This window comes from Homalodisca vitripennis, chromosome 4 (genome assembly GCF_021130785.1).
Source record: "Homalodisca vitripennis isolate AUS2020 chromosome 4, UT_GWSS_2.1, whole genome shotgun sequence".
NCBI classification, from domain to species: Eukaryota; Metazoa; Arthropoda; class Insecta; order Hemiptera; family Cicadellidae; genus Homalodisca; species Homalodisca vitripennis.
In genome coordinates, this window is record NC_060210.1 from 151,548,208 (window position 1) to 151,836,565 (window position 288,358).

Genomic DNA, 288,358 nt, shown 5'->3' on the forward strand with positions numbered 1-288,358 from the left:
GAATAGTGAAGGGAAAATAAACGTACGATGTTATACGAGAAAATGTAAAAGTGCGTAAAGCTTAAGTTGCCAACATGTACACTCTTTGGATTACGAATATTTTTTTAAATAATCTTTGCAGTGTGTTTATTTACCGTACCAACATTGTTATCTTCTCCCACAGTCGCTTGGAATTCGATCAAGGCATCAATTTCCGAGTTATTATGATACAGTTTATCCTTTTTACGAATAAAAATATTGAAAATAATAAGGTATACTACTAACAGCTATTAATTCTAAAAATGTTCCTTTAACGATTTCTGAACAAATTTCTTTTTTTCTTTTCTTTCAACAAGAAGTTTATAAATAAATAATATTGTAGTAATAATATATAGCCTATTAGAAAAGGCTTCTTTTACGGTTTTATATTGTATCTCGAATGTATTACGCAAAAAAGTCTACTCAAACTGGTTTTTCACAGATTAAAATTAGTATTTATAGTTTGAAAGTTTCAAAGGTATTCTTACTTAAAACCCCTCTTTTTCAATAACTGTAAAGTTTTGTACATTTTGTTATTATTTTGAGCTGCTTTACAACAATATTGAAAGAGGCACTAGAAGTGCTAGAATAATATTAATTAATCGTTGTATCCTATCAATGGATCATGTCTAGTTAAAAAAATATTACCTAATATATCAATACAAAGTTAATAAGTATAAGTTAAGAAGTTAGTTTTACAAGTACACTTTTCTTGACATTAGAAAAGTAATTACTAGTTAGAGCCGTGGTCAAGAGTGTAAATCCCGGTATATTTACTGCGGCTGTGAATCTGCAGCTTTATAACCTTCTCACCTTGTTACTTATAGATAACAAGAGCGTTAACTTTTGTGGCCTGTTTGTTTGACCTGGTCCGTAGGGCTTGTACAGATTTGGTAGAGTATATAAATACATATAAAACTACTTGATATGTGTATAATTGTAAACATCTTAGAATTCTGCACAATATAATGTTGTTTACTGATATAACACGTATATCATGAATGCATCTTTACAGATACCACAAGTAAACTCCATCTTGTATTGCACTATTATATGTGTATGCTCGTATTTTACGTTATTAAGTGTTCAGCCAATTTTATTTTGCTATGTGTTTTCGGTATTTGTAATAATCAAACTATGTATTGTTTTCATCGCCTGAGTTTCAAAATGCATAAAACTTCAGATCTGGAGAAACATCAGTTTTCATCGCTCATATTTACATTACAAGTAACGGATCTGTGGTGTAATGGTAGCACATTCACCCGGAAAGTGAGATATCCGGGTTCGAGTCCCGGCGGAGCAAGTACTTTTTGTGATTCAACGTTAATTGAGAAATTAAATAAGTACGTTCGATAGAGTGATTATATCAGTCAGTCAGATAGCTTAAAAGGCTTCACCACATTGAGCGTTGGGAGAAACGAAATTGAAAAAACATTAACAACCTTCAAACACATACACATATATTGTAAAAGGACTAAGCCATTAAAGTCGGTAAGTAGTTATATGAACTTAAATCAATTAAATGTTTAACCCCTTTTCAACATGACATTTTAACTGCATCTTAAATGTATGATAAGCAAATCAAATTTGTTTGACATTAGTGACAACAAACGAGCCGCGGACTCTAGTGGGCCAATAATCCTCGTAAATTGACAGCTGTTAGTGACGTCAACTTGTAACTGATGTGTACGGATTGTCCTCAATTATTCCAGTACATACAATTAACTCTATACACACTCTTCTACGGCTCGTAATTGTAACACAATCATTGTTTTGTAACATACCCTTTCCTTCATTTGGTAGGTATGCATTTTATGTATTTCATTATATTTATGTAATTTATAAATAGTATTTTTATTTGCTAATTTAACATGAAAAATTATCACACAACCGCGGTTTCATATGCAATTCATCCTGTGTATTTGATTGAATGGGTCCCACGATAAGTAACGCTTGAACTATTTTTAACCAACGTGGAGGACTTCCAAATTCAAAGTACATAATAATGCATCAGGCTTCCTTTCTTCATTGTTCATAGTTAGAGGATTAAAGGTTAATCATAAATGCGAGTAATTCTTAATTTAGGATTTTAGCTTCAGTTAAAATTAATATACATTTTGAACGCCAAATTTGAGTTTGCTATTTTGTCCCGACAAACAATATATACATATACTGACCTACATTTAATTTGGTAGTGAGGTTGAATTAAAAATAATTCTTTTTAATGTTATAAATATAGAGATTGTTATTGACAATTTAAAATAAAAACTATAATAAACATCAATAATACTAACACATTTCAATACTTGCATTTTGGCAGTTGTCATCCATCCCATACTACGATGGATCCATGTTATTGTTTCAAAAAGTGTCAATATTCAAGTTTAAGAGAAACAATAATAATAATAATAAATGAATTGGTATCATAAACATTAAATATGTCACCATTAAATAAATCAGCTGTTATATAGAATATTTTTAAGTGTGCAATAATTATAATTATTAAAGGAGGAATACATTCTTTATTTTATTTTGCCGTCTGGTTGCCTTGATTTTAAAATTAGATTACAATGACAACATTATTTAAATTTACTAAATTTACTTGAAGTTATAAATTAAATATTCCTTTTTGACTAAAATTTCGAAATCATTTTGGGTACATTGAATAGCTTGTGTAGATATTTGATAATGGTCTCCCAGAATATCGGTGATCTTTATTTAATCACCGAATAGTTATTCTTACTCGTAATAGATGAGTAATTTTTTGTAATAGATTATTTTTCAACATAATCATTGGGCCAAATTTATAGGCACGAAGTCTGTTCAAAAATATCGCAACTTTTTAATTTCTGCAGGTTACTTAATATGATTTTTTGGTGTTATGTTGGTAAACACGTCTCTAACGTATTCCAACAAGTTCGTCCATTTTTAATGCTCAGTTAGTTGTTAACAACAGATTTGCTTGCACGTATTGTGTATCGTTTTTGTGCCTATTCGAAAAAATGGATCATACAATCTGTATCAAATTGGGTTAAAAATGAAATTAAGTGCGCGGACCCATTCCGAATGTTGACTGTAGCTTATGGAGAAGCTACATTAAACCGAAGCAGCATTTATCGGTGGTAAAAATTGTTCTAAGAGGGCCGAGAAGATGTAAACGACGAACAGCTTGCCGGACGCCCGAGCACGTCAAGAACAAACGAAAACATTGATGAAGTGAAGAAAATACTATTAGGCTTGAGATTGGTCACCTCGAAATTCGTATCAAAATTGTGACCAAAAACATCAGCGCATTACCATTGATAATTGCCTGTTGGACTCTCTCCGCGAAGACTAAAATTTGCCCCAGAGTGTCATAACCAGTGCCAAATCGTGGGTTAATGGTTATGACGTAGAATCCAAAGCTCAATCATCCCAATGGGAGCTGCCGCATGAGGTAAGACCGAAAAAAAAACGCGCCAAGTTCAGTCGAATGTGAAAGTTTTGCTTAGTATTTTCGATTGCAGGAGAGTGGTGCATTATTAGTTCCACAGGGCAGAACGGTAAAAAAAGGAATATTTTATGCAGTTATCCGCAATTCGTGTTACGCAATCAGCCTGAAACGTCCGGATTTGTGGAAGAACAAAAATAGGCTTTTGCATCACGATAACGCCCTTCAGACATCGTTACTTGTGCGCAATATTTTGGCCAAAACAAACACACTAAAGATGTCGCAGTCTCCGTAATCCACAGATGCGACTCTTTCTTGTTCCTGAAACTGAAGAGGTTCAGGAAAGGACGACGCTACGCTACGATTGACAAGATAAAGATTGCATACAAGTTTTTTTTCTCTTTACAGCGCACACACACACACACACACACACACACACACACACACACACACACACACACACACACACACGCACGCACGCACGCACGCACGCACGCACACACACACACACACACACACACACACACACAGTAGTTATTTTGAACTGAGAAGCCCACTACAGTAGAAATATGTCCAATTCTCAGCTTGTATTCCACTTCGGGTAAAGCGGTAGAGTGAAAAATCTAAATTTTCCGCTGAACTATACTCTTGGATAGGCATCACATTGGTGCTAAAGCTTTTGACTATGCGCCATACGCCTTTCGAAATAAAGTATGAGCAAACCGAGATAAAAATACACGCAAAGACCTAAACTTTTCAAACCGGCCCGATTTATTAGTAATATTTCCAAACATTGTAATTTCCTAAAAGGAAATTTATGCATCATTTGCGCGGGCCACCCAGCTTGCTGCTTTTGTTTGTACCCACAGTTTTTTTTCGTAATATGAATATCTGTATACCTGATATTGTAAAGTACATGTTGTTGCTTTCCAATCTATGTTAGCTATATCATACCATTTTCTTGGTCTAGTCTACAAATTAAGACTTTGTCTGCCTAAGAAAGAAATGATCTCTATTAGACGTATATATCTCTTATATTGTGAGAATTACTCATAACTCTTCTGGAATTATTCCGTTTGGTTGATGAGTTAGAGTAAAACATTTAAGAACATACCAGGAAACGTCTGCTTTGAGAACAGTAAACTTTCACAAACTTAGGTAATGATAAACTTGTAAGTGCGGGAGAGCGGTTTATTAACAACGTTAAGCTCTCAGAGTCTACTTTGTTGTAATATTTACCTTAGAGGTATGAAAGAAGATTTTATAAACTAGATTTTAAAATATCTAAGAAGATTTATTATTCAAGATATTAAAGTGAAGTAATTTTAAAAGTGATGAATAGTGAATAGTGTATCATATGTGTACATACCAACTTCGTCGTTTTTCTCACCAAGTGATATAGCTAATCTCCAATTATTCTACGCTTTTCAGTGAAAATAGTTTTTGAGTTTTAGGTTAATAAAAGAAATTTTTATAAAAACTGTTTCTTTGAATAAATGCAGCCGTGTGAAATACTCTCTATCAACTATATTAACATTAAGTATAATGAAAGTGGGGCTTGCATTTGTAAGAAGTCCACTAATTTACAACTTCCGACATATCTGATCCTTGCTGAACACTCTTAGTTTTTTTGTCTTTTATGATTAGATTTTTTATCCTAAAACGTAGTGGCTTCCCCCAATGAATCCATAGTTACAATTGATTCATTCCAGAATTCAAAGAAACCTAGCTCTGAGACGGCCTTGCGATCCCATGCATGATGACAAATACGTAATCATATCGATTGTTGATCCCGTCTTTCAATTCAGTTACATGTAGGAACTCTTCGCCCCTTGAACACATTATACAAGAATCAGAGAATCCCTTACCTGTTCCATTTGTAAAAATTGCTGCCCCTGTTGTGGATGACGTAAAACACACACACACACACACTACACCCGAATCAGTGTACTCCTCACCCGCTCCTGTCTCGTAATTACACTAACATCCGTGAACATTGCTGCCACAGGCCACTATTTTGGCGATGACGTACAACGCACTCGAATAAGATAAGTGTGTAAGATAAGTTTTTAAAGACAAAATGAAAAATTATTTATCACACGAGAATTTATATAAACATTTAAATTAGTAATATAGTAATTACTTTACGGAAGGATATGATTCTAATTATTTATAACTTATTGAGTTTTATAAAGAATTTTATCTTAGGAAAATTATATTATAATGTTCTTTTTTAAACTTGATTAAAATATACCCTCTAATACTATTGTAAATGTCTACAATTCCTTATGGAATAACAACAAACTTTTTGGTATTTTTGTGTCCACGAAAAGTATTTCAGGCAGCTGTGATTTTTACCGTGAAATAAGGTTGGAGATCTCCGAGGTTGTAGTAATAAATGCTCTATATTACAAATTCTACTTATAAGTGTAATCATAGTTAATAAAACTTACAAGCACCGCTATGAAATGTTAAATAACAATAAGACTTTGCCACGTTACTGCCAAAAATGGAGTAGTAATGAAATAAAGCTATATCTAGAGGGAGGAGAGCTAGTTAGTTGTTCTAATGTTCTTTGCAATTTTGCTAATGTAAAATTGACTTTCCTTTACGTTGATGTCGACTGTCTTGCGTGGTGTCAGCATCTTGGCTGCACATATCAGCTGTAGCCGCAAGATGGAAGATGGGAATCAAAGTAGGAGAAGAACCATTGTTTTTGAAGTAGTACTATATGTGGGAAATAAAATACTAGAAATTGGCGTATTACTAGAACCCGCTTTAAAAATTCGCCACAGGATTAGCCATTTATTGAAACACCTTATAATTACAACATGGTTCCATCACCGCAATTTAGATCCCTTTCAATTTGTCAAATAAAACATCATAACAGGTCATTTACTTTCCTATTTATAAATTTACTTCATAATAGATTTAAAATAGTATTGTATAGTATGAAAGGGTTAATATATAACACAAAAAATGTAAATTTGACTTACGGACAATCCGCGCGAAGTCAATCAAATCAAATCAAATCGTTTAATTGCAGTTGACAATATACATTGCATAGCAAATGTCACTTTTCATGTCTAAATTTTTTCCATTCATCCCACATCAAGGCCACATTTAAACTTACAACATTCAAACATTCACTCCCCATTCATTCCATGCCAATTACGCCCACTTTCGGCGCTGGAGTCAGTTTCCTCATCGCGTGTTCTCCCAGTTGAATGCCAGAAACTCATCAACACTGTAGAAAGCGTTTGACGCCAGGCAGAGTTTGATACGAGTTTTTAACACCTTGGGCGTTGAGGTATTTTTAATTTTGTTTGCCAATCTGTTTATAAAATGAACACCTGCCTGCGAAGGCAAATGTTCATAAACCACCGTTCTGTGCATTCCCGAACGTTATCTCTGCCTCTTGTCTCATATTCATGTATGTCTCGTCCTCTGGTTAAGGCACATGTAGACAAGCAATATAAGGTTGTTTCTAAGATGTAGAGACATGGCAAAGTTAACAGTTGCACATTTTTAAACTCTGTCCTGCACGACTCTCTGAAGTTTAAATTAGCGATAATGCGAATTGCTTTTTTTTAAATTTGAAAACTCTCATAAAATGGTTGTTTGCACAGGCTCCCCACAAAACGATTCCATACGAAAGGTGGGGATAAATTAGCCCGTAGTACGCCGTAATCAGTACCTGACTTGGGCAGTATTTTGCCAAAGATCTTAAGACATAAACTCCTGAGGAAAATTTGGCACAAACATAATCAATGTGATTTTTCCATGTCAACCCTCGATCAAGGTGTATTCCAAGGAACTTTGAAGAATAGACTTCTTCCAATAATGTATCTGCAACCATAACAGCAGGACCTCTTTCAATATCTATAGAGCGCATTGAAAAGTTTGATAAAGAAAGAAAAGAACTGATAACCGGTGAGTTGTGATCGGCTACGAGTTCATGATCACTACTCGTGCGAATTAGATTATTATGCCGCCAAGAATTTACTTCCAAGAACATCGGATAAAATAATGCTAGGCAGAAACGAGCGACAGGCTTGCGAAAATATATTGTTATATACACAACTAAATAACGGTACTGATATAAACATTGTTACATTACCTATCTAAATGGACTTTGGAAGTAAACTGTATTAAGCGTTGACAAACTGAACATCATTTCGACACTGGAATAGAATAATCATATTTTATCAGTCTAAATGCCGAAGTTATCAGCTAAATCTAAATATTCTACTTTAAATTGGTTTTTCTCACTAAAATTGTGTTTGTGTAAAATTTTCCAGGAGTATAAATTTGTACACTTTATTTTTTCCCAAAAAAAACTTCGCTTCTTTTAAAAACTCTTAAGTATAATTTCTTTTACTATGGCATTCATATATGTTAATGTTTTGCGAATGGATTTTTCGAATACGTTTCTAAACACCTGTTTCTACAGATATAGAATAGAACGTATTGTTTTTTCATTGTAAGCATTGGTGCCCACAATAAACTGGCTTATTATCTAACAGCACCCTCGAATTCTGTTAGAAATTGCATTTCGTTTGGTATTCAAGTCCGATTCAGTGTAGGTGTAAGTTTGTTCATTGTACGTATAGTCTCGAAATATTTCAAATAAACAAATAAAACTAACACACAAAAAATTAAAAAATACAAAACAAAACTAATTTTACATTATTCCATATTGACTTTTCAATTTGTTTTGTTTGTGTATTTTTATATGGTTTCCAAATATTTTGAATAAACAACAATCAACACATTTGGTTTAAACAAATTACGTTCAATTCAGTGTTCTACTTAATAGTATTTTAATACATTTTTTTACTGTCCAAAAATAATCTATACGAATATCTTTAAAAATATCTGAATCTTTTAATTCCTTTTTTTATTAATTCCACGTTGTAATTTTGGTCTTAAATTTCAAGATTGTTACCTTTATACACGTAACGATGTTCGTTTATATTCAAATTTTGTTTTCGGATGCTAAACGAACCACTTTATAAGATTTTTACTATAAAGTATTTTCCTCTTTAATACAAAAAAATAATTAAACAAAACACTTTCACAAATTTAAACTTTCTGGGTCTTTGAAAAAATTTGTAATTTGCATCGATTTTATTTTTATTTTCAGTGAGTTACTGATCACGTCTAGTTCTGCAATACAAGGCTCGGTTCAAGAGATAAGTATCGGTTCAACGCCTGTTTGTTCAAATTGTGAATATAGGCTGTAAATACTTTATATTTGTTTTAATGAATTAATTTAAGATTACAGCCATATATTAGTAATTTCCTTTACACGGTAAATATAAGAAAAATAATGTAACAAATGTTCCAAAGAGGTAAAAAAATGAAAAATTATAATTTTGGCAGAGAAAATCATTAAACTGACAAAAACTAAGATACCTTACGATGAGACAACACATTTAGTATTTAAAGTTTAGTAACAACCAATGTAATTAATTTTTAGTTCTTTTTCTAATAATATTGGCTATGAAGCTTTTAATGTATTTATAACTATTATGCTGTATACGTTTTAAAAACGTGTAAAACTAATTACCTAAATCCCCTAAAATCTGAACTAATAATTGTCTTTGTCAAGGCACAATGACTTTTAGTGATGTAACGAGTCCAGTTGAGTTTTCAGCAAACACACTGGAGTACATCACTACTCAAGTGGAAGACTTGGCTCTGACGAGTAGGTCTACTATATTTTATCACGGGTTGTGTCTTGTGAAATTTGCAATACTTTTATTAGTGGGAGAGAATACACAACACGTAAAATATAAATAGTATAGAATGCAACTGTAAAGTGAAATAATAGTATTCGTAGTAAATTTCATTGTTAGACAAGAGTGTTTTCGAGGTAAAACCAAGATTAATATTTCGGGTCGTTGACAAAACAAATTAGCCTTCGAGAGCTGTAAACTTTTACAAACTTGGATAGCGATGAACTTGTAAGGCAGGAAGAGCTTTTAGCAAAATTATCTTATAATAAGTATTGCTATTGAGTTCTCTCTTTATCTATTTCATTCTCTGCATTACAGTTCAACTTCAGTTTTACTTATGTGATCGACTATGAATGATCGCATCATTCCTGCATGCCTGTAAATATGTTTCATATTTCGAAGATGTTTCAGAAGTCTTTTATAAATTCTGAAAATATAATTCTTTTAACATTTTTCTAGATATTTGGTTCAATACTCCATATATAATAAATACAACAAACACGGTGCGCGCCGTTTCAACATTTTCTCTTAATATAATCGTGCCTTTATTAAGATGCCGACTATATACGTCTAAAAAGTTTTGATATTGTGTCCCAAAAACACGAAGGGGTCCAATACCTAAAAATAGAATAACATAAATAATTAAAATTTAGGCCCCTAAGATACTTTTCTGTTTATATTTTTATTTGCTGAGCGCTTCAAAACTGTAATAATATCTATGTTCCTTTCTAGTAAACCTTATTAAAGTAACCAGATTCGGCAAAAGAATATCCTCATAGGCTTGTGCATATGTCACTTGTCAGCTTGCTAAGTTTGCAATAGTTTGAAGTACTAAGTGAATATTTAACTGATGTAGATTTGTCATGTCATTGTGGGGATCAATAGACTGTAGATACGTAAATATAGTTTTCCTGATAATAGTAATAATGTTTTGGGAATGGCGGTCACCTCTGTTTAGTTAAAATGTCTTGTACTAGAACGTGATAAGTTATTACCTAATATTTAGATTATATCGAGATAATATTTTATACTCTATAATGATGTAAGATTACAGCAACTCATGGAAACCTGTTACTAGAAAGTATTTGATTTATAACCATATTTGCAATCTTTAACACAATTATTATAATAAATTATTATTACAAAGTTTACAAATTATTATATTAAATAAGATTACTGTTAGTTTTTTGTTGTTTAGTATTATTTCTAATGCGTTTGTCGAGTAATTAATTATATTTAATAGCGAATAAAGATTTAGGTTTTACAACACGAATATTTTCAAACCATGGTGTATAATGGTGTATAAAAACAAAAGTTCCAAGGTAAACAAATCCTGTCTCGGCTATTAACAAGCATAAATGTTTAGAACTGCCATTATTGTTAACGTAATGGCATGTTTCTTATATATACCATTACGGTGTCACGCATGATAAATATTCGATCACGCGAGTTATAGATTATTATATTAGTTTGGGGACTATAACTGCTTTGGAAATATAGCATCTAGAAAACGATTGAGATCAAACAATGAACAGGAACAAAAAAGTATAAAAAAATTCAACATTAAAATTGAATCAATACTTCCTACCATTATTGGATTAAACGTAGCTAACATGTATAGAAAACGCGGTTGCTCCACCCTGCAACTGATGAGATAGTAAAACTACTGCCACTTCACCTATTTATAGGTATCTACGATGTCTAAACGATGTTAAGCTTTGTTTTGACCTTCTTTCTTTGGTTCTCCTTACGAACATGACTCCAGATTCCAGTACTCAAAGCTGAGACATCGTCAGATATCAGATGCTGCAATAAAAAGAAGGTGAATTGGAGCTAAATTCAACCAGTTCGGCGATAGAAAAATACTTTTTGGATTTGCAAGGAACTGATATTTTCCAATGGGTTCAAGATGCAAAGAATTTAGTAAATGTTATAAGCATTTATGAACACTTTCACTACTAATACTAGGTTAAAAAATAATGAATCCGTGATTTTGTAAGTATAAACAGCATCCGTATTAAAACTAATATTGTATCGCACTGGGAAATAAATTTAGCCGAGACTGTATGATAAATTTTTGAACCAAGGTTTAACTTATTTAGACTTTTTGGGACAGTTGTTTCCACTTGGAAAATATATAAATATTAGTATTACCAATGGGGTGATTGAAATACGCTGTTATTTTATACAGTAAGTCTACCTATACGCAATCGGTATTAATATTCATAATTCTTTACCTTTCGTCTAAAATTGTTTAATAACAATATTTAATAACTTACAAGAATAGTAACAGTACAAACTTATTCTTATGTATATTCTGAGGTCATGTATAGTATGCGTAATACATAATGTGTGAGATGAATTTTTGTTTATAATTCTCGTATTTGTGCCTGAAATATTTCATTGAATTGCATAAGATAAAACTTGAACAAATTAAATTTCTCCAATATTTGCATGCAGTCCTTTGAACTAAGTCATTAACCTATCTTTCACATTAAATTTAGTAAACATAAATTTAATTAGAATCAACGTTCTCTAAAAAAATATAGTATAAAACTATGTTTTGTAGTAATGCGCTTAGTGATTGACAAGAAAATTACTCGTAACATTTTTACGATAGACCCGTTAGTCAGTACAGTTTCTTTAATGATTACGTTTAAAGAGACGTTTACGGATTTGTAATACAAGACACTACTATGATTTTTAAGTATTTGTCTTATTTTTATTCTCTCCCCCCCCCCCTCTCTCTCTCTCTCTCTCTCGCTTGCTCGCTCGTTTGCTCGCTCGCTCACTCACTCACATACTCACACACTTACTCACTCACTCGCTCGCTCGCACGCTCGTTTTATGAAATTCCTGTCTGAGACCTTTCCCTTCTTCAATCCCCTTCTAGGAACAATCCGTATTGTAATTCATTAACGTTCCGTCGAGTCACCTACATAACGCTTTACGAAAAGGTGACGAGGAAAACCACATCCAATTTAAACGAATGTGGTTTCAGACTCATAAAACCCAATTTTCACGTTTCATTTTGACACAATTTTGTAAGCGCACATCCAGCATTCTACCTCCACAGTGAATATGACATCCAATAACAGGTAATATCACCACTGATCTTTTTTGTGATAGTAAACGCACAAACAAAAATGATGCGTTTACCAATCATATCCAAATCATATCTCTCGTGGATTGTGTGATCTGCTTGGGATGTATCTTTTCTAGTATACGTCATTGTGTAATAAATATTTAACATAAGGTGGTTTCAGCGTACAGCAACGTGATTTTTCCTCAGATATGTTATTCTTACTATATATGCGTACAAAATCATTAAAAAAATGAAAGAATTAGCTTTTTGATTACTTAAAATACTGTTTATTTTTCAGCGTGCCCACTTCCTTTTTAGGTTACGGAAGTCATGGCTTAGGCAATATACTCTTGGAATACATTTTTACAAAGTCAACTGGTATTTTCTGGTGAAAAGATATAATTTATGTTGAGTAATTTGTTCAACATTGTAGGTCAATTTATTTGACCATTTGTGTTTCATAAAAGAATAATTATATCCTAACAAACACGTTCCTGTTTAATTTTAGTATAATTTGCAGCCGATTTTCAATACTCAATAGTCCCTTTTAGTCTCGTAGATACGATACTAATAATAGATAGTAATTAGCATTTGATTGTTACAGAGTTATTATAAACTAAAGTCTAAGGTAATACGTTTTAAACCCAAAATCCGTAATATTTCTTACAAGAAATAGACTGAGAGGGTTTAAAAATTTGTAAACCTTTTAGAACATTAAACTAATATTACAAAATCATTTTGTAGAAACTGTAGAAATAAATGCGTGGTTAAAATAAACAAATTAAAATGTATAAATTAAAATAACTAACGTATAAATTAAACTTATATGGTTTTAAACAGTCCGTTAAATTTTAATCTAGAAACAACATATTCAATATTAAGATAAATACTTATAGTTGTTTTTAATGATAAATAATGAATTTGACCTTGGTAATTCAATTTGATTACTTTTAGGCCTACTATTGCAAATTTACAGTGTGTTAACGGCTTGTTTTATACAACACTGACAAAATATACATGTTACAGTTTCTTGTATAAGTTTTAAGAAGTGTATCATGTACTATAACTGTAAAATCACGGTGTCTTAAATTATTATGAAACATTACACGTGAAAATCATCTGATTCCTCTTTTTCGCACCAGAATCGCGTGCTTACTGAATTAAAACCCTCCTGTAAAAGAAAGTTTCAGTTATAAATAATGATATTTTTTGCCAATATTAATTTCAAGTCATGCAAACATTTAATTTACTTTATCGCTTGGTAAAAAACGCTAGTTTTTGCGTAGTTCTAAAGTTGTCTCTTTAACTTTGGAAACTGTATAATCATTTTGAAACTCATTAATAACAACTTCAGTTATTTGTATCACCAATTACTAAAGTATATTGAATATGCTCCATTCTATAGAAATTGAAAGCGGGGACGAGACCTCATAACATTCTGTTTAGTAAGAGACAATATTGCCTTTCATATCGTTTTAAATTTCATTGAGTTTTAGCTTTATTAAGTGGAGATTCACCAAACCACTCAGGTTGTTTACTTCCCTCTTAAGTAGAGAATTAGGTTTTGATTTTTGATTTAAGTTCGTCATGAATTAGTTAATAGTTTGTTATTCCTGTGTTTCCACCTTATATATAACATCGATTTGTGTATGCTTTGTTGAGAGCTATGAACTTACAATACTTAGCTTGTTAACAAAAGTTCATTATTACTTTAAAATGTTAAATAGAATTTTAATGTAATCTCTTCTAGAACACGAAGATTTCAAAATACAAATGTCCTTATTGAAGCGAACCAAATAAATCGGACCGATCATAAAGGTTCTAGTCAGTGTATAAGTAGTAGTCAATAGTCAATAGTCAATTTTTTATTGCGGAGACAAAATACATTTGTATAGCAAACGTCAAATATGTTAAAATTTGGACATACATACCACATCGAGCTCTCATTCAAACATACATTTGATCACTCATTCCACGTTCATCCATCGCCAATAATTCCCACTTCGTTCTAGAGTCAGTCTTGTTATTGTGTGGTCTCCCAGTCATACTCCAGAAACTCTTTTATATTGTAAAAGGCATTTGACGCTAAACAGCGTTTTAAACGAGTTTTTAACGCCTTGAGCGTCGAGGCTTTTCTTAATTCATTAGGCAATCTGTTAATAAAATGAACCCCTGCCTGTGAAGGCAAGCGTTCATAAACCACCGTCCTGTGTCTCCCAGTTCGGTAGTTGTCTCTGCCTCTAGTCCCGTACGAGTGAATGTCTCGGCCCGTAATCAAGGCACATTTAGACATACAATACAACGTTGTTTGTAAAATGTAGAGGCTAGGCAGAGTTAACAGTTGCAACCTTTTGAAAGTTGACCTGCACGACTCTCTAAACTTTAATTTTGCAATGGTGCGGCTCGCTCGCTTCTGTAATTTAAACACTCTTGAAAATTGGTTCCTTGCACATAAGTGAATGTATGTGTGTATATCCGCACGGGAAGACCTCTCTAACGTAGGTATATATATTTTTTCTTAATGGCGCAACAAGGAAAATGTTTGGAAATATAATTATGGCACCTGAAATAAAATTCATTCCGTTCGGAATTGTTCGTACCTGCACAAAAACTAAAACAATTTGGGGATGTTTTTCCACTACATAAACACCAATATAGTTACTAAGCACATATTGTTTCTACATAAAAACTCTTATTTAGCACTCCTTAGAGTCTTAATATTTTTAACCACTGAAACATAGTGATTTATATTATATTATATTTATATTGTGTTCAAGTTCAAGTATTGGTGTAATAAAATTATGGTTTAGTAAATACGTTTTCTATGCATTTTACTATCATACATTTCAAAAAGTTTTTATTTATTGCTGAATTTGAGATTGTCCATTTAATTGTGATATTTCATAAATTTCGTTGAATAAAGTAGAATTATTATCAATACAATTATATTTTCATTACATAATAGTATAGAGTTAAAACATACAATAAACCAAATAATGTATTAATATTCATCACAATGAGTAGTAATATATATATATATATATATATATATATATATATATATATATATATATATGTATATATATATATATGAATCGTGTTCCATATACAGTAATTTATATATATATATATATATATATATATATATATATATATAAATTACTGTATATGGAACACGATTCATTACTTTTAAGAGCGAACCTATTGAAATTAATTGTATTCCTATTTAGTATGGTACTAAATTGATAAATTATATAATTACTATACTTTTGTGGTATATAATCACTATCGATATTCACTTAAGTATAGGAAACTAGAAACATTTTATAGTGTAAAACAAAATCTTTCTTATAATCCAGCGAAGTTTGTTTTTTACAAAGGCAGTAACTAAGACAATGGTAACTTTTCTCCAGATGCGAGTATCTAGGCCAGCAAGTCGCTGTAAAATGGCGATATAAGCATCAGCTCCAGCTGCAAGGATGTGGCAATGGCTTTTGTCACAAAAATTGTCGTCTCTTACTCTCTATTCTTTATGTTTCAGCAAACTAATAACAGTTAATTAGCTCTTTTGGCTCACTAGAAAACTTTTATAACGAGCGTTTTCTTTGATCTGCTTAAAGCTATGTTGATGAATATATTTTTAATTTGGTTGGTTTAAATATTACGTAAAAACAATAGTCAATAATTACAAAAGCATTCCTGATATTTACTCAAATTTCTCGTTTGCCGAGCAAAGCCTATCCCTATAGGGGATTGAACAATTTGACGGTGATAACCATTATAGCAATGATAAAATCGTGAAAGATGTTACATGCAACTTGTAACTGTATACGTAGACAACAATGATAATCCATGTCCATGAATTTGAACCAGTATTGTCAAACTTTAACAAAATAAATTTAAAGAAGAGACAGTATTGTTGAGGCTTTATTAAAATCAAGAATGCTGGGAACAAGATTAAACAACCCAGCATTGTTGTTGGTAATTATGAGTATCAATCGATCAATGACATTCATGACTAATTGTAGAACTTAGAAAAAACTTATTGTACCTTAAATTTAATTACAGTGTTTCACTAAAACAAGTAAGATTCAACCTGTTTTCAATTTCTGTATTTGGATTTAATCATATACAAAAAACTGTTCAGTAGTTTGAGGAGTTAAATTTCGATAATTTTCCTGTCAAAATCAATGCAACTTTGAAGGTGAAAAAAGATCAAATCCTTCCATTCTTGGTTATGCATTATTGGCCATCGGATTAAGAGTAAGTATGTAATAATAGCCATATAATTTATTTGTTATATCTACGTTTTATGCGTTATATTCTTTAAGGAAAATATTTTAGGTGGCCCCGCGGTTATAGTACCGTACTGACTCTCTGTAAGCTGCTTGATAAATCCTTGCACAGGTCAGTGGGCCACGACAACGGGCAAGTAAGATTAAAAAGTGGTTTGTTCTCTTAATTTGTTTATCAAACAATTTGTTCCATGAGTCATGTACCTCAATTAGCAATAAGATAATAAAACTCTTAAAAAATTTGTATATATCTCGTGTGATTGATGTAATGCTTTGAAAACATTACTAAGTATATAGTATTCAAATTAGACAGCTCGTAATTTCAGTAAGAAGGTATATCATGTATAGCACATAGCAAGTTAAGGAACTTGGATCATTTGTAAATGCTGGTGCGATCTGAGTTATATATTCATTTTAATAGTTAACTATTCTGAAGACAATGTTACACAAGAAGCTCACCACATTTCACTAAAGTTTCCGTTGTCGGTTAACCACCAAGTATCTTGTACATGCTAATGTCACATTGTTACTCAAATCCTCGTCTTGTACGTTTAAAATAACTGTGTAGTCTATTGGGTTTATTGTAGTGTATATAAAGAAATATTTATTTTGACACATTCTCTTAAACATTCGCATAAGTTTTTTCACGTACAACAGTGCGTCGTCACACATTAACTAACTTTAATTTTCGTGTATAGGTAGCCTTATCCTTTAAATTGTATTTACATAAAAAGAGCATACACTTTAATCCTGGAAATGTTAATTTTCTAATTTTATAACATAAGCATTGGCAAATATTTGTAAACCTGTTATCGGTTATAATTTCAGGCATTTATTGCATTAAATACAGGTAAAATTTGAGATAATATTCTTCGTAAGCTGTACAACATTCACCCATCTCTAACGCATGACAACAACAGCACCGGGTAGGGATTTGTGAGTTACGGCGCACAGGAAGAATCCCGGCGGGAACGGTGGTACGGAAGAGATACTGCTCACAGGTTTACAGGAGACAATGGAGGCGGCCTAGCGTACCGCGGCAGATAACCGATAAACCATATCCTACATAAATACGTTTCGTTACTGGAACATCATTTTTGTCAACGTTATTGTATTTAAATTAAACAACAGAAATCAAGTCTCTTGTAGTATTTATTGCAGAACTGGGATATACCGTACTTACACACACTTTGTTATTAAAATATGTTGGTATTTAAACTTGATTTAGACATTTATAAATTTTAAAAATTGTTCTGGTTGTAAATATAGCACGTGTTGTTATAAATTTAGACTTTATATTTACTTCTGGTTCTATTACTGAACTTTATATAATAAATTATATATATAATTTAATTTCAATAAGCCTTGAATCACAAAAAGTACTTGCTCCACTGGGACTCGAACCCGGATCTCCCACTTGCCGGGTGAATGTGCTACCATTACACTACAGAGCCCTTACTTTTTACGAATCAATTATTTTGTATTTGGCCTTTTCTTTCACATATCTGTTTAAATAACCAAACTAACATATGATCGGAAGACCAAATACCTTATATATATATATATATATATATATATATATATATATATATATATATGTGTGTGTGTGTGTGTGTGTGTGTGTGTGTGTGTGTGTGTGTATGTATATATGCCATGCCATGCCATTTTATAGTGTTTTTATATACAGTTTTTTATTACTAGTTTCTAACCGATGTTACGCTTGCATTTCTTTTACTGTTTGATTAGTGATAACCCGTGAGATCTAATATGATCGCCAGATTACCACAATCACTATATCTATCTCTTTAATGAACATACCACGGATTTTCATTCTAATCAGAAAGTTCCATGGAACTGCGGAATTTAAACAAGCATCCCTGAAGAAATGATCATCTTAGTACGTAATCGACCTGGAATGGAAGTCAAAGAAAACCATTAAAATATAGTTAGATTTACGATTTTACATTGTACAACGCAGAAGTTTCGGATGACGCAGCCTTATTGGTACATTAACTATTCTTATGGCAGTAATGCTATAGTAATAATTTTATCCTCAAATATACATAAAAGCATATTAATTTTATTTAAGTATTCAGATCAAACCGGTTTAAATTAATTAATTAATTTTTTATTGGTAACGAAAAACTGGGATCTCATGTCTTCATATATTATCTTGGTCTCTGTGTTCTACTGGGCAACCGGACTTTGTAACTTCAGTCGTTTGACTGAGCAAGTCTACAGTTATAGGTAAATGTCGCTTTGTCACACAAGCCAATATGCTAAATAACGTCCGAGTTAGTAGGCGAGTGTTTCTTGAGGGTATATTCCTGTAATTTATTTGGCTGGGAAATTACAGCTCGTATTTTACCCACTTTGTGTTAGTATTAGGTTTTAATTAGCTTATTACCTCGTTATACTAATGGGTTAAAATTAGTACAAGTGCGGTGATCCTGTTTTGCTATGTTCAACAAGCGATGCTAGCTCGACCCAATTGTACCCACCAAATGCATGGTTATCCTGTATTACATTACCACATTGAAATTCCTGCCGCATAATTTATGCAAATACCCGTAATAGTACTTTACAGCATAATTTGTGTATGGAAGCTTAAGCTAAGAGGTTTGTGTCATTATGGAATATATCATTTGGGACTTTAACAGTCCCAAATCTGCAAATCTCCAATCTTAGTTTCAAAATATAAAAAATCTACGCATTTGTTATGTTTAGGTCCCTAAAGTGAATACAGATTAAAGTTAAAAGAGTACTGTCACATTTTTATTGATTTTTCCTTCTCTCCACATATTCCATCCAATCTTTACTAAATTCGGTGACGAATTAGAACGGAATAATGAACAATGTTACAAAGAAGATGGAAGAATTATTTGCTTAAACAACTGTGCCGTCCACCCAACCGATACTTGTGAGTTACATAGTGCACTAATAGGGGTCATTATTATGGGTACAATTGTCCTTCTGCAATCCTTTCCTCTTCGGTTACGACTTCTCCCTCTTTTTAAGTTTACGTAATTGGAAATTCTTTTTTCAAGGTTAATTTAACGGGTCTTAGGATTGTGAAGGAAACAGTATTTTCTGGACATTTGCCATTGTTTAGTGAAACAAGAAATCAGTAATTTTACATTTCGAGATCTGCAATCTGATCTCTTCTTCAGGTAAAGAACTAACCTATCACATAATTACAAACTAAGTTAAAATAAACAAATCATACCAAAGCGTTGTGGCACGCCTAGGGCAGGAATCACAACCACCATGTTGTTTGTCAACTTCACTAACTCTATAACCATGTACTTAATAAAAAACTATACACAACACTAATCATTAAAACTGAACTACATAATACAGGTCATACGTCTACATACGCCTACTAACCACCTACGGCTGACCAGAGGGCACTAGCCAATGGCAATCGTCACGGCAGGCAAAAACAATATGGCGGAAATAAAAAGAAAGGGGGACAGGAATTGTCTCTTTTTTATTATTGGTTCATGCTAGATGAACTTCTTAAAACCATATTGTGACTCCGCATTCGTTTATTACAAATATCTAATCCGTTTTCTTTTTAGTCCATATTTTAGAATTGGCAACCAAAGCGGCCTAATCTCGACTGACGGTTGACTGACTGATTGGTTGGTCTGCCAATTTAATTTATGTTGCCTCATTTAATTTCCTTTTGAAGAAATGTGGTTCCCGATGTATTATGTGTTATTGGAAATATCAAACAACTTTGGTAACACTTACGTTTGTAAGGAAATAGTTGTGTATATATAAGTAATGCAATTTGGATCTTACTTCTGGAGATATCGTTAATAAATATAGTCGTCTGAAATTCTCCATTAAACTCAATGAAAAATATGTAAGGTGCCCACGAATAAAAGTGTTCTAAATGGGATATCCACGAGTTGTGTGAAAACTTGTGAATGGTATATTCATTAAATAGAATAATTCAGGATATTATAATGCAGTGTTGTATTATCTCAGTTAGTAAAGAATGAAATCTCTAAATTTCAAATTTAAATCATTTTAATTTTATGCTAAAGAAATTACTTATATATAATATGATAAAAGAAACTGAGAATAACTCTTAATCGGGCACTGAGGAATAAATGTAATTAAGTTGTAAATCCGTGAAAAAGTATTAGTTAATACCTACAAAGAAAGTTGTTGGTCAAAGGAAATAGGCTCGGTCTGAAAAGGTCTTGTCTGTGAGTTTGTGTGTGCCTGCGTAGGATTGTCCGCACACTATCTGGAGAGCTGGGTGACATACATAGCGGAGAGATTTAGCACTAAAGTTGGTCTATTGAATATTAGGGCACAGCTGGAAGTCGGGACTTGTGACTCCACCCTCCCTATACAGGAAGTGTGATGACAGTGCGCGTTTGTTCCTACTTTATTTCGAGAACGGTTTAGCTTATATAGAAATTATTTAGCTCCAAAGTTAGGCTCTAAGTTTCATTTACTAGACACAGTCGCAATTCATTATATTTCGTTTTATCCCTCATAACAAAAGATGATGTTATGAGTAAGAAGCGTTTAATAATTTTTCTTTTCAATTTGACGTGAGTATATATTTTGTTGATTAGGTCAACTAGGCACACTTTTTTATGGCTTCAGAATAATCTCTGACCGAAAGTAAAACATGAAAGCCAGAAATAGATGCTTTTTCATAGGAATCGCCTTTTCAGACTTAGGCTGTATATGTTATCGGAAATACATTAGACCGAATGTCGATTACAAAAGCCAAAAATAGACGCTTTTTAATCGGAATTGGCTTTTAAAACCTAGTAAATAGTATATGTTATCGGGAATATCTTAGACAGAATGTCATTTACAAAATCCAATAATAGAAAATTCTTCGTCGGCATTGGCTTAACATACAAAGCTAGTATTTTTATGTTATTTGAAATACCTTAGACCGAATGTCAATTAAAAAGCCAAAAATATACGCTTTTCCGTCGGAATTTGGAATATCGGTATATGGAATCGGAATATTGGACTAAATTCACAATATGTTTTATAAACATACGTTAGAGATGCTTCTTACAAGGAGAATCACGTATACCGAACACGGTGAAAATTAACCAAATAATGTTATTATTTTTCTAATCACCACATTGTTAATTTTATACCCACTAAATTTTCCTAACTTTACAATTAGTACATTGAAAACGAGCAATGGTGCGTCACGATGAATAGCAAATATAAATTCTGCGAAGCCTTGGAAGTTAGTTGTACTAGAGTGTTTGAAGTGAGTCTACTGTTTCAAGTTCACAAGTGACCGCAAGCTTCTTGGTGGCTACCGGCAAATACTTGTAGAGAACTTGCCGTCTCAACTTCTTCATCAGTGACGAGTCTTGTGGGTATAGGTATGTCTCAACTTGTGAGATTCCCAGGACACTCACCCTCTATATGAAGGTTGGTGAATTCCAATTTGTAGAATAGCTGGTCCGTTACATCGAATCGAAGACATGGCTTTTATCGTGTTCACAAATGGTGGTATAAAAATCAGTCTTTTAATATATGTTTAAGGATATATATTTCTGGACGTATCTGAATAATCCGACCGTTAAGATGTGTTAAATGGCCACCTAGACTCTAGAGAAAGGCTCCAGATATGAAGGGTGCAATTGACGTTGTAACAATAAGAAATCAAGTAGGTCCTCAAATGAAGATACAATTGGGTATACTACGAAATGTCATAAAAACTAATTAAGTATAGAACTTTGTATAGGACTAAAAACGTGATTTGCTAAAAAATAGATTTATGGCGACAAATTAAAATAGTAAACGTATGATCAATATCATTTCAAGTTGAATTCTGACCCATATTGTAATGCATTTTAAGTTAAAATTTAAAATATCTATTTTCACACAAGCTCTGTTTATTTTATTAGCAGTAGTGTTTTTATTCTTAATTTTAGTTTTTGGGGATTCACAATTTTCAAGCGTTAATAAAAATATTTAATATTGTTACACCGGCTTATTATTAAATCCGATGAAGGAATTTGAAAGTGCAAATAACGTTTTAAGTGCTACTCAAATAATATTATTACGTGCACTACTGTATGCTTACAACGTAATTTATAATTTAATATGATATTATTATAATTTATATCATATATTTCCAATCTATCTCAATATATTCCTGTCGATATTGTTATCTACTCAATCCTCAATTTGAAAAAATTTGCTGTTCGATATGTAATTTTATCATTGTTTTACACCTGCGTTATTTTGTACATTTTGTATTGTACATCAGGATATTTAGTAATAATTTTCATCTGATCATTTTGTATTATTTAGTTATTTATTAGTTGTTAATAAGATTAGTACTCATAAATATTTGTTATTCTTTAAACTATTGACGTAAGTGATTTTTTTCTTCACTAGTTAATTGTAAAAATCTATATTGTAAGCATTTGAAATTAATTTCCTTCATATATTTGAACTTTTTTATAACTAACTCGTGTTGTGTTTTCCAGATAGGCAGTTGTTTGAAATGTAAGTACGCTATGATGATCTTTGATGCATTAGATTATATTCCTTGTTTTGTGGTAGTAAAATATCCATTAAGCCATATGCCGGCTACCAAACAACATAGTATTTTAAATTCATCTTAGAACAATGAATATATTTTTGTAGTAAATATTCTTTTTAATTTATGCATGTAACAGAGCATGATATACTGTTATTATTAATGTAACAAGGCAACTTTTTTAATCGTTTGGAAAATGTAAAAAGTATTTGAAAGTGCAGAACAGCTAGAAATTGTATTCTTAATATCCTTGATGTTAATGCTACCACTTATTATAGACAATAGACTTTCACTCTCTCAAAGTTATTATTAACATGCCCGTTTGATGATTCTGTACCATCACAGTTTAAAGTTAGTTTTAAATTAATAAAAAAATAACCTTTGTTTATTAAATGAACAACCTATTTTTTCACAGATATAATTAAAAAAATATTATGAATATTATTAATGTGTAATATTTACACGTAGTAAACCAGGTAAACCTCTTTTATTACCTGATTGTACAGTTTTCTGGTTTCCACAGGTGATCCAAAAATCATGTTGCAACAGGTTACTGCAGTCGCATTTTCCGTTCTCTCTCTCTCTCCCTCCCTCCCTCCCTCCTCCCTCTCTATACAATGTCTGTATAATTTAATAAAGATAACAATATTACATGGTTTCGCAGTTTTGGTTTCATTTCACACGATCCGTTACACGACATGTGATGGAAATATTTACAAACTTCTGCTTAAACTTAAGAATATCTGTTTAATTTTAATGAAATTTTGATTTATATATCATTTCCTATTTAGTTAAGGTGCTAAATGATTGGCTGCTTGGATTTACAACATTCCACTTTTTTTATATCTTCATTTATTAACTACTTATGAATGTGTTTGCAAAATCGTGTTAGTTCCAGTAGTTTTGGTTTTAGTAAAATATCTATTCTGCCAAAGATTCTAGATTGAAAGACTTTTAAGACTTACTATGTGCTTTCAATTCTCTAAATAGAAAGAAATTTAAAATGGTACCTAAGCTAATGAATTATATAGTAAAATTATACAAAACACATTTACTATTTCCGGTTAATCCAAAAATGGAGTTTTCAAGATCGGTGGAGTGTAGCCTGGAGATGTTTTCGAAATATATATTAACCAGAGACCCTAACAATGCCTATGTCAAATTTAAATATAATGGGCCAGAAGTTTTTACGTGATTGCGTAAGAGACACGAACCATATACATACACAATTCCAAAGAAGTTTTAAATGTAAATTTTTTTTGTAATAGTGTAGGTAACCATAAGCTGAACGTTAAAAATGTTATGTCTACAACTTAATATTATTTAAAACTTTAAAACTGACTTCCCATCACGTTGATGTCGACTCACAATTTGATGCGGGCGTCAGCATCTTGGTTCGACGTTGCAGCTAATTCGGAAAAAGTGAAAATTAGTACACTATAAATTTAAAAATCGAAGTTGAAATAAGAGACTCGGTTGAAGTTAAACTCGCCTAAAATAAAATCACGACGGTATTGGCCATTTATCTAGACAACTTAAGATTAATGTCAACTTGGTATCGTCCGGACATAACCACACTATTATCAACATTAATCTGCCAAATGAAACATTAACCAAGGTAAGTTACTTTATTATTTACAACTTTACTTTATATTCCATTCAAAATTAAATGTCTCGCATGGAAGCGATAATTTGTAATACGAAAGTATAAATTTTACTTACGGACAAAGCGCGTGAGATGTTGCTCGGCAGCTACAAAGTCCATGAGAGAACAATTAATACGTGTGCTAATTAGATTATTATTAATCCGCCAAGATTTTTGTTCCATGAACATCGGATGTAACTCATATTAACCAATAAGAAGTAACAGGGTTGTGAAATATATATTATATAAAATACAACTAAATAACGGTACAATATTACAAAAGATATGAACAGTCGTGTTACGGAATCAAGTAAAAATTTGCCCTAAGGAGAATGTTTCTCGGAAACAGAGGAAGTCTCTTGGTAAAAATAGTTCTTTTCTTCCCTTGACCGTCTACAAACTCTCAAGGGAGTAATATATGTCGGCGGATACAGCGGGAACACCATTGAGCTTGCCCTGTCTTTCCTTTATTTACAGCTTTACTAAATAAGTCTCTCCTCCGACACAAATTACCTAATCTTGGTAACTTTACTTGTTTTATGTTGCTTTTTCATTATATAGTGACCTAAGTTTAATGTTATTGAAGGGTAGTTTACCTTTAATGTGATATTTTTAAACCAATTAACAACTATTATATATATTAAACTTATTATAGGAGCAACTTTTTGATTACATTTACTAGGAACGTTATAACGGCTGTAATTTAATAAACTATAATGGGAACATTTACTCGTAGCTTACTAGTCCAAGACTAATTAAATACAGTTGCACAAAGTGCATAACTAAGTATAGAATTATTTGATTCAAGTAAAAATGGTTACCCCTCAAAATGTACACAGATAAATATGACGAATTCTCTTGTTGATTTCCCTTATGCCAGCTATTTACATAATGAATGGGGAATACATATTTGAATTTTTTTTTCATGACAGTATTATTATATGTTGTTTTATCTTTATTAAAAGCATTTGCTGTAAAAGTTAACAATGTTACTACAGGATTGGTCAGTTTTCAACTACGAGGTACACGTTATCAATATTCTTTACATCATTTATGCATTGACTCAGTTATACTGTTATAAAACTGTGACGGCAACTTTAGACATTTATTTTCTTACTCATCGCGACTTTATTAAAAGCCAAGACTAAAGCTGAAATAACACGATTACATTTTTATTCGATTATAATAATTAACTTTGTGTGAACATCGCGCCGCCTCAAGATTATGCGTTTAATTTATGCATTAATTCCTAATCAGTCTTTAATGTGACAAACTTAATATTTTGTCTCTATTGTCAAAACATCCCCTTAGTAATACAATTTCTCACTTTCCGTGGATATCATTGAATGAATTGTGGGTTTATACTAACCTAACAATATGTGGGATGTGTGGGTTGTATACTAACAGTTTACTAAAATTTATATTTTGTAAGTTCTGAATTATAACGCAGTTCCACAGGCTTGTTGGTACTGAACTGTAATTTATGAACTTTATATTTTATTAGTTTCTTAAGATCTTGTAATACGTACTTTAGTGCTAATTGTATTAAGATAAATTTAAATTAGTTATGCACCTCTAAATACTAATTATAATGGTACATTTTTAAGTACTTTCCATTTAGACATGTATTCCTCTTTGAAATTTGTTATCATAAACAAAAACCAATAATTATACGAATAAAAAGTACGTCCACAGAATTTATATTTATTTTAACAAAGGAATATCCATAACATTAGAAAACTAGTTCTGTTTATAAAAATTGGTAAGTAATGTTCAAAATAATAACAATAAAGTTTCACGTACAATAACAGATACATACCTATACAATAATGAACAGCCATATATGTTCTATTCTTAGTATATTTAGATAATGGAATATACCTATATACTGTAATATGGAGTGAACCTTAAACTAAATTGGTTGAAGCTTTTAGCAATATTTGTTTCAATGTATTTAACACTTTGTTTATTGTAAATCATATGTACCAATGAATTGCCATTATAAATCGTGAATAAATAAAATAACGTTCAATTATTTTCGATTATTGTTAATATATTCAGGTTTTTATTTAATGACAACAGTATATATGAAATACAATAAAACCTTTGCATATCGGAATTATTTTCCCTACAGTTGTGTAGTGACAACCTTATAAGTTTAATTATTTACTTATCATCCTCCCGGCATGGTACGCCTTTAAGTGGTTTTTTTATATTATTTCAATTCCTTTATTTTAGACGGATTTTGAGAGAAAACTCTGTCATATACAAAACCCTTGAAAAAGTGCGCTGTATTGCAGTTAGTTCGATCTGCTTTTTCATTTCCTCATGTGAGACTGTGGCCGATACCCCTTATGTAATCTTCTTTAAGTTTATTACTCTTATCATTACTCTTATTATACTCTTATTATTACTCTTAAGTCAACTATCTGTTCAATTTTAAATATTGTAATCCTCCGAATGTAAAATGTCGATGTTAAACGGAGTATTTAGCCATTCGTACATTTAACATATTCCTCTGCATGGATTCCAGTGTAATTAAATATCCATTACTCTTTCTTACAAGTTGATAGGGGCAAAATAAGATAACTATACAAGACTCATGTTATTGAATGAGGTAGTGTAGTTAGCTCAATCACTGCTTCTGTCAAATAGTTGCATTATTTTGAACTTATTTAAAGAACTGCATCCCGAACGTCTGTACAATTACTCCTGTACAGTTGTTAGCTCACTTAGTCGTTCGTCGCAATATTACTAAAGTGTAACATAATCTGTAGTTTACGGAAACACATGTTGTCCAGAAAGATCAGCAGTAGCTAATTTTTTGCTCGATTAGTAACCAGGATAATCCTCTCTTGCAAAGCAGAACATAAATGAATGATTTTGGATCGTCGTGTGCAGAATGGAATTGTTTTGGTGGTGGGGGGGATGGAAGGGGAGTTCTTCTGTAGCAACTTGTCCGTGCATTAATTGTCAGTGGCCCGTACCGTCTCTGCCTCTGACGTAGACTAAATCCGTTTAACCCCTGATTTCTGAATCCGTTAACATGAATAGGATAATGTATTCAGAGACATGGAATATCTTTGAAATCGTGTATATCAATATAAACTTGATATATATCCGGAATCGTGTAGTTTCCAAAAAGCACTATCTTATACCTAACATTGAATCCGATGGTTCTTTTCGTAGTGATCCAAAAGCGGTATGAATCATTTAAACATTTGAGCTTTGATAAATTTAAAGCCACATATTTTACATAGTTTTTTAAAGGTTAATATAGTGTCCTCAATCACAAATACATTACACCTCAATTGTTAAAACCTAATGGAAAACGAGGAAACAAAACTAATTAAACTTATTAAAACATTGAACTAAAACAATAAAACACTATTATAAATAAATAATAATTTAATAGTACTTAGTCAATCTCGCTAAAATGGAGTGTTATTTAACAGTTAATGTGTTTTATGACTTATATGTAATCTGATGTTAGTGAAATTAGTGGATGTGTGGCTTTTATTATTTTTTTTTTATAGCATTTTAATGTAAGCTACTATTTTTCATTGTAAATAAAGTACCATTCTAAATGTCTATTTATATTTATTCTTCATCATTATATGTAACTGGTTTTGTTGTTGTTTTCCTTTGGTTTCCATCATCCAAATTAGGTCACAACTTTTAGTTGTATCTATTTACTCAATTTTAAAGGCTGATGTCATGGGTGAAATTTATACTACTTTAGAATTTTTTTTCTTTTCAAATTTTGCTAACATGTAAACATGACTAAGAAACACAAGATGAATTGAAAGAAAACTAATCAGATTGTTATGTTTATTAAAAAGGAATGTTTTTTTTTATTTAGATGTTTTAGCTAATATGATAGTGTAATCGTTTATTCCAAACAATAAACGAGGAAAAACAAACATGATGTTGTACAAGAAAGTGCGCAAGGGCGTAAAGCTCAAGTCGCTAACTCTTACATTCTTTGAATTACGTAAATATTTGTAAAAAATAATCTTCAATATGTTTATAAACCGTAGCAAAATTGTCTTCTCTTCGCGCGGTTGCTTGATATTCTATCAAGGCAACAGTTACCCAGTTATTACTATACATTTTATTCTATTAACGTTTAAACAAAAACTAACAAAACTTAGAAATAAAAACTAATATTCAAAACACCTATTGATTGTATAGAATGTTTTCTTTTTTTTAAATATTGGAGGTGCAAAAGCTATCAAATAAGTAATTTATCTATAAGTGCACACACAGAACGTAGTCAGCCATTTAAGCTATTAAAAAAATGCTTATTTGAGTAATAAAATTAGTTTTCACAAAGTAATAACGGATTGTTTGAATATGTATATAAGTTTTAACATAAAAAAGTAATATATTTAATATGACTGCTGAAAGCAGATCTACTACAACGAAAAATTAATATTTATATTTTGAAATTAAATACCAAAAATACTCATACTTCAAAAACCCCTCTTTATATCACTGTCGAGTCTTGTAAATTTTGTTGTTATTTTCAAGCTGACATAAATCAATATTAAAATTGGTCAAAAATGGTAAAAAAGCTGGAATAATATTAAAAAAACTTTGGACCATATCAATCAATCATACTTAATTAAAAATATTACGTAATTATATTCATAAAAGGGAAGTTTAGTACTTCATGTACGCTATTACCCACATTAGAAGAGTAATGACTAGTTGTAGCCCTGGCCAACAGCGTAAATCCCAGTTTACGGCGGTTGTGAATCTCCACCTTTATATGCTTCTCACCTTGTTACTTATAGATAACGAGAGCGTTAACTTTGTGACCTGTTTGTTTGACCTGTACCTTAGGGCTTGTACAGATTTAGTACGGGATTTAAATCTGTAAAAATTATTTGAAATATGTATGGTTCTAAACCTGCATAAAATAACATTCTCTAGTAATATTAAATATATATATTAAAATATTATAAATTTACATAATCGTAAACAAATCGACCCATAAATGTTCGTAACATATCTTGTGTTATATTTCACGATGACATGCATATGTACGTATTTAACGTTATTAAGTGCTTATTCCATTTATGTTACCATAATATGTTTTAGACATGTATAATAATAAAATAATATATTTTGCTCATCACCCGAATTTCAAAACGTCAGATCCAGAAAACAACCCAATTTGCTCTACTGTATGTACATATTACAGATCGCTAAAGTGGGTGTAAATATTATAATATAATTATTATATATGCACAATAAACATATTGTAAATGGTTTGAAAAAGCTGTTTTTTAAGTTATATACAATTTATGAACTGTAATCTAACTTAATAGGAATAGTATTAATGTGTTCACTTATAACAACAGGTGAAAGGTTAATACACATTAAAAATTAGGAGGTAAAAGAGTGGTTCATATTTTCGTACAGAGAACATAATCCAGAAGGGTGTAATGTTCACAGTTAACGAGTTTGGACACATAACTGTTTCACTATACTGGCTGTCTTGCAAATTGATTTTTTTTCTGGATCTGACGTTTTGAAACTCGGGTGATGCGAAAAATATATTATTTTATCATAGAAAGTACCCCACCTATTAACTTTCCTATGATTGGAGATGGAGTGATTTCCTTTGGGTTGTATATGTGACGAACTAAAGAGTATGTTATGTATGAAAACTTTTTACTCCCTCCCCCCAAATGGGGAATTTGGAGGTTAGTCCTATTAAAAATAGGAACCTCTAGCAAGTGATACTTCATTTTTAAGGTATTATAAAAAGAAGAAGAATTGTGTAAACTAGAGGTCTCTAATGTTGTTAATCTATCAAATTTGGTGGCCAATTAAAGTTTGAATTTTTATCAAACCTCTACAGTTTAAGTTACATTTAAAGTTATTGTAAGGCAGATATAACTTTTACTCACTACTTTTTTTCAGAACTTACGACACGAAATCATAAAAAGATTATTACAAGAATCAACAAACATCAACAACCATGATTAACATAACATTTTAGGGTTTGTTTTGCCTGACCCTAGCCCATTAGTAAATCCTGGGAATACCAAAAGTTTTGCCCTGTCGTGTCTTACTAGTCACTATAATATTTGAGACACAGTCAGCGCAAGTGCATACAGAATAACACATTTAAATAAAATGTAGAGTAAAACATTTCAGAAAATACTAGAACTCTTCTTCTTTGAGAGCAGTAAACTTCCACAAACTTAGGTAATGATAAACTTGTAAGTGCGGGAGGGCGGTTTATTAACAACGTTGAGCTCTCAGAGTGTACTTTGTTGTAATATTCAACTTAGAGGTATGCTAAAGAAGAGGTTATAAACCAGAATCTTAAATATTCAAGAATATTTATTATTCAAGATCGTGAAGTAAAATAATTTAAAAATAATGTATATTGAATAGTGTACGATGTATGTATACAAACCAACTACGTAATTTTCCTCACCAATTGGTGTAGCAGATTTAAAACTTGTGTACCCTTTTTCAGTGAAAATTAGTAAAGAGTTTTGGATTAATAATGGAGGTGTTTATTAATATTTTTGTTTTGAAAAAAATTAACTTTGTAAAACATTTTTCACCAACCAATTAAACAACACGTACGATAAAAAGAAGGGCTGGTGTTGGTAGCCCACTAGATATATTTTCCACTTCCGACGTTTGCGATTTCTCCTGAATACGCTAAACTTTTGTCTCTATTCTAAGTAATTTATTTCAATTCGAAAAGCAGTGGAAGCCATTATGAATCATAGTAATGATTGATTTTTTATATATTTCCAATGGTTAAAAACAAATTACTGCAAATTAGTTAATAAGTTAACATTGCTAAATAATGTGGTGTCAAGGACTCGTAGAAAAAGTCTATGTGGTGCAGTAATATACAATCTTGTATTTGTCAATCATTGCTGTATCATTGGGCTGTTACATATGTAGGAAGTGGATACCATCGTCCTCGCAAAGAGAGTCCTTGATCGCGCGCCGAAAGAATTTTAAATCTGATTTTCTCAAAAAGAGATGGGCAATCAAGGATTCAGTTTACAAGCTGATGCAAGAACAGGATATTATACTGTAGATGAATCGTCTTGATTCATGGCATGGTAAGTTTAGTAGTGAAGAAATCTCATATAGTGGAGCTTAAAGTTACTTAAATCCGAGGCGCACCCACACGAGTCTCAGAACCTTCTCTGGACTCCTTAGATAGTATCCCTCAAGTACTGCCGATGATTGGGCCATGCCAACACTCCAAATGGCGCCTGACCAGACAAACATAAATTGTCCTCAAGGCACGTTCGTCTAAAAACATCCTCAGAAACTCTAAAAAAGAAAGCAATTAATTTGAATATTTTGTGAACCATGGGCTTGGAGATGGTTATACAATCACAGTCTATCGTGCATGCTGACAAAGACTATGTGAATCATCCTCATTGATTAATCACATCTGTGGTAGGTCACGTTTGTGCGATTCAGTCACACAGATGCACTCTGTTGTCGATGACAATTCATCACCAACACACTGGAATCAGTGTTCCAATTATCCATACACAGACATTCGGTCCTCGTTGACATACATATGTCACCGTTTAGAAACACCACACCTCAATAATGTTATCCCTCACTCGTTCCTGTTTCACAGTTGGATTTTGATTCATCAGTCTTGCCGACACTGTGCTATTCATTCATACACAGGCACTCGGTTGTCGATGACATAACTCGTCACCACTTCCACATTACCACACTCAAGTCAGAATATCCCTCACCCGCTCTGGTCACTCGAACCACCATATCTCAAAGTTGCTGCCACCGTGTCGGATACGGGATAAAGCCGCTTGGTGCGGCCGCTTAAAGCTATATATTAGTTTGTATTGGCAATTAAAGGTAGTTTAAGACCATCTCCAGCGTATACTTAGACCTGAGTAAGGCATTTGATTGCCTTGGTCACGATCTCATTTTGGTTAAATTAAAAAGCCTAGGCATTATAAAAACAGCCCTAAAATGGTTCGAAAGCTACCTGAAAGGACGGACCCAAGTAGTAGAGGTGAAGAAAAATGAACATGGGCAAACAAGTACTGTGCGATCAGATCCAATACCAACAAGAAGAGGCGTACCACAAGGATCAGTCTTAGGGCCAGTACTATTTATTTTATTTACAAATGACCTACCAAAGTACATGACACCATACAGTGAAACAATTATGTATGCTGATGACACTGTGCTCTTATTAGCCAGTAATAATAACGAACATTTGGAAATTGACACATACATATCTGTCAACATGGCACAACAATACTGCATGAGTAATGACCTTGTTTTTAATCAAAATAAAACTAAACAGATGTATTTTGGAAGAAATAGAAAGGACTCAACAGCACTCCCTGATCTTCAGAATGTAAACATGCTGAAACACCTAGGTGTAACACTTGATAGTGATTTATCATGGAAAAATCATGTAGACAATCTGTGCAAAAAACTAAGCTCTGCCATATTTGCCATAAAAAGAACCTCAGCAGTCAGTTCACCAGAAGCTTCAAAAATAGCATACCATGCCCTTTTCCAAAGCCACTTACAATATGGAATAGTTGTTTGGGGGGGAACTTCAAATGCCAACCTGCAGCGCCTACTGAAATTGCAAAAGAGGGCTCTCAGAATAATGACTGGTCAAGGCCCAAGAGAAAGTTGTAGAAATACATTCAAGGATTTGAAGATTCTTACAGTTATTTCCATTTACATATTGGAAACTGTTCTCTTTTGTGTTACTAGAGACCTAACAAGGCATAGAGATCTGCATGGACACAACACAAGACATGCAGGCAACTTCCACCTTCCGGCACACAGAACAGCCACCTATGCAAAAAAACCATCTTATGCTGGAATCAAGATATATAACACACTGCCTGAAGACTTGAAGACCAACAGCCCACAGAACCTGAAGAAGGAACTCCGGACCTGGCTCCAGGAAAGACCCTTCTACAGCATGGAAGAGTTCTTCAATTGGAGGGACAATGCATGAAGACCCAACTCATGAGGAAGAAGATATTTTTTGTCTTTAAACTTGACATGTATTCTAATCTTGATGATTATGAATAAAGAATTTCTGATTTCTGATTTCTGATTTAAAACAGTTTTTGTTGGTGAATTGGTTTTCAGTTATCGAGTCAAATCGTAAGATAACTATTATGAACTCAGAAATGAATTAATATATTAACCACATTAAGAGAATGTATATCGACATTTAAATTAGTAATTATATAATCAGGCCGTATGATCCACGATATGTCTATTTTAATTTAGTACAACGGTTAAATATTTTTAACTCCAAAAAAATTATTATAAACGTAGTTATTTCCTGCAGTAATTATTTATTAAACATACTTCAAATATTGTACATTCTCCGCGTAAAGTGTTTTTCTATGTAACTGAAATATACACCTAGTACTACTGTAAATTTCTACAATTCCCCACAGAAAACCAACAGAATTTTGTTTTTTTGTGTGTTGTGTAGTGTTTCACAGTAAGTATTTAAAAAAAGCGACATATAAGAATTGTTTTTGTCAGCTAACTTTACACAGCTTGTACAACTCAAGCAGAAATGTCTACAAAGGTGCGAACACAATTCCCACACGTGAAATAGATTAATCATGTTTTATCAGTCAATCCAAACCGATTGACTGACTATTTGCAGGGATTTTCCTTTCCTCAGCAAATCACTGTGGTAAATATAAGAACAATAATGTAACGAGTGTTCTCAAGAGGTATCAAAATGTAAAAGTTTAATTATGGAAAAAGCGAGATCATTAAACGGGCAAAAAATGAAGATATCTTACGATTAGACACCACATTTATTATTTGTCGTTTAGTAATAACCCATGCAATGTTTTTGTTTTTAAATGCTCTAATTCTATTGGCTATACGGCTTATACGAGTTTGTATTTATAACTAATAGGCCTTATACGTCACAAAAGCGTGAAAAATTATTGATCTAAATCCCCCAAAATCTGAACGAATAGTTGTCTTTGTACAATTACGTTTAGTGATGTAAGAAGTCCAGTTGAGTTTTAAGCAAACACAGTAGAGAGCAGCACTACTCAAGTGGAAGACTTGGCTCTGACGAGTAGGTCTACTATATATTACCACGGTCTGTGTCTTATAAAACTAACAATATTTTTATTAATGGAAGAGGAAACACAAAACAATAAAATATAAATATGTATAGAATGCAACTATAAAGTGAAATAACAGGATTCGTAGTAAGTTTCATTGATAGACAAGAGTTTTGTTCAGGGTAAAACCAAGATTAATATTTCGGGGCTTAAACAAAACAAATTAGGCTTCGAGAGCTGTACACTTTTACAAACTTGGATAACGATGGACTTGTAATGCAGGAAGAGCTTTTAGTGAATTTTCTTATAAGAAATTTTGCTATCTAGTTCTCTCTATATCTATCTCAGGCTCTGCAATAAAGTTCAACTTCAGTTTGTTTACTGTGATCAACTAGGAATGATCGCAGTATTCCTGCGTACCAGTCAAGGTATTACATATTACTAAATTGTTTCTGAAGTCTTCTGGCAATTAACAAAGTTTCAATTCTAACATTTTTCTACGTGTGCGATACATTATTACAAGCAATGTAAGTACGAGAAACACGTTGAGCGCAGTTTCGGAAATTCGTCTTAATTTAATTGTCTTTATTTATATGCAGCTGTTTTGCAAATGTTTATTTATCAAGTTTATTTTGCTATTTTGTCCCTAAAAGGCAAAAAGGTCCTCTACCTCAAAATGGAATGAGATACATAATGAAACTAAAGGACCTAAGATACGTATTGGTATATTTTATTTTTTGGATACTTCGTAGTTGTAGTAATGTCTACATTTTCCTTTCTAGTAAAGCTCATAAACATAAAGCTCCTGTTTCGGGAACAGGTAATCTTTAAAGGTTTGTTAAATATTTCCTTTGTCATTTTGCTAAGTTTGCAATACATTAAAGTACAAAGTAAATAGTTTACCATCAACTAGTCATTTAATCTGAGGACCTTTTCCAATAGAATGTTTGTTAACACTATAGCTTTAATTTTTGATGTTGATGTTTAGCTTTTACTCTTCCAATGAACTTCTACACCAATTTTCATGAATCTCTTTCAGAACATAGTATTTCGTTGTTTCCAGTATCATTGTTATCGTAGTGATGTCATCTGTTTTTGTCTTAGACACTTGTGGCTGTTTTTAATTGTACGTCAAGATAAATAATTAAGATATTCTCATAATTTTTTAAAAATCTGTACAAAAGGCCCACTGGCGTAAACAATGTCTCTACAGACCGATAAGATAGAAAGTATTTCAAATTCACCATCATGTAACATAGCAGCACATAAAGAATGAATGGACTGTAGATCACCGAATAATAGTTTTGCTTGGCCCAAATAATAACGTTTTGTAAATAATGGTCTCCTCTTCTTATCAGAAATGTCTTGTATTGGAACATAATACGTTATAATATAATATTAAGATTATATTTTATACTCTATAATTAAGTAAGTTTACAACAACTCTTGGAAACCTGTTACTAGAAAGTATCTTATTTATAGTCGTATTTGCAATCATTACCACACTTTATAAATTAAAAATTATTGTTATTTTGTAAAATTGAAACTGTTACTTTTTAGTTGTTTAACATTATTTGTATCACAATTGTCTGGCGATTAATTATATTTCATAGCGTATAAAGATTTGAGTTTTACAACATGAATATTTTCAAATCAGGAATGGTGTATATAAACAAGTTCCAGGTAAACAAATCCAGTCTCGGCTATCAACAAGCATCAATGTTTAGCACTGCCGTGTTTGTTCACGTAATGGCATCTTTCTTATATCTACCATTACGATATCACGTATGATAAAGAATCTAACACGCGAGTTATAGATTATTATATTAGTTTGGGGACTATAACTGCTTTGGATATATTACAGTACAATTATAAAACTATTGAGATCAAATAGTAAAAATACACTGTACACGCAAATTGAGGTGTAATTCATTAACTTATTTTAAAGTGTATACATAAAAAATACCCTCTCGTATTATGACACTTTTCTATTATGACCTTTATAAAAAATTGAGATTTTATTTAAAGAAGGTATCGACTAAAAATGAGTACCATACATTATGATATCTCTTTTATCTTTTACTCTAACAAATAATGTGGTATAGTTTGAACGATAAATTGAATTTTCAAAATTAGTTAAATTTTGGATGTTAGGATTATTTTTGGCAATAATGTGAATAAGTTTCAAGACATTTTGTTATCCCGATTTTTGCAATTGACAGTTTTTTACCGCATCTATAGATCAAAAGTAGTTTAGTTCAAAAATTGGCCGCCCAGAAAAATAATTTGATATTGCGTACCTTCACTTCCCTATTTGGTGCAACAGTCAATACGTGGCTCTGAGTAATCTATTGAATAATATTTATGTTAAGATAAGACTGAATTATTTTTATATTCTTGTATTATATAAGGTTTGGATACACTAGCCGATTTTACTTAAAATAATTCAGTTTTTAACCATAATGGGGTTAAAAAAATATATTGTTATTTAAATAATAGAATTTTTAAAATTATTAAGTGCAATTAAATTATTAGCTGTCCTATGAATTTCAGGCTACGATATATCAAATTTTGGAGTTGTTATACATTTGATTAGACTATTTCTACATCTATGTGGAATATTGTAAGCACAATCTCTCAGAGGTATATTACAAATATGGCATTATTAAAAACAGTAACAATAAATCTAAATACTGTGGTCAAGAAAGCGAAGAGTTTGATTCACTTGCTTTATGTAGTACATCTGGAAGGTATAATTCAAATGGCTTTGAAAGGGTTGAGGTAATCTCTGACGGAAGACTTAATACATTTATTCATGAATTCATTGGCGTTTTAATGAAAGTTTGCAGCCAGTCTCAGGCTTATGTATAATGCGGTTTGCAGTCAGCTTAGTTTCAGGGTGAACCTTGTAACTTGTACATAGCCTCTATACATCTTAGGTGTTACGAAATAAGTTATTTTGTATGTGTAGTCCTTAATACCTGAGTGACATAGCAAATAACTTATTGCGTAATTAATATCGGTATAATGAAAAAATATATATAAATCAGCTACCATCAAAGAATGCTTCATGTATAATTTATTTTACTTTAACTATTACACATTATATTTTAACATAATTATATTAAAATAATATTCACGTACAGCTGTAAAGAATGAAGTAAAAAATAAATTGAAGTAAAGATGTCTTTACCAGGCGAAGAGTGTCTCGCATATTACTCATTAGAATAAGTTATACGGTTATGGATACTAAGAGACGACAATTCCATAATGTTGAGAGATGTATGCTTTCAAGTTCCCTGCTTCAATTACTCAGAACATGCTCCCTTCGTCACGGCAAATCTAATGGAACTTATATTGCTAAACTTTTCATAATTACATAATAACTTGCATGATGACTGAATCATTCCTCTACAATGTTTTCCATTGTCCTAAGCATGTAAACTGATGTATGCTACATTCTGCGTTTGTTTGTTATTTGCGATGGTAGTTTTGAAAGAATGATAGGATTTCGGACATTTGGCATCGTTGTACGAGTATTTAACTAAAAGCATAACACCATGTTTCAAGGATTGAAATCCATCCACTTCCTCTGGTGTAAAACTTAACACATAAACATACACTTAAAGACTAAATAAATGTGACAATGGAATGCCACTTAAAATAATTTGTATCATACCTGACTGGCACACCAACATCCTGGTCCGGTCTGGAGAAAGAGAACCCATGCGTTGTCTCTTCACAGAAGTCAGGAGCACAAATAACCCGTCACACACACACCAGCGAAAGTGGAACACTATGCAGTTAATTTAATCGTCTTTGGCTATCGTATAACGTATTATTATCCGTTTTGTAATGCTACTACTTATGTTTTTAAATAAACAAATGCCATCTAAAATCAATGTTTTGATTGCAACATTACCGGAAACGAACAGGAAGAGGTAATAACTGTCGAGCAAGGAGTGATATTAAGGATCCTGATTCCCGCAACACTGTCCGATTTTAATTAATCAAACTCCCACACAAGGCTTGGCTGAACCCACATCTCCGCAGCTCTACGATCACCCAAACTGTAATCAGGCTGTTGATGTAAAAAGTACATGTTATGTTTCATAAATGAAAAATATAAGGGGTATCTTTTTTAAATGCTCATATGCGTTGTTGTAAACTAATGTTGGTCTAGGAGCAGATAGCCAATTTTCATTACACGCACATTAAAAATTTTAAGTCGACAGAGTAAAAGTTCCTAAGAAATAAATGGATTGTAAGCAGAATTTGTTTAGGCTTAAACATATAAAATAATAAGAATGAAATGTTCTGAAATCTGACATACTTCTTATTTTCTATGATAAAGGTAAATAACGGTAAAATACTAACATGTTAACACATGCACGTGCTTATATTTTTCAATTTATTTCTATTCGTATATATATTTTAATAAACATTAATTTCAATGTTTATTGAAATTAAATAAGGCTATGGCCATTTATACAATTTAACGTAAATAAAAGTCGTTTTACAGGTATTTGGTCTTCCGATCATATTTTAGTTTGATTATTAAAACGCATATGTGACAGATAAGGCCAAATACAAAATAATTGAATCGGAAAAAGTAAGCGCTCTGTGGTGTAATGGTAGCACATTCACCCGGCAAGTGAGAGATCCGGGTTCGACTCCCGGCGGAGCAAGTACTTTTTGTGATTCAGTGTTTATTAAAATTAAATAAGGCTATTGCCATTCATACAATTTAATGTAAATAAAAGCCGTTTGACAGGTATTTGGTCTTCCGATCATATGTTAGTTTTCTTATTTAAACGCATATGTGACAGATACGTCCAAATACAAAATAATTCAATCGGAAAAAGTAAGCGCTCTGTGGTGTAATGGTAGCACATTCACCCGGCAAGTGAGAGATCCGGGTTCGACTCCCGGCGGAGGAAGTACTTTTTGTGACTCAGTGTTTATTGAAATTAAATAAGGCTATTGCCATTTATACAATTTAATATATATGTACATATTAGTAGAATTTAAAATTCATTATTATTTGTATACTTACCAAATATGAGAATGTGGGTAATATTTATTACGGCATAACTTTTTAGATTTGTACATATAACTGATATATGAACTGCTTTGATATGACAAGGAAGACAGCAACTCTGTTGGAAGTACGTACTTTATCTTGAACTATTGATGAAGGGGTTGGAACAACTGGACAAGTTGAACAGCTGGCAGGTATTTGTCAATCAACCGCAGTACGGGAAAGTTCAGTAGAGTTCAAAGTCAACACTAGAGACTGCAAAGGTCCTTTCACAGTTTAATGTTTCATAGCCTCCCTTTGGCTACTTGTGTAACTAGATACGAACAGGAAGGTTGTGCAGAACAAAAATATTGTACAATATTGTATAGCAATGTAAATAGCATAGGAATAACAATATATAAGCTTCTATATCACATGTCTAGAATATTATATTTATGTTGTTCGGATATTTATATATATCAACCTAAGCTTACCCCAACTTCCAGTAATAGGGCCTGCCCTTGTACCTTAAACAAGATCCAAGATCTGCCTAATACTAGCGAATTCATCAACTGGATGTGAGGTTCCAAACAGAATTTTTCTCATAGCCTCAAACAATAATTCAAAATAATATTTGGTGGTTTCCTCCGGCTCATTACATATTCGACACTAAAGAATTTCACTAGTGAGTTCTAAGGTGTGCAAGTGTTTCCTGAATCTACCGTGACCAGTAATAAGGGAAATTACCTGTATCAAAAGTTCTTTGTTTAGTTCCATCAGACAGTTGTGATGTGAACTAGATATGGGTGCTTCCAATCAACTTTTTATCACATCGTACCCATAGACACTCTGCAATTGATGACAGTGCTTATCTCTAAATTCTTTCCTAATAGCTTGGTGGGCGACTTGCTTATTATACCACAAAATTTTACAGTTCCAAGAAAATATTTTTTAGCCATATTTCACTAATTTTGCTTCGCAAGTTCATTGGCCCTAAACTCGGTATGTTTAGGAAGTCAGCTGAGATATATTGAATTATAATTAGGTAGAACGGATAGTATTTCCATACCAGCCTTGAAGTAAATTCTGTCGAGTCCAGGGCCGTTATATAGTACTATTATTTGTTTATTGACATAATTCACAGTCAATACTATATTACCTTAAGCATTTATTTCAGTTTAAAATACTGTTCATGCTATCCCAGACATTTGTTGAGAGCTGTTTAGGAAAATGAAATTCATACCCAATAGTCACATCTGTTCCTTACCAAGGAACCATCCGTGTACCAAACTACTAGATCACCTTCTTTATTACACTTTATTCCCTCCTTCATTCTTCAGTCCTCCCGGTATCGGATGGTTACGACAAAGGGTTTGTTACATACAGACTCTTTTGTCATAGTGCCTGATGTCATACATAATAGTGCATCGCTTTGGCAATAGGCCAGTGGCCGGTAATAATCGAGCTTGCCCTCCAGTGAACTGTAGCTTTCATGCGAGACACATTGACTAACAATCAAAAACCATCAATTCGTATATCTAGTACTTACTATTGTATTACTATACTTATTATTATAGAATGGTTAAGAGATTCAAAAGTTAAATAATATTTTTACTGGTTTATATGTCAGGATTTTCCTTGTAGGAGAGTAGATTTTGGTGCGAAAAAATAAAATTTCTGATATTACAATTGGGTATTCCGTCTCCATGCACCGGTTAAGAAAACATATACGAACCCATAAATCTCTATGGAGAACTTTTTTGTTAAACCCGTATACTTTCAGCCTTTGTAATTATCTTCCCGTCTAAAGTATATCTATTGTCGTCAAAATGAATTTGCCTTTACTACATGAAGATAATATATGTACATACAAAACAGTCATTTTGATATACTCCTACAAACTTTTTATCAACGGGCGGTCTGATACTGTTTATTCCGACCGAAGAAATTACACTTCAAATCTAATTTATTTACGGTCCCACAGTAAAATTTGCCTAGTTAACCTGATATAGAAAATACATACCCGTATACATGTTGGGGACTGAAACTCTATTTCGGTACATACAGTGCCTACTTTGATACCTTGCAATCTACTTGCAGTCTAGTATATCTTCACTGCCATAAGATTAGTTTAATTTGTTGCATCAAATAAGAAAATAAATACATAGTATATAAGTTGGCCTCGGAAACCAACTTAGATTAAAAAACGTGTACTTCCAGTGTATGATATTGCTGGTGCTATAATAATTTTTTTGAGTAACGTTCCTATCACAGAATGTATGTACACGTAAGTTTACAAAGACTTCTTCGGTCAAAAATCATATGCTTCTATTGCCGGTGTTCTGTTGCCGGTATAAAGGTATACAATCTTTAAAAAGAATTTGGAGATAATCGTGAACACATAAAAGAACGTGCTTGTTTTATACTAATATGAATTTTTGTATTGCCTGCATGAAATTAATAAAAAATGTTCTTCCTTAAACAAAATTGAAAAACTTGGAATAACTACGACAAAATGTAAATTAGTGGAATCTGACTTTTCTTGCTCTGGTAATCATGTGGGTAATCTTACGTATAAGCGAGATAACCGAAGATCACATGACAAAGGCGTTGCTACTGCAAGTGACTACGGTGATATCACTGTGTGTTGGCGACATCCTCTTTGTATCATCACACATGAGAGATTACCTCTAAGACAGAACTGACACCCTTTTCATTGTGCTGCGACTGGTCTCTGCATAAGTTACTTAGCTCCTCAGGTGCTTTGGGTAGGGGAAATTCCTTCCATACAGCATACTACACATTTTTAATTATAGTATTTAAATTGGAATGTATTACCCTCTTTGGACCTACTTTTGCATTTAAATAACGTTTTTACTAAAATCGATATAAACTTTTTCTCGGAAAGAAGTAGATCGTCAGCAATAATATTTCAGTAGAGGTTACAATAGAAGACTACTTAAAGTACGAAACTTTAGTTTTTCTATTATTATATTTTTGTTTGTGCTATCCACTTAAAACTGACCATCGCACACACAGTACATAATAGTTATATCATTATGATAAATCGAGATAAAGACCGAAAGTCGCCATTTTAAGATCCTGTATATGGATATCTTACGCTAATTCAACAATTCTGTATGTGTCTAACAGTTGGTTTAAAGTGTACAATCAAAGAAATATATGATCTGAGAAAAATTATCATTTCATATGCTTAAACATTTTTTTTCCCTCGCCCTTCACAAAAACTAGCTTGGCCGTCAGCTGCGGTATATGTCTTTTTCAGGGTAAATTTCTGTATGGATTAAAAAAAACTCGTGTACTTATACAATGAATTTCGACTCTCGGTCCTGGACTAAGAGATCAAAATCTTTCTAATTGGTTAGGCATGAAGTAAAAAATGTTATTCTATGATTTCGTCGAGAAAATTGTGAGGTGTTATTAATAATACATTTATAAAATTTTAATTTATAAGGCAGCGGCCCAATTTCAATAGCATTTTTTAGTATTTTCTTCAATGTAATTAGATTTGGTCAAGGAAGGCTGTACAGAAGCTTAGTGTACAACATGTTGTAAGTAACAACTTACTGTTTGCATGAATTTTTGTGAAATTTTGTAGTTCAGCAAGTTTACTAATATTTAAAATGTGAGTACTTCATGCCGTCAGGAAGTGGGTGGTTTAGTGATGAAAAACTAGGCATTTTAATAATTATAGATTGACATGCATATGTTTTTAAAATGATATTTGGGTGACCGTTTTCTCTTATAAAATATTTGGTTAGGCTAATGTTTTTAAGGCCCCTGGACGGAGAACTGAGGTAAGATAGCAGTTCATTATAAGTAAAAACTTCTTGGTATTATTTTCAATAGTTTCAGTATTCTATTAGATTTTATACTGCTTCTATTACATAATATTACTCTAAATTTCTAAAATAAGTCTTTAATAAAGGGATAAAATCGTTTTGTAAATACATAGGTAGACTAATATGAGACCTAATAATTAATTTTATGTTGTCAACTAAAAAGGTGCTTAGTTTTCTACAACGCTTGGCGGTTTCACTGCCTTTAAAGGAGTATTTAAACTTCTGAAGGAGTTTTCAAACACTTGTTGCCCAAGTGTATATAATACGTTTCAATCCTTATTACCCAATATTTAAAGATATTTCGCGATAAGACGAGTACAATTTTAAGTTTTCCGCGAATTGTTCTGCCTGGTTAAAATTTATGCCAAAAAGAATTTCCAAAAATATCCTCTCTATTATATATGTTGGACTAAATTGCTAAAATATATTGTTTTAACACATAATGAGGTGATAATTGGATATATACTAGTGTATTGTGGGTTTCCCACTTAGGCTGGAAGGTTTAAATTTTCTTAGATAGCACCTAAGGATAAACTATACTCGACGTTTCAAGCTTGAACTCGCGGTAACTACAAAAGTTGTATGAATTACTATATGAACAATTTCGCGGATCTCCATGAGATACTGTGAGTAGTTCTGAAACTTTAAAAACATCGTGTCGAGGCCATCTATATAACTGTACAGAAAATAATTAATCAAACCAAACATCAATTTTATTGAGATCATAGCTTTTGGAAAAAGTAAATATTGTAAATTATAAAGATTCTCAATGGTTAGCAATTAATACTACTCTTTGTTTTTTAAGTTCACGTGACTCTTGGAATATTTCGGCTTTGTTACGGAGGACTGTCTCGAGCCAAAATATTGTGATAATATTCCGGTTAAAAATGTTTTTGTTTAAAAAAAACCCTCCCCAATGAGCCAAAATATATCAAAATATTTGATTTTGTAAACAATGTGTCGATGTGGTCACAAAGCTACGGGGATTGCCGTTAAAACTTCAAGTATGGCAGTTATTGTGTTCTAGGGATCTAATATTTAAACCGGTTTCAAATTAATTCCTTAAACCAAAGTTTTATTCTAATTACAAATTTACGCGTATGGATAACGTTATGTAACGATTGATTAAATTTGTCTTGTTACAATTACGAAAATGAGTCGGAAAGTTGTGTGTAGAACAATAAGGAAAGCTAGCAGCACACTCGTTATCTAGTTGTGTATCGAATATATGTTATTTTTATGTTAAAGTGGAAAGAGTATTATGACTGTAAGGACTCACTGTTTGTTAGCATGGGTATTGTGCCGCCTAGTTACATATTGACTGCATGCAAATTGCAGCGTTACCTAATGTACGCTCACCCTGCAAAGAGAACTTTGTTTACAGCGATATGAGCTTCTGTTGACTTTCAACTTCACTCACAATGGAGTTGATCGTTTGGAAACGGCATCGGCTCTTAGAAGTATTGTTGTCTTTTATAGTGTCAATTTGTAGAACCGAGGATAAAATGACTTGTTTTGTTTACATTTTTAGTTCTAAATATCTTGTTTTATCAAAAATATAAATTAGAAACATGTTTTATTAATCCTCCTAATTTCTATATTAAATAGTGGAAATTTGTATAGCACAAATATATCTACAGAATGCAATTTATGGATGTTAACAACTGTCCACATTTGGTTTTCTTAGGCCCTGTAAAATAGACTAGTGAATTTATTTTGTTTCATAAATGGTTTAAACGGGGAGTGGAAGAAACTTTAACAAATACAACATTTTCAATTGTTGAAAAAACTTGGTCTGGTTTTTGACCTGTTCAACTGTTGTCTATGTGCATAAGTTATTACAAAGGTTTTAGTATTACAGCTTACACCATAACACACGGAAAGTATATTTTATTCGAACATCGATCATTTCGAGCACAGTGATCTTAAAAAGGGGTCAATACAACATTTTTATTTCATAGTTTGTAGTTTTATATGAAGTTTAAAAACTATCAGTCCGGTGTGAGAGAATAGGCGAGGATAAAGTATTTATATTCCACCAGCCATTTTATATGTTTACAGTTATAAGTATCATTTGAATGGTCACATATCTCTATGGACTTATGTTAGTTTTGACTTGGCCAAATGTCATGGAATAACACGCATCATCATTAAACTCGATACATCCTAAATAGAAATAAAGGTTCGTGCAAAGTTTCATATTTCTAGGTCAGTTCGTTCACGAGGAATCGTACATGCGAACGGACAAGCTGAGACATGAAATTTTGAGTGGCTACGCTAACGTTCAGCTAATAATTTAAACTTACATTTAAATTTAAGTTAAACGTTACATTTATCTTTACTATTCGGGAAATAAAATATGAGGGATATTACTCTCATTGTTGTGGTTGATTATTGTCTTTAAACACAAATAGCTGGATTCGGTATTTAACATTATTACATTATTTATGGAATGAAAGTACTTTCTTTCATTAGATTCGTCCTGATTTGATGGCACACAAAGCTGAGGTCAACATAATAAATATTCATCCCAAAGTTTCCTGATAAACCTTGGCAACGGTTGCGTGGAGCTATTCTGGCACGCCCTCGAGATTGCACTTAAGAGATAATAAGTTTCAAACTATTACTTCTTTAGCAACACTAATTTTATGATAAATTATTCCCTGAAGTGTACGCTTACGACAACTTGAGTTGCCCGCAGGTTATATCTTCAGGTGGATCTTTCTTAATTTATTTTCAATCTCCTAACAGGTTGAATAAAAAGTTGCCAATAACTTATTTACTCTTATTTTCCACTTTTTAAAAAGGCTGTTTAAAGCTTATACAAGTTTCCAGTAATAAATAGACTTTTTACATACGTTATAAACCAAAAACACCGTATTTATCAAGTAACAATATCTAAATGGTTGTTTAAGTTTATGTTTACTTAAGTGGATGTATATTCACGTATAACATTTTTTTTTTTAATTTTTATACTTTGTACTTTACAAAGTAAAATTATGAATTATGTTTAACAAGTTTTACTGCGAGTTTGTGAATTTAAAAATTATATACACCTGCTCTGCAAAAACACATGTTTGATTTTAAATGATAATAAATAGCAAAAAGCATAAGTAACAATATGATGATGGCTATTCCTCAAATTTTAATTCTGTATTGTTATGTATTTTTTTTATTTTTTACTGCACTGCCTGATCTTTAATATTCCTTTAGCATGGTATAATCCTAGGACTATTCACTAGGTACCGCATAATGTATTCTAAACCCTTTTCTGTCATAATCTTGTATTACATCGACTAACCTAAAACTTGCTGTCGTACAACATGTATGGCGATTTGTGACTTTAATACATCGACGGATCCAAAATTCTGCCTTACCTCGTGGCATAGTATAATGTTAAAAGTATAATGTGCTAGTACAGTAGGTACAAGTTTACGTGCTTTTCACTTGTTATTGACTGATTTTAAATCCTGTTGTACCATGCCACTTACCTCGTGGCATAGTAAAGTGTTACAAGTTTATACTGCTAGTACAGTAGTACAATGCCACCTAAAGTGTGGATCAAATATGTCTACTTACCTCGTATATCGTTACATATATGTGTTGTGCTGGTTTTTATTTACTTTTTAGATTATGTCGCATCAACTAGTTTTTGGTGTTGCAAAGGTGTGACGCGGTGAAGTGAGAGATTGCCTCTGATACCCGTCACCGCAGTCCGGTGTTAGATCCGCGCATTGCTGTCACTGGATTATATCACACAGACCCTTAAACTGTTTTTGTATCGTTCTTTTATAATTTATTTAGATGTGTATATCTAAATAAACATAAAATCTCTCACCTTTAAATCTTTTTTGTGTTGTAGTGATTAGCGACTATTTACTTTGGAATCTTGCTCAATTTTTATCAGTTTTTATAATTGATGTATTGAATAATCTTTTCAAAATATATAATATGTTGTACCCAACCGTTTGAAACAATCTTGTGTATATCTTTAATGATTGAAAATCGAACAATAACTAATACTAATTGGGCCATTGAAGTGCAATAATTAGTACTATGGGATATGGATTTGAATTTGTATAAACTTCCAACGACAATTTCAGCTAAAATCAGAGTTTGTTTATTAACAAAGTGTAGATTTGTAATTCAAAATTGTTCACATTTTACTTAAGTAATACTCGTAGTAATCTTCAAACTGTAACTTCATTAGCAGTACAGTAATTGTTTTATTATGATAATTCCTTGAAGTGTTTCCTTTGTACAACGTGAGTTCCCGCACGTCAATTTCAAGTACACGTTCTCTTATTTATTTCATGACTTGTTGCAGCAAAGAAAGAAAACCTTATTCGAATTACAAACATAATCCGACGAAACACGTGTACGAGATTTAATTTTATTCATATTAGCAAACCACAATAAGTGGACGAAGAGTTATTTAAACTAAATAACATATCAGGTGGGATGAATTTTCTTGTTACATCTCGTAGCGCTCGTTAAAGAGCTTATTATTAAGTGTGCTTTAATGTTCCACATCCAGGGCTAATTTAATTATCCCATCCTTAATATAAACCAAGGTTTAATTCATGTACTAATTGCGAAATTAATCAAATGGAATTTGTTTGTAACCAGATCGTGGCTACAATTTTCTCCTTATTTACTACAAACTCAATCAACTGGGTCTACATTCTACTCTGTCATGACAGTTGTGCTTGTGTATATTACATCAAATTGCCCTATAACGTGCTTTATTATGACTGTTCTATAATTTTTCCGAATTATACTACATCTAATGTTAATAATTCCTGCTTTTGTTAACTGTTTCCATATTGTCTACTTCGTATTCATACTTCAAAAAATCGTGTTTAAATTGATTGTATATTTTCTTTTCTTTAATTTAATCCAATCAATAATGTCTTTAAGTTAATTGTATAAGCAATAATGCGAATATTGAACGTAAATAGGTTTTGACTGCAGGTAAATTAGGAGGATTTACATGCAATTATTTTAAGGATTACGTTAATCTTTAAATACTTAAATAATTTTGCCAGCTGCAAGGTTTACAGCTTACCTATTTTAAACTTCTGACAACTTCATTATACATTTATAGTCGTTTTAATTAAACTTTTCTGTCGGGCTCGTTTAAGTGTAATCCATCGCTCCTACGTAATCCAGGAACAATTAGAAGGCTGCCAACCACTCCACCTCCGTCGAGGTAATTCATCTGCTATGATCTGTATTTCAGTACTTAGTTCTCTACTTTAAACGTAATTCAGTCAGTAGTCTTAATATATTATTCTGATTTAAATATAGGGATTGTGAATATTGTATTCCTTTTATTTTACTACTAAACAATAAACCATGTTTAAAAACTCCACAGAATGTTTCAACAAGTTTTCTTAATAATGTTTAAAAATATTATTCTTGCTAAAAAATTACCGTCCATAAACCTATCTGGTTGTATTCCATTGCAGTCATACAATCTGTTGATAGAACATGATTTTTGTAATATGAATATGAAACGTTGTACATTAATTCCGCTGAAGTTACTTGTAAAGGATTGGACGCAGTGGAGTGACAAATTACCACCGACGCTGATGACCGCAGTCCAGTGTTGGGTCCCTGTATTATACCACACTTGTTATATTTTATCGTTCTTTTACGATACGTTCATATTTTGTTATGGGGTATAACATTTTAATTTAATTGTAAAAGTTACATGTAATGTGAATGTGCCATCATACGTTCTTTCTGATTCTGTAATACGAATACGCAATGTACCGTTGTAGTTCGAAATTGTTCCAATTCTTTTTTGTTAAGTTACATTATTAAGTCAAAGCATTTTGTTATCTGTTATAATTTCTGACATTTATCGTCAGAAATTAATGCTGTATTTTTTTTTAAATATTCATCGTAAGTTTTAAATCATTAAATCCATCTCCAAAACATAGATAACAACAGCAATCGTGTAGGGATTTGTGAGTTACGGTGCACAGGAAGAATCCCGGCGGGAACGGTGGTACGGGAGAGATACCGCTCACAGGTTTACAGGAGACAATGGAGGCGGCCAAGCGTTCCGCGATAGATAACCGACAAACAATATCCTATATAAATATGTTTAGTTTCTGGAACATCATTTTTTTCAACGTTATTGCATTTAAATGAAACAACAGAAATCAAGTCTCTTGCAGGGAAATCGTGTAATATTTAATTACAGAATTGGGATATATTGTACTTATACGCACTTATTTATTAAAGTATGTTGATATTTAAACTTTATTTAGAAATTTATAAATCTAAAAAAATTGTTCTGTTTTTAAATCTAGCACGTTCTGTTATCAATTCATTTCACATACTTACTTTTGCTTCTATTAGTTAAATATATATATATATATATATATATATATATATATATATATATATATATATATATATATATATATAAATTGACAAAAGTATAGATGACTGCTGTTACGCTTGCATTTCTTCTGCCGTTTGATCAGTGATTTACTCGTGAGGTCTAATATGATCGCAAGATAACCACAATCAATATATCTTTTTAATGACTATATCACGGATTTTCATCATAACTGTAATGATCAATCGAACTGCGAAATTTCAAAAAGCATCCCTAAAGAAATAATCATGATTGTTTGTATGTAAATGAAACATTGTACATCACTGGAGTTTCAGATGACACAGCCGTATTGGTACAATAATTATTCCTATGACAGTAAAACTGATACTATAATAATAATTTCTTTTTCCTAAAATATACATAAAAACATATTCTTATTATATCAATTTAAGTATTCAGATCAAATCTGTTGAAATTCATTATTTTTAATTGGTAGCGAAATACTGGGATCTCATATTTTAACATATTCTTAACTTGGTTTTTGTGTTCTACTAAAGGCAACAAGACTGCGTAACTTCAGTCGGTTGACTGAGTAAGTCTACAGTTATAATTATGTAAATGTCGCTTTGTCACACAAGCCAATATGTTAAATAACGTCCGAGTTAGGCGAGTGTATCTTGAGGGATATTCCTGTAACTTATCTGGTTGAGATATTACAGCTTGTATTTTACCACCTTTGTGTTAGTATTAAGTTTGAATTAGCGAATTATAAGTAAACAGTGACAAAAGTTCATTTTTCTGGTTTGTGGATGAAAGAGCACTTGTAGTTCGAGTGAATTGCATTTATATAAAAACATATACAATCTAGGTCTAAGAAGCCAACTTCGATGAAAAAGTGTACATTTTTGCCTTTTGTAAATTGATATTCGGTCTAGGATGTCTATTTCCTATAGCCATACTAGGTTTGAGAAGCCAAATTCTGATGGAAAAGCGTCTATTTTTTGGCTTTTGTAATTGACATTCGGTCTAAGGTATTTCAAATAACGTAAAAAATACTAGCTTTGTATATTAAGCCAATTCCGATGAAGAATATTCATTCTGTATAAGATATTCCCGATAACATATATACTATGTACTAGGTTTGAAAAGCCAATTCCGATTTAGAAGCGTCTATTTTTGGCTTCCATGTTTTACTTTCGGTCAAAGGTAATTCCGATGCCATAAAAAAAGTGTGCCTAGTTGACCTAATCAACAAAATATATACTCACATCGAATTGAAAAGACTACCTTATTATCCGCTTCTTACCCATAATATCATCTTTTGTTATAAGGGATAGAGTGAAATATAATGAATTGCGACTGTGTCTGGTAAATTAAAACTTAAGAGCCTAACTTTGGAGCTAAATAATTCCTATATAAGCTAAACCGGTCTCGAAATAAAGTAGGAACAAACGCACACTGTCATCACACACTTCCTGTATAGGGAGGGTGGAGTCACAAGTCCCGACTTCCAGCTGTGCCCTAATATTCAATAGACCAACTTTAGTGCTAAATCTCTCCGCTATATACGTCAGACCCGCTCTCCAGATAGTGTGCGGACAATCCTACGCAGGCACACACAAACTCACCGACAAGACCTTTTCGGACCGAGCTTATTTCCTTTGACCGACAATTTTTGTTTGTAGTTACTAACTTATAATTCTTTAACGGATTTACAATATAATTACATTTATTGCTAAGTGTCTGATTAAGAGTTATTCTCACTTTATTTTCTCATATATATATATATATATTATATATATATATATATATTATATATATATATACGTAACTGCTTTAGCGTAAAATAAACTTTGGAATTTATAATTCTTTTACTAACTAGAATAATAAAAACACTACCATTATAATACTTTAAAATTAATCCAAGAGTAAGTTCCAAATTGCATTCAATTTATACACAGCTTGGTTTTCTTGAAATAAATTGTATCCATACAAACGTATGTTTTACCAAATTTGTTTAACATTTTCCAATAACGTAAACTTAAAAAGAGGGAAAAGTCGTTAATAGAAGAGGAAAGGATTGCAGAAGGGCAATTGTACCCATAATAATGACCCCCATTAGTGCACCGTCTCGATTATGTGGACAGCACAGTGGTTTAAGCAAATAATTGTCCATCTACATTTTTCTTTATTCCGTTCTAATTAATCAACCAAATTTAGTGAGGATGAAATAAGATAGAATATGTGGAGAGAACGAAGCATTAATACAAATTTGACAGTTCTATTTTAATTCTAATCTGTACTAACTTTAGAGACCTAAACATAACGAATGCATACATTTTTAATATTTTGAAACTAATATTTGCAAATTTGATACTCTTAACGTATCAAATGACATATTCCATGATGAAACAAAACCTCTTAGTTTAAGCTTCCATACACAAATTATGCTGTAAGGTACTAATTACGGGTATTGGCATAAATTATGCGGCAGGGATTTCAATGTAGTCATGTAATGCAGAGTAACCATGCATTTGGTGGCAACAATTGGGTCGAGCTAGCTTTGCTTTCTTGAACATAACAAAGCAGGATTACTGCACTTGTACTAGTTTTAACCCATTATTATAATGAGGTAGTAAGGAATAGTAAGCTAATTTAAACTTAATACTAACACAAAGGTGGTAAAATACAAGCTGTAATATCTCAACCAGATAAGTTACAGGAATATCCCTCAAGATACACTCGCCTAACTCGGACGTTATTTAACATATTGGCTTGTGTGACAAAGCGACATTTACATAATTATAACTGTAGACTTACTCAGTCAACCGACTGAAGTTACGCAGTCCTTGTTGCCTTTAGTAGAACACAAAAACCAAGTTAAGAAATATGTTAAAATATGAGATCCCAGTATTTCGCTACCAATTAAAAATAACGAATTTCAACAGATTTTGATCTGAATACTTAAATTGATATAATAAGAATATGTTTTTATGTATGTTTTAGGAAAAAGAAATTATTATTATAGTATTAGTTTTACTGTCATAGGAATAATTATTGTACCCATAACGCTGTGTCATCTGAAACTCCAGTGATGTACAATGTTTTCATTTACATACAAACAATCATGATTATTTCTTTAGGGATGCTTTTTGAAATTTCGCAGTTCGATTGATCATTACAGTTATGATGAAAATCCGTGATATAGTCATTAAAAGATATATCCAGAGCATAACTGTCAAATAGTAAAAATCAAATAATGATTTTTTAGCGTTTTTATACGTCAATAACACACTACACAATATTACAATTTCCAAAAATAAACGAATTCGTAAGATTGAAATAACTAGCTTGTAGTGTATATAACGTAGTCCAAAGAAAATATAATATGTCAAGCAGTTTTCCTTACTAATATGTTATTACATATGTATAAACATAATTTTAATTTTGCGACAAATATACATTTACTGACACATGATGAAAATTAAATAAAGCACGTAATGGTAAGAGGTAAGATTTCAGATTACGAAAGTAAGATTCATAAATCTGAGTAATCCGTAGTACATGAAACGCAAAAAATACAGATCCTAATAATATAAATGTGATTTTGATGTCAAACACAAGAGATACTAATAAATTAAAATCGTAAATAAAACTCTCATGTGAGTTAATATAATAAGCTGGAAAGATTAGTAAATTAACGGTTAATTCTTTAAGCAAAAATACTAAAATTTAATTAGAAATTCTCATTATAATTCTTGAATTTACGACTGAAATTAATATAAGATTTCTTATTATAATTGTTTGAACAATTATACCCGTCATAACATTAAATAACAAATCAAATAGTAATAGTTAAGAGTACGCACTTCTTTCCATACGCAGACTAGCATGGCGCACACTGCAGACGCGCCGCGCCGCGCCGAACCGCGCCGCCTTTTGGAAAATTCCGCTGACCGTCGCACATACTGGGCGCGCTGAGCGCGCCGAACTCCTTCCCTCACCACAGCTGCAGTGCTATCAATTAGTGTGCAGTCGTATGGTTATGTTGTGTCGTTTTGTTTAATAATTTACACGATGAGCAGCTCTGAAGATGAAGATCTGTTTTTATTTTGTCTTCTTCAATCAGAGGAGGAGAAGAGACAAAAAACAATGTGGGTTCATCCTATAAATGAGAAAAGGAAAAAAATACGGGGAATTTCACCACCTTTTCCCCCCGATTTATTAAAGGACAAACGTAAATTTTTTCCAATATTTTAGAATGTCCCCCGAAAAAGTTTTATGAGCTATTGAACATGCTTAGGGCCTTTCATTGAAAAAACAAGACACATATTTTAGACCAGTACAAACAAGAACCAGTTTCACCTGAAGAAAGGCTTGCGGTTTGTTTAAGGTAAGTTATTAACTAAGTCTTTATTAAATACAAAAATATGGATAAACTTACAATTAAGTCGTTTTTATTAAATATATGCAAATAATGTTTTGTAAATTTTAATATTTTCTGAAACCACAATTTACTCATTAATTTTTTTTTCTTCTTCGGTTAGAAAACATAACATCGAATTTGTTTTCAGCAATAAATTATTATTTAACAATGTATCGCTGGTCAGGGCTTTTTTAATAAGGAATAGGCTATTTGTTTCAAAAATGTAATGTATTTTATCTGTAAGAAAGCATAGTTTTTCAAAAATAACACACAAATTATGCATACAGTACTTCCTACATATTACAATAAGTTTTATCATGTGATGTTGTATCACTTGACCCTGCTGAGTTTGAGGTGTATGGACAGTTACTGGATCCATCAGGTGAAACAGCAAACCGTCCCTCTTGTGCCCCCTGGGTATTGTCCCCATCTGACCAATAGGAGTTGGTAGTTGCGGCATATATTGGGTAGTCTGAAAGGAACTAGTGCTGTGGGTGTAGGATCTGAGCGTAGAAATGAATGAGCGGTGTTATATGACCCAGAAATGGCCTCTAGCTTTGCATCATGAATTATTCTGGAAATGTTAGATTTTTACGTCGACTGCTATACCTCACCGACGATGGCCGAGGTAGTACGAAGACACCCGAAGGTAACCGCGGCTAAGAAAACGGTTCCGCTGCCTACGCACACTGTAGACGCGCCGCGCCGCGCCGCCCCAGCGGAACAAATTCCGCTCGACTTCTCCCAAGAGTTCTGGCAGCGGAATAATTCCGCGGCGGACGCGGCTGCGCGGCGTGGCGCGGCGCGGCGCGCTCTAGTGTGCGCACTCCCATTTGAACACATGCAAACTATTAAGCCGGAATTATTTCCAAAAGGCGGCGCGGTTCGGCGCGGCGCGGCGCGTCTACAGTGTTGCGTAGGCAGCGGAACCGTTTCTTAGCCGCGGTTACCTTCGGGTGTCTTCGTACTACCTCGGCCATCGTCGGTGAGGTTAAAGCAGTCGACGTAAAAATCTAACATTTCCAGCAGAATAATTCATGTTGCAAAGCTAGAGGCCATTTTTGGGTCATATAACACCGCTCATTCATTTCTACGCTCAGATCCTACACCCACAGCACTAGTTCCTTTCAGACTACCCAATATATGCCGCAACTACCAACTCCTATTGGTCAGATGGGAACAATACCCAGGGGCACAAGAGGGACGGTTTGCTGTTTCACCTGATGGATCCAGTAACTGTCCATACACTCAAACTCAGCAGGGTCAAGTGAATACAACATCACATGATAAAACTTATTGTAATATGTAGGAAGTACTGTATGCATAATTTGTGTGTTATTTTTGAAACTATGCTTTCTTACAGATAAAATACATTACATTTTTTGAAACAAATTAGCCTATTCCTTATTAAAAAAGCCCTGACCAGCGATACATTGTTAAATAATAATTTATTGCTGAAAACAAATTCGATGTTATGTTTTCTAACCGAAGAAGAAAAAAAAATTAATGAGTAAATTGTGGTTTCAGAAAATATTAAAATTTACAAAACATTATTTGCATATATTTAATAAAAACGACTTAATTGTAAGTTTATCCATATTTTTGTATTTATAAAGACTTAGTTAATAACTTACCTTAAACAAACCGCAAGCCTTTCTTCAGGTGATAACTGGTCTTGTTTGTACTGGTCTAAAATTATGTGTCTTGTTTTTCAATGAAAGGCCTAAGCATGTTCAATAGCTCATAAAACTTTTCGGGGGACATTCTAAAATATTGGAAAAATTTACGTTTGTCCTTTAATAAATCGGGGGAAAAGGTGGTGAAATTCCCCGTATTTTTTTTCCTTTTCTCATTTATAGGATGAACCCACATTGTTTTTTGTCTCTCTTCTCCTCCTCTGATTGAAGAAGAAACAAAATAAAAACAGATCTTCATCTTCAGAGCTGCTCATCGTGTAAATTATTAAACAAAACGACACAACATAACCATACGACTGCACACTAATTGATAGCACTGCAGCTGTGGTGAGGGAAGGAGTTCGGCGCGCTCAGCGCGCCCAGTATGTGCGACGGTCAGCGGAATTTTCCAAAAGGCGGCGCGGTTCGGCGCGGCGCGGCGCGTCTGCAGTGTGCGCCATGCTATAGTCTGCGTATGGAAAGAAGTGCGTACTCTTAACTATTACTATTTTGATTTGTTATTTAATGTTATGACGGGTATAATTGTTCAAACAATTATAATAAGAAATCTTATATTAATTTCAGTCGTAAATTCAAGAATTATAATGAGAATTTCTAATTAAATTTTAGTATTTTTGCTTAAAGAATTAACCGTTAATTTACTAATCTTTCCAGCTTATTATATTAACTCACATGAGAGTTTTATTTACGATTTTAATTTATTAGTATCTCTTGTGTTTGACATCAAAATCACATTTATATATTAGGATCTGTATTTTTTGCGTTTCATGTACTACGGATTACTCAGATTTGTGAATCTTACTTTCGTAATCTGAAATCTTACCTCTTACCATTACGTGCTTTATTTAATTTTCATCATGTGTCAGTAAATGTATATTTGTCTCAAAATTAAAATTATGTTATACATATGTAATAACTTATTAGTAAGGAAAACAGCTTGACATATTATATTTTGTTTGGACTACGTTATATACACTACAAGCTAGTTATTTCAATCTTACGAATTCGTTTATTTTGGAAATTGTAATATTGTGTAGTGTGTTATTGACGTATAAAAACGCTAAAAAAATCATTATTTGATTTTTACTATTTGACAGTTATGCTCTGGGTATTATAGTACTGATTAGATTTAATATTTATCATTTCTCTGAACGTATTGTTTTGATTATAAGTAGAAGTTTAAATTAATTTAACAATACCGATGCTGTGCTCTATGTATACTTAAGAATGTGTATTTAGTTCTTTCTGCTATTCATAATTGTTGCACTAAATTTACAATAGTTTTTATAAACATCCGGTAGATATACTTCTTACAAAGAGAATAGTTACTTATACTGAACGCGCTGCCAATTTACCAAATAAGGTTATTTTATTTTCATCACATTGTTAATTTTATACCTACGAAATTGTTCTAACTTCACAATTAGTGCACTCAAAGTGATCAATGGTGCGTCACGATACATCGCGTGCAAATTTTCCGAAGCCGTATAAGCTAGTTGTACTAGAGTGTTTGAAGTGAGTCTACTGTTTCAAGTTCACAAGTGACGGCAAGATTCTCGGTGGCTACCGGCAAATACTTGTAGAAAACTTGCTGTCCCAACTTCTACATCAGTGACGAGTCTTGTGTATATAGGTATGTCTCAACTTGTGAGGTTCCCAGCAAACTCACTCCCTATATGAAGGTTGGCGAATTCCAATTTTGTAGAAAATCTGGTCCGTTACGTCGACTCGAAGGCATGGCTTGTATCGTGTTCACAAAAATGGTGGTAGAAAATCAGTCTATTAATATATGTTGAAGGATTTGTATTGTACCGCTTAACCACATGAACGTATTTCTGGACATATCTGAATAATCCGACCGCTGATGTGTTAAATGGCCACCGAGAAGAAAGCTCCAGATATGAAGGGCGCAATTGATGTTGTAATGATAAGAAACCAAATAGATCCTCAAATGGAAATACAATTGGGTATACTGCAACATGTGATTAAAAAGGATTAAGTATATAAATTTGTATAGGACTAAAATCGTGATTTAAGAAAAAGTAGGTTTAACGCGACAAAAATGAAATAGTAAACGTATAATCAATATCATTTTACTTTGAATTCTGACACATAGTGTTATGTTTTTCAAGTTAAAATTTGAAGTATCTATTTCTTACACAAGTTCTGTTTATTTTATTAACATTAGTGTTTTATTCTTAATTTTAGTTTATGGGGGGATTTATAATTTTTCAAGCGTTAATAAAAAAGATTGATTTAATATGGTTAAACCGGCTTAATATATTAATCCCAAAAAGAGTTTGAAAATGCAAATTACATTTTAAGTGATGCTGAAATAATGTTATTACGTGTACTACTGTATGATTAAAACTTATCTATTACAATTTATATGATATTTTCCAATCTATTTCAGTATAATCCTGTCGATAATGTAATTTACTCAATCCTCCATTTGAGACAATTTTGCTGTTCAGTATGTCATTTTATCATTGCTTTACACCTGCGTTATACTTCTATTGTTTTGTATTGTACATCAGGATCTTAACTTTTCATCTGATCACTTTATCTTATGTAGTTACTTCCTAATTGGTAATAATATGAGCAGTCATTAGTACTCATAAATGTTTGTTATTCTTTAAACTATTGTCGTAAGTGCTTTGTTTTCTTCACTAGTGAATTGTAACCAGAGTATTTTGATTCAAACTATATTTTAATCATGTGAAATTGATTTCTTTCATATATTTAAATTACTATTTTATAACTAATTCGTGTTGTATTTTCCAGATAGGCAGTTGCTTGAAATGTAAGTATGCTATGATGATGATTGATGCTTTACTGTATATTGCACTCCTTGTTTTAGTTGTAAAATATTCATTAAACCGTATGCTAGCTACAAAAGTAAGGTAGTATTTTAATTTCATCTTAGAACAATAAATATATTTCTAGCATATATTGTGTTTATTTTAATTTATGTGTGTAACAGAGCACGAAATACCCTTATTATTAACGCAATAAGACAACTTACAATCCTTTGGAAATTGTTTAAGAATAAACCTCTGTTTATTAAATTAACAGTCTATTTATTCACAGATATAATAAAATATGTAAGTTGTATTGAATTATAATATTTTCACGTAGTAAACAAGGTAAATATTTCATATTACCTGATTGTACAGTTTTCTGGTTTCCACAGGTTACCCAAAAATTATGTAACAACGGGTTACTGCATTCACAGTTCCCGTCCTTTCTCTCTTCCTCCCTCCCTCGCACCCTGTCTCTCTCGCTCCATAGAATGCACCTATATCGATTGTCGCGGTTGCGTGTATTAAATAACTGTTGCGTGTTTGTATATTTTAATAAAGATAACAATATTACGTGGTTTCGCAGTTTCGGGTTCATGATTTCACACGATCCGTTACACGACATCTGATGGAAATATTTACAAACTTCTGCTTAAAATTAAGAATCTCTGTTTAATAGTAATGTAATGGTGATTATTATAATGTCTTATTTAATTGTGGTGCTAATTAGTTGGCTGCGTAGATTCACACCCATCAACCATTTCCATTCGTACTCTACTTTTATTGACTACTCATGAAGGTATATGCAAAATTAGTTCCAATAGTTTTGATTGTAATAAAATATCTGTTGAACCAAAGACTAGATTGAAAGACTTTTAATCTTACTCTATGCTTTTAATTTTGTAAATAGAAAGAAATTAAAATGGTACCTAAGCTAATGACATATATGATTATATAGTAAAATTTAACAAAACACATTTATTATTTCCGGTTAAGCCATCAATGGAGTTTTCAAAATCCGTGGGGTGTAGCCCGGAGATATTTTCCAAATATATTATGTTAACCAGGAACTCTAATAATGCCTATGTCAAATTTAAATATAATGAGCCAGAAGTTCTTACGTGATTGCGCAAGAGACACAAACACATACGTAGACATATACCGTTACAAAAAAGTTTTAAATGTAGATTATTTTGTAATAGTATAGGTAACCATTAGCTGAATGTTTTGTATTTCTATCCCGTCAAAGTAATGTTGGATGCCTTACTAATAGACTACATCCACACTAAATGTACTAATATCAACTATTTTCATATACTGTTAGTTGGAAATTGTAATCGAGAGGGTCAAGTAGTCAAGGTTCTCGCTGTGTGTGTGTGTGTGTGTGTGTGTGTGTGTGTGTGTGTGTGTGTGCGTGCGCGTGCGTGCGTGCGCGCGCGTGTGTGTATGTGTACATTATAAAACACACATTATAAAATACAGTGAAAACACGTAAAATATTGTACCGAGTGGACGAAACACATGGGGTTGGATACAGCTGAGGTCGTTGTAATGAATACTTGATTTTCAAACTTGACTTATATGTTTAACTGTGGCAAATAAACACAAAAGAACTACTTCTAGATGTTCAAAATAAATAATGTATTACCACATTGCTGCCGAATAGAGTGATAATGAACTAAATTATTTCATGGGTGTGGGTCCTACGATTCCAATGTTCCATGGAAATTTCGCTTACGAACTTAATAATTATTTCAATCTTTAAAATTGACTTCCCTTTACGTTGATTTCGAGTCACAAGCGCGGGCGTCAGCATCTTGGTTCAAAATTGCAGATGTAGTCGGAAAAAGTGCAGATTAGTAAAGTAGAAGTCTAAAAATCGAAGTTGAAATAAGATTCAGTGACTCGAAGTTGAAAAAGAGATTTGGTTGAAGTTGAACTCGCATAAAACATAAAAATCATATCAACTTGGTCTCGTCAGAAAGAAATCACCACACTATTATTAACATTAATCTGCCAAATAAAATATCAACCAAAGTTAAATTACTTTACTGTTTACAACTTTACTTTCTATTACATTCATAATCAGATGTCTCGCATGAAAGGGCTAATTTGTAATACGAAAGTATAAGTTTTACTTATGAACAAAGCGTGCGAGATGTTACTCGGCAGCAGGAACGGCAGCTACAAAGTTCACGAGAGAAAATACGCCAAAAATTTAGTTCCAAGAACATCGGATGTAACCTATATTAACCAATAACGAGTAACAGGGTTGCGAAATATGTATTATATAAAAGACAACTAAATATCGGTACAATATTTCATAAGATGTCGTGTAAAAATTTGGCCTAAGGAGAAATGTTTCTCGGAAACAGAGGAAGTCTCTTGGTAAAAATAGCACTTTTCTTCCCTTGACCGTCTACAAACTCTCAAGGGAGTAATATATCTCGGCGGATACAGCGGGAACACCATTGAGCTTGCCCTGTCTTTACTTTATTTACAGCTTCGCCAAATAAGTCTTTCCTTGGACACAAATTACCTAATCTTGTTAACTTTACTTTTTTCATATTGGTTTTTCGTTAACATTGTAGCGGCCACAGCTTCATGTTATTGAAATATAGTTCACTTTTAATGTGCTATTTAGAAACCGGGAGTAACAACTATTACGTAATTAACATATTATAGGAGCATGAACGTTATGATTACATTTATTATGGACAATGTAACGGCTGTAATTTAATAAACTATAATGGAAACATTTACTCGTAGCTTACTATTCCAAGACTAATTAAATACAGTTGCACAAATTGCATAACTAAGTATAAAATTATTTGATTGAACTTAAAATGGTTACCCCTTAAAATATACACAGATAAATATTATAAATATTTATAACAGTATTAGTATATGTAGTTGTATCTTTATTAAAAGCATGTTCTGTAGAAGTTAACAAAGTTACTACAGGATTAATAGGTTTTATGGTACACGTTATCAATATATTTTATTAATTATACATTCAGACTCAGTTAGACTGCTATAAAACTGTGACATCAACTTTAAACCTTTATTTTCTTACCCATAGCGCCTTCATTAAAAGCCAAGACTAAAGCTGAAATAACGAGATACATTTTTATTCGATTATAATAATTAACTTTGGGTGAACATCGCACCGCCTCAAGATTATGCGTTTAATGTATGCATTAATTCCTAACCAGTCTTTAATCTGATAAACTTAATATTTTGTCTTGATTGTCAAAACAACCCCCTTGTAATACAACGATTTCTCACTTTCCGTGGATATTATTGAATTAATTTTGGGCTTCAGTTAGTATACAACCCCACAATTTGTGGGTTTTGTGGGTTGTATACTAACTGAAACCAATAGATATAACATTTACATATTGTTCTGTATTGTACTGTACATATTGTATTGTAAGTTCTGAATTATAACGCAGTTTCACAGTCTTGTTGGTAAGGAACTGACTTTTATGAACTTTATATTTTAGTACTTCCTTAAGATCATGCAATAGATTAGTGCCAATTGTATTACGATAAATAAAAATTAGTTATGCTCCTCCAAATTCTATTTATATTGGTATTTTTTAAATATTTTCTATTAAGACATTTATTCCTCTTTTAAATTTGTTACCATAAACAAAAACCATTATATTACGAATAAAAAGTACGTCAGCAGAATTTATTTTAGTGTTCACAATTGAATTTCAAACAAATTCGAAAACTAATCATGTTTATAAAAATATCAAGTAATATCCTATATCCTGAACCTTACACTACATCGGGTTGAAGCGTTTATGAATAATTTCTTTCAATGTACGTAACTATGTATGTTTACTGTAAATCATATCTACCAATGATATGCGATTAAAACTAGGGAATAAATAGTATGATATTGAATTACTTTAGATTATTATTAATATATCCAGGTTTTTATTTGATGACAGCAGTATAAATGTAATACAATACAAACTTTGCATATCGGAATTATTCCTCCTACAGTTGTGTAGTGACCACCATATAAGTTTAATTATTTAGTCACCATCCTCCCGGACTGGTATGCTGAAGAAAGCCTTTAATTGTTTTGTTCTTTTATATTATTTAAATTCCTTTATTTTTTATTGATTTTGAGAGTAAACTCTGCCATACACAAAACTCGTGAAAAAGTGCGCTGTATTGCAGTTAGTTCGATCTGCTTTTTTATTTCCTCATGTGAGATTGTGGCTGATACCCATTATGTAATCTTCTTTAAGCCTATTATAATTATTATCTAGCATATATTGACAAATACGATGAACCGGAGGTTTCAAATAAGTCAACTATCTGTTCAATTTTAAATACTGTAATCCGCGGAATGCTAAATGTCGATGTTAAACGAAGTGTTTAGCCATTCGTACATTACCTATTCCTCTCCATAGATTCCAGTGTAAATAAATATCCATGACTCTTTCTTACTAGTTTGTAGGTACGAAGTAAGATAAATATACAAGATTTATGTTATTGGAAGAAGCACTGTAGTTGGCTCAATCACGCCTGTGCCAAATTTGAACGTATGTACAAAATTGCTTCAAAAACATCTATGCAATTACTCCTGTACAGTTGCTTGCTCACTTAGCCAGAAACAGTTTCGCTCGTTACAATATTACTAAAGTGTAATATAATCTGTTGCTTACGGAAACACACGTTGTCCAGAAAGATCAGCATTAACCAATTTTATGCTCGATTAGTAACCGGGATAATCCTCTCTTGCAAACCAGAACATACACAACTGATTTTCAATCGTCGTGTGTGGAATGGAATTGGGGGTTGGGAAGGGGGAGTTCTTCTTTAGCAACTTGTCCGTGCATTAATTGTCAGTGGCCCGTACCGTCTCTGCCTCTGACGTAGACTAAATCCGTTTAACCCCTGATTTCTGAATCCGTTAACATGAATAGGATATTGTATTCGTAGACACGGAATATCTTTGAAATCGTGTATACCAAAATAAACTGGACATATATCCCGAATCGTGTAGTTTCCAAAAAACACTATCATATATCTAACATTGAATCCGATAGTTCTTGTCATGGTGATTCAAAAGCGTGATGAATCATTTAAACATTTGAGCATTGATAAATGTAAGGCCACAGATTTTATATAGTATTTTAAAGGTTAATATAGCGTCCTCAATCACAAATACATTACACCTCAATTTTTAAAACCTAATGGAAAACGTGGAAACAAAACTGTCTTATTAAAACTAAACTAAAACAATAAAACACTATTATAGAAAATAATAAAATAATAATTTTATAATGCTTAGTTAATCTCACTAAAATAGAGTGTTATTTAACAGGTTAATGTGTTTTATAACTTCTATGTAATCTGATGTTAGTGAAATTAGTGGATGTTATAGCATTTTAATGTGAGCTTCTATTTTTCATTGTAAATAAAATATCATATTAAATTTCAATCGATATTTATTGTTCATCATTATAAGTAACTGTTTTTTATGTTTTTGGGCTTTTATCATCTAACGTTTAGGTCACAACTTTTATTTTTTTCTATTTACTCAATTTTAAAGGCTGGTGTTGTCATAGGTCAAATTTGTACTTTGGGATTTTATCGTTTAAAATTATGTTAACATGTAAAAATGACAGAGACAGAAAAAACTAGATGAAATGAAAGAAAACTAATCATGTTTATTAAAAAGGAATATATTTTTTATTTAGATGTCGCAGCTGATATGAAAATGTAATCGTTTATTCCATAGAATGGACAAGGAAAAACAAACATGATGTTGTACGAGAATATGAGCAAGGATGTAAAGTCGCCAACCCTTACATTCTTTGGATTACGTAAATATTTATAAAAATAATCTGCAATATGTTTAAAAACCGTAGCAACATTGTTTTATCTTCGCGCGGTTGCTTGATATTCCATCAAGGCATCAGTTGCCCAGTTATTACGATACCTCTTATTATATCAATGATTAAAAAGAAATGAAATAAAAACTAACGTTCCAAACAGCTATTGATTGTATAGAATGTTTTATTTTAGTCTAACGTAGAAGCAAAAGCTGTAAAATAAGTTATTAATCTCACATTTGCACACAAACAACTTAGTCATTGATTCAAATAACATAATCAGTGTTTAAGCTATTTTAAATCTACTAGAAAATGTTTCTTTTAGTGGTAACATTTGGTTTTACAAAGTAATGAAAACGGATCGTCTCAGTATGTATATACGTTTTTACGCAACAAATAAATAATATGTTTTATTTAACTGCTTGAAGATGATCTACCACGACGAAAAATTAGTATCTAGATTTTGAAATTAAATACCAAAAAGTATTCTTACTTCAAAAACCTCTCTTTGAATCACTGTAGAGTTCTGTAAATTTTGTTGTTATTTTAAAGCTGACTTAAATCAGTATTGAAGTAGGTCAAAAATAGCAGGAAATTTGGAATAATATTAAATTAACTTTGGACCCAATCAATGAATCATACCTAATTTAAAATATTACGTAATTATATCCATAAAAAGGAAGTGTAGAATTTCATATACACTATTACCCACATTAGAAGAGTAATGACTAGTTGTAGTTCTGGTCAACAGCGTAAATCCCAGTTTACGGCGGTTGTGAATCTCCAGCTTTATATCCTTCTCACCTTGTTACTTATAGATAACAAGACCGTTAACTTTTGTGGCGTGTTTGTTTGACCTGTAACGTAGGGTTTGTACAGATTTAGTATGGGATTTAAATCTGTTAAAACTATTCTTTAAAAATAAATATATCGTTATAAATTAAAATTATCGTAAATTGATTATAATACACAGCGTAAGTATTATAATCTTGTCTCTTATTTTATGATTATATACATATGTACGTATTTTACGTTATTAACTACTTAGTCTATTTTATCTTGCTATTATATGTTGTAGACATGTGTAATAAATAATAAAATATTATTTATTTCTCATCGTCATATTTTCAAACACCTATCCGCTGTACCATCTATAGATATTACAGATCGCTAAAGTGGTTATAAAGATTATAACAAAATTATTATATATATATATATATATATATATATATATATATATATATATATACACATTAACATATTGTAGTTGAATATTTTGAAAAAGCTGTTCTTTAAAGTTGCATTCAATTTATTAACTGTATTCTAACTTAATAGGAATAGTATTAATGTGTTCACTTTTAACAACAGGTGAAAGGTTAATACACATTAAAAATTAGGAGGTGAAAGAGTGGTTCATATTTCCTTACAGAGAACATAAGCCACCAGTGTGTAATGTTCACAGTTCTCGAGTTTGGACACAGAACGGTTTCACTATACTGGCTGTCTTAGAAAGTACCCCCCCCCCCCCCATTACATTTCTTATGTTTCGAGATGGAGTGATTTACTTTAGGTGGTTTATGTGACCAAGTAAAGAGTATTTTATGTATGATAACTTTTACTCCCTCCCCCTAAATGGGGTATTTAGAGGGTTAGTCCTGTTATAAATAGGAACCTCTAGCAAGTGATACTTCATTTTAAAGTTATTATCAAAAAGAAGAATTGTGTAAACTAGAGGTCTCTAATATTAATCTATCAAATTTGGTGGCCAATTAAAGTTTGAATTTTTATCAAACCCCTACAGTTTGTTACATTTAAAGTTATTGTAAGGCAGATATAACATTTACTCGCTACTAATTTTCAGAACTTACGACACGAAATCATAAAAAAGGTTATGACAAGAATCAACAAACATCAACAACCATGATTAACATAGCATTTATTAGGTTTTGTTTTGTCTAACCGAAGTCCACTAGTAAATCCCGAGAATACCAATAGCTGGTTTTGCCATGACATCTCTTATTAATTACCAAATGCTATGTGACAGTAACACATTTAAATAAAATGACGAGTAAATCATTCTAGAAAATTTCAAAACTCTTCTTCTTTGAGAACAGTAAACTTTTACAATCTTAGGTAATGATTAACTTGTAAGTGCGATAGAGCGGTTTATTAACAACGTTGAGCTCTTAGAGTATACTTTGTTGTAATATTCAACTTAGAGGTATTCTAAAGAAGAGTTTATAAACCTGAATTTTTAATATTAAAGAAGATTTATTATTCAAGATCGTGAAGTAAAATAATTGTAAAAATAATGAATATTGAATAGTGTACGACATATGTATACAATCCAGCTACGTAATTTTCCTTACCAATTCTTGTAGCAAATTTAAAACTTTTGTACGCTTTTTTAGTGAAAATAAGTTGTGAGTTTTTATTAAATCGTGGAAGTTTTTTTTAATACTTTTGTTTTGAAAAAATTTAACTTTATGAAACATTCTCCATCAACCGTGTAAACAACACGTACGAAAAAAACGTCTTGTGGAAAGAAGGTCCTTGATCTTGTGCCGCAAGGAACTTTTAATTTTTTTTTAAAAGATACTCCCTAGATAACATCCCTTAAGTTCTCCTGGTGATGGGCCATGCCACACAACAACACTCTAAATGATGCCTGATCAGGCAAACATAAATTGTCCTCAAGGCACGTACGTCTAAGAACATCCTTAGAAACTTAAAAAAGAAGACCTATTTATTTCAATATTTTGTGAACATTGGGCTTGGAGATGGTTATACCACCACAGTCAATAGTGCAGGCTGACAAAGACTATGTGAAAATACCTCATTGATTATTATTATCTATGGTAGATCATGTTTGAGCGATTCACTCACGATTCACTGTTGTCGTTGACAATTCGTCACCAATTACACACAAAACACTGGAATCAGGGTATACCCTATCCTTTGTTATAGTTGAACCACCATATATAAGAATTGCTGCCAGTGTTACAATTACCCATACACATGCACTCGGTCGTCGATGATACATCCATCATCGTTTATAAACACCAATCTTTAATTATGTTGTCCTTTACCCGTTCATGTTTCTCAGTTGGATCTTGATTCGTCAATCTGGCTGCCCCTGTGGTATTCATTCATACACAGGCACTCGGTTGTCGATGACACAACTCGTCACCATTTCCACACTGCACACCTCAATCAGAGTATCCCTCACCCGCTCTTGTCAGTTGAACCTCCATCTCTCAAAGTTACTGCATCTGTGTCGGATACGGGTTAATGAGGCTGCGTGCGCCACTTAGAGTCCCATATAAATTTGTATTGGCAATTTAAGGTTGTTTAAACAATTTTTAGTTAGTTAGTTCGTGTATTTTCAGCTATCGAGTCAAATCGTAAGATAACTATTATGAACTCAGAAGGCAATTGATGTATTCACCACACCGACTGAATTTATATCGCCATTAAAATTAGTTTGTGTAATCAGGCCGAAAGAAAACTACTGAACAAGAAGATATTTTTTACGATATGTCTATGAGTTATTACTTCAATAAAGTACAATGGTTCAAGATTTGTAACTAAAAAAAGAAATCTTTATTTAACCGTTTCCTGCTATCATCTTTCACAAACATACTCTAATTATTGTACATTCTCATCGTAAAGTATTTTCAATATAACTGATTGAAATATACACCTAGTACCACTGTGAATTTATATAATTCCTCAGAGAAACAACAGAGTTTTGGTATTTTTTGTGTTTACGAAATGTATTTAAAAAAAGCTGACGTTTAAAAATTATTTTCGTCATCTAACACTACACAGTTTGTCTCTAGCAAAAATGTCTACCAGCGCGAACACAATTCCGACACGTGAAATAGCATAATCATATTTTATTAGTCAATTCCGATTGAATCACTATTTGCTGGGAATTTTGTTTTCTTCAGGAAATGACTGTGGTAAATATAAGAACAATAATGTAACGAGTGTTCTGAAGAAGTGTAAAAATGTAAAAGTTTAATCATGGAAGAAGCAAGATCATTAAACTGACAAAAATGTTGGAAGAAAAGAGATCATTAAACTAATAAAAATGTAGAAATCTTACGATGTTCTTTTCTGAAATCTTAAGATGAAATTAATACCCTAAATCTCCTAAACTCTGAAATAATAGTTAGTTGTCTTTGTCAAAGCACAATTACGTTTAGTGATGTAACAAGTCCAGTTGAGTTTTAAGCAAACACAGTGGAGAGCAGCACTACTCAAGTGGAAGACTTGGCTCTGACGAGTAGGTCTACTATATATTACCACGGGTTGTGTCTTATAAAATTGGCAACATTGTTATTAATGGGAGAGAAACACAAAACGATAAAATATAAATGGTATGGAGTGCAACTGTTAAGTGAAATAATAGGATTCGTAGTAAGTTTCCTTGTTAGACAAGGTCTTGTTCAGGGCAAATTCAAAATTAATATTTCGGGGCTTAAACAAAACAAATTAGGCTTCGAGAGCTGTAAACTTGTACAAACTTGGATAACGATGAACTTGTAATGCAGGAAGAGCTTTTAGCGAATTTTCTTATACGAAGTTTTGCTATTCAGTTCTCTCTTTATCTATCTCAGGCTCTGCAATAAAGTTCAACTCCAGTTTGTTTAGTGTAATCAACTATGAATGATGGCAGTATTCCTGCGTACCTGTCAAGGTATTACATATTGCTAAATTGTTTCTGAAGTCTTTTGGCATTTAGTTTCAATTCTAACATTGGTGTACATGTGCGATACATTATTAAAAGTAATGTAAATACTAGAAACACGTTGAGCGCATTTTCGGAAATTTGTCTTCATTTAATTAATTCTTAAGTTAGATGCAGATTTTTGTACCAATTTTTATTTATCAAGTTTATTTTGATATTTTGTCCCCAAAAGACAAAGGGGTCCTCTACCTAAAAATGTAATGAGATAAATAACTAAAATAAATCCCTAAGATACTTAATGGTGTGTTTTATTTTTATAATACTTTGTAGTGGTAAAAATGTGTACATTTTCCTTTCTAGTAAAGCTCATAAAAATAACCAGATTCGGGAAAAAGATCATCTTTACAGGTTTGTAGAAATATTTCCTTTGTCATTTTGCTAAGTTTGCAATAATTTAAAGTACAGAGTGAATATTCTAAAATCAACTTGTCATTTCATATGAGGACGTTTCCAAATAGAAATTTGGTTAACACACTAGCTTTAATTGTTGAAGTTGATGTTTAGTTTTTACTCTTCCAATGAACTTCTACACCAATTTTCATGAATCTCTTTCAGAACATAGTATTTCGTTGTTTCCATTATCATTGTTGTCGTAGTGATGCCCTCTGTTTTTTGTCTTAGACACTTGTGTCTGTTTTTAATTTTACGTCAAGATAAATAAATACGATATTCTCATAATTTTGTAAAAATCTGTACAAAAGGCCCACTGGCATAAACAATGTCTCTACAGACCGATAAGATACCAAATATTTCAAGTTCACCATCAAGTAACGTAGCAGGACATAAAGAATGAATAGACTGTAGATATCGAATAATAGTTTTGCTTGGCCCAAGTAATAACGTTTTTTGAATAATGGTCACCTCTTTTTATCAGAAATGTCTTGTATTGGAACATAATACGTTATAATATAATATTAAGATTATATTTTATACTCTATAATTAAGTAAGTTTACAACAACTCTTGGAAACCTGTTACTAGAAAGTATCTTACTTAGAGTCGTACTATTTGCAATCATTACCACAATTTGTAATTTAAAAATTATTATTATTTTGTAAAATTTAAACTGTTAGTTTTTAGTTGTTTAACATTATTTGTATCATGTTTGTTTGGCGATTAATTTATATTTAACAGCGTATAAAGATTTGAGTTTTACAACATGAATACTTTCAAACCAATAGTGGTGTATAAAAGCAAAAGTTCCAGGTAAACAAATCCTGTCTCGGCTATTAACAAGCATCAATGTTTAGCGCTGCCGTGTTTGTTCACGTAATGGCATCTTTCTTATATCTACCATTACGATATCACGTATGATAAAGAATCTAACACGCAAGTTATAGCTTATTATATTAGTTTGGGGACTATAACTGCTTCGGATATATTATAGTGCAATTATACAACTATTGAGATAAAATAGTAAAAATACACTGTACACGCAAATTGAGGGATAATTAATTATCTTATTTTAAAACGTATACATAAAAAATACCCTTTGTTATTGTGATAATTTTTTATTATGACCTTTATAAAAATTTGAGATTTTATTTAAAGAAGGTATCTTCACCAAAGACGAGTACCATGCATTATGAAATCTCTTTTATCTTGTAGTCTATCAATTAATCTGGTATAGTTTGAACGATAAATTGAATTTTCAAAATTGGTTAATTTTGGGATGTTAGGATTATTTTTGGCAATAATGTGAATAAGTTTCAAGACATTTCGTTATACCGATTTTTTAAATTGGCAGTTTTTTACCACATCTATAGATCAAAAGTAGTTTAGTTCAAAAATTGGCCGCCCAGAAAAATAATTTGTTATTGCGTACCTTGACTTCCCTATTTGGTGCAACAGTCATTACGTGGCTCTGAGTAATCTATTGAATAATATTTAAGTTAAGGTAAGACTGCATTATTTTTATATTCTTTTGTTATATCAGTTTTGGATACACTAGCCGATTTTACTTAAAATAATTCTGTTTTTAACCATAATGGGGTAGAAAAAATATATTGTTATTTAAATAATAGAATTTTTAAAATTATTAAGTTTAATTAAATTATTATTATCTGACCTATGAATTTCAGGCCACGATATATCAAATTTTGGAGTTGTTATACATTTGATTAGACTATTTATACATGTATGTGGAATATTGTAAGCACAATCTCTCAGAGGTATATTACAAATATGGCATTATTAAAAACAATAAAAATAAATCTAAATACTGTGGTCAAGAAATCCAATAGTTTGATTCACCTCCTTTGCGTAGTACATCTGGAAGGTATAATTCAAATGGCTTTCAAAGGGTTGAGGTAATCTCTGACGGAAGACTTAATACATTTATTCATGAATTCATTGGCGTTTTAATGAAAGTTTGCAGCCAGTCTCAGGCTTATGTATAATGCGGTTTGCAGTCAGCTTAGTTTCAGGGTGAACCTTGTAACTTGTACATAGACTCTATACATCTTAGGTGTTACGAAATAAGTTATTTTGTATGTGTAGTCCTTAATACCTGAGTGACATAGTAAATAACTTATTGCGTAATTAATATCGGTATAATGTAAAACATATACAAACCGCCTACCATAAAGGAATGCTTAATGTAAAATTTATTTTACTTTAACTATTACACATTATATTTGAGCATAATTAGATTAAAATAATATTCATGTACATCTGTAAAGAATAAAGTAAAAAATACATTGAAGTAAAGATATCTTTATTTTACCAGGCGAAGAGTGTCTCGTATATTAGTCATTAGAAGAATTTATACGGTTATGGATACTAAGTGACGACAGTTCCATAATTTTGAGAGATGTATGCTTTCAAGTTCCCTGCTTTAATTACTCAGAACATGCTCCCATTGTCACGGCAAATCTATTGGAATTTATATTGCTAAATTTTTCATAATTACATAATAACTTGCATGATGACTGAATCATTCCTCTACAATGTTTTCCATTGTCCTAAGCATGTAAACTGATATAGGCTACATTCTGCGTTTGTTTGTTATTGACGATGGATGTTTTGAAAGAATGATAGGATTTCGGACATTTGGCATCGTTGTATGAGTATTTAACAAAATGCATAACACAACGTTTCAAGGATTGAAATCCATCCACTTCCTCTGGTTTAAAACCATAACACATAAACATACACTTAAAGACTAAATAAATGCGACAATGGATTGCCACTTAAAAGAATTTAACATACCTGACTGGCACATTAACAACCTGAAGTCCGGTCTGGAGAAAGAGAACCCATGCGTTGTCTCTTCACAGAAGTCAGGAGCACAAATAACACGTCTCACATACACCAGCGAAAGTGGAACAGTGTATCCAGTTAATTTAATCGCCGTTGGCTATCGTATAACGTATTATCATCCGTTTGTTAATGCTACTACTTATGTGGTTAAATGAACGAACCGCATCTAAAATCAATGTTTTGATTGCAACGTTACCGGAAACGAAAAGGAAGAGGTAATAACTGGCGAGCAAGGAGTGATATTAAGGATCCTGATTCCCGCAACACTGTCCGATTTTAATTAATCAAACTCCCACACAAGGCTTAGCTGAACCCACATCTCCGCAGCTCTACGATCACCCAAACTGTAATGAGGCTGATGATTTAAAAAGTACATGTTATGTTTCATAAATGAAAAATATAAGGGGTATCTTTTTTAAATTCTCATATGCGTTGTTGTAAACTAATGTTGGTCTAGGAGCAGATAGCCAATTTTCATTTTACACGCAATTAAAATTTTACATCGACAGATTAAATTTTCATAAGGAATAAATCGATTGTAAGCGTTTATTGAAGAATTTGTTTAAGCTTAAACATATAAAATAATAAAAATGAAATGTTCTGAAATCTGACATACTTCTTATTTTCTACGATAAAGGTAAAATAACGGTAAAATACTAACATGTTACACATGCACGTGCTTATACTTTTCAATTTATTTATATTCGTATATATACTAATATATATATATACCCCTTCATCAATAGTTCCAGATGAAGTACGTACTTCCAACAGAGTTGCTGTCTTCCTTGTCATATCAAAGCAGTTCATACAGTTACTTGTACTGGTTGTATGTATAAATCTAATAAGTTATGCCGTAATAATTATTACACACATTCTCGTATTTGTATACAAAGTATACAAATAATAATTAATTTTAAATTCTACAAATAAATATATATATATATATATATATATATATATATACATATATATACTTATTAGATTTATACATACAACCAGTACAAGTAACTATGAACTGCTTTGATATGACAAGGAACTCTGTTGGAAGTACGTACTTCATCTGGAACTATTGATGAAGGGGTTGGAACAACTGGACAAGTTGAACAGCTAGCAGGTATTTGTCAATCAACCGCAGTTCGGGAAAGTTCAGTAGAGTTCAAAGTCAACACTAGAGATTGCAAAGGTCCGTTCACAGTTTAATGTTGCATAGCCTCCCTTTGGCTACTTGTGTAACTAGATACGAACAGGAAGTTTGTCCAGAACAAAAAAATTGTACAATATTTTATTGCAATGTGAATAGAATAGTAACAACAGTATATAAGATTTTATAGCACATATATAGATTATATTTATGTGTTCAGATATATAAGCTTACTCCTAACTTCCGGTAGTAGGGCCTGCCTACCCTTGTACCTTCAACGAGATCTAAGATCTTCTGCCCTTACTGGCGAATTCAACTGGCTGTGAGGTTCCAAATAGAATTCGTCTCCTAACCTCAAACCACAATTCAAAATAATGTGTTTAGCAGTTTCCTCTGGCTGATTAAATAGTCGACACTAAAGAATTTCACATTTCACTAGTGAGTTCTAATGTTTGCAAGTGTTTCCTGAATTGACTATCGATGACAGTGCTTATCTCTGAACCTTTTCCGAACAGCTTTGTAGGCAGTTGACATGCTTATACCATAAGATGTTACAGTTCCAAGAAAAATTTTGTTTAGCCATATTTCGCTAATTTGCCTCGCAAGTTTGTTTGTGCCTAATAACCAGAATGTTTAGGAACCCAGCTGAGATATATGTAATTATGATTAGCTATAACGGATAGTGTTAAAGTATTTCCATACCAACCCTGAAGTCATTTCTGTCGAGTTCAGGACCGTAAGACAGTACTACTATTTGTGTATTGATATAATTCTAGTCAATACTATATTAGCGTAAGCTAGTTCAGCATTTGTTTCAGTTTAAAAGACTGTTCAATGCTCTCCCAGACATTTGTTAAGAGATGTTATGGGAACTGAACTTTACACCCCATAGTCAGATCTGTCCTCGATTAAGAAATCATCTTTATACCAAACTACTAGATCACCTTCTCTCTTTCACTTTATTCCCTCCTTCTTTCTTCAGTCCTCCCGGTATCGGATGGTTACGACAAAGGGTTTGTTACATACAGACTCTTTTATCATAGTGCCTCATGTCATACGTAATAGTAGTTTGCTTTGGCAATACTGCAGTGGCCGGCACAAATCGAGCTTGCCCTTCAGTGACCCGTTCCTTTTATGCTAGACACATTGACTAACAAAACCATCAACACATATATCTGGTACTTATTATTGTAGGGTCCATGGTTAAGAGATTCGAAAGTTAAATAATATTTTTATTAGTTTATATATCAGGATTTTCGCATGTAGAAGAGTACATTTGGGTCCAAAAAAATACTGATGCCATAATTGCCTGTCTCAATGCTCCGGTTAAGATAACATATATGAACGCATGAATCTGTACGAAGAACTTTTTTTAAACTGGTATAAAACCAGTATAATTTTAGCCTTTGTAATTATCTTCCCGTCAAGGTTTTTAAGTGCCATCATAAGTCGAATTTGCCTTTTCCAGATTAAAAAATATATTCGTACATACATAAAAGTCGTGCTGATATACTCCTGCGACGTTTTTATCAACGGATGGTCTAATAGTGTTTATTCCGACCATAGAAATTACATTTCAAGTCTAATGTATTTACTTCAAGTCCCGTAGTATAATTATTTTTAATTTACGTTCCAGTAAAAGAGATATATGCACACGTAAGCTTACAAAGACTATTTCGGTCAAAAATCATATGCTTCCATTGCTTGTGTTCTGATTACGGTAAAAGATTAATGAAATCTTCAAAAATGTTGAAAGTGATTTTTTAGATAAGTGTGAACAGATACCAAACTTGCTTGTTTTATACTATTATAAATTTTTTTTAATTCCTGCATTAAATAAATCATAAATGTTCTTCCTTAAACAAAATTCATAAACTTGGACTAATTACGACAAAATGTAAATGAGTGGAACCTGTGGGTTTTCTTGCTCGGGTAATCTTACGTATAAGCGAGATAACCGAAGATCACATGACAAAGGCATTGCTACTGCAAGTGACTACGGTGATATCTCTGTGTGTTGGCGACATCCTCTTTGTATCATCACACATGGGAGATTACCTCTAAGACAGAACTGACACCCTTTTCATTGTGCGGCGACTGGTCTCTGCATAAGTTACTTAGCTCCTCAGGTGCTTTGGGTAGGGGAAATTCTTTACAAACGGCTTACTACACATTTGTAGTTATGGTATTTAAATTGGAATGTATTACCGTCTTTGGACCGACCTTTGCATTTAAATAAGGTTTGTATTAAAATCTATATAGAATTTTCCTTCGTAAATAAGTCGATTGTCAGCAATAATATTTCAGTGCAGGTTACAAAAGGAGACTACTAAAAGTACGAAACTGTGGATTTTCCATTATTATATTTTTGTTCGTGCTATCCACTTAAAACTGACCATCGGACATACAGTACATAACAGTTATATCATTATGATAAAGTGAGATAAAGACCGAAAGTCGCCATTTTAAGAGCCTGTATATGGATATCTTACGCTAATTCGACAATTCTTCTTGTGTCTGACAGTTGGTTTAAAGTGTACAATCTAAGAAATATATGATCTGAGAAAAATTATCATTTTATATGCTTAAAAATTTTTATACCCTCGCCCTTTACAAAAACTAGCTTGGCCGTCAGCTGCGGTATAACTCTTTGTCAGGAAAATTTCTGTATGGATTAAAAAAAACTCGTGTACTTATACAATGAATTTCGACTCTCGGTCCTGAACTAAGAGATCAAAATCTTTCTAATTGGTTAAGCATGAAGTAACAAATGTTATTCTATGATTTCGTCGAGAAAATTCTGAGGTGTTATTAATAATACATTTATAAAATTTTAATTTATAAGGCAGCGGCCCAATTTCAATAGCATTTTTTAGTATTTTCTTCAATGTAATTAGATTTGGACAAAGAAGGCTGTACAGAAGCTCAGTGTACAACATGTTGTAAGTAACAACTTACTGTTTGCATGAGTTTTTGTGAAATTTCGTAGTTAAGCAATTTTACTAATATTTAAAATGTGAGTACTTCATGCCGTCAGGAAGTGGGTGGTTAAGTGATGAAAAACTAGGCATTTTAATAATTATAGATTGACATGCATATGTTTTTAAAATGGTATTTGGGTGACCGGTTTCTCTTATAAAATGTATTGGTTAGGATAATGTTTTTAAGGCCCGTGGACGGACAACTGAGGTAAGATAGCAGTTCATTATAAGTAAAAACTTCTTGGTATTATTTTCAATAGTTTCAGTATTCTATTAGATTTTATACTGCTTCTATTACATAATATTACTCTAAATTTCTAAAATAAGTCTTTAATAAAGGGATAAAATCGTTTTGTATATAAGCCGAAACCTTTTTCAGAGTCAGTGCAAGAACATGAGATGTTTTATGAATGTTTATCCGATTGCCTCCAAAAAATTATAAATCCAGCAGTTAGAACTGTTGTTGTGGGTGATTTCAATGTTAATCTCTCTGTTGCTGACATAAAAGTAGATAGTCTTTTATCCATGATGGCATCTCACGATTTAAGCAATAAAGTAACTTCATTTACGAGGGAATTTAAAAACTCCCGGTCCCTAATTGATCACGTATATACTGATCTTTCTGAAGACATTTTCAGTTGCTCTGTCGTGATAAATGCTCTGTCCGATCACCATGCACAAATCTCACATGTCAGGTATTTATCTAGTCCTGATTGCCCTAAGTTTATGCTTAAGCGATCATTTGTAGAATATAATGTTCGTATTTTTAGACATCTTCTGGGTGGGGAAACATGGCATGATGTTTACGCAGCTAGAACAATGGATGATAAGATGAGCTTGTTTATGTCCTTTATAGAGTTTTATTTCATTCAGGCTTTTCCTGAGAAAAAAGTTGTCCTGCCAAAGTGTCTTTAACCCAGGAGCAAATTGAGCTACGTGATTTGGTTGCGCATTGGTATTATAAAACTAAAGACCTGAGTTCTTTCTGATGAGAGAAGAAAACAATACCTTTCTTTGAAGAGGCAATATAGGGCTAGTGTGAGGGAAGCTAAGTCATCTAAAGTTAAACATTTACTGCAGACTTCCTCAAATAAAGTTAAGACTGTGTGGGACGTAGCGAACGAGCATAGAGGTAAGGCAAGAGTTTTGGCAGATATCCCTCGAACCATCAAGGATAGTAAAGGAGTCATTATTAGGGATCCGAAGGACGTTTCCAACTTGTTCAATGATTTCTTCATTAATGTGTCGAATGCAAGTTCATCTTCCATATCGTTGTCTCTTCTTCAACAACAATCATGTGCAGGGGTGTCTTCATTTTTCTTTTCACCTGTTTCTGAAGTGGAAGTATCTGACATCATCAGATCTATAAAAGCAAAGGCTTCTTCTGGCTTCGACAATATATCATCGAAGCTTCTTAAATCATGTACGGAGTATTTTGTTAGGCCACTTGCTCATTTGATAAATTTTTCGTTCGAAAATGGCGTGTTTCCTGACATTTTAAAGTTGTCTATAGTGAAGACGTTACATAAAAGGGGACTGGTTGAGGAACTTGATAATTTCAGGCCTATTTCGATTGGATCGACATTTTCTAAGGTGTTTGAGAAGGCAGTTTTGATAAGGTTAACGGCTTTCCTGGAGAGTAATAACGTTTTGTTTGACAAGCAGTTTGGCTTTGTCAAGGGAGGCTCAACTGTGAAGGCAATGTTTGCTCTCTTGGATAAAGTTGTTAAATCTCTTGATGAAGGACAGTTTTCTGCTGGTATCTTTTTTGATTTGAGAAAAGCATTTGACATGGTTTCCCATGAACTTCTTTTGCAAAAGCTTGACAGAGTGGGTGTGCGTGGCTTGGCAAATCAATGGCTGTCATCTTTTTTGAGTCAGCGCAGACAAGTTGTGGAAATTCCATACGTTGACGTAAATACTAGTAAAAGATGCTTTTCTGACGAGCAGATTGTCAAGACGGGTGTGCCACAGGGCTCCATACTTGGGCCCTTCCTCTTTATTTTGTATGTGAATGACCTCAGCAGTTGTGTTTCGAGGGGCTTGTTGTGTTTGTTTGCTGACGACACATCACTTGTAATTGATGAGTCTTGTCGTTTCAATATGGAGATAAATACGTTTGTTCAGTGTAATTCAATAGTCCAGTGGTTTCAGAGTAATGGTTTCGCCGTGAATACTGATAAAACTACATTGCTAGACTTTTCAATTTCATCAAGACGCAATGACTCTTTGAGTGTTTGGGTTGGCGATACAGAGGTTTGTTCTGAGCAAATGGTCAAGTTTTTAGGCCTAATTGTCGATAGGAATCTTAGCTTCTCCTTTCATGTAAATCATGTCGCACGTAAAGGCTGTGCTGGTATTTTTGTTCTTCGTAGACTTTCATCTTTCACGGGCACCGATGTGCTTCTGACTTCATATTTTGCATTACTTTATCCCTACCTTTCATACGCTGTTGAAATTTGGGGTTTTGAAAATTGCAGAACAAACCATGTCTTTCTTTTGCAGAAGAAAGCGGTGAGAGCTATTGCTGGCATCCGTCAATCAGAATCCTGCAAATCACACTTTAAGAAGTTCAATCTGCTTACTTTTCCAGGTATATATATATATATATATATATATATATATATATATATATATTTACCACACATTGGTCTTTTTTAAGCAAAACCAGGGCATTTTCGAGTCACTAATTCCGCAGTCCGGACACTATCTCAGGAATAGCAACAAATTAAATATCCCCCCCCATGTATGATGTAAAATTAATTAGTTTTAATAATTGATTAATTATAATATATAAATATTAATAATTGATTAATAATAATTTTATAGATATAAAAACTGTACATGTATTTTTTTTAATATTTATGACGCAATCCAATGCATGTTACATGTCTGATGGAAATAAAGGATATTTGATTTGATTTGATTTGATATACAATGAATTTCGACTCTCGGTCCTGAACTAAGAGATCAAAATCTTTCTAATTGGTCAATAGCATTATTTGGTATTTTCTTCAATTTAATTAGATTTGGACAAGGAAGGCTGTACATAAGCGCAGTGTACAACATGTTGTAAGTAACAACTTACTGTTTGCATGAATTTTTGTGAATTTTCGTAGTTCAGCAATTTTACTAATTTTTAAAATGTGAGTACTTCATGCCGTCAGGAAGTGGGTGGTTAAGTAATGAAAAACTTGGCATTTTAATAATTATAGATTAACATGCATATGTTTTTAAAATGGTATTTGGGTGACCGTTTTCTCTTATAAAATATTTGGTTAGGCTAATGTTTTTAAGGCCCGTGGCCGGAGAACTTAGGTGAAGTAGCAGTTCATTATAGGTAAGAACTTCTTGGTATTACGTTCAATAGTTTCAGTATGCTATTAGATTTTATGCTGCTTCTATTTAGGTTTTACATAATATTACTCTAAATTTCTAAAATGAGTCTTTTAATAAGGGATCAAATCGTTTTGTAAATACATAAGTAGACTAATATGAGACCTATTATTATTTTATGATGTCAACAAAGGTGCTTAGTTTTCTACAACGTTTGGCGGTTTCACTGCCTTTATAAGGAGTATTAAAACTTGTGAAGGAGTTTTCGAGCACTTGTTACCCAAGTTTATATAAGTTTCAATCCTTATTACCCAATATTTCTAGATACTTCACGATAAGACGAGTACAATTTTAAGTTTTCCGCGAATTGTTCTGGCTGGTAAGAATTGATGCAAAAAAATAATATCCAAGAATATCCTCTCCATTATATATGTTGGGCGAAATTGCTAAATTTTATTGGTAATTGGATATATACTAGTGTATTGCGGGTTACCCATGTTGGGCTAAATGGTTTAAATTTTTTTCAGATAGCACCTAAGGATAAACTATACTCGACGTTTCAAGCTTGAACACCCGGTAACTACAAGGGTTGTATGAGTTACTATATGAATAATTTCGCGGATCTCCATGAGATACTTCGATTAGTTATTTTAAAAACATCGTGTCGAGGCCACCTATATAACTGTACAGAAAATAATTAATCAAACCAAACATCGATTTTATTGTGATCATAGCTTTTGGAAAAAGCAAATATAGTAAATTATAAAGATTTTAAATGGTTAGAAATTAATACTAGCCTACTCTTTGTATTTTAACTTAACGTGACTCTTGGAGTATTTCGGCTTTGTTACGGAAGACTGTCTTGAGCCAAAATATTGTGATAATGTTCCGGTTAAAAATGTTTTGGTTTAAAAAGAACCCTCCCCAATGAGCCAAAATATATCAAAATATTTGATTTTGTAAACAATGTGTCGGTGTGGGTACAAAGCTACAGCGATTGCCGTTAAAACTTCAAGTATGAGTTCGCTCAGCAATAAATTCATATTCACAATACACTTTCAGGAAGAGCTTTGATACAGTTTCTCTGTGGGAAGTAGAAGTATTTAAAGCGGACAGTTATTGTGTTCTAGGGATCTAATATTTAAACCGGTTTAAAAATTAATTCCTTAAACCAAAGTTTTATTCTAATTACAAATTTAAGCGTATGGATAACGTTATATAACGATTGATTTAATTTGTCTTGATACAGTTACGAAAATAAGTCGGAAAGTTCTGTGTAGAATACTAAGCGTAAGCTAGCAGCACACTCGTTATCTAGTATTGTATAAAAGATATGTTATTTATATGTGCCTGCGTGATTATTTTCAAAATATAGAAATAGATCCAGGTAAAAGAGAAAAAGTGGAAAGAGTATTATGACTGTAAGGACTCACTGTTTGTTAGCAGGGGTATTGTGCCGCCTAGTTACATATTGACTGCATGCAAATGGCAGCGTTACCTACTGTACGCTCACCCTGCAAAGAGAACTTTGTTTACAGCGTTATGAGCTTCTGTTGACTTTCAACTTCACTCACAATGGAGTTGATCGTTTGAAAACGGCATCGGCTCTTAGAAGTATTGTTGTCCTTTATAGTGTCAATTTGTAGAACCTAGGACAAAATGACTAGTTTTGTTTACATTTTAAATTCTAAATATTATGTTTTATCAAAATTATACAGTAGAAAAATGTCTTATGAATTCTCCTAATTTCTATATTAAATGATGGAAATCTGAATGGCACAACGTATCTACAGAACGCAATGTATATATGTTAAAAAACAGTTTACATTTGTTTTTTTTTACCCTTTAAAATAGACTAGTGGACTAGTGGTATTTTGTTTAGTAAATTATTTAATCCTGGATTGGGAGAAACTTCAACAAATACATTTTGAATTGTAGGAAAACTTGGCTTGGGTTTTGACCTGTTTAACTGTTGTCTATGTGTATAAGTTATTTCAAAGGTTTTAGTATTAGAGCTTACACCATAACACACTGAAAGTATATATTATTTGAACATTAATTATTTGGAGCACAGTGATCATAAGAATGGGTCAATACAACATTTCTATTTCATAGTTTTATATGTTTATAGTTTTATAAGTTTTTAAACTAACTATCAAAAGGTATTAGGTGTCGTTGGAAATGTGTCCGGTTTGAGAAAACAGAGCAGGGAATAGAGTGTTTTTATCCCACCACCCTGTTTAAATGTTTACAATTGTAAGTATTATTTAAATGGTCACTTATCTGTATGATCTTATGTAAAGATATTAGTTTTGGCTTAGCTAAATTTCATGGAATAACACCCAATATCATCGAACTTGATACTGCCTATATAGAAATAAAGGTTCCTACAAAAAATTGTATATTTTTAGGTCAGTTCGTTCACGAGGAAACGTACACGCAGGTAGACAGACTGACAAATCAATGTTTCTTAGCCTCTTGAGTAATAGACTACGCTAACGCTCAGCTAATAATCTAAATTTACATTTAATTTTACTAGGTACTCGAAAAATAAAATATGAAGGAATTATTTCTTTTGTTGTTGTTGATTATTATTTTCCTTTAAATACAAATAGCTGGATTTTGTATTAACATTATTATATTATTTATGGGAACAAAGTAATTTGTTTGATTAGATTTGTCCTGTTTTGATGGCACACAAAGTTGAGGTCAACATAGTAAATATTCATCCCAAAGTTTCCTGATAAACCTTGGCAACGGTTGCGTGGAGCTATTCTGGCACGCCCTCGAGATTGTACTTAAGAGATAATAAGTTTCAAACTATTACTTCATTAGCAACACTAATTTTATGATAAATTATTCCCTGGAGTGTACGCTTCCGACAACTTGAGTTGCCCGCAGGTTATATCTTCAGGTAGATCTTTCTTAATTTATTTGCAAACTGCTAACAGGTTGAATACAAAGTTGCCAATAGCTTATTTACTCTTATTTTCTGACTTTTTAAACAGACTTTTTAAAGCTTATAGAAGTCTCCAGTAATAAATAGACTTTCTAAATACGTTATAAACCAACAAAGCCGTATTAATCAAGTAACAACATCTAGATGGTTCTGTAAATTAATTTGTACTTAAGTTGTTGTATTTTTACATATAAAATATGTTTTAAAGTTTTTTACACTTTGTAGTTTACACATGAAAATTATGTTTGACAAGTTTTACTATAAATTTGTGAATTTAAACATTGTATACATCTGCTCTTCAAAAACATACGCTTGCATTTAAATGATATTTAATAGCATAGATCATAAAGTAAAAATAAAGATGATTACTATTGCTGAAATGATTAATTCTTTTTTATTCTGTACTCTGTTCCATTTTTTACTGCACTGACTAACCTTTTATCTTGCTTTGGCGTGATATATTTCTAGGACTATTCACTTGGTACCACATAATTTACTCTATACCCTGTTCTGTCATAATCTTGTATTGCATCGACTAACCTAAAACTTACTATCTTACAACATGTTTGGTGATTTGTAAATTTAATACATCGACTGATCCAAAATTCTGCCTTACCTCGTGGCATAGTATAATGTAAGTATAATTTGCTAGTACAGTAGGTACAAGTGTAAGTGCTCTTCACTTATAATTGACTGATCCTAAATCCTGTTGTACCATGCTACTTACTTCATGGCATGGTAAAGTGTTACAAGTTTATAGTGCTGGTACAGTAGGTACAAGTGTAAGTGCTCTTCACTTATAATTGATTGATCCTAAATCCTGTTGTACCATGCTACTTACTTCGTGGCATGGTAAAGTGTTACAAGTTTATAGTGCTGGTACAGTAGGTACAAGTGTAAGTGTGCTCTTCACTTATAATTGACTGATCCTAAATCCTGTTGTACCATGCTACTTACTTCGTGGCATGGTAAAGTGTTACAAGTTTATAGTGCTGGTACAGTAGGTACAAGTGTAAGTGCTCTTCACTTATAATTGATTGATCCTAAATCCTGTTGTACCATGCTACTTACTTCGTGGCATGGTAAAGTGTTACAAGTTTATAGTGCTGGTACAGTAGGTACAAGTGTAAGTGTGCTCTTCACTTATAATTGACTGATCCTAAATCCTGTTGTACCATGCTACTTACTTCGTGGCATGGTAAAGTGTTACAAGTTTATAGTGCTGGTACAGTAGGTACAAGTGTAAGTGCTCTTCACTTATAATTGATTGATCCTAAATCCTGTTGTACCATGCTACTTACTTCGTGGCATGGTAAAGTGTTACAAGTTTATAGTGCTGGTACAGTAGGTACAAGTGTAAGTGCTCTTCACTTATAATTGATTGATCCTAAATCCTGTTGTACCATGCCACTTACTTCGTGGCATGGTAAAGTGTTACAAGTTTATAGTGCTGGTACAGTAGGTACAAGTGTAAGTGTGCTCTTCACTTATAATTGACTGATCCTAAATCCTGTTGTACCATGCTACTTACTTCGTGGCATGGTAAAGTGTTACAAGTTTATAGTGCTGGTACAGTAGGTACAAGTGTAAGTGCTCTTCACTTATAATTGATTGATCCTAAATCCTCTTGTACCATGCTACTTACTTCGTGGCATGGTAAAGTGTTACAAGTTTATAGTGCTGGTACAGTAGGTACAAGTGTAAGTGTGCTCTTCACTTATAATTGACTGATCCTAAATCCTGTTGTACCATGCCACTTACTTCGTGGCATGGTAAAGTGTTACAAGTTTATAGTGCTGGTACAGTAGGTACAAGTGCAAGTGCTCTTCACTTATAATTGACTGATCCTAAATCCTGCTGTACCATGCCACTTACGTGTAGATCAAATTCGTCTACTTACCTCGTATAGTGTGTTACAAATGTATTGTGCTGTTTTTTTTTTCTTTTTAGATTATGTCGCGTCAACTAGTTTTTGGGATTGCAAAGGTGTGACGCGGTGAAGTGAGAGATTGCCTCCGATACCCGTGACCGCAGTCCGGTGTTATATTCGCGCATTGTCAGTCACTGAATTATATCACACAGACACCTAAACTGTTATATGTTTCGTTATTTTTTAATGTATTTAGATTTTTATATCTTAAGAAACATAAAACATTTCGCTTTTAAATCTTTTTTGGGTTGTAGTTATAAGTGGCTATTTACTTTGGAATCTTGCTCAAATTATATCAGTTTTTTTAAATTTAAAGTATACATTAAAATATATTAAAATACTCTTATTAAAATACATAATATGTTGTACCCAACCGTTTGAAACAATCTTGTGTATATCTCTAATGATTGAAAATTTAGAATAATAACTAATACTAATTGGCCTCTTAAGGTCCAATAATTAGTACTTGGATATGGAATTGAATTTGTATAAACTTGCCACGTGCATTTTAGCTACAATCAGAGTTTTGTTGATTAACAAAGTAGATTTGTAATTCAAAATTGTGCAAATTTTACATTTTACTTAAGTAATACTCATAGTAATCTTCAAACCGTAACTTCATTAGCAATGCAGTACTTGTTTTATTATGATAATTCCTTGAAGTATTTCCTTTGTACAACGTGAGTTCCCGCAAGTCAATTTCAAATACACGTTCTCTTCGTTCTCTTATTTATTTCATGATTTGTTGCAGCAAAGAAAGAAAACCTTATTCGAATTACAAACATAATCCGACAAAACACGTGTACGAGATTTAATTTTATTCATATTAGCAAATCACAATAAGTGGACGAAGAGTTACTTAAACTAAATAGCATATCAGATAGGATGAATTTTCTTGTTACATCTCGTAGCGCTCGTTAAAGAGCTTATTATAAAGTGTGCTTTAATGTTCCGCATCCAGGGCTAATTTAACTGTCCCATCGTTAATAATAAACCAAGGTTTAATTGCGAAATTAATCAAATGGAATTTATTTGTAACCAGATCGTGGCTAAAATTTTCTCTTTATGTACTATAAACTCCATCAACTGGTTCTACGTACTACTCTACCATGACAGTTGTGTTTTACTGTCAACTTTTAATTTCATCAAATGGCCCTACGACGAGCTTTGTTATGACTGTTTTATCATTTTTCCTCTTTTCACTACACACACACACACACACACGCACACACACACACGCACACACACACACACACACACACACACACACACACACACGCACACACACACACACACACACACACACACACATATATATATTTACATTAAATTGTATAAATGGCAATTAATAGCCGAATTTACTTTTTGCGATTTAATGTTTATTGAAATATATATATATATATATATATATATATATATATATATATATATATACATATATATATATATATATTTAAATTTTATTCAATTAATAAGTTTATTTTACATCCAATAATGCGAATATTGAACGTAAATGGGTTTTGAATGCAGGTAAATGGCAAGGATTTGCATGCAATTATTTTCAGGATTACGTTAATCTGTAAATACTTAAATCATTTTGCAGCTGCAAGGATTACAGCTTACCTATTTAGAACTTCTGACATCTACATTATACATTTATAGTAGTTTTAATTAAACTTTTCTGTCGGGCTTGTTTAAGTGTAACCCATCGCTCCTACGTAATCCAGGAACAATTAGAAGGCTGCCAACCACTCCACCTCCGTCGAGGTAATTAATCTGCTATGATCTGTTTTTCCGTTCTTAGTTCTCTACTTTAAACGTAATTCAGTCAGTAGTCTTAATATATTATTTAGATTTAAATATAGGGTTTGTGAATACCGTATTCTTTTAATTTTACTACTAAACAATATACCATTTTTTTTTTAAAGTTGGACAGAATGTTTCAACAAGTTTTCATAATAATGTTTTAAAATATTATTGTTGCTAAAAAAATTACTGTCCATAAACCTATCTGGTTGTATTCCATTGTAGTTATACAATCTGTTGATAGAACATGATTTTTGTAATATGAATATGAAACGTTGTACATTAATTCCGCTGAAGTTACTGGTAAAGGATTGGACGCAGTGGAGTGACAAATTACCACCGACGCTGATGACCGCAGTCCAGTGTTGGGTCCCTGTATTATATGTCACTGGATTATACCACACTTGTTATATTTTATCGTTCTTTTACGATACGTTCATATTCTGTTATGGGGTATAACATTATAATTTAATTGTCAAAGTTACATGTAATGTGAACATGCCATCATACGTTCTTTCTGATTCTGTTATTCGAATACGCAATGTACCGTTGTTGTTCGAAATTGTTCTAAATCGTTTTTATTAAGTTACATTAAAATATCGAAGCACTTTGTATTAATCAATAAAGAATACCCTCACCAGCGTTAACCTACAATGTCCCACGCGCCGTAGCCACCGTAATTAGATCGGTAACTGGTGGAATATATGGAAATTCAAAGGATCTCAGGACCAACCAAAGGAAGATCATGGTTTATTAAATAATTTTACTCTGTTTAGATTAAGTCTGATCGCTTGTGGTCCTAGCTCTTCACTGCATAACAGGTGTTTAATTACCACAGTATACAGAGTAGTAAAAGGGGTTCTGGTAGGTCATGACGCGTAGATAACCGACAAATCCATTCTACTAGCTGCACAATCCCTTCAGGCTCGTGTCAGTACCGCTTATACCCCTACTTAATGTAAGCTTTGTGGCTAAGCGTTAGTGAGGGCTATCACTGAGGGGCTGAAATATTCAAATATTTCAATTATACCTTCTCTGTTTGTCCGCATGATAACTCGAGAACTAACTGACCTATAGACATTTTACATGAAACTTTATTTCTGTGTTAAGCAACATGAAGACTGATGATGGTGCATGCCACTTCATGGGGATTGGCTGTTCGTTTACAATTTTTGTTTATATTGGTTTAGTTTGTAGCTATGATGGTGACGTTAAAATGGCAGAATAAATTAATGTAAGAAATGACAAATATGTCAATTTAAACGTCTAAAATAGTAATACCTGTTGCCAAATGAAATGAGTTGTAGACTAGAAATTTTGCCTTTGAATGGCGTACTCCTGCCTTGTTATATTACCACAGCATAAAAAATGGAGGAGAGGAAAGGAATAGTGGGAAGGGCCTTGGTACTCTCAATACCAGCAGTTTTAATTCACTACAATTTCTCGCTGGAATAGGTCACAAACTGCCAGCTCCACAAATTCCCTCACATGTTGTGGCTATATATCATCGTAATAACGATATGGCTAGCTTAGAGAACCCTAGTTGCGATGTACCAAATCAACCAATAAATAATAGGTAATAATGTGCTAACTGTGCTATTAAATGAAAATAAAAATATCTTGCTTTTGAAAAATGAATTAAAATTCCTTTCCTTTTGGGGTGGAGTTAGGCTGTTTTAATTTTCTCCCCATTCAACCTCAAATAGTATGGATACAATAAGTCCATGGACATTGTCCCGAATAGGCACGGTTCTTGATGATACTGATATTGTAAGGTAATGCTTCATAAACGCAACATTACCTTAACAATATCTTTCTAGAGATAATATATGAATAACCTTTTATCGACATTCCAAATCACCATGTTGGCGAGTCTTTAAATAGAATCTAACAAGTTATTGTGCTCATGCTTGTTTCACAAAGCAATAATGTTCGGAAAAAAATCAACGACGCGTGTTACCTTTGATAGTTACACAAGAGATACTCGTATGTCATCTATACGGACACGGTGTGCTAAGGTACGGATGATTTGTTCCAGTTAGTTCTAAAGGCCCGGCGCTAGAGCTGCGCCTCGTAACTTTGTTTTCGTTCTAATATTTGGTACCTGATCACTTACTCGACAGAGTGCATTCCAAGCGCTTTCACTTTTACCGTGCCTCAATTTATGGCATTGCATTAGTTATCTCTTGTTTAACTAATACTATGAAAGATGTAGCCCACACAACCTAAAACCCAATGACAATTCGATCCTAGACTTCTCGCTAAGATTAGTAACTAGGACAGTCAAGAGAATTCGCTAGTGGTGCTGGGTCCCGTCTATGTCAATCTGCATAATATGCGCTTTAAAACTGACTACCTCTTGGGGATCCTGTTCCGCCATTATAGTCAAGTTTTTAAAAGCTTATTTATTAGCAGCCAGTAAAAGGTAATATCTTTACGCCTTAACAAAGTGTGATGTGCCACAATCCGTATACACTACTGGTATACTCTCTCTCAGCCGGAGTTACGGCTAGGTACTCAGTATCGCCAGAAGTATGTGTGAAAACCCAAGATGTGGTTAAATGGCTTAATCTGGAATGCAACATAACACATTGGGAATTCGTGAAACCAGTGTTGTGGTAGTTGTAAAACTGTTCTATTCTTTTCGTTAGCTCAGGTATCCAGAAAATCATCACTCTTCTGTTGTTTCAAAATTAATATTAAGAGACCATTGAAATTATTTAAACATTTTCACTATGCTTCTGGATATGCAATCAACTGTTAATCCAAGATCGTGCCATTCTTGTAGGGTCGTAAATCTTAGAATGATTTTAATACCTTTAACTTGGATATCTAAATGAACTTTGAAATGCCGCATTTGGGTTATCGAGCGAGGAAAGGAACTTCAGGATTGTTCCCTAGTATACATTATTCGGGTATTTAGACAAGAGACCAGTACAGCGAACATTATATCAAATATATCTTACTTTACGATACTGGCGTTTCTTCCTTACTCCCTACACGTGCTTGATCATAAAGCACGGTGGAGCAAGCAAGTATTCTACCCACATAACATAGCAAGTTTTTACCATTGCCAGATTTCAGGCGCTGCACATAGCAGAAGGTGAATGGGACATAAACTAAACACTCGCACTGAATCGTTACCTTCCCAACAAACATAGCTGTCTTGTAGAATAGTCGGTTGCTCCATATTGCTCTGGGATCGTGTCTAAAACGTCGCATTCTTCGTCGTAAAACTTTTTTGGATCTGTCTAGGCGGACGTGATCTTCAGATTGTAGTAGTGTAGTCCGTGACAGTATCATATTCCAGACGTTGATATAAGCGGAGGTGGAGTGGAAGTAAGCTCAACAGTAGCAATAAATGTACCCTTCCGCTGAACTTAGATACGTGTTGTGTGTGTATAAATAAATAAAATTTATTTAATAACAGAGCCCTTGGTGTAAAAAGTAAGTCCCGGTGGAGCAAGTACCTTTTACGATTCAATGTTTATTGAAAAAATTCAATTCGGCTATTGCCACTTCTTAAAATTTAATTAATGTAAATAAAAGTCGATTGACAGGTATTTAGTCTTCCGATCATATATTAGTTTGGTTATTTACACGCACATGTGACAGATACGACCAAATACAAAATAATTATATATATATATATATATATATATATATATATATATATATATATATATATATATATATATAAACTTTAATAAATGTTAAACCAAATATATTTTTTTTTATATATACGTTTATATACTTACTTAGAATGTTAGATAAAGCTATTGTGACTTGCAGCAAAGTGTAATTTTTTACTTTAATTTCAAGTATGAGACGAGGTAGTAATGAAAAAATAAGAATAAAAAAAACAGGTCGTAACAGAATTATTATTTCGGCCACCGTAGAGTGGTTGGCAGCTATTTAATTGTTGCTGGATTACGCCGGGGCGCAGGATTACAAGCAATCCCGACAGGAAAGTTTAATTAAAACGATTATAAATTCATGCTGTAATTGCCAGTATTTCAGCAGGTACGTTGTAAAACCACCCGCAATGATTTACGGGCACAAATTTGATCACAAATCCCATAAATCAGCGAAATGAAGCAACTACTTTTATAAATCCTCGTCTTTTATGGATCTGCTTGATTAGTCACATCAATTGCAAGCTGGACAATAATCATGGTTTAGGGTTAAATTAGCGATGCTCATATATTAGGAATACAATCGGATTGTTTATTCTTGTTTGTGTTAATATCCATTGAGTATTTATAATGCACTATTCGTTTTATAATTTAAAGAAAGAGTCTAAATTTAAACGTTAAATGTTTAACTCATACAATTACTCTATAAAAGTAAAGCCGATCAGATAATATCCATTTGAACATGTCGTACAAATGCATGATTTAATGCCATCAGCCCCTGTGTGGCAAGTATATAATACAGAAAACTTATATTGGTAATATATGTATATCGCGCTGTCCGTGTTTAAAGTGCCTGCTGTAAATTGCAGCGATACAGATAACAAACACAATTTATGATGGTTTCAAACATATTTCCGATGTTAATTTAGTGTTCACTAGTTTGCCCACCCGTACAGTGTTCTACCACAGCTTGATACGAAATCCAGTGGCGCTAGTTTTGTTCAAATAAGGTTTCTAATCACATCCGTTGTGCGGGGCAAGTCTCCCGAGTGCCATGGGTACATACAGCACGAGGTCGGTGTCACACAAAGTGAGTAGCGGTAATGAACTACGTATATAACCGATCTATTGAATCTGATGGAGTTCTCTTTGCCGGTTCTGTCGAGCGTTACGGAGACACGAGTATAAGCGGTTGGTGGAATCACAGACCTACCGTGTTCATGTTTCTCATTGATGTTTTACCAATTCTTCCAGTCCAATTAAAGATGCATTTAAGAATATTTAAAGATTACTAAGACATTCATAGCCCACATTGAGAGCTGCCTTTTATTCAGTTTTTATATTGTTGGATTTTCGCTATGAATCTCAATGTGGGTCATGTCTTGTCACAGTAAATTTGCTCTAAATAAGTTATTTATTATTCAGTTTAATAATGTTGGTGTCATTAGATTTGTGATACTATCCACCAAAAACTGTTATTCATGATCTTAAGAAAACTGCTGGTTTTTAAGATATTCAAAGTTAAACGTTGTAATAGCCGTCATTTTGAAAATACTAAAGATAATTTTATAATAGTTCTTTCGGTAATTGGCATTGTTATTATAAACATTTGAACCAAATTTGGTATAGTTGAACTTATTATCTTTTTATAATATTAATTTTTATATACAAAGACGTACAGACAGACAGATATGAAACTAAGCATCAGGGACCCATGTTTATATTGTGAAATATGTTAATCTTGACTAGAGAAATAACGAGGTATACCCTTGTCCAGAGGGTTACGGGACACTCTTTATAACTTCTTTAAACAGGCACGGCGTAGTCTTGATGGTGTCTCAGGTTAATACATACTTCGAGTGAGTTAAGATCTCTGTTGGAGAAGCCATACTAGTATTCACATTTCCTTTGAATTATCAATTTGAGGTCGTTTGAGCTTAGCTTTCTTGTGGAGGTATAGATCAAACGTTGAGGTGTAAATGCATACATTATATCTAGTCTTATATGATCTATCAGAATGGAATACAGATAACTTCAGACACAAGGATACTACTGTAAAATTTTTAGATCTTTAAATGCCATACGGCATGTACCGTTTGCATCTGGACGTGATAGCGTTCTTACTGCTTTCTTTTGTTGGACTAGTACTCGTTTAAGATTTCTATTAGAAGAGTTTCCCGATATTACTAGCTCATATCTCAAGTATTACTAAAAATTAAGGGATAAGTTATTATTGCTGGCATTATATTACTGATTTCTTTTATTGTTTTTAACATAGAGGCTACTCCTATACTTATGTCATAGGTATTCGATTTTTGGAGCCCATTTGAGATGCCGTAAAAGATGATCCTTTGGTAGTTTGCTTCATTTTGTGACTCACTATCTGATAGTCCAAAGAATTTTATGCTCGCTCTGCAGAGTTCTCTTGTTCTTTGAGCTCCAGGTTTGTTGGCATTATTGCTTGGTCATCTTGAGTGTAATATAGATGATATTTCGAGGTATGTTGTTTGTTGCCCATAACCCATACCGTCTGGTAGCAGCTCATGGACTCTGACTCAATCTCGAGTGGTATATACCTCAATTTTATAGATGATATTATGCCCATAGGCATTTCTGGGATTAGTAATTTTTATTTGGAAAGATGGTTTGTAAATCCGAGAATTTCGGAATATCCTATTTAGGCGATCCTATCCCTAAATTTTGGTATTTTGGTTTCACTTATACAGTATGTATTACACTTCGTGTAAGGGCTAAGGGAAACACATGTACCAAGGTGTTTATTGCCATCTTGTTGAAAAAGATTGATATTCCTACACAAATATATTACACATCACCTGTGATTACAAAATCGTGTCCGTTGTTAAGTGCAAGTACGACTAAATTTCGTGTCTCTATTATCCCTATTTCACGAAGTAAATTTAAATAGGATTTAAATATCATAAATACATATTATTTTACATTTATTTTCATCAGTATACTACACGTGTTATTATATTGTATGGACGTACCAATTGCACAATATTGATTGCCCTTTTTATCATTGTCCAAATTTATTTTTCTTACATCAAGATTTATAGGTTTTCAATTGCTTACAGTACTTATGTTAAACTACGCACATTTTACACAATTTTTAAGTAATTTCCACGAGCTTTAATTAAGTACTTCTCAGTCCCCTGTACCTTATTAGTAATTTTACGATACGGTGTAAGCCAATAAAGAAGAAGAATTTACGGTTATATCAATCTGAAATAAATAACCCTATCCCAGATGTAAACTGAAACTAATAAGTAGATTCTTTATGTGGCGTTAGTTTCGTCAATAGTAAAACTAGGCCTGGATGTAGAGTAACGCTGTTAATAGTTTCTTCAACTAGTTCTTTATCCTTTTACCTGGGGTGTAAACTTTTAAACGTAAATAAAGTAAATATTATTTACGTTTAACTTTTGTTAACCCTGCCCGACATTTATATTTGTTAAGACCAAAGTTTTGTCTCGTAGATTTCCTTAATTTTAACAAAAATTATCATTATGGTTTATAATTTGTAATAACATATATAGTTGAAAAACAGTTCTTGATTTATAATACTGAAATACCCGAATAACTATTATTTACAGGTTGTTGGATTTAATATTGAAACATTCTGTTTAAAGTTTCGTGGACTTATATAATGTCTGGATGAAAATAGGCGGTGCTTATTTTGAGAGACATAATTAACAGAACAACATTTTAATTTGTTGTAGTTAATATCCTATTTAACATATAACATATCCAATATCCCGCTGTTAATTAAATTATTCGTTCATGGTTTTTTCTATTCCTACATAGAAACAAATTCAAAGTAAACAGTAAAATCCTGCACATTATATTTACCATATTGTAATAGCATTGCAGGTGTAAAAACACACGTACAGTTGTACAAAATAGTAGAAAGAGTGTGAAAAATAAGGGCTGTTTTGATGAATTAAATACATTCAGATTAAAACTAAAACAAATAACTTTTCCGATACTCAAAAGTAACTTCAATTACTAAAATTGTTTTTTAGCAGCGTTTTTATTCAATCATAATATTATTTAATTTTAATCCAACTCTTATAAAGATCTGATCTACTTTAACGGTCTTAGCGTTGCATGTAGATGTAATTTTTTAAATAAAAATAGCATTGAATCCAGTATTGTAGATGAATATTTCCCCATGGATGTACAGTCTCCTCCACAGTGTTATGAAGATTCCCTAATCGAACACTTCCCAGACCTTCTTTGAATCCAGTTCCAAATCCTCTTAAATGTATCTCTTTGAATTAGTCTGAATTACATGGGCTTTCCATTTCTCGGAGCAAATATAAACGTTAATAGTTCTTCTTGTATATGGAAATCTGACGCATTTGGCTGAAACCATGAAACTTTATACATACCTGGTCAAATGACAATAGTGTCCAATCGTTGTAAGATAAATGCTCTGACAATAACTTATAATAAGTTATATAAGTAATAAGTATATATAACCTATAATAATAAGTTCAAGAATAAAAGAAATGATTTTATTTTTTTATATAATTTTGTTCTCTTATTTCTTTGACTTGAAGATATTAAGCTACGCCATCATGTATGACATTGTGAAGTTTATCGTACATTTTTAATATTGATCTAAAGAAATTTAGGTTCTAGCTTAAGGATTTTTGCTATCAAAAGAAGGACGGACTTAATTTACATCTCTCTTACTCCTCACGTCCTCTATTCGATATTCTCCTGAGACGTAATACTTACATGAGTAATGCAGGAGCAGTACGACTGCTTGATGGGCGATAAAACGTCACATCTAGGCTCGCCCACTAGCACGCATCACTCTCTTACTCCTCATATCCTCTACTCGATATTCTCCTGAGACGCAATACTTACATGAGTAATGCAGGAGCAGTACGACTGCTTGATGGGCGATAAAACATCACATCTATGCTCACCCACTGGCACACATCACTATCTTACTCCTCATATCCTCTACTCGATATTCTCCTGAGACGCAATACTTACATGAGTAATGCAGGAACAGTACGACTGCTTGATGGGCGATAAAACATCACATCTATGCTCACCCATTGGCACACATCACTCTCTTACTCCTCATATCCTCTACTCGATATTCTCCTGAGACGCAATACTTACATGAGTAATGCAGGAGCAGTACGACTGCTTGATGGGTGATAAAACATCACATCTATGCTCACCCACTGGCACACATCACTCTCTTACTCCTCATATCCTCTACTCGATATTCTCCTGAGACGCAATACTTACATGAGTAATGCAGGAGCAGTACGACTGCTTGATGGGTGATAAAACATCACATCTATGCTCACCCATTGGCACACATCATTCTCTTACTCCTCATATCCTCTACTCGATATTCTCCTGAGACGCAATACTTACATGAGTAATGCAGGAGCAGTACGACTGCTTGATGGGCGATAAAACATCACATCTATGCTCACCCACTGGCACACATCACTCTCTTACTCCTCACATCCTCTACTCGATATTCTCCTGAGACGGAATACTTACATGAGTAATGCACGAGAAGTACGACTGCTTGATGGGTGATAAAACGTCACATCTAGGCTCATCAACTGGCACACATCACTCTCTTACTCCTCATATCCTCTACTCGATATTCTCCTGAGACGGAATACTTACATGAGTAATGCACGAGCAGTACGACTGCTTGATGGGCGATAAAACGTCACATCTAGGCTCACCCACTGGCACGCATCAATTTTCCATTTGTTCCGCACCGCCTCTCTATACACGAGCGGAATGGAACCTTTATCTCGCGCCAAAGTGGGTTTTCTCCGTTTTCGAATGCATCAATAAATGGACCGGATTGAATGCAGATCCGTGTTTAGCAAATATATTGGGGGAAGTGTGATGCGGCCTCATCGATTGTGTCGGTGCGGCTGCGCCACCACCCCCGTGCCACCCCCGACCCTCCGCCTCACACTGAGTACAGTCGTGTGTCTGGTCGCCGTGAGTGACGCGTGTATGTCTCACAGTACAGTCTCTGACACACTTTACGAGGTCAGTTTATTGTCCTGTTTCAGTCCGGAACTGCCAATACGGGTTTGCGAGTGAATGTGAGTGTGTTGTTCGACGACTTCCGCAGAATATTGCTACATTAGCCGTACAGGTTATGTTTCATTTTGAGTGCTACTCTTTTTGTTTAAGAGAATTTTTACTACTTTCCAATACATGTTTTTATCAGAACATAGGTTGTGTTGTTTGGGTACACTAAAATATTCGTCCCGAACGTTTTATGGAACATTATTATTCGTGCACTGATAAGGGTTGTTTATAAGATAAAATTCATAGTGCTTTGTAATTAATAATGATAAACGTTTAAATATTTTTTTATATGGAAAACGTTAGGTAGAATTGATTAATAATAATGTTGTTTATATATTGTGGGGAATTAGTGAAACAATTAAACAATTAAATTGTGATGGGTTAGGGTACTTTTGCTCTGATTGGTTCTCTGATAGTGACGATCTATGGGGTGTGAGATAGACATGTCGGTCGCTGGGATGTGGAACAATTAATGAATGACCAAAACTCTCGACTCCTCGCCGCTTGTACACTAGACGCTGTTGTCCTCCTTTGATACTCTTCTCTACTCTTGTGTTTAATAACACGACTTCTGTTGCTCGCTATAAACAAACGAAATATACTAAACTAAATATTTATCTTTATCACTGCCATCGTCATAAGTCACGCCTTTTATCAACCAAAGCACATAAATTTGCATTTTTATTTCATATATTTTCATAATAATACCTAACAAATTTAATTCTACATAAATTATCATCCAATGATTAGACTATACATTTCTGTAAAATTAAATCATATAAAATACCTACTAATCGTAAACTAAAATATAAATGTATGCACAATTTTTAAAATATTCTTAAATCATAGTTAGACATAAATAAGGATATTTTTTGTTAATCAAAAACCAGAAAATCACGATACAGTCTCGTTATAAACGATGTTTAATGTGAAATTAATTATACTTAAACGTTCCATTGTTGTCTCTTGCTTTTACACAACCTTTTGTGTGTTGTAGAATGGATGACTTCTAATTACTGTATTGGTGTTATTTTAAGTACAGTGTATACCAATGTGTGCTGTGATTTTTGTTATTCTTTCCACTGTGTGTTACGCTACATGCTATTTCAACTGACTATTTCACGTGCATGTGTGTAAACGGTAGTTAGTTTCCTATTGATATATACTCACTTATATGTAGTCTGATACAAGTTTTAAAACGTGAATTACTAAAAATCCTTGTGTTTATAATTTAACAAGTGCACTTGGTAGTAATAAGTAAGTAAGTGTAAAAGAAAATTAGGCGTTATCATTATTATATAGTTTAAAGAATATTGTGGTTTTAAAGTATCAATACGACTAAATTGTTGAAAGTAAAATGGTAATATATAGACTATCGTTACGTCGGAGTGAATTCTAATCATCACAATTCCAATTTAGAGGATCTCGTATTCTTCTCTTATTAAGAAAATTATAAATTCATTATACCTTGAATAGTGTTACCTCAGTTGTAATATTGCCTAACGTTTTATATTCGTCTGGAAAATGCTTGTAGACGTATCATAATTGGCTAGTGTAAAGCTGCTTACTGTAGAAAACATGAAACTTTATTTTAGGTTTTTCACTTAGGGACAGAGATGTTTATTTGATACGAGTATGTATGTATATACATATATTTTAATAATAATAAATTAAGCAGAATTTTGATTATGACTATAAGCATACATTCTAATTCTAGCTAATACATTTGTAACTAACTGATCACGCAGTTTAACCTTTTCTCAGGCCCAAAAGTAATATGTAACTTATTCTGTTCCATCTTGGAGGCGTAATAACACTTACAACAAATAAATAAATGGTAAGTCTATAGCAAAATATTGTTCTACTGTTGTTGCTGCCATGAAAATGAACATCCGCGTCAAGTATTGAGTATGTTGTGCTCAGTTTTTGGCTTTATCAGATTCACTATAGGCAAAACACAAATAGGCACTAAACCTATCTATAATGCGCTGTACTGATACTTCAGACTTATGCGATTTCGATAGGGACGGTATCGAATGTACTGATGTCAAACCAACTGATTATCGCCCATACATTCCCATTAGTTGTCTTACAGTCAATCCATATCGAGTTTCCGTTAATGATATTTGTACATTGTAACCTGTAAACTGTATTCTTAATCACGTTATTTTAACCAGTAAATTGTATTCTTTTATTGCCTGTAATAGTTTTGCATATACGTAACAATAAACGAGATTGTGTGTAGGAAATGTCATATTTGGAAGGCCTAAATATTCTCGATGAGCTGGCTGAGGTGAAATACATAATTCAAAACTACTTCAACTAACTCTTGATTTTCATCCAGTCAGCTAACTTTCGAATCATGAACGTCGAAGTCGTTAGTCAACCTCAGACATTTCCATTAACTCAGGAGACCGAGTTTATTTTAACTCATGGCCTTTAAGAGGCGGATATATTCGATTCTAGCTGTCTTAGTCTATAATTTGAACGTTTGGGCTGAATTAGACGAGCCAATTATTTGAAGTTGTAATCTACGAGGAGAATTGGACAGTATTTTAAGTGAAAGGCAAAAGACATAGCTGGTTTATAGCAACTCACAGGTGTCCAAGAAAGAGGAAGTTGTGTAACCAGGCCTATGGTATTTATTCAATCCGAACGTAAATAAAAATTGTTAAAAATATTTTACATAGAAATTAATAGGTAATGTGTTGCTAAGCGCTCATCTTAAAAACTGCTGGACTATGTGGCCTATAAAAATAAAATGATTTTTATTTTTAATTCGTTGATGTCCAAGGAATGTTTTTATGAATATAAAGATATTGAAAAAGTTTCCGAAGACTTTAGTATTAAAAAGATTGTGATCATTTTTATGTTTTGCAAACCAAATTTTAACTGATTTTGACACTTTAAAACTTTCTTTGATGATCTTCGATGTATCTTAAAAGATACTGAAGTATTTGTTTGCATCTTAACTTTATAAGATATTAAGTAAACAGTACTTTATCAGTAGTGTAACGCAGATAACAAAGACAAAGTGACCCTATAACTCTTATTACAAATCGCTCCAATATTTAAAATACTTTAATTTTTTCTTTTTTTTAATAGTACTAAAACTCTCTTCTAAAACCCACCTTAATAGGCAAATATGTGAATGTTCGCTTATAAGGTACTCAAAAGTGTTTGGTTTCTTTGACATTATGATATGGTCTATTTAACGTGGCTTAAGGAAACACAGGAATGAACACTAACATGACTCAACTACAGTCCGAAAACAATAAGACTTCTATACCCCAAACCTATTATAAGCGATTATTTTTAAATCTTGCATGAACATTTATGTAGAAAGGACTCTTTCCTTATTCCCGGAACAAGGAAAACTCAGCTATGGCATCGGAAATGAGCCTGCCCCTTAACTCCTGATCGTCTTAACCATAAACACTGAAATAAGATGTACCTGATGTATGCCTAAGTACGTTTGAAAAATATCATAGGCCACCTTTGTATTGAGTCATAATTACTTTAATTAAACTACGGATTTTTAAACTTACATGCAAACAGTCAGAAATAATAGAAACAATTTGTTACTTCTGTGCTATATTTAGATTATTTTTCCATAAGACAACACCAGAGAATTGTGTATTTCCTGAACTCTAAGTTGATATTACCTACCCCTACCTATTTACTCTCTTTTTTTATAAGAAAAATATTTTAATTGGTGATACTCTCTGGGAAGTATTCTAAATCTGTGTTTGTATATATTATTTTATTAAACATTCTTAAAAAGCTATTATTGTAATGCATTACTTCGTTACGCATTCAACAGACAATCATTTCGAACTAGCCACTGAGCTGGGGTTTCTTTTTTGATCTTCGGGCTGGAATGAACTAAGTAATACAAATTCATAATCTGTAAGTTTTTTTTTGAGGGAGGTTGGGTTTTATGTGAACTTGAATAGATTTAGTTTTATTATACCTTTACAAGAGGATTTCCCTCCTATTGTATAACATATTAATGTTATAGGAAAAAAGACAGATTTATAGCGCTGTACAAAAAGAGAATAGTTCTTGATGACAGTATTCTTTTTTTACTTCAACATAAACAGATCCACTGCATGCTGTAACTATTACCTTGCATAATGTAGTTAAATGTGTCCTGGTCTAATTTAATTGAGAAGCAAAGTGCTTCTTATACTCTCAGTAAGTGAGTATTGCAGGGAGGTTTCAATATGCAAAATCACTTCCTAAACGAGCAATGATGGTCTCTCATTTCTTTGAACTAAGTTATGTTCACATTGTTGGCATAACCTGTGTCCAATAGTAATGTCTGTATCGTGCAGGAGGTAGTCTATTTTGTTTAACACATGAATATCCAGTGCTAACATGCGATTTAGTGCCAATGTATGGACTTTTGGTCACAAAACTCAAATTTGATACAGAACTATACGCCTCTGAAGCTTTATGCGATGCTTGCACAGAAGCAATTGTTGTCCACTTAGTGCTGTCCTTAGTGTCTGAGTTAAATTGTTTACACGCTGCGAAAACGGCTTAATTTTCATAGAAATAGTCACTAAAGCGGATTCCGTTTCAAGAGTGCACAGTTACTTTGATAAGGTTTAGTCTTACTATTGGCGAAATGTGACCCTTATATTTCGGTTTTATTTCTGTTTGCTCCGTTTGTATCTAGTTCAATGTTTTTCATAGAACAAAAACCTGTAGATAAGCTAATACTAATAAGCCAATACGTATAGTTGGCAAAAATACCACCCTCACCGTTACGACTTTCCAGAGAGTTGTCGTTTACCTTACCCTACCTCATCCCCCCCCGGATATTCTTTTGTTATTTACTATGAATGTATTCGTCTTCAGTCTAGGGTCTCAATTATATTTTTCACCAACACCTATTCGCATAAAATGTGGTAAACGTTTTGATCTTCTTGGTTTGAGATGAGATAGTTCGTTTACCTTTATAGTTACACACAATTCGATATTCCGCTGGTTCTATCATATTAGGCTTAGTGAGAATGTAAATACTAAAATGTTTACATACCACTGGGAAGCTTACTGGTGGTCTGTATGACAATGGCCGAGATGAAAGGCGGCGCTCCTGGCAATCTTACACTGGAGCTCTCACCGAGATTCACGTTCCTGCTTCTGTTCTTTTACATAAAGCTATTCTTTTTTTGTATTATCTAATACAAATAATACACACATTCTTGAAATTATTTTAAACTATACCTCTCAGTTCAGAACCACGTTTCGTGCTTCTATTCTTCTACGGTAAACTATCTTCTGTATCTGTGTCATCTATTACTGATAAAAAAACACACAGACGCGCGCGCTTCTAACAATCTAATACCAGAACAACTCTTTTCTCAGTTTCGCGTTTTCTACTGCTATTCTTTTACACTACACTCATGTTCTGTTGACTTTGTTAACTAAGTAATACCAAGTGTATTAAAGGTGTCTTAATCAAGGTAATACACACAATTGTGGTGTGTATTAGTTTGTCATGTAGCATAGAAGTAATGCTATGAATTCAGTGAATCTACTCTGGCGGTTCAAAAAGGAAAACTAGTTGGAAAATGGATTTTAAAACCTCACTAAAGTAATACGCAGTGGCGTACTTATTGGAAGGGTCCTAGAGCTATCCCTCCCCAAATAATCTAAGAAAATAAATAACCTACTCCGACAAGGATATAATTTTGCAGTAAGTTATAATATCAAATTGTACATATTATTAGTTTTAAACACTCTAGTAAATACAAAAACATTTGTTTTGCATTGGTAAATTTGTACTACCAACTTTATTTTCTTTTTACAGGAACGAAAACATGTAAAATAGTTAGGATCGACCCAGCGACTTTCATAACCCTCTTTTTTAACATATTTCATCATAAGCAATTCTTAGATTTATGTATAAATATAACTGTAACTTAATTTCAATATGGCATTATCGTCAAATATTTACTTTATAGTTAAATTATCATCACTTGAAAACTTCAATACAATTCGAGGTTATTTCTACAGGGAACCACCTAATATATAATGCTGGCAAATATAAATATGTTAGTTACTTCATATTGTACATCACAATATAGTAACAGAAATATAATTGTAGTTGTGACTAATATGGCGAGAGAAGAACCACGTGACCAAATCTATTGAGCTGTTCATTGAAGTGTTGGTTCACGCTTTCTCACCAGCTTGATTATGGAAAGTAAGTTAACCATAATTTACAATTTAAGAAGGGAAAGAAGTCGACTACTTGCCCCTTCGTGAAAAATTATGTAAAGGCTTTTTCTCCCATGCATTAAATATAATATTTTCAACTAATTTCTCACTTCTAACGTATGAAAATTGTTTTCATGTAATGTTTCTTTATTGTTAATAATCCGTTATTGAATTTGAGCAGTGAAATAAGGCGTAACATTCTAACATGTTTAGATACCAATAAATTCTAACATGTCCTTTGAGTTTTATATATATAAAAGTTAGAAAAAAACGTGCAATAAAGAAATTAGTAAGCAAACACCGTATTCTGTAAAGTAAGTTTTCAGTACTATATTGTATTGATTTATTTATATATTGCCGGTAATCTGCCTGAAAATGTTTTAGTTCCCTGTATCTTAGAAAAATATATTAAATGTAATCAAGAATCAATTCAATTTTACTTAACTATATCAAATGTATAGCACAGGAAACCCTTCACTGTAATCCGAATGGCATGAATTCTATAATAAAAGGTACAATTAAGCTTCTTGTAACATTAAATGTGATACTCTGCTCGAGCAAGAGAGTGAGGACGACCTGGCTGTATGTAGATTGTTAACCTTCACTTCTAATTAACAGGTGAAGGGAAGGGTGCATATTTTTCGCTGCCGCTCCGAAAACAAGTTTTAAATATTCATTGGGCTGATGAAAGTGTTGGCGGCTGCTGACTTGTAATTACTAGCAGAACTCGCCTTAGATCTCCTTTAATTTATCAACAAGAAATTTACGATAGGCTGGTGTTTGTTTGCCCTCTTCAATATTGCCAGTATTGTTTACAGTATCGTATTATTCTTTTGTTATGTTTAGCTTGTAGTGTATCCCGTGTTATTAAAAGATAATTTAGCTTCAATATACTGTCAATACATTTTCTTCATGTTAATTGAAATTTATACTGAATATTTAGCTGTTTTATTTATATTATGTTAATTAAATATAACTTTGTTTATTTGAAAATGTCGCCTATTATGTTTAATTCCATTACAATTGACCTTATTTTGTCGAAGAAGAACATTAACTAATTCCAGATTTATAGTAATTGAAATTAATACAGGTAGTGTTATACATTATAGAAATAAAAAGTACGAGTTTGTGAACGTAATTTCTAATGCATATGTATTAAGTTACTGTATCTATTTCTGTAGATCTCAACAAAACTCAACAAATCTCAACAAAACAACAAAAGTCTTATATGCGGAACAATTACACTGTACTCGCTATTTATGAGGTTTTGTGTTCTGCGAAAAAATAATTTACCTTCTCAATAAGAATGTAAATCAGTTAACGTTTATATCTGAACTACTAATGCCTCTGGCCCTGACATCTTTGATCCTACCTAGTACTAATGGGACAAGAAAAGGATTATTCTAGAAGATCAGATCTCAAGTTCCTGAGAGAATAATTAAATATTAGAATGTATTCATACTTATATAAAAGTTTTAATGGTTACGTACGAGCTATCAAAAAGCACCTCTGTAATAAACGGATTTTACCTTCTACAGTTCCTTATTTATTAGTTATCAGAAATCAATAACTAGTTTTCGTTTAGCGTAGCTTTTATTTAACAGAATCCATTTAGATTAGGTCGCCTTCAATATACCGAATGCATGAATCCGAATTCCCCAGATTAAAGCCCATAGCGTGGTAAAATGTTCACTCTGTGTACGGCTTGTATCGCTTTTCCTGTGGTCCAACACACTGTCGGTGTGTCCCGCTGTGGCTGTTGTGGTGGACCGCCGTACTGTGGTGTCGGTGTGGTGTGGTTTCACGTTCCACTCGTTCAATCCAGAACGATCATCACCGTTGTAACACGGAGTTACAATCACTGCAACTCATTGCATGTGTACCTGCTCAGTCATGACTTACTTATTACTGAAGTAAGTAGCATACGTAGTAAGTGTAATTGAACGCGGGTGATAAACTTTATCATTGTTTCGTTATTATAACAATGTGTTCAACGAGCAATCGTCGCATTGTCACCATTTCGATAATCGTTTTATCTATTTGTCACGTTCATGGATCAGAAATAAATTCTCAGTTTTCCATATGTAGGGCAAATTTCCAATGTTTTCTCTACTTCATTAATACTGAGAGTTTTATTTTTAATCCGTAAAAAGTAGTTATTAACGTACAACATTATTTTTCAGATTATTACATCCTCTGTATTTCTGATCAAACTAAACATATGAATAAAGAATGTGGTCTTCTCATGTGTATTTGATTTACTCCATAGAAATAAATTGAAAGTTTAATATAGGTACGGTTTGACAGTCATAAGTTTTATGTAAATATTCATTAATAGGATTTGCAGGTGTTAAATTATTTTCAGTACACTTCACATCTACGAATACGAACATAGCACCCCTCCTTTGTTTTTTGGAAGATTGTTATTAAATTATAACCGTGTTCAAATTGTAAATTATTGTTAAGGTAACTAACACATAAATCTTGCTTGGTCGAGAAATACATCGTGTAACAGTAACACTTTACCACGCGTTGTGTAACACGTTTCGTTGAAGTTTTGTATTCTGTAGGTCATATCATTCTTGAGGTTTCGTGCGTACGGAAAGACAGACAAACATACATAAATGAAATATTCCAGCCCCTTGAGTGACAGGCTTCCTTAACGATTATCCAACGAACGGGATATTTTCATTGGCATATTTAGAAAATTTATTAATATCCATTTATTATTATGATAATATTGTAATAAATATACAATCAATATAATTGGTTTCCAAAACTAACGATTACTCAGATTTCCTGCTTTTCGTTGAACTTAGCAGGTATACCGACTGGGTCTTTGGTTTGAAATTGTGTCGGTATCGACGTTAATTTTATTGAGTATATATATATCAACCTTGAGTGTAAGCACTTGATTAACCGGACATCCTGTGTGTTGATAAGAGTGGTCCATGCTTTGTTTTGTTACGTTCCTCGTATCTGTGCGACCTGTACATCCTCGTGGTTCACGTCTTCTCGCTCTATAAATTCTATAGTACTGCAGAGAATTTCACCAAACAGTTAGAAACAATGTGTTAACAATGTACTCTTTCCTGTTACAACAAACAGGAAATAGTTTCGTATTAGCTAATATTTTACTGAGTCTCAACATTTTTGTATGTACAATTCATTTTATCTATAAAATTAAATGAAATGTGAACGGATTTGAGTAGGGCCTACATAAACAAGCCCAGGACCACCTTTTCTTTTTCTGGTTTAGACGATTTTGTCTGTCAGTTGACTATTAACTTTTTATATACATTATAGCATTGTCCATATATATGTCCGTAATATCCATGAACCTTATCATTGTAGTAATTTTTTGTAATGAGATAAATGCAGGACAAAATAAGTAAGTCTTAATCTCATACCCTATAGAAATTTCTTCTCGCGTAAGCATTTGGTACAAAATATAAACATTCGGTTTACATGTTTGGGTGGAAGAACATATAAAGTAAATTTATAACCGGAATGGAAGTGGTGTCTCTGTATTAGTAACACCACTTTTACGGTTATGTGTCTCCGTCAAGGGGAAGCGACGAGTTCACGCGAGAGAAATTTTACCTTTTATGTTATGGCAACAATACACTGTACAAAAAATGAATAGCCTCATTGAATAATATTACTGAATTTGAAAACATTACTAAGTGTTGTCGTAATATGAACGTTTAAGTAATTGGTTTTGTATAAATAAACACTGGTTATATAGTTATGGTTGGCTTTTTGTTTATAACAAAGGAGAAAAATATGAGGAGAGAAAAAAATAGACCTATGATTTATATACCTGCATATATATATATATATATATATATATATATATATATATATATATATATATTACACGGAACTGTTTTACATTTATTGCCCACTACGGGTTTATGTTTAGTATATTTCCACGTGCCGATAAAACTAACTACAGCATATTGTGAGAGTCTCATTTTTTGAGAAACGTTTACGTCAGTATGTACAGGAAGGTTACGAGTTAAGATTTATATTATGTTATTTACCTCTTGTCCGCTTTCCATGCTACTTCTACACATTATTATTCCAGCCTACTCCTCCATCCTCAGAGAGCACGAAGGTTTCATGGTGTGTGATATTGCTGCTGGTTTATTTCAGGTAGATTTCTCAAAACATCCATATCTAATGTAGGAAGAAGGTGAAGTTCAGCAGGTGGCCTCTTCAAAGGAACTTTGCTAACCCTTACCAATACAAAGAGGAGTTCCCGAAGATCGTAACGTTAACTCCTTTACCCATTTATTAGAGTGTATACGTCTTGAGACTGTTTTATAGATATATGGACATAAGTTCTTTTAGTGTAATACTTATACAGCCTGTAAGCCATTTAATCGATAGATTCAACGATATTTTCAAAATGACCTTTCTCCTTTAAATATTTCTTTAACTTAATTCATGAATGTTTTTAATATCTTGTATTTACTTGTATATTATATTTGTCTTCTAATCATGTCTTTGTGTACTTTACACAGTCATGTTCTCAATGTTTTGTCAAAGGTCTCTATGATTTCAGTACAGCTCATAAACGTTTGAAACCTGCAGTTTTTATGATTGATTAGAATTTGTATTCTTCAATGAGGTGTACAGCCAGTCGAGATCTTCTAGGAATTTGACAGCTGTACTTACTCTCCCAATTCTCTCTTTTCTTTGCCGCCTACGATTTTATAGTATTTTAACATATTATTTTCTAATGATTGTGAATGTCAGTAGGAATTTTATGCAATTCTACCTCTCCAAATTGTTCCATATGCATCAAGTGTGCAAATTCATTCAGCAGTTAATGAGATCTCGCCAATAAAAAAAACTTCTAATTGTGTAGTAAACATAAAGATAGAATTTTATGATTACCTTCGACAATGCTCTGCTATTTTATATATTAGGTCCCTAACTACTTTCAACATGGATTAGAACGTGAACTGCGAAATACTATTTCTGACCTGTTTTGATTTACTACTCGTATTCCGCCACTCAGGAGTTCCTACAATAATTACAGTGATTGCATTTTTTCGACCTTTGTAAATGTAATTTTTACACTTCAAAATACGTTACTTTTAACATGTCCATCTACTTTTTTTATTCATAGGAGTTCAAATCAAGGCTCGCTCACGTCCCCAATTCCGAGTTCCAAATTTTTCATGAAATACCTAATTACGTTGTGGTCTGTAACTATTTTTACCCTATAATATATCGTGAATATGTAAAATTATATGTAAAACATAACAGTCGGATACGCGTTAAAAGTTTCCGTCTGTTTTCCTTTCCTATAATGATTTGTTCATGATTATGATTAAGTGTGAAACTGCGACGTGTAGATGGTGTAATGAATCATAAGTCGGTTAAAAAGTCAATTACCTCGTACTCTTCAATTCTATAGAACGGACATTTAATCTTTATCGAAGCACATGTGGTGCATTAGAGAAAGCTCTTACCGTTTTCTGATATCGTTTTCAAATATTTGGAGCAGCCATCTTATTATAGTCGTAAAGAAGGGCAAAGTGGCGAGCGGATAGCAATAACAGGCGTATGGAACTGCGATGCTTTACGGCTGTTACATATTCTACGGCTGTTTAAGGACAAGGGTAGTGCGATGGCTGTGTGGGGTGTGGTAAGAGGAGACCCTGCAAGTGTACATAGTTGCCCCCTGACCCCCACCCTACAACTCGCCACCAAATGCCAACTGGGCCGCACGTGTCACTCAGTGTGAGAGCGGTAACTAATCGTTTCAGTTACACGTCTCTCAGTTACCGCACTAACACATGTAGCACTGATTTATAGTGTCAAATTCCTTATATTGATAAAATAAGCATTCTTTGTTAGTTGTCTTGGTAAAACAAATGAACTTTAAAATGAAATAAACTATAACCAGCATTATACCGATACCTGGGAGATCAAGCAATCTGACATTGTTACTAACCAATTCAAAATCTTTATCAAATGTGTTACTATGTTACATTATAAAATTTCATGTAATTGGATTGTACAATCTTGTAATTTCAACCCGTTGAGTCTAAAATCGAAAGAATCCTTTTCTGCCTGGAAGAAACCTAATTACCAAGGGTCAAGTCTCCTAGGACCATTGTATCAGTTATCGTACTGATATAGACAGAAAAACTTCCAGTCAACGACATTTTAAGAATTGGATAATTATTTCAACGGCCAAATTGTAGAACTTACCAATGTGGAAGTACCAGTAATTGAGTAATTTTAAGGGCTACCCAATATTTATACAGAAGATATCCATCCGAAAGTGCATCATTACGTAGGACTTAATTAATTTGTTGAGATTTGTTAAAAAGGTAGAGGATTGATTTGATATATATATATATATATATATATATATATATATATATATATATATATATATATATATATATATATTAATTAATTAAGTTGTAAAATGTATGAATACAAACTTCAATTGGCTAGAACTGCAGGCGGCCGTTTTGTCTATTGTAATATAAATAAATCGCTGTATACATTTAAAAATACAAGTAGGTTAGCTATGTGACAAATATCAATATCAATTAAGACATCAGTGTACTGTACGTCATATTACATATAGATTGTGGATCTACTGCCCGTTATAAATCCAACTTCCACAAGCAAATATCAACTATATTGCACCTTAAGATGACGATTAATTACAAAGGTCGCATGTGGTGAAATATAGAAACTAGCCTCAACCCGTCCTCAAAGTCGCTATACAACAGGACCACGTCAAGTCGGCAAAAACCCTCAATATTATATTGAATACAGACGGATTCTACTGTCTGAAGGGTGAAATTAAATATTCTACTAGTGTTTAATCTCATTAATTAATTGACTAAATGCATACCTTTGCTAAAAAATTAAAGTCTTTTTTTCAGTGATAGTTTTAAATGCAATTGACAGTTTTATCTCGCAAAATGCGGGTTTTCACGTTCCACGACTGCGATACGGGCACCAGGGTCATAGATGTGGGCTTTGACACAATGTGAGATAGTATTTAACACCTTCACTACTGGTCTATACTAAGGCCGAACAAGTCACTCAGCGTCTGATCAGTAAGGTGTCTGTTGCGGTCATCATGTTCAACATTATGTCATCTTATATTATACTTCGTAATATGTTTAGGTATCATCAATATAATTAATAAAAAAGAACAAATGTTTACACCGGCTTCTCGGTTATTAGGTTAAAGGAATTACTGCTATTTTACAAATCATGAATTAAGTACGTTCTAATTGTTTATCCTGCTTGACTAAACAACATTGCTAAACCTTTCAATCATTAGCTTTCTTTGCTATTACTTTGGAGTGAAATTAAATTCGTTTTTAATACGTTTAAAATCAGAGTTAATGGCCAGTGTTAATGACTATATAAACTTCATTTACTATATAACAGATCTTACGGCTGCACTTAGAACCGAGTTAATAGTTTGTGTTCTGTGTGATTTTAAATATTATACTCAATGACATTGATTAATATTTGAATAATATTGTTATAATTAAACTACCAATTAAAATATTATGTTTATATCTTATAATATTTCATAGTTTTTCAAGAGTTTTCAAACGCTGAATATTCTATATGGACATACGTAACTAGAACAGTTATGGTGTTTACTTTATGCCACCATTGTTGTATTCTTCAAGTAAAGCTAAATTCCGTAGAAGTCAGCCTATTGCAGCCACGATTATCGCAACATTTCTGTAAAATGTGTGTTGCACACTTAAGCGTCAAAATAACGTTGCACAACCCACGTTAAAATATAAGTGTTCATAGTCATGAACGGTTACGATTTTAAGTATCGGATTCTTAAGGTTTTTTTTATTTCATATCACATCAAATTCGTCTATATCATATTATCTTCAGACAAATGTATATAAATATTTTATGTACTGTACGTCCTTACGTTTCAGTTGTGTATAGTAAATATTGCGCCATCCACATCGGATATCATGTAAAGTTTACCTCACTAATTCTTTCCTACTACTGAGAGCATAAATTTACCCTTATGTAATCTCTAGGCATGAACATTTATTGAGAAACGTTTTCATCAATTCACTGTGAATACGTGAGGGAAATCTGCAAACTTCTTTTAGTTAAAAATCTCCCTAAATATTAAGTTTACATTTTAAACGTATGTTTTCAATCACAAGCGCTTTCAGAGAACCTGTTTAGAAAATTGTGTCAGTTTATCCCAAAAACCAACGATAAATTTCGTGATTTGCAAATTCGTTGAATATGACACTAAGGTTTATGTTTTGTCATAAAGGATCTCAGAACGTCTCCATCATTCTTAAAGGACAATTTGCAAGAAGACTAACTGGACCAAATAGAGATGTGGTATATGTGTGCATGGTATTGAAATGAATTAATCAAGCAATTTCATTCATTCTGAATCCCCAGCCCGAAGAAAACATTATCTATACCGAATTGATTTCTTGCTACCTAAAGGCGTTCTCGGGATCAGAGATAAAGTTAACGTTTTTCCCAGAACTTAACTCTCAGTATTTTCTATACAACTTTAGGCTTTTATGCTTTCCCTCTGCCATGTGAAGTTAGGTATTCAACAAATTGGCTGTGAATCCGAAAAAAGAGATATGTTATATACGTCACATATTTCAATAATGATTAAAAGGCCGTATCGTTAAAAGAAAACATAATTATCTCGCCTCTTCCAAAGTAAGCAGAAATTCATGCGTTATACGAGTTATATGCATGAGTTAAAAGTAGGGTAACTATATCTAGAAATAGATAAGTAACAATACAGTAGTTGTACACAATTGAGGATAAAATAGTGTGTTTTTGTTCACGTGGAAGGGCATCTAGAGAGAGGGTGATAAGTGGCAGTCAGACAAGTACACATTTACTTGACAATGAGAGTCATCATGGGGGATTGAAGCACTCTTTATACTAGTCAGAAAACAGACATTCTGACTGAGATCAAGTATGCAGTATGGTGCGTTTGTCCACGTGGATCGGTATAAAGAGAGAGGAACGAGTGGTACCCATTCAAGTACACAATTACTTGACAACGAGAGTCGTCAAGGCGACTGAAGCACTCTTTATACTAGTCATAAAACAGACATTCTGACTGAGATCAAGGATGCAAATTGTGTGTTTGTCTACGTGGATCGGTATCAAGAGAGAAGAACGAGTGGTACCCATTCAAGTACACAAATTACTTGACAACGAGAGTCGTCAAGGCGACTGAAGCACTCTTTATACTAGTCAGAAAACAGACATTCTGACTGAGATCAAGGATGCAAATTGTGTGTTTGTCCACATGGATCGGTATAAAGAGAGAGTAACGAGTGGTACCCATTCAAGTACACAATTACTTCACAACGAGAGTCATCATGGGGACTGAACCACTCTTTATACTTGTGAGGAAACAAATTGTGACTGAGATCAAGGATGCAATATTGTGTGTTTGTCCACGTGTATCGATATGAAGGGAGAGTAACGAGTGGTAACCAGGCAAGTACACAATTACTTGACAACGAGAGTCGTCATGGCGACTGAAGCACTCTTTATACTTGTGAGGAAACAAATTGTGACTGAGATCAAGGATGCAATATTGTGTGTTTGTCCACGTGGATCGGTATGAAGGGAGAGTAACGAGTGGTAACCAGGCAAGTACACAATTACTTGACAACGAGAATCGTCATGGTGACTGTGACTGAACCAGTCTTTATAGTATATTATATATACTGAATCAGTCTAAATTCGACATAACTGACTAAGGTCGAGGATACACTATTGTGTTATTGTCTACGTGGAAGGGTATGTAGAGAGAGGGTGATGAGTGCCAGACAGACAAGTACACAATCACTTGACATCGAGAGTCATCATGGCAACTGGAGCACTCTTTGTAGTAGGACAGAACAGACACAATGTACTGAGGTCGAGGATACTATACTGTGTATTATCCACGTGGAAGAGTATATAAAGGGGTATTGTGTGGTAGCCAGAAAAATGCACAATTGATCTTACAACGAGTCGATAATTAATATTTCCACATTCTTATTAGATTAAGTTTCTTAGTCGGCTTAACTTGATTGGCAGTTATGTGTTACCAATCCTTCAATACGACGTCTGAGCTAGGGATCTGTTGATTATGATTCTGAAGGTGTAAACTGGAATATAAACTAAACATATGAACGTGTAAATATGAATAGCACCTCTGTTAATATAATATTATTGCACCCTAGTTGTCATAATAAAACTGTTTAAAGTAGACAAAAGTGCTACGTCAGTACACTGTAATAACGCAGACTTGCAACGAACTGCAGAAGTAACTCGTAATACTTGAGAAGTATTAAATGAAATGAAAGAAGCCTTTGTTTCGCGAAATGAACTTTGAGATAACTCGCGTGCCTAATTATTATTCATTAAAACGCGTGGGGTTAATGTGATTACAACGTGAGATTGTCAGGCATATATAATTGTAACTGAGCATTATCATTGCGTTTATTTGTATCTTTAGCAAGAGTTTGAAAATGTTTCTAATTAATTTCCTTTCAACTTGTGTAGTTGTATATTGTTTACCTGGTTAAAATTTAATAAATTACTTGTTATGAAAAAGAATTAAATATTATTGTGATAATAACCTGCTGTAATATAAGTTTATCCCGGTTTAATTTTAAAAATATGAGCTTTGTTATTGGCTCTTTAATGGTTAAACCCAGGGGTTGAACTCGTCAGGATAATTACGGGTTCCAGACTTAATTTTTATCTTGTTCCTCTGCTGAGAGGAATAAAGAAGATAATGGACGGTGTTCTTAATGTTTTTCGTAGTTGATGCGAGAACCGTTTTAAAACACATTTGTGCCAACTACCTTTTCTTGTTCCTAGAGCGTTAACGACTCAAGTTTTCAGTGTAGAGGCGATCTCAGTAACACTCGGGGAATCCCATAAATAATTCACGTGCTATTTGCTTTATTGCGCTTTAAACGATAAAACTTTTCTATTCTATGTTTCTGGCTTTAAATTTGGCTGCTTTACTTCTGAAGTATAGCAAATAACCTCCAGTCTGACTATACTCTGCAATAACTCTGCTAAACTTTGACTTCGAACTTCTTTGTTACGGAATATCAAATAGATATTATCTTGAACTTTTGTAAAGGCAAAATGCGTTACGTATATGTAACATGTTATTGAAATGAAACTCTATTTATGTATCGATGGAATTACAGGTATCTTGTAGTTATTTGAAAACCATGAAGTTTGCTGTGTTTTACCTTTGTGACAACTGAGCCTTTTTCAATAATACTCGTATTGAAATACAAGATAAAACAACTTAATGACAGTTTTTAGCATTGTTCTACGCAATTAATTTAGTTTGAATTTAAAATTATTAATTTAGTTGAGGGACAGAATCAGTGGTATTCGTGACTTGATTGCAAGAGTCTAACTCATGGAAGAGCTCATTGGGAATTGGGAAAATTATTCCCTGTTCAAGTTATATTTCCCGTCGTTTGGTATCCCTGCCCCAAGCTTGGCGCATGGCTTAAGCAGGACACGGCATTAGACTCACAAAATACATTTATTGACCGTGCCAGATAAACTGTGAGTTTCCGTGCATATACTTATTCCATGGATGCTATATGGAGTTACTGTAATTTTTTAGATTATTTACTTCACTAGAATTGTTTCAGGCTATATATTTATGGGTAATATATATTACGGGTAGTGGACTTCCGGTTTTTACCGAAAGTAAACAAAGGTATGAATGGTTAAATTAATTTTGTGGTTAATCTAAAAAACCAAAGTTCTCGCAGGAGACAAATAATATGAAAGTGGTTTGGTTATCATTATTTTGGTGTTGACCTATAATGCTCATTTACAGTAAAAGGTTAACGTTTATATGTAGTCATTTGTATAATATGAAGATAACGCACGCTTTTCGTGGTGCATGTGGAATATGTCATGAAGCAGCGGACACAGTTGAGTCCAGAGGGTAGAGCAAATTTCTACATATAGTCATAACTTGGTTCCTATATTTGGCAATCGTGTTTTTAATGATTGAGAAATTGTCTTGTTAGTTTAAATAACTTTATTTAGGTTCAACCATTTATTGCAATTCGATGTAACACTTTATAATATAATAAGTAATATTTTTACAACTATAGCAAGTGTAGATGACTCCACCCAGATTATGTCCATTAACAGGATTGTTCTGTTTGTTGCAGATGGAGCAGCACATGTTCCGGTCGTGAGGTCAGCGGGAGAAGCTCAAACCTCTATTCCATACGTACGATGTAGCTTGTGCCCGCTTAGTGACGGTGCTCATCATCTAACAGTTGAACCCCTGAATGCGTAATACTCTCCCCGGTGCGTGAGGCGATGCCCGGCCGCCATGTTTAAGATAATACGGCGTGGTCCACCCCGCTTCATCGCGGCAAGTGCTGTGCTGCTGACTGTGCTGTTGTGTATTTACTACGTCAACTTCAGCGGTGCTCCAAACTTGGGGCCCGGAGGCCCAGGTCTGGAACCGCTGCCTCTGGTGGAGGTCAAGCGTGACAATGTGCAGGAGCCAGAGGATAACGAGGTTCCCGGTGCACGAAGCCCTCCCGCTCAGGAAACGACCACTGCGCCTCCTGAGCCTGCCAGTGTCGTGTCCCCGGAGACCTGTGCTGTCACCTATATGGCCGAAGCGGACGTCGATACTGTAGAACAGTTCCAGAAGTTCAACTTTCAGGTAAACTTCACGTTTTATTAACAGATTTTTAAAAAGAGCATGTTTTACAATTGGATTCTACCCTATCTTTTTTTTATTATTATCAGTGATTTTTCCATTAAGTACTAGACCGATTTAGATTAATCACTTTTAAAATAAAAAAGGGCTACCCCAGATTAGTATGTTAAACATTGGACCAAAATATGTATATGATCAGAAAATGGTCTTGGAAGTTTCACATATTATAGAATTATATCGGAGAACCAAAGTTAATTGCAGAAATTCTATTTCTTATAATTGCCTCATAAATACTAGGAAATACTACTATTCTTGTTTGGTTTCGGGATTGCGTCCTTATTGAGGTTGTATAAAAATCCAATCGGGAGCAATGGGACAAGATTGAGTGCAGAGATTGGTATTTTTGAAATTCAGTAAATTCAGTTACCACAAAATTGTGGGAAGCCTGCTAGCCTACATTAAAGCACGGCGCCCACTGTGACCGGCCCGTCCCAGCCCAGCCCGGGCCGGTCGCAGTGGGCGGGTTTCCATTTGATTGCGTGTATTTCGACTTCACAAAAAGACCGGGCCGGTCGCAGTGGGCGCCGTGCTTTAGGTTACAAATAACGCTCCTGTAACAAATCCTTTGAAACACGACACGAAGCCACACGACGTTAAAAGTTCCCTAAGTGTTCTTAGTTTTTTTTGTTATCTAGAAGATTCTACGGAACATATTTTCTGTTCGTTTTAACGATCCGAGTAACTTCTCCGTTTGAGAATTTATTTAATGGACGTATATTTGTAATGACTATCAGTATACCACAAATCCTTGGCAACCATATTGATTTTATACATACATACATATATCTAATATAATTGAATCGTAAAATGTAAGAGCTTTGTGGTTTAATGGTAGCACATTCACCCCGCAAGCGAGAGATCCGGGTTCGAGTCCCGGCGGAGCAAGTACTTTTTGTTATTCGATATGTATTGAAATAAAATTCTGCTGTAGCCATTTATACAAATTTTATAATTATATATCCTTGATTGTATAGAACCTAGGCAATATAATATGAATGAAATCTCAGTCGTGTTCATGCGCGTTGTTATAACCCAGTGGGATAAATAGTATATTATATTTCAAAGTAAGCAACTTTTCAGTTACTATTACAGTTAATCCTGAGTACTGTTATAACTCGGACTGCGTCTGGAGTAGTTGTTCTCAGTTTGGTACTGGAGATTCCTCATTTAATCAGTCAGTTCTTGTGGTTAACTCGTTCCATTTGTGTTTCGATTATAACTGTATGAAAGATACTTTCATTGTATTAGTTAAATAGTGTAATTGTTAAACATAGTACAAATTCCTAAATTATATTCTGATTTTATAGTTTAAGTATTAAACAATTTATTATACTTCAAATATTGTTATTAATAAATTTAATTATGTTCCATTAGGCAATAAATTAGGTAATTACTGTTTTCATATCCATGACTTGTAAATATTATATAATCAGATTAATTATTTCGATAAGCACAATTTATTAAAGTAGTCATGAAATCGGATTGCTGATAATATATGTATCAGCCCACACAAACCTTGAGATTTTTTATATATGTATATTCTTTCATTTAATATTCTATATTGTAAAACAAATATGTTTATGTATAAGCCAGAGTCGGCAAATCTTTTACCTCTACAAATTTTTGCTAGAAAATTGTATTTAATGGTGATATTTCAACAACATGTACAAAGGATTCTATCTTAATTAGTTTGTCATATAAATTTTTAATATTTAGTATTTGCTGATAACATAGCATTAAACAAATAAGAGTTAGTTGTCAAATATAATAGTATAACCTATGTATTAAAAGCACTGGACCATTGTAATGCAGTGTTTCCAGTTCAAGCAAAACAATTACGTAAAAAGTGTATTTTTCCGTGTTGTTTTTTTGTATGACTTTATAGTTTCATATTTTAAACATCAGATGTCTTGGACAATAACTTGTGTCACTCTATAGTAATGCTGCGGTTCTGCCCGTAAAATAACGCAAAAAGAGTGGGAATATTAAAACTATAATAGATAAATCCCTATTGACCAATCGGAGGACGGCTGTCGCTGTCGGCGCAGTGCCCGTGTCTGCGGGGATGGGAGATTGAGAGTCCGTGAGGTGTTTAAATCAACTACACTCGGATATTCTGTAGGTTCTATCGTCATTGGCAGGCCGCACGCAACAGTGAACTTCACCTTTATCTCTTGTTCACTTAAATTGCTTTTGTTTCAACTACTTCTTTTAACTATACCATTTCACGTTCAAATCGTATTGCATTATCATACAGTTTCAAAGAAGGTTAATTGTAATGTGTATACGTATATATATTGAAGTAGTTAAATATACGATATCTTTCTTAGTGCACTGAGAACCATCTAAATTTAATGAAATTTATAAAAATAGTGAATGGTATTAATAATCAAATGCTAGTCTATCAATAATGCATAAATCAATTAACTAAATTTGCTTGGACTGGGTTTGATGGACATTTCTAATTACTTATCCACTAGTTTATTTGACCTACATTATGTGAAAAATTGTATTTCAGTGATCGCTGGACTAGCTGCTTATTGATTTCACTTTGTACAAATAAGCTAAAACTTAATATATTAAAGAATTTTAACTGTGATAATCGTGCAATACAAAACCTAGTTTTTCTTCCAAAAAATATTACTCCAAGTGTAAAGAATGTTAATATATCACTTAGTATTAAATCGAAGCCTAATTAAGTCATAAATTTAATAATTTTAAATTAAAGTTGTAAAATTGTTGTATTTTTTTATTTTTTTTTTTTTAGAAAAATAAACTATTATAATTTTCCCATGAAAAGTGATGGCCTTCAAAACGTGACTAACTCTTGCCTTAGGCCTTAGTCACATATTTAAAACGTCAAATAAGCATATAGAAAATTGGCTACACAGACTTCATAGTGATATTTGAATTCTTCTCTTAACTGATGTTCATTCTGTACATAATTTTAAGGCCTTCTAAATACGTAGACGGAGAGAAAATATTTTATCAATATTTGTTTCAAAGTGCCAGTCAAAAGTATATTTTTTCCAGGAAAATGTATGTCTTAAATCCGTGATCTTAGTCTTGCCTTAGGTCAAAAGTTTAAGTCACATATTTTCAAACGTCAAATAAGTATATAGAATTACTCAGACTTGATAGTGCTAGTTTTAATTCTTCTCTTGACTGGCCTTTATTGCCAATTATTAACAATCACCTTCTGTCTTGAGTAATTGCAATACAACTTCAGACCTTTTTATTGATCGATTGAATGAACGTTTCTGAGTATAAAACTGGCTGAGGCACTTCAAACATAATGTGGCAGAATGTCTAGTCCATGCTTTTGGTCTCAAAATGTAGAAATGTACGGTTGTATATACGTTTTGTATACTTTTAGCAGCATGTTAAATGTCATATATGTTAGTATTCAAGAACTGGAGGTATATTTGCATTAACACTTTTTTCATTTACTGTTTAGTAATACCACTTAGAGTGTGTTTCAGACCATTCGTGTGAAACGTATATTGGATTGTTAAACGGCTACTAGTTGCAGGGATTTATTTTAAACGGATTCCCTACTAAATAGACCGTATATAATTTTCATTTTTACTCAATTAAAATACAGAGTGTCCTAAAAACTGAGGGATCCATATTCAAATCTCAAAAATATTAAATACAAATACACGGTCATGCTTTACATAATTTTGAAGGCCTTCTAAATACATAGGCGGAGAAAATATTGTATCAATATTCGTTTCAAAATGGCGGTCATAAGTGTATAGAAAATCGTACTTTTTTATAAGAAACACTTTTGTGATATGAACCCATATCAAAATTAACTGGTTTTTAGATACGTCATGAAAGATATTCTTTACAAAAAGCAATAGTATACAAATATTTTCAAAAGCTTTCTGCAAAGAAGTGTTACGGTCTGTTCGAGAATTACACAACAGGATTCGGCTACGCATGGAAAGTTTTACATTCATGTACATTAATATCGAGCTCGAGCGCATGCTTGTTATATTTATTATTGCAGTGAATTCAGGATTTTTAATATTGTATTTTATTTATTGATCTTATAGTTGCCTAACTACTCGTAATGGGACAATGTCAACTTCCAAATGGTACCGATAAATACAGTTTATTTGCCGGACTTTTGTTATAATTAGATATAAAATAAACATTAAATGTGAAAGTTATTCAGTTTGACACGGGCATTAATCTAATGTGGGGAACCCTCCACCCTTTTATACCATTTAAATAGTTTACGCGATGGGGATTATTATACCTTAAAAAAATTAAATGTTACTGTGGTAGAAACATTTTGAAAATACAGCCATGCATGGTATATTTGTAAGCTTGTGCTATGGAGTATCGAAAAACAATAACAGAGTTTTTCATAGGAGCAATACTGTTTTATATACATTTTGAATCACCATTTTGGTACAAATAGATATAGTAAAATGTGTTCCTTGCCAAAATATTTAACATGAAAATTACCTACAAGTAAAATGTAGACTTGAATATGGGACCCTCATTTTTAGGGCACTTTGTATTTTCACATAGTTGATATTATTTTAAAGAAATTCGTTAGGGTCAATTTAGTTTGAATTCAGTAAAGACAAAATCTCTGCAGTTATCCGTTTGGCCGTTAGACATTTAAGACGGATGGTCAGAAACACCCCCTATATAGAGAAAGAAGTAATCTACTTGTTGACCTGTGTTTACTCAGAGGTGAAGCCTTTGCCGAGGAATATAATATTCCAGCGGCTATAACGCGAGACGACAGACACCACTACCCTCTCATTAGTGGTGAAGTGTGCAGTATCAGTACCGGCCCCCCTCACCCTCCCCCCTCACAACCGACCCAACACTTAGTGCGGGTATATGCGCGTGTGCAAGGGCCGAGGTGCGGCTCTTACAGCCTTTTGTTTCTGCAGTGCAGTGGCTCCTCTTGTCTCTCAAAACACACTCTCCCCCTTCCCCCTCCGGGGCACTCTCTTCCAGTACAACTCTAATTTAACTGTTATTATGCCAGCGTCGACCATAAAACAATAATCAAGATGAATAGCATTTTCCACACTCTCTTTGATTCATACAATAATTCGCTTGCACCTTTCTCTAACGTTGTAAAAATTATCTTCACTATCTTGATGTTTATATTAAACCACTAATACCAAATAACGTGACTTATACACATAATATGTTAATACTTCTACCAATGCGTCTAATTATTTTCTTAATAAGATTTTAAAGTAAAATATAATTCTGTATTTTCATAGTAACTTATGTCTTACCAGGCAAATTCCTAACGACTTATTAAAACTATTTTGAATAAAAGCTTGGCAACCGTCTATTTGTAATAAATTTCTAAATATGTAAAATGTATTATAAAAGTTTTGTCTAAGGTAAACTGTATGCAACTCTTTTAATTCGAATTTAATCTTCTTTGATTATTATAAACATTTTTAAAGGTAATTTTCACTATAGTGAAATTGATAATATTTCTGGGACCATACACTCTTGGACATTTTTATTTTTTATTACTACAATTTGTGAACATAATCCTTTAGTGCTTTGTGTAAAATAGGCGTGTGTAAGTAAACTGTTTTTGCTCCTGTCCACGGCACTTATAATTACAGATCAATTTTGAATGAAATTTGTTTTTTAACTTCTTCCCTCAGATTATTAACAGTAAATTAACTATAATTAAATACAATGTTCCGGACTTCAAATTATATCTTTATACGCCATGATTCAAAGAGACATGTCTCCTTATATATATATATATATTCTCTTCATGCAAAAATAAAAAACCAAATATTGGTAAACTCCTTATGAATTTTCGTATGTCTTTAGCATACTTCTTCAGATAACAATAAATAGTGTATAAATATTAACAAAATGTAATAATTTAAACTAACTAAATATAAACAAGAGAAAGAACTGAAATAGAATAATAAACAGGGGAAAATACCTTATATATGTAATATATATATATATATATATATATATATATATATGTATATATATATATATATATATATATATATATATATATATATATATATATGTATATATATGTATATATATACATATATTACAAATAAATGCATATTCTTATGTATTTGATTTTGTATAAAACGTGAGTACAAAAACGTATACGTAATCATAAATACCGTAGGGTAGGAGCTAGTAATAAGTTACAATTATATAACCATCAAAAGTAATAAATATTTGCGTTTATAAAAATTTTTAAACTTGTTAAAAAGAGATGTTTAAACGATTAAGAAATGATTAATCAATATCGGAGTGTGTTTAAACGCTAACTTTTTGAAAAATGTTTTCCTTACTATCTTACCCACAAAAGCAGTGTTTTATAATACAAAGTCAATTGTGGAGCCTTTGACTCAAAAGAGAACAGTTACTGCCCTACTCTGATTGAGAGAGACGCACTCATTATGGTTTCTGCCAATAAACATTAAAACAGATTCTTTTGAGACAAAGCATCTCTTTATGGTCTTTGATTAAACCAGTGTGGGGGCTCGTCCTGGTATGACGTTTAAACTGCCTCTTCCCACCTAACCATTCCCTAATTCCTACCAAATCCCCCTCCAGGGTCTATAAGTACCCGTCCTCTGACCGTTCCAGTGCATGGCTCGCTGGGAGTGCTTAAGCGGCACTAAGATGCCCTATCTGGTGTCGGGTGAGAGCTGATGTGAGCTTGTCTCTGCCGAGGCGTAGGTCATGTACTGGTTCAGAAGCCAGCCACTTCGGTCCTTGGTCAGGAAGTGTTCAGTAGGCAGGGTGTCGGAGCCCCTGTTGCCACGTGCGAGTCCAAGTTGTGCGCGTATTCCCGACTTGGTAATCGATGGAAACCGGGCCTCGGGGAACTGAGGTAGGGTTGTCCCCCCAAGCTACGGTTTGTGGGACACCCGAGGGCATGCCCGCTCCCGGTGATCGGCCCGCACTAACTAAACACGATGCGCTGGTGACCTTATTACATGGATACTCAAACCACCCCACCCTTAGGGCAAGAATTCGGAGTAAGAGATAACGATCCAGAGAAAAAGAGACAGTTGTCGGATTCTGAAAATGAATCATACATAAAACAAAGGAAAGTGGAAGAAAAAGTAAACGCAGAAAATATGAACGTTCCAACTCCACTATACCTAATCGTTAGCCATAAGGATGAGGCAAAACTCTAACGAAGGTTAGTCCTTTCTTAATAAAAACAAAGCTTTAGTTTCCTCAGGCGGTCAGCCTAAATCTGTAAGCAAACTGAGAAATGGAACTATCTTGGTGGAGGCTGCAAACTACATCCCAAGCCAGGAAGTTCCTTCAGATGACAAGGTTTTTTGATCAGGTGGAAGTCGTCGTTCAACCGCACTCCTCACTGAACACCTCCAAGGGGATCGTCTTCTGCCGTGACCTGATGGAGTGTAGTGAGGAAGAACTCAAGGACGAGCTGCAATGCGAAATGGTAAACCGATGTGGTCAGGATGCTTCGGACGGAGAATGGGAAAAAGGTTCCTACTCCTGGTCTAATTCTGACCTTTGCTTTTCCCCAACCTCCAAAAAACTATTAAGGCTGGGTACTTGTCCCTGACTGTACGGCCATACTTTAAAAATCCGCAGCGGTGTTTCCGTTGGTCAGAGATTCGGGCACTCTACTAAGACGTGCTCGGCCCTGAGACTTGTTCCCGTTGCGGCGATTGAAGGCCACCAAGAGGAAGGTTTGCAAGAACGACGTCAGATGCGTGAACTGTAAGGGCAAACACGCGGCCACTTTCGAAGGAGTGTAGAGTTAACTTAGAGGAAAAGGAAGTATTGAAGATCGTTACTCTTAACAAACTCTCCTTTAACGAAGCCCGCAAAGAGTACAGGAGAAGAATCGCTCCAACCCCTAAAAAGGGAGTCTCATACTCCGAAGCTGCTTCAGCCCCAGTCCAATCCGCACAGTGCCCGTCATGTACCGCCTTGGAGGGTATGGTGCTCAATTTAACAGAGCAGGTTGCTGCTTTGGTTAAGCAGCTTGCAGCCGGTACCGGACAACATCCGTTGGCATCCACCAGTAATCCTTCCCAAGCAGGTCCACACGCCCCATACTAAGTCCAACACACATATTCAAGCTCGCTCAACAGTTACCCCTACTTTCAGAGATAAGGTGCAACAAAATACGAAACCCGCCTTATCTTTGGAAGAGAGGAAAAAACTCGCCGACAAACTAAAAAAGAACATACAAGCAAAATCAGAACATAGATCTAAATTCTTAGTGAAAAAGACTAATCCATCCTCGTCCAGATCCTCCCCAATTATCACTTGATGATGATATGGTTGAGGTCCCTTTGGAGATACAGACAGAGTTCAAAACTGTTCAAGGTAACTTCCGTCCTGTATCTAAAACAAAGAAAAAAAATTACGATTGAACTAGCACAAAATAAAATATATAATATAATATAAAATGCTGTTACAATGGAATATTAATGGTTTGAGAAGCCACTTTGATGACTTCAAATTACTTCTAAAGACAAAAAAAACCTAAAGTTATTTGCCTACAAGAGACAAAATTGTCTCCTCATACTCGTTTGAAACAAAATGGTTATGACATCTTTCGTCTAGATCATCACCCAACAAATTGCCTGTGGAGGTGTGGCTATTCTAGCAGATTCTTCTGTTAATGCTAGAGCCTTGAACATTGTCACAAACCTCCAGGCAGTAGCAGTATCAATCGATGTTCCGTTTAAATTAACCATCTGCTCCATATATATTCCACCTTTCCCTTTTGATTTATCTCTTGATGATCTACGTGATCTGTACAGACCAACTCCCTTCTCCTTTCTTGATGGTTGGTGATTTCAATGCACACCATCGCTCTTGGGGTTCCAGCCATTCTGATCGAGGGTAACATGGTTGCGGGATTGTGGGATGAAGTGGCAGCGGTCATTCTCAATGACGAGTCGGCCACTTACATGTGCCCTAGGACTGGCATATGGTCGGCAATCGACCTGTCAGTCTGCAGTCCGTCGTGGCAACTCGAGTGCATTGGTCCGTACTTCCCGACCTGTCAGGAGTGACCATGCGCCCATTGCCGTGGCTTTTCAATCCTTTCCGTCTTTGACAGGCAAGTGTCCCAGGTTGAAAATTAAGAGGGCTGACTGGAACGAGTACAAGAAGAACATAGTTTTCTCAAACAACTAATATCGAATTAAACGACATAAATACAGCCACTGAATTATTTACATCTAATATTATAACATCCGCAGAGCGAAGCTTCGCAAAATCCTCGGGTTCACCAAACAAACGCCAGGTTTTCTTGGTGGTCTGAAGAATGTTCGGCGGCTCTAAAGGAAACGTCGAAAATGTTTTAAGACAATTCAACAGATCACCGAGTGAAAGAAAATTTAAGTAGGTACAGAAGAGCACGGCAAAAGCAAGACAGGTTTTTAGACAAAGACGGCGCAGTCCTGGCTGGACTACACAGATCAAATAAAACGTACTACTCCTGCATCTGATGTTTGGAGGAAGCTTCGATCTGTTTGCTGTAAGACCTCCCCCACCTGCTCTTATTGCTCTGAAAAATGTTACCGATGTGGTAACTGATCCCTTGACAGTTTCTAATTTACTCGGCTCACATTTTGCGGAAATTTCAAAAACGTCATCTTACAATAGGGAGTTTCAAAATTTCAAAACAAATACAGAAAGCCATGCTCTAAATTTATATATTGAATAACAACTCTCCTTTAAACCTTCCCTTTACCATTGATGAACTCGATTCATCACTAAAGGCGACATCAAATTCTGCTCCAGGTCCCGATAACATACATTATGCCATGTTGCGGAACCTGACGGAGGATGGAAAACAAGATCTTCTAAAAATATATAATAGAATATATTTAGAACACACATTCCCTAATTCTTGGCGTCGCTCACACATTATCGCTCTCCAAAACCGGGCCAAGATAGAACTTCTCCAGGAAGCTATAGACCAATTTCGCTTACTAGCAGTCTCTGCAAAGTACTGGAAAGATGGTCAACAGACGTCTTGTTTGGTTTCTGGAGAAAAATAATCTTCTTTCACCTTCCCAGTGCGGATTCCGACAAGGCCGGTCTACAAGTGACCATCTACTTGCCTTGGAATCGGCAATCCTGAATTCCTTTATTGAAAGAAAACAGTTGATCGCGGTATTCTTCGGACATTTCCAAGGCTTATGACAAAGCTTGGAGAAGGGGGATATTAAATGCTTTAATATCTTTGGGGTGTAGGGGGCCACATGGTTTCTTTCATACAGGCTTCTTGTCGGAAAGAACCATACAGGTCAAACTTGGGACAACCATTTCCGATTCATTCACGCTGGAAAATGGTATTCCACAAGGTAGCGTTTCTAAGCTGTACCCTTTTTTGCCATTGCAATCAATAACATCTCATCCTGCGTTACCCCTCCTGTGCGCTGGTTCTTTGTTTGTAGATGATTTCTCTATTTACATCTCTACAAAGAGGCTAGCGGTGGGGAGAGAGCTTTACAGCTTACCATCAACAGGCTTGAGCAGTGGTGCGGAGTTACGGGTTTTTCTTTTTCGCCACCTAAAACAAAAGCCATCGTTTTCTCCAGAATGCGTACCGTTGAGCAGCCAACGCTCTCTTTGCTGGATCAGAGAATCTCTACTTGTGACAATATCAGATTCCTGGGTCTTACATTTGATTACCCGCTAACTTGGGTGCCTCACCAGAAAGACCTAAAAGATCGATGCGTGAAGCGCTTGAACATACTGAGAGCTTTAAGCGGAACAAAATGGGGGGCTGACAGGACATGCATGCTCAGGTTCTACAAAGCCACCATCCGTTCCTGTCTAGATTATATGGATGTCAAGCATATGGTCCGCAAGACCCAGTGCTCTCAAAATGCTTGAACCAGTCCATAATTCTGCTTTAAGACTGGCCACTGGAGCTTTTCGATCTTCTCCTATTAACAGTCTTCTCGCAGAAACGGGAGAAACCCCCTCTTTCGCATAGACGACAACAACTGTCCCCTAAACTATGTTCACGCTCTTTCAGGGAGGCCAGAAAACCCTGCGTTTGAACCGGTCCTGCGAAATCCACTCTATAATTTCTTTCCTAGCGAGACCAAATCTTCCTTCACCCTTAGGTGTTAGGGCCAAAATTCCTACGCTTATGAAATAGGCCTAAACGATTACCAGTTTAAAATCGTTCATCAATGTGATATCCCACCTTGGAGCGTCTCAATGCCAAAAATTTATTTTAAATCTATCTAGGTTTAAAAAAGTCTCCACTCCAGAAACAGTCTACCAACAAGAATTCCGTCAAATACTAGGCAGCCTCGCACCTTGCGATGTTGTCTATACTGACGGGTCAAAGGAACGTTTGTAGAACTGGATGTGCTTTCGTCACTGGGTAAGACGATACGGATTTTCGTCTCCCCAACGACTCTTCCATTCCATTTTCACGGCCGAATTAACAGCCATCCAAAAGGCCCTAAATATAACGTTTCCTATGACTAAAAAAATTGTTATCTGCAGCGACTCCCTAGTGGTAATACAAGCCATCAGCGACATGTTTTTCAAAACACATCATCATCCGCGAAAATATGGCACTCTTTGTCTTCCTTCAGTCCGAAGGTGTTGCTGTCTTCCTTGTCTGGGTACCTGGACACATTGGAGTATCCGGAAACGAGCTGGCAGAGATAGAGGAGCTAAGGAAGCATTACAACACCAGCCTTACACCGCACGGATGATTTCTTCCGACATTACCCCGGTAGTGAAGGGCAAACTGAAAGCCAAATGGAATAGCGATTGGCGGGCAGTCGTCAACAACAAGTTACGGCTTATTAAAGACTGCGTTGGACTCTGGAAACAAGCGAACCGCCTGAGTCGTCGTGAGGAAGTTGTGTTATGTCGCCTGCGGCTAGGCCACACGCTTCTCACACATGGCTTCCTCATGAGTAGAGATGATCCTCCGGTCTGCGACACATGTGACACTGTCATTACTGTCAAACATGTGCTTGTTGACTGCCCTCGCTATTCGGTACATAGGCCGCAACTCGAATCTGCCGGCTTCGTTGAACGATATTCTTTGTGATGACGAGACGGCAACTCAAAGATTGCTGTGTTTTCTGAATGCAACGTCGCTGATTAATAAAATATAATTTAATGTTAAACTTATTTATTCAGATTATCTATTGTTGTTTAATATTTATAAATTTTATTATTTAATTTTATGTAATCAATTATCTTGACAGCTGCCAAATTAGCCCCTTTACAGCTATACTTGGTGGCAGTAAATTATGTTAAGTTTTTACAGTTTATTTATTTTACTTTTTATGTACCTTGTCCCTTATTAATGTTTTATTTATCTTTTAGTCCTTATATAGGTTAAGACCTCTCTACAGTCTTTCCCTTGTTATATTTGTTGTTATCTAGTTTTAAGTATAAATTATTTACTCACCTACTTGTCCTAATTTCTATTTTTGTTATATACAATGTAATCTTTATGTACCTAATTGACACTACCAAATACAGTTAGGTGTCAATTCTTTCTTGAGGGCAATGATAACCTCAGCGTGAAAAAAAAAAAAAAAAAAAAAAAAAAAAAAAAAAATGTGGGGGCTCAAATCAAAACTGGCTCGAGGTGATTCTATATAGATCGTAAAAATGTAAAACAGAAAACTTCTTGATACTTAACGTCAAATTTAATCAAACGTTAATCGGCATTGAAGCTGCAGCATAACTTCATAGGTCCAGATGACTCACAAAAACGATAGTTTGTGTGCAATAAAACATTAATGTTATACCAATGGTGAGGGGATATCGTTCTTGATAAAAGATGTAAGCGTACTATCATCAGAAAATATCACTTCAGGCACAATAATAAGATAGTTTAATGCTTTCGTCCTAACAAATGTGATAGAAGATGCATTAGTTTTTGAGTTTACTTAAATAATGACAACTATTTTATTGCTTGCACCTTAAAATAATCCTTTACCATCTTAACTGGTTCCATCTTAAAACCTAAAATACATTTTAATTGTTAGGACCGTAAAAGAGGTTTCAACAAAACTGAAAAATCTAACACGTTTCTTGTTCTACTATATACTTTTCTAGGAAATAGTTCGGAAATTGCTAAAAACTCAATTTTAACAACCTTACTGGCAAGGGAGTAGTTTAGAAACGTAGAATGGATGCAATAACAATTAAAGCACGTTAAATTAGGTAAAGAATAGCAATAATTATTCTATCCACTGTTATTGTCACATGTTATTACAATGATTAAAGATTATGCGGTCGATACTTTAACACTTTCTAAAGTTTGTAAGAAAACCCGTATTTTAAATTTTTGTGAAAGCTCTTGACGTTTAGATCGGTTAACGTTTGTAAGCAACCCAAAATTGTAGGTTGTTTAATTAAGGTCAACTATGTTATTGCGTGTGAGTCTTTTGTTATGTGGTGTATGTGTTTTTACAACACCTTATTATTCTCTTTATTAATCTTTAATATTATATCTTTGTAATATTTTAAACGAATACTGATCAAGAAAACATATATCAAAATACAGTACAGTTATTTTGAAAATATGCACGAAATTGGAGGCTGAAGTAAGATTAATTGCACATGAAGTACTGTATGTCATTCAAACATTTCTCATGTAACAAAAAATAAAATATGTTCTAGTTGAGTTTATCATAGCAGAATGTAATACCAATTACTAAATACAAGATGTTATATGAAACAAGTTTTCAACGAATATGTTATTTATTATTTTTAATTATCGTCATGTTATTTTACAATCATGTTTAGTTTTACATAATTACTGTATTTATGTCCAAATAATTTCAAGAAACTATATTTATTGTACATATTTACGAAGTAAGCTTTATTCCCAATATGAAATGAGAAATAAATTAAAAATAAAGTCGTTTGGTACAAAAGAGAATGAAATAAAGAGTGTTAGGCTAAAGAGGTCTAATGAATAATAATTGGTGATTAATTATATTATTTCAATTTTAAAGAAACCGAATAACTTAGACGTGGTTGGGAAATTAAAAATTAGAGCTGGCGGAAAATGAGTTAATGCCACTCGCCGATGTCGTCTTCACAGGTCACTAGCGCCGTATGGCACGGCTGAGACATCACGTCCTCCTGGAGGGGTCCCACATGGTCGGCACAGTCGTAGGCGAGTTTAAAGGCGAAATCACATAGAGTACACAGTACACAACAACATGTAAGGGAATAATATACGTCTTTTCAGGGGAAAATGTAAAGCGGTTTTAAGGGGGGTCTCGAGATAATACCCGCACCCTCTTAGAGTTGTGAATTACTTTAGATAGTTTTAAGAGGCATTTGCTCGGCACAAGAATCGACCGAGATAGAAAAGATTGCCTCGAGCAAGAGATCCACCACAGACATTATTACATTTCGTAAGATTGCCTCGCCCGGGTAGTTGACAAGGGACGCTGTGCCGACCGATCAGGTCATATCACGTGATCTTAGATTATGGGGTATATGAAATTGTCCCGGCCAGTGGAGAACCATCACCTGATTCTACGTCATCGTCTTAATGGTGTTGTGGAGCCAGCTCTTTAACTATTTAAATATAAAATAAAAATATAAAACTAAATTAATTTACACAATAAAATTAAATCTTATACTAATTTAAACAGAGTTTTAAATATTAATCACCATTAACTGCAAAATTATTTAAAATTGGGGAAGGCATTGTTAGTGGAATTTCTAAAATCCTGATGCAACAAGAAACCCTGTCTTCTAAGCCAATGAATACAGTAATGCAGACCCTTTGTTGACGAGAGTTCCCGGATACCACCACTACCTATCTCTGAAAGATGTATGTGAATGAAAGCTGTTTCAGTGTCCGGTCTATGGTGATGAAAACAACACTTCTTTGGCGTAGAACACGTTAAATTGGATGCAATGGATACGTTGGTTACAGTAATACCGAGGTATCCTGAGAATGAAGAGCACCGGAATAGGAAGTGTTATTTATCATAATATTCTGTGGAAACCTTTTTGTGTAAATTATAATAATGAATAGGTTTGCAGGGACACGAGGACTGACAAGTTGAGTTACCGTAATCAATGTATTCCCGAACTACCGTAGATGGCGATGTCAGTTATGCCAGGTTTATTCCTGCGTTAATCTTTTTTACAAACGTTTATCCGTATTGCTCTACTGATAATATACTAAATAATATATGTGGATAAGAATTAATAATAACTAATAAGTGTATAAACAGTTTTCGAGTACCATTCTGTACAGGAAGATATGAGACTACAATGATAATATGGTGTTCATACTAATTGATCATGCTTAGTTATATTAAAATGCTAAAATAATAAAACAACAAAAGCTTCGTGTAGGTTTCGTATAATGTTTTAAAATTTATCACAGCAATTAATACCTGTTACACTATACACGTTAACCATCACTTTGCGGTATTCTTCTCTTGTACCTCAGTTAATGGTTGTGCTTTTACTCCAGGAAGATCTGAACAAAGCTTTGTGCGGATTGATTGTCGGACAACCCCTTCAATCATTCATGATGCTTACCGATCGCTGCTATCACTGGAATGGTTGACTTGTTGCTCCAACCCCTCTATCTCTCCACTCGTGTGTGGACCTGCTCTCAACACACACAATCAGAGATTACTAAAGAAGATTAGATGTTGAAATCTAATATAATCTTTCAACATCTGTGAATTTATTAACAGATTTGTTATGTTTTATTGCGAAAATGCGTTAAGATGTAGCTTAAATAATAATTTTTTCTTGCAATATTTGCATTTTTGTATGTTCTCAGTTTATTGATAGCTACAAATACAATTTGATGACAACTTGTGTATTTTAAAATAAATAAATAAACAAACAGGATTTACGGTGACAACATCATTAACTATGTGCTATTCCTTTCCAATTATTGGTACACTGTATCACTGTTTTTCTTTGTGAAATCTGACCAACAAAAGATATGTTTAAACATTAATTAAACTTCGAATGCTGTATGAATTCAAAAAGTTCTACATTAATAACCGATGGGTATAGCCAAATAATCTTGTAAACATAGAAAGCCAGATTAGGCTTGCGAAGCACGCTGGGTCATTGTAAAAGTTTGTTTTGATTCTGACCTTCTTTTACCTTATCCTCCTGCGTACGGATCTTATTGCTAATTGGATTAAAACACTAACAGCTGCCTCAGTCTAAAAACTCATTGTAATAGGTCATGTATTAGAACACTGGTATGCATGTTTTAAATTAAGAGCTTTATGTCACAGAATTGTTTTTTATTAATTAATTGTCTCAATCCAATTACTGATCGTTCATTTGTATCTACAGCAGTGATTTTGCAAAGTATTTCTGCTTCGTAAAGAACATGTTGTGTTGAAATGTAACTTTTAACACCCCCCCCCCACCCCCAGCTAAACCTGTATAATAAAATCTGATTTGTTTACATACGAAATTTTGCAGTCAAAACTAAAATTCAGTCAGTACTGGTATTGACCAGTAAAACCTGATTTTAACTACAGCGATGGTCAAAGCCAGTTTTGAAAAGAGAATGCCAATTTTGACTATCTTCTCTATTGTCAATACTAGCTTTGCGTAATGAATTTAAGTCTAAATAATTTGTTACCACCAAATACAGGGCAAAACAATTTAGTGACTTATTTATGTATACAAGTACTTTTGATTGATACATAGTCCAAAACTAACGTTGCATGTCACTTGGAAGCAAGTACAAAGATATTCTCAATTATGTAAGTGTTTGTCTCGCATCGCATTTATTTTCATGTTTTTGCAATAAAAGTGAAATTACGCAATTTAGCACAGTTCACTCTCGAGAATATCATAATTTTTATTATTATTATTATTTTAGAATACATTTAGAAAATGTATGCCACAAACAACAATAAACATCGAAATCCTTCGTGGCTCTTTGAATTACAATTTAAATTATCACCTTTACTAATTTTATCCAGCCATATTATAACAACAGATTAAAGTCAAAATGATGGTATCTTAATATTGTAATCGTTAACCACATAGAAAAATAACGGTAGTTACAAATTTCTCCACCAGCTAGTAAAATCCGGGTCACTACTATCAATTTAAAATATCATTATTTACTTACCAACAGTCCTTTCCTTACCGATTTAATAGGTACTAAAGTTCGTAGTATTCGTAAAACAAATTTGTAATAACCATTCTTGATATATGGTTTTAAAAATGTGTATAAAACATGAAATCATTTATAAGTCAACATTTAAAATTTACCCTGTTATAATCATCTGACTCGTACACCGTTGTACATGAACTTTCTTAGACATACACAAGTGTGCGACATTGATTACCCCATGTGCAAACATAACTTTGTTGTCCTTTAGTGATTAAACCTTTAATTTGACGTTTTAAAATGTGTTGTCACCGTTGTACTTGCTATTCAAAAATAGTATGACAATAATACAAAAGCTGATTAATAATAATGTTTTTAAATTTCAATACGCTACTATCTTAGTTGGGGTCAATCTTTTGAGGTTGGGTTTGTGGCATTGTATTCTACTATTCTTTTACTTTTATATTTTTTTTATTTTTAATTTTATATGCTACTCAATCTATGCTTCCATTAAAATTTTTCCTTTAACTCCTTGCGGGTCGACCTCTGGGAACTTTGTTCACAGAATGCGTGTTAAAATAGTTTTTCATGTAAACTAACAATATGTAAAGTTTTGCAGCTCTATGCGTAATGGTAAAAATAATATTACCTTTAAAATGATTTAATAATGTGTTGTAATCCAATATGTTGTAATGCAATAAAAACATTCTATATATAACGAACTTTTAAAACCATTTCATCAATATTGTTTAGTGATTTTTGTTGTTAAATTATGAAATAATGGTACCCAATCTTATGTATGATATAGTCAGTGGTTAGTCAAAACTAATATGGACTAGTCAAAATTAGTTTTGATCGTGATGTAAGGTTACGATCAGTTTTGACTGTGATATATATATATATATATATATATATATATATATATATATACTTTTAAAAATGGATAATTTACGATATTATCTTATCCAAATACAATGGTTATATTTTATATCTTTACTCAGTCATAATCTAAAGAAGCATACGGTCTCATAATAGGAAGAAAATATGTTAATATGAAAATAAAAAGAATTATAATTGATAAACATTAATAAGTGTAGTAAACGTCTTTGTTAAAAGACTTAAAACCTGTAACAAATTAATGCATAAATAGATACGTGTTGTTACGTATCACTAGAATAAATAAACACGTATCGTACATTTGAAAATACGGTATCGGATAGTGTTGGCACCCTCAAGTGTTACAATTTTGCATCGGGCGTCGTGTTTGGATTACGTAAGCTTTGACCTACATCGGTTAATCTTGTATCGCATACTGCAGAGGATTCTCTACAATGTACTATTTCCGCACAGAAAGATAAAGCGCAGACCACTGACAAAAAACTTCTCTTACACTGTTGTCGGTTATTAAAGATGTATTTTGGTATGCCTTTTGCCTTTTATAACAGCGATAGATTCCCCCAGAATGTAATATTCCCGCAGAATAGCGGCACGTCTGGTTTAGCGGTCGATAATCTTATGAAAATCTCTTTTACAGTCTCCTTTGTCCAATAACTCTGCGCTCGGCAAATCCCTGGAGAACCCTTTGCAGCGTTGCTGGATTCCCTTACTTCATTTTCCTTTTTACACCATCCGTGCTACTCGCTGAGAGGCGGGCATGCTATCGATCATCGCTACTTTGATTAAGCAAATATCAAAATTTTGCTGCTTAGTTTGATAGTACAGTTAATATTGCATTCAATTATTATTCTAACAAAAATACATTCCTTGAGAACAGGAACTGTTTGTATATTGTACACAATAACTTTACAATCGCAAAGTAGTTACAATCGCTGAAATGACAAACAAACACGGTTCTTAACGTGTCATTTTATTATTTTACACAAACATTCATTTTCATATTTTGATTAACATCATGCGCGTGTGTTTTCAAATAATATTTAATTATAAACTTGTTATTTTTATTATGCCTTGGTTCTTCAGCGAAAAAATATAAATATACAGATAAATACTCACACACGTACGCAAACACACATATTAAACAATTTTTTTAAACTAATTATTTATGTTCGCCTTATAATACGTTACATTGACAGACGGTATTATTTTAATTTTCAATTTTAAAAAGCGTGAATTGTGAAAGTATGTCAAGGTTCTCAAAAACATGTATTTACTTAAACTTTTTTGAAAGTTTTAAAGCAACAGTTGATTTTCATGTATTTTCAGGTCGTCAACAACATGTTAAATTTGCCTAAAATTGAAAAACTTTTAATTTCAAATGGTTCTATTATTTTATGATTATTCTTTCAAATACCAAATAAAGTATCGTTTGCCGACAACTAAGTAGTCACTTAGTTGCATTTTGTGTGAATTTCCTCAACAACCAATTGTCATATTCATGTAATGTAATAGTTTTATATTTGTATAAGTTTCAGTAATAACCAATTCATTTGGCTTTGAGCTGGATCTGGTATTATCTTTTTTTTATAAAATGACTTATGTGATTTTCTTAGATCATTTTAATTCCTTATTTCAGGAGAAAATTTATTTACTCAAATACAACATAAAAAAATATTCTGAATTTAAAAAAATGTATAAGATTCTAGAAAATAATTGTAACCATTACGTATGCTGTTCGTTACTAGCTGTTGTCTCATTATTCAACAATCATAATAAACGTATTGTCATAGAATAGTGAGAGATAACTGTGATTTTGCAGGCGAGGTTTTGAATCAGAAATCTGGAAGCAATATTTACCAATGATTGAATTGTATTTTTATCACGTTCGTTGCCTATATTGCATCAAGGGGGCTGCGGGGAGGGGGATAATCCTCCTTCTTCTTCTCCGGGTGTGTGTTCCCGCTGGTTTCTATACGAAGGTAGAATTTTGATAAGGCAGGTAACAGTTAAATATGTTTCTTGTCTTTGCTTAGAATTAAGCTTTATTATTTTCGTTTTTAAATAATATACGAGTACGTAACTATTGCTCGTTGTGAGGTGTGAAATAATAGTAATTGTTATATAAAAGTTTAGCGATATTGCTATTTTATTTAAAGCACAATATGTACTTTTGTAACGTTTACATTATCAATAATAATGGAAATATCCGTATTCATCAATCCATAAAAATGTATAAGTAGTTATTATTACAGTTATAGGGAAATAAATATTTAGGACAGGTATAAAAACCCAATATTCATCAGTGACAATACATATTTGTATAGTTGATCAAATAGCGTTTACCAGAAGAAGACAGTTGCATCATTATTTTGTTTGTTTATTATTTAATAACAAGTTATATCATGCGATATTATGTTACAGCCGTACTGGATAAAAAGCCGGGAATACCAGAAGAAAACAGTTGCATCATGATTATGTTTGTTTAAAATATTAATAATAAGTTATATCATGCAATATTATGTTACAGCCGTACTGGATAAAAAGCCGGGAATACCAGAAGAAGACAGTTGCATCATGATTATGTTTGTTTAAAATATTAATAACAAGTTATATCATGCAATGTTATGTTACAGCCGTACTGGATAAAAAGCCGGGAATACCAGAAGAAGACAGTTGCATCATGATTATGTTTGTTTAAAATATTAGTCTAATAATAAGTTATATCATGCAATGTTATGTTACAGCCGTACTGGATAAAAAGCCGGGAATACCAGAAGACAGTTGCATCATGATTATGTTTGTTTATTATATTAATAACAAGTTATATCATGCAATTTTATGTTACAGCCGTACTGGATGAAAAGCCGGGAATACTGGGACAGTAATTTCGAAGACCGATACAAGTCAAGAAAATCTGAATGGGCAAAAATTCCACTGAAGGTAATTTGTGTTATTCTTCTTTTATAATTTTATTCGTTTTTTATTGGTTTATTAGTCACTGTTTTTGCTTATTCTTTACTTCTATAAATGAGCCTAAACTGCAAACTGGAATCTATACCTTTAAATTTGTTTGATCGAAAATATGTTTATATAGATTCCAGTTTGCAGTTTAGGCTCATTTATAGAAGTATATATATATATATATATATTTATTTATTTATATATTTAAGTATATATATATATATTTATTTATATATTTAAGTATATATATATATATATATATTGTCTCATTAATCAAGAATTTTAATAAATCTAGTGCCATAAAATAGTTAGAGGTAACTGTGGTTTTGCAGGCGAGGTTTTGAATAAAAAATATAATATTTACCAGTGATTGAATTTAATTTTTATGTAATGTATCATATGTGGTATTAATTTTTGATTGGGCAAAAATAGTTTTATCTTGGTCCTTTTATGTATTTTAATATATTATATGTATTTACGAATTATACCATTGAGTATCATGTACTGCTTGGGAAAGAGCTGAACAGTTGACTCTTGACGTATGTAAGTGTCCAACTAGTTTTAAATACTTAGAAATGATTATTTCAATATATTTCAACAATGTTAAAGAAACTACGGTACGCAAAACCCTAGTTTCGATATATATAAACCATATAAAACTTACATTTGAACTTTCTAAGAAACAAACCAATTTTTAAATTTTACATTTAACAAATTTTTACATCTATTTGGTACAATAACAATATATTTAGTTTTTTGGTATTGCATCACTCTTAAATCATACCTAAATTACTGCACATAACTGATTCTAATAAATGTTAATAAAATGATACGTAATGTGCAGGTGATATTGGTACCACATTCTCACAATGACCCCGGTTGGCTGAAGACATACGAGAACTATTACCACTTCCAGACCCGTAATATCCTCAACCACATGGCCAACAAAATGTCCGTCCTCAAGAACATGACTTTCATCTGGACAGAAGTGTCCTTCCTCGCCAAGTGGTGGGAAAGGTAGGGTACCAAACTTACGTCTTTCCGAATTAAAGACTTCAGATTTATGTCATATGTTGCTTATTATATTGTCTAGAAAAGCTTTGCTGTGTAAAATATTTTCAAAAATGTCCATGAAATCATGAATAATGTATTTTCAAAAGACGTTTTTCATAGAACACGCTTGTTACGTTGTGTTTTTATTTTCGTGTGTACTATTTAACATTATATTTTCAATATAAATTATTCTTAAATATATAAACTAATAGAACATAATGATGTGGAAATTGATACGGATACTCTTGGAAGGATCAATAAGGGCACATAATTTTTGCACAAAGAATATTTGGGTGAACAGCACAACCGTTACTGCTGTAGTGATAATCGTGAAGCACCTGCACAGTGATATGATAACATCTTGGGCGTAATTCCATAAGCAATTAAGATTTCAGGTGCAACCTTGCCAACAATTCCGTCATTTACGTACGTTCGTTTAATCTTCAGTATCATGTGATTAGCCTGATATAATTTAGAGGTACTTGCAGTAGTACTTGTTATCCTAATATTTGCATGCCATTTTCGAATTTCTGTAGTATCTGAATCTTCTCCTTTCGTGTATGACTTTTTATAAATAATCTCAAACAGCTCCTACCAAATTAGAGTTAACTAGAATCGAAGAAACCCGCAGCAAACGTGTTGCACATGGTGATTTTTGTGGCAATGTAGATTTATGTAACCATGTCTTAGTTACACCACAATCTGCCGTTAGATTCTTATCATCCATCTAGTGAGTGAACTCAAAACTGTCGACCTGTAATTCTAAGGGAAGCTAAGTACGCAGGTGCAGTTGAGTTAGTGGAGTCTATATTGTACCTTAGTTCACACCGCACAGTATCTGCATCCTCATCTCCTCCGTAAGCTGCCGACATTCCTCAACCCGCACGGAGTGGTATATATAACGACCGCACTATCCCATTGAACCTATAAGATTACATCTAATACTATTTGATATCCCTAACACAGTTATGGTCAAAAGAATGCTGGCATTACAGATTGTGTTTCTCTACCAAATGCACTGAACTATGGTCATATCAAAATACCTGATGACTAATATAATAATACTGTTGGTTGAAAGTCTTCTGACTGAACAAGCAACTTGAGCAAGTGTTATCAAATTAATATGACTAATAACGAGTTTGAAGGAAGCTAATGCAACAGGAGTACCAATATGGTTTTCTTGGTCATTATCTGTTTTTGTCTTCTAGGGTAGCCAAATCATCAACAATTAAGAGTCATGTATTAAATAGTGCTAACGACCATGTTATCTATTTTCATATGCATATTCATCTATTTCCTTGAAATAGTGTCCAAGTAAAACCTTTTACCTTGATTCATCTCAACTACAGCAGATAAAATACAGCAGACATTTGCTAACAGTATTATTCGCCAGTAATGCACAAGCTTTGCCTCACGCTCCTTTGGCCGTTGTTTTCCGTAAATCGTCATCAAAAACCAGTCGGAACTATTTCTCAGAATGTAGTACCATTGTATTAATTGATACACTTTTATTACAACCACCTACATTAAAATACCATTGGACGCCCCCGACTATGCTGATTCAATAAATTAGCTTCCCTGATTCAGCATATTAAAATCCTCTCAGTTTTAGACCGAGAGGATTACAACCACTTCACTCACCAAAGTTTTCTACTTCTCTGTCTGAGTAAATTTGAATTTGGCTGTGGGAAAAGAAAGGTAGGGTCTTTTTCGTTTAAGGGCCAGCACCTTACAAACATACTATACTTGACTGACAGTGCTTTTAATCGTGTTTTTGGTGTTATTAGTTCGTAGGGCAGTACTCAGTAGTCCAGGTACTATTTCTAGTATAAACTCGTCTTATGTTATCAGTGATAAACGTGCGCCGCTTATCTTTTGCCCGTAATGAAACCTGCGTTAGTTCTGTCTGAGTTTTGGGTTCAATAAAGCGTGGTGAGTTGATCTGGGCTTGGACTTTGCAAGCTCGAGTTATTTTTTTTTTTTTAAGAGCAAGCAGCGCAAAGCGCTGCGCAGCGGGCAAGCATCGCGTGATCTGAGTTTTGAATAAGCAAGCTAGGGTCTTTTGTGCTGGCCCTTAAACGAAAAAGACCCGAAAGGTATGTCGGAAGGCTATTTCGTAACGGATCGAACTGAATTGTGTACCTGTATGGAGAGATTTCCCAATGTTCATCTTTGTTAGCACATATTTTCTATGCAGTTAGCAGAAGGAATGCGAAAAATCTTCAGCACTAAGTCCAATCATATCAGGCACGATATTGGTTTTATCGTAGAAATTCTACATTGGCTTATTGAAAGTAAAGTAGATACTCAAAAATTTCATGGATTTCAACAAAATGAACCCACCATCAACATGCCTCTGAGACCCTCGAACGAAGAGCCAGTTCATCAGTATTGAATATATCAGTTACTTGGAAAACACGATTCATTAAAATATGAGACAATTTTGTTCTCTCTGTTTAATATCCTGTTATTGTCAATCATTATTATAAAATTGACTAGTCTGCATTAAGTGCATTGTTTAATAAGCTAAATATATTAAAAACTAATTTCTTTTTAACCTTAAATGCGTTAAATACTTTAACTTGGTTTTGCATTTTCATAAAATTCTACACATAAAATAAACTTCGGGATATTATTATGGAATAATATAATTTCGAGAGTCGCTGACAAATTCATCATATAGTTAATAAAATTATTGCTTTTTCAAACTCGATACTAAAAAGTAAATTTAAGTCTTCTGTTAAATCATAATGTGTTACAAGCTAATGTTCATAGATTACTGTTATAATATTTCCCTGTTAATCTCACTGTAAGACTTAATAATATTAGATCGATCACAAAACACTAACCCGTTATTTATTGCATGCTATGAAGCTCATTAATTAATTATTATCATAGTTGTTATTCCATATAAGCTCCTAATAGTTACGGTCTGATATGCTAGAACATCACATTAAATACCGAACTACCGAAACATTTTAGCCCGAAGTTTCCTCCCTTCTCTACCCCACTCCCCTGGCTCCTGGCATAATTTACCAATTACAAGGGCAGAACGTAACGTAACCTTCCATTACTGTCGAGACACCAAGGTTAATACTGTAACCTAATAGCCAATTTATCTGTATTAAGTTTTCACTAAGCTTAGCAATGAGCATGTTCATTTGCATTTGACTCTCGTTACCTTATGGAAGTGTATTAATTAACTCTTTGATTTACCGTATTTACATTTTCTACTTAATAACTCGGTGAACTTCAAGATCAAGTCGAGACTGATGAAGTCGGATCATACACTTACTTAGACGTAATAATGAGGGTTCCTTTTAAGACACACGAGTGCTTAAATATGTGCTTATCTCTTCGTTATTTATTGCAGTTCTTTTGTACATGGTAGAGTAACGATAGAAAGGTTTAGATTGGAATCCTCTGTTAAAGCTTTATTTGGGAAATTTCAGCGGAACAGCGGCGGCCTAAAATTGGACGATTACCTATTTTTACTAAAACGTGAGCAAAGGTGGACTTTTGGTGCGCCTTTGTTTTTAACATCACTAGCCTAATTTTTAAGCGAGCTAGCAGACCCAAACAGGTTGATTCTTAAATAGAGGATGTCAGATCTCTAGAATGAGTTAAACACCTAGGAATAAAGAAAACAATTCCTATAAATGCATTTATCAAAAGGCCTAGTTTTCTGCCTAAATGTGGGTGTTTTTTATGTTATAGTGCTTTTCTAACTAAATTTTACAGTGATTTAGTTTAAACTGTTCTACATGACAGATTTGTAATGAAAAATAATGGCAAAGTTGTAAATGGTGACCAATCAAACTTTTAGTAGTATTAAATTCTACACAAACCTCCAGAATATAACACCTCCCTGCCTTCTCCTTCTCCTTGCTACCTCCTGGATATTTCTCTATAGAAATTTCCAGGAATCCATTTATACATTTTATGCTAACAGCAATTTATATGTGAAAAGAATAGGATTTCGGGAATTTTTAATCCCTATATGTTGCAAAAAATATAACAATACGTACCGCGAATAACGATGGCAAATGTCCGAAATTCTACCATGCTCTCAAATATCCATGGTCAATAACAATGCTTAAACAAAGAATTATGTTACGTATTACTATAAAAGAGATTATATGTGACATGTAATACAATCAGTTACAGTAAGTCCAGTTATAATTGTATTATCAGCAACACAACACTGAAATAAGTTGATCATTTCCTGATTAGACTGTGGCAGTATTGTTCGACAATAATGAATGACGTCATAACAACGATGTGGTTTATACAAATGGAGAATGCCTGTATCACGTGATCCGTTTTGTGACCTTTCACCGAACAGATCTATAACTTTGTACTAGCTCTGACTCAGAAGTAAAATATCTAAATCAACGACTTCATCTTCATCTCGTGCACGATCGCTTGGCACTTTTCATTCGTTTCAGAACGGAGTTCTTCAGTCGCACGTCTTGGTTGCTGATGGCTATCACCGCAAGGGTTTTTTGAACCGGATTTATAGATGTTTGTTGATTGAATAAGATATTGCCAGAACTTTCAGAGCTTCCTTGTGGCATTTAGTCATAACACTTACAGGGGTAAGTACTAGTGGTGGTACCAGCATTCCTTCTACTGTGCCTATTACTCGTATATTGACACTTTTCCGTTCATTTACGTTTATATTGCAGGCAATAACAGGTCACAAATATTATGGCTTCCACAAATTGAATTTATATGATAACTATTTCGTCATAAATTAGACAAATTATACAAATTGAAATAAAATGTAAACATCTTGAAGTTTTATGTTGTTTTGATGTTAATTATCTCTTGTCTTTCAAATTTTACACATACTTAAAATTACGCAGCATTGCATGCAACAAAAATTGTTATAAAAACAACATAACAATATTTTGTAGATTTATATTTTAATCGCTCATCACTGAACAAAAGTTTTTTTGTGGAATACTTGGTAACCACTTGCCTTAGGTAGAATTCCTTCCCAGCTTTCATAAAATATTTGGAGGACTGGGCTCGGTTAGCTTCATCGTATTTCTTGTAGCAGATTGCCGCAATCAAGGTGCCCGGGGCTGCTAAGCCTGGCTAAATACAAGCGGACTGATTTTTTTGAATTGCGTATAGAGAACTGTTCTTTTTCATTTTGTGAGTTTAACTACTTAATTTTTTAGTAAAATAATTTCTTTGTATTAGTCTATATATTAGACTAGTTCAATGTGTTTTATTTAAAATTAATGTTAACTCTGGCTCAGGTTAAGTGTAAGAAAGGACTGTGTGATCCTAACTTCACCTGTATAAATAAATTTATCTGTTCATTCACGTCAATTTCATAACTTTCCGTTTAATGTGGTTAACTTTGAAAATATAAAATGCCTACAGTATCAAAAACACTATCTTCTATTATATAAAGTGGGAAGAAGAAAAGGAAAAATGCTCGACATAGCTGCTGAGTAACTTACTGATACTATTCGTATAATGGGTTATGATCGACAGGCATAGATGAAATGCTTGCTCTCGTCAAAGTTTTCATAAACAATTTTCGTCAAACACGTACATGAAGGTGATCCATTGTTCCTTCACTCTCTGGCTTTTAAGAATACCTACCAGTGACCTCAAAAAGGGTTTCCCTGATAACTACTTCAATCTTCTTCATGGTCATGGTCGTTTAGTAAAATGTTCTTTAGATTATTTTTGAAATCCAAGTAATCTTTGACTTTTGTTTTCAAACCTTACCAGTGAGTTTCTTGTTCTAATGAAGTGGATAATGTCAATTCATATTATGAGCCTACATATAATACGTACATATTTATATAAATTGTTTCAAGGGCTTCAGCAAGTGGTTCGGGTGGAGATATCGTCCAAGAAGTACATGGAGCGGAAGCTGCTAAAGGGGGGGGGATGGCTGTACATCAAGACTGGATTTTGTTTCGATTTTGTTTTACCAAGATATTATCTGTTCGCATACTGACACGAAGAAGGTGGTTCAGAATCTATTAAAAGAGGAGAAGCTGTTGATGATGACCATTCGATTTTTAAATTAGAGCTATTTTATTCTATTTACAGTACTCACCCGTATAAGAACTAGATGATGCAGGCTCTGCTGGAAGAGGAACGGTGGAAATCACGACTGTATTTTTACCTTAGCTACTGTATATCTTAAACCTGTATTATCTGTTTGCAGTGCTCATCCGTCTAAGAAACAAATGGTCCAGAAGCTGCTGGAAGAAGGACGGCTGGAAATCACTACTGGAGGATGGGTCATGCCTGACGAAGCGACGTGCCATGTTTTTGCCATAGTTGATCAGCTAATTGAGGGTAATTATTATACCTCAATTGTAACATTCATGTACCAATTAAAACTACACTTAAATGCCTGCAGTCTGCTTAAAATAATTATAATTTTTTCGTAGTTAGCTTTAAATCTAAAATATCAATTACCGGTAATCAAAATCAGAGTTATTTGTTTACATAAATGAATTAAATTGCCAAATTAACACATAGAAGAATGTTTGCGAAAACAACGTTTGTAGATTCGTATATTTATATTAATCCAGTAATATGTTGAACGAAAAGTTATTACTTCCAAATTATTAGACTTACATATAAATTTACATTTAATTAACAGAATTGGTAGATTAACAAGTAATGCTAATGCAAAACTTATGTAAGATCCGTCAAGTAATAACAGAATAAGCTTTTAATTATCTGCTTCGACCACAGAATTTCGTTTTCTTTCGTCATACTTGGCTCAATTTGGACCATAATCTAAGGATATAAATACAAAATTGCCATATAAAGTATTTTAAATCACCAGCTATCTGCAAATCTCCCTCTAGAATATTGAAATTTTCATCACTGAGTCTCTGCCTCCTTATATCAACGTGTTGAGTATTAATTCAAAGTTAAGTAACAATTCGCAGTTTGGGTAATGTCTGTCCAATAATAAGAGGACCAAAGCAATCGCTTAAATCATTGCGTTCACACTAATCGTGTCATATTTTATAGTATCATATAATCGCGCTATAACCGTGGGATCAAATGAAAAAGTCGCAATTTCTAGTTTTTTAAAGGATATCAAACTAGCAAAACACCCAGTAGGGTGTTGATAAAATTAGTCTTTTTCTCAATGCTAGGTTATGAAATAAGCCATATAAAATCAATACAAAGTGTGGGGTTTCCTTAAAAAATAAAGAGGCCACAAACCATACACTTGATTAGGTACTTCCATTTTGGGACTTTGTCTCCTTAGCCATAATTAATTGAAGCTTGGTCATAATTGTTTTAAATCCGGACCTGATCCTTGATTCACCGTAGTAGGCTTGTCTCCTTCTGGTTACATTTGATTTAATCAGTGCCAGTATATTGCGATCAAGCTATAAAATCTTTATGTAAAGTTTAATTATAATTACTTAAGTAACAGATCTTTCAGTACTTTAACTGAACAAAACGTTATATTCTTTGGCTTTCTAACTCTATAATTCGACAAGAAAATAAACTTAATTTTAAGAGTGTCATATTCAGCAAAAGCTTGAGAGAAAATTAGTCTCTTTAAAGTTGTCAAACATACATACAGACGAAAATTGAAATTGTTTGCTGTATGTCAAGTATTATACTTGACAAGATTAAGACAATTATCGTGAAACAAAAGAATATTTAAATTCTTTACCGTCAAAAGTCGATTCTTGTAATGAACAACTATTGGTAATAAATCTTACAATAATCATTATACCAAACTCTAATAATTTTGTAAACTTATGTAAACCTACTTGCAATTTTTTATTAGATAAACTAACATGCTGGTTATTTAAACTTATAAACTTTAAAAAAATATAAACCAGAACACGTTTATAAGACGACAGCCCATAAATATTGAACTATCACCATTAATTATATTAATAAATATGCAAGTACTATAGGGTCGGTAAAATTGTATAAAAATCATAAGCATACATACATTAACATTATCACGAGTAGACACAGTTTTGGTACAAGTTAGTCTCAGTACAAAAAGAAACACGTTCTTATAAATTATAAATTCAAAATAAAAGTATGCTGGTTAAAGAATAACTTAACCCGCCTGTTTTCATTACAATTAAATGTAACTGGTAGCAAACATAATAAGCAGCAGATGCTTGCAATCTTGCAGAGATCTCCAGGGCATCATTAACCAACAGAGTTTGCTCAAGAGACTCACTGTGTCACTGTCTGTTGTTTTCTTTTGTACTTTATATTCAGTGGACCCTAATTGCCAGCACTTCTACTAAGTATAGTCCACATCACTGTGAAAATAATAATATTATTTCAAAAACTAAATAAAGAAGCAGTTGAGAAAATAATCCGAAAATTAAGCGAGTATGTTTTAGGTGTTAGGTCATAGTGAATTATTTCTTTTGAATTTGTACAAAAAATGTTATTTAAATGTAAAGTAAAGTAATAACCACATTAAACAGGATAATTAAAGTATAATAAATACTTCTGAATCCCAGGAAGATTCATTCCTCGGTGGTTTGTACCTTCCACTTGAATACAGCAAAACCCGATTTTTCACTTACATCTGGAAAAACCCTATGAGTGCCCAGAAGCGGGCAACAGCAAATGTTGAGATAATGGTTGGTGAAGTCGATCGATAGGACTGACTGAAGTGTGACTGTTGCAGTTGATAGAGCTGCCTAAGTGTTCAAAGCTGTTGCTAACAGACGAGGAAGTGATATTCCCTGTCCGCTTTGACTGGAGAGGCTGGAACAAAGCTGACTTTCCCTTCTTCCAAGGTGAAGGCTGAGAGAGAGGGAGTACATCTCATGAGTTTCTGACATGGATTCTCTAAACATTACCCATCCTGAATATCCTGTCACTCTGGAAGCAAGCGCAAAGGCCCTTTCAGGGCTAAGGGTAATAAGAGTATGTTCTAATTGTTGTCCTAAGTTAACAAAAGACTTTTATTTGGGTACTAAAATTCAAAGCATAGTAAATATATACTGGGGCTTTTAATAAAATGCGACCAAATTGTTTAATATGCTCAGTTGCTCAGAGATGAAAAATGTACAAAGTTCTTTAGTGTATTATTTTAACTAATTTGAACATATTGTTTACTATTTTTAGCCCCTGAACTGTAGTCAATGTTTCGTTAGTTTAACAGGTAATTTAACAAACCTGACTAACGGAAACCGTAATTAGTATTTATTTGGTATTTCCAATTGTGACTGATCCATTATTTCATACGCCATTAACACAAGTGTTTTTGTCCTTAGGTCATCAGTGGTTGAGAAATAATCTTGGTGTGACGCCGTCTTCGGGATGGTCTATTGATCCTTTCGGCCACGGAGCTACAGTTCCATATTTACTGAAGACTGCAGGCTTCACTGGTGGCGCAGTTATCCAACGTATTCACTACGCATGGAAACAGTGGCTGGCTGAGAAGCAAATGGGAGATTTCTTTTGGAGACAAAATTGGGATGGAGATGGACATACCGACATCCTAGTGCACAACCAACCGTTTGATATATATTCAATAAAACACTCGTGTGGCCCCCATCCCCAAGTTTGTCTCAATTTCGATTTCAGAAAAATATCTGGTGAATATACAGAGTTCTCGTTAACTGCAGTGCCTATAGACGATGAGAACGTTAAGCAAAAGGCGGAACTTCTCTTAGAGCAATACGGAAGAACAGGTTCTCTTTTCCCTCATAATGTCGTTTTAATGCCAATTGGTGATGATTTCAGGTACGATCATGATATTGAGTGGGACCAGCAATACAGAAACTATAAAAAGATTATTGAGTATATAAATCGAAATAAAGACATATACAATGCCCAAATAAGCTTTGGAACACCCAAAGACTATTTCCTAGCTGTTAAAGAACGAATGAGGGATTTCAAGATTTTAAGAGGTGACTTCTTTGTCTATAGTGACATATTCTCCGAAGGAAGGCCTGCGTATTGGAGCGGATATTTTACTACTAGACCGTATTGGAAAGTTTTAGATCGCGAACTAGAAGCAAATCTCCGATCTGCAGAAATTATCTATACGTTTGCTCTTAATCATGCAAGAAAACAAGCCTTCAATAGTACTTTAAAGATTTTGGAAAGAGATTATGAAAAACTAATTCGTGCTAGACAAAACTTGGCTTTGTTCCAACATCATGATGCCATCACAGGAACTTCAAAATCCTTTGTCATGCACGATTATGCTCTGAAAATGTACGAAGGGATTCAGGAAACCGTATTTGTACAAGGTTATTCAGCTCAAACTTTACTCACAATGGAAGAAAATGCCGGACAAGCTCAACTTCCGCCATCAGCGAGACTCGTAGTACCCGACACTGACCGTGAATCTTACGAGAAACTGCCAAGAAAAGTTCCATTAGTTGTTAAGAAAGGCGAATACAAAAAGATCGTTATATTTAATTCACTTGCCCAATACAGACAGGACGTTGTTAAATTGCATTTACTGACACCTAAAGTTAATGTAGTCGACATGGAAGGGAATCCAATACTATATCAAATTAATCCAGTGTGGAATTTCACAGACGGCTTAAAAAGACACAAAAGACAAGAGGATTCAACAGAACAGAGTATGAGATTGTCAAAAACTCAATTTGAATTGACGTTTGTAGCCGAGTTACCTCCTTTAGCTCTTACAACGTACATCATTGAATATTCTAATGAGAAGAATTTCGATTTCAGATCAGTTGTTTACTGTCAGACTTGCAAGAAACATACTGAGTTTGATGTAAAACCCATGCAAGCTGGGGACATTCAGTTAGAGAACCATGCCTTAAAATTGTTACTCGACGGGAGATCAGGTTTCCTGAAAGCAATTACAAAGAAATCAACTAATCACACAACACAGTCTGGGTTAACGTTTTCTGCTTACCCTTCTGCCCAGTTTCATTCTGGAGCATACCTGTTTAAACCCGATCCTAACTTGCAGGAGACGGAAAAGGAAATACTAGATGACTATCCTGGTCAGAAAATCGTAATAACTTCAGGTCCCATAGCTTCTGAACTTACCGTCATCTATGGAAACTTACTGGCTCATTCTGTAAGAATATATCATAAACCCGGTCCGTTGAGTCAAGGTGTCTATATTGAAAATCTTATTGATTTTGAAGCACCTCCTAAAAATCGAGAGACCGAAATGTTCATGAGAGTAGTGAGTGACATCAGCAACGGAGACCCTCCTGAGTTCTATTCGGACTTGAATGGTTTCCAAATGCAAAGGAGAATCAAAGTGAAAAGGATAGGTATCGAGGGAAACTATTTTCCATTGAACTCCATGGCATTCATACAAGACACAAAGCATAGACTCAGTTTGCTAGTGAATCACGCGCAAGGGGCTGCTTCGTGGCAGACCGGGTGGCTGGAAGTGATGTTGGACCGCAGAACACTGTACGACGACTCTCGGGGAATGGGCGAGGGTGTTGTTGACAATAAGAAAACAATAACCAAGTTTTGGTTGCTTTTAGAAAATGTTCTCGAATCTAACGAATATTCGAAACCTAGTTTATTAGCCAATTACTTGTCCCTAGGTTTAATGTATCCCCCTAATATATTCATATTTGACACTCTATCTAATGATGACGTGTTAGGTAGTAAGCCAAAGTTGAACTTTCACTCCAGTGTGCAACTACTCTCGAAGCCATTGCCGTGTGATGTACACCTAATGAACCTGAGGACTCTGTCGGACCCGTCGTACCCTCTGTTCCCCTCGGAGTCCGCGCTGCTGCTGCTGCACCGCCAGGGATACGCCTGCAACGCTGCCACGGATGTTTCCATCCCCAAGTGCAGTGTTCAACTGTCCTCCAGTGCATTTTATCCTAGAACGTTCTTTATAGGATTGAAAACTAAGAGTATAGTGCAAACTTCATTAACAGGGTTACATAAGATTAGCAGTGTTAAATCGTTCGACAATATAAGTGTACAACCGATGGACATTGTTACGTTAAATGTAACATTTGTCCATTGATGTAGCTATAATTTAATATTTGAATTTGTTTTCATAATCAATGGCTGCGTAGGTGGTTATAGTTGACTCATTTTAAGGCATTCAGACGTCTTCTTTTGGTATTAATACAGTTTTTATCCATTTGTTGACTAACGTTAGTTTATTGTAACGATTATCATCTAATCAAAAATATCAATATGACAAGAAAGATATTTTTTTATGAATCGATGTTGCGTAGAAGGAGCATTTCATATCTTACATTAGTGGCTTTCATCTGTGTGATGCGATATTATATGCTAAGCTATGTTCCATTGATGTAAACTCATCTGTCTTCTTGGCGTTTATGCCAACATTTTAATTTAATATGTGACTGATATTTCAGTTGAATCAATTATATTTCAATAATAGTGTAAAATATTATATTTTTCTGTGCGTTTTTACAATTTAGTATTTTATTTTATGGACAATTTTACAGTACTTTGTAGTGTTAATATGTTTTAATTATGTAGTCCTACCGATGTTAAAGATTCTCAATATTTTTAGTACGTATTTCGTTTTAGTTTCTTAGTTATTATTCTTATATAACCATAATATTTTAAATATTGATTTTGCATTTTACACATACATGTACACTTTTAAGATATTTAATTGTAATGTACAACGATTTCTTCAATGTTTTGTTTGTATTTATTGATTTTAATTACTATTTATTTAATGTATTGGTTTTCATTACATGATTACCAAATTTGATCAGACCTAATAACTATTGTTCCATCAATAAATATTTTATAGTCCAAAAATGTTTAAAAGTACAAGCTCAATATGTAAAATAAAATAATATTTTTTGCATCAGGTATTTATATTTTCAGATCGCCCCTTTCTAATCTCCTTTGGTTATTAATATTGAACTAACGTACGTCTTTTTCATTCAAATTGAATTTATACCAAATATACAAATAATACACAAATGTAGACGCTGATTTTCAAAACCACGTGTACCAAAAAATCCCACAAACTTTATAGACTGAAATCTGTGGTTGCAATGATTTAGTGTAAAAATTTGCATACACTAAAAGTTTTAAAATGCCACTTAAAAAAAGACTACGTGCCCTGGACATTCACTTAAAATTACAGCACGAAGTAGGCCAATGTACATGATATAAACATAGAATACATATCATTCATAAATTTTCATCAATCCATACATAACCTTGTAATAAATAATAAACGAAAATTCTCAGCAAATAAAATAGTGCCTGAATACAACAAGATAAGAAATATTTTAAAAAAAGTATAAAGCAATACATTTTATTTTATAAACACAAATAGGAGATGTCTATTGAGTAGTAAACCCGTTTAACCTGCAAGCTGGACGAAACGTCCAATTCTCAACGTAAGTAAGTTGCGGAGAAGAATTAAATTATCAGCAGCTCCATCTGAAAGTGGTGTATTGGGTAGGCGTTTCTTTATTTAATTAGCAGCGCCTTGTTACATCTTAAAAAATAACTTATTTAAACTTTCACAAACTTTTTATTATTAACGATATTATTATTTTATTTTAATACTAATCTGAAGTAACGTAAATTAAATGAAATTCTCCAAACATTATTTTATTATTTTTACATTATTTTATGTCCTTAGTCTAGTTAGTTAAGTTCATAAGGATGAGTCAGTCTTCTAAACAGCTTGGACTATACTAGTACAAATGTTACAAAAATAAAAGCCATGTAAATTTGAATGTAAATTTCATCAAATGTTTTGGTTGTAATAACTGAAATTTTAATTATTGTTGTACAATATTTTAGATTGCATGATTGTTTTCATTACATTTTACATTGATAATTAACAACATTTTTTCGATGTGACCAATGAAGACATGTCGAGTTCACATTATTGACTGATTCCTGTGTACAATACTTGTAAATAGTTGTAAGATATATAGATATTGTTGTAAATATTACATTGTTCACTATTAAAATGGTTTAAACTGAGTATTTTTGGACTCGTATAAATTATATTTTATGATAAACTACAAATTATAAACTAAGAATTTCTAAAGTTTATCATCGGATATTAAGGAAGTGTGTACCGAGTGTAAAAAATTTAAATGAATGATGAAGGAGATTTAAAAGACAGTTTAATCTTATTTATTATTGTACTAGTTTGTATTACTGTTGTCAACAATCGTTCAATACCAATCACTTGTTCTCGTGTTATTTGATACATTTATTACCTTGTTACTCTCTTACAATTACATTTATTATTTAAAATACAGGCTCGTAATTTTGGCTCGATGTTTTTATAGTTATCAATATGTATTCAGGCAGTATTATAGAATAAAAAGAAACATGATTTTTTATAGTATCGTGTTAATATTTCTTAAAATGTCATCAAAACCCCGTTACAATAAAAACGCTACCATTTAATTTTTATAAATAATGAATTATACAATTATCTAAGTATTTCTCACAATGCTTGTATTTCATTGTAACACTTTTTTACTGAAACAGTAAAACACAAAAAGATGTTGGATTTTAAATCGAATATAACTACTGCAGTAGTTACTGCATTTAACTTTTTAAGGTCATATTTATATGTATAATATATATGACTGAAGTGAATTTGTAATCGAGAATATTAATTATTTTTATTATTTATTATTGTTATACAACTATAGCTGTACAGAATAATTTGTCTCACTAATTAGTTTTCTAGAGGCAATACTCTTGATATTTAAAAATCTGTCTTGAATGTAATCATTAAATAGAGGGTAGACTATAATTTATAATAATTTTAATAAACCTAAAACTATAAAACTCTCAATAGTTATTATTTAATTTTCTGGACTTTGTTTTACTTTAAAAAGTTTTATTTCTCCGCCCTTACTTTTTAAAAGTATTTTAATTTATTGTAAATGCACTTTATGTAAATTTACTTCAAATAAAATAATTTAAAAGTTGTATAAACATCTCTTATTTTTTGTATTTCATCATTCAATAAAAACCGCAAATTTTAACGACATTTCAAACGATGAATTTTGCGTCAAGTTTCAAATCGGAAATTTAAAGTTTCGTGAACATGTGACTTAATCCACATGTAAGGTTAAATTGGTTAAACATTATTTATTTACATAAAAATAATTATGAATACTAAGTAGGTTTTACTTAAATAGCATACTGGAATAATGATGAATCTCAGTTCTCCTCCTTAACAAGTATAACAATGCATTTTTATTTAAATGTTTAATTGGACATTTTTCTGTTATTTTTATTTGGAACACTATACGAGGCACTGTGTAAGCAAAAACTATTCATATATTTATATTTACAAATATGTTCTAGTCTGGATTAACCCTGGCGCTCAATAAACTAATAAATAAATTCGTATCTAACAATAAATTAATTTTTTATATTGAATTGAATGATAATAGCCGTATTATTGTGTATTTTCAACTTAAGTATGCTTACTATATATGTGCTAAATTATAAAACATTCAATACTATCGTAATACTTTGTTTGTTTTTAACATTGTTGACTCCAATAAAACTAACTGGTATATAAAGAATCCATGTGTGTAGTTTTCACATGACCCACAAGTGTTAATACGAAATTACTACATTCTTCGTTGATTTGAACTCGGTCGGTTGTTCCAAGTACAATTGTTTCTCAAATGAAGTAAACAAACAAATATTGCTTATAACATAATGTTTGTAAACTGTATTTTGCATGTTTAGAATTATTAGACTTGTTGTTATTATAATATTTAAGAGAAATAAATGAAATGTTTTAAGATGTAAGCTCAAATTTATTGTAACCTTTCCTTTATTAAACGATATTGATTTTTAATACTTAATTTTATTAGTCAATGACTTAATACCCTTCAATAATAAAAGTGTATAGTTTGAAATTATATTTTAGAAGTTTGCTCTTCCAAAACAGATCAAAATACATGAAACACGATGTTGCTAGAAGTGGGCTCTGATGTTTTCTATACTCGAAATAGTACAATAAAATTAAAACCCTACATCAAAGAAACTGTTCAAGAAACCCAAGACTCCGATCTTTGATGTCTGTTATTTCTTTTTGATGTTAACGATATATCTCATTGTTTGTTCTATTCAATTACTACATAAACATTCATGTTTGAAAATTGTTATCTTCAGCTATAGCTATGGGTGTTTGATATTTTTACAATAACTTCCAGCTTGTTTGTTTAATTTGTAAGAGCTGTTCTAACCGTTGGCTCATCCTTAATGTAAAGTGCCACACACAGTTCAATATTTCTTGTATACATTAAATAACTTATTAAACTTTTCCCCTTCGATCGCAGTATTTAAATAACATTCTATCTTCACAGTTTCTGGAATTTGTTATTGGTGCGAAATGTTATTCTTACTTTAATAGCTTGATAAAAATACTGAACCTATCTATTTTTGTCCCGTGAACCCATTTCAGTTTTACCTCCTGGAAAGTCATTTAACTAAGATATCTGGGACTGTTGAATTAGAGTTGAGATTTAGAATGATTTATTAATGTTACTGGTGTAAATTCTGCCTTGCAGACTTTTTATTCTTTTGAAGAGGTTTTAGAGATTTGTGTGGGAATTGAAGATAAAAGTGGCAGTTGTAGATGGGCTTTTTGGGCAGGTAACTTCTTTATACTTCCCTGTTTTTAAATTTAACAAAATTAATTTTTTCTTTTACAAAATAAGGATCTGTTTTTGGTTTTAAACCACTATTACAACAGCCGTGTTTTAGTATCTTAAATGTTCGTGTGGCTATGATGGAGTAGACCGAAAGTTTTGAAGAGGTCATTGAAGTTTTAACTCTTCTTTAATATGTTGTGAGATGCCTAAAAATTACTCTCAGCAAACTATACGATTTTCACAAAAACCTGATTAAATATGAAAACAATAATTTTATACAATAAAGAATCAAAGGGATTTGACTGAACGTAACGAAAGAGTTATCCCACAGATGAATAAAGAAATAGACTTCACTTTGAAATCTAACCCCAAAAGTAATAACGAATCTAAGAGAAACGTACGTACCAAGTTTCTGGGTCCTTTTTACTAAGACTTATTAAGGCACAGACGTACGGACGATACGAATTTAAGAAGGCCATGATGAGTCTTTTTCAATACACCGCAATCCTAAAACGGACGAAGCTCCTGGATACCGTAAATATATTCCATACAATGACACACACACACACACACAATATAAAGTGTTTTCGTTACAATCCAGAGTTTATATATCCAACCCATAATGATAGGAACCTAACACTATTGAAATAAATTGATCAGTGACCAAAACCACAAATACCAATCAACTGGGAGATAGATTTTCGATGTTGTAGGGCAGCCCTGTAACGGACCAATTGGCGAGCATATTCCTTTGAGTGATTTTTAAAACATCGTACTTCAAAAACCTTGCACATGTTACTGAACAACTTGCTTGTATACTCATGGAATATGAAAGACATAATCCTTGAATAATTATGGCCATTAAATACTACACATACACACGACCAAAGCTGGTCGTCTCAACCCTACTGACTGGCTGCCCGTAGTCATGAACTAATAAAAGAAACTTGTTTGTTTCTTGAACAATAATACAATTTTAATTAATAATTTAACGAAATATATGCTCATCATATATTTGTCGTACATAAGGAGTGATACCGTTTATTATGTAGCAGTATACATTTTGCAGCTTTTTACTACTTAATTATTTACGTCTTATTTAGATTCATTTCCTTTTTATTACATCAAGACCACATGTAAATTATTAGTACTGGTTAATGCTGGAGCGCTTACGGACCAGGCAGTCAGCTTGAGGTCGGTGAGAATCCATAAAACTTGAGTAGTCATGGCTCTATGGACGACAGAATATAGGGATGTTTAACACCGCCTTAATACCTTTAAATCATATTTATGTTATGATTTAAAATATTTGAAATTTTATGTAGGTTAATAAATGTATTTGCATAAATTAAACAGTATACAATATCACTTCTGGCTGTTTGCTGAGGGAAATTTTTCGTGTCATTTTGGGCCACTAGCTTAGATACATAGTGAAAGTAGGGCCCATATGGGCAGGCTGTTGCTTAGTGGGATATAAAACAGTTACTAGTAAGGATTTCACCTTTGGTTTAGAGTGACACAGGTCAGTGCTAATCCCTGTCGTGTTATCTCTCACGTTATGTGGGGAACACCCGAATATAGTTAAATATTTCTTTAGATAGAAACCTATACACTAACAGAGCAACATCTTAGTTGTTATTGTCTACAAATTACGAAACTTTGATTACCAACAATCATGAAAATGTTTAACAAGATAGTGGAGTTTGTTAGTTTTTAACAAATCAAAAAAGGAAGTAGTAACACTTTGAATTGCCATTTGTAACCAAGATTTCTCAGCAAGAGCGGCACATACATTATGCGATTCAGTTCCTTACAGAACACTTTATAAGGTAATTTTTATCCTTGTAACTCCTATATAAATTAAGAATATCAGCTCATACTAAGGAAACCCTATTGTAAGGAGAACAAAGAACGACACAAATGTACTGTTTTACTGCTGGAATGATATTACTTTATTGAAAGTAATGCATATTACTTTAGTTCTCACGTTGTAGATTGTCTTCTCAATATATTTTCATTACATTATTTTTTAGAGTTTAACTATATTGCTTTAGTTCTCACGTTGTAGATTGTCTTCTCAATATATTTTCATTACATTATTTTTTAGAGTTTAACTATCTATTTTTTACGATGTTTAAAATTAAAATAAATAATGTATCCATTATTTTTCAATAATTTAGAATATTTTTTTGTGTTTTTTTTTAAAATAAATAAATACGTTTTAACAAAATTTGAATGTATAAAGATAAAACATTGTTTGAATGGATTATTGTAGTAATAATTTTATAAAAATATGTTATTAAATGTTGCGTTTTGTTTTTAAGTTTGTTGTAAATTACAGTTATACAGTATATTTAACTGCTATAAAATAATGTGTATAACATACATTGATATATGCGTGTAACATATAACATTATAATTAAAGAAATGTGTTAGTGTCTATAAATAATAATGTTTTAAACTTGTGTTTTATCTAAATTTATTCTACTAAATGCCAATTGTTCACCTCATACCAAAAAGGTAGACTAATAACAAATACCAGTACACAATACTACTGTGAAGTGAAAAAATCTTTTTAGGATAACGAACAATAATTATGGCGCGAAATAAAGTATGAGTGGTTAAAGTGTCTAGTAACGTATTTTTAATTGTCGTTTACAAGTTTCGAGATATAATGTGTATTACTATTATTAGAGTGTAAGTGTAACAACTAACTGGACTACTGCTACAGTAATAATTGGTACTATTTATTGTCGTCTAACCTACTTCTCTAATTCCCTGGTCTTTTTTGTTTGTTTGTTGTAATAACGACAGTTACTGTACTATTACTGAACATATTTTACAATGTGTTTACCCTTTAAGTTGTGAATATTAGTTTAACTTATCCTATAATTTGTCACCTAATATATCGACAATTCCACATTTCATATTTAATCAGCCTATTACTATGTTCTCATGGTAGGACTTAGGAAAAATAACTAGAACTTAATATAACCGTCAGAATCCAAAAAATAGACCCCGTTCAAAAGTTTATATATACATATATGAATGTGTATATATATATATATATATAAAACTAAACGGCTTTCTTGAAAGTCCCCTCTACCCTCTTAACGTTCTTATGAATAGAGATGGAGTGATTTACTTTGGGGGATGTTTATATGACCAACTGATGTTTTTGACGTATGAACATTTTTTAATCTCCCCCACCACCAAAATGGGGTATTTTTATGGTAAGTATTCATTTTTCAATACGAACCCCTAGCAACTGACACCTTATTTTAAAGGTATTATAAAAAGAAGAAGATTGGCGCAAACTAGAAGTCTATAAGGTTACTGTATCAAATTTGGTAGCCAATTAACGTTTGAGTAATCAACGTTTATATCGTAGTTGAATTCGTTCTAATTGTAAATAATGGACTGTGCCAATAATAGACATATTACAGTTACTTTTGATTTGAAGAGTAAGATATGTTCTAAATGTAAAAAATATTTAAAATAAGTGAATTCAAAATAGTCTTCCATATACCGTTCTTTCCAGGAACGCCATTTCAAAATAATTTCTGTTTACTTTTACTGATATTATTAAACTGTGTACTCTTCAAAAAGCTGCTAAATTATCTAATATTATAACTGTGTAAATAATTTTTAAAATATAAATTAATAACAAATTAACCCATATTCAAATTATATAAAAACTGCTATTTCAAGGGGCTAAATAGAGTAAAGGTATCTCGTACATTCAAACAGATTCATTAACCCATTCATATTCTATTAAAGATTTGTGGTGGTGGATTTTTATAACCATGAATATACTTTAAAAATTGAAAACAGAAAAACGTGGTGAGTAAGAAGTAAATGATGCATGGATACACGTCAACATGCGTCCGAGGTTTTCTGGGTGATGGGCCAGAGTAACTCTAGCCATAACGTTAAAATGGCAATTCAAATTTAGTGCTTTATGAAAGAGGTTGCCAAGAACCCTTGTAAATCTTGTTTCCTCCAAAAGAACATAACCACACATTTAGCGCGCCTCAGTTATCAAGGTATCCAAATCTATTTTAGCATGCGGGTAGGCATTCTTCTGACTGGTAATTTAGAGTCCTAATATGTTTCTCTATAGTAGGACAAGGATTTAGAATTAAAATTTAATCATTGGTAATTTATAAATTAGTTTGATATCTTTGGAAATAATCTGAAATCCCTGAGAAAAGTTAAGTACTTCATACTGAAACACGTTTATATATATGCAGAATTATGAAAAATGTTATTATTATTATTTAATACTGAAAATAAATATTTTAAGTGCGCCTTGAATAAACTAAAACTTTTATGGAATAAGCCATGTAATAACAGTCAACACTGCTATACAATTTCTAAACAATTATTAAGCCAATTACTAATAATAATGTTTACTGGTTTTGTGAAAAGGTAAATGATTTGATGCAAAAACCCGATGTAATCAAACTGGTGGAAATGTGGACAGAACAGATCCACTGGGCATACAGAAAGTATCGAAATTGTGTCCCATCGTCCCTCCGGCCAGCGCAGGTGTCCGAGCCTTGAGATAATAGCAGAGAGATGGAAGAAGGCTTTGTTTACATCACATTTCCACTCTCCAACTGATGCCCAATCTACCGAAGAGTGATCATTTACTTAAAAGTGTTGTGTGGCCCTCATTTTCATTTGCCCTCTTACATGTTTATAGTTTTGAACAGGCTCATGAAATATTACCTCTCATATCTTTTAAATATTTTTGAAACAGTTTTGAACGTACGAGTTTTCAAGTACGAACGAATTTACCTCCTATCGCTTTATTGATATGTGTATATAATTAAAAAATAAATGCCGAACGTAGACTATACTTAAATTTAAGATTTTTCAAGTTGATTTTTTGAGAAATTATGTAAATGTATATATAATACAAGGTATAAGTATGCTGAATTCGCATACAAAGTGCTAAACACAGGTTTTGTTTGGACAGAAATCAATCATACGAAAAAGTTTACATCTCATAACAGACAAAAGATACATTATATCATACTAATGAGCGATAGGCGACGCTCAGCTAAATATTATGGTTGGACGTACACCCTAATATGTCATTTGTCTATGTAAATATTAACTTTTAACTTTGATAAGCTGCACGTGTAATATGTTCTATGTTAAAATCCCTATGTTTGTACTTATCGTCTTTGCAAATTTATTGACTATACTATTTTTTATTGCCATCATGATTACTCATAAGGCCAATGTAAAAATGTTAAGTAACGTTCTGCCATATCCCATAGTGTGAGAAGCACCATCATCGAACTCTGTACTGCCTATATAGGAATGAATCTCGGTACTTAATTTATAGTATATAGGCAAGTTCATTTTGAGATATTGTGTGGATATACAGACAGGTAGAAAGGCAGATTAAATTATATCTCACTAAAAATAGCCTACCTCTGATACGTTTTAAATGCTCTTACCTGCCGTTTACTTAAGATTATTACTGATTGAAAGTGGTGTGGTTAGCTTATTGTAAAAGATGAACCATGAAGTTATCGCTGCTCATATACAAGATATACAAAAATGAACTGACATAATACTAAAGTATATTTAGTAAACTCACATATAGAAATTTGTAGTATTTTGGTTATCCAGACATGAAGATATTAACTGACGCAAGGGGTACAACAGATAGGGCTGTTAACCAACTAGCTCTCCAGGGTCACATTTGCTGACTTGTATCCCTACTTGCTCTAATAACCAGCTCTGAGCATTAACTAATGCCTTACCCTGCATCTATTTCATTTTATCGTAGATGAATACATTCGCTTAGTTACATATTATCGAGTAGTTTAGTGTACGTAATAATGTTATAGTAAAATTTGCTTGCGAATTCTTTCCATTTTATATAGATGTTTTGACGTTTTAAATCATATAGTTTTTTTATTTAGTTTTCAAAATAGAATAAAACGCGAGTCCGAGTTAGTATACTAGCAGATATCCATATCATTATAGTAACTTCTTATATGGAAAAATGTATAATAATTATATTTTAAAAGAGCAAAATTTTAATGCTTGAAACTTTTTTAGCCAAAATATTTATTTCAAAACATAGATAAAAATAATACTTGGTTAAAATAAAACCAGAGCAACATTCTTGACAGACAGATATCGGGACTCCTGATGGACCGATGTGTGGACAAACCAACTCGTGCATTTCCACCACATGTCAACTCTTCAGTTGACAGTCATCGTGTGTTAGATACAAATCGTATTTTGTCATCAACAAACTTTGCGGGGAGGCTTTGGACAAACCAACTCGTGCATTTCCACCACATGCCAACTCTTCAGTTGACAGTCATCGTGTGTTAGATACAAATCGTATTTTGTCATCAGCAAACTTTGCGGGGAGGCTTTGGACAAACCAACTCGTGCATTTCCACCACATGTCAACTCTTCAGTTGACAGTCATCGTGTGTTACATACAAATCGTATTTTGTCATCAACAAACTTTGCAGAGAGGCTTTGGACAAACCAACTCGTGCATTTCCACCACATGCCAACTCTTCAGTTGACAGTCATCCGTGTGTTAGATACAAATCGTATTTTGTCATCAACAAACTTTGCGGGGAGGCTTTGGACAAACCAACTCGTGCATTTCCACCACATGCCAACTCAGTTCAGCACAAATTTTGTCATCAACAAACTTTGCGGGGAGGCTTTGGACAAACCAACTCGTGCATTTCCACCACATGTCAACTCTTCAGTTGACAGTCATCGTGTGTTAGATACAAATCGTATTTTGTCATCAACAAACTTTGCGGGGAGGCTTTGGACAAACCAACTCGTGCATTTCCACCACATGTCAACTCTTCAGTTGACAGTCATCGTGTGTTAGATACAAATCGTATTTTGTCATCAACAAACTTTGCGGGGAGGCTTTGGACAAACCAACTCGTGCATTTCCACCACATGTCAACTCTTCAGTTGACAGTCATCGTGTGTTAGATACAAATCGTATTTTGTCATCAACAAACTTTGCGGGGAGGCTTTGGACAAACCAACTCGTGCATTTCCACCACATGTCAACTCTTCAGTTGACAGTCATCGTGTGTTAGATACAAATCGTATTTTGTCATCAACAAACTTTGCGGGGAGGCTTTGCTGAACACTCACCCAGTAATATAGATTCAGACATAAAATAATATACTCTTCTTGACTACTTAAAAAAAGTTTGTCTAATATTGCTATAAATGCCTACAATTCGTTGCTGATAAAATTAAAATGTTGTTTTCTTATTTATTATGCCTTCAGGCAAGAACAATGACTAGCAATTAAAAAAAAATAAAAATGCAGTCTAACAGCAACTGGACTGCATTAAGTAGCTGTGGGAAATTGTTATCTTAGGCAGTAATCTTGTACTTGTTCTTTTACTCTTTTTAGAAATTAAAAAGAAATACTTTTTAAGAAATATTGAGCATTTTGTTCTAACCTAATAAACAAGTACAATAGTGTATCTTAAGATAGAGTGTATGGATAGCAACGTATACTTTTATTAAACTTTGTGTCTCATATTTTCCTTTATAAAGACAAAACAATAAAATTATTCCTTGATGTCAATTTTTAATTTATCAGACTACGATAGAACATAAAGGAATACATTATTTTATATTTATATTGCTACCTCTTGTAATTCGACGTAATATCCGCTCAAAAAAGCACAGGGTCAATAAAACATTGTTATTCGAAAAAAGATGATTTTATCCTACATTTACTTAAAGAAGAGATTAAGTGTAGGCAGTTTGAAGTAATAAAAATACATTTGACTTAATTGTGTATTTACATAGCCAAAATCTCAGTTGTGAAGTAGTGATTAAAAGTCATGTTAAGAATTAAATAGGTAGTAATAATTAGTATGAAGACAGTTTGTAATTGGGTAAAAACGGTGAAGGCCTCAGTGTCATCGGTAAGCCAATTTTTCTCTGAAATTTAAAGATTAATGGTTGCAATAGCAACTGGAATAGATACAAGCCCCAGTATCCCGTTTTACTGGACCAAAACCAAAGGGAACAGAGGTTTCGACGATAGACTTTATGTATTATGTGGAAATCCTATAAGCGTTATTAAAGTATTAATACCTATAATAAATCTCAATATGCAGATACTTAGGAAAGGTTCTCTTGTTGTATGAATTATCTTCCATAAAAAGCCATCGATAAAATTAAAGGTTATTAATCGTAAACAACATATTTAACGTATAATGTCTATATTTCCAGTATAGGTCTATGCATTAATTGGGATTCAGTATATCACTTCAATCTCAAACAAAACAAGTACTGTATATATTCTTTACACGAAAAATAATATCTCTATATTTTATCGAATAGGTTTTGATAAGGTAGTGTAAATAAACCCTCATCAGTTTACTGACTGCAATTGTAGAAACTGAACATAAATGATTTAATGATATAAATAAAAGAATAAACCTGAACATAAACTTTTTTAGATTTCTTTTAGAAAAGGTTTCAAACTAACACCCTAGAACCAAGCACATGTTTAACATGATCCCATATTTTAATCATTAGCCTACATTTCTGTGAAATATAACTATATTTATTACATAGGTAATAAAATGCTAATAACTAGTAATAACTTTTACTTTTTAGTACAAGTTTTTTATGATTATTAGCAATACTAATAATTAATAAATGTATTATGATAAAAAGAAACTCATTGAAGTTGTTAATCTCCTAACTCGTCTAGCTGGACGAATATTTAGTATCTCTCCATGATTTTACTCTCTTAATTCTAACTGGATTACAATTTGGTGATAAAATGTGTAATACAAATTAAGAAGTTTGCAAAATGTGAATACTCTCGATTGTTTTGTCCGAATACCCATATGTAACCCACATGGTAAATTTCCTCCCAAACTTAATTGTGTATACTAAATTAAACATTTTAGTCGTTGCTCATAAAAAAGTTTAAATCTTTTCAAAAGCAAAAGAGTGATTGTTAAACTGATATATACATGGGCTATTTACTTTTTACTTTGAATTATATATATATATTATATAAATTATTGATATATTCTTATCATAAAAATATTATTTCATTGTCGATGGTAATTTTGTTATTAGTAGTAATATCTTTCAAATAAGCGACAGAATAAACAAATTAGTCCATAATAGTGCTCCTTCATGTAAAATACCAATCATTTTTACAAGTAAACTATCACTAGCTTTCTATCTAAATCATATATTTTAGTAATTTAAAATGTCTCTCTTGGAGCTCAGTTTAATGTGACAAATACACTTTGCCTTATTACGACCCACGCCGTCTAACTTTAACTGCCACACCGTGCCTTCCTCTCTAATCCACTCTTCTAGTGTCCAATATACCATAAAACGCGCCAAGCCATAAATGCGGAATACAATCATATCAGTGACCTTTATGCTTCTTTCTGCTTACTCTTCAGCCTATAGCATAGGACAAAACACAAGCGAACAAGTTACAATTTGCACTGTTCACTGGCTGATCTACTCCCGCCCCGCCTATCCCACACTCATACAGCTCCACCACCTCGAGGCACGGAGATCACTATTTATGAGTCCCTTGTGGAAAGACAAATCTCTCACAATTTATGACGGCTGAGAGAACCTTTGTTTTATGCTGCAACACTTCCCTTTGCTGATGACATCAAGTCAAAAGCTTCTACTTTAGCCGAGGACGATGAAAGTTTGTCCGCAAATCTAGGAACAAATTTGGCTATCTTGAAAAAGCCATATACGATCACTAAACAAACAATTTAAGGTAATTTTGGTTACTTTCATGTTTTTTAGAATATTTTAAAGGATAATTAGTATAGGCTGCAGTAGTATAAAAAAGTATTGATACTGTTCACTAAACTATTTTAGTAAAAAATTGAACTAATTAACTTTATTTTTACTTTTTGAAATTTATATGAAGTGGACACATTTTGTTTCTTCAAAAGAGAGACGAAATCTAAATCAAACTTTAAGAAAGCTAAGGATGTATCATCATAAGAAAAGATAGCCTAAGTGAACCACCGAAACAACAAAATTATTCGTAAAACTCATTACTTTAAACTAAAAGATTAAACTGGGATTAAAACACGAAAAATACATTTGTACAATTACAAATACAAAAATACATTACAAATACAATTGTAACGAGTAACTAATGTTTTAACAACTGAAGATAATAACATCAGTTTTAGAAACGTTCAAATTATGATTCAGCTTATTAGTCACAAAGATGAAAAACGTCATTTTTGTTATTGAATCAATACGAAACCATCTCACTGAAACATCTCCTTGTTTGCCTCTAGAAAAAATGAGTCCTGTATACAGAGTGTTCACAAAAAGGTGTCACAAACTTCTGTGGGTGATATATGTATTATATATTATGTATGATATAAGTATTCATCATTTGTATTAAAATTCTATAGCTACTTATTTCATCATAATACGTCAATGCATAAGCGAGAACAACAGTTTAAAAGAAGGCTTGCACAAACTGGGAACAGAAAACATTTTGCATTTTGATAGACATAAACATATAATAAAAAATATAAAAAAATATAATATATAATATGATTTCTACATAAATCTAAAAGGTACCAACTATTTTGAAGTTTATAACAATTCCAACGGTTCTTTTCCATCGAAATCTGTTAACGTATAAGTGAGCATGACCAATTTCTTATAGCAACAAACAACTACTTATACCTCTCAACTGTAACATTTTTGGCGCATCAACATTCATGTTAAGTGTATCAAGCTAAAATATAATCTGAGATAAAAAATATCACTTGGCTTTTTTTACTTTCCATACATTCCCATTTTGATTCACATGAAAATTAGCGATGCACGATTGATTTCATTATACTAGATAGTTATAAAGCAATGTCACAATAAACTAGTAGCATTCTCATTTATTAAAAATAGCTTCCAGCTCTTGGACTATTAACATAAGATTGCGTTCAGTAGTGTAAAGCCACGTTATAAATATATGCATCCTAGTTTTATGGGCAGAGAAATATATTTCTTCGTAGAAATGGGAGGGTAATCGAAAATTTATCAAAATTAAATAAAACTTTTAAGTCACATCAAAAATCGAAAAGGTCATGTTTTTATCTCAAACACTTATAATAATAATATTTATGTCAATTAAAGGCCAAAAAATAATTTGAATTCACAAAATTGCTTGTCTTTTGATTGTTTGATTGGCTCTGTATTAGAAGAATCTCTCTTATCGATTTCACAAACCTATGTTGAGACCTAATAAAATAAAACGGCTCTGCACTCTCGGATTACAAGGAGAGGACTTGGCGAAATCGTCCAAGAGTAGCCATGCCAGCGATAACATGCGTACCTACAATATCAGGTTATTAGCTATCCTCAGTAGTGTAGAAAGTTACTAATATGCATAAACTAGATATCAAAGAGCACAATTTTTTTATAACGAATAATATTAAGTGATTGTGATATTGTAAACGCATCGTTTGTATAAATAATCAAGGATAAATCTATTACACATTGTTTCAATTACTGATGGAATTCTCATCAGTAAATTGAATGTCACAGTACAATCAAATCCTGATATACCGATCGTCAACATGCTCTGGGTTAGTCAACACGAATACTGGTGGTACCACGAGTAAATGACAGTACTGGGAGATTGTCTACTTCAGTTGTGTGCTAACCGTATTCATCGGCCTTATTATTTCTGATAATTATTGTCCATTTTAGTTAATATATTTAGCAATAGCTTTACTCAAGTACTCCAATTTGTGCTATTTAGAGGAAAACCCTAAAAACAAAATACAAATTATCAAATTCAGAACAAACAAATTAATTTACACTGTATGAGATAGCACGGAACAAATGCTCCTAAATAGATTACGTATCACTAGGTGAAGATAGCATTAAGGTGTAAAGTAGATGTAGATGTAGAAGTAGATGCTTCAGATACGGCAAAAAGGCCTCACAATTCATAGCTTACTACGGGGTCAAGTTAAAATTTAGGTGACCAGTGCCGTGATCTTTCCTGCCGTAGGCTACTACGAAGGCAAGATAAAATTTAGGTGGCCAGTGCAGTGATGTTTACTATAAGCTAGAGATTCTTTCAGATGCGATACAACAGACTTCTTAACGTAGGCTACTACGAAGGCAAGATAAAATTTACGTGGCTAGTGCAGTGATGTTCACTATAAGCTAGAGATTCTTTCAGATGCGATACAACAGACTTCTTAACGTAGCCTACTACGAAGGCAAGATAAAATTTACGTGGCTAGTGCAGTGATGGTCACTATAAGCTAGAGATTCTTTCAGATGCGATACAACAGACTTCTTAACGTAGGCTACTACGAAGGCAAGATAAAATTTAGGTGGCCAGTGCAGTGTTGTTTACTATAAGCTAGAGATTCTTTCAGATGCGATACAACACATTTCCTGCCGTAGGCTACTACGAAGACAAGATAAAATTTACGTGGCTAGTGCAGTGATGTTCACTATAAGCTAGAGATTCTTTCAGATGCGATACAACAGACTTCTTAACGTAGGCTACTACGAAGGCAAGATAAAATTTACGTGGCTAGTGCAGTGATGTTCACTATAAGCTAGAGATTCTTTCAGATGCGATACAACATATTTCCTGCCGTAGGCTACTACGAAGACAAGATAAAATTTACGTGGCTAGTGCAGTGATGTTCACTATAAGCTAGAGATTCTTTCAGATGCGATACAACAGACTTCTTAACGTAGGCTACTACGAAGGCAAGCTAAAATTTACGTGGCTAGTGCAGTGATGTTCACTATAAGCTAGAGATTCTTTCAGATGCGATACTACACATTTCCTGCCGTAGGCTACTACGAAGACAAGATAAAATTTTGGTGTCCCCTGCCGTGATGTTCATCATAATTTGGAGACTGCTTGAGATGCGACAGAACACCTTTCCTAACTTAGGCTACTACGAAGACAAGATAAAAATTAGATGGCCAGTGCAGTGTTGTTTAGTATAAGTTAGGGATTCTTTCAGGTGCGATACAACAGATTTCTTAATGTACGCTACTACGAAAACAAGATAAAATTTAGGTGGCCAGTGCAGTCATGTTTACTATAAGCTAGTGATTTTTCAGATGCGATACAACAGACTTCCTAACGTAGGCTACTACGAAGACAAGATAAAATTTAGGTGGCTAGTGCAGTGATGTTCCCTATAAGCTAGAGATTCTTTCAGATCGATACAACAGATTTCTTTACGTAGGCTACTACGAAGACAAGATAAAATTTAGGTAGCTAATGCAGTGATGTTCACTATAAGCTAGAGATTCTTTCAGATCGATACAACAGATTTCCTGCCGTAGGCTACTACGAAGACAAGATAAAATTTTTGTGGCCTGTGCAGTGATGGTCACTATAAGCTAGAGATGCTTTTAGATGCGTAGGCGACTACGAAGACAAAATAAAATTTAGGTGTCCCATGCCGTGATGTTCATCATAATTTGGAGACTGCTTCAGATGCGACAGAGCACCTTTCCTAACTTAGGCTACTACGAAGACAAGATAAAATTTAGGTGGCCAGTGCAGTGTTGTTTACTATATGTTAGAGATTTGTTCAAATGCGATACAACAGATTTCCACAATAACAATATGAAGGAATCCTGTATTTGGATGGGAACTGGGATTTGTTTGCCTAGTGCCATGGTGATTGGTACTGCTGCAGATGTAGTGCAAATTGTAAAGACGTATATACTTAATGGTAACGTTACGAATGTATCGCAAAAGCGCGGGATCAGGACGAGGTTAGGCAGCTCTTCTGTCGTTCCCAATTCCTTAAGTGATGTGGAGTAATTGCATATATAATATGAGTGTAAGCGCTTTTCTCGTGATTATTTTTATCGTCAGTATCGTTCTACACCTTTTTACAAGATACGAGTATGCTTTTTAAATCGTCTGAAAGAATATGTGAGCTACAGCTGTACATATGTTTTTCACCTTTCGTTCCGTGGAGGATGTGTCTGACTTATATAAATTTTTTAATATTCCACTGTGACACAATTTTATTCTTTAATAATGTTTGAACGCTTAAACATGTTAATTTAAGTCGTGTCTACAAATATTTTTTATTTCTTCAGCTAAGATCTTTCCCATGTTGACAATGGTTTACATCATAATCAAGTTCATTATATACACAACAAATGGTTTATGTAAGTAATAACTGTAATTCTAATAATATTATAAATTCGAAAATTACTTTGAATGTTTACTAAGTTTTACGCGTACACTATTGAACAGATTGTACTGTAAATTTCTGATGGAAATAATTACGGTCACTAGTAATAATATATAGGCATATTCTTATTTCTAAATTTCCTTTGGGCTACACCCCAACTGTCTGTAAAACAGATAAAAAGTTTATATTAGTCTCTAAAATATTAATTGAAAGAGCCTGTCAAATGCAATCAATTGTTCTGTGTAAACATTACTTTATGACAACGCAATCATATTTTTAATTAATTTAGCCGCTATTTTCGATTTGTTTTAATTTATAGTGCGCAAATTCTCTAAGGATTTATCATTAGTTTTCACGCCGTTTTTTACTTCAGCGTTTAAGGTACTCTAGGGAAGTTATAGCATGACCGGTGGGATGCGCGTGAGGAGTGGAGGAATTGAGCGCGTGGGGGCACAATCTAAAGTAGGGGAGTGAATACGGTGCTACTAACCCTACTGAGAGTTTTCGGCTCCCGGCTCATAGTGGTGGTGGGAGCCGAATATTGTAGTGTTTGCCAACATTTCTAGACCCTTATGTTCTTACCACGGTGGTCTTTTATGATGAGCAATTTAATATAGGATACCTTGAGAATATTTGAACATTTCTAGACTCTTTTGAAGTTACGGCGACGGACTTTTATGATGGGGAATTCTATACAGGAAATCTTGGAAATATTGGGACCGGATGTACGTGATCTTAACAATGACTATGTTCTGCCGAAATTGTGTTCATAGCTCACCCTTCTTAATGAGTTCGCAGTAGAGATACCTGGTGGTAAGAAAGGTTTCTCATAAATTGGGAAAGGGTAGGAATTTATATTATTCTTGATCTCCAACGACGACAACAGTTCAGAATTGTAATTGTTACACTTTGTTAGCCATTAAAATTCAATTTATCATATACTAACCGTGTAAGCTTCAGGATTTACGATAGTAGATACAATTATACACTACAAAATTTTCAACTGACATAGCCTAGCTGCTAAATTAAAAATTAATATAAAACTGGTTAAACTAATTTGTCAATATACACAGTAGAATAAGAAAAAACTCAGTTTTATCTACCAACTTGTATCAAGTTAATTTAATGATGTATACTTAAAATAACAATAACGCCAACGATCCACACGCAATAGTTAACATAACAAAACCCCGTTGTCGATGAAAATTATTTATTGTTCTTCGAACTACACCCAAATCAAAATTGTCCAGATTACTTTTAGTATGTTTGCGTTTTCTTACTTTGTTGGGCGTACTAAAAGAATTGCCAATTGGACTTATTTTTTTTCCTCCTTCAAAATTCATCTCAGCGTACTTTCAGAAATTCCAGTTGCCTCTACGACACGCTGTTGAACTTTCTTCAAATTTATAAGTGTGTTGGTTTCTGCTTCCCGTTTCATAAAATGGGAAGCACTTCTCTTGCTTGGCCGTGTATAACCTTTCTACCTCCAATTTTACTTTTTACATTATGATCCATCTCAAACTCTTTACTTAAAACGTAATGAGCACAACGCAATTAATTCACAAATTGTATTACAACTCGTGAATTGGCACAAGCGAATGTTTTTTGGGCGGCACGTATAGAAGACTGGAGACCGAAGTTCACAAGACTAAATACGGCAACAGACTGAGCCGCTCCACCCCCCACCACTTTAGTTCCGTCTTTGCCTACGGCGCATCTCGAAGTCACCGGTCATGCTATAAATTCTCTACTATAAGTTCTCATATACCTTAGAAATTTAACGTAATAATAAGTTTATAAAAATTTGACTCCGAAAATCCCTTTTAAGCAGTCTGCAAGAACTACGCTAGATGAAAGTTCACTGAACAATGCCCCTAAGTACTAAATTTTCTAAAACACTTATTTTTTAGTTTATAAAGCCAAAATAACACGTACATAGTTCCAATGTTAATTTAATTTTCACTATAAATATTTAGCAAATATTAAGTATTAAATATAAAAGACAAAGTTACTACTGATTTTCTCTACAAATTTGATGACTGTTATAAAACCTATCTGATCGAGAAACAAGGCAAAATCAACTATGGAAAAAATACTAACAACGTAAATTACAATGGTCCTAAATATCCTCATGCATTTTTCAGGTATTTTAGTTATCTTAGCAACTAGGCAAACTCTAGATTGTTGTGGAAATATAATTCATTCCAATCAGAAGTTGTCATAAACGTGCAAGGCCTACTAAATTGCATGCAAAGAAGCGGGTAACTGCTAGTAGTGCTGATATAAAAGGCAAAGAAGTCTCACTTTTATTACACGTTTAAAGACTGTTATACAATCCATTTTCGTTTAGAAGATTGTAGAGGAAGGCTTCTCAGAGCTGTGTATAAATATATTTTCTTGATCGGGAAAAATGCAAAATCGACTATGGAACAAAATGACTAAGAGCATGGTAAATTTCAGTGGCCACCAATAAACACATTCTGACATATTTTCCTAGTCGTGAAAAGAAGGCAAACCCAACACTGGCGTCGAAAATATAATCCACTATAACCAGAAGTGCTCATAAAAGTGCAAAATCTGTGACATAGCGCGCGAAACCGCGGCTAACTCCTAGTTATATATAAACTAAGGTTTCTGAATAGCAAGTGGGGTGTCTGAATCTGCAATTTCAATTCAAATACTACCAATCAACTTATACCATTGATACAAACTATTACTCTTCGGAAAATGTCCAAACGACTAGTTTTATGGCATCCAGAATGTAGAGCCTTTCTTTCACAAGTGAGGATCAAAGTTTAGATTTTATAAAAATACATCTGACTTTCCTTACTCTATAGTGTCATACTTACATTTTTTGCATGATTTTTTTGTCGGCGTATCAATAAAACAGGAATTAGTCACCTAAATATATTCGTAAAACATAGATGTTAATTAGCATAATTGAATGTTAAGTTTTGTTGTATGAGTTACTAGTCTACCTCCAATTTGTAGTTTTGCATTCCTATTTTTAAGATGCAAATACTATAATTATTACTAAACCCGAGATTAATGCAGTATAGTTATTTTTCCAATCTGATATAAAAAAGAATAAAGATAACGTTACTCCATTATATGTAATATAATTTTTTTTGTCGTTTTATATGTAAATTACAATAATAGTATGACAGTAAAATGTATAAATGAATACGACAAAAATAAGCAAACAATAAACGTTTTAATTACTACTTAATATTATAATTGAATCTAAGATTCAAATTAATTATCTTGATGAATTAAAAACTTTTAAATGATACAATTAATTATTCATTATAAGTCTTTTATATTCTTTTTAACTTCTTATTATATCTGTGGTTGGCTGTGCGTAACGAAAACTTCTCCAGCAATATTTGCCGGAAGATCCGGCGTCTGTTTGTATTTGTTGACCTCTGTTTGTGTTAACATGATAATAGCTGAATGGCTAACGTAAAAGTGACCACCGCATGAAAATAAGTAATTTGAGAATTTAAAATGTGTTTGAAATTTTGGTGCTAAATCATGGTAATAACGAAATATTATTCCTATCTATTTCAACTGAATGTTGTATGTATAGTAAACAGTAATAGAAAGATAACTAATAAGGCTTTACTTGAAAATTAACGTCTTTCGTAGTTAAAAATATACGTATTAGACTATATGTAGTAAACATATAACCATACTCAAGATATGTAATCTTTGTATGTTACAGAACAGTAATTCTATATATCCTTTAATTCAGACCTATTCAATTACCCTTAATCCAGAATTTGCAGACATTTTTGTCTATTTATGACTGCATAAACAAATGTCAAATAGAAATTTAGCAACAAAATATACAATTATGAAAAAGTCTAGGAGCTTGAATTGATATTTAGTGAAAATAAACCGAATACTAGTATTCAGGATTGTCTTAACACAAATTCAAACAATCCAATGTAGAATTTTTTTAATATGTCAGTATTATCTCAAACTATATTGTTTTAGTAGACACACTTTAGGTGGTTCTTATATTTTACTAACTTAATTGGTTTTAGTTTTTACAGTTACACAGTTATGGAGTAGGTGTTTGACAATGATGGATAAGATCGACAAAAAAACTAAGAAAATTACATGTCTGTGGCACTGAAGAATAATGTATTATCAAATTATTTTTACTTATTAGTAAAAATAATAACGAACTAATATAGTTTTTAGTATTACTTCTTAACTAATATAATACTTAAATAACCAAGTTTCAGAACTTTTGCAAAAAAATGTAACAAATAAATGTTTTAAAAAACAAAAAAAGTGTACCTAATTTAAAAACACTTCTAGCCTGTAATGGTTCGTGAGCTCACCCACGCGAATAAGATGTGATTCATAAACTGCGTATAACAATGTTGTGACAAACATATCGGTCACCCATATTGGGCATCAGTTACTCTTTACCCTAATACTCTGTTTAGTTCTATTCATTTTAATAAACCTGAATTACTATCGTAGATAATATTATTGGCAGAATAATAAGACAAGTTAAGTAATATACATAATTTGTAAGTATATTTCTTGTCTTTTCGATAAAAATACATAGCTGACTCTCTTTATCTTACGTACTCTTATTGTTACGGCCCGTCCTTGGTTCTTTTTATTGCAATTGTTTATCAATTATAGTTTATTTATGTGGCATAGGATTGTAATTTAAGTAGCGTATTATCTTAGTGTAAGCTTATAAACATATTAATATAATGTTAGAGAGAAGATTGATGCAGTCTAAAATAGTATGGGTAACATCTATAATATTTATGACAGGATCACCTAGATGTGGTAATTGCTACTTTTCAGATTGTGGGAAGCGTGTCAGAACTTTTACTCTTCAATTCTTAAATCAAGGGATGTCACCCCCAAGTTTATGGAAGGTCTCCATGGGTGTGTAGGGTCTGGACTTCACGCCTCGTGGATGGGAAAGGGCAATACTTTTACCTCAGAACAAGGGCTCATAGCCACTCTCCTCGAATTAGTCTAGTTTCAGCACTCAATAGCGTAGGGAGCACCAGCTCTCTACATTGCTGATATGTAGGACAGATATCATCAGCTATCTGTATTGCAATACAGTCCACTTTATATTAGTTATGTATCATAGTAGTTAGTTTCATTTTCATATAAAATTCAATTTCAAAGTAACCTAAGTGTTTTAATTATAGACAGTTAATATTCCAATATTCAAGGCGTACCACGCGCTGCAACACTTATATTTGTACAAAAATCAAATTTGGATCATTTATAATCTTCAAAATTTTTACGATAACTCTACAAATTATTAATTACCAACTGTTGGTTGTATCAAAAACCAAAATTTGTATGAAACATTATCAGAAACTTTCAATTAAACAGTGTTGCTGTTATGATATTTTATATTACAAGTATAATAAAAAATCGCTAAAATTGCTAAACAATGAAACATTAATAACAAATAAAAAAAAGTATTGAAAATATTTCTATAACTGCTTGCTTAAACAACGTAACAGGTTGCAGGTTATCACGTATGTGTATGATGGTTGTTACAACCCTTAACATTTATGTTACCTATTTATTTGTCATGGAAGATTTCATAAGTTGCTCCATTTACTTTTGATGCAGTTTGTTTTAATTTAGACATAATTCTCCTAGGCTTTGTACGAGAAATAATTACAACAAAATTACGAACTTAATAAAATAATTTGTAATTTTAATCATATATATATATATATATATATATATATATATATATATATATATATATATATATATATATTTTGCCATAATATTCAATAATAAGAACTAAAATATTAAAAAGTGCTCAAAATTGCCGTGGAGTTTAAACACGTGTTTCTGTTGCTTCATAGGCGTTAACTGCGAAATAGTTTCCTCTTCGACTTCAGGGCTCCTTCTCCACTAGCTTTAATACGTTCAGTAACATGTACGAAGAGCTCTAAATCCCGTATCATTTAAAAAAAATATACTGCAAGTTCTCACAGGAGCTCATCAAATAATTGATTTTCTCTCTTCCAAAGGACTGCAGGCTAACATGTTTCCAAAGTATTTCAGTGGAACTGCAGAATTATTTACACTAGTATCATAGCACTTTGTGTAAATGGACTACTTTCCCCTTAGATTCACTCTTAAAAACCGTCATGCTTTCTAAATTTCGGGATTCACCCATAGGACCTTAAATATAAATTAATTTTAATATATGCATCGCTCAAATTACTCATTACGGTACGTCTCGCAAAAATATCTTAATACTTAATACTCAACCTAATACGAGTCTCATTAATTGTGTATGATTTGTCAACTAGTCAATTACCAAGCCACTGAAAGTACATAATAATACTTATTTATTGACGAGAACTTCACTGCTGTTTAATAATTGTAATACAACCGAAGCCTATAGTCGGAAGGAGGGAGCGCGGTGCTACGCGCTCGAGTTGTGAGGTTGTTGTTATATTTCTTCATTCTCTGCCGGTAAATAATAAATAAACTACTTATTGACCTGACCCGCTAGTTTTTTTATATGTAACGATTTTTACCATTATAATTTCAAATAATTAGCAAAGTCTATCACTTAAGAGGCTGGAGAAAATTTCAATCCTTCATGTCTTTCTGTTTACTAATCTCCACCATAGCTCGAAAACTAACTGACGTATGCATTTAGAATTTTGCATGAAGCTTCATGCTTCATTTCTTCATATCACAACACTGAATATTATGATGGCGCTCGACTCTCCATGTAATTTAACTGAGCGTTAGCTTATATTTTTCCATTGTTCTTAATGGTGCCCATGATAGCAACGAGACGAGTGTTGATTATTTCAGCACTCTCTTGCATTGCAGTACCGGTATTCTCTGTACTCGTTGAAGCTTTTATAATTTCAACACTGCTATGAAACTGCCTAGTCGACGTCACGGTGCCATATGAAGACGGCTGGCAGTCGGTGGTGGCGGCCAGGGGGAAGAAGCTGGAGAAGCATGCTCCTGTGGCGCGACTGCTCTCGGCTATAGAACATCTGTGGACGCCTTCGTGGTGGGGTCCCTCGGCGCCTGGGACTCAGCTACTGGATCAGCCCCAGCCGCTTGGGAGTAGACCGTCGCAGAGGTACCGCCCTGGCCCGGCGCTGCGTACGAGGCCAAGTGGAGCTGGGGCATCAAGCAGTACACGGGCTAGTCGTCTCGTCAAATGTCCCAATTTTAACAAAAAGTTTACTATGTATTAATATTTGTGACATTAAATTATTTATTATGTTTTTATTGCATGTTTTATCTGTTGACTATTATTTATTATATTTATTTAGTGTTAAGTTTTATATATTTATTAGCTTAAGCTACGCATGACCGTCTGCTCTTTGCGTGTCTAATAGTATAGCGTCAATGGCCTTTGATCTAGTTATAATATATTCTGTATTTTTAAAATTTTGCTTGCATATAAACCTTTTATTCATTTGTCCGGCAAAAATTAAGGCCCCAAATACCCTCTGTACTCATTGAAGCTTTCATAATTTCAACACTGCTATGAATCTTGATTCAAGGGAAAAAACTGTGAATTTATCATGTGGCAATATATGTTGGAAAACAATTAATTATGTCCAACTATATGATTTCGCTTAGCGTCGTGAAGCTTATTACTCAGAAGGCTGACATAATTTCTGTTTTGTCCACCAGAGGTTGCATAACTTTCACTTCTGTAAGATGTCTGTCTGTCTATCTGTATTCACGATATCGTAAGAATAAAATTTGATACCTGTATCGGCACACGTGGCGCGTGCGTATGAACTAAAATAGTAGTAAGAATTGATAATTGCATTGTCCTTTTAAATATTCATCAACACCAAATTATAAACCTAATAACCTATTATACCTGTTCTATTATATTTGAATAGAGTAACATAGCATTCAAACAAATGGAGGATGAAATCATGTATGTGTGTCAGTATAAATTTAGTCTGCAAACAAGGAATTGTGGGTTTAGTTGAAAACCAAATCTGTCGGTGAATACATCAAACTCAATTATTGGATCTGATGCATAAAGGCTGGATAGAGCTTTAATCTTTATAGAACCGTTACATTAAAATGGCAGTGCAATTAAAATTCCAGTCAATTGTTTAGTTTACAATCTGTTACCTACAACTGTATACACGTTTCGCGTAGTTTTATTGTAATTTTCTCATATAATTTAAATCTAGGCCTATGCTTATTACTCCCAGTTATTGTTGATTGCTTTTAGCAAAAGATAAAAATAAATTACTAAAAAAGTGCTTTGTTGAAAATCACTCACAAACAAGATAGGATGATTGATGAGATTTGTGACGGGTGTTGATAAAATTTTAAAAAGAATAATACACAGAGTTAAAATCTGAAAAACTTAAAAGCCAAAATTTAGATTTTTTAAAATTAATAGAATAGTTTGAATCTAATTATAAAAGCTTTTCGCTATAAGGTTTATGAAAGCATATGTTAGTATGCAGATAAATAATTTAGCGAATGTTTAGGTGACATTGTATTTCCTAGTTTGCTACTAACATTAAATTCAATACAAAAAAACATGAGATTGTTTATCAGCTTGTTTTTAATGTAAGCCTGTTATAAATATAATTTAAGACCATGGACAACGCAATCAACAGAAAATTATATTAATTTTACTACCTCGACAAAAATGTTAAAACAACTGATTGTGTAGTGAAATGTACTAATTGTTTGTTTTAAACACAGTTTCATCATCATAGTGTTGTAGTGAAGGTCAGAGTGTAGTCACAGGTAACCTGCGATAGACGTTAAGCTCCACAACCATTGTCGACCGGAATCTATTGAATAAGCAACTAGGCCTGGACTAAGTGAAGTACAAAGCCTTCAGCTCTGGCTACTAACAGTAGTCTGTATTGTCCGCTCCTTTCATTGAAAGTATTAAACATTTAATACATTTCTCTTTAACTTCCAACTCCAAAAACTTAAAAATATGATTTTAATTCACACGATATAATCTATAGATGAATTACACAACAAGAAAAAGAAAACACATAGAACTACATTCATAAAAACAATATTAAAATGCCTTTTATAGTTACAATCTATTAAAGTAAATATTTCATCGTTTATCTTTATATTTTAAATGATAAATGTAATTTTGTCTTCATGCACCATTACACACCAAGTTCTTTTAGTTATTGATGCCAAGATCCTTTTTAGGTATTTTACTTGTTATAATAATATATTGCAGTGATTCAAGATGTTTGCATATTAAACAGGTTTAAATGCTAGAGAGAAAGCTGTGGTGTATTTAAAGGCCTACAACATGAGCGGTTCGGCAGTTGGCGATTCAGCTAAACCCTAGGATTACTAGGAAAAATAATATCGGATGTGAGGGTGTTACAATACTAGTTTGATTGGAGTCTAGGAATGAAGGCAAATTGTATACGATTTTGCGATTTATCTTCAGAGTTCTTTCAAGGATTGCTTAGATATGTTGTGCAGTTTTAGTTAGGATTGTTTGTATAAACCAATGTTGACCTAGAAGTTTTTTTGTGCAGTCATTTTGTTGGCTACTGTTGAAGAAAAACGCGAAAAACTATATACTTACCAGTTAAAAGTCCATGTTACATCGGCTCGGGTTTGGCAGTCAAGGATGTTTGAAACTATAAGATATAGGTCAAAGTTGAGGATTATACCCAGAGTTTTTTTAACAGCTCTTACATTTTAGAGCGGAATACAAAATGCAATCTTAGATTTTATCGTGTTTACGACTTAAATCTAAGAGCTTAAATAAAGGAAATAAAATTAAATACTTCAACTACCTCCACTAAATACTTATTGATGTTCCTCATACGCAAAACAACTAAGGTGGAAAGTCTTTCATTCACTTACTGAAGTAGAATTTAAAGAACGCTCTAAATTTTTACCATAATTGAAATGTGTTTATTGAAGAACAACTGATCTACGTATTACGGAATCAAGTAATAATTCCCAAGCAGTGAAAAATGTAAATAATACAACCAGATTAATAGATTGAATTAGTTTATAGCTTTTAGTTTCTAATGAATTTACGTTTAAACTAATTAAAGGGGCCTTAAAAAGGGCAGAAAGCAAACAATCCTTCATGTATGCATTGTAAGAAGAGGACTATTGTTTTGGAATGTAATTATACATTTAAGTAATGTCTACCGATTTAAAAAAGAAAATAAAAAATAAAATACTACAACTATGAAAATTAATCTTCCGGATAAAATGTAACTAGGAGTTTAGATTAGTATACTAAAACCTGACTAAAGTTTCTTATCGGCAAGAAATTTACTGAAGACTTAATCGAGTAAATTGTTTTAAAGTCAATTATATAATCTTTCCATGAACAATGTGATTCTACATAACTCAATAGAAGGTTACATTTATCCATCTTATTATCAACACATGTAATACTGAGAGCATAACCTTACTATTTACAGTGTTTTCCTTGATGTTAAAGCTTGAGGTATATCTCAAGTAATCAAAAGATTTTAAGTAATATTTTATTATTATAATATGTGATTTTAAATAAAGTAATATACAAGAATTTTGTTTGCTATCTGAAAGAGCTCTACAATTTTCATCCTTAGTTCTTAGTGATCAAAGGTCAGGCGTATACTTACTTTGTAAGAAGTTTGATTGTAAATGAAATGAAAATTATTTAATTGTAAATATTTTACTCGTATATATAATTTTTTTTTTGCTTTTGCTATAATATACAGTAGGTTTTTACCTAGAATCTAATAAAATTGAATTAGAATAACAAGCAGAATTTAATATTTTTTGTTTTATTTAGGTGAAATAAAATGTCACTTACATTTTTTTGGACAATGGATTTTTGTTGTGGAGTTATCAAAATGGGTGATTTCATAGTTTAAGAAGTTAGTTTATAAAAACTACTGGTATGACAAATTTTTATATTAGGCATATCATTATACTCGTAACACTATAATTGGAAACTTCCTTATTTACAAATGTAACAAGAACGATATCGTTAAAAGCATGTCAACAAAGAGTTCCCTGTTTGAAGTAAACATTATACCCACTCAAATAGGTATAAATAACTGCTATTTCAATATAAACACTTTTATATTTACTAGTTTTTACATACATACGTGTATTACCATTTTGAGTGAGTCAACATTTCCGTACTATTACACGTTATTAAAACAATACCAGCCGTAAAATGACGTAAAGTTACTTTTACAAATAATAACACATTATTCAGACTACATCTTATTACTAATTACTAATAACTAATTCGGTAGCCATTTTACTCACTTAAAAGATTGTATCAAACCTTTTACTAAGCATTTAGTTTTAATAATAAAATAATAAACAAAATATTCAAAATACAGTTATCTTATACTGCTATTATTATTTCACTATTAGATTTTCTAACCTTGTTAGAAAAACTGTTACAAGAAAAAGATTCATTCAAAATTAATGACGCTGCTTGCAATAGAATTTTGTATATAATATGCTAATGTAAAGATTCATCATTGATCGAAGATAAATAATTCACAATGTCACAATGTCCTATAAATGTAAATCTTTAAAACAAATGATATATTTTTCCAGAGTAAATCGAATAATATGTTTATAGAACGTTATAAAATTTACAAAATTTAATTGAAATAAATATACTTTATGTAGACTAATAGGTAGAAAAATAAAATACGAGTAGGAAAAATTTATATATCAAACAATACGAAAGGTAAATATTCCTCTAAATTTGGTAATTTTACTTTTTCATCAACAACTAGAATTTTATGTTACCAAGCTAACAGGTATTTCATAATTAGAGCATTATAAAAAAACAATCAAATAAAGAAAAAGTGCTTTATTGTTAAACAAAACAAGAAATAGCATTACTTTTGTACAGGTATTTCAATACGTTTCTTCATGTCCTGTTTAAATCCAATCAGATAGCAAATTCTTATAGCAACGGTGAAAGACTGGTGTAACCGTCTGCTTTGGATGGCCTACTGTTACGATAGTAAGTAGCAACCATATTCGCCTTTGAGGCATCAGTACCCAAACACAACAGTTACTTAGTTGAAAAGAACATAATAAACCAAAAAGATTACTGTGTACTAAACAAATACATAAATAGATACACAACACACACATAAAGATGTATTAGATGTATTGTTCACATAAATGTAACACAACACTATATTTACAAAATACGATGTAATGTTTTTTTTTCAAAGGCATGTAAATTAAATTATTTTCAATAATTATATATTATAGATTAGCTTATACTGTGTCATGAGTGTATACACATACTATACCTACACACCCACATGCACAAGCACAAAACCCACACACACACACACATTGCAAAAACAAGTAACAAGTGAGAAAAATACCATATTGAGTACTATAAGGAATAAGCACATTTCCAAATTAAAAAGTTAACCCCCTCTATCCATTATGGTCTGTGCATACTCCCTAACATTTGTATTTCTTTGTAGTCTCTATAGTAATTCAATAAAAATATTATATAGAAATATTCTCTAAAGAAAATTAAAAACGTCGAAAGCCTACATTCAGTAGATGGATCAACATTACACAACCACAAGCTGGATTTTTTTAGTTATAAGATAAAATATTATTAGGTTCTAACATACATAAATCTAAAGCTTGCCTGTATAGATAATGAGGATGAATAAAACTAAACATAGCATCGCCATATACCACTGTAAAAACAAGAATATGAGGAAAGAAAATTAAATTTACATTATTTTGGTGTTGATTGCAAACTAGAGCGTGCTCTGGCTGTTTGTGCTTAGCAGCTGACGCGGTTTCCAACAACCACGAAAAATAAATACTGTTATGTATGGATGGATTACTCATTGCAATCTGGAGCCGACTCTTGAAGTTTTTGCTTACCAGCTGACGCGGTTTCCAACACCCACCAAATTTAGTATCATGTTTGGATGGATTTCGCATTGCAATCTGGAGCCGACTGTAGCTGTTTGTGCTTAGCAGCTGGTGCGGTTTCCAACACCCACCGAATCTAAATACAGTAATGTTTTGACGGATTTCTCATTGCAAGTATAGAAATCTCTCTGGCTGTTTGTGCTTAGCAACTGGCGAGGTCACGTTTCACATGAAATTATGAAGTAGTCTCAAACAAAATGTTTAGATTAATTTTTTGAGCTTCCATATACCACCATATACCATATATCTTATTGTGCTTGTGCTGCTCAACAAATGTTAGATTTTAAAATTTAATTGTTATTTTTATTTTAAAATGGGTAATATGTTTGCATCATCAAAATGTGCAAAAATATTCACAGCTAAACAGTTTTTATTTATATAAAAATAAAAACTTATAAACTCTGCAGTGTAACCTTTACTTCTGATAAGTTAAAATTCTCAACTTACTGTCATAACATACAATTGTTAAGCATAAAGTAAGTTATTTTGAATAAATACGTAATAAAATCGATTCATATTGAAGTATTAACACGTCCATCTGTCTGTCTGTCTATCTGTATATGTCTGTCTCTCATGTTCTATCTACGTAGACGAGAAAGAGTTCCATGATGGTGCATAAAATTAACACCATAACCAAAAAAAAAATTTAAAATAAAATAGAATAAAATTAAAGTATGGTAAAATTTACCAAGCACACACTTGTACCAATTTAATTATGATTCTCAACCATGCAATTTGGTTGAGCGTTGTTGCAGCGATAGTCAAGAGGCCAACATAACTTATCTTTTGCCTACCGAGGCAACTCATTGTTCTGTATGAGTGTGCATGTTATCTATCTACCCCAGGACATGTTAAGAATGAAATGAGCTATAGATTTGAAGTTTTGCAAGCGACCGCAACGAATCCTGTTACGTGACACGCGGTATGCCGTACTCCTATCTGGTTTATATTCTGGGTTATTTGTTATTACAGTTAACACCTTTACTAATAGTCAATATTGAGTAGCTTACTCACCTCAAATGTAAAGTAATAAATACTTTCTACCAAAGTGTTGGGTAGAATACAAAAATTGAAATTAATACATTTAAGGAGGGCCTAGACAGTAAAAAAAAAACACTTCTAGAAAAGCCTCGGGAGCTTTGTAAAATGGAAGTAAGAATTTGTGGGGTGTAATAACGTAAATTATGTCAAAAGGTATGGTATCCTAGTTTCTTTTTCTAATTTGAGGAGTGTCTATAATAATAGGTTATTTAAATGTTATAGAAATTACTGCTGAGTTAAAGAATTTCAGAATAAACAGTTCTTTATAAGGATATCAGTTATCTTATTGCAGTAATCCAGATGTTGTTATAAATAATATCCACATTGTCAAAGATATCTGGAAGTGTATGCCTGATATTGACATCAGGTTCATCAGCTGACCGAAGGATACCGAACAGAGTTTATCTTCTACCGTCAAGCCTTGTACAATACAGAGTGATGTGAAATGTTGGGAGATTGTAATGCACAGTAATAAATTTGTGGCCTTTGTAATTATCTAAGAGCCAAGAGTTAATTTGGATTGTGCAATCACAAAACCTTGTATTTATGAAATAAGTCGAGGTATTTTCCATAAGAAATATCAATCGTTAACTATGACTTGAGTAGTCGAAATTGGAGGATATCAAAAAGAATAAACACATCAAGCAATAATTATTTACTTTGATTATAGAAAATAACTTTATACTTTTAAAACGAACCGCAGATAATCGTGTAACATAATAGTAACTTAACCGTCATCCAAATAATTTAGAAATTACTGTTATAACAGTTTTCATATAATTGACGTAAAATGATCAATTATTATTTACAAGTGTAATAATTTTTGAGTGTAAAACAAAAATAATATGATATGTATAATTATGGTAACCTTCTCACACAGTTTCATTTCAACCCCACAAAAAGTAGAGCTGATGACCAATGTCTGTCTAAAAGACTGTCCTTTATCGATATGGGGTCATGACAAAGGAATTTACCATACATTATGGGTCTCACGTACCTAGTTTCCCATACGTCTGTTTGTATGTTTTTTATGAAAAAATTAATGTCTTATAAATCCATTCTGTATAATATTTTAAGTAATATGCTAATTCTTCAGTATGATTTAGAAATACATGTACACTATCAACCAGAATTCCTTTAGTAGATAGTCTCTCTGCTAAACACAGAAGAAGGCAGGCTACCGGCTTTCAAGCCAGAGGGAAAATCAATAAACCATCACTGTGCCATCACTCAATTCCCCTTAAGGTGTGAAGACAATTTTTAAATTCTGTCGTGGTATTTTAATTCTTTCTTGTAAGGTAAAAATGATTTCAATTGCGTTACTCTAATTCTATTAAATAATATATTTTATTTTATTACTATTCTTAATTTTTATCGTAATTTTAAGTCTTAGGAAACATCTTCTAAATGGAAATTATGGACCAAGAAAATACATAGAAAGTAACAGAAATTTAATATGTTCTGAATAGTATAAATAAATAAAATAATATTAATCGTATACTACTGGTCCTTGTGAGAAGTGTTTAAATGTGTCTAGAATGAATTTCTACAGAGGTAATTAACTTATGACTGTTCCCGTTGTCTTGTACGGTTTTCCCCCTGTATGAGAACGTATCCTCTTAATGGGAATGGAATTCTATGAATGAGTAGGTAATACTATTCCATGCACTTGGAATGATGATCATTAGACATATTTCTGTCTCCTGAATCTCCTCCCATACGTTGAATGCGTTATTAAGTCCTATAGATCAGTGCTCTAAGTGTAGTATATCTCGCGTATAGTTCCCTAATGTCTGAGAATTTGTTAATGGTAATTGGACACGTTGAATGCATTAGTCTGTGTTTTAATTCGTTGCAATATTTCTTATCTGTAATACAAATGATTACTAAAAAACATTATTAGTATCATTTATCAATTAAAATCGTTCTGGTAGAGATTATAAACATTTTTAGCAGTTGAAATTCTTAATTTAAATAATGTTGGTAAAGGTTTGTTTTTTTTCTAGAGTCTATAAAAATTATTCAAGAAGAATTTTCACCTATTTTAATTTTCATCACTGGACGGATTCGAAAATCTCATTTCTGTCTATCTCTCCCCGCTATTATATAAAACACAGATCTTCGGACCTGATATTTTACATAAAGCTTCATTTCTATATGTACAGAGAAAATCTAGTTCATGGGGTTTGGCTGAGCGTTATTAACATATTTTCATTGGTCTTATATTTGACAATGATTGTTGGGAGAAAATCATTAAAACTGTAAATGTACTTCAATAGGAATTCCACATAGCCTCCAACAGGATGTTACTCGGACCATTATGATGAAAAATTATATGTTCCCTAACATCTGTGAGGTAAGTAATGGATATTTAAAGAAAACTAAATCTCGTCAATTATTGTTGACAAGTTTCATTTAAATGACCCATAAATGAGTATTATCTGGAACCCTAATTTAGAAATAGAATCTTTCATACCAACTTTATAATGTGATTGGAGAAATTCCAATTTCCGCAATTAATCCTGTCCCATTATTTTAGAAAGAATATTTATATTGCCTCAATTATCATGAAACATTATCTTTTCAACTGCGAGGTAAGTCATAGTCATTGAAACAAAACTACATATTGGCATTTCGTTGCATATCTATGCTCCATGTCGTGATTCAAAAGACTCCTACAGAAGGTTTTTCTCTGATGTAGGCTAGGGAACTTCCCTCAGCAATTCTGAGCTAACATATAGTGATTTGTGGAAAATCCCCTCTTCACACTTAATCATGACTCACAAAAATAATATAATGTTACCCTATATTATAGCGTTCAGCTTATGAACAGGTTTTGATATGATTACCTGCTATCTCTGTACCAGATGGTTTCCAATAACTAATAAGTTTTTACTAATTATGATTCAACCTTCACAATAGTTAATACTCTAATTTCACTTTATTGTAACTAAAGAACAACATAAACAAGTATTGCATTCAACGACGCGCAAGGCTATCTGTTGAGTTTACCCATATCTGGAGATGGAGAATGTGCCATTTCCTAGGCTATTCAGGCTATGTTTAGAAATACAGGGGTGCCATATAGATTGAAGCCCTACAAGCTGTTCATTGGTGAAGTTGATATAATTAACAGAGTGCTTATATAAATAACTTCTGCCATTGTAATTCTACAGTATTGTGAATTCTATTGTAAAACTTTATAGCACTTAAAAATAAACTAAAGTAAAAACCTACCAGTATATATTACTTTGAATTTGTGCAGTAAAATATACAGAGATGATATTAAAGTGGAAAAATTGTTATAAGTTTATTTGGGACGTAATGTTTATGAATCATTCCTTACTTATTGATGTATAAGAGTTTTTTAAAGTAAGAATGTGGTAAATATACATGAGAGAAAAGAAAGCGCAGCTTACACTTAACCAGCTTTTAATGATGATGATTCATATGTAGAACTAAAGATATATGAAAGCTCAAGCTCTTATGACGCCGAGATCTTTGATATTACATCTTCACGCAGCTTGAGATCTGTAGTACCAATAGGGTTCTTATAGTTACAAAACTACCCTTAATTGGGCTTGTTTTGTATTATTGTGTTTACTAACTAAGTATACTGTATTTATTATGTAAAGAATTACACAATCATAATTAATATAAGAGTAAAAACTGACATAACTATTGCCTTTTGAGTTTTTACCACAGCCATTTACAATTAAAGTAATAATTTTATTATTTCATAGCAGGGAGGCTGAATCATTCCGTGTCAGGCCCGCAAGCCTAAAATAAGTTCTATATCAAATGACTTACGCTTAGTGACATAAACTAGCTTCTCTTCCCAGGCGTTTAAAGGTGTTTATTTACATTTGATATGTAAACATTGCCTTTCCCTAGTTTACTCACTATGCCCCCACTCTCCGCCATTGTTTAGTTCAATTCTCTATGAAATGATCTACACATAAATTAAATAATTATAAAAGTTAATTTTATCAAAAAGATTTATATAGCATATTTTGCAGAGGTTTTATTGACAATTTGAAAAATTAGGTTTCAGTAAAAATATAGATACGATCTTCAATAAGGTACATTATAAAAAGTCTCCTTGAGAGAGTAAACATAGTCAAGTTGGAAAAATATTTCTATAGTACCTCCTACTGCTACAGATCTCAGACCTAAAAGCAATGCTGATACTGTATAAAAATAGTTGGTTTAGGAATTGTGTCTGCCTGTATAATATTAATTTAAACAAGAATATCATAAGAATTAACTTATCATACTTAAAATGAGCCGTTAAGGATTTATAAGAAGGTTTCTTCATTGCTTTATATCAAAAACGTTTAAAAAATTATAAAACAAATTGAGTAATGTACAGTCAGTGTATAGTCATTGCTAATCTGCTTCATTATATTATTGACGATCATTCCTACAAACAGTAGATCAAAATCGGATGTAAACACTAAATACTCTTTACTAAACACATAATAACCTTTGCTACCAGTAAGTAGAATGAACGAGAATGCACCTGTATTCATGTAAATACAGAGCAAATACTCTTATGGAAGATTTTATTTGCCTAACTTTTCTACCTATAGACCAATAATATAGACAATATTTAAAATATAGGCCATTTGCAAAACCTAAAAACCAAAATAAAAAAACCTGACATATAATAAGCTATGGCCTATACATCATATTCTATAGTTTTCAGTCCAGTTCAAGTGTCTAAACCTATTGAAAACACGTGAAAATTTAATTTGAAAAATGTGCGAATTAAAAAAAAATAGTAAAATATTTTTCAACACTAAGATACGCTAAGTCCATTCATGTTTCCAGTGCCAAAATACGTTACATTCGTGTGTCCAAGTCGGCTGGTTTTACAGAGCAGACGTAAAACCAGTACATTATTACGCATTATGACTTTATGGACGAGTATGTCCGTTAATTTCGATTCGATTTCCTTATGAAACGCTACCTTTACCTCTTTTATAGTTAATTTTATTATTTAACCAATTTAATTACAGTATTAGATGTAATATAAAGTCAAACGGTTAGATTTTGTTTCATTGTTAAATATATTTGGAGTGATAAACCTGGCAAATCCCAGACAAATTATATAGTTATTATGAGTAAATACAATTTTATGTTTCTCAAACTATATCTTGCCTATTAGGGTTCTTACGAGTATGTTAAATTCAATATAGAATCCTCTCAACATCTAAACTGTGTTAAATAAAATAATCAATTGATGATAAAAATATTTTATATGCTTATGAAAAAATTAAATGTCATAATATTTAGAATGGTTTAAATCAACAATTCCAAATTCTATATTCATCAACTACAGTAGTCTGTATATTATTATATGTACCTTCTTTCGTTTGTTAATGAAAAGTAATAAATACTTATTAATATATGGAATAAAGTGAATTATGTTAAAACAAATAAAAGAACATTATTTACCGCTGTTAAGTCGTGTTATCGTTGGAAAGAGCAAACATGAAACAGGCCATTGAGAGAATAGGTGATAAACATGTAATGAGATAGCGTGTCACTGAGGTATTAATCAAGCCTTGGTGTTAAAACTTTCACGACAGCAGAACAGACAAACTGTCTCCATCAGCAATGCTGTTTGTATCTCCTTTACTCGCTAGGACTCACTCGCTCACCAGGTGATTGGGTAACAGCCACTGCGAGCTATGTTATATGGGCTCTAGTGCACAACGGAGGATTGTACTCGTATCTCCTTCATTCGCTAGGACTCACTCGCTATAAAAAAAATAACTCGGTAGTTTACAGTGATCAAAAGAAATGTAAATAGAATTTCTATTAAATAGTAATTATCGATTTTAGATTAGATTTCCAGTCTAAAAACTGATTTGTTAAATTTTTAAAATACATACACTATGTTAAATTAGGATGAGAAAACAAAAAATAACTATTTTTAATATACAAGTGATATAAAATTTCATTATACTATTTAGAATTATGTAATTTTCAGGATAAAGGTAAAGGTGGTATTGCGAAACAAGTTTTCCAGTAAATCCTGTATTTCCAATACATATATTGGCTAGAGAGAATTCACGGCGAAGCTGACATGTTCCCAATTTCAGGTTTGGTTTAGTGAGGCGGGACTGTTGCTGAAGGTATATATTCTCAATACCTAATTAAGGATGGCGAATCTAATATACTTCCACATTGACCCGGTAAGATATAGTTGTTACTGCAGATGTATCTCTTATTCTGTCTTGAGAGAGAAGTAGAGTGATGGCGAAGTTTTAAGATTTGGTTGGTAGGTTAAATATAAAAAGGTAAAGGATGTGAGGGAGAATCTTTGGAACGAATAGGTGATCAAGAGGGCGAGAATGAATAAGAGTTTTAGAGGTGATTATTGGAAGTGAGTGGAGAGTTGGTAAAGTTGATGTTTTCAGCATAGAGCTTTGAGTTTGGTGAGAGAGTGTGGACAAATAAAAAGATAGGTACTTGATTATTTGTTTCTAATACAAATAGACCAAATCCTGCCTCAAAGAACTTTTTTTGGACGTATATAAGAAAAATACTATATTGTTCTACTAATTTGCTTTGAACGCATGTTTCGTAATAGGATTTCGTACGCATCCAACGTTATGTGTTACAATGAGTATAACATTAAGTTTCAAGCCTTGATATCTACCCTCGTCTTCAAAGTGTCAAGAAACCCTAATACAAACATAAACTAACCCAAATTCATCAAAACGAAGTGTTACTATTATGTAACATATAGCGATGGCAAATGTCTGCGATCTACAACAGTAAAACTTAAACTAAGAGTTTCGTAATGTAATAAAAATCAAGCAATATTACAGTTAGAACAATTCTTGTGTAATTTCAAGCAATATTACATAGCTATTATTATTTGTTTTTTAGATAAAACATTAAAATCTTCAAATAACTGTCTAGCTATAATACATGTCATTATGATAATTAGCTTATTTGCAGTAAATTGCAGTCATAAACACGCTTTTCCTGTGACACAGTTTCTAATTTTCATTGCTGATTGTATTAAAAAGAAACATAAAGTTGTTATTAAAGCAATATTTTGTAAATTTTTTTTAACGCACCGTGAAGAATGGGGATTTTTATTATAGGTTGAGTATTGGCAAAGCCTGTCACTTGAAAAATACTAATTTGTGTATGTCCACGATGATTTGAATTGGAAATCAACTTATAGACTTGAAATTTTGTACAAAACTTTATTTTTATATGACAACATCGAGTTTTGTATGACATTTCTCTTCATGAAATTTGTCTCAGTGTGACACTTTTAAATTGTTGTTATGGGTAACTATAAAGAGAAAGTTTAAAAAAAAGATTTGTAAACCAAGTCACTTTTAAAAAGTGGCAAAGTAACACATCTAGCTATATCTTATAAATTTTGCATGCAGCTTTAGCGAAGCCTGTTACGTGACACAAGATGTGGCGTACTCCTTATCTTGTATATTTCCACGTTGAGGTAATTTAGTTTCACACGTTTAGTTGAACCTGTGTGATGTTGACTTTCACAAGAATTTAGTTGCAATTGGTGCAAGAGTTTAGGGGTACACTTTTTGAAATTAAATATACTTTAGGAACATACATGAATGATTTGTAGTGTTTACCATTTTTAATTTAGGTTGTTGATTTTGTTTTTGAATCGTCACCTCGCGTAGTTGAGAAAATCATTGATATAATGTTACAGGTTTTTTTTTAAACGATTCTAATGTCCCCTTGTTAAGCATGTTATAGCTTTCCTAGTTTTTAGCAAAACGAGATCATAAATAATATTACTCTCCAAAACGTATTCCAAATTTGTAATAAAAGTGTTTTAACTGTTGCATAAAATTTATCATATGTTTGTACTTTTTTCCTATTCCTGTATGTATTATTTCATACATATATTGTTATTTACAAAGAAATACTAAAATGTAGGTTTATACAGAATAGAGTACTTTATATTACCAAATTTACCTTTTGATGAAATCCAACATGATTGGAACATATGTTGCCCTTGATTATTGCATATAAATTGTAGAAGCTTGCGTTTGTTCTCTCATAAATATATGATTTAACAACCGGATAAAGTAAAATAAGAAAAGATATTTGTAAGGAGTATATTTAAGCCTTATAGCCTTATACTAGCTTTGTCAGTTGTCACTGCATATGATAGTATGTGCTACTGAATTCATAATCTGTATCAAGCATTTACAGTTATTTACTTTAAATACATAACTAAAAAACTTGGCTATCAGTATTTATTAGACTATACCTAGACCACGAGCAATAGTATTTTAATGAATATTAAAAAGTGTATGGAGACAAATGTACTTCTAAAATATCACACCGTTTAGAATACTAAATGACAATATATAAAATCCCCTTCTGAAAGCATTCAACGTAACTTTACACGAAGACAAACTGCGTTTTTTGTTTGTCGTAGAGAAATTTGTTTTACCGTAAGTCTGCTTCTTGTAAAAAAGAAGTAATTTATAATAAACGAGATTTCATTAATGAGACTCATTACCTTGTTTCAAAATAAGTATAATTATGTTCACTGTAAAAAAAAAAAAAAAAAAAAAAAAAAAACTGTATATCTCGTTGAGCCTTTTATAACATAATTTCCAACAAAATCAATCTCTTTCCTCGTCCATACTCCTTACACCGTTCATAAAAATAAAATCTACATATATATAAATATATATATATATATTATATATACCAACGTAGTTTAGTATATTTTTAAAAATAGTTAAATTTGTAGAAAGTGGTTAAACGATTACAATGAAAACTGGGCTTTGAGTGATTAAGATAAAATAATAGGTATAGGCGACAACAGCCGATCAGCAACTAAGGGACTCGTTATATAGTGCTGAGGGTGATATCAGCTCGTTGCTGAGTCAGCGGTGTGGCCTGCTGCTGATTGCGGATGTGCCTGGGACACACACAAATACCGCCACACCTCTCTACACCACACACACTATTACTGTTTTGACAAATATTCTTGAATTCATTAAATTTTTTGAAACTAAAATATTACAAATCCTTGTGTGTATTGTTTAACAGTTTGAAACTGAAGATTGATTGTAAACGGCGTACAAGGAATCTTAGGAGTTTTTTGTAGGAGCAACATTACAATTTAAAGTTGCAGAATTATTAACAGTTCTTTTAATTCCTTCAAGACGTTAAGGTCACATAAGTCCGTTCTTTATTCACGTATAGTAACAGTATAGTTTTTTAAAGGTTCGCTTTTTGATTTTTATAATTGGTCACAATAAATAAAAAATAATGCTGAAAAAAGAGCATCCTTACCTTAACTTTACTCTTTGTAACGTGTAAGTTACTTCTGTTAGAAATTGTATTTTAAGTATTTAGAGAATAATATGGTTTTCAGTTTACGATTACATTGTCAAAGAAATGTAGATCATATTTTTAACTACACTATTGCAGCATTTGTAGTTATATTTTCAGCTTTTATTATGCATCTTAACTATTAAAAAAATTAAAATCGTAACCAGTGAGAACGATTACACATATAATGTTGTGTTATGTAAAAAGCATAATAACGTAAATAATGACAAAGAAAAAAATGAAAAAATATGTGCATTGTTATAGGATACGTACAAAGATTATTATTTAACACGTCTAAATGGCTCACGAATGAGACATGAAAGTAACTAAGTTTATCTATCGAAATAACAGAATTGTTGTTGCAATGTCACGAATTAGGGAAAACGAAAGTATAAAATTTTAGGGCTAAACATGTTTTACACCATTACACATTACAAATTATATTAAGCTTTTTACTGTAAATTTGGATTTAAATACGAACTAAAAACTTTCCTTGAAGCACGAATTGAAATGTTACGTAATCTTAAAATGGAAAAATATTCCTATTGTAATTTTTCAAGTAATTCGAAAGAGATTTCTTTTTGTCACAGTATCGTAATGTTCCTAGATTTGTAAATGGGAGTCAGACGTTCCTATACCTGCCATGTTATTTACAATCACTATATAATATTTTTTCTTTAGAACCAATCTATGTACGTTCTTGAAACGTTTACTACTCAAAAATACTCTTTTTAACAGCTGGAACCACTTTGATAAATTAAGTCAGCTCAAATATGATCGCTTGTTACTAGATTGCGATGCCGGTAAGGATATTTTACCTTTTACAGCTTTACAGTATTATATATATATATATATATACAATATAAAACTCTGATCATAAACCTTTCCCAAATTGATTTTAAATTATTTTGATTCTTTCAGTACTCTATAGAACTTTAAGGAGGTTTTTTTTAATATATAAGAAAAGTTCCTCAAAACTATACATTTTTTTTGTAACATTTACAAACTCCAGACTCTCTGTAAACAAACACAGATAATTTGGACAAACATTGTAAAAAAAATTAGGAGAGTAGTTTTTTTTATTTTCTGAAAGCAAAAATTGAGTAATGAAATGAGTGTTTTTAAAACCATTAATGCTTTTTTATAATAACTAATAGAAATCAGGAAATTCTCTAGTTTCATATAGTGGCGGAACTATAATGATACAATTGATGACTTTAGCAGTATTTCTTGTTATACTTTGCTTTGTTACCCCTGTTATTGTACTGATATCTCTACCAAACGTGGGTAACCATTTATGTATCTACTTTATGAAAGAAACCAGATGCTACCCTGCGGTATAGTGACTGTAGAACCAGTCTACTCATCCTTAAACGCGTCTGTAATCTCCACCTTCTCACATGTTCAGTGTAAACCAACCTCAAGACTAACCTTAAATTCAGTTTTGGTCCCGTAATGATAGCAGCCAAGCTTTTTGATTCTTCCGAGGGATTAAACAACCTGATGAAAGTTCCTCACACACAAGTTGAACACACCAGTGCCCATCGTTTTCACACTTGCCTATCACAAGTGTAACCATAAAGTAACATATGTAGCCTATATTTGACACCATCAATATTTTTTAGAACAAAGGCAAACTAAGCAGACGATAGATGTCACTAACCACGGCAGAGCGGAAATAAATGGTTGACACCAGCGATATGGCAACACTGTCTTTAATGTCATTAGACTATTTTGGTGCGGTTTACATAATTGATTTCCTCTTGTATCACAGACAAGAAGTCTCACGAGAAAGTTCCATAATAGCAGCTCTGAAACTGTGGAATAAGGACCCACTAGGACATACTTCTGTGCATAAAGTGTTTTGAAGTTTTAGATTTGACAGAATCACCTCAACCGTGCATGGTTTTGTGAACACGTCCTTAGACTTTTCTTCAATACATGAAATTGTTTGGAACTAGCAATGTAACACCTATTTATTGCCAATGCAGATCCTTTTTATTTTTATGATATTTTAAAATACTTACTGAGTATCTTTCAAATATTATATTTTATAATAGAAGAAATTCAGTGACCAAACACCATTTAAATAACATTCTGATAAATACCTATACAGTGTATTATCTCGTGATAAAAGTACATGTCACTGAGGCAAAGCTAGTTGAAATCCAGCTTAGAGTCTAGGGAAACACAGAAAGTCCATTTACTTTTATGCGGAAGTTGAGTAGACATTTTAGTATCAATAAAGTTTTAGAAAGGTATTATATATTAGATGAAGATTTGCTAGTGGTAATAGCAAGATAATAACGTGAGAGAACGTAAATTAACGCACTTACATAAACAAAATAAAAATGTATCAGTTTGTGCACGTAACAGCGTCAATGTGAATACGCACTGGTACGTGAGTGTACACGTGTGTCTGAGCACAACTTTAATGAGCGTTGTTTCAATAACAGCATGATTTCAGGGAACCAGCAACTAATAATTTGTGTCAGTTTGGTATTATAAAGATGCTATAAAAAGTGTACCCGTAATTTTAAAACAAATCGTTTATTTATGAAATAGGCTGAAGGGGTTTGTTACCTATATTTTATTCATGCACTTTTCAATACAAAATTTAAATAATTGTCTTATAAGAACAATACTAGGTCTTTATCCATAGTTAATAAGTTTTACCTCAATAATATAATGATTTCAAAATTATATTGTAAGTTTTATCATAACATTAAGCATCTTAAAACTAAGGCTTAAAAATGGTATAATTAAGAAAGGGATATTTTCGCGTGAACGAAGTCTATTGTCAACCTGTGGGGAGGGAGGATTTCCGTCAGTAGTAATGTCACCCTGACATTAAGCCTGATTGAAAAATCAATTAGGATCATTGAAAGTTATGTTTGAAGTAAGAGATAAAGACAACTTCTTCTGCTAATGGTGAATGATATATGGAGGCACTCTTTCAAATTTCACAGCAGTATCGATGAGCACTTTGTATTTATACTTGTAGTAAGTTGGGACCGGGTGAGGTTTCTTCTGAAACTTCTTATAATTAGACGCTCATATTAGTCGTTATGCTTGTTTAGACATGTCTACCATATCAACTTCGATAAAGCTACTTCTATTCATTGTATAAGAAAAATAGTATTTTTGTAAGAAATCTCGAAATAGTTATTAATTGGAGTTTAATCATGTATTTTCAATATTAAATCACAATAAATCATTATTTGATTCAAGTAACTTTGGCCATTTGATTCAAGTACAATGCGCTAGAGGTGAGCAAGTCATAAATCATTTAATTAGTCCCTCTGATAACGGAACGCAGTGCAGCGCTGTAGGGTTTCAAAGTGTTGGGATGTGACGTGACACAAACAAGCTCGTTAGCGCATCAACTCATCAGCTAATATTGGCTGTCAATGGGTCTCTGATGGGGTATAAAAGCTTTGATTTCTATTTTATAGTACCTGTTAATATATGTAAACTAATTTAAGTTTAAAATCTAATTCAATATACATTTTAAATTGAATACTAAGTAACTCTAAAATACTTTATAATTAGATTTACACTGCCATTAATTGCACGTGAAAATGTGTTTTGCTATTTAATCATCTATCATAGACTTCAACGCATTTCATATATACATCCATTAATGAGGGATTACTTAGACTATAAGTTAAATTAAAATATTTCAAATTTTCTTTCTTGTACTACTTATTGTGTAATGGAAATTAGAACCACCTTACACAAATTATTCTGAACCAATCAGGTGTTTTAATACATATCTCAATCGTATAACCTTGAAGTTTACGCTCTTATTGTTGGTAATAAAATAGCTAGGTGTTGTCTCATTTCTATGATATGCGTAGTACTTTTACAAATGACAGTGGATATTTTTCCACAATGCATACATTCCTGCGTTTTTTTTGGTGTCCTGATCGATTGAAATTCAAGGAACAGTGTTTTAGGTCCCTACATCTCCAGAGTGAAATAGTTGTTATAAGTACCCGCGAAATAATACACATTTCTGTCTAAAATTCGATTTGATTGAACGGTTCCTATGATTACAGTAACAATATTGAACAATTTTTAGGCCAGTGTTAGGGAATACTAATGTAGAAGTACTTAAGATTTAAGAAATAAATTATATGTCTTGGGTTTATGTAATTTAGAAATGGAAGTCGGCATAGTTAAAGTACATATTATGATAGTGTATTAGCACTTCTGGTTTGAAAGGATTATATGTACGAATGCAGGGTTGAGTTTGCCTTGTTGTTTCGGTAAAGAAAATGTCTCAAAAAGTGTATAAAAATTACCATTATAATTTACTCATGTCTAAACTATTTGTGGTGCTATAGTTGAGTTTTAATTTTTTCCACATTAAGGAAATATGTATACCTAAACATATTAGAGAAGCATACTTCGATTAAAAACCGTCTATTATCGGCCATTGTAATTTACTTCCAATATAAGACATGTCTGAGACCACAGTTAAGTATGCTTTGTTGCCCTGATGAACAACACATTCCCTTAGTGCGTCTCTAAGGCACAAAAAAACCTATACAGTATAGTGACATAAATAATTATTCACCAAATCACTTATGTTGCTTATATATTATTTTTTATTTTTATAAATTCATATCCTAATAAACATTTTGATGCGTTTCCATTAGATAATAGAAAGTAACTTATCTCGATAGCTACTAATAGTTGTTACTTAAAAATATCTTGTCTTTTAGAAACAATCTCGTTAATCAGTAAAAGAAACCTGAGAAAGAGATAAGATAAATTAATCCAATATGAGAGAACAGACCCTAGCGTCTCTCCGGGCTGTAATACAATTAAGGTTACAAGTCGACCTGTAAGCTCGTCACAGAAGCCATGGTGATTTGTTTTCTGTAGCTATCACAATCGATACGAGAGAACAGTCCCCTAGCGTTTCCCCGGCCTGTGATACAATCAAGGTGACAAGTCGACCTGTGACCTCATAACAAAAGCCATGGTGATTTGCTTTCTGTAGCTATCACAATCAATACGAGAGAACAGTCCCCTAGCGTCTCCCCGGCCTGTGATACAATCAAGGTGACAAGTCGACCTGTGACCTCGTAACAAAAGCCATGGTGATTTGCTTTCTGTAGCTATCACAATCAATACGAGAGAACAGTCCCCTAGCGTCTCCCCGGCCTGTGATACAATCAAGGTGACAAGTCGACCTGTGACCTCGTAACAAAAGCCATGGTGATTTGCTTTCTGTAGCTATCACAATCAATACGAGAGAACAGTCCCCTAGCGTCTCCCCGGCCTGTGATACAATCAAGGTGACAAGTCGACCTGTGACCTCGTAACAGAAGCCATGGTGATTTGTTTTCTGTAGCTATCACAATCAATACGAGAAAACAGTCCTCTAGCGTCTCCCCGGCCTGTGATACAATCAAGGTGACAAGTCGACCTGTGACGTTGTCACACGATTCCAAGTGATAAACTGTTTGTAGCTACCATATTGAATACTTCAGATCATACTGGTAAATTATTAATATTTTTTTAAAGTAACTATACGCGGCTTTTTATGTTTTTCATAAATTCTGGTAAATGATATGTTATCTAATTTTCTGTTTTGAACACAAAAATAAGTGCATATATACATATAGTATTAAGGAAATCATGGTTTTATAGTTTTGAGAAACAGTCTCTAAAGTCATTGCCTGGGGATGGAGCTATTCCTTTCAGCTTGCCAGCTGTTGTTTTAATAAAATAAGGGTTGTTCAGAGTACACCCCTACAAGTTTGAACTTCCGCTTTATTTGAAGGGTTTAAAGATCCGGCTATTAGATGTAAACAAAGGTATCAGCTGGTATTTAAGTAGCACACGTCAGATATTGAACATCTGGCTTTTGACTTTGACAGTTACTCTTTGTTAGGTTATTTTTGTATACAAAAAAGAAATTTTCACATATCCTAGGCAGGCAAAATATGAATTGTATCTGCCTACTGATCACTAGGCTTCGATGACGTTCATCCAAATTCTACGGCTGAACGTGATCTATTATAGATATAAATGTTCCTACATTTTAAGTACATAGGTTAGTTTGTTTCCTAGATATCGCGCTGAAAAGGATAACACATATGATATTTTTAGCCCTTTGAGTGACAAGCTTCGCTAACGCTCATCAAATGAGTCTACAGATAAAATAAATCTGGTTATTTGATTTTATTTTAATGGGGTTAGTATTCATAACACTGTGTTTAAATAAATTTCCAGTAAGCTAGGGAATGTACTAAAATTTAAGAGTCCGCAAATATCCAATAAAAATAACTTAGCACCGTATAATGTTCCATCTTTACTCTACGGATAAAAGTCACATGTTGAGATCTTATACAGGAATGAGTGTAACTTATATAGAAACGAACATTTATGAAGGTATTGTAAGGAGAGACAGAGAGGAATAACATTTGTTTCAACCTCTCGAGTGACGATAGGCTTCGCTAACGCTCAGAAAATGTATGCCTAATTTATAAAAAATAGCAATTGGTTATTTGTATACGTGGACATTTGGATGTTTGACACTAAACTATACAAAGTCTGGTTGACAGAAATTTCGGCATGTATGTTACATAATACAAGAATAATAGGTACAGAGACAAAATTAAATTTCGAAATACTACTTATTAAAAATACATGTATTAAAGGCAATCCACATTAAGAAAGTCAGGGTCAAATAATACAGGATGGCAATACATTTTAATTAGAAAAATATTATGGTGAGTTCAAAGATTTTTATAGAAAATATAAAACACGTAGGGGAGTTAAACAACACGTTATAGAGTTACAGAGTTAGAATACAAACATGCAGTATCAAGTATTAGCCTCACGTTACTTATGCATTACGAGTATTTTAAACGTGTCACGAAATATATGAAAGAAGTTCTTCATGAAGCAACGTACTGTTTGGTTTCAATATAACTGTGACCTAATACCTTAAGTAATAATAATATAGTGAAAATAAACAATAATAATCGATACATATGTTCTAATCAGTTTTTGAAAGCCTCTAGAGACTTCTACAGCGATATTAAACAAGCTCTGCAATGATGACAGGGAAGGTGAGATGTACATAATTAGATCGTCTATTCTTCTTTAACCTTGACAGGATTCATTAGAGTTTTTTTTATCATCGATGCTGAATTTTGGCTTTTTGTATATAAAAAGTTTACTGTTATTTGTAGTGTACGTTTACACATAAAGCATATTACTACTTGATTAACTAATTCTAACACACGTTACCTAATTGGAGCTAATCACTTGGTGGTAATTATCTCTCTTGTGTACCTGCACAATCTTGATACTGATCTCTAACCTGTTATAAGCTGTGTACCTCCAGTTCAGTTCTCTACTAATCACCGGCTACTAATGATATCCTGTGATCATTACTGCGATAGTACTCAAGTTGTGGGAAGGTGTTTGAATGTTTGTTCTGCTTCACACTAGCAATGCTAAATAAATACTTGTCAGTTGTTATTGGTTTATGATTTGCCACTAGTTTTATTCTATTTAGAATTATCAGTAGCCCTGATCCACTAATGAAATTATTTTGTGGAATTATTTAATGACTCTGATCCACTGTTACGGTGTTCAAGATTACGTACTCAATTAATAATTAGGGCTGCATACAGAAATTATAATCCTATGGAATTGAGAAAGAATTGTGACTACGATATTCTAAATAACAGACACGGATTCCCTATATAGGATAACTAAATGAATATACATTTTTATAGTTATGTTTGGCTGTGCGACACTAACGCTAGGAACGGCACTGAACACAATGAAAGGATTTTTTGAACAGTTGTAAATAATTTCTTAATATTAATATTAATATTACTGATATTTAGGATGCCTAAGTACATATTGACGTATACGTCTTAAACGCTATAGCTAAATACGTGTCGCGATATTTGTCCATTATAGTCTCACAATGTATTAGTTATAAAGGATATAAATACCAATACTATAGGTTAAGTCACGGAAAAAACTGAGCACTTGAATCCCCGTCCAGGGAGTGAGAGACTCAAGTGGCTCAGATTATAAATGTTATAACTATAATATAATAAATATATACATACAGGCAATATTATGTATTGTAGCTTTAGCGTCAGACCTAAGAAGTAACTGAAATGGAGCCTAACAAATAACTGACGCCAAACTATGATACATACCGCACGGCAATCTGGGGTTTATAATAATTATCATATTTATTATATTTAATGTATTTGTCTGGAAAATAGACGAATGCTTCAGTGTTTGATTCCACAAAATCAAGATTATAAGAAGAGAACCCAGTTTAGATCTCCACAAAGTAGGAACTAACACGTTTGTCCCTGATTGCTGACGGCATTGTTTGCTAGCTCGTTACTACTCGTGCCTTCACACAACACTCACTAATTTCGGCAAACATCTAATTGTTGTTAAAATTAAATATTATTTTACAGCACAGCTTATACATGTGTATACTTATACATCACAAAACATCACCGTACAGTAGTTATTGTATGCTATCAACAGAACACACCTACTCAACTCTAGCAACATCATAAGAACCTAAAGTTAAGTAGAGGAGGGTAGTTACACTTTTACCTAAGTATATATATACCTAACAGTATATATATATACAGTAACGATCTCAGTATATATATATATATATATATATATATATATACTGAGATCGTCCGGAAAGTAAGGTTCATTTCGCTGTCATTAGTCAAACAGCAAGCGAACCGCGCAGTACGCATGCGTGCCAACTCCCAGCATGCCTTGCGTACGAAATGACGCCATTTGCAGTGAAATAATTGTAGTGTGCTGTTAACTGTGTGAGTTTAAGGTGTTCAATCGAGCAAAAATAGACAAATAAGTATAGAATACGGCCCTAATGCTATGAGTGGCAGCAAACTGTAGAAGGGGAATTGAGAGCGATCAAATATGAAAGGAAAAATATCCATGACCGCGAGCTGACCGGTCATTAGTGATCACGGATGATTTGGTCAATGTCGTTGATGCAAGGTTCGTGAAGGTTGACCCTCCATCGTACAGCATAGACAGCGTTATAAAAAATGTTTAAACTAAATGGAAACATGGAAAAAATAAAAAAGATGTCAGGGGATAAAAAAAGTTAAAAAAATAATAAATAGTAATTTTTATAAGGAATTAGCCCTTACTTTCAGTATGACCCTTGTAAATGTACTGTAATGACAGTACAAACAAACAAAGTCTATGGATAAATAGTTTTATTGTTGTAATGTCCATCATAAGCAATTGTTATAAAATCAAATTTTTATGAATTGTATACAGTATTATTAAAATTAATCACCTACACATGTGTTACAAGTTCAGAGGAACTATAGTTAAGTGTCTTAGTGATAGCCGCGGCATTTCTGCTCTAATTTTACATCATCAACCTAATTTGGTGTATCGCATGTTTAATTATTATTGTTTCATGGTTCTCCCCGCTTTTCACGAACAATACATTGTTATAATAAATAACGGTAATCAAATAAAACACTTTTGGTCATATACTAGTAGATTACGTTGTATTTTTTGTGGTGTGTGTGTGTGACTTGATGTTTTTATTGTTTGTTGGCTCAAACTATGTTTGTATTAATTCGTTCTCTTAGTTTACATTGTTCTACTTAAGTAGATCAGCTAGTGTTCTTTTATTAAATTAACAGAGAAAATGTAAAATAGATATAGTTTTGATTGGATTTACTGATTATTGTACTGATTTTAATAACACAATAAACCTGGACGTTCGTATTACACGCATATAGGCAGAAGTTTTAAACACCACAAATTCTGCAATATCGAGTGTTTATCGCTATATCAAGCCTTTAACTAAACGTATCGTTATAGATTTTGATAGAATCGCGTATTTTGGGATAAATTAGATTTCATCATCATTTTAATTTGGATATTTAAATTAGCGAGAAGTTTGACAATTTGATATTATATTTAAAATTCTTGCCAAAACCCTTTACTATCTGAAAATTGAGAAGGTGGGTTTCTGTAAAACATTTCCAACACACTCTTATCTGAATTTAAATATTTTTATCGGGGATGCTTGGTTAAGAGCTAACGATCGTAAGATTTCTTTTTACATATTCTATTAAATAAAAAACATTTCCCATTTGTTTATCATAAGAAAAGTTTTAAAATCCACATCTGGTATCATATATGGGATAGTTGAAATCGAGGTAAACATGTTAAATATGGGTAATATATGTGATATATTGCGGTCCAAATATGAGAGTAATCTGAATAAATGGAATTGGCAGCATGTGTTTACGAGTAACGAAACTGAACCAAACTGGAGAAAAATATAATTTTCAAAGATAGATAACTGGACCTCCATAGACTTTATTGGAGCTGCCATCATGAAATATAAAATTATGAATTTGTATGACCACGTATTAATAGCCGCCTATCACAAGAATAATTTTTTTAAAGTTCGACTCGTATGTCAATAATTCCCACAACCAACATATACATTGAGGAGTGTGATCTCTAAATTATATATCACACTTTCTTTCGTGTCCTTCGGTTTGCAGTGGAGGAATATGTTTCTTGAGAGGTTGAAAGTAAAGGAGAATGAGTGATTTATGATTGTCTTGGTACTTCTATTTATGAGCACGAGTTTGTACGTTTTATAACATGTTTTGTTGTGTGTTTTTTCATTCCCTATAGTTTATTTCATGTGTACTAATAATTTGAAGTGTCTGTTTTAAATTGTTTGAGCTGTTATTTAATAAATTAGCTACGCTTTAATTGATTGTTATTGTTTTAAGAAATATATATTGTAATACACGATTATTTATATGATTACATATGTGAAAATATATTAGATATTCATCATTGTTATTGAATAAAAATATACCATAGCAAAAAGATATAGTAATAGAAACAGTTGCTTTGTAAAAATTAAAGCTAAACAATGAAATATATATGAATTACAAACTTGATGTAAATATTACATCCCAATAATTGTATAAATTTGAAAATGCCTTTGATTGTTTGTTTTGATTTCACGTACAAGCTATTCAACCGATTGTACTGAAATTTTTACATGGACATTCTTATGGTCCTTATGATGAATACATGCCTATTCTTATTTCGAAACTCCCTTCGTACTACGCCCCACTGGTCACTATAGGTGTGAAATATCCCATCTTGTTTTCAAAAGTTGCAAAATATTAATTGAGTGAGCCTGTAAAAAATAATAAACTGTTCTGTATAAACATTGTTTATTATTTTTCATTTGTTCACATTTATACACGGTAAATTTATTTATGGTTCATTTATGTATGGCAAATTTCTATAAGGAATAATAATTTTTATGCCGTTTCAGATTCCAGTGATTAGGTAAGTACTCATCTACATTAAAAATGTCCTGAAATGATGGTCAAAATTTGACTCCGAAGACTCTCATTGAAACAGTTGGGGGAAGAAATATGTTACATAAAAGTTCTCTAAATAGTGCTTTTAAACTATTGTACCAATCCCAGCTCTGAATGTACTAACAATTGATTTAGTTTATAAAGATACAATTGCGTAGTGTCATAGTTAATGTACGTTAGATTGTACATTTTTATCAAACACTAAGTATTAGATCCAAATGATAATGTTACTAACATTTAAAGAGTGATATAAAACCCATCTTATATCACTGTTAACAGAATTACGCTTCTCTGATCTATGATATATACTTTCTTGATCGCATAACAACGGATTAATCAAGTATAGAACAGAACATACTAAGAATGAAGTAAATTATTATGGCCATAAATGTACACCTTTACGTATTTTCTCGATAGTGGTAATAACGCAAAATCAACATAGGCGTAGTATATATAGTTCACAGAACCTGCATTGTTCATACACGTGCAACGCATACTAAATTTCGTGCAAATCAGTGGGTAAATGTTAGCAGACTAGATATAATAGACAATGTAGTAAAACTTTTAGTTTACATTTAAAATCTGTATATCAATTTCGATGATCGGGAAGGAGATAAAACCAGCTATGGAACAAAAAAATACTAAGTGTGGGATAATGACTATAACTGTACTTTTTAACACGTTTCTTGATCAAGGTAAACAAAAAATTGGCGTCGTAAATACATATTTAACTCAGACCAGAAGTGCTCTTACACGTGCAAAACCTACGAAATTGCGTGCGAAGCCGCGGGTAACTGCTACTTACTATTTAATTTGGTTTATTATATGATTTGTTTTTATTAATTTGAAATAATAGTGATCGTAATAGCAATAAACTGTATATTGTAAAATTCCATAATTCTGCTCAGCCGCATACTCCAAATAGTTTGAAATGTGTATTTATTAAAAACGATATTCCCGAGTATATTATAAAAATTTGTCCTCTACAAATTACTCTTAAACAATTTGTTCTTCAGACAGTTTATTAGTTGTAAAAACTACTCCCACTTTTAACATGACAGGTATATACTCTGAAACACTATATTCGAAGATATTTGACATTATCTAACTATTAAATAAATACTATTTTCATATTAAGATTTATAGAATCTAATTATTAAATTCATCGCATTTACTTTATTGTGTTATGTTGTTGTAAATATATCAACATTTTATGGTCGTCGTCACAGGGTTGTTAATAATTTATAGTGTTAGGATTGAAAAATTAATGTCTGCACATCGGTATAGCACGTAAAAACGAAATTTTTATGTCATCATTGACTAAGAGTTCCTGAATGTTTTGTAATGAGCCAGTAGCTAATCTTAAATTAAAGCATACGTGATATCAATTGTAGTCGAAAAGGTCTTGACGATGCTACAGTAACTATTAAATACAAAACTTGACCCAACTTAATAAATATTTTAAGGTTATTTTGTTTGCGTATTGTGAACTAAATACTCCGTATAACTTGATACAAGTTTAATAAATAATCCAAATGATGAGAGCTAAAAGTTTGTATTTCACAAAAGCGCTCCTGGTATGCATGTACGTTTTGGAGGAGGGGCTCTACAGAAAAACGTTACTTTTAAGGAATTTACGTTTGTAAAAAATGTAGTTTTTATATTCTTCTAACCTAAATGTATTTTTGAAATGGCTAATATCGGACTAACTAGATATCGAGGACCTAATTTTCTCACACCATTACTAAATTGAAGACATATAATTTGATAGTGGGCATTTTATTTTTTTTTATACTCACATAAAAGTTACATTTGTCAGGAATTTTGCTTTCGTAGAACGCAATGCCAATGTAGAATAATTATCAGCCCTCTGTTGGTTAAATACGCTGGGAGGTAGATCATTCTGACGCTAATAAATCGTTTTAAACCTTTGTGGAAGGTTGTAGTAAATCTACACAGGAGCAGGAAAACGTAGGACTCGGCTATTACTGAGCCATTGTCTTGTTTTAGAGGTATTCATAGAAGGCTGACTTATTGTTATTCTGAAGAAATATTCTTTCCTCAATTATATATAATAAAGTCTAATTGATAATAAATTTCACTGTGTGATTCGCCGAAGTGGAATAAGATATTTATGATAAAACTATTCTATATTATAAAGTTTGTCTAGACAGAACACAATCTCATGCGATAATTTATAGCCAATGACAAAATAAATTAAAATGTTATCTGCAACACTACGTTGGAAATCCAAATTTAACTGTTGACTAAGCTGAAATAACATTAGTTATTCTTATAGTGTTTACGTATCTTGTCAAGATAAGAGCATTTTAAATAAATTACATTCATCAATCAATTTAATATCTCAAATATTCGTGCATAAGCAGAAAATTCATAAATCCATTTTAAAATATAGATTATAGAAATTTTAATTTTATTATGCTTTAATAAAAAGAAACCTAAATACAATGTGTTAGGTTAGTATAAAAACAATTTAACAATATAATGTTATAATCACCTGATTACAGGAGCTAAAATTAAAACAGCTGATTGTTATGATTCACTAACAGTGATGTTACCTAGTGACAGTTGATATTGTTTAACACTTGGCATTTTATTACTCAACTATCTCAGTTATTTATCAACTTAATTTCTTGTTATCATTACTTTTGTAAAGAAATTGTATAACTAGAATGTAATAATTAATTGTAAGTTTTTTACTATGTGTTGTTTTTAGGAAACCATCACTTTGGAAATAAAATTAGCCCTTGACAACATATTTAGCTAACTATAACATATTATACACTAAGAGTTTGCCAGTACGTTCTAAGAGTGCCTAAAGTCTAGATACATCTATGCCAAGAATGCAGTCCTGTATAGCCATATTCATAGGGGAACTAGTACCCTAGTTTAACTTGGAGAATTCAAATATCTTTTATTTGGAGGTTTTTTTATACAGAATTTTTCTTCCGGTCTCTTGAAACTCTAGTTCAACAAGGTAGGAGCACGCCACGTCGTGTGTTGGGATTCACTGAACGATGGTCTTACATAGCTCAATACGAGCATACGTATAGTCTACATGTAGTCCTACATAATATGGCAGGCCTTTATTAATAGTTAGTTTATAGTTACGTTTTAACATGTTTTTTTAAGTTTGTTTACAAATTTAATTATTCAGAAATTTTCTGTTTACTATAAACTTTTTTGCATGATCGAGTAATAAAAGCGGTTTAGTTTCAGGAATGTATGTTTGCGTAATGACAATATACATACAGAGAGAGTTTGCAAATTAATAGTAGGAGCGGGAAATGAAAGAAATGAAGCGTAAATATATCAGAAACCGTTATTGTTTGCCGTACTTCTTCTATCCCTGTGAAGCTGAAACCCACAAAGTAGACATCACTGTGCCCGCTCCCTACATATATCTGGCGGTCACCAAGTCTGACATAAGGAGCTTACTGCGGTTCTTCTGTTTAACGTAACGAGCTCAACAGTGACTGTTTGAAGTTTTCTTATGATTTGGAATATACGGTGCATAATATATAATACAACTGTTTGTAGCTGTAAGTTATACAAGTATTAAAATAATCGAAATATTATATAGATATAATAATTTAAGTTGATTTTGGTGCTTGTAAGTTGATGTTTTACAGTTACTTAAATGTGTGAGTTTGTTCGTATTTTTTTTTTTTTTTCAAAATAAAGAAAGTCAATGATATGATTTTCTCATATAAATTCTTCTTACGTGCTTATAGTGCCCATAATTATTTTGCAAAAATCCATAAGTTCTTGTTTTTATAGCGTCTCAGTTATAATTTTAAATGGTTTAAACACTTTTCTCAATAAGTAATAACACTCAAAACATACAATTACAAGCCAATATCCAAGACTTGTGGTTAGTGTAGAAGGGGATCAATTGCCTGCATTTTTCTCTTCGTGGCTGTTCGGCTCGAGAATAAACTCGAAAAATTTCTAAAATACTATTATTCCTTAAAAGAAAGGTGATTATTCGAGCCTGTACTAAGACAGCTGGCATCACAGGTGTAGAAGAGCTGGAGGCCCTGATGTCATCACACCAGTGTTGCAGGGGGAGCAGTTGACACACAAGATACGATCTCAATAGCAGTTTCACTGCAAATTACCTTTCTTAGCCCTGGTAACACTGCTTTATTGGATTCTAGCGATTAACAGGATCTTCCGTACCCTAATATTCATGTGAATATACCCTGTAAATATTTATTTGATTTTATAGATAATGTAAACTGTAGTGTTTACTAATAATTTCATAATAAATAAGACAATTTCCCAGTGAGTTATATTTTTCTTTACAGTTTACTATAAATATTTGGTATATCTACAAAGTGAGGTCTATCTACTAACAATTACCAAAAAAATAAAATTGTAAAGGATATTTTCAACTTTAGATTTTAACGTGTAATACGTATACAATCCCCCCGTGTTAGATAAGTACACTTGTTTTTAATAAATTTAAAACAAGATGAATAATTAAAGTCCATGCTTGTTATATTCACGAAGAATGAAGTAATACTAAGGTCTTATAAACAAGAAAATATAAAAACTCTTAAAATAAAATAATTTCAAAACTAAATATTTCCTTATAAAATAACGTTTTTTACAAGTATTGGAATAATGCATATAACCAAAGGTTTGATTTTTATTCATCTAATTAAAACTTTGTTAAATTCTGCATTCCTTTCACATTTTAAGAAAACCCGTGCAGCGAACTTTATATTATTCACGGAACTTTGATTATGGTGCTTGTTCTTGTGTACTGAAGACATTCGGTAAAATGCGTCTCCTAAAAAAGTATGTAAGCACTGAATTTATTTTAAACTGGACATAGCCATATTCACTGAAAATGTTTGACCGAGCATATGGATTATTACCCGTTAATTGATCCTTCAGAGAAAACGAGACCGGTGTATCAGTAATCCGTCACGAGACAACAAATGGATTACTTCAATGGTATAAGGCTCATCTTCACTGTGGTATTTTTAATATTACAGACATTTATTAAGAACATAATTTTGATGGTATTAATATTCAAGCACTAATTTAGTGACAGTAGCCTAGGTGAGATATAGTTCAGCAGTGCATGGCCAGTATAGCCAGTATAGCTGTCAAATGTGACAAGTAACTTACCTAAACTTGAGTGGCTGCGATTGATATAATTAGTGGGCTGTCAACAGATTACCGGTGCTACTACAAAGAGCATCTCTGTGACACAATCTACAGATTTGGCAGTATATAGTTTTCAAATTAAATTGATTAAAATCTAGACTCGCAAACTTTTAATATAAATATATATAAATGGTGGAGACAAAAGGAAGAGATAAGGATAAAAATATGTGGAATTACATGTTTATATTATGTGACCGTAGGACAAGTTGTACGTTCTTGTAGTAAATAAACCTTTGTAATAAATTAATATAATATGTTTATATTATTTTTTAATTATGTTTTCTCCTTTAAATTGTAATTTGTAATAAAGTTTTATTGATTGACTAACACTTACAATAATATTTAGGTGTCATGTAATCTATACTATTATATAAAAATTTAATTTTGTGTGTCTGTGTGGGAATTACAATTTACGTCATGTTACTTGTATGTGTAGATGCATTTCCTCATCTGAGGTGTTTTTTATTGGAAATGTAATGAAATACATTCAAAATTGTAATTTATGACATGCTAATTGAAAAGTCTTTAACTATAGATCTCTTTACATCCTTCAAATATAAAACAGTTCAATGTTTCCTGCATTCGAGCTATTTAATAACATATTATAAAATATAAATATAAATTGAAAGAGCCTGTTAAATGCAATCAACTGTTATAAGAATTATTTTATGAGAGCAAAACCACATCTTTAATTAAGTGTACTAATTGAATTTGTTCCCATTTATAGTTTTGAAATCAAAAGAGTACGCTTGATGGTAACAAGACTTCCTATTAAAAGTTTTCTATAATCTCAAGAATATTTTAAGTTTTTGGACAAACATACTTTTGTAAACTATAACTAGAATAGTTGTGATACTAACCTTTATAGGTATATTAAAACCAGAGTAATGATGATAGATTACTTATTAGCTCCAATAGCTTACACAAGATGATAATGCTGTTCAGCTTAAGAGTAGACACTGTGCTGTTTGAGAGCTAAAGTATTAACATTGCAAACTAGATAATTGTGATACTTACATTTATATATTATTACCATTGTAATGTTGATATATAACTCATTCGCTCCCATAGTATGATAACATTGTATACTATAACCGGAGTAATTTTGATGTTAAATATAATAGCCTTTGGTAAAGATAATTAATACATGAAAAATATCAAGTAATTAATATTAAAACACAATTAGAGATATGACAAATTATATGAACTAAATATCATTGTTTTTCTTGGTTGAAAATACATGTTTTTAGAGTGTAGTAAAATTACCAAATTATGTAATAATAATCAACATGGCAAATACAATTCATTTGAATATATGGTGACAACAACAAATTATAATTTGTATTATTATATTTTTGAAATGCAAGTTGGTAAAAAAAAAACTGATGTAATCAAATCGGTGTAAATGTGGACAGAATAGATCCACTGGATATACACAAAGTATCGAAGTTGTATTCCATGGTTCCTCCGGCCAGCGCAGGTATTCTAGCCTTAGGGTAATAGCAGAGAGATTGGAGGACGCTTTGTTTATACACCACATATCCACTCACCGTCTGATTTATGCACAAATTCCCTTTGTGAGTTTTATTTCTGGCTATGTAAGTTCGTAATAATCATTTAACTATTTCGAATTTATTCAATACTTTTCTCAATATAACCGTTTACATAAGAAATGCCTGTGGTTACCTGTAACCTTTGATTATTGTAACTGGTTGTATTTTATTTTCCAAGATAACACAGATATGCGACAGCTAGACATTTCAAACTCCGCACTATAAGAACCTTTTTATGTTTTCAAACTTAAATGCAAACATATTACTCAAGAGGGAACGATCTCACTGACCGGCCTTTCATGTGAGTCTTCTCTTTCTACATGGGGATAAAGTTTAAAAATGCGTTATAAATGGGAACTCAATTGCAATCCATAACCAATTTAGATTTTAGTGTTTCAAAGCTAATTAATTTATAAAATATTAAGTAATTACATCAGAAATCTAATAGCATCTCAAGAAAAACATAACAGTTAAATAGAAGTGGTTAATACTATTGTTTGTCACTTGTATTTTGTAAAGATTATCTCATAATACATTTTGATTTTTTTATTATAAATAATTATTATTAACAGATAATCTTGTTTTTAACAAATTATTAAAATTGATACACAAAACTGTAAGCTTTGGAAGTGAAACATTTACGGATTTTAGAAAAGTTCCTGAAAAACTTTAATCCACTTTTAAAGTTTATGTATAAACCGTCCTAGTATTCGTTGAATGTGCTGTGGTTGATTCAAATCTTAAAGAAAGAACTATGAACCATGAAATATAGCTGCTCATATATAAAACGTCAAAGCCTGAATTATTGTAATATTGAAGTATCTTTAGGAATCTCACATTTAGAGATTGATAGTGTTTGGATTGCTATATTAAAAGACATGAAGATAACTGACACCAGGGGTAAAACGGATGGAGCTCTAAACCAAGTAGTTCTCGAGGGTCACACTTGCTGACTTGTATACTTACCTTCTCTAATAACCACCTCTGAGCATTAACTTATAGTTAACCTGCATATATTTCCATTTTGGGGTCTTCTCTAGTATGTCCCCGCATTCTCTATTTTAATTTCTCTTAGCTAGATTATGTTACTAGAGCTACAAAAGTAATTTCTAAAGGTAATTGAGGTTAGGTTAAGCTAGGTTTTTGACAATTATTTGCAAAAACAATTGAAAAACGAGTTTATTAATTTGAACGAAAAAACACAAATTAGTAATGAAAGATGTTTAAAAATATATACTATTCTGGTGGCCAGAACGCTTTAATGTCCTCCAGGATTTCTTCGAACAAATCTGTGTTTTGGTGGCGATGTTTCCACAGAAACTCACACAAGTATGAGTCTAGCAAGTTGCAACTTGTACCGAATTCGTTCCTATTACGCCGTTTTGCTGACGCCCAGAGCGATTCGATTCTCTGTGTGTGTGCTCTTGTTGTAGGATCAACAACATTTTCAGAATGGTTTAATGTTAAGTGAGTAAATCTCATACCTGGTATTTCAGCAATACCTGAGTACGCTCTCCATAAGTCGGACATGATTGTCGTTTCTGGAAGTAAACACACTCGAATAACCTCCAAAAGAGTTTCACTTGTTCGGTTTGGAACAGCATACATAAAACACTGTTTTGTTTCCCTGCAGATTCCCCCGAACACCCATTGCTGAGGATACACTCTACCAATATTGCTCTTCCTTTTTGAGAAGCACGATTCGTCGATTTCTACTGTCATGTTTCGGCCCCCAATTTACATGGGGTTTTTCAAAAGCGAGTCGGCACAGACCTCGCGCATAAAGTTTTTCCAATCAGTAGTTGATTGGGCTGTCATGTGTAGCTCTTCTAAACAAAATTTAGTTGTTGTGTAGTTTTTACACCACGAATAAATAAAAAAAAATAATTGTCTCAAATGGTAACTTACTGTTATCTAACCACGTTCCCTTTCTCAAACCAATCTCAATCCTGCAATCTCTTTTGTTGCACCTCCAACGATCACTTCTGTCCGATAAACTCAGAGTCATGTCGTGATTGTTTGCACAAACCCGAGTATGATGTAAAATCCCTTTACACTGTAAAAACTCCACTGCTTTGTTTTTGTTATTAATTTCTCGCACAAGGTCGAACATCGGCATGATGGTCAATATCGACAGACACAACTGAACTAACCTTTCTCGGATCAGATACGCTATTGAAGTAAGAGCGCGCTTATCTCCCGTAATATAGATAACGGCGCTCGGTACAATTTTAAAACTCATCGCAAATCATTTACTGCCTCTATTAATATCGATAAGACTCACGCTCTGTAATAATGAATGGAAAAAACAGTTGGTGGCTATAGAAAATAAAATAGAGAATGCGGGGACATAGTAGAAAAGACCCCCATTTTGGATTTTCCAGTGGATTTATTACTGCGCTTAGTTCTCAATGAGAATTTTAGTCAACACAGTATTATATTAAATCTTGATTGAGATTTCCCCCCATTTTATATTGATATTTTGACATTCCTAATTTACATAATTCATTTTAAATTTTTTAATTGTTATTCACGTGAGTTCAAAATAGAATAATAGTAGATATCTATATAATATAATAGCATTTTATATCACAGAATTCATAATTTTTATTTATTTATTTAAAAATTATGTATATTTTAAAATAACACTTGTAAAAATTAAACCAGGGAAACACATCCATGCAACACAGATATCGAAACTCCTTTTCGACCGATGTAGGAACATGCCAACTCGTATTTTGCCAGTGCCGCAGAGGCTGAATTTCCTCCAAATTTCCACCCTATAGTTGCCACATCAGTCAAGAGGTAAATTGTAAACTTCCTCACAAATTTAAAAATATGTTTGTCTATTATTGCTATGCTTACAGTTAGTTCTTGACAGAATGAAAATGTTTTCTGTTTGTTTTTTATGCCTCCAGGTATCTACAATGCCTAAAAATGTTAAAAGAAACCAATATAACAACGATTGAATCACATTCAGTCACTGTTGGCCATTGTTTAAGTTCGGTAATTACAGGCAGAGAATCTCATATTTAATTTATTACAACAAACAGTCTTGAAAAGAATGGAATTTGGTTATGAGAACCGTGACATAATATTTTAGAGGCTCGATTAAGAAGGACCACTTCACACTAGGCAGTGAAGACGCCGAACACACTGATTTTAACAAGAGTTCACTAGGTTACACATAATGAGTTTATGAACAGTGCATATTCAAATAAAGTTTAGAAATTAAACAGTTACCTTTGTTTTCATGAGAGGTACCTAACCGTAGTCTGCTGTTGTTGAGGGCCAGGTTGTGATCAGTAAGTGTGGAAATAGGCTGCTGTCTTGTAGGCAGGCGTGAAGACGGAAGATGTCCTTCACGGATTCACTCACGCACAATACGACCGCAAACGAATAGTTCTTAACACTGTGGCCAGTCCTGTAGAACACGGTAGACGCGGGTGTCCGGGAGCAGAGACGTTCTGGTAGAGATTGCCAATCCAGAGCACTGACTTTAATGTTAATGTAAATGTACAACAAATAGAAATAAACTAATATTTAAATAAGAGAGTAACACATGGGGGAGAGAGTAAGTATGGTAAGCAGTGGCTAGAGAGTACATAAGTGCCCCAGGCGGGATCGAGAGTATAATGAGCAAACGTGCCTACGCTTGCAAGGTGGGCAATTGATAAGTCAACCGTTGTGATTGGTTGGTGAGTTTACAGTAAACAGCTGATTCGGGAAACAATGGTTCATTGGTCTGTCACTGTACGTGAATATTTGAATCCAGTAAGGAATGGTATTGTAGGCACTAGGCCGCAGAAAGAGATATAGAATTAATGTAGTATATACAGTTTAGTAAATAAAGGCAAATATAGAGTATAAGTTGCACAAAAAATATATACATAATTATTATTCAATAAAAGTAGCCTTTTCATATTAGGCAATAAAAAAAAAGTTATTTAATGCAATAAATACTTAACATACCGGCCGCCTTGAATCACCTTGGGATTCAATGAGAGAAAGAGCAACATAGGCTCAAATTACAATGGTTATAGGCGGTGGTAGAGAGACAGTTAATTAATTGTAGAGGTGAGGTAAGAGAAACACCTTCACCGCTGGACGAGTGAGAGTTCCACTTGAGGTCTTGAGATGTACCACTCGAACTGTACCATCTTGTCCTGGAGTGACATCAGTGACCCGTGCAAGGGGCCAAGAGAGAGCGGGAGTATCCTGATGCACCAGGACGAGGTCTCCAGGTTGGAGGTTGCGGGAAAGAGTGCTCCACTTGAGGCGCTGCTGAAGAGTCTGGAGATATTCTCGCTGCCAACGCTTCCAGATACGTTGGTGCAGTGCTTGAACCAGCTGCCAGTGAGAAAGGCGGTTCGTGGGTATGTCCAGCAAGTTCTCTTCAGGCACGGAAACCAGAGGAGAGCCGATCAAGAAGTGTCCAGGCGTCAGTGGGAGAAGATCGCTGGGATCACTGGAGAGAGCGGTGAGCGGGCGGGAGTTGAGCATCGCTTCAACCTGACTTGTGAGCGTCATGAATTGAGACAAAGTTAGTATGTGAAGTCCCATGACACGTTTTAAATGGTGTTTAGCACTCTTGATGGCACTTTCCCAAATTCCACCTTGATGGGGAGCAGCAGGAGGGTTGAAGTGGAATCGCATTGAACGGTCAGCAGCAAAGTCTTGGACTTTGCGCTGGTCAGCCGTGAGGATTTTGTGTAGGGCATTTTTAGCACCTACGAAGTTCGTGCCACAGTCACTATAAAGGTCTGTGCACAGGCCACGACGAGAAACGAAGCGAGTGAGAGCACCAAGGAAAGCTTCGGTGGACAGGTCCGTCACCACCTCAATGTGAACGGCCTTCGTAACCATACAAACAAAAATACAAATATAGGCCTTAATAATGCGGACAGAGCGTAAATTATGGACCTTGAGCGAAAAGGGGCCACCATAGTCCATGCCGGTGGAGAGAAAAGCTCGGGCTGGAGTAATGCGAGCTTTGGGGAGGTCGCCCATGAGAGGGGCGTTATTTTTAGGCCGATTCTTAAAACATGTGAGGCATCTAAAAATGCGAGATCTTACCACGCTGCGTGCAGAGAGGATCCAGACTTGCTGGGAGAGCAGAGAGAGAGTAAGCTGCGCGCCAGCGTGGAGATGTTTGACATGGACATGGTCAATGAGGAGGTCCACGACAGGGTGCTTCTTGGGCAGGATGCACGGGTGAGACACGTTCGGCGGGAGGTCAGCGTGGCGCAGTCTGCCGCCGACGCGGAGAAGTCCATCCGGACCCTGGAATGGGGCGAGGCGTTGAAGTCTGGTAGAACACGTCTTTCGGTCCCGCAGTAGAGCTAGATCTTCAGTGAAAGCTTCCTCTTGCACGGTCTTGAAAATTCGCAGCTGGGCGGAGTCCCGTTCTGTCTTGGAGAGAGGTCCGAAGTGGCGGTTTGGTGAACGACAGTTGTGGATAAAACGCAAGACGTAGGCCATCACGTGCAGCAATTTCCTCCAGGAAGAGTACTGGATGAGGAGGTCCCACGTAGGCGGTGCTGTGGCCAAGGCAATGACAGGAGTGGAATGCTTCAGCTCCCCTAGCTCCTCCAGAGAGACCGAGTCCAGGCTGGAATCAGTATCTGGCCAGGCCGAGGAGGGGAGACGCAACCAGTCGGGTCCATGCCACCAAAGGGGATGATCCACCAATTGAGAGGGAAGGATCCCACGGGAGGCGCAGTCAGCAGGATTGGAAGCACTGGGTATGTAGCGCCAGCACTCCACAGCCACAAGCTCTTGAGTTTGCGCCACACGATTAGCCACATAGGTTTTGAGGCGATAAGAAGGTGTTTTGATCCACGCGAGGGTCACAGTAGAGTCGCACCAGCAGACAATAGAACCAAACTTGTGGGTGGGAGCTAATTGAGTAACACAATATTTCACAAGTTGGGCCAGGAGATGAGCTGCGCATAGCTCCAGTTGGGGCAGCGTCACTCTTTTGAGAGGAGCGACGCGAGTTTTAGCCATAACTTGGCTTACGTGCACCGTGTCATTGGAGGTAGAGCGGATGTAGACTACAGCAGCATAGCCTAGTTCTGAGGCGTCAGAGAAACCGTGCAAGTCCCAGTGAGTAGCAGCAGAGTAGGGGATAGCACGAGGAATTGTAATAGTAGCAACGTGCTTAAGTTCAAATAAAAAGGCGTGCCATTTTTGGTATATTTCTGGAGGGAGCGAATCATCCCAATCTATGCCAGAAATCCATACGAGTTGCATGATATTTTTTGCGAGCATTATACAAGGCGCCAAAAAACCACAGGGGTCATAGACTTGAGAAATGAGACTTAACACTTTACGCTTAGTGGGGTTTTCACAAGAAAAATTAAAGTTAAACGTAAAAGTGTCAGTCAGAGGGGTCCATTTTAGGCCCAAAATAGAGAAATGAGGCTCCTGAGAGGGTTGCAGAAAAACTGGGATTTCCCGATGATCTTCAGGAAGGTGTTGCAGAAGTCTCGGAGAGTTCGAGACCCACTTCCGGAGCTCAAAGCCACCGAGCCGAAGGAGTTTGATGAGTTGATCTTGAAGTTCAGCGGCGAGTTCTTCAGTCTCAGCTCCGCAGATCAGGTCGTCGACGTAGCTCTGGTGCTTGAGAATCTCAGCAGCAAGGGGTAGCGGTGACCTTCGTCTTCTGCCAATTGATGTAGCGTTTTGATGGCCAAGTAGGGTGAACAGTTCAGGCCGTAGGTAACTGTCGTGAGCTTGAACGTGGACATCAAGTCGGTAGGGTGATCACGCCATAATATCAGTTGAAAATGTTGATCGTCAGGATGCACCTTGATTTGGCGGTACATCTGTCTGATGTCACAAGAGAACACTACGTTCTGAAGGCGGAAGCGCAGAAGAATGTCACAAATATTATTTTGCAGCTTAGGTCCGGTCAACAGAGTGTCGTTGAGAGAGAGTCCGGAACTGGTTTTGGCACTGGCGTCAAAAACGACGCGTAGTTTGGTGGTGCTACTTTGTGCCTTAAAAACACCGTGGTGTGGCAGATAGTAGTGGGGAGTGCTTAAGTCAGGAGTAGGGCAGCCCTGCATATGGCCTAGAGAGAGATATTCATGTATAAAATCAGAATATAAATTATAATACTCCACATTAGTGGGAGCGTGGAGCTTGCGCTCGAGTGAATAGAGTCTACTTTCAGCATGAACTTTGGAACTTCCCAGATGAGTACTGGTGTCCTTGAAAGGGAGGCGGACCATATATCGACCCTCACGGTCCCTGGAGTGCGTGGTAGAAAAATATTCATCGCATTGAGTTTCCTCTGCAGACCTTTTACTGGGAGCAGGCAGTTCCTCTTGTGTCCAGAAACGCTGCAGAGAGGCGTGGAGGTCCACCTCAGCAGTCGATAGAAGAGAGACAGCCATAGTAGAGACAGACTGCGTCAGTGGTGTGCAGGGAGCCGTCCCCATCAGCACGAAACCAAAACAGGTGCCCAGGGCGTGAGGTAAATTGAGACCAAGAGAGTAGGTCTCGTGAGTAAGAATATGTGGAAATAGCGCTCCACCAATAAGCACGTCAATGCCACCAGGGAGGTGGAAGGTTGGATCAGCCAGTGTAATGTTTTTAACCTTATTCATGACCTCCTGAGATATTTGCACTCGTGGGAGGTCTACAGTGATTTGTGGCAATATGTGGAACGAGTGCGGGGCGGCAACTGGGTGGCCAGCAAAAGTTTCCACGCCCAGAGTTAAAAATCCGCGTGTGTGAGCAGAGGTTTGAGAAAGGCCGGCGACATTAATAGTGGCTGGACGACGCTGTGTACCCAACAGTTGGGAGGCTTTCTCGCTAATAAAATTTAGCATGCTTCCTGAATCAATTAACGCACGAAAGACATAAGCTTGTCCGTTAGAGGCGGTGAGCTTGACAAGAGAAGTACCCAGAAGAACCGTGGTACTAGGGGCGAGGTCTCGATGCAGTGTGCCATGAGCGTGTAGTGTGGTGTGTTCGGCCAGGCTAGGAGGCGAGAGCGCTGTGGTCGCAGGCGGAGGGCGGACAGCAGGTGTAGGTGTTGCAGGCCGGCCGCCGTCACGGCCGTTCTCCACAACGGGACGAACGCGGTCCGACGTACTAACACTGGACCGTGTTGGCCGATCAGTGAAGTGTAGCAAGGTATGATGACGACCACGACATGTTCGACACGTGAATTTAGACTGACATTCACTTAATCTGTGCGTTCCCAAACAAGAAGAACAGCGGTTGTGCTGTTTAATAATTCCGTGCCGTTCTTGAGGTGTCTTTTGGCCGAAGCTGGGACAGCCATAAATTTTATGACCGCTCTGATGGCAATAAAAACATGATGGGCCTTGTTTATAGGCCGAGGAGGGTGGAGAGGAAGCCGCTAACAAGCTCACGTTTTTAAGAGACGGTTTGGGTTTATCAAATCTGGGTTTTGACCCAAAATAAGAACTTGAAGCGTTCTTGGGGTCCACAATATTGTCATGTAGACTACTGTCCTCAATGTGGCTGCATTCCAGGTTGAGAAACTCAATTATTTGTTCAACCGAGGGCAAAGTATGAAGCTCTTCCTTTTTTCGAAACTGTTCTAGGCGTGTGACCATCCGATTATCAATCTTGCGTAATAACAAGGCTGAGAGAAGTGGGTTGTTACTAGTGATGTCATTGTTTAGTGCTTTAAGTGATTGCGTATGTTCGTGAAAAAGATTAAGGAAAGCACGGATATTCTTCACAGATGTGCTGGAGATGACAGGAAGGTCTAGTATTTGATTTAAATGTAGTGTGAGTAGACGCCTAGTATTATGGTAGCGATCCTTCAGCAGCTGATAAGCGATTGCATAATTTTGCTCAGTTATATTTAGCGACTTTATCAGAGCGAGTGGTTCGCCTGAAAGCACGCTCAAGAGATATTGAAATTTCATTACATCGCTTAAGTGCGCATTGTTGTGTACGGCTTGTTCATAAACGTTGATGAACGTACAGAAGTCCAAGGCAGCTCCGTCAAAAGTTTTTAATTCCAATTTCGGTAGCCGGACGTTGACTTGAGGGGAGGCAGGCGGAATAGTTTCGCTTTTATTAGCTTTAGCTTGTCTCTTGGTCTCAATCATAAGCACGTTAGCAGAAATGTAATCAACTAACTCGTCCACGCTCGCTAATGCGGAATAGTTAGGTGTATAGTCGGCATCCACTTTTAATTCCAACTCGTGGCACAAGTCTAATATTGCTGAAAATTCCTGTCTAAGTCTCTGAATAGATTTAGCTCTGACAAGCAACTGCTGAAGTATATTTGGATCGGAAGTCTTCTTAGTTAAATCATAGATACTTTGTATCTGAGAAAAGAGGTGTTCTCGCTTTGCATTGGCCACTTTAAGAGACATCGCCATGTTGAAAGTGTTTGTAGAAAATTAATCAATTTGAGTAAAACTTCAAAGGTGAAAATTAAACAAAATATTGTCCTCTTGAACTGAGACAGTGATAAAAATAGAAACTAAATTATTTTCCTCTGAAGTATTTTCCCCAAGAAATAAGAAGTATCTAAACAATATAATACAATGAAATACACTTTAAAAAATATTGTTTAGTTTTTGAGGTAAAAACTCAATAATAATGCAATAAGTAGAGTAGGCTCGTATAGGCCTATAGTATAGTTTTGTTTTGAGAAAATAAAATACACTGTTATTATGGCAAAACGTAAACAAGACAAGTTTTTATTAAATAATAAACAACAATTAAGGTTATTGTTGAGCTAAATTCAGCTATAATGTAGCAGAGGCTCTGGAAACATTATGCGCACGTACTACATGTAAACTGTCAGTGGTAAAGTATGGTAGTGTTGTGACAGTAACCATAAACCATGCATACATATGCGTGAGCTATGTTCAAATAGAAATTATAATAAACAATTGTGAGCAGTAAGTAGCTTTTTTTTCTTTTTAAGCTGAGACTAGAATATAGTGTTGACAAAATAAACATTTAATTTTGAAATAAGGGTGCTCGTACGTATAGAGTCCTGCTCAAGGTAAAGTGTCAATAAATAAGATTGTTTATATTTAACCTGCTTAGAATAATATGTATTACAAGTAGGGCTGATAACCAACAAGTATTGAGAAGCGGTAACCATTAAACATTCACTGCTGCCAGAAAATACGTAAAATACAAGCCCATGCTGAAAATATTTTTTTTAGGTTTTACTTACCATTATTATGTGGAGACTTCATATGCACCATCAATGATGTGTATATGTCCTCACACTTGGCGGGAGATTCTATCATGGTAGCCATGTTTATGTGTCGCTAGATAAATTGGAAATGGCGTCGGCCGTCTGAAATTGAGTGAGGTTGTAGTGGGAGAGGTGCGCAGTCGACTGCCGCGCATTGCTGGCCGATACCGCTCGCCCAGCCATCTAGCGGCACGATCGGAAGTTGAAAAAAAAACAGCCCTCGTACATATATACAGCAACAATATAGTAGCGGCACCGGAAGGTGCCGGCCGCACTCGGCAGGTCAGATGCCATTGGACACCCGACGGTGTCAGTCGCGTCCGTCACTTTCCACGCACAACACTTTTCACTGTTCAAATTGTTTACAGTATTCATTCATTTGTAACCGTCATACACACAATTATATACAATATTTACAATATTTCCACTTTTTCCTGCCTCATTTTCTTTCCTACTCATGATACTTGTCGAAGCATCTCAGTGCACATAGGCCAGGTTCGCCAGGGCACTGGGCACAAAAGAAAAGGGTCATGGTTCTTTTCTTTGTCTTTGAGCATTCTCTGCATCGTTTTCTCTTCATCCTTTCTCCTGTGTTGTCAGGTGTGTCCATTTTTGACAATACGTGTCTGACAGTTGTTTGTTGTCTAGGCCGGAGTGGAGGTGTGATTGCGTTTGCTGCAGGCAAAAGCATGTTGATGATGGACAATCTAAAGTGGTACAGCGATCTTTTCCTTGGGTTGGTTTGTAAATAAAGTTTGAAGGAGTTCACCAACAACGTCTGAAGGAAATGGACGAAGATCTTTTTGTACCAGCGAATTGATTTGTGTTCGAAGGCATAATAGCTCATAAGCTGATCATTTCGGTCCACACCCTTCATATGGGCGTTGTACTGTATTATGGGCAGAGGCTTTTGGCGAGGTTGGTTATACCTATTCATTGAGATTGCCCAATCATTCTCAAACTCTGTGGATAGGTACAACACCTGACGCTTGTCGCACCATTTTGCTATCAAAACACCATTGGCGTACCGTTCTGCCTTTTCTCCTCTGGCAAGACGAGCTGTCTTGAGATCTAGCGGAACATGCTTTCGGTCTGAGCGCATTGTGCCGGTACAGTAGGTTTTCTCACTCAGTAACTCGGTTGCAAGGGGGTAACTGATATAATAATTATCCATATACAATGAATGGCCCACCCCAAGCATTCCCCTCATCAAATACTTGACTACTTTGCTAGCATGACCTTTTCCTCCAAGTTCACCTCCCTTCCCAGAATACACAGTGAAACTTACACAAAGTCCATCCGGTTCACATAACGAGTAAATCTTGATACCATATTTATGGCGCTTTCCTTGAATGTATTGTCGAAAGTGCAGACGTCCTCTCCATAGCACCATTCCTTCATCAATCGACAACTCTCGACTTGGGTAGTAGATGGTTTTCATCTTTTGATTGAAATAGTCAATCAAAAGCCTGACTTTGTAGAGGCGATCATCAGGTACAGTCTCTTCGTCACTTTCATAAAAATTTAAACATCTTAGGATCAGGAGAAATCTGTCTCTGCTCATTTGGGATCTCACGAATCCAAAATTAAACATACGATCAGTTTTCCAGTAATCGTTTAGACGATTGATTTTTACAGTTCCCATGTGAAAGATTAGCCCGAAAAATTTTTTCAGTTCAGCCACTGTCAGTTCCTGCCAATTATTTATTCTTGATTTTATTTTGAGGTTAGGGGAAAATAATATTTCCCAGGCATTTTTGTTAGTGGCAGACACAATTTTTTCCAACAAGGTATCATCAAGTAGTAAAAAAAACCAATCGATAGGATCGTTTGTTCCGGGGGCAGGTACAAGCAATTTGTTTTCTTTTGTGAAGGGAATTCTTCGCATACCTGCAGTACGAAGTGACCATATTGGGTCAGAAATCACTTGATCAGCTTCCTGGTCATCCGTGTCCTCATCCTCGATGTCCACAGGCGCCACCACATTGACAATAGGCGGCGCGTCAAGCTGGGCTTGGTCAATGTCACTCTCCGGGCCGGCAGACGCCACAGAATCGTCAGAACTACTTTCCACATCACTCTCACTCAAATAGTGTCTTATTTGGCTAGAACTAGGACCATCCATTGTTCACAACGAAGTTCACAGCCCCTACAACTATAACAATACACCAAACACACAGATTAGCCGATGAACTCAACCCGAACCACGTGGAACAACAAACAAGGGTACTCTACACGCGGCGCGAAATATACCTTCCTCACGCAGAAGCTGAAACAGCACTGACGTTGTGAAATCTAGAAGGTGGCGTGACACCGTCCGGTGCCGAACGCACCCGAGGACACCCGAAGCGCGGCACCGTGCGGTGCCAGCCGCATTCAATGTGTTAAACACAGTAATCAGTTCACCTGTGCTGTAACAGTCTGAAAGCTTGTTTGTCAACAAAACAATGCAGTCGACAGAGCACCACAGCTGATATGATCAGACGTCACAGCTGATATGATCACAGCTGATATGACTGGAGAGGGGATTGGAAAATCGATATGCACGGACTTTGCAATCGTGAAAGAACCTGAAACCACACTTTGAAATATGCACTGTATATAGCTTATAAGAGTTGAGATTGCACTGATATTCACCAATGGACTAAAGTTCTTATTATCCGGCCCGGAGGACCATGAAAAGAATGGAATTTGGTTATGAGAACCGTGACATAATATTTTAGAGGCTCGATTAAGAAGGACCACTTCACACTAGGCAGTGAAGACGCCGAACACACTGATTTTAACAAGAGTTCACTAGGTTACACATAATGAGTTTATGAACAGTGCATATTCAAATAAAGTTTAGAAATTAAACAGTTACCTTTGTTTTCATGAGAGGTACCTAACCGTAGTCTGCTGTTGTTGAGGGCCAGGTTGTGATCAGTAAGTGTGGAAATAGGCTGCTGTCTTGTAGGCAGGCGTGAAGACGGAAGATGTCCTTCACGGATTCACTCACGCACAATACGACCGCAAACGAATAGTTCTTAACACTGTGGCCAGTCCTGTAGAACACGGTAGACGCGGGTGTCCGGGAGCAGAGACGTTCTGGTAGAGATTGCCAATCCAGAGCACTGACTTTAATGTTAATGTAAATGTACAACAAATAGAAATAAACTAATATTTAAATAAGAGAGTAACACATGGGGGAGAGAGTAAGTATGGTAAGCAGTGGCTAGAGAGTACATAAGTGCCCCAGGCGGGATCGAGAGTATAATGAGCAAACGTGCCTACGCTTGCAAGGTGGGCAATTGATAAGTCAACCGTTGTGATTGGTTGGTGAGTTTACAGTAAACAGCTGATTCGGGAAACAATGGTTCATTGGTCTGTCACTGTACGTGAATATTTGAATCCAGTAAGGAATGGTATTGTAGGCACTAGGCCGCAGAAAGAGATATAGAATTAATGTAGTATATACAGTTTAGTAAATAAAGGCAAATATAGAGTATAAGCTACACAAAAAATATATACATAATTATTATTCAATAAAAGTAGCCTTTTCATATTAGGCAATAAAAAAAAGTTATTTAATGCAATAAATACTTAACAAGTCTTGTATGTGTTCTTTTATTGCTATTTTGGATATTACAACTGTCACCAATCTCATCTTAAGAAACATTTAGCATTTATTTCTTACTAATAATATTCTTACTAATAATACAAGTAGTCTTTGAGGACTTGTACTGAATATGTGCATGAAACTTTATGTCTTTTTTCCTTTACAGACCCAAAACAACAACACTATTCAATGGAGGAATAAATAATTCTATATTAAATATACAAATTTTGTATCACTAACTAATGTAATTCGACTTGTATCATTATCCAAAAACACGCGCTTGTCAAAAGATTCTTATTAACAAAAATTGATCCAAAATATACTCAAAGAAGAGGTAAAGTACAGGAAGTTTAAACTAATAAAAATAAACTTGACTTAATTGTGTAGTTAACATCTCCGTTTAGAAATGGCGATTAACACTGAAGTTATAAAATTACATAGTTAGTGATAATTGGTAGGACAGTTTGAATTGAGGAAAAACGTTGAAGGCCTCAGTTTTATCAGTAAACAAATTATTCGCTCAAATATAGTAATTAATGTTTGTAATAGCAACTGTAAACGATACAAAGACAGGTGCCGATGATCTATTACGTTGAAAATGCTGTAAGCATTAATAACGCGCTAATATCAATAACAAATCTCAATATTCGTACTTATAAGAAAAGTTCCCTTGTAAAACGAACTCCTTTCTATAAAAAATCATCAATAAAATTTAAGGTAATTTATCGTAATGAACATATTTACCTAACGTGTTTTTTCGAGTATTTGTAATAGTTGCACTTATGTTTATTACTTCTGTTATCACAATAAAAACAAATAGTCTATTTTTCCAATACATGAGAAATAGTCAAGTGAATCTTTTTAATTCTGATCAAATAGTCTGTGATGAAGTAGTCTAAATAGGTTCTCATAAGTTTAATTTAAGACTGTAATTGTAGAAACTGATCATAAATGATTTGAATATAAATATAAAACTCGTTCCTCTAAAGTAACACTTAAATTTTTATATTTTTTCACAAATCGTGTTTAAACTAATGCTGTAGGTACAAAACATATATTTAACAAATTCCCATACTTTAAAGATTACATTTGTGTAAAATATAATTATATTTAATAAATTATTATTACTTTGTAGCAAAACCTTATTAAGATTATTAGCAATACTAAATAATAATAAATTTGTTTTTAAAAGTAATTCGATTGAAGTTTTTAAGGTTCTAACTCATCTAGTTGAACAAATAGTTAAGTATCTCTAATATTTTACTGTCTTGATCAAACCTGGAATAGTAATTGGTGGTAATATAAATAAAGAAGTTTGCAAAATATGACATTCCCAATTGTTTGTTACAAACACCCACATATGTGTCCCATTTCGTCACCTATTTAGTCCCTCACTATCTTCTATCAGCGTCATCATTAGACATCAGGTAGTTTAATCATTTTAATACCTCAATCTTGGATAATATTAGATTTGACAAATACCCTTTGCCATATTACGACTCACGCCATATAACTTTAACTGGCACACCGTACCTTCCTCTGTAATCCACTCTTCTAGTGTCCAATATACTATAAAACCAGCAAAGCCGTAAAATGTGGAATACAATCATATCAGTGCCCTTTATGCTTCCCTCTGCTTACTCTTTAGCTTATTGCATAGGACAAAACACAAGCGAACAAGTTGCAATTTGCACTGTTCACTGGCTGATCTACTCCCGCCCCTCCTATCCTCCACTCATACAGCTCCACAACCTCGAGGCACGGAGATCACTATTATGAGTCCCTTGTGCCAAGACAAATCTCTCACAATTTATGACGGCTGAGAGAACCTTTGTTTTATGCTGCAACACTTCCCTTTGCTGATGATATCAAGTCAAAAGCTTCTAGTTCAGCTGAGCATTAAGAGAGTTAATCTGTAAATCTTTAAACAAGGAACACATTCTGGCTACCTTGAAAAACCACACAAGTTCACTAAACGAAATAATGGAAATAATTTTAGTTTCATTGGCCGTTAGAATATTTTTTATGTTTGATAGTCTATAGTATATAAATGTTTGCACGTATAAAAAAGTGTTTACACTATTCACTAAATTATCTTAGTATAAAAATGAACCAATTAACTGTATTATTTGTCTTTTACAGCTTTTTATGCATTAATTGGAGTAGCAGAATTTACATTTTTCTTTTAAAGTTATATATTGATTATGAATATTCGATCAGATGATAGTAGTATATCACTTCAACGTTAAATGATACAAAGTATCTCAAATATCAGTTTTGAAACAACTGAAGATGGAACATCAATTTTAGAATCGTCTAAATTAAGATTCCAACTTATTCAATCACAATAGACTGGTATCATATGTTATTGAGCGATTTCTCGAAAACATAGGTCCTCTTTACGTAGAGTTGCACATCAATTTATTAAAGAAGGGAAGTTAGTCTAGAAACTGGCTAACTGGTTTTTTAAAGCTGAGAATCAGTTTAAATTGTATCTATATTTAGTTTTTCGAGCAGTCAATAGTTTTTTTAGAGCAGACATTTTTCTAATGGTTGCAGTTGAAATGAGACAATATCTAAAAATGTAAAATAACAAAGCAACTTTTTTTAGCTTGGCACACTTAAATGGAACCAGTAGACTTGTAAATAATCAGGTCAGCGATATGATTATCGACTGTGTAGGTCAAAATACGAATTATAATATTATTTAGTAAAATATCTGTAATATAACTGTTATTTATGTATATAATGTTATATGTGTCGAGTTATAAAATATAATCTGAGGTAAAAATTATCACTTGACATTTTTTCACTTTCCATATATTTCCATTTTTATTCACATGAAAATTATAGTGAATCACGATGATTTCATTTTTAATATACTACTTTTGTCAATGTATTAAAAGAACTAGAAGTGTGCTCATGCATTGCAAATGCCTCCTGGCTCTTGGACTACTAACATAAGATTGTTTTTAGTAGTGTAGATATCAACATCCTATCTTTACGGTAGCGAATTAAATTCTGGGAAGAAATGGGAAAGTACTGAACAATTGAATAAAAATTAAATAAAATTTATCTACAGTTTAGATCACAACAAAATCGTAAAGGTTATGTTTATTTCTCTTAAAGACTTACAATGATAATATTTATGTCAACTAAAGGAATAGAAGTACAATAAAATAATCTGAATTTACAAATACTGGCTTGGCTTTTGATTAATGTTTGTCTTTGAAGAAATTCTTTTATCGATTTAAATATTTATTGGTTGTTGTACAATGAATACAATGTAATTATTGTGATATTGTTAACACATTGTTTGTTTTAATAGCATAGAATAAATCTATTACACATTGATGAAATAACTAATGGAATTCCCATCAGTAAAGCGAATGTCACAATACAATCAAATCCTGATATACTGATTGTCAACATGCACTGGGCTGGTCAACACGAATATTGGTGGTGCCACGAGTATATGACAGTACTGGGAGATAGTCTACTTCAGTTGTGTTCTAACTGTATCCAACAGCCTTATTGTTTGTGGTAATTATTGCACATCAATATAGTTTTGATTAAGATATCTTTTGTTTACTCGCATATTCTAATTTTTCTTGTTTAGTTGACAAACCTAAAAAGTTACTAACTTAACAAAATAAACATTATCAATTTCATAACAAACAGAAGATAATATTACAATTGTATGAGAGAGTACGAAACTAATGCTTCCTGGCTAGATTACATACCACTAGAAGAAAATAGCATTTAGGTGTAAAGTCTCGCAATGTTGACTATGATCTGGAGACTTATGGCAGCTTCTCACAATAAGAATACCTGGGAATTTTACGATGGTAAATGGTATTTATTTGACTACTGTTTTACAGATCGCTTAATGGTTCAGGTTTATCGCAATGGCTGCGCGATCTGTACGAGGTTATGCAGCTCTTCTATCGTTTCTAATTTATGGAATGAGGTGGAGTGATTTCCATACACAAATGTAATTTTATAACAATACATTATATGGTGGTTTACATAATATGAGTACAAGCACCTTTCACTCTTGATTATTTTCATTGTCAGTATTATCCTACGCCTTTTTTCAAGATTTGGTTATTAATTCTTCAGTGAGAATATGTAAGCTACAGTAGAATATATGTATAGATTACGTTCCGTTACGTACGGGTTACGTATGAATGGGTTAACATACATACGTTACATACATACGTTGACATACTTACGTTACGTATGGGTTACGTACCTTAAGTTCCAAGTACAAGTTAACTGACGTTTATACATGTTCTTAGTATTTTACTGTAACAAAATTCGATATTTTAACAATATTTTAATGCTTAATGTTAATTTTATTCGTGTCTACACATATTTTTTTATTTCTCTATAGCTTCGAAACTTCATAATGCTTTCATCAAAATTAAGTTTATTATATACACTAAACGACAATCTGTATGGTTTATGTAGGTGACAGTCGTAATCCTAATCCTAATAATATTATAAATACGAAAGTGCCTTTGTTTACTTGCTTTTATTTTACGCATAAATTATTCAAGTGATTTTACTGGTTCTAAATGGCCATTCTTACGGTCCCTGGTATAAGTAAGTATAAGAATTGGTAATGGTATAAGTCAATTCTTATTTCGAAAATCCCTCTGGGGTGCGCTCTACTGGTCTCTAAAGCAATTAAAATCCCATCTAGATCTATAAATTTGTGAAATATTAATTGAAAGACTTTTCCAAATGATATCAACTGTTGTAAACATTGTTTTAAGACAGCAAAATAATGCGTTTAACTAATTTAACCACTATTTTGAAATTTGTTAAATTTAGGTTATGTAAATTCTATAATGAGTAATCATATATTTTTTCAGTGATTAGTGAAGTACTCATAAATATATTAAAACATAAGATGGTCAGAATTTGACTACAAAGACTCCCTTTGAAACAGTCGTCAAGAATTATGCTAGTTGATTTTCCTGGACAGTGCACCAATTGTACTTTGAACTAATGTACCATTTCTAGCACAAAATGTTCTAAAGCAAATATTTTTCAGTTTTTAAAGACCAAACAAAGACGTAAATAGTTTCATTGTTAATTTAATTTTCACTGGACATTTTTAGAAAATATAATTATATGTATATTAAATATTATATGTAAAAGAAAAATGAATTACTTAAACTTAAAGACGGTTATAAAACCCATCCTAGCTGCCTTTTGCCAAAAGTACAAAAAAGATTAAGAACGATGTAGACTACAATGGTCATAAATATACAATTTTATGTATTTTATTGATAATTGTTACAAGAGAAGTGCTGCAGTATAATAAGCGTCTGGAATGATCGATAATATTGGATAACGATTAGAATAATGTCAATGCTGTCAAGCCCTGTTGCAAGTACTGTGCTGCTCAAACTTAGTGTATGCAAAGTTTTATTATTTTCTATAATGTAAAATGCGTATGTTTCTTTGTTAATTTAATTTTCACTGGACACTTTTAGAAAATATAATTATATGTATATTAAATATTATATATAAAAGAAAAATGGAATATCTAAGTTTTACTTAAACTTAAAGACGGTTATAAACACATGACAACACATGAAATATAGCTTCTTTATCATTCAGTCTTAAATGTCAGTAATGTTTTTCAGTTTAACGTTATTGTTCTAAGATCCAAAGAAACTTGAATCATGTATACGGAATTTGAGTAATGTCCACTACAGACGGGAAATACTCTTGTTTGTCAATAACTATTACAAAATAACGTGTTGAGTTATTACGTTCCAGTTACCTGTTACTGTGGAAACATGGTTGTATAGATAAATTTCACTCATTAAAATTTAACATAGAATGATAAACTAATAAAATTATAAACGGGTTAATTCAACTTCTCACAATACAACACAATTATTGGGTACTGGGAAGTGCTTATCTACTATTGGTTATTAGGCTATCTATACGTACGTATTATAAATTTAAAAAGTTAAAAATAACCTTTTAAGCGTTCACATAATCTTTGATTGAATTTGGATACTATCTCAATAAAATTTGGGTAGCTTTATTTCATAAAAATAATATTTCTGACTTTTTAATTTCTATTATTAATATTTAGAAATTAAAAATCAGTTGTGTTTTACTAGTGAAAGTCTAATAATATAGAGTTTTACAAATTAGAAACTCACATAATTGTACTTAAATTATAAAAAAATAAAGCTATATATCATTAGTTGTGAAAGCTTCGGTTTTTAATTAGTTTATACAACTTTTGATATATCTAGCACTTTTTATAAAGAATTGTGAATGCCAGCTTTTCCTTTTATTGTTTTAAAAAATGAGAACTTACAAGTTTAAGTCGATTTAATTAACATTTCTGGAGATTTAGACTCATTTTTTATCCATACTTACTCTAAATTTAATATAGAATATAATAGTAGTAATACAATTTCATAACAATTTTACAAATTTAGTGAAATGTTCATGGTATTAAAATAAGAAAGTAATTTTTCTCTGGGTATGTGTGAGTAATCCAAACTTTTAATTTCAGTATCTCAGTCACATATATGTTGTATTATCAACGACAAAATTCTTGGCCACTCTGTTTAGTAGGCTATATTAACAATTTATTATTATTTTGGATTCTAGGATTCAGATGAATTATCTATATTAACTCAAACCTTTTAATTTAAGTCATTAATTATACATTATAAATCCTAAATGATATTTGTAACTGCCTAATATATCTGTGGTTGGCTGTGCGTATGCAATATTTACTGGAAGGTCGGCATCTGTTTGTGTTTGTTTGCCCCTGTGTGTCTACATGATAATAGCTGAATGGTTAACGACAAACTTCTTGGCCACTCTGTTTAGTAGGCTATATTAACAATTTATTATTATTTTGGATTCTAGGATTCCGATGAATTATCTATATTAACTCAAACCTTTTAATTTAAGTCATTAATTATACATCATAAATCCTAAATGATATTTGTAACTGCCTAATATATCTGTGGTTGGCTGTGCGTATGCAATATTTACTGGAAGGTCGGCATCTGTTTGTGTTTGTTTGCCCCCGTGTGTTTACATGATAATAGCTGAATGGTTAATGTAAAGATTCTTGTGTTTGCACGAAAGGAAGACATCAGTTGACTTTGGTGATCACCGCATGAAAATAAGTAACTTGAGAATATAGCAGTGCGTTTGAAATGGTGGTGTTAAATTAAAGTTATATCTAAATACTACTTCTATATATTTCAAATTTAATGTTGTATGAATTAACTGTAATGAATAACCGATATGGTTGTACTTTAAAATTAATATTTTACATACTTAAAAATGTTAATATTAGGCTAAATGTAATAAACACATAACTATACTCAGGTTTTTAATCTTTGTATTTTATAGAACAGTGATTTCATAAATTACTTTGGTTGTAACTGATTCAATTATCCTTATTCCGGAATTTGCAGAAAGTTTTTGCCTGTTTATAATTGCATAAACAGATCCGAAATGAAAATACAGCAACATAATTTACAGTTATAAGAAATTTTCAGGAGTTTCAGTTGTTATGTAATGTAAATAAATCGATTACGATTATATTGGTTTGTCTGAACACAGTTTCAAACAACCGAATGCAGATGTAGATCTTAGTTCTAGTGGAACAAACTTTAAGACATTCTTATATTTAACTAACTTTATTTTTATTTTAAGTTTTTACAGTCATTGAGTTATTCATTAGGTGTTTGAGATTGCTAGAGTAGATCGAAAAACTAAATATGTAAGAATATTACATGGTTATGACAAATATGCTACAAATAAGTGTTTTGAAACAAAAAAGTGTAATTTAAAACACTTCTTGCCTGTAATAGTTCGTGAGCTCACCCACGCGAATAAGGGATGATTCATAAACTGCGTATAACAATGTTGTGACAAACATATTGGTCACGCATATAGGGCATCAGGCACTTTTTACCATTACACTCTGGTTTAGTTCTGTGCATGTAATAACCCTGAACGATTATCTTAGATAGTATTATTGGCAGAATAGTATGTATACGTAATAAATACTCACATTATGGTAATTGGTAAGTATATTTGTAGGTATAATTTCTTGCCTTTTCAATAAAAATATATGACGGACTCCCTTGATAAATCTTTAGTACTTTTATATTATTATGAAAAAGGAATGTAAATAACTTCTACCGATCCAAATTTTTATGAAATCTCGGCAAAGTAATAATTACCAATTATTGGTTGTATCAAAACACAAAGTCGGGATGAAACATTATCGGAAACTTTCAAAATAATCAAAATAAAAATATAATGAAAATGTTTTTATAACAGCTTAATTAAACAACCTGTACGAGTAGAGGCCGCATAACAGGCTGCCTAACCACATATATGTATGATGGGTGTTAAAACCTTTAAGATTTATTTTATCTATTTAATATGTCAGGGATGATTATGTCAGGTTGCATAATGCATTTTTGGCGCCATATTTTGTTTTTATCTAGGGATATTGATCTCTGGCTCTGTACTAGAAAATGTTACAACCTACCTAACCAAATAACTTGTAACTTGAAATATATATTTTTCGGTGATAACTTATTCAATAACAGGTACTAATATTATATGACGTACTTTAAAACGTCATGGAGTTTTGCACACATGTTCCTATTATTTCATAGGCATTAATTGAGAAATATTGTATTATTCTACTTCAGTGCTCCTTCTCCACTAGCTTTAATACGTTCAGTAATATCAATCGATATATCGAAAAATAAAGTAATTTCTCATAGGAGCTGAACAAGTTACGGACTTTCTCTCTTCCAAGGGACTGCAGGCTTTAACTAATATGCTTGAAAAAGATTCCAAAGTTTTCTGAATTTGGGAATCCACCCATATGATTTTAAATGTAATTTTCTAGAATATCTACAATTGCTCAAATTACTCATTACGTTTTGCACAAATACCTTAACACTTAATCAACCGATAAGAACAACTTATACAAGCAATATTGAGTGTAAAACCTTAATAATAGTCAGGCATTAAATGTGCATTATTTGTCAAATAACCAAATACCAAGCCACTGAAGGTATACATCAATACAATTTATCCACAGGAACTTCCCTGCCGTTGAATAATTGTAATACGACCGAAGCCACTAGTAAAAAGGAAGGTTTCTAATGAATGGTGCTTTCGGACTCTACAGCTATAGTCGTGAGGTTATTATTATATTTATAAATTGGCTTTTCCACGCTGGTCCCTGCCGGCTACTGATAACCAACCTATTTTTATAGGCCTATTTTTATTGTGCTTTACGATAAAACAATGTTCTATGCAATCAATACAATCACTTACGTTCCCAAATGTATGCTAATATTAAAAACTGTGTACCTAATTAGCAGGACATTAGCGAAGCTAATGGGGCTTACGGGGCTGGGCTAAATTTCGTTCCTACATGTATTTCTGTCTTTATGTCAGCTCAATATCTCGAAATGATCCGAATTATGTATTTAAAAGTTTGCATGAACCTTCATTTCTTCATGTGAAAACAATGAGTTCGATGATGGTGTATGTCACCACATTTAATTTGGCTGAACGTTAGCTAATATTTTTACATTAGCCTTAAGGGTAACCAAGATGGCAGCGATATGATAACAGAATTAATAAATAAAATTACTGATTACAATAATTTTAGATCCATCATGTGAAGTTTTTACTCATTGAGTTTAAATAAATAATAGAGAGTTAAGTGAGAATTGATTTATTTTCAGCACACTCCTATATTATAGTATCCTCCATACTCGCCGAGCTTTTATACATTGAACACTGCTATGAAACATAACCCAACTTCACAAACATTATATGCAGCCATATAAGTTTGCTCAAAGTCATGAAGCCTATAATTCAGTAGGCTGACATAATTTCTAACTTGTCCACCGGGGGTTGTACAAATTTAATTTCTGTATCTTGTCTGTCTGTATATCTGTCCTCAGGACATCACGAGAAAGAAATGAGTTATATATAGACTTTAAAGTTTCCATGTTATCTCAGTGAATACTGTTACGGCAAACGTGGCGCGTGCGTATAAACTAAAGTAGTAGTAAGAATTTATAATTCCATTGTTCTTTTTAATGTTCTTCAACATCAAATATATAGTATTTGAATAGAGTAACATACCGTTCAAGCAAATAGTGGATGAAATCATGTATGTGTGTCAGTATCAATTTAGTCTGCAAACAAGGAATTGTGGGTTTAGTTGAAAACCAGATCTTTCGGTGAATACATCAAACTCAATTATTGGATGTGCTGCATAAAGGCTGGCTGGAGCTCTAATCTTTATAAAACATTTATACCAAAAGGGTAGTAAAATAAAACCAGAATCAATTGTTTAGTTTACTATCTGTGCCCTACATCTTTATATGGCGTTATGCACAGTTTGACGTAATTTTCCAATTAAATTTAAATTTGAGCGTGTTTTCCCACTTGTTGATTGCTTTTAGCTGAATTTTACAATATTACTGAGAGAACTACATTGTGTAAATTTAATGGTTTTAAGATTTTCGCTATAAGCTTTTCATTAAAGCAAAAATGTTAGCATGCAGATAAACTATTCGATAAACATTTAGGTAAGATTGTATTTCCTAGTTTGCTACTAAAATTAAATTCAATGAACAGAAACCTGAGTTTGATTAACGGCAATATAATAGTATGTTTTAAATTTGTGCCTGCGCTATACATAATTTAAGACCGTGAGAAACACGTTTTAGTCATAACAATATTTCTACTTATAAATTATAAACCTCGATAAAGTGACAAAAATGTAAAATAAAAACTGATTTTGTAGTGAAATATTTGATTTAAACCTAGTTTAATCACCATAGTGTTGTAGTGAAGGTGAGAGTAGTCAGTCACAGGTAGCCTGCGATAGACGTTAAGCTCCACAACCACTGCCGACTGCAATCTATTGAATAAGCAACTAAACCGGGACTAAGTCAAGTGCAACGCCTTCGGCTCTAGCTAGTAACAGTAGTCTATATTGTCCGCTCCTTTGATTGAAATATTAAACTTTCTATACAATCTAAAAATCCAATCAAAACATGGTAAACATATTATTTTAAGCTTAACACGATATTGTTTTAGAAAATTTTTAGAAGAAAAGCAAAACACAAAGAATTATAGTTACTCATAAAAACAATATTAGAATTATTGTTATGGTTACTGTATATTTAATAGAAAGAAACTAATCGCTTATATTTTTGTTTTTAATGCCATTGTGTTGATTGCGTACCTAGTTCTTTTAATTATTGATGCCTAGATCATCATTTTTTCCCTTCCTAGTTATTATATAATGTAAAAATGACTCAATTTAATTTTAAACTGAATTGTGTGGACATAGTTATTTTACATTGGTTATTTACCTTTCCTTTCTAAAGAAATCCCTTCATGTATATATATATATTCTTCCTTCATCTTAGAGATGAGTATGGTACAATTTAGTCTTGCATATTGTATAATTAAAAATTGTGTTTTCCTTAATTTTTACATCATATAACTTTATGTCAATTTATGTTTTATATTTTTAAGTTTTATTTACAATCCAAATGTGTATATATAGTTGTCAGACGCCACAGAGAGCGAGTTTGTATTGACTCTGTTAGATTCTATTTCAAGATGCATTTTATTTTATTTATAGTTTTTAGTTGTCTGCACTTACTGGTTAACTTATATTCCAATTTTATTAAAATATGTGTAAATGTGTAATACCTTTTGGAATAAAATTGCATTATTAATTATTTAGACATTGAAGTGATTCAAGTCATTTCCATATTCAACATACAAAACTGGTTTAAATGTTAGAAAGAAATCTGTGTTGTATTTTGAAGCCTACAATATAGGTGGTACGGCAGTTGGTGATTCAGGTAAACCCCAGACTACTATCGGGTTTTGACTTGAAGAAATAATATCGGAATTGAGGATTCTACAAAACACGAGGTTTGTTCTAACTCTATGAATTAAGGCAAATCTTAAAAAAGTTTGCGATTTATCTTCAACAGTCAATAATCGTTTTGAATAAAACATGTTTGACCTTTACATTTTTCAATTTTGAAGTTTGTTGTGCAGTAATTTTGTTGGAAAGTCCGAGTTATAACAACCCGGGTTCGGCAGTCAAGAATATTTAAAACTACACGTTCTTTGCAAAAATGATGGATTCCCTCCTGTGTTTTTATGATCAGTTCTTAAATATTAGTATTCTTTTATATTAATGTCCCTCACACGCCAAATAAGTGTGGTGGATAGTCTTTCATTCACTTACTTACACTTACAGAAGTAGAATTTAAAGAACTCCCTAAATTTTTACCATAATTTAAATGTGTTACTTGGAGAACAACCGATCTACGTATTACGGAATCAAGTAATAATGCTCAAGCAATTGAAAAATATAACAAACACAACAAGGTTGGTGGATTGAATTAGTTTACATATTTTAGTTGCTAATACATCAGAGTTTCTATTTTTAAGTAATCTCCAAACTAAAAAAGTATATTATTAAAAAGAGGATTGCTTTAATGTTTCTATAAATGTAAATGTATTTATAGCCACTAAGTACTAGTTACGTCTGATAACTCTAATATTTCTTTTTTAATGTGCATAGTTCAACAAAAGCTTTCTCAATTTTTACTTAAATAGTTGCAGTGTGTTTGTCAAGTACCCAGAAAACAGATAGCAGCCATATAAATTACGTTGAATTTTCCACAGTAAATCTGCAATACCAGGAAGAGAAAATAACATTTTTTTATAGATTTACTTAAACTGTAATATATAGTACCGTATGTTATAACTTATCATAAATTCGAATACTCTAAGAAAAATAACACCAATATTACGTAGTGTTTCAGCCTAATTTGTTTTACTTAAATTACTTTCTGACATGTAAATTATTGGGAACCGAGTACGGTGTTACGCTTTGAAGGACAAACATGTTTTAAAAGATTTTTTACTATACGCTCTATTCTGTGTAATCTGTCATTAAATTATACAATTTGGTAACATTTTTTCTCAAAACATGTTCGGGTGCATCATTAACAGAATAATAATCGCCAGGAGAATAAATATATTGTTAATTCAAATATGTGCATACAAAAGAAAAATGAAGTCATATTAATTATTGTCTGATACTTTTTAACCATTACCATTATTTCATAAAGGTAACATCAATATTACATAACAAATCTTTATAAATAATACTTATACTTTGTAAATTAAACATTTCGTTTCATTTTTATCATAGTCAACATAAAATATCAGCAATTTCAGAAAAAGCGACGGGAAGGTTACTCATTCCAACGTGACAACAGTTATCCCTCTTCAATTCCCCGATAAACTCCTCAGTTTTGACAGTAAATTAAGAGATTGTAGATTGGAGTTAAGTTTTAATTATTATTTCTTAGGTAAAGTTGCATTATACGTTCATATCGCTCGTTCATCAGCTGTTCATATTGACTTCCTTCATTTTAATACACACTGACGTGATATTGTCAAATCCATATCTTTCACTTATAATATCTCCAACTTATTCGATGAAAGATGTTAAGTTGAACTTACTTTCCAAATCTGCACTTCAATTGCCATGTCCGATGGTAATTGAATAATATAACCGCCTCAGAAAAATTTTGCAGCTGGCTTTTGGTAGGAAGCAGTAAATAAAATGTACTATAAGTAGTGATAGGTGTCATATAAGTATTTTTCATCTGTAAATGTTTATGAAAATTATAAATTTTATTTTCTATTGAACATTTTTTGAGTATAAGGGTAAAATGTACTTGGTCAGACAATTGGAGGATTGTAATGCATGCGTATTTTTATCAGATACATGGCAATCGGTGTGATACTACTATCGGTGGTACATTGGGATGTAATGGTCTAACGTTGATAAATGTAATTTCGTCCTGGAATTTCAAAGTTAACAGAAACCACGATAATATAGTTACGTTTGGAATCTACCAAAGTTAGATACCTCTGTAAAACTGTTTACGCCTGCAGGTACTTAGTAATACCAGTTTTACTCTACTAATAAGGTGAAACCGAGCTCCATTAATCCGTTCAACCGATTCGGAACCCTAGTCTTTGATGCCAAAAAGGTGTCCTAGTAGCCTAAATTAAGGGGCTTTATATTCGTGTGTATGTAGAAGCTAAAACTATAGTCCACAAAAGCAGAAAAGCAATATACATTTACTTATTGAAAGTAAACTCCTGCACTGAAGTCTTTTGTCAAACTGCTATAATATTCTGGAAACTACTTCGTCATCAAAAACTAAAATTCCACTAAAAACGACTCCTAAAACAATGCCAAGTGAATTCGACAGTACCAGAGCTCCCATCATTTCCTTACAGCATTCGCCACGTGATAGTGAAGTGAGATTTACCCATAGATATATGGGTAAATCTCATTTGTATCTTCAATTACAGTTTAGTAAAGTTTCAGATGCTTGAAAAGTATCTTGAAACTTTTTTGAGAGTTTTAAATCTGGCAAAATGTTATTAGTCGAAATCATAGTCTCATTTTTATGTAAACTACCGATAAAAATAAGCAGTAGCAGAGTTTTGTCATTTGACGCAATTTACAGTTGCGCCAAGGACCTCAAAGAGGCGATATGACGAATGTAGTTATGTACATTCAAATGACTGGCGTTCTGAGTTGCTGCTTGGTCAATGACTCTTTTACACCAATACCTCACTACTTAGGTGTGAAACAGATAAGTTTTAAATTCAGAACAGGACACGGTTCTTTGGAGCATTCGCATCTTCTTTCACCATCAAACTGAACTTTTGGAGGGTGTTCTCTTTATATATAGCATTTCAGGAGACAATGCATCCTCACCTTCCTTACTGAAAAACATGCAAGCTAATTATTGCTGTGTAACTTATTATATACATTGAACTTCGTATGCTGTGAGGTTAAGGGAAATCACGTAATTATGAATATGAGGAGGAAGCAATCAGTAGAGTAATACAAGTGTTATCGGGAGCAAAAAATAATATCTTTATTCCTAGTAGAATAAACTAATTAAAGGGGTCCTTAAAAAGGTGATAAAGCAAACAATCCTTCATATCTACTCTGAAAAAAAGATATTGTTTTGGATTGTCATTACAACATAAATACTACCAATTTAAAAAACAAAATTTTGTTTTTTTTTTTTAGGTAGAATATGAATGAAATTTAAAAACGTTACAACCGTAATACTCACTCTTTTAGCTGAAATTTAACTGTAATTAATCAGCATTTTTATGATTTAAATTTAGTAATTAATTTAACGAAATAAAGAAAAATCATTTACTTAGTTTTTATATTTGTCAGAAGTGTATAGCGTTGTATTGTTTCAAACTTAACCGTTTACAAGACAGTTTAGGTTAGTATATGAAAACCTGACTTAAGGTTCGTGTCTTCAAGAAATTTACTAACAACGTGACGCTATGAATGGTATGTGTATCATCGAGAGACACATACATCTATAGTAGAGTAAACTGATAAATTCAAGTAGGCTTTGGGTCACTCAATAAGAATTGTATACATATATTGCTAGAGGTACATCATTTAATAAAGGTTTTTATTCGGGTAAATTGTTCCAAAGTCAATTACATTATCAGTAAATCAGAAATCGGGATTGTGCATAACTCGTAGAACTAATGAGTGGCTATAGACTTCTCCATCTTATTATCAATATTTATAAAATATTGAGAGTATAGCATTACTTTTCCACTGCAAGTAAAATCTTTTTTCTTGAAGTTAAATCTCGAGGTCTATCGAAACTAATCTAAAGATTTTAAGTAACATTTCAATCTTATTGTATATAATTTTAAATAACGTAATTTACAAGAGTCTGTCTTGATATATGATAGACCTATAAAGTTTTTATCCTCGGTTCTTAGTTTTCGACTAGGCGTATACGTAGTACCTTAGGGAATAGAAGTTTGATTGTACATGAAAGTAAAACTATTATACGTTTTCATTCAGCTTTTGGAATAATAGGCGTTGGGGTTTTGCCTATCTATTCAAATTGAATTAGAATCGCAAGCAGAATTTAATATTCTTGGTTTGATTGAGGTAAAATATTTACCCTTCCAGATGGGTCAGAGAAAGGTAGATTTTAGTTGTGGCTCCTATCTACAAATATTAAACTGGGTGGTTTCATAATTTAGTAGGTTAGTTCGTTCACACTGCTGGTATGATGATTTATTTAGGATTAGGCATATTATTATACTCGTAACACTATCATAAACTGAGAAACTCCCTTATATAAAAATGTAATAAAACAAAAATAGTTATAAGCATGTGAACAAAGAGTACCCTGTTTGAAGTAAAAATTGTACCCACTCAAATGGCTATAATGACTGTTATGCCAATATAAATACTTTTCTATTTACTAGCTCTTACATTATAATATATTTATACGTATACTATATTTATGAGTGAGTGAACATTCCCGGATTATTACAGCGTTATTAAAACATTAGCGGCCGTAAAGTGCTCAGACTATATCTTATTACTAATAACAAATTAGGTAGCAACTATACGCACTTAAAAAATTTCTATTAACATTTCTTTAAGCATTAAGTTTTAGTAACAAAATAATAAAAAAAAATATTCAAAATACGGGTATGATATATAGCTTATTAGTTAGTTTATGTAATTACTAATATTTTACTATTAGATATTCGCACTAAAACTACAATAACAAAATATTGACAATTATAAAAGTAATTCCACAATTAATGGTATTATAATGTGGTAGTATAGTAAACTAATGGTAAGACTACACACAATTTGTTAATAATGGAATATACAATAACGCACAATGTTACAATACCACATGGAAGTTATATTATTGAAAAAAATTATATACCATTACTATAAGGATTCAAATAATGTGTTTATAGAACGTATCTCCAATCGCTTATACAATTTATAAAGTTTAATTTGAAATAAGTACAATCTATATAAGCCAATATGCAGAAAAATAGTATACGAGTAGGAAAGAAATATCTTTGAGTTTTTGGTTATATTATATAGTGGCTAATAATGGTCTTAAAAGCCTCTAGTGTGCAGTAGCGTATTGTATTGATAGATCATAATTGGTCATATCGATACCTAGAGGCTCATTTAGGAAATATTATGAATATATAGTTTTTTAACCATGGTAAATATTATTTACCATTATTGTACAGTAATTGTTTACTCATAATGTTTTACTCTTTATGTTTTATATTTGAAAATTGGTGGAATATCTATGAAAGAATTTGTATCTTAGTTCTGTACTGGAAGCGAGGGACTCAGGAAAGGACTAGGTAAAGTTGTAAACTAATTACAGAGAAAAGCCGATTCTGACGCTTAAATCAAGGGTTCATGTGTCTAGAGAGGTGAGTGTTGACGATGTGGGTAATTTACATTATTGTATTACTCTTTGTATTACCAGGCTTACTTATAACCACACTTCATTTGTTTTTAATGTTTTAAGTATTATTTTAACATTAATTAACATGGCACGTTATATTAACAATGTAGGAGTACATCAGTCCACGATTCACGTAATAGGAAAACTTCAAGTGTATAGTTACATGAGTTAATCTGTCACACAGTAAAATGTCATTGATTGTTATCGGTTCAAAAATTAGTTTGTTCTCCTATTTTCTCAAGACTATCAAGGTTACCCATAAAGCCAATTTAAATAGCGCTCAAGTTAATCCCACTTATTGACATGCACCACCATGGAACTAGATATTCCCTATATAAAGTTGAAATTTCATGCAAACTTTCAAGTCTAGAGGTAAGTTCGTTTTCGTCTACAGAAAGACGAACATAAATGAAGATTTTCCACCCTCTCGTGAGGTTGGATTTGCTAACATTCAGACGCCTAGTAAAAGTGACGTTAAATAGTTCTGAAAGTTACAAGACACGTTTAAGGGATGCGCTTGAGACACAAGGGATTTGTATACTACATAGCGGCCCTTTTGGGATAATGGTGATTATCTCCTTACTACATACTAATACACTTAACCTAACGACTATTAGCGTTGTTTCCTTATCTCAAACCGATCTGTAGTCTTCATATACAAACATACACTAGTCCGCATCCAGGCTGCCGCTTCAACTAAATTTGCGAAAAATTGTAAATTTTGTGTCTAGAAATAGCAATATTTATGTAAAATTTACTGTTTTCTTAAAGTGAGCAATAAAAAGTAAATAAAATGATTCGTTAATTCAATTAAATAATTTTTATGCATAGGTAGTGCATATATTCTCGATTAATAAAACGTCAAAAGCCGATTACATGTAGTACATCCTATAAGAATTTTTATATTACCAAACATTAGCGAAAGAAATGCTGAAACATTTAAACTTCATGTTTAAATCTGAACAATGTTCAAACTCGATTCAAATTTCATCTTATACATATCTAGGATTACTTTTTAAAATTTTTGATTTCAGCTAGGATAGCAATTGTTCTAATGCGGTAATAAAGATGTTGTTATAAGTAATTCCCAGATTGTCAACGAGATCTGGAAGTGTATGCCTGACACTGACATCAGTTTCTTTTCCTGGCCGAGGAATACTGAACAGAGTTTATCTCCCACTCTCAAGTTTTTTATATTTCTAAATAATGTGAAATGTGGCAGGATTTTAATGCACAATTATACATTTGTGGCCTTTGTAATGATCCTTTCTGTAACTATCTATAGCCAAGAGCCAATTTGCATTGTGGACGACTAAGTTACTTATTTCAAGTATATAACTCATCCATAGCTACACGTGTAACAATGCCACATGGTAAAATGCTATATTATTCATATTGCACTCAGTTTCTTATAAAATTTATTTGTTCTGTGATTTTTTCGTTGCCGTCATGGATTACAAAACCAATATATAAGTATTCACTAACGCTCAGGAACTTCCATGAAGGCATGTCTACTGTCATCGAACTTAATTTTGCTTGTATATAAATTAAATGTTTTGAAAATTTCAAGTCCATAAGCAGTTTGTATCGTACAAACGAGATACTATATTATGTCCTCGTAAGATAAATGTTACAGAATAGGCGTATGAATTAAATATAAACTTCATTTCGAAACTGCTAAGTGTCCAGAATTCTCCATACGTTCCACAAACCGACCCAGTAAACATATAGAAGTTAATCTCCCACATACTTCTCTGTAATTGGATTTGCCGGAAGTCGGTCGGCCACGTCAGCTGCGGATGTGATAAACAATTCCCTTCGTTACTTACCTTTTAAAGAAGAGTAAACGTGAAAGTATTATACCAGATTGCTCCTTTCCTTCTACAACTTCCTCTACTTTGCTTAGACAAAATTTAGACAGCAAGAAATAACAAAAAATTTGCATAATACTTCCGTATTTACTTCATAATAATCCCTTACATATTTTTAGGTTGTGTTATTTTTTATAAGCTACATATATTATTTATAAGTAACTGCAGTGTTTGTAAGCAATAATCAGGCCATCAGATGTATCTCTCTTTGCGTTGTTATACCGTGTAATTTTGCGGGTTGTCTGGCTTTCTCTATCAACATCAGGGGGTGTGGTTTAGTTCCTTTATTTTCAGGTATCGTATTCCTGAGTTTGTTAATGAATTTCTAAACGAGACTTGTTTGAGGGGTGAGAGAATGCATTGTGATTAAAGGGAGAGGGGTGTTTTTCGGGAAGTGTTAACGACTCCCGTCGATTTTGCTCTAACAGGTGTAAGTTTCCCATCCGTAATGGTATTATGAAACAAAGTATATCTAAAAAAAATGTAATCGTAACAAATTTGGTAGTAATCCCACAAAAAATATTATGATACAATCTTTAATACTTTAAAATTATCACTGTGGATTCTTTCATGAATATCTAAAAATCTGCTATTTCAATGAATACACGATAATTCATATTTGTACAAGAAGAAAACATTTCAGTAAATGTTATCGCAAATATAATTATATTTACTGTTCTATTAGGACAAAAAGCTTAGAAATTGCACATAGTCCTAAATGGACCTTCCGGAGTGACAGGGTATTCTGGATAGGTAAGGTTGGGAGTAAGGGTCACCTCCGGTCGAGATCCATGAAGATGGATTCAGAATATTAATCCTAGTCATGTCTCCTCGGACATGTTTTAATAAATAATTTTTGTAATATCAATACTATTAAAGGTCATATCCTTTTTTCTAATATATTTATATAGCCTAATAATAAGATATAGTGATATTATGCTCAAATGCCTTCTACTTTCCTTAATCAAGAAAATACAACTTAAAGAGAGTTCACCAAAAATCTCTTTTAAATTAACTCATTGCACCACATATAGCATTTAAAGAGTTGCTGGCCTTTATTTGCCGAGCATTTTCGAAATGTTTACCATGAATACCTACCTATCGACTGTAGAAAGGATTCTATATCAGTCCCCGTATTTTACTTAAAAATTATGCAAAGTTAATTTTTTTTTCGTCTACTTATAGGCCTACTTTAGAAAAAATGGTTTAAAGCTTTATAAAGCTATACAAATATTGAACAGACTAGAGTATTACAATATGAAGAAAGACAATAGGTGCAACATTCCCGCGGTTAAAAACTATTACGGCGCGAGGCGACTGGCTGTTTCAACAAAACGTTGCAGTTGCGGTCCACAGTTTTATCCCGTGTATTACAACAAGCTTTTGTGACGACTGAGGCTATATGGTAGGTCTCCATCGCTTGTGCACAAGTTATTTGATTGTACAAATATGCCCTTTATACCATCATGTGATCTTTGAATAGGATTCCGAATATTAGGTACAAATGACATTTAGTTGACGCCAATGTTTTAATCATCATAAAACTTCGACAAAAATTAGGATATATTTTTGAATAATGTGATGAGATTGAAAAGTAGATGTATGATTATGATATGCTAGCCTAGAAAAAGTTTCTAATTATTATGAGTAAATACATATAATTTGATTTCTTGCCTATTGGAATTCTCATGTTAACTTCAAGATAGAATATCTAAAATGTATTTAATAATATAATTGACAGATGATAAAAAAATTTATATTCGTATTAGCACATACACAATTTGTATACAAAATTCCGCGTATTTTTTTTTGAACAGTACCCATGATTTCAGTAACATTCTTATATCAATGTAGACGAACTCCAAAGTCTAGTTTCATAGCTTTTTCAGGCAAAATAATTGTTATCTTAATAGAGTTTTAAATTTATTATATATTATATATGTTTTATATTTTTGTTATTTAAATAGACGTATATATCATTCTTTAATGAAGTACAATTCAAAACAGTACAGTTTTCTAAACTATATGATTAAACACCCATAAACTAAAATCAACAATAATACTTACACATTTCAAAACATACATTATGCATTATGTTGTCATATACATGTAGACATGATACATGATAGATTACATTACTTGTTACTTCCCATCATACCATTGGAAAAAACGAATTTACAACTTTGAAAATTCATATAATATTTATTAAACAAGGTACAGCGATGGTTTTGGTGTTGTTTTAAAGGAAAACATAGTTCAAGTTTTGACTCGCGTAGTAGTCCGCTAGTGCCTAATCGTGCCGCACAAGCGCTAGTGACAGTTACGTACATGGCTGCCTTCACTGGACCGGAGCGTGATAGTTATGTGTTTTGGTTTGAAGAATCGAAGTCTGCGACAACAGTTCGGCGTAATTTTCATACCAAGTACGCTAAAGATCCTCCTAGTAGGCCTACAATTTATGAGTGGCATAGTTGATTTGTAGAAACAGGGTGCTCAGTGAAACATAAAAAGTCCTTAGGTCGTCCAAGCACATCGGACGAAGTCGTTGAGCAAGTGAAACAATGTTTTGTAAATAGCCCTACGAGATCGATCCGGCGTGCATCTCGTGAGCTGCAAGTACCACACACGACGGTTTGGCGTGTGTTAAGAAAACTTTTGCACTTGAAACTATACCGATATTCGCTTTTACAAGCAATTAAAGACAATGATAAGATTGCCCGTAGGAACTTCTGTGTGGATATGTTAAATCGAGTGGATGATGATGCACATTTCTTGGACAACATAATCTTTTCTGACGAGTCCACTTTTCACTTAAGTGGCAAGTGAAAATCCACATGAAACATTATAACATGTTCGTGATAGCCCTAAAGTGAACGTTTTTTTGTGCGTTGAGCAAGAGGAAAGTGTACGGCCCCTTTTTTTTCCAAAAGAGAACCATCAATGGAATACTGTACCTTGATATATTGCAACAATTTTTAATACCACAGATCGATGAGGATGACCGAGAACGAAATGTTTTCTTTATGCAAGATGGCGCACCACCACACTATCTGAATGACGTCCGGGATTTTCTAAATGACCGCTTCCCAGGTCAATGGATTGGCCGTGATGCGCCAATTGCATGGCCCCCCCCCCGTTCCCCAGACCTGACACCGCTAGATCTTTTCTTCTGGGGTTTCATTAAAGATATGGTGTACGTACCTCCTTTGCCGGCCACTCTACCTGAACTTAGAGGAAGAATTTACGCTGCTGCTGAGCAAGTTACACCTGAAATGCTAGTGCGAGGCTGGGAAGAAATCGACTACCGATGGGATGTCTGCAGAATAACCAACGGAAGCCACATAGAACATCTTTAGTTTAAGGTAAAAAAACTTAAGAAGTTTTTTCTTTTAAAATAACACCAAAACCAGCTCTGTACCTTGTTTAATAAAATTCATATGAATTTTCAAAGTTGTAAAGTTCTTTTTGAAAAGCCCTGTACTATATACCGTAATATTATACTGTACTGTAAATATGCCGTCCGATAGTGTCTAAGGAAACCAAATTCAATGCTTTAAGTATGCAAATTCCCAATTTAGTTCATTAATTAATATCCAAAAACAATTAGTTGGTTTTCCTTTCTGCTACGATGTTGAAATAAGAAGTGTTGTTATTTTTAACATGCTTTTACTCTATAAATGTAAAAAAATTAAAAATATTTGTTAAATTAATGGAACATATGAGGGTTCTGTCGTAATAAAATGGTTACACAGAACAGTTTATTACACTAACAAGATCTTTCAATTCATATTACACAACGTTACAGACTAATATGAGATATTTTTCGGCTTTAGAGACCAGTGAGGTGTAGCCCGGAGAGATAGGGTGTGCCTGTAATCATCCCGGGAGCCCTAAGAATATCAAAATAAAATTTCAATACAATCGGTTAAATAGGTTGTAGGTGAAAGCAAAACAAACAAGCAAATTACTTTCCACTCATAATATTTTTAGGATGCAACAAAATTAAGTATCATAATATTTAGCTTTATCTAATTAATTGATTTTAAATGTTGTAATCATATTACACATTTAAAGTACACCGTATATTATATTTATTTATTTTATTTATCTTTATTCTAGGAAGTCTTTAAGCGTAGCATAATGAATAATTGTAACAATAGACATATATATATTGTAAATAAGCTACTAAAACTCCTCCATGCTTATTATTAAATAAATAAGTACCAAATGCCCTTTTTCTAGTATGGAATAAAGTGATTATTTAATTTTAATCAATCTTTCCGTATAACCACATAAAAGAACATTATTTAACGCTGTTAAATCGTGTTATCGTTGGAAAGACTAAACATGAAACAGACCATTGAGAGAATAGGTGATAAACATGTAATGGGATAGCGTGTCAGAGAGGTATTAATCAAGCCGTGGTGTTAAAACTTCCACGACAAGCAGAATAGACAAACTGTCTCCATCAACGATGCTGTTTGTATCTCCTTCACTCGCTACGGCTCACTCGCTCACCAGGTGATTGGGTAACGAGCCACTGCACGCCACTGTTATAATGCACTACACTGCACAACCGAGGGTCGTATCTCCTTCACTCGCTAGGGCTCACTGCGTTACATGCGTTGTACTGCTCAACCGAGTTAATAAATATTACATTAACGAATCATTCAATAACATATTACCACATTGCTTCTAAAGATGTTTCGTTTAGTAAAAGTGCGCTTTATGACGTTATTCACAATATTTATTTAAAACATTATATATGGTATGAGATATTAAGGTTTTTTTAAGTGAGGAAATCATTCAAGTCATTTAGAACCCCAGAGTAATTACCCATCCGTTTGTGTTATAATTCTTTCCAGAATGGTCCTAGAATCTTGGTACTGTCCGTTTATTTTGATCCATAAATAGATTTTTTGGATCAGATTGAAGGAAGGTCTGTCGGTTTGTTTGTCCATCTTCCTCTTTACGGCAATAAACAATCGACTATACGCACAGCAGTGATTCTCTCACTTTTGGGTTTTTAGTGTATGAATTTAAAATTAAAAATCCAATGAATAGTGAAATAAATCTTCATGCCGTTACACTATCGTTTATGCATTAACATATTTAATATATATTTTTAAATAATTAAAATTATTAAATAAAATTACCTAACTTTAAAACTAACATTAAAATGTCATTTTCGGTTGTTAACGCAACAACACGCGTAGGGCGAGGGATTCCCTCACATTCCTCAACGCCAGTCTTGTAAAGTATTTCCGTTCTATAATATATTATTAAATTCCGATACAAGTTTTTTCTTTTTTAATTTATTGATAAATTAAAACAGAAAGCTATAGGAAAGCATTAAAATAACTTGAAAGTCCACACAAAACAGTTACAACTGTAATACACACGGGCCGGAAAACCCCGCTAAACAATTGCACATCCTTATGATGAAAATCAATATGTCCAAGGTCAACTGAAACTGTAGCAATTGGTACAAGGGAGGTTTAGAGGGAGATGCATGCTTCAATGAATATTTCTTATGACTCGGTACAAATAATTAATTTAAAAAAATTACGGTTGCCTGTAAAGTCGGTTTTACGGGTGAAGATTTTACGTGACAACGTCTTTTTCTCGGTAGAATATTTATTGATATGAATATTATTAACTTGCACAATAGGAACAAGGAATTGAATGAAAATAAGAATTGCACAAATTTTAACTATAGAAATATATTTTGTTTACTAAAACATTGTACATAATTTGAAATTAATTAAAATTTGTTATTGTAAATGGTAAAGTTGAATAAAACATTTACTAAAATTGGAATTTGAAATTCTTGCTAAACACAGTTAAATTCTAACTCCGCGCGTGGTGATTGGTCGGTTTAGTTCGTTTGTTTGGTCGCACTGTTATGACAGGTTAGAGGTTATAATTTGTTATTTTAAATGTTTGACTAGCAATACGCGCTGTTTCTTCTCAATCGACTGAATTACGATTGATTGCAGAGTGATTTAAACTAATAATTTACTTAACACTATCAACATTTGTCAATAGTATGACATAACCTATAAACTCAGTTTCTCAACTTTTGTGTCAATCTAACAATTAATCAATCAATCATAGTTTACGATAATGAAATATCAGTGTACAATTATTTACCTTTATTGTTGTAGTTGTTGTAAATGACGAATCTAAGCACTCCACATTTTCACGAATAAACATAGTTATCTGCTTTATCCCTTGCGGCGGACCCACAGTTATCTGCTTTATCCCGTGCGGATCCCGTGCGGCGGACCCACTGGACGGGCATCGTAACGTTACCGGGCGTTACACTTTTTCATGAGTGACTCCGAGCCGCAACCTAATTTAAGACGTTGTCACGTCAAAAACCGGGAATCACCGTGTCACGTTTACGTAGAGCTAAATGGTGCTATTGTTGACATCTTTAGCTTTGTAATTACGATAATGATTTTACTGATATGAAAACAAGGTGTCGAAAAATTGTTAATGCAGTTGTATTCTTTAGATGTTTAGCCTTGTGAAGTACCATCTTAAATGTTTTGACGCAGTGTCAGCTGGAAAAATTAAATATACGAATATAGGCATAAGCCTATGAACTGGAAAACGATTTGAGACTTTAAGAGTGCTGTGACTCGTCTAGTCTTCATTAGGTGCACCATACTCCACATTATTAACGTTTAACTCAACTCGGTTTGAAGAAGATGAGCACGGTTTTTAAATTTGATGGTCAAAATTAAAATTCAACTTTAAGGATTACAATCTGAAACTAAAAGAGATAAAATCTGCGTGCTAATAGTTTAGCTCACTCATTTCAATGCTACTTCTACTTATTATATGATTTACTGCGCGTAAGCGAAGACTACCGTTGGAGAGGCTGAAAAAAGTTCATTCTGCCTGTCTGCTTACCTATTTGTCTGTTTGCACTATATCTCGAAAACAAACTTAAAAGTTAATTAAAAGTTAAATTTTAGTAAGGCAACATCGAGTTCGATAATGGTGCATGTATATGTGATTTGGTTGAGCGTTATAATTTTAAATTGGTCTTATAGGTAATGGGTATAGAAGAAATAGTAGAATATATAAATGCGTGAACAAACTAAGTAGAATCATAAGAGATTTTACGTGTAAAATTTTAGGACAAAAATTTACAGCGTGGAGAGTTAACGTTAAAACGAGGTGGTTAATATTTTATTTAGGTGTACTTTTACGATTTAGTACCCTCCCTAGCTCACCGGAACTTTTATTATTTGACCCTTTTTCAGGTACCTAACTTTCAATGAGAAGAATAAGAATTTTTCACGTGGCATGATATCTCGAGAAAGATTTTATCTTAAACATTTGCCTTAAAGTCCATTTATACCCAGAATATAGTTTTCTATGATGGTGCATATTCAACCATATCACGTGGCCGAACGTCATTGAATCTTATCAATCGGCATGTTGATACAATTTCTATTTAGCCTGCCGGAGGATCAACAATTTTGGTTCTGTATTATTTTTGCCTGTCTTTCTGCCTACAGGACATTTCTAAAACAAACGGGATATGGTTTTGAAATTTTACAAGCCTCACTTTTTACGGACCACTTGGTGTACCATACTCCTACTTTCTTCAGTTAACAGAGCAGTTATAACAGAGAAGTGTTTTATGTCAATTTAAAATTAAATTTAATCAATTTAATTAAAAAAAATTAAAGAATTACCAATTAGGCAATCACACATAATTTTTATATGTGAAATTTTTTATATTCATACGTCTTGTAAATACGTAAAAATGATAACTTCGACTTTAGCTTCCTTTTAGACATAAGAATTCTCTGTACTGAATTAAATAGTTCTATTGTTACTGACATCTTAGCATTTGTAGACCTATTGAATAAAATATCACGAAACGTAGAGGAGAATTCTAGAAATTTTGGAAGTAGTTTTACTCTACGACTTCAGGACTTCATATTTAAAATTAAATCTAATATGAATATTTTGATTGTAAAATCCTTCTGTAATTATAAATTATGTCAGGATTGTTTGGAATGATATTAATAAAAAAAGAATATTCTATTATCATTCCTGTTTTTCAAAATGAAAATGCGTGCGAAGCCACTGTTAAAGGTTAGTTACATATATATTAAGTAAATTAGTTTTCTATTGTTACTTTTTTACTCGTACTTATGTTTTTGTCTCAATTGTCAATTAGTTACAACATGTTTACAATAAATTCTATTAACTTGTTTGTTAGACATTTTCTCATTTATAATGAGTACGAGATTATAGTTTAACCCATTGAGTGCCAGGCGTCTCGTTACGAAACGATGTAAAAAACGCTTGAGTGCCGAGAGTCTCGCTCCGAGACTATACGTCCCTACGCGAAGAGTTACCGGAGTCTCGGAACGAGACGATTTCTATTTCATTTGTAGTACCTCAATAACTTATCCCATACTGTCTGATATCATACCAAAGGCCAATATAAGAACTAAAATAACATTTTCAACCATTATTTCTACTTTTTAATCCTGTTAGGTGACGTAAACAACTATCTAAAATACAACATTTTCACAGTTGGTTCGCGATCGCGATCGCGCTGTGCCGTAAGAATAGCGGAGCATGTTTTGAGGTTATATAATTATGCGTTTTTATTAGTTTAAAATGTTTCTAAGTTATATTAGATATTAAAATTTATAAAAAAAGATGACAGTCAATTCCGAGTGTCTATGAAGACAGTGTTGTGGAGTTTGTTTGAAAATTGCCTGAATAGGGTTATGTTTATGTTTTGAGTTTCATTTTAGTTATTATTATATTATATTACAAATGATTTTGCATCGTTTTAAATGGCTTTTATCATTAAAGTATTAACGTTTAGAATAGAATTTAAAAAAGGTTTTTTATGTTGAAAATAAACTTTATCTGAATATTTTCAAAAACCCTGTTCTCTTTAGCAGGTCAAACCTCTAGCGCTTGAATAATTTTTATAATTGTGTTTATTGTACAATATAAGGTTATTACACATTATTGACGTGACAACGTCTTAAATTAGGTTGCGGCTCGGAGTCACTCATGAAAAAGTGTAACGCCCGGTAACGTTACGATGCCCGTCCAGTGGGTCCGCCGCACGGGATCCGCACGGGATAAAGCAGATAACTGTGGGTCCGCCGCAAGGGATAAAGCAGATAACTATGTTTATTCGTGAAAATGTGGAGAACTTTTTTCAGCCTCTCCAACGGTAGTCTTCGCTTACGCGCAGTAAATCATATAATAAGTAGAAGTAGCATTGAAATGAGTGAGCTAAACTATTAGCACGCAGATTTTATCTCTTTTAGTTTCAGATTGTAATCCTTAAAGTTGAATTTTAATTTTGACCATCAAATTTAAAAACCGTGCTCATCTTCTTCAAACCGAGTTGAGTTAAACGTTAATAATGTGGAGTATGGTGCACCTAATGAAGACTAGACGAGTCACAGCACTCTTAAAGTCTCAAATCGTTTTCCAGTTCATAGGCTTATGCCTATATTCGTATATTTAATTTTTCCAGCTGACACTGCGTCAAAACATTTAAGATGGTACTTCACAAGGCTAAACATCTAAAGAATACAACTGCTAATTACAAAGCTAAAGATGTCAACAATAGCACCATTTAGCTCTACGTAAACGTGACACGGTGATTCCCGGTTTTTGACGTGACAACGTCTTAAATTAGGTTGCGGCTCGGAGTCACTCATGAAAAAGTGTAACGCCCGGTAACGTTACGATGCCCGTCCAGTGGGTCCGCCGCACGGGATCCGCACGGGATAAAGCAGATAACTGTGGGTCCGCCGCAAGGGATAAAGCAGATAACTATGTTTATTCGTGAAAATGTGGAGTGCTTAGATTCGTCATTTACAACAACTACAACAATAAAGGTAAATAATTGTACACTGATATTTCATTATCGTAAACTATGATTGATTGATTAATTGTTAGATTGACACAAAAGTTGAGAAACTGAGTTTATAGGTTATGTCATACTATTGACAAATGTTGATAGTGTTAAGTAAATTATTAGTTTAAATCACTCTGCAATCAATCGTAATTCAGTCGATTGAGAAGAAACAGCGCGTATTGCTAGTCAAACATTTAAAATAACAAATTATAACCTCTAACCTGTCATAACAGTGCGACCAAACAAACGAACTAAACCGACCAATCACCACGCGCGGAGTTAGAATTTAACTGTGTTTAGCAAGAATTTCAAATTCCAATTTTAGTAAATGTTTTATTCAACTTTACCATTTACAATAACAAATTTTAATTAATTTCAAATTATGTACAATGTTTTAGTAAACAAAATATATTTCTATAGTTAAAATTTGTGCAATTCTTATTTTCATTCAATTCCTTGTTCCTATTGTGCAATTTAATAATATTCATATCAATAAATATTCTACTGAGAAAAAGACGTTGTCACGTAAAATCTTCACCCGTAAAACCGACTTTACAGGCAACCATAATTTTTTTAGGGCACTTTAATTGTTCTTAATCATAAAGGTATTAACAATTAAAAATAAATTGATCTTATATTAGTTATTTTACCTTAAACTGGATTTGTATTTTGTTTCCGTAGAAAAGTCTCTGTCTAAAGTGATTTAAATTGTTTTTTATTTGTATAAAAATCTTACTGTTATATAATTTCTGATGGACAATTTATTTATCTTCACAACGAGTTAAAAAGAAGCTTTTAATGATCAAAAATCAATTTTAAATGGATGTTTTTCCGAAACCTTGCGTATTAGTAAAAATAATGTCTAGCAAATAACTATTTACAAAAATTTTGTTTATGGTACAGTATTAGGGTACCTATTACACGTGATTTTGGGTTAAAAAAAAATTATATTTATCATGAAAGTATTGCAGTTTCAAAATAAACTTTTGTTACAATAGTTATTATACCTCAAAATTTGATTTTTATTTTGTTCCCGTGGAAATGTTACTGTTTAAAGTGATTTTTTTTAATTTAAAAAGTTAAATAAAAATTTAAATGTTGAATAGTTTCTGATACGTTATTAATTTACCTTTACAAAGAAGTGAAAATGAGCTTTTTATTATCAAAAATACATTTTATAAAATGTTTTTCTAAAACCTTTCGTCCAAAACCATCTGGCACTTTTCATAACATAGTCACATAAAAAATAACGCGGTACTTTTCAACATGGATTTGATTTTATCTCTGGCACTAAAAGGGTTATAGCCGGATTCAAAATATAGCATTTGTCCACCAAGTAATATGTTAAACAATTAGCCTTCTAGACAGACCCTTTCAGTTTCATCATCTTTGGACGCAATGTAGCGAACCTTGCGAGCTAGAAATAACTTAAAGAATAAAGTAACGAAGCCACAGAATCCGGGTTTAAATCCTTTCCAGCAGTCTTATAACAGATTCTAATATAGTACGAGTACATAAGTACCTGTCAGTTAGAGTTCAAAAAGCACTTGTAAAGAAGCCTTGAATTTATTTTCTCTTGATTAAGTAATTAACATCTTATTTAGTTTGTATTTTAATGTTAATCTAAAAATAAAACGATAAATATGTAATCAAAACATTCCAATAACGTATAGATTCTAAAAGCTTTTTGGCACAATTATAATGAAATTTCTTGTCGTAAGCAATCGTTTATAGATCTATACCAACAATTCAAAGGAATGTCATAATATAGTATTGGTTTTATAGCGTCGATCTTTATACAAAAAATAAAAAATGAAATTTCCGTTGTCACAGTATATCAAGTATATTAGAATAAATGTTCAACTATTCACATTTTAATAACGAAAGGTAGAAAGGTAGATAGTTTTTTGTAGAACTTACTTTCTCTGAACACTTGTTGACTGCTGGTGTTTATAAAATGGAAAAAACATCTTAAACAACTATACTGGTATACTTTCCTATTTTATATTTAGGAAGGTATAAACAATAGTTTAAAACTCACTTTATGGTTATCTTAGAAGATACTTTTGATCTAACATTACAAGTTATATGGTTACACAAGACAAACATTTCCTGAAGAGTTACAAAGAACTAAACTAAATGCGACAACTTAGTACAAAGTACATAGATCTGTCTCGACGACGTATTATTATTGTATGGGGGGTTGACATGAGTTATCTTGCAGACAACTTAACTTGTCTTGGCTGAAAGAACGTCTCATGTATTCTTTAGTAGATGAAAATATTGATTGAATTAAAACTTTCTGAGGGCGAAGTTATGTCCATGATTCAAATATATGATGTAGTATTCGAATGATGTTGTGGATATGATTGCTTATTATTTTAAGCGGCTTCTATATCAATGGCAATTTGAATGATCACATTATAAGTTTTGACGAGTAGTCTAAACCCAACTACACATGTTTACTAACGTCCCCGAGAATCGAACCCGTGGACCCGAGTTACACCCTCACTCTTGTGGAATTGGTTCATTCCAATTTGGACCCAAGATCACTAATTCACTATTAATACTTATATATATTATCATATGTATCACCAATACAAACTATATCTTTATATATATATATATATATATATATATATATATATATATATATATATATATATATATCACATGTGCCTTAAAATTTAGAAAATGTAATTAAAGAGCGTTGAAACTATTATTCAATATATATATATATATATATATATATATATATATATATATATATATATTGAATAATTGTATAATACATGTAAGTATATATATATATATATATATATATATATATATACATACTTACATGTATTATACAATGCTATTAAAGTCAATATGTAAGAGTGTTAAAGTGTGTATATTTTTTGCATTATAGTTGATTCAGAATCACAATATAATAGTTATGCTAGTCTGATTTGAAACTATTTTTTTATAAATATTGTGTACCTATAAGATTACAAATGACAAAATAACTCTAGCAGTATAGTGTAACTCTTATCTGAAACAGTGATAAAAGATATAATAGTAACACATTTTTACTATTAAATAAACAAATTAGGAATACGCGCAAACCAAGTGTCACGTTACAGTCATCACTGAAATTGCACGCAACACTTCAAATATATAGTTTATGTCTATCTTGTAATGTACTGCAACATACCAAAAATAATCTAAGACGAAATAAATGTTTACATCCTCACAGCAGAGAAAAGAAAACTGCCCCAGTCTACTAAGTGTAGGCTCGAATTGCTGCCTAAATTGGAAGGATGATGCATTATGTCTACTCGATTATATCTATATGGAAGGTTTTTATGAGTTTTTTCTCAAGATATGGTGCAGAGAGACAAACAGGCAGACAAAATGATATGGAACAACACCAGCCTCACGGGTGATAAGCTTCGATGAAATATAAGCTTCAGTTAATAAAATACATGGCTGCCTCTTCTTCAAATGTGAAAACCCCTAATACATATATAAACAAACACAAAGTCATCAAAACGAAGTGTTATTATTTTTAACATATAGCGATGGCAAATGTCCCCTAAATCCCACTATACTTTCAAACCATCCATTGCCAAACACGAAACTTTTAACTAAGACTTTTGTAACGTTATAACGAAATATATTGTGTAGTATCAAGAAATATTATCTGCCCATTACCATTTGTTTGTCTTATATATAACATTAAAATTCCTAAATAACTGTCCAGCTATAATGCATGTAGTTATGAGAATTAGTTTATTTGCTGTAAATTTCAGTCACGAACACGCTTTTCCTGTGACACACATTTTAATTTTCATTGCTGATTGAAAATAACAGGAACTGCGCTTGGACTCAGTTAGTAACATTCTAATGTCCAACGTAAAGTGAATATCCGATACTAGGCAAAACTATAATATAAAGTTACACATAAACTATAAATAAAGTATTATTTCCAATCTCTAAACTCACCATAACGAATGGGGCGTTTAATTGAGCTAGGAAACTAGTTTGTGTCTGACAGTCTGCATGATATCTCAATACAAAAAGATATGAAAGTTTGTATTAAACTTAATTTTTGTATGACAACATCGATCTTTATACGGGATGTCACTTAATGAGATTTCACTGAGTGTACGTGAACATTTTTAATTTGATCTTACAGGTAATCGTAACATAAAAGAGAAAATCATATAATAGATTGATCTGTAAACCGAGTCACATTTTAAAAAGTGACAAAGTAACACATGTAGCTTTAGACAGCTCCAGTGAAGCCTGTTACGCGACACACGTTGTTGGGTATTCCTTATCTTATATATTTCCACGTAAAAGTAATTTAGTTACACATGTTTATTTGAAAACAAATTTGGTTTACAATTGGTGTGAGGGTTAAGGTTTTAACTTGTTGAACAATATAGTTGAGGAACATAAATAAAATATTTGTGGTGATTTTTTTTTATTTAGGTGCCTAAAGTCTCTAGTATTTGAGCATATAACAATCATGTTATTTTTCTGTTATTGTGGAACCGTCACGTTGAGAGAATCATTGGGATAATGTTAGACTATTTTATAACATTTTCAGTCCCTTTGTTATACAGTTTATAGAGTTTTTAGCTTTTAATTATTCGAGATCAGAGATAATGTTACTGTCAAAAACGTAATCCAAATTTTGTAATAAAAGTGGTGTTTACCTGTTACCTGCGTTAAATTGGCGATATTTTTTGTACTTTTTCTTATTTCTTTATGTATTTATATATTTAATAAACACATTCTTATTTACAAACAAATACTAAAATGTAGATAACATAATATGAATAAACTTTTAACACTTTTAAACTTTTATTTTTCTTACTATGTACATTTCGGAATCATTGATTCCATCTTCAGGTACAAAGGATGGAATCTTCCACATTTTGTACCTGAAGATGGAATCAATGATTGCGAAATGTACATAGTAAGAGAAAAATAAAAGTTTAAAAGTGTTAAAAGTTTATTCATATTATGTTATTTATTATAAAACACTTTTCGAGGCTACATCTCTAACTAAAATGTAGGTTTGTACATAGCATATTACCACATTTATCTTTTGATGAAATTCAACTTGCTTTGTATATCCGTTATCCTGGATTATGATATGTAAATTGAAGAAATCTTGTGTTTATTCTCTCTTGAGTAGCTAGCTGATTTAACAACCGTATGGAGTAAAACCTGGAGAGTATATGTAAAGTGTATATTTAAGCCATATCATTTTATACTACCTTTGTTTGTTTTCTGTTATTGCGTATAGTGGTTTGCGCTAATGACGTCATTATCTGTTTCATAAATTTACAGTTTGCTTACTTTATATAGGTAGTGAAATTATTATTATTATTACTAAAATTACACCACAAGCTATAGTACCAATAGAATTTTACAAGTGTATGGAGACAGATGTACTTATAAAATATCGCACCGTTTAGAATACTGTATGACAATATTTAAACTCCACTTCTGGTAGCATTCAACGTATCTAGCACATCTAAAAAAACAAACTTCTTCAAAAAAATCCCTTTTGAGTGATATATACTGTGTTCTAGTTTCTCGTCGAGAAATTTGTTTAGTCATAAGTCTGCTTCTTATAAATAAAGAAGTAATATATACTAAAGAAGATTTTACTCATGTGATGCATAACCATTTATAAAACATTTGTATACTTATTTTCACTGTAATAAAACAACTGGAAATCTCGTTAAGCCATTTTGAAAATAGAATTGCCACAGACTTATCAAATGTAATTTTTATCCATGCTCCATATATCGTTTCTTAAAATAAGGTTTAACTAGATCTCTATACCAATATGTTACCACACAAATGTATATCCAAAAAACATATTTACAACACACAACAAAGCGCCAAAGCCGAATGGTGTCCTGTGGTGTCGTGGTAGTAAATTTTAGATAGTAATAATTAGTTGTAGAAAGTGATTAAAAGATTAAAATTTGAAATTTGGGATTTGAGTGATTAAGGTGAAGTAATAGGAATTGATGACAACTTTCGATCAGCTACTAAGGGACTCGTTACAGTGCCGAGGGTGGAATCAGCTCGTTGCTGAGTCAGCGGTGTGGCCTGCTGCTGATTGCGGTTGTGCCTGGGACACGCACAAATACCGCCACACCTCTCTACACTACAAAAATACTGTCACTGGTTTGAAGAATCTTCTTGATTCTCTACTTATTGAAAAAATAAAATATTTCAAATATTGTAAGCATTGCTAAACTGTTTCAAATTTAAGACTGATTTTAAACTGTGTACAAGGAATTTCAGAATTATTTATAGGCCTTTCTTTTAGGATCAAAATCACAATTTAGAGTTGAAGATTTATTAACTGTTTTTGTCATGCCTTCAACATCGTAAAAGTTCACAAACGTAGTCTTTATTCACGTATAGTAACAGAATAGTTTTTAAAGGTTTGCTTTTAATTTTTATAATTTGGACACAGTAAATACATTATTAATGCTGAAGAAAACATTCTTTACAGTGAAACATCCCTAACTTAAACTCTCTTAGTCATGTGTAACTTGCTTCTGTCACAACTTGTATTTAAAGCGTTTAGAGAGTATCTACGGTTCAATGTGCAATTAAAATGTCAAATAAATATACATAATATTTTAAAGTAAAATGTTACAGTAAGTGTAGTTCTATTTTCATCTTTTATTAAGTATCTTATATTAGAAAATTTTTAAATCTTCATAGCATATTATAACATATAACGTTGTGTTATGTAAAAAAATACAAAGCATAATAACGTGAATATTGATACAGTGAAAAATGTATGTGTATTTATAGCAAATTAAAAAAATTATTTAACACGTCTAAAATCTCAGTAATGAGAGATTAAGGACCTAAGTTATATTTCGAAATAACAGAATAGTTAAAATGTTACGGGTTGAAAAAAAATCGAAACATTATATGTTAGCGCTTAACATTTAATGTTTTTCACGTAAACTAATTATATTAAATAGTTACTGAAATGTGGAATTAATAACAACTGAAAATGTCCGTGAAGCATGAATTGAATGTTACGTAATCATAAATTGGTAAATATTTTTATTATAATTTTGCAAATATCTCGAAAGATTACTTTGTAATAGTATTCTAAATTTACTAGATGTCTAAAGTGGAGTATATTAATACTCCAGAACAAAGGTGTAAACTACCACAATCGGACCATGTCATCTCTGACGGTAGCAACGAGACACTGTACAATGAATAAGAGAAAAGAGGGCATAGAGACCCTGGGCGAGACCATGACCGTAATAGAGACCACTACCATGAGAACAAAGGGGTGACCGCAACCAGACCATGTCTCCAGAACCGCTCCTACGGTACAACCGAACGTTCGTGCGTCTAAGGGGCGCTCCTGGACGACTTGAAGACAGACACAGATGGGTACACGTGATGTATCCACTATCACAGACGGGAGTATATCTACAACGATCACTTGGATAAGTTTATAAGTATTAATTTTGGCATAGGAAAGCCCTAAATTATTAAAGATAACAAGGAGATTTCAATATATTATACGATCTTCGATAATAGCTTTTCTTCCATTTATGTATAAGCCCAAAATAGCATTTATTTAAAAATCTCGACAAAGTTGAAAATCTCTAAATAATGTAATTTCAATATTTAATCCTAAAGATATTTATTTTATTCAAACAAAATTTGGCCAAATTATTATGTAATTTGTACTGGTATGCAAAAAACTTTTTTTAAAATACTGTAAATAATAGTGTGTGCACGGGAGGGTAGCAGGTGAGAGATATGAGGATTTATGAAGGTTAGATAATAAGCCTGACAACATCACGTAAAGGATCCGTCGTAAAAATAACTTTATAGTAAAATTGGGGATAAAAATTAATAATAATGCAATTAGTTACAAAAATTAAGTGTTGATTATTAGTCTATTATTGCTTTTTAATCTATATTTATATAATTGTAAGAACTAATTTAATATTATAGTTATTGTGTATGGTTTATTAACCATCATATATATAGACTTTTAGTAGGTTTTAAATACATGCTTGTTTTGAGATTTAATTAGACGAGTTTAATAAATTGGACACAGCAATAAAAGTGATTTCGTAGTGTCGGTAGTGCCGATTTTAACTCATTCTCTACAAGTATACATTGTACGTATCAGGAGCAAATTAAAAATAAATTGTACATGATTTGTACCAGAAATGTGTAAATTCGATACATCATAAATTCAATTTCTAGGGATGTATGCCGTAGAATAATTCGGATTACAGAACAATAATACAATTGGTGATTTGTACATTGCGTAGAATGTAAAAGAGAAATATCTGGTTCTTTGTGCAAGGATAAATATATCTATTTGAGTTTACGTTGTATTTGGGCTATACAAGGAATTCGTACAGAAAAATGTAGCCCAGAAATTCGTTTAGAGCAAATATTAAACAAAATACCAGTATTTTATATGAAAAATGCCTAATGAGTAATATAAATTTTAAGCATATAATTTTTAAAAGGTAGATGAGCTTTTAATCAATAGATGAGCTTTTTAATAAATAAAATTAATTTCGAATAACGTGAAAATAATTTTTATAATTAAAGTTATAATAAAATATGAATAATGATTAAATTGTTTAATAATGTATTTTTCTAGAGTGCATTAATGCAACGTGCTAGATATGAGGAAGCCATAAATTACTTAATTAGACCCTCTGATAACGGAACGCATTGCAGCGCTGTAGGGTTTCAAAGTGTTGGGTTGTGACGTGACACAAACAAGCTCGTTAGCGCATCCACTCATCAGCTAATATTGGATGTCAATGGGTCTCTGATAGTGTATAAAAGCTTTGATTTATATTTTATAATACATATTAATATATGACAATTAATTTAAGTCAAGTTTTTGATCTAATGTGATATACATTTTACATTGAATACGACATTCTATAATTATATTTACCACTGCCATTTATTGCACGTGGCAATCATTTATTCTGTTTGAGTGTATAATCATCCATCAATGATTTCAATGCATTGCATGGTTAAATCAATTTATGAGGAATTTATTAGTCTATAAGTTATTAAGCCATGTTTTGAGGATTTGGCTAAACAAAAAACAGAAATATTTTAAATTTGAAATATTTAAAATTTACCTTCTCGCACCACTTATTGTGTAGGTCGGAATTATTAACGCCTAATAAACTATTCTGAACCAATCAGGTCTCTTGACTAAAGGCTTATTCGTCTGGTCTGAATAGAATGAGTTAATATTCTAAATTTTGATTAAGGTCAGTAGAAGCTCCAAACAAACTTTGAGCGTTACGCTCCTTATTTTAAAGAATAATTTTACTGTAGTGGAATAGTTAGGAGTTATCTCATTTCAATGATCTGCATAGTACCTGTATCAGCGGTAGTAAATATTTGTTTTAATGCATGGTGATAGATTAATAATAAAAGTATGATATATATATATATATATATATATATATATATATATATATATATATATTTCAATAAACATTGAATCACAAAAAGTACTAGCTCCGCCGGGACTCGAACCCGGATGTCTCACTTGCCGGGTGAATGTGCTACCAATTACATATATATTTTTTATTTTATTTGTAAATTTTGTTGCTGTGTGTTATTTTTTATTATACCTTTTTGAAAACGGCAAAACTCCTCCTAAACGGGTGGACCGATTTAAATGAAACTTTTTTTGTGTCTTCAGTTGGATCCGAGAATGGTTTAGATTCATAATTCGGTCCAATTTTAATAGTTTATTTAATTAATTTTTTAATAATAAAATTGTTGTTGATGGTGGAGTGTTTTTACATTGGATCCGCCAGACTGCGCCACGAACGACACGTAATACAAAGTGAACTGATACTTAACAGCTGTGAATATTTTTCAGCTGAAGTTCATCAAAGAGGCAGAAACATTTGTTCACATTATAATTTAGAAAGTTCATAATTTAAATTTGTAAAAGTGCTTGATCAGTAGTGTAATGCAGATTGCAAAGATGAAGTTTCACCAATTGTTCTACGTAAATAATTTTAATATTACAACACAGCCATAATGTTTTTCTATTTTAAATTCCAGGTTTTCCCGACATTTTGTGCTGCTATCAAATTTGTGTGTTGTTTTGTAACATTCTGTAATTATTATGTGAGTGCTAATTGTTATAATACATTAATAGAGATTGAACATATTTGAAGTGCATAAAAAACTATAGTTATTTATTAAAGTTATTGAACTCATTTTGCACATTTATTGAAGTGAGTATATTGGTCGCATACCTCAAATAACCTAAGTGGCATACAAATCAAAAGGTTGTGTTTCTATGTGTGAATATTCTTAACAGTTTAGATAATCAATTTTTTTTGTTTAAAATAATTTGTTGTAATTTACATATTTTTAATCTGCAGTCAGAATTGGTCACATAAGTTCAAATTAAGTAGCATACAAATCACATGTGTGAATAACTACTTATTGTTAATAGTGTAGGAATTGGTTTTAAATTAAATTCTGTTGGCCAGTTCCGACATTATACTGTAATTTTAAATTACTAATTTTATAACAAGTATATTTTTTAAATTTACAACTTAATTTATTGTAATGCTATTGGAATGTACAATATTTTTTTGTTAATCCTTCAGGAGTGTACATAAACAAATTAGATGGTTTTCCGATAGGGCTGAAGTATAATAAGTGGCCTCCATCAGAATCAAATTATTGATATTTCTGAATAGCCTATCCAAACTAATAAATTTCATTATAATTATTTATTCGGTCAAATTTAATTAAATTTTTAATTATAAAATTGTTGATGTTGGAGTGTTTTATATTGGATCCGACAGACTGCGCTACGACACGTAATATAAAGTGAACTGATACTTAACAGCTGTGAATATTTTCAGCTTGAAGTTCACCCAAAGAGGCAGAAAAAATTTGTTTACATTTAGATTTAAGTTATTATAAAGTGCTTGATCAGTAGTCTAATGCAGATTGCAAAGTTAAATTTTCACCAATTGTTGTACAACACAGCCATACGTTTAATCAATTATAGTCTTGAAAGCATAGAGTAAGCATAAAACATATAAAAATAACAACACTTTTTATTTCAATATATCCTGTACTCACTTTGGAGGATAGAAATTATCCAGATATAAAATTGGAAGTTTTAGCTTTTAAGTGAAATTCTTAGTAAATTATTAAGTGTTGATCTTGGAAGAATGCGCTTACGATCGCAGTTTCAAATGTTTTTTCTATTTTAATTCCAGGTTTTCCCGACAGTTTGTGCTGCTATCAATGTGTGTGTGTTGTTTTTTGTAAGGTTCATGATTCAAAAGTAAATACGGCAAATAACATTAAAATATTAATAGTATCTATTCAGTTCTGATACTATACTGTAATTTTAAATAACTATAATGAAATTCGGTAGTTTTAGGTAGGCTATCAGGAATATCAAGAGAGGTTATCCAGAATATAAAATTGGAAGTAAAATACACTTTTAACTGAAATTCGTAAATATTAAGTGTGCAGTGATTGATCAGTTAAATTTTTGGTTTATAAATAAATTGTTTTTTATCTTGGTATGTTTTAAATTGGATCCAGCAGAATGCGCTACGATCGCAGTTTCAAATGTTTTTCTATTTTAATTCCAGGTTTTCCCGACAGTTTGTGCTGCTATCAAATTTGTGTGTTGTTTTGTATCATCGTGTAATTATTTGTGTGAGTGCTAATTGTAATATTAAATTAATAGAGAATCACATGTGTCAATAAACTATTGTTAATAATGTAGAGAATTGGTTTTAAATTAAATAGGCTAATCAGGAATATCAATATTCAATTGAGATGGTGGCTGCTTATTATACTTTAGACCTACAGGTAATACTTCTTCAGTATTTTAGATACTGTAGTCAATGTTGTTATACATTTTTATCTAGAAGTTACTTAATTAAAATTACATATTCAATAAGTTACTCATATTCATTGTGTACTATTATACAGAATTTTATTTTTACAGAAAAATGCCACGTCTTCGTGGAAGAGGACGAATAGTTATTCAATCATGTGATTTATATGCTACTTAATTTGAACTTATTGTGAACAAACTGTTAACAATAGTTATTCACACATAGAAACACAACCTTTTGATTTGTATGGTACTTAGGTTATGCAACCAATATACTCACTTCGTTCAATAAATTTTCAAAATTAGTTCAATAACTTCAATGAATGACTGTAGTTTTTGTATGTACTTCAAACATCTTCAATCTCTATTAATGTAATATTACAATTAGCACTCACACAATAATTACACGATGTTACAAAACAACACACATATTTGATAGCAGCAAAAACTGTCAGGAAAACCTGGAATTAAAATAGAAAAAATTTGAAACTGTGATCGTAGCGCATTCTGCTGGATACAATGGTAAACATTCCAAGATGGTCCACCCATTTAGGAGGAGTTCAGCTCCATACACACGCACACAAGAAATATAAATATAAAGAAAATGAAATTCGGTAGTTTAGATAGGCTAATTAGAAATATCAATAATTTCATTGCGATGTGTTGGCCGCTTATTATAATTCAGCCTTTAAATAACTATAATCTAATTCAGTTCAATCATTTTAGTAGTTTAGATAGGCTATTCAGAAATATCTATAATTCGATTGTGATGGTGGCCACTTATTATACTTCAGCCCTATACAGAATACTTATTTTAGTATTTTAGATAAATTAAATTCTGTTGGCCAGTTCCGATACTATATTGTAAAATTTAATTAACTATAATGAAATTCGGTAGTTTAGATAGACTATTCAGAAATATCAATAATTCGATTGTGATGGTGGCCGCTTATTATACTTCAGGCTTTACATAACTATAATCTAATTCGGATAGTAGTTATATAGGCTATTCAGAAATATCAATAATTCGATTGTGATGGTGGCCGCTTATTATACTTCAGCCTTTACATAACTATAATCTAATTCGGATAGTAGTTATATAGGCTATTCAGAAATATCAATAATTCGATTGTGATGGAGGTCACTTATTATACTTCAGCCCTATCGGAAAATCATCTAATTTGTTTGTGTATACTCCTGAAGGATTAACAAAAAATATTGTACATTCAATAGCATTATGATAAAATTAAGTTGTAAATTGAAAAAAATATACCTGTTATTAAAATAGTTTGTTGCAACTTTTTTACCTTTAGATTAAGTAAGTTTTCATTTAAAACATCCTCTACATTTCACATCACTCATGTTATACTCACACACTATCGGTTGGTCGAAGTGTGATTAAATGTACATGTGATGAAGTTAGATATTGTAATAACTTTTTAATAGACATTTTTATCAAAAAACAGCCCAGATTGTTACAGATTAATCAAAGTTTAAAATTTTCGAATTAAAGACGTGTGTACAGGACAATGTCTGTCGGGTCTGCTAGTATATATATAAAATAGTACGTACATATAATACGTAGCTAAAAATTTTCTTATAGTCTCAACGTGAGCTATAGTGACGGAGAGTGACATTTTTTTATTCATTTAATTTAAGAAAGGTTTTAAATTAACAAGCACATGTCTTTATCTGAAGCTATTATTTTTGTACATGTAGAAAACATTTCTCATTTTTAAATTCAGGTATATTTACTTGGGTCTGATTGCAAAATTTCCTGATGAATCATAGGCAAAAAGTTTTGTATTTCAATTGGAGGGTTAAAATAAATTATGTTTCTACATGTTCTGTGTTCAAGAAGACTAACTTAAACGGCTACTAACTAAAAATAAAAAGATGTTTTCCAAATCCAAATTCGATTGCTCCATCTTAAAAACAGTGGCTCAACAGTAATACAGTCACCAGTAGACACTACATTCTTAAAGCAATATCATGTCGACATTATTCACTTATTTAGCTCTTTGGATAAATATTAACAGTTTAAAATCACATGGTGGATTAAATATAATTGTGAATCAGTAATATATACAATTTAACTAAACTATACAAAAGAGATGAGCTTTAAAATTTGTAAAATCTGGTCATCTTGTTATGACCTCGTATAGACCAAAAATTGAATACTTATAAACCCCTACATTATTAGAGACCCTAATAAATTGTACGTTTACTAGTAGTTACGGGCGGTTTGGCACGCAATTTCCTTTTTAAAAAACATGGCCACCCTAATATACATGGGGTATATTAATTTTATATGACATTATATACACTCCTGAGCTATTTCATTGTCCTGATAGACTTTAGATTTAAGTTTAAAGAACAGTATTGTCGAAGCCCGCAGCCTCTAGAGTAAAATAGTTGTTACATCCATGAAATAATACAAATTCCACTCCCAACATTTCATGTTGAACTATTTTAAGGCCAATGTGAAAGGATAATAATGTAGAAGTACTTAACCTTTAAGTGATAAATTATATGTAGTTGAGTTAATGTAGTTAAGAAACGAAAGTAGGCATATTTTAGGTACATATTATGTCACTTTACGTGGTAAATAGCTTCAGATGCGAAGAAAAATTGCTATTGGCTCTTATTGTTGTATTTCCGCGTTGGCTCGATAGATTTATATTTCCGAAGGCAAGGATAAGTTTGCCTTATTATACGTCAAAAAGTGTATAATTATGACCATTGTAATTTACTTTTTGTCTAAGACATGTCATATGTCACAGTTGAGTTTGCTTAGATGCCCAAATCAAGAAGATAAATACGTTTGCAGATAAGATAAGAAACAAATAAAAAAATAACTTAAGTGGGCACATGATATTATTTAAATCTGTATTAAAAGTTAGTTAACAAAAATTGTCTTCGAGACTGGGATTACGTTATTGATAAGGCACTGTATTCTTTATATGTTTTAAAAACTAATGTACAGTTAAAAGTATATGTTTAATACTTTTAATTTTTTTATTTAGATACTTTCTTAATTGTGCTCAACAACGATTTCAGAAAAGGTTGTAATACGAAATATTGTTACTATAACGCTTGGTATATGCTTTTAGGGCTATAACTGTAACACATTAAAATGGTACTTACATTAAATTTTTAATCATGTGTTTTATTAACATTTGTAATTATTTCATACCCCATATTAGTTAAATTTAAAAGGTGTTTGCAAAAATGCATTAAATTTGGGAATTTTCAAATAATTAGTAGGCCAGTCGTACGGAAACATCCTTCCTTTGTGCGTCTATAAGGCACACAAAAAACTGATACACGAAGTTTAATAAAATAAGTACTTAATTAACCATAAAAATCACTTATGCTTTTTATAACCTAATATTTCTAACAGAACTTTTATAATATAACTTCGTATGCTAATGATGAATTTTAGGTATTTAAATTAAATAATATACTGTAACTTATCTTAACTAACTGTAGCCTACATGCATCTGTATTATAAAATACGCTACATTATCTTGTCTTTGGAAAGAAATTTCGTAAATCAGTAAAAGAAATCTCTCAGAGATAGGATAAATTAATCCAATATGAGAGAACAGTCCCCTAGCGCCTCCCCGGGCCGTGACACAATCAAGGTGAAAGTCGAACTCTGTTCTCGTCACACGACCCGGGGCGATTATTTGTCTGTAGGTATCACAGTCAGAATGAGAGAACAGTCCCCTAGAGCCTCACTACTCTGTAACACAATGAAGCTGACAAGTGACAAGTCGACTTGTGATCTCGTCACAAAAACCGCGGTGATTATTTGTTTGTAGCTATCACAGCCAATAAAAGAGAAAAGTCCCCTAGTGTCTCCCCTGGCTGTGGCACAAAAAAGCTGACAACGTAAACCTGTGCTCTCGTCAAATTAGACGGGGTGATTATTTGATTTTAGCTACCACATTTAATATGAAAGAACAGTCCCCTAGAGTCTCCCTCGGATCTGATACAATTAAAGTCACATGCCAACCAGAGACCTTGCCACACGGGCTGAGATGATTATTTGTTTTTAGCTACAACATTCAACATAAAAGAACAGTTCCCTTTTGTCTCACCTGGCTGTGACACATTTAAGGTGTTATCACAACCCGTGTTCTCGTCACACGAGTCCAAATAATTATATGTCTATAGCCATAGTATTCAATACCTCAGTTACTGGTAATTAATTAATATTTTTGGAAATTACTTCTAATTGCTTTGTATGTTTTCAATCATTTCAGCGAAAGTTTTGTTTTGAACACAAAAATAAGTGCATATTAACTTTACAGTTTTAATGAAATAATGTTTCAATCGTTGAAATTGTAAGAACCATTAGTGTTGTTTAACGAACATTTTCTAAAATGATTGCCTAGAAATGCAGCCGATTCTTTCAGCTTGTCAGCTGTTGTGGTAATAAAATTAGGGTTGTTCAGAGTACACCCCTAGAAGTGTGAACTTCCGCTATACCTGAAAGGTTTCGAAGAACCGACTATCAGATTATTTAAAAAAATATCAGTTGGTATTCAAGTAGCACACCTCAGATATTGAACCTAACCCTGTTTGACTTTTACAGTTACTATTATTTCTTAAGTTTTATTGATTTTCTCACATTAATTGATGATCTACATTAATAGCCTTGCTCTACTTAGATCAGTGCTGGAGTTTAGGCCACTCGTCTGTTTGTGATGTCTTCATTTCTTGGGTTGTTGAGTATTTTGCGCTATTCCTCCTCTTTAAATATCCTCCTATCGTAGACTTTTCTAATAATACTACTTTATTTGACACCTTGATTTTAATTCCGGGTACATCCCATTTTATTTATTAGTACACTGACAACTGTATGATTCTATTTTTTTATATTATAGCGTTAGACTACAAATTACTACTTAATTACAACTCAGATGTTTTGAAGAAAAGAGCAGTTATTGAATTCGAAATGAAATCCTTTCATATGTCATTCGAAAAACCCCTACATTTCCTACGTTGTAGAGCAAGAATTCTTTAATTTAAAAATATAAAACCTTTTAATAACTTTAAAAAGTTTAAATAACTTAAAAAATTATAAAAACCTATCCATCTAATTCGAAAAAAGTTCTAATTTTTTAATATTCTACCCATAATTTTACACAACAATCTTTAATTTATGTCTTTTTGTAAATGTAAATGTCTAAATAGACGACCCGATAAACTATAACTTAATGTGTAGTATTGCTATTGCCAGCTAATTCCTTTACACTGGATATAAATTAATTCTTTTTATGGATATTACAACATAAACATACTAAACTGTCGTTGGGCTCAATATGAAAACCATGAACATTCATTCGCAGAATCTATCTTACCGGATATATTCAGATAAATATGTATAGATTCTATAATTGAGTGTTTAATTGTGTACAAGAGATTGTAAAATGTTCTCAAACAATCTTCTCAACAATGATCTCGTGATTAAAAATGTTGGATTCGATATCTATAGACAAAGTAATAGGGCTTCCAAGACTAAAATATGTTGCATCAAACACGATTTTAAAAGTTTTTAGACAAATATATTATGAAGCAGAACATTTATAACTATTATCATGCTTCTCCCGATGATTACTACCAATCACAGTAAATATCATTTTAATCGTTTTTAAAATGTCAAGGATAAATTCATTATTTCAATAAAAACTTATTTTTGTGTTCAAAACAAAGCTTTAGCTGAAATGATTTAAAACATTCATAGAAATTAGAAGTAATTTCCAAAATTATTAATTAATTACCTTTAATAACAGAAGTATTGAATATCATGGCTACAGACACAATTACTTGGACACCTGTGACGAGACCACGGGCTGTTATGTCACCTTAAGTTCTTTTATTGTGAATGTTGTAGCTAAAAACCAATAATCATCTCAGCTCGTTTGGCAAGGTCACTGGTTGGCATGTCACCTTAAATGTGCCACAGCCAGGGGAGACACTAGAGGACTGTTCTTTTATTGTGAATGTTGTAGCTAAAAACCAATAATCATCTCAGCTCGTTTGGCAAGGTCACTGGTTGGCATGTCACCTTAAATGTGCCACAGCCAGGGGAGACAATACAGGACTGTTCTTTTATTGTGAATGTTGTAGCTAAAAACCAATAATCATCTCAACCCGTGTGGCAAGGTTACTGGTTGGCATGTCACCTTAAATGTGCCACAGCCAGCGGAGACACTAGAGGACTGTTCTTTTATTGTGAATTTTGTAGCTGAAAACCAATAATCATCGCAGCCCGTGTGGCATGGTCACTGGTTGGCATGTCACCTTAAATGTGCCACAGCCAGGGGAGACACTAGAGGACTGTTCTTTTATTGTGAATGTTGTAGCTAAAAACCAATAATCATCTCAACTCGTGTGGCAAGGTTACTGGTTGGCATGTCACCTTAAATGTGCCACAGCCAGCGGAGACACTAGAGGACTGTTCTTTTATTGTGAATGTTGTAGCTGAAAACCAATAATCATCGCAGCCCGTGTGGCAAGGTCACTGGTAGGCTAGTCACCTTAATTGTTTCACAGCCTAGAGAGGCTCTAAGGGGCTTTTCTTTCATATTGATTAGCTATATTGGTAGATAAATGAAATAATCTCCTCGGCTCGGTGATGAGGTCACAGATTGGCATGTCACATTGTTTGTGTCACGTCCCAGGGAGACACTAAGTTTTCTTTCATAATAATTGTGGTAGCTAAAATCCAATAACCGTCCCGTCTAGTCTGACGAGAGCACAGGTGGGCGTGTCAGCCTTATTGTGACTCAGCCAGTCGAGAGGTTAGGGGGCTTTTCTCTTTTATTGGTTGTGATAGCTACAAACAAATAATCAAAACGGTTTTCTGTGACGAGATCACAAGTCGACTTGTCACTTGTCAGCTTCATTGTGTTACAGAGTAGTGAGGCTCTAGGGGACTGTTCTCTCATTCTGACTGTGATACCTACAGACAAATAATCGCCCCGGGTCGTGTGACGAGAACAGAGTTCGACTTTCACCTTGATTGTGTCACGGCTCGGGGAGGCGCTAGGGGACTGTTCTCTCATATTGGATTAATTTATCCTATCTCTCTCAGGGTTCTTTTACTGATTTACAAAATTTACTTCCAAAGACAAGATATTGTAGCGTATTTTATAAAACAGGTACATGAACAGTTAGTTAAGATTAGCCACAGTAAACTATATGATTGAAATTCCTAAAATTAATAATTTGGATATAAAGTTATATTATAAAAGTATTGCTATATAAAATGTGTAAGTTATTTTGATGATTAATTGCTTATTTATTTCACTAAACTTTATATGTACATTTTCTCGTGCCTTATAGACGCACTACGAATGGATTTTTCCTACGACTGGCCTTCTAAAGTTTTGTAAATTCCCAAACGTAATGCATTTCTGTAGAGATATTTTATTATTTAAAAGAACCTTTTAAATTTAACTAATATGGGATATGTAAAAATTTAAAATGTCAGCAAAACACATGATTAAAAATTTAAATACCATTTAAACGTATACGGTTATAGTCCTCAAAGCATATAACATGCGTTATAGTAACAACATTTCGTATTATAAACTTTTCTGCAATCGCTGTTGAGCACTAACAGGAAAATATCAAATACAGATAATAAAATTAGAAGTATAAAAAATCTACTTTTAACTGCACATTTATCATAAACAAAACACAAGTAGTCAGTGCCCCATCAGTAACGTAATCTCAGTCTCGAAGATAATTATTATTAACTAACTTCTAACATAGGTTTAAAGAATATGATAAATCCACCTACGTTTTTGTATTGAAGTATGTTTCTCATATTAACTGCATATGAATTTATCTTATTGATTTGGGCAACTAAGCAAACTCATTTATAACATCAGACATGTACGTATTAGGCAAAGAATAAATTACAATGATCATAAAAATAAACAGTTTTTGACGTATTTTCTTCATCGGGGTAACAAAGTAAACTTAACTTTGCCTTCGGAAATATAAATCTTTCGATCCAACGCAGAAAGACAACAATAAGAGCGACTAGCAATTTTTGTTCGCATCTAAAGCTATTTGCCATGTAAAGTGACATAATATGTACGTAAAATATGCCTACTTTCGTTTCTAAACTACGTAGACCCTATTACATATAATTTATTACTTAAAAGCTAAGTACTTTTACGATATTATTCCTTCACACTGGCCTTAAATTAGTTCAATATGGAATGTTGGAGTGAAATTTGTATTATTTCACGAGTGCTTATAACAACTACTTCACTCTAGTAGAATATTTGTTAATAATTATTGATCTTTGCCTGTTTAAATAAACTAATTTTCATTTCATTTCATTTCACTTCTAGAGGCTGCAGCGTCCGACAACACTGTTCTTTAAACTTAAATATAAAATTTATCAGGAGATTGAAATATCCCCAGTAGTGTATGTAATGTTATGTAAAATTATTATACCCACATGTATATTAAGGTAAGTTCCCATGTCATTCAATAGGAAATTGAGTGCCAAACCTCGAGTAACTGCTAGTAAAGCTACAATTACATTAGGGTCTCTAATAGTAGCGGTTTATTATTTTATTTTGGTCTAAACAAGGTCAAATCAAGGTTATCAAGTTTTATAAATTTTAAAGGTAATTTCTTTTATACAATTTAGTTCAATTGGTTATATTACAGATCCACTGTATACTGTTACACTGTTAATATCTATCCAAATAATTAAATACTAGAGTAAAATCAACATGTTAAAGATTTAAGAATGTGGTAGTGCTAAAAGCCTACTGCTTACTGTTAAGCCACTGTTCTTAAGATGGTGCAATCGATTTTGGACTTAGAAAATATCTTTTTTATGATTAGTTCTTTTTCTCTCTCTTAGGACAAAAAGCTTATAAATTGCACTTAGTCCTATAAAAACTTATCGCCGCTTCCGGAGTGACAGGATATTCAGTATGGGTAAGGTTAGGGGGTGGGGGCCGCCTCCTATCGAGATCCATGAAGAAGAATTAGGGCACGAATACCAAAGTCGTGTCCCGGAAGAAGAGGAGGCCACCTCAGAACCAGCCTCTCCTATCAAACCAGGTCTGACACCCCGTCACATCCACCAACTCCAACAGTCATCTCCCGCAGTGGACAAGACCTAATTACCATTGTACCCCAGAACACCGAAATTTGCAGTTTGTGATGTACCGGTCCTAGACATCTGTTAGGTTGCCCAAATTTAAGTGACATATCGGATTTTGCTGTGTCATTCTATTCAGCTCTTACGAATAAGGCTTTCATTAAGAGAACTGAAAAGTTCAGAATAGTTTAATATTAAGGCGTTATTAATTGCGACCTACACAATAAGTGGCCCGAGAAGGTGCATTAAAAATATTTAAAATTTCACACATTTCTTTTTTTATTTAGTCAAATATCAGTACATGGCAAAGAAATTCCTCATAAATGGATTTAACCATACAATGCATTGAAATATCTGATGGATGACTATACCATCATCAACCTCATTTTTCTCTCTGCTTTTCATGAAAAATACGTTATTATAACGAACAATGTAAAAAAAACTTTTATTCATATCCTAGTAAATTTAAGTTCTATTTTGTGGTTTGTGTGTGTGTGTGTGTGTTTGTGAGCACGCGGGCGCGTGCGCTTACCTATTTATGTGTGCTGGTGACTGATGTTTTTGGTATTCGTGGACTCAAACTATGTTTACATGGGTTCGTTCTCTTACTTTACTTTCTTCCACCAAAATTAAGTAGATTAGCTGGTGTAATTTTATTAAATTAACACTAGAAAATATAAAAATAAATAGAGTTTTAGTTGGATTGAAAGATTATTATTATTGTTAATAAAATACTACACATGTATGATTGTATTCTACTCATTTAGGCAGGAGTCGTGTTGAGTGTTGAAAACCGCAACTTCTATTATAACGAGTGTTTATGGGTATCTCAAACCTTTAATTGCACGTGTAGCTATAGATTTTGTGTTGGAATGGCGTAAAAATTGAATGGAATTTGAGATAAAATAGATTTTAAACTCTTTTTCATTCGAGGATATATATATATATATATATATATATATATATATATATATATATATATATATATATATATATATATATTATCGAGAAGAATGAGATTTGACCTTAAATTTCGAATTCCTGACAAAAAGCTACAGTATTTTAATTAGAACCTGAAATTTCAGAAGGTAGGTGTCTGTAAAATATTTCTGAATTGGAATATTCTTTTCTCGGGAATGCGTGGTTAAGAGCTGAGGAGTTTGAGAATTTTAGATCTTATACTAAATAAAGAACCTAATGTCATATTTCTTTATTCTTAGAAAACGTATGAAACCTGATCACATTTGCTATAATTGAAATCAAGGTAATTAACATTTAATTAGGACAAAGCAAGCGATATAGTGCTGGCCAAATATGATAGTTATGCGAAAAGAATGTAACTACCAGCATTTGATTTGAATGTGTATAAAAAGAATGAAACTGGAAAAAATATCCTTTTTAAAGAAAAATAAATTGAATTGCTGTCATCCTAGGATATAAAAATATTGATGTGCCAATTATTAATAACTGATATTTCAAGAAACAATTTTTTTAAAGATCGAAAGTTCCACAATGGTTGGAAAACGAAAATAGTTATGCGAGGTGTTTTGTAAACACTAAGAGGTTTTTATCACTAATGTACTAGTACTCTATATTAGTTCATAATCAACATAAACATCGAGGAGTTATATTTATAAAATATCTATCTCACTTTAATTCGCGTCCTTCGGTTTGTAGTGGAGGAATGTGTTTATTGAAAACATTTAGGTTGAAAGTAAAGGAGAATGAATCATTTCTGTTTTTCCTGCCCCTTTTGTCTCAGAGCACCTGAGTTTCCTCCTGCAATAACGTGTATTATTACGTGCTATTCAATTAGTATAGCATATTGCCATGTGAATATAATAATTTAAATTCTCTGTTATAAAATTAATTGCGTGGTTTCAAATACTATTAAATTTTATTTCAATATAATATTCAAACATTATTCACTAAATTTGCTACGCATTAATTGATTGTTATTGATTAAGATATATTTATTGTATTAAACTATTATTCGTATGACTACATATATATAACACATACTAGAAACTCATCACCGGTATGGAATAACAAAAAGAATCTTTCCATAACAGATCAGAATGTTAGTAATAAAAAAGGCTGCTCTGTAAAACTTACAGCTAACAAATAAATTTATACATATTACACATTTTTAGATTACATACATCTAATTTGATGACGAGCATTAAAATGTGTTGCATTCACATGAAATTACATTATTCAGGAATTGTGCTATGTTAGAATGCAATGCCAATGTAAAATAATTTATCAGACCTGTCGTTTAAATACAGTGGGAAGTAAATCCTTCTGACGCTAATAAATCGTTTTAACCTTTGTGGCCCGTTGTTGTAAATCTTCACAAGAGCAGGAAGATGTAGGGCTCGGCTATTACTGAGCCATTGTCTTGTTCCAGAGGTATTCATAGAAATGTAATTGAGAATAAATTGAACTTTATAATTCACTTAAGTTTTACGATAACTTTACAATACAACTATTCTAAACTTATTAAAGTTTGTCTGAACCAAACACGTAACAAATTTTAAATGCTATCTACTATACTATAATAAGAAGCCAAATCGGACTTCCGATTACTGTAGTGTACAATTTTATAGCATTATATTGTTTACATATCATATCAAGATAAGAATGATTAAAATAAAATAAACGTATGAATTAATTTAACATCTCGAATTTTGGTGCATAAGTCAGTTGTATAATCAGCCGATTAGAGGAGTTAAAACTATAACAGCTAATTGTTATGTCTCACTAAAGTTCTGTTACATAATGACAGTTGATATTGTTAGCACTTGGCTATTAAAAGGTTCATTATTTCAGGTATTTATCAAACGGTTTTCTTGCTATCACTATGTTTGTTATGAAGTTCATAAACTAGAATGTAATAACAGAACGTTATTTATTATGTGTTGTTTTTAGGAAGCCCCAACTTTGAAAATAGTTTCCAAAAACTTAGACTTCCCTACAGATAGGCCTTTAGGCTTTAACCTATATTCCAGATTTCAACCTATTACAACAACAAAACGTTCTCAAATATAAAATATATAAGGAAAAATATAAAATGATGGCGTGGCTGACCGGGTAATTATAAAGATATCGAAAGTTAGATTAAGATATTTTTGTTTATCGTTGGTCCGAGAATAATAAATGATGATAGTTAAGAGTTCTAGTTCACATATACATTTTATTTGTATAAATTTTCAGATTTTTGTGATTTTGCTTTTTAGAGGTCTGAGTCAGATAAAGTGTTAAAAATATCCTGAAAATTTCCTATTGAGAGCACTTAACATAGGCAGATTTATATACAAATCTAACTAAGAATCAGCGTAATTATAGAGGTCTGAGTCAGATAAAGTGTTAAAATATCCTGAAAATTTCCTATTGAGAGCACTTAACATAGGCAGATTTATATACAAATCTAACTAAGAATCAGCGTAATTATAGAATTCTTTTACCAGCTGGAACAGGTTCAAATCACGGCATCCGACAAACCAAGTATAAAAATGTGTTAAGTCGCAGCCGCGCTCCACAGTTTAATATGTTACATTAAAAAATTTCATATTATTGTTTGAGGTTTGTTTACAGATTTATTTATTCTGAAATTTTCTCAGTGCAATAAATATGTTAGCATTATCGAGTAATAAAAAGGGATTCAATTTAAGCAATGTATTTTTGCGTCACGACGATATACACGCAGACAAAGTTTGTAAGCTAATACCAGGAGTAGGAAATGTACGAAATGAAGCGTAAGTATATAAGAAACCGTTATTGTTTGCCGTACTTCTTCTATCCCTGTGAAGTTGAAACCCACAAAGTAGACAACACTGCGCCCGCTCCCTACATATAGCTGGCGGTCACCAAGTCTGACATAAGGAGCTTATTGCGGTTCTGTTTAACGCTACGAGCTCAACAGTGACTCCTGCTTGTTGTACATTTCCTTCTAATGTGGTGCATAACTAAATAGTTAAACCGAAGGTAGTTTTAAGTTATAAAAATATTTAAATACTCCAAATATTAAATAAATACACATTGAATTCGGTGCTTGAAAGTTTATGTTTTACAATAAAATTACTTAAATATGTAAGTAAGGTATTCATCCTATTTATTTTCTTTCAGAATAAAGTCAGTAAATCATATGCTTTTTGATATAAACGTTCATAACCATTCTTCTTAGTGCTTTTAGGACGCATAATTTCTTTGAAAACACCAAAAATTCTTACATTTAGGGATTTTTTAAATAATTTAGTTGGTTCAAAATCATTTATCATTAGGTACCAACACTCACAACACACAGTTACAAGCCGATATCTTAAACTTATAACACAGAACGTTAATGTAGAGCTGGTCAGTTAGCTGTATTTTCCACTTCATGGCTGCATAGTTCGGCTCAAAAATAAATAATGAGTCCTCAGATAATATTATTCTTTAAAAAGACAAGTGATTTATCGAGTACCAAGACACTAGTTATCACAGGTTCAGGAAAGGTGGAAACCCTGATGTCATCACACCAGTGTTGCCGGGGGAGCAGTTGACATACCAAGATACGATCTCAATGGCAGTTTCACTGCAAATTAGCTTTCCCAGCCCTGTTAACACCGCTTTGGTCGATACCAACGATTAACAGGGTCTTCCGTACCTAAGATTCATGTGAATAAGTACTGTAAATGTTTATTTGATTCTATAAATAATACTAAATAAAGAATTTACTAATAATTTCGTAATAAATGAGACAATTTCCAATGAGTAATTTTCTCCTTTATGGTTTACCGCAATTAACCTATCAAAATTTGAGGTCTATTTACTAACCATTACCCAGATTCAAAAATTGCAAAACACATTTTTAACTTTAGATTTTAATGCGTAATGCGTATATATATTTTTTAATGTTAGTTAAAATTTTTTTAAATATTTCAATTAATATACTTTTGCTCTCATAAAACAGTGCTAACACAGAACAGTTCATTGCACTTAACAGGCTCTTTCAAATTAATACATTTCTTTTGGAATTTGCATATCTTTGTGAATCACCCTGTATAATCTTTTAGTTTTCCATATTTATTTCCTAACCTCCTCCTTTCTTCTCCACCCTTTACATATATTTACATAAAAGGTGTCCAAAACTAGGTTTTAATCAGTTTTGGTTTGACAATTATATTCAGTCAGTAAACTTTGCCACATATATGACGGGTACCCTTTTGACAGCTCACTAATTATATCAATCGCAGCCACTCAAGGGTAGGTTCGTTATTTGTCACATATTACAGCAATCCTAGCTACCTAGCCATGGACAGTTGAACTTTACCTCACTTTCTGTCGATAAATTAGTGCTTGAATAATAATACTGTCAAATTCGCGGTATTAGTTTCTTTAAAATATCTGTATTAATTGGATATACCTTAATGAAAGTAAGCTTTTAATCAGTGAAGTAATCCATTTGTCTCGTGAGAGAATTCGTGATACTCCTGTCTCATTTTCTCTCAAGGATCAATTTACGGATCCTTACACTCTGTCACAAAGTTTATAAATATAATCTAAGACCAGTTTATTCTATAGATTTATTCAGCGTTCACATCCTTTCTTATGGGGAGACGCAATTTACATAATGTCTTTGTTACAAAAGACAAGCACCACAATCCAATGTTCGTGAATAATGTAGTTCGCTGCAAAGTTTTTCTTAAATTGTGGAAAGAATATCTTCATATACTTTAACATAGTTATAATTAAATCAATAAAATGTGCATTGTATTCATATAATTCATTAATCATAGACATCTAAATACTTTATTTTATTAAATGAATTAGTATTTAATTTTAAAATTGGTTTATAGTACGAGTTCATAGTTTTTCCTAAGAGAAATTAGTATTACTTCATTTTTCGTAAACACAACAATCAGGGACCTTTAATTATTAATCTTGTTTTAAATTTATTAAAAACAAGTTTCCTTAAATTAACAGTTTTGAAAACAAAATAGTACGCTTGATGCTAACACGACTTTTTATGCTCCTGTAATCGCTTTTTGAGCAAATATACTTTTAACTCGACGTTTTACTAAATCTTAAGTACTAAATAGTTAATTAAGGGTTTATAAAGTATTAAGTATGTAGTTTTAGGTTACTAATGTAATGCAGAAATCCAAGAAAAAGTTACTATCTATCTTTTACTACAAATATATAGACCGTTATAAAACCAACTTAGTTGTATTTTGACAGAAGTTGGCTTCTCAGACCTGCTTATTTATAAATGTATAACTTCACGACCAGGGCATCTAAAGTAACTCAATTTATGAACCAGAAATGAAAGTAAATTACATTAGTCGCAAGTACATGCTTTATGACTGAAGTAGACTTTTCGGACCTCCTTAGGTATATATACGTAAGTACTTATACATATTTGATCAGATCAACAAAGCAATCCGATGGCCAAAAGTAGACCCTTTATGACCTAAGTAGGACATTTAGACTGTGTGTCTGTATAATATATGTTTTCTTGGTTGGGGAAGCAGGGCAAGATCAACTATGCCACAAAACAACTAAAACCGGAGTAAATTTCAATGACCATAAAGTATGCCTATGGTGTCCCTGTTTTTCAACTAAAAACTGTGCAAAGCCGCGAGTAGTTACTAGTGCATAAATAATAGGCAGTCGATATTTGACCAGGTTTTGAAACAAAAGCGGTTTGCCCCTTATTGAAAATTAACTCGCGGCATCATGAAACCAATAAGTTTAACACTGAAAATGGTAACATCTTCTACTACTAATATGTAATATGTGTATTTGCTTTCGTATTATTGATATTTTTATCAAGTTAAAATTAAATGAATCATGAGTACCGACTCTAGTTAAAAGGATTGTAAAGATTTTTCAGTTAGCCCTCGGTTGTGGTATGAGGGATCTCAGGCACAGTAACCAGTAATGCCGTATCACAGTCCAATGCTCAAAGTGTTCCCATAGTCTACTATATCTATATTCCGTTTATATGTGCTTCCATACTAGGTACTACTTTAGCAAGTTCAAATACAATTAGCCATGAGTCGGAAGCTAGGTGAGACAGACTATCCGACATCAAAGTATTACGTTTTATTCATGAATGTTGCAGTTAAATAAAGTATTATGTTACCTGCCCATCCCATCCTATTGCATTATATTAATATCTATTAATAAATACAAACTTTATGATTTTTATTCTTTATTTTTATTAAATGTATCTATTTGATAAAGGGATCACACAAAGAATCATACAACAATAACTAACATATTAAAATAACCTCTGCAGTATTTTAAAGTCATTTCCATAATGTTATAAGATAAAAAGAGTCAGAAAAAAGTCTAATTTTTTAAATCTATCTACAGTTCTTGGGAACATTTTGATGTAGGTATTGCCCATAAAAGTTTTAATATTAATTAATACAATCAAAATTACATTGTTGTATTCTTGTACACATATAAAGTTGTTAACATCAACACCAAAAGGAGTTTGCTTCGAGTCTGTCTTGTTTCGACTTGTTACAAATTTAAAAATTCTACTAACTATGGTACAAATAAAAAATATCTCCATCACATATAAGTTTATTGCGTATTATTTATGAATTAAATATTGATAATTAAAATATATATCAATTAAAATTGTCATCATTCAACTTAAAATTATAGATTTTTAGTTATATTCTAGATTTTACAAGATAAAACACATAACTCAAACATTGACCAGATACTAAATTTGATTACATCTCACCTTACCCGCCTGAAGTGAGAACTCTGTGCCATTATACAAACATTCACATGTTCTGTTTGTCAGCTGATTGCTGTTTGCCGAGCTGATGACTGTTCCTCTCAAGTTTGGGGACTTTTCTCTTTTTAATGTTGTACACAATGAATCTATGTTTGGAAATATGAAAGACATACTCACGTTTTCTTTCTTTCTGTAGCATACAAAGCCAAACAGCAAAAGTCCATTTAATATTTTTAGTGCTAGTGTGAATAAATATAAACCGCATAATTTAACTATAAGCGTTATCAGTTAGTCTGAAAACCCTAGGTATTTCTCAAGAAGACTATGAAAAGCGTCCAAAGTTAGAAGTTCTGGAGATAATATAAAGGGCTTTGAGAGTTGAGACTTTAAACAGAATAAACAGTATGCCCAATAATAATGGATGCGAGGATTGCATAAGATATTTGATCTATTTGAGTACTTACAAGGAAGAGAAACCACTCCATATGGGATCAACCAAAGAAAAGTAAAGTATATTACACATAGATAATAGTAGGCTAGGGTAATTTGAATTCGCTGGAAATCATGAGGCTAGTGTATACCCAGGCAGTTAAGCCTGGAGATAAAATCTGGGGCATTGTAATCTGGAAAATATTAATTTCCAAACGAGACTGTCTGGATACACAGTTTGTAGTCAATTGCAGTAATAGATACCAAGAGTACCTAAGAGAATCTTGTGGATGTTGGGCAAACCCAACATCAAAAGTCTTAAACTCAAATAAGCGAAGAATGAAGTAATTTTCAGACCAGTGATTATGTGATTAATAAGATAGTGCGAATTTTCATGGGTTGAAGAAGCAAAATCGTCGCAGTCATTTCGTGAAACTTAAGAGTTACAGACTGACAGACTGTGAACTTAACACACAGACCGAGAAAATAATATTCATTTCAGATTTTATATTCCATTATTCTTAACAAAAAAGATTAATTCAATATAACGAAACCAAACCAAGGGTATAAAGTAATATTTTTAAAACCTTCTTAAATAACCCTATTATTGTACGAAGGAACCAATATTGTCCCGATTGCTGTGTCTTTGACTTGATGAACATTTTTGTCTAGAAGCATGAAACTGCTGCTGATAAGGTCATAGGAATAAAATGAGTGATAAAAAAAAAAAAAACTATTTTCCCTGTTTTTAAACTAAAAATGTTTTTATTGCATTGATGGTCTCATTGTTGGAAATATCAGTTTAGAGTGTATTCTATGTGAAATGGTCAATATCAATACAGTTGTTAGTCTTTGAGGAATTTCCGATAATCTTATATATTAATCTACACTGGGCCGACTCGGAGGAGGTCTTAGACCTGTTTGTGTGTCTGAGGTAACACAAAGAATGCAGTTGATTTTGGCTGTATTGAAGTCCGAGTTTTAATTACTTTATTTGATAGATTTTGTTTTTGACCATTTTATAAGAGAAATTCTTTAATTTCGCCACTTAGCCATGAGTAGGATCTTTGTCTAAAATTGAGTATATGGTAGGATCATGTAGTTGCCCATCAACTTCAATAACATAATCATCAGTATTCAAGATTGATGTATAATTCCCCTTATCAGACGGTACAATATGGATATTGTTTATATTTCAGTAACTTTATGATATTTTCTTCCTTGGATGATATATTTCTTAATTCTGGCTAGTTTTCTAAAAATTTTTAAAGTCACGTTGTCTAAAATTACAATAAAAAACAGCTCAATACGATGGGAAGGGGAGTAGACTACCAGCTAGACTTCGGTAGAAATTTGAGGAGGGAAAGTGGTAACGATTCATAGACATTTTTTTTATTTTCGTCTTCACTGGAATAATGTTTAATTTTAGTGCTTAGCCACTCTAATGCGTCGGCTTTTATGTTTGAACCTAGTAAGGTAGGAAACAAGTTCATCCTTTTGTTAAATCGTTATTTTATTAATATTTGGTATATGATTTGAAATTTGTACTTTTACAAATTAGGATTTTGGTGGCGCTATTATTTTTCTCTCTCCTGGAATTCTACTTAGTTTTAACGTTCTCTTCCCGTCCCATACTAGTAGTCACTCCGCGCAGAGCAGGATTCCAAGCCTTGAGATAATAGCAGAGAGATGGGAGGGCGCTTTGTTTACATCACATCTCCACTCACCAACTGGTACAATGGTCCAATGTACACCATCGAGTGATATTAATTAATTATTAATAATATAGTAAGTAAATTTTACTATTTGTTATATTGTTTCTTTTTAACTGTATGAATAAGCTGTATTAGGAACCACAGTATTGAAGCTTCTGATGCGTGTTCAAGATTATACATATTAACATAATATGTAAGTTATCACTTACTAGTATTCGTTGAATGTGCTGTGGTTGGTTCACATCTTAATATAATAGAACCATGAAGTTATTGCTACACATAAGTTAGGCGTCACAGCCTGAATTGATATAATATTGAAGTATCTTTAGTAAACTCACATATAGAAATTGATAGTATTTCGATAGTTACATTAATCCAAAGACATGAAGATATTAACTGAAGCCAGGGGCACAACGGATGGGGCTGTTAACCAACTAGCCCTCCAGGGTCACATTTGCTGACTAACAACCCTACTTGCTCTAATAACCAGCTCTGAGAATTAACTAATGCTTACCCTGCATCTATTTCCATTTTATCGTGGATGAATAACTAAGCTAACTAACTAACTTAACTAAGCTTAGTTGCATCTCAACCAGTGTTTTAGTAAATTATATTATCATAGAAAATAATGCAGATGTGATTTCTTTAAATTTTATATTCATATTTCAACGTTAATTATTTACGATATTCTTTTTATTTATTTTCACATTAGAATTCGAGTACAAGTTAATATAGTAACATAAAAAACTATAGTTTTAATGATTTCTAATATCAAAGAATTTATCATTAATTACAGAATAAATTTAATATATGTACATTTAAATAGTCAGAATTGTAAATACAAACTAAAAATACACATAAAAATAATACTTGAAACAATTTTAAGCACGCCAACATCCTTGACAGGCAAATCAGAAACGCCAATGGACCGATATTTACAAAATGGTTTGTTTTCAATACCGCTGAGGTAGAATTTCCACCAAGATCCAACCCTATAGGTACCATGTTTGACAGTCATCATGTGTACAGTTAGATACAAAAAAACCCTTTTCTACGGAGGCTTTGCTGAGCGCTTTAATTAAGTTCTATATTAAATTCTGTTATTGCCATTTATACAAAGATTCAATATTGATAGTAATTTAATTCGGCTTACGTTTATACAAATTTAGTGAATGTTAAACGTAAAAAACCCTACGTTTATATAAGTCATATGACAGGTACTTGGTCTTCCTATCATATGTTAGTTTGGTTGTTTAAACGCATATGTGAGAGAAACGGCCAATATAACTGAATCATAAAAGTAAAGAATCTGAATATATATATATGTTCGACTAGATTACCATATAAGTTAAACAATAAAAAATATAAACTTTTGGAAGCATTACATTCTTTCAACTATCAAATATATTATTAATTATATAATACATTTTGAAAAATAAATTGGATTTGAACTTATGAATATTTTGTAAACATCATTGGGTGATTTATCCCGGAATACTGTAACTGAATAAAAATCAGGATTTTGAGAATAAAAGCTATATTTGGAGCCCTCGGTTTCAAATTTTCGTATTTGTGTAATAAATTTAACATCCATGACTTGTATCTCTGATCAATAGTAAATTATGTACAATCTTATCATTGGTACATTTTACTATCAAATTCTATTACAAGCAGAGCCATCGACTGTGGATTACTTTTATTCTTGTCAAAATGTATTTTATTTAATTGCAACGTGAAAAGCTAATAATAAAATATTAATAATTGTACTAATTCATAAACTATGTCACATATCTATGTTTTTAACGTTTTGTTTTATTATACCATTACTACAACTGATGCTTAAAGAAATGTTTAATACAAAGATGTTGAGTAAGTAAAGTAGCTACCTAATTAGTTACTAGTAATTCATAATAAGTGTTAGTGTAGGCAGTGTGTTAATAACTTAACCATTAGCTTCTTAATAATTCGTGTAAATAAATTTACGTCATTTCAATCATTGTTGCAACGAATTGGTAATAACACATAAATTTGCACTCACCCACAAATATAGCATAGCTTATGTTCGCATAAGTAGTAGGCTAAATATAAAATTTAAAACAGAGTTTATATTGAAATAAAAGTTATTTTCAGTCATTTGAGTAGGTATAATTTTTAATTTAGAAAAGGATTCTCGTTTCCCACATGCATATAACGATTTTTGTCTTGTGTCATATGAAAAACATTAAAAAGTCATCATACTAGAAGATTGATGACCTTCTAAACTAAGGAGCCACCCAGTTAGATATTCCGATGGCAGCCACAAGTCAAATCCACCTTTCCTGTAACTATACCGGAAGCGATATATTATTTTACTTCTGTAAAACAAAATATTAAAACTATACTACTAATTCAAATTTGATTCGATATAAGATTAAGCCTCCTGTCTATTACAGCGAGCACTAAATATAAATCTTTCATACGTGTAAAATATCTAAAATAAACTATATTAAATCAAATAAGATACAGTATAGTGTTAGTATAGCCCCAAGCGTTGATCACTAAGAACCAAGACTAATTTGGAGATAGTTCATCAAAATATTCTTTTATGAAGGAAGATGCGTGACTGAAAATGCCTATTTAAATACAAATCTTTTAGAGACAAAATATATTGCCTGGTAATTATTGCCTTTAAAATGCCTTATTATGTTAATGATGCACTGTAACATATTTTGAATAAATGTATGAACAAAAACTGTAATTTCATTTTCAGATTACGTAGCATATAACCTATAGTACCAAGATAGATTTCTTTCTATGATTTTGTCTCTCAAAAGCTGAACACCAATATAAAGTGATCTGCTCGAAATACTTTACACTGAAAAATGTAATTTAAGTCAAAGAAATGTTATTCTCACAATATAAGCCTTTTTTTATTTTTTAAATTGTTTACTAGAAAATGTAGTAGGATGCAATAGAGAGAGTTGGATTTCCCGATCAATGACATATCACCTTAAGAATGTAATGTGTGTTGATCGAATGTAATATGCATGGATTTATATTTGAGGTAAACCTAATAAAAATCTTCATATTTTTATTTTAATACTGTAAAGTTACTTGGACAATTCAACATAATTTAAATGGGTACTATCTTCTTAGAAAGTATCTAAAAAGATATTCCAGTTATTTAAGTAGAATGTTTGGAAACTTTTGTTAAAGTGCGCACATTAGAGAAGTAGTTTTTAAACTTAGCTAGAATTTAGTAACCATAAATACATTTTATAAAAACTGCTAAAAGTTATCTTATTTTGGAATAAAATACGTTACTTAGTGTGGAGTATACTTCAAAAATAAAAGCTTAAAATATCTAAGAAACTAAAAATAATGAAGTATTTCAATCTTAGCATGGACTGCCACATTTAAATTTCTTACAGATCTATGAGTCATATTGATGTGTTAGTTATATTTTTTCCACTGCTACAGCATTATTACTTGATTCCGTAATACGCAGATTAGATGCTCTAGTAAAATTTTGCAGACTTCTTTATATTTTAATTCAGCAAATGAATGAAAAACAGTCTACCTTACTTGTTTTGCGTATGAGAGATATTAATATATATTCAGTGGAGGTAATTAGGGCATAATCCATCTTAATTCTTCCATTTAGGTACTTACAATTAATTGATAAACAACATAATCCTGTTTTGCATTTTCTGATAAACTGTGAGATTTAAGAACTGCTAAAAACTCCGAATATAATCCTTAACCTTGGCATTAACCTAAAGTTTCAAACATTCTTGGCTGCCGATGTAACTTTAACTTGTACATTCTTGACTTCTGAAGAGAAATCGCAAACTTGTGCACTAGTTGCTGGACTCCAATCAAATCCAGTTTATTTGTTTATTATCGGGAGGATCTTCACATCCAATATTATTTTTTTCCAAGTTTAGAATCTAAAACCGACATTGATATTGGGTTTAGCTGTATCGCTAACTGCCGAACCGTTACATATTGTTAATTAAATACACCATAGTGGATTTATTT

General features: G+C 32.8%; 2 protein-coding genes across 4 annotated transcripts; one reads left to right on the forward strand and one right to left on the reverse strand.

Moving 5' to 3' along the window:
- The first annotated feature begins 23,066 nt into the window (after nucleotides 1-23,066).
- LOC124360343 (alpha-mannosidase 2) lies at nucleotides 23,067-153,628 on the forward strand. 3 transcript variants are annotated; one of them, XM_046813893.1, is made up of 7 exons: nucleotides 23,067-23,085; nucleotides 59,016-59,034; nucleotides 115,282-115,790; nucleotides 136,708-136,800; nucleotides 137,666-137,838; nucleotides 144,074-144,207; nucleotides 147,141-153,628. In XM_046813893.1, exons 3-7 carry the CDS (start codon nucleotides 115,449-115,451, stop codon nucleotides 149,855-149,857), a joined length of 3,459 nt encoding a protein of 1,152 aa, XP_046669849.1. In that variant the 5' UTR covers nucleotides 23,067-23,085; nucleotides 59,016-59,034; nucleotides 115,282-115,448; the 3' UTR covers nucleotides 149,858-153,628. The 3 variants fall into 3 exon arrangements, with proteins under 3 accessions (XP_046669849.1, XP_046669850.1, XP_046669848.1); XM_046813894.1 differs by lacking the exons at nucleotides 23,067-23,085; nucleotides 59,016-59,034 and adding an exon at nucleotides 86,964-87,026; XM_046813892.1 differs by lacking the exons at nucleotides 23,067-23,085; nucleotides 59,016-59,034 and adding an exon at nucleotides 96,714-96,878.
- Nucleotides 153,629-220,956: 67,328 nt separating this feature from the next.
- Nucleotides 220,957-222,630, reverse strand: LOC124361231 (piggyBac transposable element-derived protein 4-like). The gene is made up of 2 exons (XM_046815275.1): nucleotides 222,433-222,630; nucleotides 220,957-221,766 (listed from the first exon to the last, which is right to left on the reverse strand). Exons 1-2 carry the CDS (start codon nucleotides 222,628-222,630, stop codon nucleotides 220,957-220,959), a joined length of 1,008 nt encoding a protein of 335 aa, XP_046671231.1.
- Between the last annotated feature and the right edge of the window lie 65,728 nt (nucleotides 222,631-288,358).

Excerpts from the sequence above, each read along its gene's own strand:
- LOC124360343 (XM_046813893.1), top strand. The coding sequence starts at position 115,449 with ATGTTTAAGATAATACGGCGTGGTCCACCCCGCTTCATCGCGGCAAGT. Across the intron at positions 115,791-136,707 it reads TCCAGAAGTTCAACTTTCAG|CCGTACTGGATGAAAAGCCG; the intron begins GTAAACTTCACG and ends TTTATGTTACAG. Across the intron at positions 137,839-144,073 it reads CTCGCCAAGTGGTGGGAAAG|TGCTCATCCGTCTAAGAAAC; the intron begins GTAGGGTACCAA and ends ATCTGTTTGCAG.
- LOC124361231 (XM_046815275.1), bottom strand. The coding sequence starts at position 222,630 with ATGGATGGTCCTAGTTCTAGCCAAATAAGACACTATTTGAGTGAGAGT. Across the intron at positions 221,767-222,432 it reads ATGACCAGGAAGCTGATCAA|GGAGGTGAACTTGGAGGAAA; the intron begins GTGATTTCTGAC and ends TATTCTGGGAAG.